This window comes from Mizuhopecten yessoensis, unplaced genomic scaffold (assembly GCF_002113885.1).
Source record: "Mizuhopecten yessoensis strain PY_sf001 unplaced genomic scaffold, ASM211388v2 scaffold10567, whole genome shotgun sequence".
NCBI lineage: Eukaryota > Metazoa > Mollusca > Bivalvia > Pectinida > Pectinidae > Mizuhopecten > Mizuhopecten yessoensis.
In genome coordinates this window covers 294,163-514,078 of record NW_018408611.1, presented here as the reverse complement: position 1 = coordinate 514,078, position 219,916 = coordinate 294,163, and the positions used below count along the sequence as shown (strand labels likewise).

The following is a 219,916-nucleotide window of genomic DNA, read 5'->3' as shown; positions in this document are numbered from 1 at the left end:
GGGTTACCTGTAGTGGGGAGGGGGTGGGGGGAGGGTTACCTGATGGCTTTCAGTTTGTTTCCTATTCGATATTAAGTTCTTATGCTGTCCCTGTGTGCTGACAAATTGGCATATTTCTCTATTCTAATTTACCTCCATGAATCAGGGTTAGGAATCACATACATGTAGTATGTGTTTTATGTTGATTGTAACTTCTATGCGTTATCCTATTTTAATTAGGGGTGTAAGTGTCTCACTTTCTGCTTTCACTCTATAGGTGGCTAGCAGAGGCAATGTTCTCATTTGTAGAAGGCAACTTGACATGACAGCAAATATGATCACCTAAGCCTATGTAATCAAGTGTTGGGCATGTCAGATGTCTATCGGATCACTTTCCTTTAAACTCAATCATTATGTCATTTAGGTGGAATTGGAATTATGAATTATATCATAATAAGTTTGTCAGTAAAATATACCATATATTACATACTAGGAAATGAATTATACTTCTTAACCATGTCAAAACAAAAGCTTAACTTAATGGTTCATAAAGATAACAATATCGTCTGAAACAGTATTATTTCCTGAACAAAACCTGAGCCTTACATCGCCAATCGGAACCTTCTTACATAATGCTCTCACAAAATACTTCGATTGAAATACGATATAGCTTGGCAGAGTGTAGAATAACACAAACATGGTCAAAAGTTATAGTTATAAGGAATCTGGTGATCACTTGGCGCGTGCCCTACCGATTTGATCAGATTGTGTGATCACTTTTGCCGTCGTGTTGCTGTGAAGAATGGATTTCCTGGCCATGGGATTTCTCACTATTTGACAGTACAACAAATAGAGGAGGCATAATGTGTTCATGAAGGGTTAGCCGTTTCAGGAACACGTGTGTGTGTCTTCCAGGAAAGTGTTTCGACAGCAATGGTGGATCTAACATAATGCATTATTTTTTCATTTTGGCAGACATCTATAATTTCCTTATTTCGAAATTAAGTCATGAAGATGATCGTCACATTTCTGTAGAGTAGATTTAACTGTATCGGGTAGGAAACCCTGTCTACGTAGTTTTTACATTTATATAGTCCTAATGAGGGATTTTGAGACTTAGATTAATATAGTGACCACTTCAACAAATAATTTCCATATTTTGAAATCAAGTCATGAATATGATCGTCACATTTCTGAAGAGTAGATTTAACTATATGGGGTAGGAAACCCTGTCTACTTAGTTTTACATCTATGTAGTCCTAATGAGGTATTTCGAGACTTAGATTAATAACGTGACCACTTCAACAAATAATTTCCATATTTTGAAATCAAGTCATGAAGATGATCGTCACATTTCTGTAGAGAAGATTTAACTTCGTCCGGTAGGAAACCCTGTCTACGTAATTGTTGCATTATGCAGTTAACACTTAAAACACGCCATGTCTAGCTTTAAATGGATTTTGATATTTAGACAGATTAATGGGGCGACCACTTCAACAACACATTAATACCCTGTAGCCTTTGATTATAGATTAGAAGTACAGGGATTACAGACTACGAGGTGTCAAGTGTATCGTTACAGTGTTAACATAGTATTAACCTTAAGCTCCGTTTATAACGCTTTGTTTACTTCATAAAATAAATGTTTTAAAACAATTTTGAACAACGTTGTACAGAAATATTTAATGAATTGTATTTATCTATTATCAAAACTTATTATAAATTTAGAAGACATTTCGATATTTGTTTTTTAAACTTTTAATTCGAAAAGTTCGATTGAAATGATTAGAACTTCTTCTGTCGTTTATTAAGTTGAGAAATAGTTCCTCCTGTTCATTTCTCTACCAGTAACACAAGTGTCAAAAATCTTACAAGTTCAAGGTTTTACAAATATGATCTTTCCGAGTGAAATATAGACGTGCAAACATAACACGAATAAGCTAGTTTGATTCCACTGGACTGGTCATTTAACGTATCAAAACGTAAATGTCATACACATGTATAAACAGTGTATGCTATTAAACATTCACGCAGAAATGTATGAATCTAATCTATCTAAATTAAGCCATTTGAAAGACCTTTTCTACAATATTTTTTTATATTGTAGAAATGCATCCGAGATGGATAAAATAGCGTTATCCTTAAGATGTCTTTCTAAGAAAGAGTATTAGGGAATTCAATCGTATTTTGTGTTGTTACCATGGAAGGAGGGTAGTTAATTTTTGACTTCCTGTGACTATTACCAATTAGTGTTTTTCATAGCTATGCATTCATATGCATTGGGGTAATGCCGTCATGATATTAACATAAAATTTAGATAAGCTTTGAGGCCAATCCGAAATTTAAGGGGGTAAAATGGGAGACCAAACTACATGAAAAAACTAGCACATAATTGATAAGCAAGTCGTGTGATCTGATTAAATACCGGCATAATCATGTCAACGATACGCTCTTTGTGGTGCGGAAATACACATTAGAACCGTATACTAATCTCGTTAAGTTGTATGTGTAAGTATATTAACCAAATAATAGAAATGGGAGTTAAAGTGAGCCGGTGAGGGATTGCTTTCTCTCTTCCTTAGTTTTACAGTTTTATTCAGTATTGATTTGTTTTGAGCACAAAATGAAGAAATTGATGTGTTTATGTAGATATTCAAAAGGTTCTCCCGGATGTTCTAGTCCACAATAAAAACTTTTCTATCTGAACACTGATTATTTATATACAACAAGAGAGTGTTTATCGCAACCTACCCATACTAAAATCTTAACTGTACCTGCCAGTACATTGATAAAGTTCGCAACAGTCTACAGCGCAGTAATAAATGATTGAAATAAAGGTATGCACATACAAGTGAGACATTTTTTTTTATAGTTTTGATTAATGTTTTGACGAACCATTTCTACCCTTGACACATCCCGAACATATTTATTTAAGTTGATGTCCTTATATCTGTGGGTAGAATGTTAACATACTCAAAGTCCAGTAAGTGTTAGTAGTTACTGGCAATACCGGGCCATGGACGTGCATTATAGTATCAGAGACAATAGGTTATTGTAATAGTGAGACTATGAGTGACCTGTCATAGCCAGACACCTTAAATTATAGTATCATGGTTGGACCTAGCCGGGTGTGTAAGGGTTAATTGAAGGCGTTTTAGGGTTTTAACACAACACTAAGGGGAAATGCTGTCCCTCAATGATGTTACACATAGAGTTAAGGAACGGAACGATTTTGAAGTCTAAAAATACTGGACCCGTATCTAACCTTTCCACATTAAAACATTGACGGTTGGTGTATAAATAAACGTGCGTTTCGTGTGAAAGATGGGAGGGTTCATGTACTGGACTTCAGTGGGATGATAGAACAACGACGGGTCTTGGCCTGCATAATGTTCACATCTTAACTTCACATCTAGCCATCCTTCATACTGATATCGAGATAGTGAGTACACACTATATGTAAAAGCAGACAGAATTATCAGACATGCGTTTATCTTTGTCAGTTAGCTTATAGAAGTTCTAATGTCTTAACTAAGCTTCATCAGTTTGGAAATATGATCTATCAAAGGTTTACTTTATACATAAACAATCTACGTATCACACGTGTCGCAACGTTTCAAGACCGACTAGTCCCTTTGTCAGGCTATGACTGAGTGAGACCGACTAGACCCTTTGTCAGGCTATGACTGAGTGAGGCCGACTAGTCCCTTTGTCAGGCTATGACTGAGTGAGACCGACTAGTCCCTTTGTCAGGCTATGACTGAGTGAGACCGACTAGTCCCTTTGTCAGGCTATGACTGAGTGAGACCGACTAGTCCCTTTGTCAGGCTATGACTGAGTGAGACCGACTAGTCCCTTTGTCAGGCTATGACTGAGTGAGACCGACTAGTCCCTTTGTCAGGCTATGACTGAGTGAGACCGACTAGTCCCTTTGTCAGGCTATGACTGAGTGAGACCGACTAGTCCCTTTGTCAGGCTATGACTGAGTGAGACCGACTAGTCCCTTTGTCAGGCTATGACTGAGTGAGACCGACTAGTCCCTTTGTCAGGCTATGACTGAGTGAGACCGACTAGTCCCTTTGTCAGGCTATGACTGAGTGAGACCGACTAGTCCCTTTGTCAGGCTATGACTGAGTGAGACCGACTAGTCCCTTTGTCAGGCTATGACTGAGTGAGACCGACTAGTCCCTTTGTCAGGCTATGACTGAGTGAGACCGACTAGTCCCTTTGTCAGGCTATGACTGAGTGAGACCGACTAGTCCCTTTGTCAGGCTATGACTGAGTGAGACCGACTAGTCCCTTTGTCAGGCTATGACTGAGTGAGACCGACTAGTCCCTTTGTCAGGCTATGACTGAGTGAGACCGACTAGTCCCTTTGTCAGGCTATGACTGAGTGAGACCGACTAGTCCCTTTGTCAGGCTATGACTGAGTGAGACCGACTAGTCCCTTTGTCAGGCTATGACTGAGTGAGACCGACTAGTCCCTTTGTCAGGCTATGACTGAGTGAGACCGACTAGTCCCTTTGTCAGGCTATGACTGAGTGAGACCGACTAGTCCCTTTGTCAGGCTATGACTGAGTGAGACCGACTAGTCCCTTTGTCAGGCTATGACTGAGTGAGACCGACTAGTCCCTTTGTCAGGCTATGACTGAGTGAGACCGACTAGTCCCTTTGTCAGGCTATGACTGAGTGAGACCGACTAGTCCCTTTGTCAGGCTATGACTGAGTGAGACCGACTAGTCCCTTTGTCAGGCTATGACTGAGTGAGACCGACTAGTCCCTTTGTCAGGCTATGACTGAGTGAGACCGACTAGTCCCTTTGTCAGGCTATGACTGAGTGAGACCGACTAGTCCCTTTGTCAGGCTATGACTGAGTGAGACCGACTAGTCCCTTTGTCAGGCTATGACTGAGTGAGACCGACTAGTCCCTTTGTCAGGCTATGACTGAGTGAGACCGACTAGTCCCTTTGTCAGGCTATGACTGAGTGAGACCGACTAGTCCCTTTGTCAGGCTATGACTGAGTGAGACCGACTAGTCCCTTTGTCAGGCTATGACTGAGTGAGACCGACTAGTCCCTTTGTCAGGCTATGACTGAGTGAGACCGACTGGTCCCTTTGTCAAGCTATGACTGAGTGAGACCGACTAGTCCCTTTGTCAGGCTATGACTGAGTGAGACCGACTGGTCCCTTTGTCAAGCTATGACTGAAATAGCGATTTGAAGAAATTGTATATTTCATATGTCACCCGACCCGGGACGTTTCGCAAATCAATAGAGAATGTAAACACACTGTGTCTAATAGATCTAGTTTTGTGTTATCGTAATCATAATGGTAAGTTTAGCGATTTATTGTGGTTATCCACAATAATGAATCGTTCTCACACAAAACAAGGTAAGTAAAGTTGTGCATTATGATTAAAATACCCTTCAAGTACATTCGATAATCTATGCCTAATCTAACCAAGCTAGGTACGGGTGTCTCCCTTCCAGGTGATAGCGGTAAGTTTATCGTCAGGTCATGGTCTGTATAGATAGTAGACATAGTTTCTTAAGCCAAACCAGGTATCTACTTATACAAGATTCTAGTACATAAAGTTTTGTTAGTCGAAAAAGATCGAATGTCTAAACTTTTAAAGGCATGTTATAAGAAGTTCAGTATTATTGGATTCTTATGTTTCCCCGAAATCTAACGTCATACAATGCTACTTCTTAATCACAAATAATCAGCTGTTTTAAACGTTAAGAATATTCATATAAAGAGAAATAGGAATTAAAGTTGACAGTAAGTATCAATCACAGCAAAAGTTACTATCAAAATGACCTTGACTCATGAACGTCACTTCCGGTTACGAAAGCTGGGTAGCAGGGGTGTCGTCGAAGGTTTTATAAGGCATTCGGGATGGAGGGTTTTAAAACATATTTTGTTCTATTTTATATAGCAGCATGTGTGACACCATCATTGCAGAGAGTGACAGTCGAAATATTAACACCAAGCAAAACTGGACCGGAAGTTGGATTGATCATTGTTCCAGGAGCTTACATTGCAGGCAGTGCCTACAAACCAGTCGGTAAGACATGTCCAATGTCAAAACCTAGTATACAGATCGGTCAGGTATATTTGTAGTCTATAAGGACAGGTTTTCAAACCACTTTGTCATACACTGTATTTGTATTAAATGTCAGCATGTAGGTACATCCATTTTGGATGTCACACAGTTTGCACTACCAATGATGTTTTTACGTGTTAAGTCAATAAATCCCACATGCCATTAATAACCCTTCCTCTAATGGAAAGAAGTAAATGCAAGTTTGAGTCGCCTAGCCATAAACTATTCGAAATTTGATATTCTATGAAGGCCTAGTATGGCCGGAGAATAAGAATGAGATTACATTATCCCCAAAATGGTTACATTTCCGGATTACAAAGCACAGACATGTCTGCTTTGATGCTAACAAGAAAACTAAGTTCATCAATCGACAGACAATCCTCGACATGTGTCTAATGAATTTAAAATTACATGTAAAACTCTCATGAATTCTCGTTAGCACAATCATAAATCTTCGACGGTCTTAAACACAATAGTATGGTGGCTTATATATAACTTCTGATATTATAGCAACATGACTGTCATTTGTTGCTCTTGGTGCATTGCAGTGTTGTATGTTGTCTTAATTCCTGCTATTATAGCAACATGACTGTCATTTGTTGCTCTTGGTGCATTGCAGTGTTGTATGTTGTCTTAATTCCTGCTATTATAGCAACATGACTGTCATTTGTTGCTCTTGGTGCATTGCAGTGTTGTATGTTGTCTTAATTCCTGCTATTATAGCAACATGACTGTCATTTGTTGCTCTTGGTGCATTGCAGTGTTGTATGTTGTCTTAATTCCTGCTATTATAGCAACATGACTGTCATTTGTTGCTCTTGGTGCATTGCAGTGTTGTATGTTGTCTTAATTCCTGCTATTATAGCAACATGACTGTCATTTGTTGCTCTTGGTGCATTGCAGTGTTGTCTGTTGTCTAAACTTTTGATGTGATAGCAACATGACTGTCATTTGTTTCTCTTGATGCATTGCGATTTTGTCTGTTTTCTTAACTTTTGAAATAATGTAAGAACAACATCTCTGACTATGTCACATTAATTGCCCATGATGCGTCGGATTATTATAGACTGTTGTCTGAACTTCTTTTGTTAGAGAAACGTCACTGTCATTTGTTCCTTTTAGTGTTTTGGATTTCAGTAGATTGTCTAAACTTCTGATGTTTAAAAAGTTTTTCTGTCTTTTATTCATTTAATTTTTTTTGGATTTCAGTTGATTGTCTAAACTTCTGATGTTCGAGAAACTGGATTGCAATTTAATCCTTCTGATATTTTGGAGTTTTGCCAATTGTCTAGTGTTCTAGTGTTGAAGCATTTTGGCTTTCATTTATTTCTCCTCATACTTTTATCTAGACTTCTGATGTTTGGTCAACACACGTAACGGCGAAACATTAAAGCTGACAGTGCAATTGAAATCTTTTATAAAAATATGTTCATATGTCTTCTTCAATCGTTTAAGGGGAGGCAATTCAAGCTGACAGCGATCTTAAGGTATGGGTGGCCTTGCTGGATGGATTTTTTGGAAACCTTGCCAATCCCTTGCAGCTAGGGGGCGCTGTAAACAAAGCTAAAGCAGAACTGACCAAAAGGGGAGCGAAACAGGTTTTCCTAGCAGGACACAGTCTTGGAGGTAAGTGGGAAATTGGGAAAATGATACGATTATCATTTCTTGTTATTTAAAATGAAATGTGTTGCTAATGGCATAATGAGACACTTGTATAAAATTTGTTTTTCTTTTGCCAGCCGGCGTTTTCAAACCCAATGTCTTTAAATAGGATACATTTCTTACTTAAATTTTTATCATGGCAAGCAAAAGAATATCTACTGCTAAAACGGAAACTGACAAAGCTTCACTGGAAAACACAATTATACTTGTTTTGAAAATATGATTTTGGTTTAATTTCCTACATAAATTCACAATACTATTTATTAGGTTTTATTCGATTTTTACCAGAATCTCATTAACCAGACATCAGAGAAAATGTCAATCTATATGTAGGTATTGATGTTATATACATTTTACCATCTGTTTTAATTAAACACTCTATGGGACAGGGAAGTGATTCGTAGAGTGTGGACAATATGATTATTATATTGTGTCCACTGTAAGAATTACTTCCGTGCCCCATATACCATTCTAAGTAATTCGTATCGTACGAACATACGTTTACAAGGATCCAGTGTTATTCGGGAAGCTACATGTACCGTTAATATTACTTTTTTGAACCATAATTAAACACTATATATATCGCTCAGAGTTACGACGTTATACCTCCTTTGATATCATTTACTGTGACGTCACAATTAGGACATTAGACTTGAAGTTATTTTTTACGAATAATTTGCATGTTCTTGGCTATGTGATGAAAAGGATCTCGAATCCGTTTTCACCGCATCAGGGGGTTCATGAAGCGTATCTCGGGGTTGACTTTGAGCTCGGCTTGAGATATTTTTGGAAATTATGAATAAAAATCAATTAAAGTCGTGGTACTTTATGGAAAGCATAGTCCAACGATTTATATTTGGAGAAGAAAAATGGTTAATTACATTTTTGCCAGCGAAATATCGGATTCTATCAATTTGATAAAACTTATATCTTTCACACTGTGACAAATATCAAAAGTGATATTTTCACAGTGTGAAAATATCACTTGTTGGTATTGACCAATCATAACGATATCTTCTATTCGCTGCATTAAAAGGCAAGGATTTTTTGTTCAGATTCAAATAAAGCGACGGGAGAATAAGTGATTGTTAGGGTTAATGTTTGGTACACACACTTAAGTTTTTACATAAATATACAATTAATAGCATTTTGATAAGCAATCATACCAGAAAAAAACCCAGAAAACGTCAGAATTCACCCTTCCATGCCCCGCCCCCACGTAGCAACCAAAGTCACGTGACTACATACTCCGACAACAAATGTAAACAAGCCATAGTAAAATTTTGCCCATGGCGATGGCGGCAGCGACTGTTGCAGGACTCGGGGACATTCCCGATGGTTTCTGTATGGGATACATTCAAGATGCAAACATTTCTGAAAAATGTTTATCCAGGGGAACTATTTATTTTAGAGAGGGCTATGTCCACAACCTAAATTTTACACAAAATAATGTCCAAGCGGAGATGGCAATCGGAGGGAGATGCTACCGAAGCATGAGAAAGGGGGGGAAGCCACACTTGTTAACATTACATGTACAGTAGGCTTAACAAAGAAGTGTGTTAAGGACGCATACTGTTCAGCTGGGTAATTATCCAGTTTGGGTCTGTCGAGTTCCGTTTTTCTTTTCCTTTTTTAATTAAACGGTTGTTCAAAATATCATGCAGTGATGTACGTTGGTTTCCTTGTTCAGAGTTTTTAAAAAAAATACTAAATAGAGGTATGTATCCGCGGCTCAATACTTGGCAATTCTCCCTATTTAGGAGGGAGACTCACGAGTTTTACATCTACATAGTAATGACCACCTTCGTCTATTTGAAGATCATGTCATGGATAGTGGGTGCTAGGACAAGAAAAGAAATTGAGCAATTTAAACTAGTGAATTTTCTAAAATTTCATCTGAAAGAACAGCTCAAAAGATGCCATTTTCTTAGGGTGTACAGTACATACATACATTTGTTTTAATCTACCCCAAGGGACATTTTAAAAAGTTGGCAAGTATGACAAGCTGGTGTTAAACTGTTTATGTGTGTTCTTACCTATAGCAATATGATCATATATATGAACCCCCTATATATATGCGTGCACCCTAAACTACAAACTGTAGTGCAGGCCTAACGTACAATCATGGCAGTCAATGAGTCATTCAAAATGTAAAAATTATATATAACAATGGACATTGATAACGTTAACAGTCATCTCCGACATCTGTTGCTGTACTGTGCGATTACATCCAAATAAAAACAAGGGAGTAGGCCCTATTCAAAACATATGTTCCTAAATGTACTGTTTACAGTGAAGAAATAAAAAGTCTAAAACATTAGTCATATTAATTATATTTAATTATTCCTTTAATGCACTCATCCAAGTTCTGCAAATGAAGTGAATAGGCGCTTACATAAAGGCATACCATAGACATTTATCCCTCCCTTTTGTCCTCTTTTTAAGGACAAAGCATTAATTCTGTTTTGATAACAAATCATCAGTACATTATTACCCCATGCCCCAATCCCAAAATTATAAAGTATTACCCTTCCTCCATTCTTCAATATCTAAGAGTGACAAGATCTGATGTGCAGCAGGCCTAGTTTACGAGTTTCTTCCATCTGCGCCAGGGACTTGCGAACCTACAACGTTTCACGGTATGCCAGAGGTTCGCATCCTGTTCTGCAAATCACTGCTTTGAATGGAGATAGCAAATCTAAAAGCCAGATCTTTAAGACCAAAAATGTGTCGCAGTCTCATCAATGTTAACAACAGTTTATCCTCCTTGAGAAAGTCAAGTAGGGCCTGGAATGTTGAGAATTTGAATCCTGTATAATATTCAAATAATCCTTGAATCTGTGATTCCTCCTTTAAAATCTCCTGAACAGTCAGTGGTTTGGGTTTGTCATCACTTACAGGATTTCCCAATGTAGCTTCATGTTGTTCATACCACACTTTGTATTCATTGAATAAGACTTCAGGCTGATGAACTTGTTGTTACAGTCTCTTGATTTCAGCTGCTGCTGATAGCAGTTCCAAAGATGTTCCTGAAAAAAAGTTCTATAAATAAATCAAATTCAGCTGATTTTATTTTATTTTCAGTCTCAGAAGAATGACATTGCTTTTAACAATGGCAATGTCATGTCTTGCTGAGAAATGATTTATACCCAACCAGTAAACCAAGATTTGGTGGAAATGTCAAAGGTTGCAATGTTGGGAAAGGCAACACGGTCCCAAAGTACCATNAACAGAAAAAAAGGTCCTACTGATGCTATGCTAAGAGATTTGTTTACAATAAAGACATTTTCTTCTGTAGCAACAGATTATGGTATTAGTAGGGGGAAAATTGCCAGAGAAAAATATGTCAATCAAAAGTCTGTCTAAAACATACATGTCCATGATTGTGGGTTAGTGATAAACAATGAATTTTCCCATCTAGCCGCCACACCTGATGGTAAAGTATGTGACAAAGGGGAGACTGGTATTGTGGAAATAAAATGTCCCTTTGTAGCAAGGCAGATGAGTATTACTGAAGCTTGCAATGTGATCCAGAATTTTGTACCTAGTTATGAAAACAATGTTGTAAAAATGAACAGAAAACACAACTACTATGTTCAAATACAGGGACAACTGCTTAACTGCTAGTCACAGGTGCTCCATGGTGTGACCTTGTTGTGTTCAAAACAAAAGAACTGTTTGTTGAGAGAATTTATCCTGATATTCCATTTATGACCAAAATATTACTTCAGCTGTCATTTTTCTACAAGTATCATGCTTTACCATACCTCAAAAGATAAGGTATACCATATATAGCTTTACCTAAATCACACCAACTGAGCAAACCCAATAATAATTTACACACATACTTTGATATTGCCACAATTTCACATTAGAACTTGAAGCCTTTAAAATATATTGGTTTGCAATTCCTAGTCTGTAAAAATTGTATTAATTGATAATAGTTATACATGTATACAGTGAAACCTGTCTAACCTGACATTCACTGGGGCATAACATACTGGTAAGATTACAGACAAATAGTCTGTCAATAGTCTAAATACACAGGTCATATACTATTATTTTCATAACACATGGGATTACAGCATTATGTGTAAAGTGTCTGAATAATCAGGGGTCGGACGAGACAGGCTTTACTGTATTTTGTTCCAGTTAAAACTGGTATTAAATATTTAATGAAAACCAATACAATTGAAATTGTACACAACAAAACCATAAGTGTTCTAGGACTATATACATATGGAGATTACATGCCAAATGAGTTTGATGTATAGTGCATAGTTCATTTTCTGGTTTTATAGATAAAATGATATTTTGGTATCTTTCCATTTTCAAAATTTATCTCAGCTTTATACTAAAGCATATCTATACCTTGGACATCAGTTTGTACAAGATCATGTTCTTGATGTGGTGCTGCTCCATGGCCTGTACTGTTTGGAGTGTTAACTGGGACTGAAGTGGGCTGGGGATCCTCCATATCATTGCTCAGTTCAGTGCTGCGTCTTGACAATAAAGAAATGAAGAAATTATTTTAATATGGGTTTTCAAGACTTAACAATTTAGGTGTAACCATAATTATTTACAATATGATCTCAATGTATTCCTCTTTTGATATATCACAACATTAAGACATGGAGAATGGGTTGAAAAAACAACCAAAGACTAATTGCTTAGAAACTAGAAAGGGATACATCTTTCAATAAAATCAATCACTTACAGTATAACTACATGCCCTGGTTTAATTTATATAAAAAAATCTCACTTTAGAATGTCTATTTCAATTTGTATGTATGCACACTTGACATTTTGGGAATAACAATTTGTTTATCAAAATGTTTAAACACCAAGGTATAAAGAAGTTAATTGATTATAGCTTATCTGATTCACTGCAACATATTTCCTGTCAGGACAATACTTTCTACTTGGAAAATCTATAGCACTGAAAAACTGATAATAATTACAAATGTACTGATACATAAAATGCTATTATGGTCAAAATTGAAATGTTCATTATAAGAGCAGATTCCTTAGCAGTTTTCTTGGTCAAATTAACTCACCCAACCCAAGCGTTGAGAATCCCATTCAAAGCGTGACGCCATTAGAATATGGCGCTAATTATTACGCTTTTGATTCCCGCCCTTATTTAATGCATTACATTTTTCATGTTTTATGCTTTAAAAATGTAATAAATAGAAAATGTAATGGTGTCTTCAGTAAAAACAAATATATTTCACTCGTGTGAGTAATATTTTTATATTCTTCATTCGTGCTGCGCACACGTGAAAAATATCAAAATAATATGAAAAGGCAAAGCCTTAAAAGAGTGTAGCTTTTGTTGATCTCTAATATTTACTGATCCAGAATACTGCTTTCAGAATGAGATAAGATAAAAAAAAAATTAAAGTCGGCAAATCGAGGAATAACAATAAAACACAAACTCTAATGAGATTAAGACCGACATAACAATAGGGGAGCCCGAGGCAAGTTCGAACTTTTTTATTTTTATTTATTTCCGTTCTGGGAATTATGGCAGCACGTCCGTTTTTGAACATTATTTAACTTCTCCTGTCGGAAGATCGGATGGCAGAACGAGCCCCGCCATGGGGTAAGTTCGGACAGACATTCGGGCAAGTTCGGCCGCCATTAAGATCAGCTTAATTATGACGTCATATTTTACCGCTAATTTTACGACTTTGTATGGGCCGAACTTGCCACGGTATCATTGGCCGAACCTGTTCGGGCTCAAATTGATCTTTCAATAAATTCTTATCGTACAGCAATAGTAGTGAGTGATTGGCTTTTATGTATATCATTTCAGTGTGTAACACGTTTGACCGTAAAAAAGTAGCAATTCCGTTTCAAACAGTTCGCATAACTAGAAGCGAGAACATGATTTTCTTTCTAATAATAATAATAATATACAACATTTATATAGCGCCCTATATAATTTGGAAAACTACTCTAAGGCGCTTTACAACATATGGATAATAGTAATGGTTATAATTGTGAAAACAAACAACAAAGGCTTGCAATCACTTTCATACATAATTGTGCACATAATTGAACAAATAAAAGGGTGGTATTTACGTGACGTCTTTGCAAAGATTCTAAAATGCAGACGTGCAGAGGTGAGTTTGTATGTCCCTCTTGAACTTGGCCAGGGTATTTGACTTCCTACTAGCAGATGGTAAGCTATTCCACAACGTAGCCCGAAACCCTCCCAAAGCATCTGTTTCCGTACGTCACAGTACGAGATTTTGGGACACACAACAAAGATTCTGACTACGACCGCAGTGATCTTGACGGCTGATACAGGGTAACAAGCTCCTGTAGATACTGAGGAGCTGTTCCATTCAGTGCCTTGTATGTGTATACCAGAATTTTGTACTGCGACCTGTATCGTACAGGTAACCAGTGCAACGAATGAATCGCAGGTGTGATGTGCTCTCTCTTTCGAGTACGAGTAACTAGCCGTGCTGCAGTGTTCTGGACCCTCTGCAGACGACTAGTTAGTTTGTCAGATATACCACAGAGCAGGGCGTTACCATAATCCAACCGAGAGGTAACAAGTGAATGCACCAAAATCTTGCATGCATCTGTAGTTAGAAACTGCCGAATACAGCCGATGTTCCTGATCTGGTAGTAACAGGATTTGGCAATAGCGTTCACTTGTTTCTCCATGTTCAGAGAACTGTCAAAGTATACCCCTAGGTTTTTAACAGCTGGAACAGTCTCAATAGTTCTGGCACCAACCTTGAGCTGGAGAGCCATTGTTTGCTGACACTTTGGGGAAAAGACGATTAGTTCCGTCTTTTCCTGATTAAGTTTAAGCATGTTGGCGTTCATCCAGATACTGATATCTGTCAGACAAGCTTCCAGACTTTCTGAGACTGTATTCCAACTGTCCTGTGGTTTTATGACCATGTAAATTTGTGTGTCATCAGCATAGCAATGATAGCGAAGGCTATGGCGACGACAAATCTCTCCAATCGGTTTGGAGTACATACAATATTTTCGTGGTCCTAACACCGACCCTTGAGGAACCCCGAAATCTAGTACTTTGTCATGTGAGGTGGCAGATCCGATGGCAACACACTGTCGTCGTTCACTCAGGTATGACTGTATCCAGCATAGTGCGGTATCAGTCACTCCATAAGAGTATTCCAGACGTTTATAAAGTATGCCATGGTCGATGACGTCAAATGCAGCTGACAAGTCCAGCATGACAAGCACCGCTCTGCACTTGTTATCCAATGCAGAAGCTATATCACTATGTACATGTAGGAGGGCCGTCTAAGTAGAGTGTCCCATGCGGTAGGCCGATTGCTTGTTGTCATGGAGACTGTTTGCATGGAGATGAACCTCTAAACGCATGGACACAACCTTCTCCAAGATCTTAGAAAGAAAAGGCAGATTTGAAACTGGGCGGTAGTTTTTCAACTTCTCCTTGTCCATTCCAGGCTTTTTTAACAATGGTCTGACATGTGCCTTCTTGAAACATAATGGAACCTTTGACTCAACCAATGATTTGTTCATGATTGCGTTAGTCAAAGGAAGCAGTGCTTCAAGACATTGCTTTAATAGGTCTGTAGGCAGTGGATCAAGCTCACAGGACTTCGATTGCGAGGTCATGATAATGTTGCGCAACTCGTCCTGGGTTGTTGGTGAGAGCTTTGTCAATGGTTCACCATCAAATGCAATGTCAGCAGTCATGACAGAGATGTCAAGGTCAGCAGAGGTGTTCACTTCGGTAATATTTTTCCTAATTGAGCTGATTTTATTCAGAAAGTAATCACTGAACTTGTTTGCTAAGTCTTTTTCAGAATTACAGCTTGGTAGGATAATTTCACCTTTCTGTCCCATTAGGTTTTTGGTGAGTCTGTAAAGTTGTCTTTTATCCTCGCCACATTCTTCGATTTTTTCCGAATAATAAGCCTTCTTTGCCTGAAAGAGCAGTGAACCAACTAGCCGACATTGCTCTCTATAAATCAGTTGGTGAACGGTTAATTTGGTCCGTCGCCACTTTCTCTCTGCTTGTCTACGTTTCTGTTTTTCCACGCGGGGATTTTCATTATACCACGGGGCATTCGGTCTCACAGTTATGACCTTAGTTTTCAGAGGAGCGTGTTTCTCTATAAGGGCTTCTATACCAAATGTGTATGCTTCAACAAGATCATCAACCTCGCCTTCAGTAGATTGAAGGGCGGAACAAGACTGAATGTCATTGTTGAAATCTGAAATTGAAATTTCGCGGAATTTCCGGAAGCTCACTTCTTTCCTTGTACGAGCTGGCTTACTACAATTCAGTGTTGTGTGGACAGCAAGATGATCACCAGATTGGTTCCCCTTTACATCACTTAGACATGGATCAATCACTGAAATAGCTCCATGAATGACTGAGTTATCTTTCCTCGTTATGACACATCAAGTGTGTGGCCATGGGTGTGTGTAGCTTCTGTCACATGCTGAATCAGACCCCTGGAATCTAGTAGACCAGCGAACTGGCGAGCATCAACATTTGATAGATCGTCTAAGTGGAAATTTACATCACCCGTGATAATAATCTCTTGTGGTACAACAACTTGGTGGTCTAAAAAGGTAGACTGATTCTACCCTCTCAAAAGTAATTTTCTCCTGTTTGGTAATTTTACATTAGAGTTTTCCTCACCATTTTTTCGTAGAATGCCTAGCCAACAAAACTGCTAAGATCCTTAAAGTTGTAACTATTAGCTCAAAAACAAAAATATCAGGGGTGGCCGAACTTGCCCCGGTCCCGTATGTAGATTTTTTGTATCATTGATGATTGATAAAAATGTATTCACAATACACATCAATGACGTAATTTTCTTCCAGTCAAAGCTAAAGTAGATATTCGTTCTTGTGCGTAACGTTTATGATTGGTCGGGTGGCGCAGTGGATAGTGCGCTCGACTTCACCAAGATGGCCGGATTCAATTTCGGTCACCTGCCCGACCACGCGGACTTTCTCCGGATACTCCAGCTTCCTCCCAAATTAAGATTTAAATCCTCTGCGTGCTTCCGTCAGGGCACAAAAAGAATTATTGAGAAAAGTTGGGGAAAAACTGTTTGGTAATTGAAATAGAAAAAAGTACATAATACATATTTGACGATTAGTCTAAGAAAATGTATAGAGAAGTAAGTTGCAAAAAGAAAATTGAAAAAAAAGAAAACATTGTAATACTTCGATGTTACTGAGATTGTCGTTATATCGATATGTAGTCTAAATTACTGTTCCATCCTAAAACACCGATTTTTTTTATGCCAAATAAAATTAAACAGTTTCTGTCTGTTACTAGTTAGAAATCGGCACGCGTTGTGAAAAAAGTAATACGTTGCTGAAATAGGGCGTTGCACTTGGGTTGGTTGTCTGGATTTTTTTTGTTGATTTCGACATAAATGCATTTTGCATTGTTTCTTTTATGAGTGGTGATATAAATAAATAATTTAAAGATTATAACCAGACTTTTAAAAATGTTAATTATTTCTTTCATATTCTCAACAAATGGAAATCAAAAGCTGATGAAATTCTAGTAAAAATATTAACAGAACCGGGTTGTTAACAAAAAAGGATCTTCAGAAAATATCCGCATTTTTACTTTTTGTGCATGTGGCAAAAACTGAAATAAAAAAGTCTTGAAGCAAAATAATGTCGGAAATAACCGATGAAGGTCGATGGGTTGTGACGTGCTTGTGACGTCATAGTATGATAATCTCTAAACGAAGTTACATGCCTGTTAGTATTAGTTTTTATAAAAAAAAATCAAGTAATAAAATATGAAGATTGTTTTCACTATATGAAGATATTCATGCATGGGGTGAAACACAATTGTCTTTTCTTCAAGGAAACACTTCCTGTTTCCCCACTGGACGTCAAATTCCGGACGAATAAAAATAAAGGCAATGTGTATTAAGGGGAAGCAACTCTGTTTACGCACGCATGTATTACCATTAAAGAGCTTTGCTCGGGCTCCTTCGGTGCTCGATAGCTACGCTCTTATTAGCAACACTCGTGAGATATATTTGTTATTACCGAAGACACCATTAAATATCCTCTATGTCTTGGAACGGTCAATGTATTTAAATATTTGTGTACGAATGACTAATTTGACATCATTGTTTGGCATTCAGAAGTGATAAAATCGAACAAAGGTGTTTTACGTTAATGTTTTGTTTATTTCTTTATCTAAAACACATTATTAATATAAATGTATTTTGAATTTATTCTAAAACGTGTTTTTATCAATGCTGATTTTGTGACACTGATTTTGATTGCGAGACCAGCGCAGCAGATCTGTATTTGTTCCAACTTACTTATTTACAAAGATGCTGTCACCTGTTGTGGGTTACGTTCATCGTTCAGGATACACTGTGATAGACTCTGCTGGTGGATTGTTTAGTTCCCCGGGTTAACTGTTAACTTGGTGCCACATCAATTATTTTGGAATAGTAGCATGGTTCCTAATATGCGCTTTTTAGTTATTACTCTTTAGCAATTAACCAGTGGGTTTTTTTAAATTCATAAATGGAGGGTCATAATGAACCTCCCGTTCTGCTTCAGTAGTAGTTACTTAGATTTCCAACTTTTGGTTCCGACCATCACTGATGAGTGTTAGAAGGGCAGCTTTATGGTGAAAGTGTCATTTATTTGTAGCATACTGTGTATATTACCAAATGTAAAAGGTATATTTACCGGAATGTGTGTTTTGTTGATCTTTTATCTGTGTTTGACACTTACAGGACAGCTGACTGCCAACTACGTGTTGAACCATCACAACGGACTGTCCGGCGCCCTATTGTTTGCATCATACCTGACTCGGAATGTCGAACCAACGTCATATCCGGTTCCGGTTCTTACTATTGCTGGAGACCTTGATGGTTTGGTCAGAATAACAAGGATACAAGAATCTTTCGAGTGAGTGACACTTTGGTAAAAGCTTTGTTAATATTTCACTGAAATATTAAAATGCGTGGAATATGTAAGTCAGACTTCTACAATGAAACCCTGTGACATTCATGTTACAGTAATAAATCGAGATTGAAGTAAACCATCAATCATACTTATGTTATGAGTTCCTTATTTGATTCCCCCTTTCTACTGGATGAAGGGTCTAATATAAAGTCTACAAATTCGAGCAAATCTTCAGCATTATCTTTAAATGTGTAAATAGTTAAAAAGTATAATAGTTCTGCAACAATTAAATCGAATAGGCTTACAAGATGAAGATAATCACTGATAGTCTGAAGCAAGACCTGAGGTTGGTGTATCGTATACCGAGTGTACTGAAGGACCTTATTGTGTTGAGGATTTATTAATGCACAACAAAATTAACGTTGGCCCGTCAATTCATTCAAGTTCTCAGTAACACTACAGAAGTCCATGTAATTTTGATATATGACACTAGCAAACAGTATTGCCTGTATACATCAGTTTCCTAATATTCGATTCCATATTCAAAATATATGATCAGCGGTTTAAACGGTCATTTATATGTTTTGATGGCATTAAGACGATGTCCATAATTTCAATCTTTATTCTCTGGTAAGAACAGAGTTCTGAATCTCCGCCTTTGTCTTACACTTCTAATGTGAAATTTAAAACAGTGTATTGAGATATTGTAAATAATTCATTTTGTGAAGTAGATTTGAAGAGTATGTCTTTTTACCCTATCTCAGTTTAACTCTTTGTTTTCAGACAACTGGTAGCAGATGTGCGCAAAAACAAAAACGCCACCTTTCGGACGCCAGTTATAACAATGGAGGGGGTCAACCATGGACAGTTTGCTTCTGGTCCGATGCCTGCTGAGGTTTTGGCGTACGATCTTGAACCGGAAGTGACAAATGTTACAGCTTATTCCTTGATTGCCAAGTATACAAACGCCTTCATGGGAGCCAATATTCCGATAGCAGACAGCTCTTTAATCGCAAATGCGAGGAAAACTCTCACTGAGGGATACACAGCAACTGGCTACATCATGGCTGTAAGGTTTTGAATATAATTTGAAACGCCATCAATCTGTGTCATTTCGAAAAGTCCGCGTTTTGTCGCATATTTACAATTATGTTTCAGGATAATTTATCATGTCCTCGTTAAGAAATTGTGTAAAATATCGATGAAACATTATAAAATGTGAAGTGAAATACTACTCTTTGTCATTTAGCTGATAAAGTTCTGAAAATCAAAAATCCAAAATACATAAAAACGTTTCTGTTTTAATGGTCATTGCTTTAGTGGATGGAACAGAATTTAAATATACAAAATTGTAATGTTCTGTTAAACCAGCCGCTTACAAACATGATGAGTGTTTCCACCAACCCTCTCCATGTGTCGAAGTGGACGAGCGAGGCTCAGACAGTGTTAATCGGACTCCGGGATACCTCCAATGTCAAGGTTTGTATACCTCTAATGTCAGTGTTTGTATGCCTCCAATGTCAAGGTTTGTATACCTCTAATATCAGGGTTTGTATGCTTCCAATGTCAGGGTATGTATACCTCCAATGTCAAGGTTTGTATACCTCTAATGTCAGTGTTTGTATACCTCCAATGTCAGTGTTTGTATACCTCCAATGTCAGGGTTTATATATCTCCAATGTCAGGGTTTGTATACCTCATAAGTAATGGTTTGTATACCTCCAATGTCAAGGTTTGTATACCTCCAATGTCAAGATTTACAAACCTCTAATGTCAAGGTTTGTATACCTCCAATGTCAAGATTTACAAACCTCTAATGTCAAGGTTTGTATCCCTCCAATGTCAAGGTTTGTATACCTCTAATATCAGGATTTCTATACCTCCAATGTCAGTGTTTGTATACCTCCAATGTCACGGTTTGTATACTTCCAATGTCAGTGTTTGTATACCTCCAATGTCACGGTTTGTATACTTCCAATGTCAGTGTTTGTATACCTCCAATGTCAGTGTTTGTATACCTCTAATGTCAGGGTTTGTATACCTCCAATTTCAGGGGTTGTACACATTTCATGTCAGCGTTTGTATACTTCCAAAGTCAGGGTTTGTATACCTCCAATGTCAGGGTTTGTATACCTCATAAGTAATGGTTTGTATGCCTCCAATGTCAAGGTTTGTATACCTCTAATGTCAGGGTTTGTATACCTCCAATGTCAAGTTTTGTATACTTCCAATGTCAGGGTTTGTATACCTCGTATATCAGGGTTTGTATACCTCTAATGTCAAGGTTTGTATACCTCCAATGTCAAGGTTTGCATACCTCTATTGTCAAGGTTTGTATACCTTCAATGTCAGGGTTTGTATATCTCCAATGTCAAGGTTTGTATACCTCCAATGTCAAGGTTTGCATACCTCTATTGTCAAGGTTTGTATACCTCCAATGTCAGGGTGTGTATACCTCCAATGTCAAGGTTTGTATACTTCAAATGTCAAGGTTTGTATACCTCGTATATCAGGGTTTGTGTACCTCCAATGTCAGTGTTTGTATACCTCCAATGTCACGGTTTGTATACTTCCAATGTCAGTGTTTGTATACCTCCAATGTCAGGGTTTATATCTCTCCAATGTCAGGGTTTGTATACCTCATAAGTAATTGTTTGTATACCTCCAATGTCAGGGTTTGTATACCTCCAATGTCAGTGTTTGTATACTTCCAATGTCAAGGTTTGTATGCCTCTTATATCATGGTTTGTTTACCTCCAATGTCAAGGTTTGTATACCTCTAATGTCAAGGTTTGTATACCTCCAATGTCAAGGTTTGCATACCTCTATTGTCAAGGTTTGTATACCTTCAATGTCAGGGTTTGTATACCTCCAATGTCAAGTTTTGTATGTATACCTCGTATATCAGGGTTTGTTTACCTCCAATGCCAGTGTTTGTATACCTCCAAGGTCAAGGTTTGTATACTTCCAATGTCAGTGTTTGTATACCTCCAATGTCACGGTTTGTATACTTCCAATGTCAGTGTTTGTATACCTCCAATGTCACGGTTTGTATACTTCCAATGTCAGTGTTTGTATACCTCCAATGTCACGGTTTGTATACTTCCAATGTCAGTGTTTGTATACCTCCAATGTCAGGGTTTGTATACCTCATAAGTAATGGTTTGTATGCCTCCAATGTCAAGGTTTGTATACCTCTAATGTCAGGGTTTGTATACCTCCAATGTCAGTGTTTGTATACCTCTAATAGCAGTGATTGTATACCTCTAATGTCAGTGTTTGTATACCTCCAATGTCAGTGTTTGTATACTTCCAATGTCAAGGTTTGTATACCTCTAATGTCAGGGTTCGTATACCTCGTATATCAGGGTTTGTATACCTCTAATGTCAAGGTTTATATACCTCTAATATCAGGGTTTGTATACCTCCAATGTCAAGATTTGTATACCTCCAATGTCAGTGTTTGTATGCCTCCAATGTCAGGTTTGTATACCTCCAATGTCAATGTTTGTATACCTCTCATGTCAATGTTTGTATACCTCTAATGTCAGGGTTTGTATACCTCCAATTTCAGGGGTTGTACACATTTCATGTCAGGGTTTGTATACTTCCAAAGTCAGGGTTGGTATACCTCCAATGTCAGGGTTTGTATATCTCCAATGTCAAGGTTTGTATACCTCCAATGTCAAGGTTTGCATACCTCTATTGTCAAGGTTTGTATACCTCCAATGTCAGGGTTTGTATATCTCCAATGTCAAGGTTTGTATACCTCCAATGTCAAGGTTTGCATACCTCTATTGTCAAGGTTTGTATACCTCCAATGTCAGGGTGTGTATACCTCCAATGTCAAGGTTTGTATACTTCCAATGTCAAGGTTTGTATACCTCTAATGTCAGGGATCGTATATCTCCAATGTCAGGGTTTGTATACCTCATAAGTAATGGTTTGTATGCCTCCAATGTCAAGGTTTGTATACCTCCAATGTCAAGGTTTGCATACCTCTATTGTCAAGGTTTGTATACCTCCAATGTCAGGGTGTGTATACCTCCAATGTCAAGGTTTGTATACTTCCAATGTCAAGGTTTGTATACCTCTAATGTCAGGGTTCGTATACCTCGTATATCAGGGTTTGTATACCGCTAATGTCAAGGTTTGTATACCTCTAATATCAGGATTTCTATACCTCCAATGTCAGTGTTTGTATACCTCTAATATCAGTGTTTGTATGCCTCTAATGTCAGTGTTTGTTTACCTCTAATATCAGGGTTTGTATATCTCCAATGTCAGGGTTTGTATACCTCCAATGTCAGTGTTTGTATGCCTCCAATGTCAGGTTTGTATACCTCCAATGTCAATGTTTGTATACCTCTCATGTCAATGTTTGTATACCTCTAATGTCAGGGTTTGTATACCTCCAATGTCAAGGTTTGTATACCTTTAATGTCAGTGTTTGTATACCTCCAATGTCAAGGTTTGTATACCTTTAATGTCAGGGTTTGTATATCTCCAATGTCAAGGTTTGTATACCTCTAATATCAGGATTTCTATACCTCCAATGTCAGGGTTTGCATACCTGTGATGTCAGGGTTTGTATACCTCCAATGTCAAGGTTTGTATACCTCCAATGTCAAGGTTTGTATACCTTCAATGTCAAGTTTTGTATACCTCTAATATCAGGGTTTGTATACCTGTGATGTCAGTGTTTGTATACCACTAATATCAGGGTTTGTATACCAGTAATGTCAGTGTTTGTATACCTCTAATATCAGTGTTTGCCAATATCAGGGTTTGTATACCTCCAATGTCAAAGTTTGTATACCTCTAATATCAGGGTTTGTATACCTCCAATGTCAGTGTTTGTATACCTCTAATATCAGGGTTTGTTTACCAGTGGTGTCAGTGTTTGTATACCTCCAATGTCAAGTTTTGTATACCTCCAATGTCAAGGTTTGTATACCTCCATTGTCAAGGTTTTTATACCTCCAATGTCAAGATTTACAAACCTCTAATGTCAAGGTTTGTATACCTCCAATGTCAAGGTTTGTATACCTCTTATATCAGTGTTTGTATACCTCCAATGTCAGTGTTTGTATACCTCTAATGTCAAGTTTTGTATACCTCCAATGTCAAGGTTTGTATACCTCCAATGTCAAGATTTACAAACCTCTAATGTCAAGGTTTGTATACCTCCAATGTCAAGGTTTGTATACCAGTGATGTCAGTGTTTGTATATCTCCAAAGTCAGTGTTTGTATATATCCAATGTCAGTGTTTGTATACCTCCAATGTCAGTGTTTGTATACCTCCAATGTCAAGGTTTGTATACCTCCAATGTTAAGGTTTGTATACCTTCAATGTCAAGATTTGTATACCTCCAATGTCAGGGTTTGTTTACGCTCATCTTATGCAAATGAACACATCTCCGAGTGCAAATAAGGAAATAAATCTTTTTTTTATCAAAGTTGTCGAGTAAAACGGTACATGTAACAGACATGTTTGTTTTAGGCATATAAAAGAGTTAGATAAACACAGGCATACTCGGAAATGTGTCTTTCTTTCTAATGCAGAAGGCCATTGGGATTTTCGTGGTGATTTGAAGTGCGAACTCCTCACAGATTATTGACTTTCGGTATAATACAATAAAAACTATGTTCAATAGAGTGTGACAGTGCCTAGGGTCATCCCGAGGTTATCACTGTTACCCGAGGCCAAGCTGACTGTGACAGTGCCTAGGGTCATCCCGAGGTTATCACTGTCACCCTAGGCGAAACCATGGTTTACATTGTGAATACATTTTTCAGTTTTTGTTTTAAACAGATTGTAAACAAAGTGGTATCTGAGCGCCAATTGCTACAGTCTACACCGGAAATGACGTTTGAAGATGGCGTGCTGTCGATCACAACCTATACTCAAGTGGCGTTCCAGTCGAACCCTCTAGACGTATCTACCTTTTACATGTCGCCGATACAACTTCAGGCGGAGATGAAGTCACGTGACGCCATTAAAGCCTTCCTGCCAAATGAGACTTACATGGAAAACAACGAGAGTTGTGTTTCAATAAACCAGGTGCGTTGGTCTGAGTTGTCTTCCCTTGGTACATTTGTACGTGGATCAGTTTCCGCTTAAGATGCAAAATAGATTTTCTGTGATTCGCATAAAGTTGCTATTCTTTGTGCAAAAGAGACAAAACAAAATTAAATGTATCTTGTTCTTTTCGAGAATTCGTTTGAATTTTGTGCCAGACGACAAAATAATTGATCTTTTCGTGGCTATTTTCATTATGAACTAAAAAATAAAATCCTTTTTTACTTTTAACATTAATGATTAATTTTGATGATCTCAGTAGAGTGTTCTAAAACAACCAACGATACAAAATATCAACAGATCATGAAACATATCTATCATCTGTGGTTTTGCTATGGTATCGTAATGTCACCACAAGTTTGCTCTTCTCTTTGTTTGCCCTGTCGTCACTGCAGTTGCACACACACCATTGTTGTTACCAAGACAAAGTGTTCCTTGAAGGCAAACATGTACCTATGATATTGATAACCTAGGGGCCGCGGTGGCAAAGTGGTTTAAGGGTCTGATATTCTGCTACCACTAGCCCTCCACTACTGGGTCCCGGGTTCGAGACCTACGTGGTACAGTCGCCAGGACTGGCCGTAGGTCGGGAGTTTTTCTCCGGAAACTCCGGCTTTCCGCAACCACCAATACCTGGCACGTCTTTAAATGACCATAGATGTTAATAGGACGTAAAACACAAACAAACCAACTCAATATTGATAACCTAAATGCGACAGGAACTCGCCGTTTCTACCATTTGACTAGATCCCGACACACAAGCTTTAGTATAACCTTTTTGTGTACAGGCTGCGTTGCAGTACGCCCTCGGTCAGGCGTCCCCACTAGCCGTCACTCGTTACGGTAAGAAAGGGCGCCCTATCATCTATGAACAGGACGTGGCTCTCCCCAGCACTCAACAATGGTTTCTTCAGGTAAATGTTCCAATGTTTTTCAAAATTTAATTATTGATGTTTTGATAGTCATCAATTGGATGAACTATTCGTGTTTTCAATATAAATCCCCCCGTTCTGTACAATGAACTATGGAGAGAAAACACTGTTTGTATGTCCCGTTTTATCCATTTGCAACTAATTTATGTATAGTTTTACATTTGCGTTTTACAAACTGAACAAAAAGCTAACATACTTAAAACTGTTGTAATAAAAGAGTGACCAAAAATCATTACAGATAAATATTTTTAAAAATTTTCCAATCAAAAACGTAGGGTATTTCTATAAAAGTGTTGAAGTATTTCGAATAATTTTATTTGACGTTTCTCGGCGGATGAAAATGGAACCGTAATGAATATATATCTTGTGAAGGCGGAATGAATTTGAAATGGCCAGCACATTCCATTGCAACATTAAATGCAGTATACGTGATAAAAAATTGTCTATCCTTATTTAACGTGATCAATACATTTCTTACAATGTATGAAAAGGTGCTCAGAAAAATATAAAGTTTAAGACATTAAATTAAGATTAAGAGAGTGTTCCGAAAAATACAATATTTGCTAATTCATTAAAGTTTCGTAAGAATTGTACAGAATGTCGTGATGTAACATTGAGACAAGAGACATACATGCTTTAAAGTGCTATTTAACAAGCATGTGACTAGACCTGTAGAAAGACAATTAACTAATTACCAACACAACACAGAACAAAATAATTTTACCGGGAGAGCAACATAGACTAGGGGACATAACTCGTTCTATATATCACAGAGGACACTAACTCCATTGAGCTTATACCTTACCAGTGTTAAAATCTTCTGGTATTTACTTTATCAGGAATTGCTGTATGAAGACGACAGAGATGGCGTTCATGTGACGTCAGAATCATACCACGTGCCTTACAATTCCGCCAAGGCGAGCACGAGCGGGATATTTTTCTGCAAATTGTTGGCGCCGTACAGGGCGATGGAGTGGATCTACGTTGATGGGCTCAGGAAGTTGGACGGAATTAAACATCTAGAGTCCATTTTCGAGCATGACCTCAAGATTGAAAAGAACAACACATGAAGTTTCATTTAATGATCGATGACAAACTAATAAATATTTTATTAATAAGATGCGCTTTTCTTTTGTTTCCTACTCTTGCTTCAGTTACCCCTTTCTTTCAGTTTTTTGTATGTCAGTTTTTGTCGATGACCCAGAAGACGCTTACCCTTCCGGGACACCCAGTCTGTCCATATGTACGTCTTCCCTTTGTTCATTATTTTGTCCTAGTTTTATAGATTTTGAGTTCGAATTACGGTTTTGCTAACATCTAGCTCTTCCAAATACGTCACCAATGCTTGTGTACTGTCAAGTATGTCATACATTTCTGTATATCTTTCAAATACATTTTTAATTTTAAATATAAGTGACCGACAGTTTTTTTTATTTGACGAGAATCAAGACAAGAAGTGCCGTACGAAGTGCATGGTATACCATTCTATATAACTGTAATATAACTGTATAATGTTTTTTTCCGTTTTAAGTAAGTCATGACACCTTGCTTTTTGTTTTGAAGTCCCTTCGGTTTTCTCTGGCCTTTTGCTTGCATCAACATTGAATTTGTGGTTCTGGTATATTGACAATATGGTTTAGTAGGGTGGCGCAGTGGATAGCATACTTGCCTTTCAACAAGGAAGCCAAGGTTCGATTCCCCGATCGGACGTAAAATGGTATGAGGTCACCTGTCCGAACCCGTAGGGTTTCTCTGGTCGTTTTCCTGTTTCCTCCAACATTAAGACCCTCCTGTGCGCTAACATCCGGGACAACAAGAGTGATTACTATCAGCTGAAATAACCTGTTTCATAACTGTTGTAACATAAGTTAATTTATTTGACATGTGGTGTTTTGTTACAGTTTTACTGAACGTGGTGTAAATGACATTTCAAAAACACTTTTAAATATGCATATTAAACGGTGAGTGCTTTGAAAGCAATTCGAGTCGCACAAATACGAAAGTTGTGACGTGATTTGTAAAAACGAAACATATTTACTATTGCGTTCGAACGCAAAGAGCGTTTTATTGTTTACATATGTTTTATTTTAATGTAACTGTATGCTTTATTTAAAGACCCCGAATAGGTAGCATTGTATAACCTTATTACAAATATTTCAACAAGATAGAATTGAAATAAAAACAACAACAACTAGGGTGTTCGTGTGCAATTTTATTGTTTGTTTATTGACTTAAATCTTTAATAATAAATAACACTTTACATAAACTATAGACCTTCATAATAATGTGACCGTTTGTAATAGGTACAATAAATATAATGGATATAAATCAATTATTTTCATAAATATGCCTTCTGTCTACCTTCACTTTGACATTTAGACAGGGCAACATTTTGACATTTCATGGACAAACGTGGTGTTTACACTGTAAACTGAATTGAAATTTACCAAGAAACAAGAAATATACATGCAACCTCTCAAAACTTAATTTACTTGTCATCTATAAATTATGTCTATACATGTTTCACACTAAGGACGATTAAACTTTTAAACTCTCACAATTGCCAGTAAAAACACATAAGTAATACATTGAACGCTACATGCTGATCCCACAAAATGACAACAATGGTGGAAATTCGGACAGGGGAATACACAGGGCCCGGACATGTATTGATGATTATAAATATATAATAAATAACATGTAGCATCACATATCATGTTCCTGTGGGAAGGGGTGCTAGTTCAGCGTGAGGGTAGACCTAGTAGGCCATCACGCTAAATAATACTGATGGTATTAAATACACAGTTTGTGGACATCGTGAACATGTTACGATACAAAACCTCTCGTAGTTCGTTTAGAAAAACGCTTAATACACAAATTATNTATAATGCAAATTTACACAGTTTTAATGGGTTTCTATTTTAGATTCTTCAAAGTAGAAGTCGGCAAGCACGTGTGAAGTTTGAATCTGTTTAGGAATAAACATTATGTGAGGGAGATAACTATTTAAATCGACCCAAATTCCTTTTTAGTTATGTGTATATTTATTCACAAACCATGTCATTCTCATATTTAAATATTTTGAAAATAACAACATAACAGTGTGATACATATCGCGAACTAAATAACACCAAACGTGTGGTTTGTTATATATCTTAAAGACGTGCATTAGCACAAGTTGATAATTAGTTTTTCATATGACGTCATTTATGTAATATATCTATATATATATGTGTGTGGCATGTTATTTCTTTAACTAATCAAGATGATTGGATTACATTGTATATTGATCACGTGACGTTTTTATGTACAGCAAGTTTCCCTCACGCTATCGAGTTTCCCTGCATTGTCCTATTCGGGACCTCTCGGAAAAGCCAAAAATCATACAGATTTCATCTCTGTAGTTAACTGATGTATTTATGTGCATTTAAGTATCAATTTATAATATTTGATTTGTATTTTGACTACACTGTATATTTTTGTAACTCTTCAATTTGGAGGAAATAAAGAAATAATAATTGCCAAATCAACCTCTTAAAAATTTCACACATTCACGGGAATAAGTCTTTATAAAGCAACACCGCCATACATAACAGATGTCTTACCTGTTGTCGTTCACAGACGTATATGTTTTCACATATAATATTGTGTTAGACCTGTAAATTCAATCTCTGACGATCAAAATTGATGCATCATTTTAAATCAAAATCAATAAATTACATTTGTAAGTATAACTCTGAGAACAGTACAAAATTTAGCTGTAGTCAAAGTAATCACCAAATGGACCGACACATTCCATTCTCTATTGTTTTCCTCCCTCCATTACACAAATTCCCTCTCATTTCTGCTTAACCGTCACTGCCGTGGCTTTAGGCGTCGCCCCAATGTGGCTTCCTCGGCGGCTCGATTTGTATTCCTCATTAACATCATCAGGTGACGCTGTGACGTCACCATCAATTGTCAGAATTGGTGTTTTCGGACGAAGCATTGTCGTTGTACTCGAGTTAGCCTCTAATTCAAGTTTCGCTTCCTTTGCCTTTCGTTCTTCCGCCTCTGCAAGTATATCAATAAAACTTAACCGAGAAGGAGCTTGTCGACTCTTAATGTCGGAAACGACACTTGCTCTTCCCCCTCGAGCTTCCACTGTTGAAAACTCACTTTCGCTTTCTTGATTAGAAACTCCAGTTTTACCAGATTTCATTGCTCTTCTTGATTTTGAAGATGTCAATTTACCAGGCGAAGTAGTAAGTGCATTTAACTGAACTGCGCTGTTTCGAGAATTGTTCATGTTTGTTCTTGAACTTATCCGTGGTTCAAGCGCACCACTTCTAGCACTTACTGATCCGTCAACGAGTTCGTTTCGCGAGTCTAATATGTTATTTCGTGAATCTAACAAACCATTCCTGGAATTCACTTTCTCTACTCTAGAATCCGCTAGTCCGTTCCGTGAGCTTGAACTCACTACCACGTGATTCCTAGGGTTTACGAAGCTTGTCCGTGGGTTAAAACTTGCCCGGGGAGTTGCACTTCCTTCTACGACAGAAGGGTAAATTGGCTTCAGTGTAACCTTCCGCGCGGGTTCTTTTTTGCTTTTAGGGTTCGCTGACATACCATATATTGTAAAAGGCGCAATGTCAGTAGTTGTGTTCTTAGCGAACGCAAGACGTGGCGACGCTATTGTCGACATGCTTAATTTTGAACGCAACAACTGTGTTTCTTTTCCAAGGTCTTTTAGTATGACCTTTTGCGCTTTCTCGTACATTAACATTTCGCGAGATAGTCTATTATTTGCTCGATTGTTGTTTCTAAGGACGCCATCGTTGTATTCTGATCTCTGAATCTGGTCGCCATACACTATTTTCTTTGGACGTTTGGCCATTTTAAATAAATGTTTCTAAGGTATCCCTGATGACATCACAATCTTTGTCAATTACGTCATGTCATAGCATCACCTGTAAAACCAAAGAAAGACAGAACACATTAGATCAACAACAAAAACAGACATAAAGCACGATTATAACAAAACAATAAGTACTCAGCCGTGGTTGCATAGTCTCGGTTAATCAGACGCTTGTTGAAGTGACTAGACCTCGGCACATAAAGTGAGAGTTTAGTTGAATGAGATTGCCAGAAGGAAATAATGAGCGGAACGAAATGAAATCAAGAATAACAAAATATGCTATGACTATATATTTAAGTACTAAGAGTACATCAAACTTCTCGGCAGCGATTAATAGCGTCATTCATTTATACAATGGATTGGGGAAATTCTACACACGGGGGTATGACTAAAATAGTCTTTACCTACCGTAAGGGTATGATAGAGAAATCTCCAACCCGAGGGATGATATTCTTGATTGTCTAAGCCGAGACTTTGCTGAAGGTAAGCCATTCGAGAATGTTATCCCGAGGATTAGAGATTTTTCTGTCACACCCTCAAGGTAGGGGGATATTGTTTTTCTCCGATCCTGTTTCACTCACAAATCCGCCGGTGATTGCATGAAAAGTAAGCGTTGATTGCATATATTTTTCGAGCAAATCCAGAGTTATCTTCCATGGTCTGCTACTGTTTAACGTGATGTCAATGTATTAACGAATTGGCGTCATACTATTTAGCGGAGTGGTTAGCATACTATTGTTATGACGTAGATCGCGCCATTGTGCACGAGCCTTTCTGCCCCTAGGGGGTGACAGGCTGTCCTCTTATCCTGGACAGATTTATTCTAACTTTTACCGGTGTGAGATTTACTTGTCTCACCCTAGGGTTGAGACAAGCTACACGTGCTCTTTGCACGTTTTCCACAATAAACCTGACGTCACTGATGTGATCCGGAAGAAGAACTACTTTTATGAGGTCACACACATACACAGGTTCGTCTGCTAATCTTGTCGTGTTTACATTTGACATCAAAGAAGATGGGATTGATTTTAAAATGTTTAAAATATGATGCGTAAACCGTCTGACGCATACATATAATATTAATACGCTATCCATGTGTTCCTGTTTACAAACAATATGTTTCGTCTTACACTTGGACAGGAACAACAGGTAAGAGAAAAATAATCATTCAACCCCTCCGGGATGAGATAGGGGAATCTCAACCCTCGGGGGAAGATTCTTAAGTTGCCCAACACTCGGCAAAGCCTCGTGTTTGGCAAATCAAGAATCTTCCCCTCTCGGGTTGAGATCCCCCTATCTCACCCTCAAGGAGATGAAAGATTTTATTAATCTTTTCCTGCTTGAAAGGGAAACACACATGTCTGTGAAAAGTGAGGAAATTCTGTATTTCCGTATTTCCCATAAATACATATTGATTGACTCATTTTCTTCCTCCCCTTATCCTGGAATTGGATACAAAGTTTACAATAAAAAGGGAATGCAACATGGAATGAAGTTTCCAGTTAAATGCAATTAGCCCAAGAACAATTAACGTTTGTCTGATATACCCTCACATGAACACTTAATGATTTTGATATTCTGCAAAGCTTCACAGCAAAGATGTTTCACAATTGTTTATTCCATTGAGGTCACTGACGATGTTGGCTGCATTTTGGCGATAGATAATCCTCCGCTAATAAAAATACTCTGATTTTTTATTTAAATATTTTTATTTGATTTTGCGTATTTCCTAGTCAGGATTAAGGAAACCGTTTAATTCCCTGGAAGTCACCGGGTGCAACTATATGGAATAGAGTTATCCCGAACGGAATACGTATTTAGGGGACTGGAGGCGATTTACACGTTTTAACTTTATTTAAAGGAGGGGCATTGTTGTACATTTTAAGTTGTTCAATTTAAGAATGCAGTATAAGGTAACAGGACAATGTCAGATGAAGTAAAGGGGACATTCAAGTCAGTTTGTAACGTGTGAATTACAGCCAGATTCAATTTGCTTAAGCCAAAGATGTTTCCGACTGTTAACGTTATTAACACCTGACCTGCAGTATAATTCAAACATACGTTTGACCGGATTAACTCGACACCCAATAGGACACCTCAATAGAGAGAAGTTTGAGTGGATCTCTGTTTGCGAAGCCGGTACAAAGCAAATATATCAATGTCATAATTCATACAAGTGTGTGTCTATCGTTGTGGGGATATACCACAGCCATCGACCGTACATAACGTTGAGTAATAGAAGTAAGACCCTCCAATAGGTATCAGCGTAAATCAATTATGATACCGCGTGGTGTTATTCCTAATACTCTGTAATATGTCTAAATCATTCTTACTATCGTATATAACCACAGGACTTGTTAATCAGTGCGGGTGGCATTTTTACCGAGAGGTGACCAAATTATATTACTCCCTACACGTCCGGATCACAGGGACCTGAGCACTTCTTTAACACCTATATGAATATCACCCTAAGCTGTGGTACTATCAATCGTTTAACGGGTTCAGATCAACTCATCACTAGCACTGTTGGCTGCTTTTTTACCGAAAATTCTTCTGTACACGCCTGGTTAGGTCCAAATATTCATTAGGTAGCTTAAACTTATACTCAGTTCCCTGTTATCAGGATGGGTCGGAACAAATTCTCAGGTCCCTGCTATCAGGATGGGTCGGAACAAATTATCAGGTCCCTGCTATCAGGATGGGTCGGAACAAATTCTCAGGTCCTTGTGTTCAGGATGGGTCCGAACAAATTATCGGGTCCCTGTTATCAGGATGGGTCGGAACAAATTATCAGGTCCCTGTTATCAGGATGGGTCGGAACAAATTCTCAGGTCCCTGCTATCAGGATGGGTCGGAACAAATTCTCGGGTCCCTGTTATCAGGATGGGTTGGAACAAATTCTCTGGTCCCTGTGTTTATAACGTGTTATATTCATGGGCATTTAACGTCTACTGATTATTTCGTATCCTCGTTCCCAAGTGAAAATCGCACTTCGCTTAAGCTTATATATAATGTGAGTTTCGTTAGAGACTCGATTTTGCAGTCTATTAAAACTGTGATTGTAACCATAAGTAAAGTTCATATGATGTTAACTATTGGTATATTAGTATCTTTAAATCAATATTTTCAATTTAAGCTTATTAATAATGTGAGTTTCGTTAGAGACTCGAGTTTGCAGTCTATTGGTAGGTTTATACTCAAGTCAATATATCACCGCTTAAGAACAGCATTAGCGTTTTATCAGTATACACAAACATATTTCGGTAAACTTGATACCATTCTCATTGTTCTTGTTTATTTGTTTTCCATTTTCCAATTCAATGCATCCTGTATGAGTTGTTTGAAATTTATTAGAGAATGAATTACAGTAAATACCAGGAACAGCGGATAACATAAAGCCGGACAGCTCGGTCACACAGGTTCAATGGTAGTTTACATTACCTCTAAGCTTGATTCCATTTTTCTTTTGTATTATATTTGTGCTACCTTATTCCTCAAGGATATTGTTTAAACTAAATATTATATTATTAATATGAACGTAATATTGTTAATCAAATAACTGTACAAGTCAACTTGGTGTTATTTGGTTAGCTTTGCACGTTAGGTACATGTACTAATTAGTGACAAGGTAGATAATTGCAATTCCGGATAGGTAGTTGATTTGCAATTTAATCTAATTCTATTGTTTAATCTAGCAAAGATTAAAAACGCGTCATTGCCTTTACCAAGAAGTATACGATATGTACGAATCCAAATATAAGACAAACAATATTAGTCATCAAAGAAGGTGACACATAGTTCGCTATGGTGCGGCCATAGTATGTAATGTGTTAAAGATATGAACATTTGTCTACAATAAAACTTACTAAGTGCAATACTAACCGTCCGTGTCACAAAACTCCCCTAACCGTCCGTGTCACAAAACTCCCCTAACCGTCCGTGTCACAAAACTCCCCTAACCGTCCGTGTCACAAAACTTCCCTAACCGTTCGTGTCACAAAACTCCCCGACTGAAGTATGTTTTCTTACATATTTCGTCAAAGGTAAAGCGGTTTTGAACTTAAAATGTAACCGAAGTTTGATTTCGTTCATAAAATGTAAATCTTGATATAAAGCGTTTGGTTCTGTACAGGGATATAGACAGGTAAGTATATAGACAGGTAAGGATATAGACAGGTAAGTATATAGACTAAGTATATAGACAGGTAAGTATATAGACTAAGTATATAGACAGGTAAGGATATAGACAGGTAAGTATATAGACAGGTAAGGATATAGACAAGTAAGCAGATTTTGGTGACAAGACATTAGACTGTTATTTATCAATAATGAAATTAGCACTGTACAGATACCTGTTAATCGGTGGTGAAGACAAAATCCAACATCTCAGATCCTTTATAAGAAACAACATCAGCTAAGATCAGTGCGCCCTATCCAGTCCGAGTCATACTGGGTACTGATATCACACACGATACTGAGGCCCACGGCGAGTCGAGTTTGTAGTTACATTGTATAGCAGGGGGAAAGGCTATTCAGAAGCTAAAGTCTATGGCAAATATATATGGTAGGTGTTTTACGATACAGCGAAAAGGAAAACACTTTACTACACAGAAAATGTGTAATAATTCCCTATTAGAAATATTTTGCTTAGAAAAAAAGAAAATTTGTGAATTTTAGAATACTGTTTTTGCGTTGTACAAGATCAATTATATACAGTAACACCGGTGTTAAGGAACTGTGTTTTTGATGTCCTAAAGGTAGACATTGGAAACAATATTTGGTTTAATATCTCTCCAAATTTCTTTCATTTTTAAAATATTATTGACATATTGTCATTTTTTTTATCAAAAAACATGAAATAGGTTAAGTTTCAACCCAAAATCTGAGTTTGAGCCTGGGAACGGTTTCATGAACACGAGCCCAGACGTTTGTTTCTTAACAAAGACGGACTCTTAATACAGGTACAATACACGCTGAAATCACTATAACGGGTAACACATTTGAAAGCGATCTCTCTAATAGAAGTTTCTCGAGCAAGTTCGATTGTAATCTAAAATCAACTCATCATCGACACCTGCTACAAAAATATCAAAAGTGAAAAGAACTACATTGTATGAATGACAGTAAGGTGAATCCCCAGTATATGTACAGTGTATACTATATTAACGGAAACATCATTGAGAAGAAGAATATGTAGAATAGTGTTACTTCACCTAAGTTTATAATGATTAACTTCATTTGAGCTTTGATGTTGTTAGGACGTTAAACCTCATACACACAAACAAAAACTTAAAGAAAATGAGATCGGCTATCTCCAGACTACCAATATACCGTATATAGCCACGCTGATACTCGAGGTGGATTGGAGAAGAGTAGATTGGTGTTAGTCTTTTAATGTTCCATACCTATCAATTATTAACCACGAAGTCACTGTTGAAAGATAGTAAAATCTACATAGTAGAGTGTGTTCATTTCTCTGGGGTTCCCTACAGGAGGATAATACACAGGAAACCCCATGTAGGATAAGAGGAAAATGGAAAAATATCATTTGTAAATAAGTATAACACTGTTTCACAGGGGCCTGATAATATGTAACAGCTATATTTGGACCTTTTTCATTCCGCAATAATTTATAAATGCTATTGTCATCTCGGGAAGTTTCCAATGTATATCTGCAATTGTATACTATATTTTGCCGGTGGCACGAGGACCCTTAAATCTATATATACGAAATATTAAAACACATCTGCTGGTTCAGCCGATAACACCAAGGATTCAATCGCAATTACGTATACAATGTCCAAAGTCCACATAAATGAAGGACACACGACGTGTTTTATTTAAACCTGGCCCATTTAATTAATACTACACTTTTATATTGATATTGGTATTGTGTACATGAGTATTTGTATTGTGAAAAAGAAATCCCTTTCTATTTCGAAATAGATAAAAGGGCTGAGATAAGATTTGAAAACAATGACTTCCAAACCTTGAGGTCGTGAATGAGATGTTGGGGATACAAGATATCTCCTAGCCCATTATAGCAGGCGGTGTATTGTGATAAATATACCCTCATAATCATATACAAGGCATTAGCGTAGTGGCTAGCTCATCGATACAGGTGACTCGACGTTCACTCGGAGGGGCTTTACTTTCCATTATAGACAACCCTCCTCGAAGTCGTTACATCTACTGTACTAGACAAGCAGTTATACCGTACAAGTGTTAGCAGAGGAGGCCAGACATGCCCATTGGTAAATTGTTACTATAGGTTTCAGATAACTGCATTACATACCATTATTTTGGTAAAATATTAAGAAATTGCACGGTAGACTTTCAGTGTTAACTATGTTGAGGGTTGAACCGAAGTTCGTCAGTGACAACAATCATTAAAAAGAGAAATTTCTCAAAGTTCTTTCCATTTTTGATGTCAATCATTGATCCATTTCTACACTTTGACCATAAACATACCATATACTTATGTAAAGATTGTATGTACAAGTTTGCTGAATACAAATATGGTATTTCAGTCAAATACAAGAAGATTGGTTAAACTTGCTGTTAGGTTATATTAGTATATGTATATAATTGTATCACTAAGACGAACAGGTTTGACAGTCCACCTTCTCCATCCCTGTACCTCCCACCTTCTCCATCCCCTACCCTGATGGTGCCGTACTGTACCTCCCACCTTCTCCATCCCCTACCCTGATGGTGCCGTACTGTACCTCCCACCTTCTCCATCTCCTACCCTGACTGTGCCGTTCTCCATCCCCTACCCTGATGGTGCCGTACTGTAACCCCCACCTTCTCCATCCCCTACCCTGACTGTCCCGTACTGTACCTCCCACCTTCTCCATCCCCTACCCTGATTATCCCGTACTGTACCTCCCACCTTCTCCCTCCCCTACCCTGATGGTGCCGTACTGTACCCCCCACCTTCTCCATCCCCTACCCTGACTGTCCCGCACTGTACCTCCCACCTTCTCCATCCCCTACCCTGATTATGCCGTACTGTACCTCCCACCTTCTCCATCCCCTACCGTGATTGTACCATCTACTGTACAGATGCTGGACACACTGACAGTAACATGATGTGTATACTATACACATCATATTACTATTAGTGTGTCCAGCATCTGTGCCCTACTGAACCTTCCACCTCCCTACTGTCCAGTCACCAACCTCTAATTAATAGTATACACATTTTACTCAACATTAATTTCAAATTAACCAGGGGTCTGTTCGTTTATGCGGAACAACCGGTACGTCCGTGTTTTAATGTAACATTTCGGGTATATATTCTGGTGGATCTGCAAAAGTTTATATAGGCCTTGCAAAATGTTGTCAAGGCTCGCCTTAAAGCATCAACATATTACTGGGTCCGACCTTATTTCATTTACGAACAGTTCTTGTCCAACTGGTTCAACCGTTTGGACCGCGGTAAACGAAAACGACCCAGTCCTCTTGTTATGTCTGGTGTAGACATACATCGAGGGGTAGGGTTCTCCACACCTTCCCTTCTTGTTTCAATGGTAGTTTAGTTTCACCTTTCTTGCCCCTTGTGTCACCGACGAGTCCTACACAACCTGAATGGTGTAATGTAATTTATTTTGGACATTTTGTATCTATTAAGATAATGTCTAGGTCACGTGTATGTGTTACGTACCTTACCTAATGTAACTATTAAGGGTACAGTATAAAGTCCATGCTAAACATTTATCAGTTTCGGTCACAGCAAACTGTAATTAACGAGGTGGACTATGTCTTAAAATACGCCAAAGACTCGAAATAGCCATGTCAACCCGTCCATTACATACACAGTAAGATAAATGATTCAGAATGAGTTGTTTCCCTTTTAAGGAAGGCTAGCATTGGCGTCGTGCTGACCTAATTGTGTATCGAAATCTCGGTCAAAAAAAGAGAGCTATGTATTTTATTTAACACTTTATTTTAGAACCTAATACAGAACTTCGATATATCATTACAGAACCAGTAACAACACGCTATAGCACGTTTGAGATTGACAGATAGAGGGCGCCATGGTAGTTAATAATTCATTTCTGGTGCGTTTGATGTGTCGGAGTACTATCGAAGGGAATCGGGAATCACACCGGATGTAGAAATCTCCTATTTCATTGGTAACAAGCGCGTGTCATGCATTGCTAGAAATTTACATACATAATTGGTCTGTCTTGATAGAGTATCCCGGTATTAAGGTGTATTTTAACAAACGCATGGCAGAGCGCTGGAGTAGAGAATCAGGAGTTCAGTCTTCAAAACAGAGGAGACAACAGAAAAAGACCTATAAACGACAACAACAGGAATTGAGATAGCATCAAAACAACAGGCAACAAAACAACCGAAACTGTGGAGAAATCAAAACATAAGGGAAAGTCAACCATAGGAACTGCGGAGACACCAAAACAAAAGGGAATACAACAACAGGAAGTGTGAATGAAGCCACCAAAACAAAAGGGAATACAACAATAGGAAGTGTGAATGAAGACACCAAAACAAATGGAAATACAACCACAGGAAGTGTGAATAAAGACACCAAAACAAATGGAAATACAACAACAGGGAGTGTGAATAAGGACACCAAAACAAATGGAAATACAACAACAGGAAGTGTGAATGAAGACACCAAAACAAATGGAAATACAATAACAGGAAGTGTGAATGAAGACACTAAAACAAATGGAAATACAACAACAGGAAGTGTGAATGAAGACATCAAAACAAATGGAAATACAACAACAGCAAGTGTGAATGAAGACATCAAAACAAATGGAAATAGAACAACAGGAAGTGTAAATGAAGCCATCAAAACAAATGAAAATTCAACAACAGGAAGTGTAAATGAAGACATCAAAACAAATAGAAATACAACAACAGGAAGTGTGAATGAAGACACCAAAACAAATGGAAATACAGCCACAGGAAGTGTGAATAAAGACCCCAAAACAAATGGAAATACAACAACAGGGAGTGTGAATAAGGACACCAAAACAAATGGAAATACAACTACAGGAAGTGTGAATGAAGACACCAAAACAAATGGAAATACAATAACAGTAAGTGTGAATGAAGACACTAAAACAAATGGAAATACAACAACAGGAAGTGTGAGTGAAGACATCAAAACAAATGGAAATACAACAACAGCAAGTGTGAATGAAGACATCAAAACAAATGGAAATACATCAACAGGAAGTGTAAATGAAGACACCAAAACAAATGGAAATACAACAACAGGGAGTGTGAATAAGGACACCAAAACAAATGGAAATACAACTACAGGAAGTGTGAATGAAGACACCAAAACAAATGGAAATACAATAACAGGAAGTGTGAATGAAGACACTAAAACAAATGGAAATACAACAACAGGAAGTGTGAGTGAAGACATCAAAACAAATGGAAATACAACAACAGAAAGTGTGAATGAAGACAACAAAACAAATGGAAATACAACAACAGGAAGTGTGAGTGAAGACATCAAAACAAATGGAAATACAACAACAGCAAGTGTGAATGAAGACATCAAAACAAATGGAAATACAACAATAGGAAGTGTGAATGAAGACATCAAAACAAATGGAAACACAAAAACAGGAAGTGTGAATGAAGACATCAAAACAAATAGAAATACAACAACAGGAAGTGTGAATGAAGACACCAAAACAAATGGAAATACAACCACAGGAAGTGTGAATAAAGACACCAAAACAAATGGAAATACAACAACAGGGAGTGTGAATAAGGACACCAAAACAAATGGAAATACAACTACAGGAAGTGTGAATGAAGACACCAAAACAAATGGAAATACAACCACAGGAAGTGTGAATAAAGACACCAAAACAAATGGAAATACAACAACAGGGAGTGTGAATAAGGACCCCAAAACAAATGGAAATACAACAACAGGAAGTGTGAATGAAGACACCAAAACAAATGGAAATACAATAACAGGAAGTGTGAATGAAGACACTAAAACAAATGGAAATACAACAACAGGAAGTGTGAGTGAAGACATCAAAACAAATGGAAATACAACAACAGAAAGTGTGAATGAAGACATCAAAACAAAAGGAAATACAACAATAGGAAGTGTGGATGAAGACATCAAAACAAATGGAAACATAGCAACAGGAAGTGTGAATGAAGACATCAAAACAAATAGAAATACAACAACAGGAAGTGTGAATGAAGACACCAAAACAAATGGAAATACAACCACAGGAAGTGTGAATAAAGACACCAAAACAAATGGAAATACAACAACAGGAAGTGAGAATGAAGACATCAAAACAAATGGAAATACAACAACAGGAAGTGTAAATGAAGCCATCAAAACAAATGGAAATACAACAACAGGAAGTGTGAATGAAGACATCAAAACAAATGGAAATACAACAACAGGAAGTGTGAATGAAGACATCAAAACAAATAGAAATACATCAACAGGAAGTGTAAATGCAGACATCAAAACAAATGGAAATACAACAACAGGAAGTGTGAATGAAGAAACCAAAACAAATGGAAATACAACAACAGGAAGTGTGAGTGAAGCCTTCAAAACAAATGAAAATACAACAACAGGAAGTGTGAATGAAGAAACCAAAACAAATGGAAATACAACAACAGGAAGTGTGAATGAAGACATCAAATCAAAAGGAAATACAACAACAGGAAATGTGAATGAAGACATCAAAACAAATGGAAATACAACAACAGGAAGTGTGAATGAAGACATCAAAACAAAAGGGAAATACAACAACGGGAACCGAGGAGACAGCAAAACAAAGGAGAAAAACACCAGCAGAAACTAAAGACATACCGGACAAACAAAAACTACAAAAGCTAAAATCTGCAGACATTCTTACAAATTGACATCAACAGGAACTGTGGGACACCATAATAGAAAAGGCAAAGACACATGTCATTCACCACAGACGATACATTGTGCTTCAGAAGGTGTTCCCTGTATCACCCGTTACCATAGCGATACAAGTCACAACAATTATAGACACTACAATCGCCTGGCCATACATGTAGTTAGTACCACCCTAACATGTATGTCGTTCCTTGTCTAAGCTAGTGTATCTGTTGCCCATATTATCCCCGTCCAATGATCCCTGCCCTTCTTGTACGCATGTCTACATTCTATCGTCTAACCTCTTAAATGTGAATAATAAAATGCGGAAAGACAAAAGTACCAAATTATCCACTTAAAAACTACTCATATGGTATACTTAGCTTCATCAGAAAATCATTAGAGTATGTTTTGTACCAAAATATCTGAATCCTTTTGGAGAATATTAAAACCCTTTCATCTTTTCATTCAAATAGCTGGTTATATGTAAATTGACAAGTTATAGACAGGTTAGAAATTGTATACTTATTTCGGTCCCACAATTGCTAGGATTTACGTCATAAGCTGGCAATTATTTCACGTGATGAAATTACCTCCAATATCTTCCGGAAGTCAGAGACAAAAACCAAAGGAAACGAATAAGTGCGCATGTGTAGATTTGTTTGTGTTGTGTGACCTTTGTTTTTGTTCAATTTGTTACAGTTCAAATCGTGCGTTGCTAATCGATCCTGAAGATTGATCTCTGTAGGATTTTAAATACGCTATCGACAGTAAAATATCAAGTTACCACATTCCACGTCAACGGGTGTCTTTTGTTGTTTTTACAAAAACAGACTTTTAATTATGCGGTCATGAAATAAATAAACCAGGAATGTAGGTGACCATGAAATGTTTAGTTTAACATTGTCAGGCGATGCAAATTAATCTTCGAAACAACCATTACGAACTATTAAACATGTATCGAATTGTTTTCAGTTAAATCCAAGTAAGGGTTTGTCGTTTGATGAATTAATTTCGTTGGATAATTTTTCTGGATCTATCATGAGCACTCGCCTATGTCTGACCAGATATCTTCGAGAGTTAATTACTTTAACCACGGGAATCGACGTGAAGGCTGATAGCTATAACCACTGGAATCGACGTGAAGGCCGATAGCTATAACCACGGGAATCGACGTGAAGGCTGAAAGTTATAAACAAGGTTGTACCTGTAGTCTTTAACCACGGTAATCGACGTGAAGGCTGATAGCTATAAACAAGGTTGTCCGTGTAGTCTTTAACCACGGGAATCGACGTGAAGGCTGATAGCTATAAACAAGGTTGTACGTGTAGTCTTTAACCACGGGAATCGACGTGAAGGCTGATAGCTATAAACAAGGTTGTACGTGTAGTCTTTAACCACGGGAATCGACGTGAAGGCTGATAGCTATAAACAAGGTTGTACGTGTAGTCTTTAACCACGGGAATCGACGTGAAGGCTGATAGCTATAAACAAGGTTGTACGTGTAGTCTTTAACCACGGGAATCGACGTGAAGGCTGATAGCTATAAACAAGGTTGTACGTGTAGTCTTTAACCACGGGAATCGAAGTGAAGGCTGATAGCAAAAAACAAGGTTGTCCGTGTAGTCTTTAACCACGGGAATCGAGGTGAAGGCTGATAGCTATAAACAAGGTTGTACTTGTAGTTTTTAACACCGGGAATCGACTTGAAGGCTGATAGCTATAAACAAGGTTGTCCGTGTAGTCTTTAACCACGGGAATCGACTTGAAGGTTGATACCTATAAACAAGGTTGTACGTGTAGTCTTTAACCACGGGAATCGACTTGAAGGTTGATACCTATAAACAAGGTTGTACGTGTAGTCTTTAACCACGGGAATTGACGTGAAGGCTGATAGCTATAAACAATGTTATCCGTGTAGTCTTTAACCACGGGAATCGACTTGAAGGCTGATAGCTATAAACAAGGTTGTACTTGTAGTCTTTAACCACGGGAATCGACTTGAAGGCTGATAGCTATAAACAAGGTTGTCCGTGTAGTCTTTAACCACGGGAATCGACGTGAAGGCTGATAGCTATAAACAAGGTTGTCCGTGTAGTCTTTAACCACGGGAATCGACGTGAAGGCTGATAGCTATAAACAAGGTTGTCCGTGTAGTCTTTAACCATGGGAATTGACGTGAAGGCTGATAGCTATAAACAAGGTTGTACGTGTAGTCTTTAACTACGGGAATCGACGTGAAGGCTGATAGCTTTAAACAAGGTTGTACGTGAAGTACGTGAATCTATGTTAATGCGAACTTCTTAATAACTATTTGTCTTCAATATCCAGTCATTCCTTAGTAGACCAAAACAAACCTATTCCCATTTTAGAAAAACGAACAGACTATCTTTTTTTTCTTCTTCTGTAGGAATGAAAAGATTCATTCCATATTTGGTCTGAAGCATCCTTGGGGGAAAGGGAACCAATTTTGTATAACCGTAGGTCTGGCCACATAGGGGCCTGAGGGGCGGGGCCGAAAGGAGGCAATAGGGCTATATTGATTTAAGTGACTTCTTCTCTGGAACTTAGTGATGGATATCAACCATATTTGACTGGAAGCACCCCTTGTTAGTGGAGATTCAAAATTGTACAAATGGTGGGGCTGACCACCCAGGGGGCTGAGGGGCGGGACCAAAACGGGGTAATTTGGCTATATTGCTATAAACGACTTCTTCTGTATAATTATGCCATGGATATCGATCATATTTGGTAAGAAGCATTCATGGGAGGCAGGGATTCAAAAGTGTACCCTGTGCTAAGGGGTGGGGTCAAAACAAGTTTATTACTTGGAAATGGTTGAGATCCCCACGGTATAACCATATATACAATTGTGGAGTATAAAGAGAAGCATGCACATTTGCTTCCAGGATGGCCTATGGTCTGGCCCCACCCTATGAGACATAGTCCCTAGGTCATAACTTTGAAACGGTTGAGATCCCCACCCCATAACTATATATACAAATGCTTGGCATACAGAGACAGAAGTAGTCATGGTATTAGAATAGACCCTGGGGTCGTACCGAACCCCTAGGGACCTAGTTGCTTAGTCACAGCTTGGAAACGGTTGAGATCCCCACCCTATAACCATGCATATATACAATTGCTGAGTATAACTTCGAAATGGTTAAGATCCCCACCCCAAAACTATATATACAATTGTTTGGCATCAAGAGACGAATGCAGTCATAATATTAGAATTGATCCTGGGGTCTGGCAACAACCCTAGGGATCTAGTTTCGGAGTCACAGCTTGGAAACAGTTAATATCCCCACCCCATAACCATACATTAAATTGCTGGGCATGAAGAATCTGATACAGACATACTACAAGGATTGGCCATGGGGTCTGGCATATTCCCTTGATAGTAATGATAATAATAAACAACATTTATATAGCGCCCTATATAATTTGTAAAATTACTCTGTTACGCTTTTCAACATATGGATAATAGTAATGGTTATAATTGTGAAAACAAACAACAAAGGCTTGCAATCACTTTCATACACTTAACAAGCAATGTGCACATACTTGAACAAATAAAAGCGTGGTATTTACATGACGTCTTTGCAAAGATTCTAAAATGCAGACGTGAAGAGGTGAGTTTTTATGTCCCTCTTGAACTTGGCCAGGGTATTTGACTTCCTAATAGCAGATGGTAAGCTTTTCCACAACGTAGCCGAAACCCTCCCAAAGCATCTGTTTCCGTAGGTCACAGTACGAGATTTTGGGACACACAACAAAGATTCTGACTCCGACCGCAGTGATCTTGACGGCTGATACAGGGTAACAAGCTCCTGTAGGTACTGAGGAGCTGTTCCATTCAGTGCCTTGTATGTGTATACCAGAATTTTGTACTGCGACCTGTATCGTACAGGTAACCAGTGCAACGAATAAAGCGCAGGTGTGATGTGCTCTCTCTTTCGAGTACGAGTAACTAGCCGTGCTGCAGTGTTCTGAACCCTCTGCAGACGACTAGTTAGTTTGTCAGATATACCACAGAGCAGGGCGTTACCATAATCCAACCGAGAGGTAACAAGTGAATGCACCAAAATCTTGCATGCATCTGCAGTTAGAAACTGCCGAATACAGCCGATGTTCCTGATCTGGTAGTAACAGGATTTGGCAATAGCGTTCACTTGTTTCTCCATGTTCAGAGAACTGTCAAAGTATACCCCTAGGTTTTTAACAGCTGGAACAGTCTCAATAGTTCTGGCACCAACCTTGAGCTGGAGAGCCATTGTTTGCTGACACTTTGGGGAAAAGACGATTAGTTCCGTCTTTTCCTGATTAAGTTTAAGCATGTTGGCGTTCATCCAGATACTGATATCTGTCAGACAAGCTTCCAGACTTTCTGAGACTGTATTCCAACTGTCCTGTGGTTTTATGACCATGTAAATTTGTGTGTCATCAGCATAGCAATGATAGCGAAGGCTATGGCGACGACAAATCTCTCCAATCGGTTTGGAGTACATACAATATTTTCGTGGTCCTAACACCGACCCTTGAGGAACCCCGAAATCTAGTACTTTGTCATGTGAGGTGGCAGATCCGATGGCAACACACTGTCGTCGTTCACTCAGGTATGACTGTATCCAGCATAGTGCGGTATCAGTCACTCCATAAGAGTATTCCAGACGTTTATAAAGTATGCCATGGTCGATGACGTCAAATGCAGCTGACAAGTCCAGCATGACAAGCACCGCTCTGCACTTGTTATCCAATGCAGAAGCTATATCACTATGTACACGTAGGAGGGCCGTCTCAGTAGAGTGTCCCATGCGGTAGGCCGATTGCATGTTGTCATGGAGACTGTTTGCATGGAGATGAACCTCTAAACGCCGGGACACAACCTTCTCCAAGATCTTAGACAGAAAAGGCAGATTTGAAACTGGGCGGTAGTTTTTCAACTCCTCCTTGTCCATTCCAGGCTTTTTTAACAATGGTCTGACATGTGCCTTCTTGAAACATAATGGAACCTTTGACTCAACCAATGATTTATTCATGATTGCGGTAATCAAAGGAAGCAGTGCTTCAAGACATTGCTTTAATAGGTCTGTAGGCAGTGGATCAAGCTCACAGGACTTCGATTGCGAGGTCATGCTAATGTTGCGCAACTCGTCCTGGATTGTTGGTGAGAGCTTTGTCAATGGTTCCCCATCAAATGCAATGTCAGCAGTCATGACAGAGATGTCAATGTCAGCAGAGGTGTTCACTTCGGTAATATTTTTCCTGATTGAGCTGATTTTATTCAGAAAGTTATCACTGAACTTGCTTGCTAAGTCTTTTTCAGAATAACAGCTTGGTAGGATAATTTCACCTTTCTGTCCCACTAGGTTTTTGGTGAGTCTGAAAAGTTGTCTTTTATCCTTGCCACATTCTTCGATTTTTTCCGAATAATAAGCCTTCTTTGACTTAAAGAGCAGTGAACCAACTAGCCGACATTGCTCTCTATAAATCAGTTGGTGAACGGTTAATTTGGTCCGTCGCCACTGTCTCTCTGCTTGTCTACGTTTCTGCTTTTCCACGCGGAGATTTTCATTATACCACGGGGCATTTGGTCTCACAGTTATCACCTTAGTTTGCAGAGAATATGTTTGGAGAATATGTTGCCATGTTTGCGTTGATCTCCAGGTGAGCGATACAGGCCCTCTGGGCCTCTTGTTTATATTTTGTTATGATGTACGACAGTACCCTTGCATACTTTTAGTAAATATAATATAATGCTACTTTTGTTGGGAAGTTTTGCTAAGAAAGCGGATCATATTTAAGGTTTGTAACGCATGGACAGTTGAAAAGAATTAGTGTCATAAATTTGAAATATTTGTTTAAATGGCAAACAAAAGAGGCAACTAAAACCACGTGACTGACACAGAGGTGCAAATAGTTCAAAGTTCAAGTTCAAATATTTTATTTTCGTGTCAAACACATAGTATTCATAAAATCGCAATACATATACACCTTTAAATAAAAAATGTGTCTAACCAAAATGACTTATTAGACACGTTATAAGAACAATCACTCTATTTACTATCTTCAGACATGTAATGTTATTAACCAGTCTTTGTAAAAACAATAGTTACTTCAGGGAATGTATGGATTTTTAGATGCCGGATACGATGTATAACATTTAAAACATAATCAGCAGGCTATTTGGAAATCGTTTTTTAAATCACCGTTCGCCTAATATTAATAGCCCTCTACCATATATACTTTTTACGATCTGAAATTGTGTAAATATTTTAGTTTTCCCTTGTGGTTTGCGTATGATGATTTTAAACCCTGACATCTATTTTTTCGTGAACTTAATTTTGTATACATTCGAGATTGAAATGTATAGTAAATATCGTCATTAAATAGAGGATCTGTCATAAATTTCCTTTCATATAAGATTTATGATACAAGTTTTGGATTTTTCATGTTTGCGAGCCTCGCGGTAAGGCGAGCCTGTGTTTATTACAGGTCAAAACCTGTAATTTTGTTTCTATTTCTAATCAATAAGTACGTGGTTAATCGTATATTTCCTTTTGAGGTCATTTTTCAATTACCTGTAAATACAAACATACTGATACAGAAGTAGCTTTCCCTATCCGTAGTACAATCGTAAGTTTAAATAGCTGTGTATACGGACGGTATAGCTTCGTGGTAGCTACATGTATATATATTCATGTTATCAAAATTTAATTAATATTTTATTAATCAATAACTGTGCATGAGTCTTAATAGTGAAATTGATTACTTATCAAAGTAATTTATGCGCACAAAAAGTCTACCTTAATGACATCACTATATCAAAGCCTTGTTAGCATACACAAAAATTATTGTAAAACATTCACAAGTTTTTTTTCTTAATCATTGAAGTTTTTAAAAAGACTGGCTATTTGGTCTTTATAACAAAAGATTGTTTAAAGAGGAAAAAAATAATTAAATGTGCGCTTTTTGACATGAAAAGGATATTTTGATAAGTTGATATGAGGGTCGTTAAGTAAACAGCTGTCAATAATCAGCTGCAATTTTGTTAAAATACCAATCTGAATCTGGTTTCAATATCAATTGATTTCACTATCGTGACAATTTCTTACAGTATATTAGCGATATAATGTTAATATTACAATAATTTGATATCCACACCGATCCTAAGAGGTATTAACGTATAATGTATACAGCTGGATGGTAATTATTAAGTATATTAGTATTAATCAAGTCGGGAAGTATGTTATGGACAAGGTGAGTAGGTGCAAAATATCATTTCGTTCAGCTTTAAATCAGAAGTGGACAATAAATGAAAATGTTACCGAGACCTACATTGCTGTCATAAATGACTATTTACAATTTGTAATCATGTTCAACTATATGTACTACAATCAATATACCAGTATATAGAAAACAACAATGAAATACGGTCCTTTTTATAAAGCTACCTTACTAAGTACATACAGACTCTGTTGCAGTGTACAATAAGTTTCGGTTAAAATGAATATTAGTATCCAAAAGTGTACCGTTATGTCAATTTTGAAACTCACTAGAAAAAAAATGTAATTTATTTCCCACAAAAAAAGCCTTGTAGGCCTAGATCGATGGTAAAAATGTTAGAAACGACGGATAAGTTAAAGAGATATAGCGTCACAAAGATTGATACTATTAGAAAACAGTAACTGGGCGTTCCCCCTTTTCTCTTTAACGTTTTGGTGGTAAATTGTATAGATGTACTTTTCCTTGGTTGCTAGTGGGACAGGAATCATGTTTCCATTAGTTTGAGGTTAAACTTTAAATGGTGTTACTTTGAAGTAAAACATTAAACTTTAAAATGGCTTGACTAATACACACGTAGCGGCAATATTTTTCATCTTTTTGTATGATTCTCTCATCTTTTAAACCTACAGCACGGATCTTATCTCTTCATACACGTAAGTACATACTTTTATCGTAAATCTAGTACCCATTTAATTATGGAACACTGATTTAACAAATTACATTCTTCAGAATTACAAAACGTTATAGGGTTATCACACTCTCTTCCTACTACATATAACGCATCGCTTACGAGACACTTTTTTGTATCCGGTTATGATCGGGTTTTGGGATCATCAACTTGTTCATCTTTCATGATTCTTCATGACCTACTTTATGTAATCCGATTTCTCTAAAATGACCTACAACTGCGTGACCTTATTTGCAAAACATGACCTACATAATGTATATGTACGATACCTCGTTTTCCTTACATGACCTACATGCACTTGACCTAATTTTCCTGACAAGACCAACATAATATAAGTGACCTGATTTTCGGGACATGACCTACATATACATTGTATCTGACCTGATTTTCACGACATGACCTACTATCATATGTACCTGACATGATTTCGTTTACCTGACCTACATAATGCATGTGACCTGACATGACTTCATAACAAACACAACTTTATTTCCAGACATGACATTAATACCTGTGACCTAATTTCTATGATCTGACCTATATTCACATGACTCGGTCTGTCTGATATGACCTAAATGACCTACATTGACATGACCTACAAGAGCACAATTTGATTTTCCTGGCTTAGTTCTTGACTGCAAATCACAGGGACATAAAACATTAAAACAGACTTTCAACAACGATTATATTCCGCGTTTATATGATATGTCTACAGCCATCAGGCCAGTATCATTGTACGTCCTTAAACGACATTGGCTATTAGTAGGACGTTTACCCCCAATAAAGTCTACACCTTTATCATCACACTGTCCTTGTACCAAAGCCCTGAGCGACCTGTTGACCTACAATCCGTATATAGACAAGTGCAGTGGGTCACTTTGTTTCCCCAGGTGTGGGCTACGTATGCATCATTACAGCACAGGTGCGTTTTTGATTCATAGGCACGACTATTGGATATTTATGTTAACAGGACCTGTTATCCCCAGGCTGAACAACATCTCTCGCTCGTCCTCAGGACTAACATTAACGTGAGTTATGCTAACTAATACAGTTCAAATTTACCATAATATACGTACCTTATCTCTCGTGCTTTATTAGGACTAACATTTAGGTGAGTTATTTTAACTCTTACAGTTCAAGGAACCGTACTATGAGATAAAACTATCAGATTTGAAAGTTTAGTTGTATTAAATATTTCAACAGAAACACAGCTTCATGTTGGTTCTGAGATAAAGGGGATCAACATATTAAACTATACTTAACACCGCTTTCACTGTTGAGAAAAGTGGTGTTTCATTTTTTCAGAATAATAGTTGTTGTTTGTAATTTTAATGTTTGAAAATAAAAATAAAACCCAAGGGTCTAACTCTATACCACTGTTGCAATCCAGGGATTATAAATGAACAGCATCAAAATTAAAATCCAATTTAAGGATTGTGAAGTTTATAAAAATGAAAATAAACATTGACAGATACATTAGTTTACATGGGGAGTTACTGAAAGCCAGAAATAATACTTCGGCTGCTGAAAAACTGAGTAGAGCTTTTCCCTGTGATTCTTATTAGGTGATGTACATACCAGTTACCTTAAGGGTCCTGTCCCACTACACTCGTTTACAGTAACCTCCCCTTTATTGTCTGAGCCCAGTCTAGCCCTACTGTTGTCTTACACTCAGATCATTATTGTTGATTATAATTATATTTGTTTTACCTTTATTATTTTTTTATAAACAATTCCCACAAGGTAAGGTATGGTTTCCTTTTTAGAATAGGTTTATCAAAGCTGTAGTGATGCCGGAAAAACAGTTCCTAACGCGCACCTACAACTTCGGCAGTGGGACGGGGATGCCTTAAATTGTTAATGGACATACATTTTCATGGATGCATTAAGGATTCCTGTATCACTGCCAAAAACTATAAGAACGCAATAGTAACAGTTTTTTCCGGAATAACTATAGCGTTGATAAATCATTTATGAAAAAAACCCATACCTTGTGGGACTTTTATGACAAATAATAAAGATAAAATGAACAAAATACACAGAACGAACCACAGTGCAGCGGGACAGGAACCTTAAAGGGCCATAACTCCTCCATACATAAATTATATTGTCTTATACGACACTAATCATTTAAATAAATATTTTACTATTTTGATCACCATACAAAACATATGTTTACCAAAAACCGGTTGATGAGTTGAGATCTTGACGGAGACGTCTTTACATAGGTGGCGCCTCCTCTGGACTGTGTGTGCTACACAGTTTACTGCATATTATGCATAATTTATTTCAATGAATCACATATCAGAGGTCTATTGCACCGGAGTTCATGAAATTCTCGACACGCATGCGTGGATATCATTAGTCTGACTCAATAAATCGGAAGTTAATAAATAGCGCGAAACTACACGCGCATTGTATGTTTTATCTGTTGTCATAGATTAAAACGAGTTTTTTTTCAAATTAAGCGAGTATGGCATTTGACGTCAGTTCGAGACATGTGTTGTAAATACTTTAGAGTCTTATACTATTGCATACCTAAAACTGTTTTGTATGTCATACAATCTCTTCATTAATAATACTGAACTGATCAAAAAATGTGGAAACATCAAAAAGTCACGTAACCATATAGCGTTAAATGGCGCCAAAACATTCGGAACCAATCTTTATTTCGATTTATTCTTTTGACCAGTGGGAAACAGCCGATGTGTTCAGCCAAAAGGCGAAATACAACGTTCTTGAATACAGTATAAAACCGTGCATTGAATGCCTGGAACTGGCTAGATTACCACACAGGTTGTATAGTTCAGCGGTTAGGTAACGGGTACATTTTATAGTGTACGACTTTTATCCATACACATACGTGCAGTATATTTTCATTCCAAAATACATTTAAGATTTATAAATGAACTGTTTTATCTGTGTTTACAGCATACAGTATTCTCCCTAGCGACGTCACGACAAACCTGTCGATCGAGGCCCCGATCCGTACGTGCACCATATTCACGACTTTCCTGCACGCGACGGTACGCGCGGGCGACAGGCTCCGACTGTATTGACCTAGAGAAGCTATGAACTGTATAGGACATGGTAATCACGTTATAATAACATAAGAGCCATATGATCTTGATCGAGCTAAATATGTTTAATACCTCTTGATCGGTATTTAGTGCGGTCCTGTCCGTATGACACCATCGTGTTACTGGATCGCTATAAGGTCGTTAAGTCTAATACACTCCGTTATATTGTGATAATAGTAAAACGAACTTTGTCGGGGGTTTAACATCAGGTTGGGGTTACAGGCCTTTAATAATCTTCTTGGCTAATTCTAACTCACCGAATTGACCTTCCATGTTTGTCGTGGTGTAGTAAGATATTCTAGATTTGTTCATATTGGATCCCTAGGGATAACAAATGGGACACGCAAAGATGTCATGGGCACATAGGAGGGCAGCAGGGACAACTCGAAGGACGTCGTTCCGTGGACCACATCCGCTAAGCCTATCCGCATCTGAGGAGCTGTCCGACCTCAGAGCGTGACCTGGATGGGCAGGACTTTTATTGCGTCATGTAACAGCAATAGGATTATTCGCCCTTTCCAAAAACACTTCGATATCATACATTTTAAGTACATGTACAATTGGTAAAAACATGTATATCCCCATGCCTGATAATCCGTTTAAGGTTCTGTATGGTTAGTATCAGGCTATACCTAACTCGGTTTAATCAATGCAATGTATAGTACTCCCTTGTAACACTGTCCGGTCACGTGCATTACGCATGCACGAGGTTGTTTACCTTAAATGATGCGAAGACGAGTTTTATAAGGTTATTATCAGATAATAACCAACTATAGTCACACTGTCCGGACACGTGCATTACACATGCACGAGGTTGTTTACCTGAAATGATGCGAAGACGAGTTTTATAAGGTTATTATCAGATTATAATCAACTATATGATTAGATAGATATAGTGACCATTGTAACACTGTCCGGTCACGTGCATTACACGTGCACGCGGTAGTTCATTAAGAAGTATAATTAACACTCTCTGGAATTACTGCTTTTGTTGACGACCAGCCGAGTTTATTGTTCCCAGTTCACCTGTAGTACGGAAAGCGAAGAAGGTTCGTGAAAACACCATCCCGATAATTAATGGTCATATATCCATTAACAGTCTATAATGGATTTGCCACGAACACATATTGTATATACTCGTTCCTATAAATACAGGTAGATCTTGTAATTAAGTTACTTCTAACACACACCTATTGTATAGAGAGGACTTTCACCTGTATAGTTACATACAATATACATTGTACCTATATAAGTATCAGGGGCGTACAGTATGTATCTGAACTCGTGATGACCAGGTAGGGACACAACATGTATACGAATTCAGTTTTAATCCAATTCCAAGATCAGTTTATCCTATGTTCTCTTCTGATCATCTTAGCTGTTGTGTTATTGCTATATTTCGGCACAATAAAATATTAGTTTCCCTTGGTGTTAGAACACAGTTCCTCTCGATTAAATACGTTTCACGAGTGAAACATGATTAATCGGGAGGGAAACATAAAACGTGTGCTTATAAATATAGTACTGGGTACCATTTTAGTTGTTTTCTTTTTCATATTATCATAGTATGCATGTTCATAATAAAGCAGCACGTCTTTAGTACAAATACCAAAGCTTCTGTGACGTCATGGACCATGGGGTAGTGTCACTGGACCTACAGTCAGGCTTAAGGTCACTTCGTTTACTATAGAGGTGTATACTAGGCTATATCCCTACTTTAGGCGCTTTCTCCCCATATTGATGGAACTTCAATCTCCTGCGATCGTATGAGCATGTACTCTTATTTTCATGAGTATCAATTCTAAACCAAATCATGGACTATCACAGCGACTGACTTGGTCACACACAGTGGCTGGTCAATCTAAAACGCGCCCTGAAGACACAGATCTTTGAAACATTTGACACAACCCGCGAGCGTGTACTATACAATGGCGCTTTCGTCAAATTCAAAAGCCTGGATCATGCTAGAAAAAGTTAAGGCTAAACTCCAGGATGCATTTGAGATGCAGGTCACTGTCAATAAAAAGGTGGCCCCAGTATGTATGTCATACATTAAATGTACATTTCTACTGAACTTACATTCATGATTTAGTGATTATCTTCACGCTGGCAAATTCAAATATATTATTTACGAAATAGTTCGTTTTCAAATATTTCCACGCAAATTCAAAAATAATCGATTTAAAACTAAATTGTGTATCAATGGACATTTAAGGAAACAAAATAACAAAAAACAATAGGTGTTAACGTAACATGTACGGTGTATAGAAAATCCACAAGACGGTCAAACCAAAGAGGAGTTTACCCATATTCATTAAAGAAATAATGATTGTTTCTGTAATTCCCCAACATGGTGACAAAAGTCCACATAGCCATCACAATCACACTTCATCGAAAACTGGTGTCTAGCCAGTGGTGCTTTGTTGATCGATAATTGTATCTCCGTGCATTTATTTATAAGTGGTCTTGATTATATCATAAAATGTCCTTTTTATCACGGATTCCAGGTAGAAATTTCCCATGCGTGCAGTGTGGGCAGTTACACAGTAGACACTGGGCTTTTATCGATAAAACACTTCCCTGGATAGACATGTAGGCCCGTCCAACGGTACCATTCCGCAACATTTGGCCTCGTTAGTTATGTCTAACCTCCCAGCGCGTGCTTGTTCGCGAACGAGATGATTCATTACGCAGATACATGTTATAAAACCAGTCAATTTGTCTACAAAGTTTTAAAAGTATCTGTGATGAGGGTTAGTTCAACATGTTTCTATGAAATCAAGGGACTGGTAGGAATGGCTGTTTAGAGTTAACATGTTGTTACCGGGACACTTGGTTTACGTTTTCAGACTACACTTGTATTAATGTACACTTAAAGCAGGCCACTAAGCTACTATAATATCCCAAACACAATGTTACTGTCGATGATCACATCCTGGCCCTTTTGTCAGCGATCACATCCGGGCCCATTTGTCTGTTATCACATTCGGGCCTATTTGTCTGTTATCACATCCGGGCCTTTCTATCGACGATCACATCCCGATGTCGATGATTACATTCAGGCCATATTGCCGATGATGACATCCGGGTCGTTCTATCGAGGATTGTTTTCTTCAGGGCACCATTGTTATATTTACTACAGACATACAGAGCGCACGATGAAGGATTTTTCAATGGACAGACATATTGAATTTCATAAAATCAATAGTTGGTTGCTTAACATAACAAAACACTTTGCTCTGCCATCTTAATTCCAAACAATGAGATCTAGTTGGTAAGGTAGAATAATGAAATCGGTATTTAATAAAGGATAAATGAATTGTGCATTGTATTGGCTAGGGCAGCCAATAGGTACCAGTGAGTGTCTTTGCTTAACACACAGCTGCAAGAGAGCTTAAAGATCAGCTGTATTAATAAACAGCTACGATAGAGCTTAACACATTCATCTTGCGACAGATCTTGCGACAGTGCTCAAACAGCTTTGATATATCTTAACACACAGATATGAGTGTTCACAGGTAAAACACAGATGTGAGAAAGCTATGGACACAGCTGCAGTTAAGGGAGATTAACATATGTAAATACGACAGTTTAACAAACCGCTTTACGATAACTCATTAGCACAGAGCTGCTCTTTCAGGTGCTTAACACAACGCTGCGAGAGAGAGCTTAAACCACAGCTATAAGAAAACTAAACAAGTATTTGGGAGAGAGCTATACACACAGCTTCGCTTGAGTTAACATACAACTACGAAGTCTTACGATAGTGAGTCAACACCAAGTACAACCGCTTGAGAGCTTACGACACAGCTACAACAGGTACTACAGAGCTGCGAGAGCTATACACACATTTTCGACAGAGATCTACGCACAACTACGAGGTTTTGAGATTGTGCGTAAACTCCCAGTACAACTGCTAGGTAACCCTAACCACACAGCTACGAGAGCTTACCGCACAGCTACGAGAGGGATACTCACAGTGATTCGAGAGCTTACCGCACATTTACAAGAGCTTACAACACAGTTACGAAAGCTTACCACACATCTACGAGAGGGATAACCACAGTGATGTGACAGATTAACACACAGCTACGATAGGGATAACACAGTGATGTGACAGATTAACACACAACTACGAGAGGGATACCACAGTGATGTGACAGATTAACACACAGCTACGATAGGGATAACACAGTGATGTGACAGATTAACACACAACTACGAGAGGGATAACACAGTGGTGTGAGAGATTAACACACAACTACGAGAGGGATAACACAGTGATGTGACAGATTAACACACAACTACGAGAGTGATACCACAGTGATGTGACAGATTAACACACAACTACGATAGGGATAACCACAGTGATGTGAGAGATTAACACACAACTACGAGAGGGATACCACAGTGATGGAGAGATTAACACACAGCTACGAGAGGGATAACCACAGTGGTGTGACAGATTAACACACAGCTACGAGAGGGATAACCACAGTGGAGTGACAGATTAACACACAGCTACGAGAGGGATAACCACAGTGATGTAAGAGATTAACACACAACTACGAGAGGGATACCACAGTTATGTGACAGATTAACACACAACTACGAGAGGGATAAAACAGTGGTGTGACAGATTAACACACAACTACTAGAGGGATAACCACAGTGGTGTGACAGACTAACACACAACTACGAGAGGGATAACCACAGTGATGGGACAGATTAACACACAACTACGATAGGGATACCACAGTGATGTGACAGATTAACACACAACTACTAGAGGGATAACCACAGTGGTGTGACAGACTAACACACAACTACGAGAGGGATAACCACAGTGGTGTGACAGATTAACACACAACTACGAGAGGGATACTACAGTGATGTGAGAGATTAACACACAACTACGAGATGGATACCACAGTGATGTGAGAGATTAACACACAACTACGAGAGGGATACCACAGTGATGTGACAGAGTAACACACAACTACGAGAGGGATACCACAGTGATGTGACAGAGTAACACACAACTACGAGAGGGATACCACAGTGATGTGACAGAGTAACACACAACTACGAGAGGGATACCACAGTGATGTGAAAGATTAACACACAACTACGAGAGGGATACCACAGTTATGTGACAGATTAACACACAACTACGAGAGGGATACCTCAGTGATGTGACAGATTAACACACAACTACGAGAGGGATACCACAGTTATGTGACAGATTAACACACAACTACGAGAGGGATCCCACAGTGATGTGACAGATTAACACACAGCTACGATAGGGATAACACAGTGATGTGACAGATTAACACACAACTACGAAAGGGATACCACAGTGATGTGACAGATTAACACACAGCTACGAGAGGGATACTACAGTGATGTGAGAGATTAACACACAACTACGAGAGGGATAACCACAGTGGTGTGACAGATTAACACACAACTACGAGAGGGATAACACAGTGGTGTGACAGATTAACACACAACTACAAGAGGGATACCACATTGATGTGAAAGATTAACACACAGCTACGAGAGGGATAACACAGTGGTGTGAGAGATTAACACACAACTACGAGAGGGATACCACAGTGATGTGACAGATTAACACACAACTACGAGAGGGATACCACAGTGATGTGACAGATTAACACACAACTACGAGAGGGATACCACAGTGATGTGACAGATTAACACACAACTACGAGAGGGATACCACAGTGATGTGACAGATTAACACACAACTACGAGAGGGATACCACAGTGATGTGACAGATTAACACACAACTACGAGAGGGATACCACAGTGATGTGACAGATTAACACACAACTACGAGAGGGATACCACAGTGATGTGACAGATTAACACACAACTACGAGAGGGATACCACAGTGATGTGACAGATTAACACACAACTACGAGAGGGATACCACAGTGATGTGACAGATTAACACACAACTACGAGAGGGATACCACAGTGATGTGACAGATTAACACACAACTACGAGAGGGATACCACAGTGATGTGACAGATTAACACACAACTACGAGAGGGATACCACAGTGATGTGACAGATTAACACACAACTACGAGAGGGATACCACAGTGATGTGACAGATTAACACACAACTACGAGAGGGATACCACAGTGATGTGACAGATTAACACACAACTACGAGAGGGATACCACAGTGATGTGACAGATTAACACACAACTACGAGAGGGATACCACAGTGATGTGACAGATTAACACACAACTACGAGAGGGATACCACAGTGATGTGACAGATTAACACACAACTACGAGAGGGATACCACAGTGATGTGACAGATTAACACACAACTACGAGAGGGATACCACAGTGATGTGACAGATTAACACACAACTACGAGAGGGATACCACAGTGATGTGACAGATTAACACACAACTACGAGAGGGATACCACAGTGATGTGACAGATTAACACACAACTACGAGAGGGATACCACAGTGATGTGACAGATTAACACACAACTACGAGAGGGATACCACAGTGATGTGACAGATTAACACACAACTACGAGAGGGATACCACAGTGATGTGACAGATTAACACACAACTACGAGAGGGATACCACAGTGATGTGACAGATTAACACACAACTACGAGAGGGATACCACAGTGATGTGACAGATTAACACACAACTACGAGAGGGATACCACAGTGATGTGACAGATTAACACACAACTACGAGAGGGATACCACAGTGATGTGACAGATTAACACACAACTACGAGAGGGATACCACAGTGATGTGACAGATTAACACACAACTACGAGAGGGATACCACAGTGATGTGACAGATTAACACACAACTACGAGAGGGATACCACAGTGATGTGACAGATTAACACACAACTACGAGAGGGATACCACAGTGATGTGACAGATTAACACACAACTACGAGAGGGATACCACAGTGATGTGACAGATTAACACACAACTACGAGAGGGATACCACAGTGATGTGACAGATTAACACACAACTACGAGAGGGATACCACAGTGATGTGACAGATTAACACACAACTACGAGAGGGATACCACAGTGATGTGACAGATTAACACACAACTACGAGAGGGATACCACAGTGATGTGACAGATTAACACACAACTACGAGAGGGATACCACAGTGATGTGACAGATTAACACACAACTACGAGAGGGATACCTCAGTGATGTGACAGATTAACACACAACTACGAGAGGGATACCCCAGTGATGTGACAGATTAACACACAACTACGAGAGGGATACCACAGTGGTGTGACAGATTAACACGGCTGTGACAGTGCTTAAAACACGATACAGCTTTAAAGGAGCTGAATATATGATATGCCAGAAAGCTTAACACACAACAGAAAGAGAGCCGAACCCACATTTGCGAGAAACTTTTAATTCACAGATACGAGAAGTTGAAACTTACGGCTGTGTTAAAGCTTTATTCAGAGTTGATATGTCTGGTGACATCTATCGGCTTCCAGAGTTCCTTATTATCACATCAAAGATTAATTGATGTCTATCCCACATTAACTGGTATACGGAGAACCGCGCTGTTGTTTTCAACGTCCGATCTCCAGTCCGCACACTCGGAATAATTCAGTATAGAATGCTCCTATATCTTTAGCGATTATTCTCAAACAATCTTGGTAACGCGATGGAAAGGTTATTGCATTCGCTTTCATTTCATGTGATATTTATCATATAAACTTCCGATGTTTTAAAGTCGTATAATTACAATTAACTTACCTATCTGGACAGGGAGACACCGATATGGTATGTCCATAAAGTTACTAGACGCGAAGGCTGAACGACGTTATCGTGAAACTCTTTATCCGTTTATTTAAGCTTTAATGACGCAGTTCATGTAAGTTTCTTGTAAAGCAGTAGTGGGCCCGGCATTCATATTGCCTATGAACCGCATCTGAAAGCAATTTAACGCTTCGATATTTAAGATTTGATAAAACCGACATAAAACTGAGGACATTTTCTTATGTATCCCTTCATTGCGATGATTTACACTCTTGGCGCTTAATGTACAGTAATTGGCATGACATTCCTAATTTGTGCCTGTTACAATATCAGAAAAAATATCTTTATGACAATTCCGAACACACAGGAAAAGTATTTGATAATTCCCAACGAATTCACTGACAAAATTTTATAAACGAACTATTACAGAAATTTATTATCAATAGTCCCTATATAAATATTGGTACTATGGTTCAGCTGGACACATGGTTACTGGCAATCTAAACATATAGTATCCCTAATGTAAAGCTACAATTGTTTACATGTGGGGTCCCAAGTATTAAGAGACTCCTTCTATCAACTGGAATGTGACTTTCAGGATACCGGTGGATTCTGTGAAAGACTACGTCAGACAAAGGACTAAACGAGGAGCAATCGGGAACCGTCGGCACTTTCCGTAAACGAGAAAATACGGAAAGTGCCGACGGTTCCCGATTGACACGAGGAGGTCATGTCAATGATCTCCCGTTGGTATACATTGTTTTGTGGATAATATATATCTTTATCCACGTATTTACCAATGGCTTAATATGAGGTAATTGAGGTATTTTGTTTAAAACTCAATAATTCATGTTGAAAGTAAACTGTACGTTAACAATAAAAATTGGTTTTACGAAATATTAATTTCGAGCTTATTTGCTTAGCGGAGTTAAACGAGATTAGTGGGCGTAAGTTGACAAGATTAATACGCACTGTAAACACGACCTGTAGTGAAAGACTTCGACATTAGTATTAATGTATATGTTTGTAAACATGTATTAAATACATCTTAAAGTGACTTCGTATGATACACAAGTTTATAGGTATAAGGCTTACACTAATATCATATCAATCAAAACACTTGTGTGAGTACCCCTACTCACAGGCGTCCGACACATTTCTATATTGGCCTACACATCTTTAGACTGGTCAATATGTATTTACTATTTCTACGGTACATTGTACATATTAATGTGTAGCCCCTACTCACAGGCGTCCGACATATTTCTATATTGGCCTACACATCTTTAGACTGGTGATTATATGTATTAACTATTTCTACGGTACATTGTATATATTGATGTGTAGCCCCTACTCACAGGCGTCCGACACATTTCTATATTGGCCTACACATCTTTAGACTGGTAATTATATGTATTTACTTTTTCTACGGTACATTGTACATATTGATGTGTAGCCCGTACTCACAGGCGTCCGACACATTTCTATATCGGCCTACACATCTTTAGACTGGTGATTATATGTATATACTATTTCTACGGTACATTGTACATATTGATGTGTAGCCCCTATGACCACGTGTTTAATGGAGTGCTGATATCTACTGTTAACGCAAAGCAGAATATTGTCTCGCAATGAAAGAAAAGCAAACCCTCTCATAACGATGAGTTTCTGGACATGCATTCGTTTTGTTCCCTCTCATTACAATGGGTTTCTGGACATGCGTTCGTTTCGCTCCCTCTCATAACGATGAGTTTCTGGACATGCGTTCGTTTCGCTCCCTCTCATTACGATGATTTTCTGGACATGCGTTCGTTTAGCTCCTTCTCATTACGATGAGTTTCTGGACAAGCGTTCGTTTCGCTCGCTCTCATTACGATGTGTTTCTGGACATGCGTTCGATTCGCTCCCTCTCATTACGATGAGTTTCTGGACATGCGTTCGTTTCACTCCCTTTCATTACGATGAGTTTGTGGAAACGCGTTCGGTTCGCTCCTTCTCATTACGACGAGTTTCTGGACATGCGTTCGATTAGCTCCCTCTCATTACGATGAGTTTCTGGACATGTATTCGTTTTGCTCCCTCTCATTTCTATGAATTTCTGGACATGCGTTCGTTTTGCTCCCTCTCATTTCTATGAGTTTCTGGACATGCGTTTGTTTTGTTCCCTCTCATTACGATGAGTTTCTTAACATGCGTTGATTCGATTCGCTTCCTCGTACTACATGTATGACGAGATTTTAAGATATATATCTTTGTCGCAGTACCGTGTTTGTAAGCCTCACCGATCTAGAACTGTTTTAGCATAAGAGTCAGATCCATATAATGATGCAGTTTGCTTTTCGGAATATCCATTTGAATCGTCTTTGCATCTTATTCACTATCCAATTGTTACAAATCGGGATCCAACAGTACAACAATAATAAAAACAAATATAATAAAAAAAAAATAAAAAAAATTCAGACACGTTTTAGCAACACATCTAACATGTTCCTTTATTCTGAAAAAAATAAATTTCAGAGCGATATATAACCAGAGAGTGAGAAAATGCGTCATTTTTTTTGACTCTACTAAAAATTACAATAGGAATACATTTGTACCCATACGGGGAAAGAATGGATTTTATCCTGCTATATGTTGTGTGGCTCTCTGTAGGGGGGGATTGAGGATCTGTATTTTTCTAACTTCCTTACTCCTTTACTGTCAGTGCCGTCTCCTTAGGCATCAGTCTGCATATGACCCTGGCTGTAAGTGACATACAAACAAATAAATGGCAATAAAGCCAGCAGACATTTTTGTTTTCCTCACCGTACATTTGAAGGGAAAAAAACCAATTCAGCAGATACCTACTCGCCAGTTTTATGACTACAGAGTGAGATGCATATATTCATGTTATTTAAACCGAGACACGGTCGAGCTGAAGGACAAGGTTGACATATATTCCTGCTTTGTTTTAAAATTCCTACTTCACCGTATCAAGTCGAAAATCTATAACCAGATAATGTGTTTGTTTGTAAACTTTTCAAAACTTCATTCCCAAAAGATGTTTAGATCAGCCGATATAGTTCTACGTCACGGCCGATATGTTTTCGATATGCTCTTTTATAGACAACGGTCTTGTCATAAGACTCCATTGTAAAGGATTAACAACCAAATGTTTACACATATGGCTAAACAAAATACAAGTTACCATGATCCAACTTGTCAAGGCCGCAGAGCCTTTTATAATTCTTTTCTTTTTACATTGTATTCGAAGTTCAAATTCCAAACTCAAATTACACGTAAATGGACTCAAATGGATTCTACGTTGAAGATATCTTAAACAAGATCAAAATTGGAAATATGTTAAACAAACTTAAGAATTAAGTGAAATAACAATGTTGAAAATAAGCGACCAAACTTTGAACAATTGAGTCATGGCCACATTGCAATCAGACCCAATTCTCGTTAGAGCCGGACCCTGTGATTTATACGATGTGGAAGGATGATAAATGTACATTTTCATTACGGAAACCGGAAGTGCACAACTAAACATGGAACCAACATTCAGTTTAGGGACGGAATACTCACTGAACTGTTTTATCCGTTCAGGATATTCCATTGATGATTATAAATACACATATACTACGTATACAGTATATATAACACATGACCAATCAAAATCGGACCCTGGTCACGTGAAAATCAGATCCCGATCACATGACAATAGGTATCTTATCCCATTGACTACCATCCCCTATCACGTGACACCTGGAGATTCGATAATTTGTTACAACTGCTATGTTTGGAAGATCAAGATCACCTCTCACTAAAAATCCCCCAACTCCATCTATGTAACTTCCTCGCTGACATGTTATATATTCGTTTCCTCGAAAAATGTCGTTCTTGTGGAAGGCCGGGCTAGACGATACATTGAATACAGATATTAAAAAATACCAAATGAAATGTCACAGAGACTCTACATGATGTACCAGTTAAAAGTCAAATCATTGGTTATTCAAATCAAGACGATTCTCCTCAGTGGGACTTAAGTAGGGCAGGTTCCGTCATGGTGTTGCACCTTACTGGGTACTTATATTGCGGAACACCTACTCACTATTTGTCTTTTATATTGTCGATAGGTCATAGGTCATGTGTCTGATAATTACGACCTGTGTACGGGGGTTAATGTAATCAAGGCTACCTATAGGTACTGACATATATCTAGTTAAGGGAGAAGTTCACGGAGCAGTTCTCCAAGCCGCTATAAATAGAACATCTTCGTAAAGTCCTAGTGTTTGCATTCATTTGTTTAAATTTCAAACTATAGTTTATACATATAGAAATACATATATACATAATTATTACATATGAACAGGTACATGTTTGGTTTGGTTTTATTTTGTGATTTTGTGATTTTGTTAACAGCTGAGGTACTGTAAGGACGTGCCTCCATGTGTGTAGTGTATGTGTGCTGGCGTGTGTGTATGCAGGAGAAATGGTATGCTGGTGTGCTTGCCTCTTTGTGATAGCGCGGTTCTGGTGCCGACTTTATAGTGCTATCTCACTAAAATGCCATGCCGAAGGAAAAACCGGCACATCATTCAGCCCATTCACATTATACTGACAACGGTTATACCAGTTGTTGCCATTCCCATTTATGCTGAACGTTAAGCCGGGAATAACAACTACCATTTTTAAGGACTTTGGTATGTACCAGCCTCGGGACGGAACCCATACCTTGCTCATCTGGGCGAACGCTCAACATTCAAAGATAAAGATCCCAAATATTGGAATGGGAGCAGCAGATTTATTTTGGTCGTTTTTGTGTTCCCAAATAGAGGCTGTTTATACAGTTACAATAATGAATGACTATGAAAAGCGATAAAGCAGGATGTGAACAAATATTAATATAGGTACCAACAGTCATTTCCTATAAAATTGTTCCATGTGAGTGACGTAACTAGACGTGCTACATATTTTGTTCAGTCTGTGAGTTCTAAGTAAGTGACATGTTTAAGGTAAAACTTATCAACTCCGGTATATCTCCTTACTCAGAGAGCTCCCCTCCCAACCCGAATTAAACAAAGACCCCACATAAGGCGCCTCTCTTACGGTCCATGCAGGTCTGGAGGTAACAACGGTGTTCAAGGTACGCACGTCAGGGACATCTCGAACAATCGCTAGGTTTTTATTCAACACGCCGTTTGATTTCGTGAGGATGTGTTTGGATTATAAACTCTCTCGTAAGACCCCGACGTGTTAGCGCCTCTTGAGAGTGTATGTACAAGTGTCCTCGATTGATCGATTTGAGATCGCACGGCCGTGCTAGGCCATATTACTCTATTTGATCAATTCAGTCTCAAGAGGCTCCGAACCCCCTTAAGTAAACTTATTCAAAGGTGAAATGTACATTTCATGATCGACGCATTGTCAATTTCTGATGACTTCGCTGAGTGCGAGTTCAGAAAAGACTGATTGCGTTGTATTTGCATGTCAACCCATGTCAGTAAAACTGGCAAAATTAAATGCACTCCAGCAGGAAATTCGGCGTAATGTGAGACTAAGTATAAATGTAATCGGACGTTTAGTATTAACTCAATTCTAATGTCAGTCACCGTCAAAATTGAAAACACGTACTGAAGGCAAAAACAAACTGTTAATAAAATTGCCTTTTTGAAAGTATATTGTATACGTAAGAAATCTGTGTAAATATACAATCGGGTACATTCGTACAATTATCAGGCAGCCGTAACACGAGCTACGGCTGAACCCAGATTCTGACCCGGGGGTGGGGAAGTAGGTGCAAGGGGGAGGGGCTGATTTCCAGTAAAGAAACATGTATCTGGCGACACATGCGTTTGTACATTTTTTCTTGCTTTACTAGTTACTCAGACTGAGAGGACAAGTCTTCTCGATCAAAATCTTGCCACGAACAATACTAAACTGATAACTGTATAGATTTCATTTTATAGCCGCATACATTTTATTAAAGTGCATGTCACACGTGTGAATGTACCGGACCAAATGTCCAGTTTTAACAGACTAACGTCTTAAAAGACTTACAAGACACCATTATAAGTGAAAAATCAAAAATCAAATAACACAAAGCATGCATGTGGTACTTTAAAATACAAATGTATCTATCTCTATGTATAAACATGGTTGATTATTTTTATGCAATTATCCTCACGTTATTCATATACTAAAATGCAGTTACTCACACAGGGACCTGCGAATTTGATACAGCTGTAGTTAGACCTAAACTATGGTGTTCAGGGTAATTTTACACGGTCATGGGTTAAGATCGACTTTGGTAAAAATGCCACCCAATGATCATATATACGCCCCAATGATCATATATACGGCCCCAATGGTTATATTTACGGCCCAATGATCATATATACGGCCCCAATGATCATATATACGTCCTAAATGATCATATATACGGCCAAAATGATCACATATACGTCCCCAACGATCATATATACGACCTCAATGGTCATATATACGGCCCCAATGGTCATATATACGGACCAAATGATCATATATACGGCCTCAATGATCATATAAACGGTAGCGTTTTTACGGAAAGTCGATCTAAACCCTTAAACGTGTAACATTACTCTAAACACCTAAGTTTAGGTACAAGTTATAGCTGTAACAAATTGTCAGGTCCCTGTGGTTGCTCACACTGTATCACCGTAAAACATCTACATAGCGTACTAGTACTTACCAATACAGTACCTCTATCACCGTGATACATCTACACAACATACTAGTACTAACCAATACAGTACCTCTATCACCGTGATACATCTACACATCATACTAGTACTAACCAATACAGTACCTCTATCACCGTGCTACATCTACACATCATACTAGTACTTACTAATACAATACCTCTATCACCGTATTACATCTACACAAAATACTAGTACTAACCAATACAATACCTCTATCACCGTATTACATATACACAACATACTAGTACTAACCAATACAATACCTCTATCACCGTGATACATCTACACAACATACTAGTACTAACCAATACCATACCTCTATCACCGTACTACATCTACACAACATACTAGTACTAACCAATACAGTACCTCTATCACCGTGCTACATCTACACAACATACTAGTACTAACCAATACAATACCTCTATCACCGTGATACATCTACACATCATACTAGTGCTAACCAATACAGTACCTCTATCACCGTGATACATCTACAAATCATACTAGTACTAACCAATACAGTACCTCTATCACCGTGATACATCTACACAACATACTAGTACTAACCAATACAATACCTCTATCACCGTTATACATCTACACATCATACTAGTACAAACCAATACAGTACCTCTATCACCGTGATACATCTACACATCATACTAGTACTAACCAATACAATACCTCTATCCCCGTTATACATCTACACATCATACTAGTACTACCCAATACAGTACCTCTATCACCGTGATACACGGCATAAATAAGTCTACCCAAGATAGTTACTAACCAATACAGTACCTCTTTCACCGTATTACATCTACACAACATACTAGTATTTACCAATACAGTACCTTTATCACCGTGATACATCTACACAACATATCAGTACTAACCAATACAATACCTCTATCACCGTTATACATCTACACAACATACTAGTTCTAACCAATACAGTACCTCTATCCCCGTGATACATCTACACAACATGCTAGTACTAACCAATACAATACCTCTATCACCGTTATACATCTACACATCATACTAGTATACCCAATACAGTATCTATATCACCGTGATACATCTACACAACATACTAGTATTTACCAATACAGTACCTTTATCACCGTGATACATCTACACATCATACTAGTACAAACCAATACAGTACCTCTATCAGCGTGATACATCTACACATCATACTATTACTAACCAATACAGTACCACTATCACCGTGATACATCTACACAACATATCAGTACTAACCAATACAATACCTCTATCACCGTTATACATCTACACAACATACTAGTATTTACCAATACAGTACCTTTATCACCGTGATACATCTACACAACATACTAGTATTTACCAATACAGTACCTTTATCACCGTGATACATCTACACAACATATCAGTACTAACCAATACAATACCTCTATCACCGTTATACATCTGCACATCATACTAGTACAAACCAATACAGTACCTCTATCAGCGTGATACATCTACACATCATACTAGTATACCCAATACAGTATCTATATCACCGTGATACATCTACACATAATACTAGTACTAACCAATACAGTACATCTATCACCGTGATACATCTACACAACATATCAGTACTAACCAATACAATACCTCTATCACCGTTATACATCTACACAACATACTAGTAATAACTAATACAGTACCTCTATCACCGTGATACATGGCATAAATACATCTACCCAACATAGTTACTAACCAATACAGTACCTCTATCACGACCAATACCACAACCGCCATTACTCCTACTAAAAGCCTTTTTCCGAGAGGAGACATTTACCAATGGGACTGATAACAGATATCTTAGAAACAGATTTCTGTTACCGAAATCTCTCCTGCGCACCCGAGACTGGAAACAGCTGGCGAAATGATATAGGGGAAGGGAAAGGATGTTTCAATACCAATTGTTTTTCTTAGACACCAATATATTGCAATATTTATCTAGCTATGCATACATAAACCAATTGTATATTGCAATACATTTTAAAATGACAATATATTGCAATATTATTTCGACTAATTGTTTGGGAACTGAAAGAACAGTTATGATTTAGCTTGCTTTGAATGAAAACTTGCAAAACTTTAGAAAATAATGTTCACTTTATCACTGAAGCTTGCTGCACTTGTACTCACTTTTCATGTCCTATTGCATGTCTACACAATTCTTATAAATCTACTCAGTATCTAGGAATACGCTATATCTTGTGATTTATTTCAATATTCCCTAAATACTCCAATGCATAGCAATATGAGTAATACCTACCCCATATACATGATGTATAACCTATGGTGTATGTACATGTACCATTCTTTGTTTTCGTTGCATCCATCATCGTAGACCCACGATTGAAACTGGTTTTATTTACGATTAAGTATGTATTCAAATATTATTGAAATAAAAAAACAAAATTAAGATTATCTTTAAAGCTGTAGTAAAAGATATGACACAGAACAAATTTCGTCTTTTACCAAGGTCAGTTTGGCTGAACTTAATCTGAATATATACTTTGAAAATAAATATTTGTGACTATCTTAAATGTTTTGAGTCGGCTGTACTCTGAACTACTAACTCAGTACAAAATAATGATCATCATGAATCGATAAATCACTGAAAGATGGCTGCCTATAGTTCAACGAGATTTCAATTAAGATAGAGAGATATCATTACACCGTCCATTTGCCCCGATTATACACTGAACACTTAAATAGTAAGTATTGTTAGCCTAACATACCATTAAAAATAAGCAGAATGTCTAGCAAATATTTCAAAGAAATGGAAATTTGAAGACCCCACTATGCTGTTGCCTTACTATATAAAGTCTCAATCCCAGCACATGTTGAAGTTTTATATCCGGTGTCACTTAGTAATTAATTGTACATTAAAACGCCGATTCGTTTTACGTTAAGTTAACAATTCTTCAACCATCGGTCAAGCTGAACAACAATAGATAATCGATACAATCTACCGCTTTCAGTCAATTTCTGTCTAGATTGGTCCGACTATTGTCGCCGCTAAGGACCGATCGTTTGAGTCTACTTTAATTTATTTTGTCAGTTTTATTTATTACTTTCTATATCTCCTCGTCAATATTTGACTAACATATCTTGTCGCCCTAAAACCCAACTAGATACTACAATAAGTACATTTATGTGTTTTGTTCCTCACTACTAGATAGTAAATTAGCGTGGAAATATCAATAAGCGAACATGTATTTATAGATTATATAGATTATTAGCTTTATATTTTTTTTTTCATTTCAGAATTATTGCCAACGCGAATTTTTCACACGATAATTTCAAATTTTACATTTTACATTAAGATACTACATGTACAAATGTACGTGTACAAATGTCAATATATATTTTGTTGAATATCCGTGAGCGTTCATTCCCCTTTCCCTGACTAGATACTACTAATGGCAGTGTTGTTTTGTATCTACTTCATGTTCTAGAAATATCTGATAGAAATTTAACTTTTCCTTGTTATCCTACCAAACAAGTCATATCGATGATAACAATGATTTGTATTGTGTTTAGTTCGCCCTCCAGGTATTTGTTAGTAAGGAGAATTAAGACACTATATATAACTCATTAGTTCTATATACACGTACATTAGTACGTATAACTGGGCCTTATTATCCAAAGTATTGTCGACTTGATGAATCGTTAGGTTTTAAATTCAAAATGAAAATTTACAAGAAATAGAAACTCAATAAACATGGATTCCCTTTTTCAAATTGAGAGTTTTTCATACACATCCACATTTCTGCATGCTTTTTTTAGAACATACTACATCGTATGTTGATGATTTGTGTTCGACTGAAGGGGATGCGGTGTCTATCGCCTGTGTTTATATTTATATACCATACTATCTAAACTGAGTGTTCGACTGAAGGGGATGCGTTTCCTCTCGACTAATCATAAACGGTTCACTCAATCTTCGTCCTCGTGTACCATGATTAATCTTCGTCCTCGTGTACCATGATTAATCTTCGTCCTCGTGTACCATGATTAATCTTCGTCCTCGTGTACCATGATTAATCTTCGTCCTCGTGTACCATGATTAATCTTCGTCCTCGTGTACCATGATTAATCTTCGTCCTCGTGTACCATGATTAATCTTCGTCCTCGTGTACCATGATTAATCTTCGTCCTCGTGTACCATGATTAATCTTCGTCCTCGTGTACCATGATTAATCTTCGTCCTCGTGTACCATGATTAATCTTCGTCCTCGTGTACCATGATTAATCTTCGTCCTCGTGTACCATGATTAATCTTCGTCCTCGTGTACCATGATTAATCTTCGTCCTCGTGTACCATGATTAATCTTCGTCCTCGTGTACCATGATTAATCTTCGTCCTCGTGTACCATGATTAATCTCGGAGAAACAAAGAACCGTATTCCCCTACCACATAAATTAGCAGCAGTAATATACGTGTTACAGAACTAATACGAACATTTCCCCCTAGATCGACAATTCATTTCATTTGTGATAAATGTATCAAGTTTTTCGTCAACTTGACCCCGATCTCACTATTACCGTGTGTTTAGGCCCAGTTCATTTGAAACATAAACTGTACATTTGATTTATATCAATTTCAAAACCGTTTTCTTTCAATTTCTCCCGAGTACTGGATGTCAAACACTCTGTTCAAATACTTGTCAAAATTAAATGGACTTCACGGAGTGTCAAGTTTCGAGGACAAGTCACCAATTACTTCAGAGTATAGTTAGACTTTCTTCCCCCCAAATACACATCAATCGTTGACCTCCTGTTTTCTGTTGTTTTTGGTTACTCAATTCACCTGTATTCAAAACACTAATACACAGGGAAAAGGCTTGATCTAATGGAAAAAGATTGGAACATCTGCACCAATGAGACACCAAAACAAATGGAAATCATATTATACACCTAGACACATAGAAAAAGACTTCCCTCCAAGAGTAATTTTAATGGACATATGAATATCATGATAAATCAAATGGGTCGGCCCGATGTCCAATGTACATTTGTACTATCCCATCCGGCAAAGTGGTACCAATGGCAAGTGACCCTGCACGTACCATACCTGTCAGAGGGTATAGTGATACATTGTAACGAAGTGTAGAGGAGAAGGGGGTGGGGGTTGGCTGGTGTCCCACATTACTAGGGGAAGTAACACTGTGCTATCATACAGTTTGATTTGGGTTTATGGACGTCCTCGCAACAGTCATGGCCATATATGAGCACGGGTGCTTAGGGAGGCAACAGTCATGGCCATATGAGCACGGGTGCTTAGGGAGGCACCGCCTGAAACAGAGTGTTGCAATTGGGGCAGTAGATCAATGTTGGTCTCTTCGATGTCCTCTTCGCAATAAGACAAAGGAGAAAGTCCCCCGATTCTGCAGCAGCCTTTTAAGCCTTGTAAGATACACGTGCAGTGGGATACATTAGCCTTGTAAGATACACGTGCAGTGGGATACAGCAGCCTTGTAAGATACACGTGCAGTGGGATATAGCAGCCTTGTAAGATACACGTGCAGTGGGATACAGCAGGTCTATTGTTGATGTCTTCAATATCCCCTTCATATGAGACAAGGAAAACACTACACCCCCCCCCCCAATTCTGCAGGGGGGGGGGGCATTAGTCGTGCAGTGGGGCACAGCGAGTCTATTCTGTCCGCGAACCTGCACTGGTTGATATCAGACAAACTTCTCTGCTCTCGGTATATATTGATATACGGAGTTCATATAAACAGATTCTACTTTTTATACTACATAATTCCAGATACCATGTATCTATATTTTAGTGTTATAATTTCACGACGTAAATAAAGAGAAAATCAAAGTTAAATCACCCTGTGGTCACAGAATGAACAGAAATTAATCTGTTTAAGTTCAAGTTCAAATGGTACAACTCCTGATATATAGGTGTAAGCCGAGTCTTTGTAATTAGCGCTACGTTAATAGGGTTATCCTTCACGGAGTAGCCTTCAGCTGAGGTACACAGTCTATAAGCCGTTTACCTAGATACAGTGTATGGTGTAACAGTACTTACATTTAGATTTCATTATCCGGGACTAAAGGTAACTCATTTAAAGTATAAACACGTGTTCAATATTTTATTAAAATATAGTTTTATGTTACAATTAAATGATTAAAAGAAATTCAAAAGTATGCTTTATATTTTATTACACAATTATACATTTCAAATTTCTGATATTTTCTTTTTACTTATCACCAATATACACAAACGATATATTTCCATTATCTTTAATATCGGTCTACGTTCGCCTGGTGATACGTACATGTTTGTAAACAATAACGCACTTAAAACGTGCATTCGTCTTATTAGCTATGGCATACCATTTATTGGCTATTTCTTTCAACCATTTAAAATGGCTTTGTGAACTGAGAATTACTATGAAAATAGTATCCGAAAAACCTTATATATTTCTCACAAATTAAATGATTTTGTTTTATATTTTAAAATATTATGTAGATCTAAGATTTTTTTTTTTATTCATTCAATAATATTTGTATTACTGTTAATTTGATATGATTCAATGATATGTAGATTTAGTTAACTCATGAAACATAAATTAAGCAGAACTTACCTTATAAATAAACGTCATACATCTTCAATGCCACCTGTTGAACTCGCACCTGTCCAACACTCTCGGGGTAAACCATACACTGTCATAGTTGTGTCTCACAGTATACCTAAGTACATATCTTCAATCGTACCACCACACCGACGTACATATTTGACCTGTGCTTATTATAATACCGCAGTTGACCGGAAGCCTAGCCATTAATCAGGGCCACGCGCAGTACGCCAGTATTCACTTCATCAATAATCCCGTTAATCCTGGAGCGGCCCTTCACGCTACACCCGCTCAGCTGAAATGCAGATTTATGGCTCTTCCGGGAATATGTTGTCCGCCCCACGCCGAGTCCTGACTCAATATTTAATGTTGAGCTACCCGATGAAATACTTCAAACGACTCCTGTACACGTGTCTGGTGCGGCCCCATATACAATTTACCTACAAGTATACTGAACCAGGCAGTGTACTAACTGGTGTTTAAAAAAAACCGGTTCACGTAACAATTGACGACTGAATTCGATTTCTTTCCGTGTGGGGATGTCAATATTCAAGTTTATCGGTAGAAGCATAGGCGGTGTTAGCTTTACGGAAACGACCACGTGCCATTAAATCATTGCTAAATATAATGGTGTCTCTAATCCGGTACTATAAACTTGAATACATTAAAAGGTTTGATAGTTTAGTGCTTAGATCTTTATGAATCATTTCAAAAAAATGCTTCCTTCAAGCAAAGAAAGTGAATTTTAGAGAATGATTACATACGATCTTTATTCAGCCAATTGTTCTAATTTCGTTAAGTATTACTATATTCAAGGAAACCTAGAATGTTTAAATTCATTTTATTAATCTAATTATAAAAATGCCCCAAAATGCCCCTAAATAAATAATTTCGTATTTTTTTAAAATTTGTAAATTAGTCAGCAGGTCATGACTATAACAGGTCATGACTATAGCAGGGCATGACTACAACAGGTCATGACTATAACAGGTCATGACAAAAACCGGCCATGACTTAAACAGGTAATGACTATAACAGGTCATGACTATAACAGACCAGGTCATGACAATAACAGGCCATGACTATAACAGGTAATGACTATAACAGGTCATGACTATAACAGGTCATTTAACAGATTATGACTATAACAGGTCATATAACAGGTCATGACTATAACAGGTCATGACTATAACAGGTAATGACTATAACAGGTCATGACTATAACAGAACAGGTCATGACTATAACAGGTCATGACTATAGCAGGGCATGACTACAACAGGTTATGACTATAACAGACCATGACTATAACAGGTCATGACTATAACAGGTCATGACTAAAACAGGTAATGACCATAACAGGTCATGACTATAACAGGTAATGACTATAACAGGTAATGACTATAACAAGTCATGACTATAACAGGTCATATAGCAGGTCATGACTACAACAGGTCATGACTATAACAGGTCATGACTATAACAGGCCATGACTAAAATAGGTAATGACCATAACAGGTCATGACTATAACAGATCATGACTACAACAGGTCATGACTATAACAGGTAATGACTATAACAGGTCATGACTACAACAGGCCATGACTATAACAGGTCATGACTATAACAAGTCATGACTATAACAGGTCATATAGCAGGTCATGACTACAACAGGTCATGACTATAACAGGTCATGACTATAACAGGTCATATAACAGGTCATGACTATAACAGGTCATGACTATAACAGGTCATATAGCAGGTCATGACTACAAAAGGTCATGACTATAACTGGTCATGACTCAAACAGGTAATGACTATAACAGGCCATGACTATAACAGGTAATGACTATAACAGGTCATGACTATAACAGGTAATGACTATAACAGGTCATGACTATAACAGGTAATGACTATAACAGGTCATATAACAGGTCATGACTATAACAGGGCAAGACTATAACAAGTCATGACTATAACAGGTCATATAGCAGGTCATGACTACAACAGGTCATAACTATAACAGGTCATGACTATAACAAGTCATGACTATAACAGGTTATATAGCAGGTCATGACTACAACAGGTCATGACTATAACTATAACAGACCAGGTCATGACTATAACAGGCCATGACTATAACAGGTAATGACTATAACAGGTCATATAACAGGTCATGACTATAACAAGTCAAGACTATAACAGGTCATGACTATAACAGGTCATGTAACAGGTCATGACTATAACAGGTCGTGTCTATAACAGGTCATGACTATAACAGGTCATGTAACAGGTCATGACTATAACAGGTCGTGTCTATAACAGGTCATGACTATAACAGGTCATGTAACAGGTCATGACTATAACAGGTCGTGTCTATAACAGGTCATGACTATAACAGGTCATGACTACAACAGGTCATGACTATAACTATAACAGACCAGGTCATGACTATAACAGGTCATGACTATAACAGATCATGACTACAACAGGACATGACTATAACAGGTAATGACTATAACAGGTCATATAACAGGTCATGACTATAACAGGTCAAGACTATAACAGGTCATGACTATAACAGGTCATATAGCAGGTCATGACTACAACAGGTCATGACTATAACAGGTCATGACTATAACAGGTCATGACTACAACAGGTCATGACTATAACAGGTCATGACTATAACAAGTCATGACTATAACAGGTCATATAGCAGGTCATGACTACAACAGGTCATGACTATAACAGGTCATGACTATAACAAGTCATGACTATAACAGGTCATATAGCAGGTCATGACTACAACAGGTCATGACTATAACAGGTCATGACTATAACAAGTCATGACTATAACAGGTCATATAACAGGTCATGACTATAACAGGTCATGACTATAACAGGTCATGACTATAACAGGTCATGACTATAACAGGTCATGACTATAACAGGTCATGACTATAACAGGTCATGACTATAACAGGTCATATAGCAGGTCATGACTACAAAAGGTCATGACTATAACAGGTCATGACTATAACAGGTTATGACTCAAACAGGTAATGACTATAACAGGCCATGACTATAACAGACCAGGTCATGACTATAACAGGCCATGACTATAACAGGTAATGACAATAACAGGTCATGACTATAACAGGTCATATAGCAGGTCATGACTACAACAGGTCATGACTATAACAGGTCATGACTATAACAGGCCATGACTAAAACAGGTAATGACCATAACAGGTCATGACTATAACAGAACAGGTCATGACTATAACAGGTCATATAACAGATCATGACTGTAACAGGCCATGACTATAACAGGTAATGAATATAACAGGTCATGACTATAACAGGTCATTTAACAGGTCATGAATATAACAGGTCATATAACAGGTCATGACTATAACATGTCAAATAACAGGTCATGACTATAACAGGTCATGACTATAACAGGTCATGACTATAACAGGTCATGACTATAACAGGTCATATAGCAGGTCATGACTACAACAGGTCATGACTATAACAGGTCATGACTATAACAGGTTATGACTTAAACAGGTAATGACTATAACAGGCCATGACTATAACAGACCAGGTCATGACTATAACAGGTCATGACTATAACAGAACAGGTCATGACTATAACAGGTCATGACAGTAACAAGTCATGACTATAACAAGTCATGACTATAACAGGTCATATAACAGGTCATGACTATAACAGGTCATGACTATAACAGGTCATGACTATAGCAGGGCATGACTATAACAGGTCATGACTATAACAGGTAATGACTATAACAGGTCATATAACAGATCATGACTGTAACAGGCCATGACTATAACAGGTAATGACTATGACAGGTAATGACTATAACAGGTCATTTAACAGGTCATGACTATAACAGGTCATATAACAGGTCATGACTATAACAGGTCATATAACAGGTCATGACTATAACAGGTCATGACTATAACAGGTCATGTAACAGGTCATGACTATAACAGGTCGTGACTATAACAGGTCATGACTATAACAGGTCATGACTATAACAGGTCATGACTATAGCAGGGCATGACTATAACAGGTCATGACTATAACAGGTAATGCCTATAACAGGTAATGCAGATATGAAATATGTTGTGTGTGTGTGTGTGTGTGTGTGTGCGTGTGTGTGTGTGTGTTCTTTCTTTTTGAAGTATGGTTCTAATCAAACCTGTCGTATGGAATAGTTGACAATATGAGTATGAAGCACGTACGGTATTATATAAATATAATCTTTATACATGTGGGTAAGAATTTACTGAAGTGATATCACGCGGCCCCCTAGCTCCATTCCCTTTAAAATCATATTCGAGCACAAGGGTGAAGTTTAAAACACACCCTGAGAAGGTGACCCCTCTATATCGGGGAAGGATTGGCCAACTATATCCCAGTGTACGATCGCATAAAAATCGCTTTGCTTGCACTCTTTCCTTAACAAGGGAAACAGACCTTTTCGGAAGTGGTAACAAATTTTGCATTTATCAATCACGAGTTCTCTCCCTTATCCTGTTTTTCTCCTCGCCGTCTTTGGTGCAAGGGAGACTACTGTGTCAAACTTTACAATTTAGGTTGTCCGCATAGTTCCGTTCGTATTTTCTTCATGCGACAAACAACACGACGTATCTACCTAGGGATCAGTATTTATAAAATATCGTCCGTCAATCAAGCAAGGTAAATGTTGACATTTCGGTTGTTTTTGAAGATCAGCTCCACTGTTAACCTGCGACATTTTCTTAAAAAAAAATAAAAGTTGCACAAAAATGAAAGCAACCTTCTGAAATCCTTTTGAAATGGATCTGCGAAAAGTGACACTATTTTTGCACGGATCAATAATGTTCTTGAATAAGAATATTTCCAAAGACACAAGATACCAAGGGTATTTTTGGAAAACACTACAGATATGTATTTTCAGAGGTCCGGAGCGTTCCTCACTTCTTTATCGTTATGTTTGTTCAATTAACATAACTGCCATCTGTCTAACGAGGTAAGTGGTTAAACATGTTAAAATTATAACGTCGTGACAATGATGACGTTATTAATCGGGTCATGGCATTCATTTCTGATGTGAATGCCATCTTAATGTGGTACATGTATATCTATATAGTGGCAATGCCTTACGATGGTAAATATAGCTATTTATCTTGTAAGTAAATTAACATAGATACACTTTGCAATTGTTAAAATACTCTACAACATTCGGTATTATTTTTTTTAACTGCAAGAGTTTCATCATAAAATAAAGTATACGCATTTACTTTTTTAGCCAAATAGAAACTGTGCACGTGCTGCTCGTTCAACATTGGGTAATGCGTAATTTCACAAGATGGGTATTACGCAGTTTCTGTTTGTGTTGGTTTTTGGTTTTGTGTTGTAATTAAGGACCAACCAACACTGTAAAAATAGACATTCACAAAAAATAATGCCTCAACATGTTACAAGTGTATAAGATGTAAACATAATACAGAAGTTCCTAATCATCAAACCGTGCTGATCCGGACCGAAAACGGAATAGATGATTTTTATTTAGAAGAAAAAATTTCGTCGCCACTTTTTGTTGGTTAGTCACTCCCGTGTTATTTGCATAACCGACAAAATGTCGTCGCTCAGGTGAGAAAGTTTGAACGATTGCATACTGATGACTCTACTGACGGAATGTAGCAGATGTTGGTGATGATAGGTAATGTCTTGATTCAATAATTAAACATTTGTCGATATTTGTGTCATAGCTGATTTTTGTTGTCAGCAAATAAACCTTTGCTATACCAAACGGTGTTGGAAATTCCACGTTTTTATATTGTAGAGCGCTCTGGCCCCACACATATATCTGTCAACATGTCTTAATCCGGTGTCAGGGCCAGAGGAAACTCGGGACTAAGGCAGAGGTACATGCATTCAGGTTTTATATCTTCTAGAACGAGCGCACCAGGTCCTTTGCATCTGCAAGTCTTTGACCTGGTCACAGACAGTGCTTCTCTTACGGGACTTTCAACTCCATGTACAGTATACTATATCATAACATACTTATATATGTTTGTCAAATTTTCCCATTGTACTAAATCAGCAAAATTCATATGTAATCTCTCCGAGTTCTAAGTGATTTACCCGAACACTGTAGAGGTATTGAACGTATAGGACTCGTGTGTTGTTACATTATAGTGGTACTGAACGTATAGGACTCATGTGTTGTTACATTGTAGTGGTACTGAACGTATAGGACTAGTGTGTTGTTACATTGTAGTGGTACTGAACATATAGGACTCATGTGTTTTTACATTGTAGTGGTACCAAACGTATAGGGCTCATGTGTTGTTACACTGTAGTGGTACTGAACGTATATGACTCATGTGTTTTTACATTGTAGTGGTACCAAACGTATAGGACTCATGTGTTATTACACTGTAGTGGTACTGAACGTATATGACTCATGTGTTTTTACATTGTAGTGGTACCAAACGTATAGGACCCATGTGTTGTTACACTGTAGTGGTACTGGACGTATAGCTCTCGTGTGTTATTACATTGTAGTGGTACTGAACGTATATGACTCATGTGTTTTTACATTGTAGTGGTACCAAACGTATAGGACTCATGTGTTGTCACACTGTAGTGGTACTGAACGTATAGGACTAGTGTGTTGTTACATTGTAGTGGTACTGAACATATAGGACTCATGTGTTTTTACATTGTAGTGGTACTAAACGTATAGGACTCATGTGTTGTTACATTCTAGTGGTACTGAACGTATAGGACTCAGGTGTTGTTACACTGTAGTGGTACTGAACGTATATGACTCATGTGGGGTTACATTGTAGTGGTACTGAACGTATATGACTCATGTGTTTTTACATTGTAGTGGTACCAGACGTATAGGACTCATGTGTTGTTACACTGTAGAGGTACTGAACGTATAGGACTCATGTGTTTTTACATTGTAGTGGTACCAGACGTATAGGACTCATGTGTTGTTACGCTGTAGTGGTACTGAACGTATAGGACTCGTGTGTTGTTACATTGTAGTGGTACTGAACATATAGGACTCATGTGTTTTTACATTGTAGTGGTACCAAACGTATAGGACCCATGTGTTGTTACACTGTAGTGGTACTGAACGTATATGACTCATGTGTTTTTACATTGTAGTGGTACTAAACGTATAGGACTCATGTGTTGTTACATTCTAGTGGTACTCAACGTATAGGACTCATGTGTTGTTACACTGTTGTGGTACTGAACGTATAGGACTCATGTGCTGTTACACTGTAGTGGAACTGGACGTATAGGACTCGTGTGTTATTACATTGTAGTGGTACTGAACGTATATGACTCATGTGTTTTTACATTGTAGTGGTACCAAACGGATAGGACTCATGTGTTGTTACACTGTAGTGATACTGAACCTATAGGACTCATGTGTTGTTACACTGTAGCGGTACTGAACGTATAGGACTCATGTGTTTTTACATTGTAGTGGTACCAAACGTATAGGACCCATGTGTTGTTACACTGTAGTGGTACTGGACGTATAGCTCTCGTGTGTTATTACATTGTAGTGGTACTGAACGTATAGGACTCGTGTGTTGTTACACTGTAGTGGTACTGAACGTATATGACTCATGTGTTCTTACACTGTAGTGGTATTGAACGTATAGGACTCATGTGTTGTTACACTGTAGTGATACTGAACGTATAGGACTCATGTGTTGTTACACTGTAGTGGTACTGTACGTATAGGACTCATGTGTTGTTACACTGTAGTGGTACTGGACGTATAGCTCTCGTGTGTTATTACAGTGTAGTGGTACTGAACGTATAGGACTCATGTGTTTTTACATTGTAGTGGTACTGAACGTATAGGACTCGTGTGTTGTTACATTGTAGTGGTACTGTACGTATAGGACTCATGTGTTGTTACACTGTAGTGGTACTGGACGTATAGCTCTCGTGTGTTATTACATTGTAGTGGTACTGAACGTATAGGACTCATGTGTTGTTACATTGACTTGCATAAAGAATACCATCTGTTTGTTGTAGTGGCTGTCATTACTCGGTAACTTAATGCTATTTAGTGTCAGTATGTTAACTGTTAACTGAACTGAGCATCAGCTGAATATTATTGTTGCAAAAGTTCGTAATTCAGTAAAACATTCAAATGTGGTATTATCCTTTTGGACCTAATCAAAACAATGAACGAACACTTGTGTAATAGATATGAATGTACCCCTGGAGACGTTAAGGGAAATAACTCTGGTTGGCCTGTTGACACACCGTAAACGTGTACAGACAAGGACCTTGATATAGTTATGATACATATTTGAATATTTGAGTAGTTTTTTAAACTGTGGGTCCCTATCATTGCGTATGAGATTTTATTCATATAGACTTGTTTACGATCAGGTATGCTTGTTGTGTTAATATTTGGATGAAATTTGATTTATCAGTAGATCTATAACACCTGTTGAATGTACACCATTTGGGCTTATTAAACATCTGATTTCCCATTTTTTATATACCCCTTCTCATTTAGACATATCATTATGAATTATCAGCATGGAATTATTCAGGGAAGAAGCTGAGATCGGATTGGAAGCTTATTTTCCCATCTTTGAATCGTTTTTAGGTACACTCTACGTTAGTATGCTGAGGCGGAAACCAATAATCGTTTAAAAACGTTCAGCGAAGTGAAATAGTCCGTTTTGATTTAGTCGTTTTAAAATCGAAAAACAAATTGTTATTGGGGCAGCAACATCCCTTTCAGTGTAAATGTGCGCACAAACCAACTGATGAATAGGACCACTCTTTTTCTAAAAATCACCTTCCAGGTTCGACAGTAATTAGAGTTACTCCGCCAAAGGTTGAATTTGTTTAAATTCAAACGATAGAAATTAAAGCTATTGATGTTATCATGCTGTACCATGCATAGTAATAGCTTTCTGTGACGGTAAAAAGGGGAACTCGACGTTTGTTTGAATGTACCGTATATGTGATTTAGTCACCTTAAAGGATTAGCGAGCTTTATGGAGCAGTAGAATACAAACATAAACAGTTTGTCGAATAGTGTTTTAGGGTTCGTTGTTAGAACAGTTCATTTTTTGATCGTTCACTGGACAATCGCTAGGCATGATTGTAAGAAAAGATAAATAGCACTTTTTGGTATGAAAATTACACATGATTGAATTATGACTTAATAGAATAAAATCGATATGGAATTGAGCATATTTACACCCCATGATTAACAGTATATTATTGTAAACAGCTGATGCAACACATCTTCAAACACAATTAAGTATAATGTTTTAGTTAAACAAATCATCCTGAATTTTGGTTTAACTAAAAGTTTGTGAAATCCCGCTTCTGCTTATTCTCTTGCTCTGGGTCCTTTCTATCTCCTTGTCTTTTGTGTATACAACTTATTATATAATCGAGTTTTAGGATACGAATAGAATTTATATAATTAAAACTATTAAGTCCATCATTAGATGAATAAATCAATGAACCAACGATTAACAAACAAACATAACCAAACAAAAACAAGACAATCAACTGCAGATAGCAATCCAAATTAAAAACCAAAAACATTTCTAGATCCCATTGTCCAATCTACACTAAACCGTCTTAACAGTAATCGTGTGGAAAGCATCCAGTAGCTTGTTGTTTGTCTGCAAACACTATCACCTAGGACCTAGGCTTGCTTTATAATCAAGAAACCCTATCTTCTATTTTTTCGAAGCTTACAATGCTTCTGTATAGTTTTTATTTCGACTACTTGTTAACAATCAGCCTACGAAGCTGCTACCTTCTAATTGGATTTCGAAACTGCCGGAGAATCCTTATAGTTGTTTCATCTTTGGCATCTTTAGTCGCTCAACAAATCACACTTAGGATTCCTTTTGGTTTTCCTGTTGCCTAGCACACTTACCTACAGGATCATTCAGTATCATAAATTTACATTTATTGGATTCCATGCCTTTAGCAATCTATTACTAATATTTTAGGAAAGATCACAAAGAAGATAACAATCTAAATAAAAGTTTATTTAATAAAACACAATGTATCAAAGGTATAGTGTACGTCGACATAAAGTTAAATAAATTAAGGACGCCTAAATAACACAACATATCATTAAAAAAAACTTTGAACTCGTCAATCAGAAGCCGACATAGGTTCTAACGGTCGATTATAAGTTTATCAAGATAATTACATTACAATCTTTAACTCGACATCGGGATTGGTTCATTACGAAAGTATTTTACCCGTTTGGTGTTGTCCCAATTAACAAACAAACAACACCTGCCATTTGAGCGAGGGGGCATTGTAAGGCATTCAGGGGTTCGTTACAGATAGGGTTTATCTGAGTCGAGTAAAGACATATTGTCCAAAAATAACAGAAAGGAGATTTTAATATCTTCAAAATTGTAAACAAGATCGTTCGTATCAAGTAAAAGAAGTGTAAGCGATGTAGTATTTCCCTGTTTTTACCCATCAGCCACTTATACTAGTTAAATATCCGCATATTGGACGTCTGTAAAGAGCGACTTCAGTTACCTGTAAGTTCTAATGGTTAAAAATGTTTACGCTAGGCAGTCTCTGTTGATGCTATCAAAAGCTTTTAGTCTCGTCAAAACACGCCAAAGCTAAGAGTCAAGAGTATACATGTAACATAATAACATTAGCACTGCAGTGCTATTCTTGTGACAAAACATATATAAAATTTAACAAGGATCACAGTACTTATGAATATATATACTATAAAAACAGGACAACAACTCAAATTAGATATGCTAAAATTATACAGTAGAGCATATGATATCACACTTGAATGTCACACAAGTGTTACAAAAGACAAGTTAAGACACTATAATAGCGTAATGTACATAAATGCTAATGTAGCAAAGTGTAAAAATTTACAAGATATACACTAATATAGTGTGAATTAAAAAGAGACAATGAAGTCATAAATAGAAACAGGGCTATAATTATGATATTGTAAAAAGTAATGATCTTTTAAATAATGGAGCTCAAATCTAAAATAAATATCAATTATATAATAAGTATATTACTGGAGTATATTAAATTAAATAACACAAGCAGCAGTGAAATTAAATAGTTGTAGTATAAAACATGTAGGTAGATTCCAAAGGGGGACAACTCACACTATATGGTGTCTACAGATAGCTTATGAGCAGACATTTTTGTTCCAGGTGCGCAGCCCACGAAACGACTTATAGTTTTCACCTAATCGAAGTTCATTGTGTAGGCTGTTCCACACCTGGGAAGCAGGTATTTTCTATTGTATCTGTATTGATGTCTTGTTAAATGTTGTCATCTTTATTAAACCTCGTTTTACTTCTATCATCTACTATGTCTGTCATCCCACCTGATCAAATCATGTGGATGTCGGACGAAACCTCGGATTCGTCGAATACCATGTTTTCCTTGAACTATTGATCTGGACCATACGAGTTCGGGTTAGCATTTTTTTTTAACTGTAAACGGTCAAAGCAGCTTCACTTCTTTGGCACCCCGTGAGCATACAAATCGCAATGGCTAAACCAGGATGGTGCACATCAATCAAACAACTAGACCTAAGGTCAACTGCGTGCCCCAGTTAACATTGCACATAGACAGATTAGACACCATATATGGACTTTACACTGATTGTTTAAGATTTAGATTTATGGTACGAATATGAATATACATGTATGATGGATGTATAAAGTAACAAATATTTACAGTACATTATACAAAAATATTAATCGTGCTTTGCACATTTTATATATCTAAAAACAAATTATTAAATTAACTTAAGGACGCCGACGCCGTGTTAGTTTCCTTTACATTCATTGAACGAAATAAAATGCTATATGCTATCCCTGTTTTCATGTTTAACTTTTTTTGTCTTTTACTAGGTTTGATATAGCATTCCTGTTGAGCTTAGTGCTAAGCTGCCTATTTTGTTAGCCGGTTAAGCTATTTTTCTGCTCCACAGAAAGAATTATACTTGCATAGTTTTGCACCTTTTTGATGGTCCCATTGTTAATTAATTCCATTTCTGCATCATTTACGTAATTTTAAGGAGGTTCCTTTTGAGATTTTATCTCGTTAACTTTTAATATAACCCACGCGATTATTTAATATAATTTATTCATTATTTTTCATTTAATTTGCCTTTATTTACATTCATAAATATGAATTGAATTTAGAAATAATCACACATTATTAAATTGGCAAAGAGTGGCCAATCAAGAGTAACCCTAAATTAAGCATATACACAATCTATAAATGACCAACATTTCCTACACGTACGCCTCAGAATCACACAAACCCATACCTACACGTACCCCTCAGAATCACACAAACCCATACATACACGTACCCCTCAGAATCACACAAACCCATACATACACGTACCCCTCAGAATCACACAAACCCATACATACACGTACCCCTCAGAATCACACAAACCCATACATACACGTACCCCTCAGAATCACACAAACCCATACCTACACGTACGCACGTACCGACGCATCAGCAAACATGTATAGAACTGAGAATTTATAAAACTGGGTCAAATGTGGTGAAAGGAAACATTTAAATTAGAAACCCTTGAAAAAATACAGGGAGAATGATAAAACAGTTTGGTCCGGAAGGGTAGTCGTCTTCAACTTCATTTACCACTTCCTTCTTAATCTTTTATAAACTATATATAATATATATATATATATAAATGTCATTCTAAACGTGAACAGTTACAAATGAAACAATCACCTAAACATGTATACAAGAATCGAAATAGATCTCTACTTCATTTCTCTTTAAAAAAAGGACAAACTCACTTAAGGATTCCTGTTCCCCTGCCAAAGACTGAAGCTATGCATTTAAAACTATATTTTTCCAGCATGACTACAGTTTTGATAAATCATTTCTGAACAGGTAAAACATGCTATTCGAGACCGTTATTACTGTATATACGAAAAACACAGTCGAATTATCTAATACTTTGTCTGCAGAGGGATAGGGATCCTTAAATAAAATGATATATACTTAGCTTAGTGCATGTCATTAATAGAAAAGTATCGTTTTCCACAGATCTAAAAGACACCATACCGAAAGATGGAAGACTTCAAGATTACTGCCATTCGACGATCATTACATAGTGACAGTCTTCTTCACAATCCACACTGAATAAACGTGCCAGATGCTGGTAAACGTTTCTGGTTACCAACTAGTGGGTTACAATCTGGACGTGAGTTCATCTTCTAATTATGTCGTCACGTAACAATGTTTGCGATGTCATCTTCCTGTGTGTAGTCATAGTTCATGGCCACTGTGTCCCCGATCGGAAACAGTAATAATGTATTCCGAAGAGAAACATGTGCTTTTCTAGATGTTTAATATCTGAACGTTGTGGGAGAAAGGGGCCTTCAAACTCGTCATGTTTGAGTGCCTTGTTTCTCTAACTCGAGCTAGTAAATTTTCAAATTTTATATAGAAAGTCGTGGACAAGCTCAAGTCTTTCTACAATTTGAAAATAAACTACCACGATTTAGGTTAGTGTTACATGTGTGTGAAAGTGACGATATGTTTCTAAAATATCAGTTTGAAGAGCGACCCTGGCGCGGGTCGCTTATTTCCTGCATATTATAGAGGGCCGGAGTTCTGACGTTAATCGACGACAGACCGATATAAAAAAGTCGATAAAACGTCAGATTAATTCGGACTAGATTTAGATGAACATGGTTATCAACCAGAACGAGCTTGGGAACCTCTATATTCATCTCATGTGTCTAATTGGATCTCTCACGATTTTCCAAACTAAATGTTAGCATGTTGTTGGAAATAAGAGAATTTATAAACGGACAATGATGTAATTAAGTTATGTTATTGTAGTATTTCAACAACAGTTTTTAGATGACTGAGAGTATGTTATGGGAAACGTCTTGGATGCCTAGTCTAATATCCGTCTCTTCACATTTGGACACTGTTCAGGATTCGACTAAGATAACAGTCATGAATAAAATATACTTAAATACCTTGTTATTTGACCTTAACGTCATAGGTATTTATATCCTTACAAGATGGCGGGAAAATATTGAAACAGTTCATTGTATATCTTCTAAAATGTACATTTTAACGCAGTCACAATATCTCAAACTCACATAGAATCGTGCACACGTGTAACACGATATATGAAATATATAATGTTTGAATACAAATTGCATTTATGCTTAAAATGATATCCACTGTAAACCACAGGAAAGGTGAGTATGTCTGAGACATAAGTTTGAAGGAAATCACGCGGAGGTCTCACGGGATTTTACCAGCCGAGGTCAAACAGAAATCTATCCCAGTGTCTTCGTACAACTTCTTTTATCTGAAACAAACAATGTATGATGTTTGAAGCAAATGAAAGAACAAAAGGATAAACAAAGCAATGACTATCGAGTTACGAACGTCGACACAATATTTAAACGATGTCGACATCATTCGAAAATTATTAGATAATTGTTTTTTAAACTGTGTCGATATATAATCATTTTTTTCCCGAGATAACATTTCTGTGATAATAACACGCATTGTAACTCGTGTTTGTGTTCATGCTCGGATGTAACATCAACATGTAGTTAACTCGTTGTTTGTGTTCATGCTCTGATGTAACATCAACATGAAGGTAACTCGTGTTTGTGTTCATGCTCGATAGTATACTCAACATGTAGGTAACTTGTTGTTTGTGTTCATGCTCTGATGTAACATCAACATGATGTCGACATCATTCGAAAATTATTAGATAATTGTTTTGTAGACTGTGTCGATATATAATCATTTTTTTCCCGAGATAACATTTCTGTGATAATAACACGCATTGTAACTCGTGTTTATGTTCATGCTCGGATGTAATGTCAACATGTAGGTAACTCGTGTTTTTGTTCATACTCGGATGTGATATTGATAAGTAGGTAACTCTTGTTTGTGTTCATGGTCGGATTTAACATTAACATGAAGGTAGCTAGTGTTTGTGTTCATGCTTGGATGTAACATCAACATGATGTCGACATCATTCGAAAATTATTAGATAATTGTTTTTTAAACTGTGTCGATTTATAATCATTTTTTTCCCGAGATAACATTTCTGTGATAATAACACGCATTGTTACTCGGGGTTGTGTTCATGCTCGGATGTACCATCACCATGTAGGTAACTCGTGTTTGTGTTCATGCGCTCGGATATAACATCAACATGTAGGTAATTCGTGTTTGTGTTCATGCGCTCGGATGTAACATCAACATGTAGGTAACTCGTGTTTGTGTTCATGGTCGGATGTAACATTAACATGAAGGTAACTCGTGTTTGTGTTCATGCTCGGATGTAACATCAACATGTAGGTAAATCGTTGTTTGTGTTCATGCGCGTATGTAACATCAACATGAAGGTAACTCGTCATTTGTGTTCATGCTCGGATGTAACATCATCATGAAGGTAACTCGTTGTTTTTGTTCATGCTCGGATGTAACTTCAACATGTAGGTAACTCGTGGTTTGTGTTCATGCTCGGATGTAACATCATCATGAAGGTAACTCGCCCGGATGTAACATCAACATGAAGGTAACTAACATGAATGTAACTCGTGTTTGTGTTCATGGTCGGATGTAACATTAACATGTAGGTAACTCGTTGTTTGTGTTCATGCTCGGATGTAACATCATCATGAAGGTAACTCGTTGTTTGTGTTCATGCTCGTATGTAACATCAACATGAAGGTAACTCGTTATTTGTGTTCATGCTCGGATGTAACATCAACATGTAGGTAACTCGTTATTTGTGTTCATGCTCGGATGTAATATCAACATATAGGTAACTCGTGTTTGTGTTCATACTCGGATGTAACATCAACATGCAGCTTATTGATGTAAAACAACAAGATCAGGGGTAGTAGCAAATGGTTCTCCAGGAAACTATCACGTGATCTGCTACTAGCTTATACTAATTAGCTTCACGTACCATCCAGCCTCGTTTTAGGTTTTGTATACACATTTGTATCAATGCATGTTATATTTGTAGTATACATTAGATTTATGAGTGGCAATTCGACGTCACATCCAAGCATTACATCGTAACACGATATATAGTCGAGTTTTTTATTTCCGACAAAAATTGTCTTGGCTAATACATTTTGATGTGGACATACTTGATACATCATGTCGATGTAATCTGAAAGTATGTCCACATCTTCCCATATAATGTCGACTAGTTTTAGAGATTATATCGGCATACGTTGGTCGCGCGTCGTAAGCTGATGGCAGAAATATGCCACCCTACAAGTGTAATCTAGAAAAGGCATCACAAGAGATGGTTGTGTCGTTATTCGTACGGTATATTTATTCATGAATCAAAATTGGCTACCTTTAAAGTTAATTAAAAAGTCAGTAATCTTCTTTTAGATTTGATTGATTGGTACAACTTAACCAAATAGAATATTTTTGTTCGTCATTTAAATGACCACTCCTACATATTAGTCAAATACTTTTTATGAATTTTAACAGTTTTGCTTGCGTCCGATAGTTTTTTAGTGAATAATTCTAGGACTCAATTTATTTTAATTATAGAATAATGTATCAAATATCTTCTTTTTTTTTTCAAAATGCACGGAATGAACTGTATATTTTCACATGCTTCTTTAAGGTTAAATGAAAGCAAAGATGAACAGGATTTTCTTCCATTTTACAAATATCCTTCTACAGTTGTCTGCTACAGTAGGAAATAACCAAAACATCGAATATGGATAGTTTTTGTAGTTTAATTGGGCATACATGTAGTTGCATGCTGCATATTTTCTCTGACACTTCAACACAATCTAAACAGGTAAATATTTTCTACTTTTCAGAGGATGCATGCAATTGCTGTTTTGGTAGTTGATGAATTTTACCAAGTGAAAGTGAAAGTGAAAATGAAAGTCCTCTAAATGACCGAGAAACCACTTTCTAATATTGTGTCAGTGCTTTATATTCAATGAAACTATACTTCTCAATATGTATTCTTATACTTATACTAGCTTAACGTATATCACATCTAAAATATATATATATTTACCGACCCTTGTACTGTACATGTCTACATAAATTTGTATATATAACGACCATGTGCTATATTTGCCGACCATGAACTATACATATAAACATATATTTGTATACCTACCGACAATGTACTATAAATGTATACAAATATATGGGTCAAAGACGTAATATAGACGGTAAAATCCCATATAACACTGGATCCTAATGGAGGTATGTCCGTAGGATACGAATTACTTAAATAGTATATGGAACAAAGAAGTAATTCCAAAATATGTGTATACCTACCGACAATGTACTATACATGTATACAAATATATGTATACCTACCGCCAATGTACTATACATGTATACAAATATGTGTATACCTACCGACAATGTACTATACATGTATACAAATATGTGTATACCTACCGACAATGTACTATACATGTATACAAATATTTGTATACCTACCGACAATGTACTATACATGTATACAAATATTTGTATACCTACCGACAATGTACTATACATGTATACAAATATTTGTATACCTACCGACAATGTACTATACATGTATACAAATATTTGTATACCTACCGACAATGTACTATACATGTATACAAATATTTGTATACCTACCGACAATGTACTATACATGTATACAAATATTTGTATACCTACCGACAATGTACTATACATGTATACAAATATTTGTATACCTACCGACCATGTAGTATACATGTATACGAATATTTGTATACCTACCGACCATGTACTATCATGTATACAAATATGTGTATACCTACCGACCATGTATTATACATGTATACATATATGTGTATACCTACCGACAATGTACTATACATGTATACATATATATGTATATCTACCGACCATGTACTATACATGTATACATATATGTGTATAACTACCGACCATGCACTATACATGTATACAAATATTTGTATACCTACCGACCATGCACTATACATGTATACAAATATTTGTATACCTACCGACCATGCACTATACATGTATACAAATATTTGTATACCTACCGACCATGCACTATCATGTATACAATTATTTGTATACCTACCGACAATGTACTATACATGTATACAAATATTTGTATACCTACCGACAATGTGCTATCATGTATACAAATATGTGTATACCTACCGACCATGTACTATCATGTATACATATATGTGTATACCTACCGACAATGTACTATACATGTATACAATTATTTGTATACCTACCGACAATGCACTATACATGTATACAAATATTTGTATACCTACCGACCATGTGCTATCATGTATACATATATGTGTATACCTACCGACCATGTACTATACATGTATACGATTATTTGTATACCTACCGACCATGCACTATACATGTATACGAATATTTGTATACCTACCGACCATGTGCTATCATGTATACAAATATGTGTATACCTACCGACCATGTACTATCATGTATACAAATATGTGTATACCTACCGACCATGTACTATACATGTATACGATTATTTGTATACCTACCGACCATGCACTATACATGTATACAAATATTTTTATACCTACCGACCATGTGCTATCATGTATACAAATATGTGTATACCTACCGACCATGTGCTATCATGTATACAAATATTTGTATACCTACCGACAATGTACTATACATGTATACGATTATTTGTATACCTACCGACAATGTGCTATACATGTATACATATATTTGTATACCTACCGACCATGCACTATACATGTATACGAATATTTGTATACCTACCGACAATGTACTATACAAATATTCGTATACATGTATAGTACATGGTCGGTAAGAATACATAGTATAGATAAATAATGCCGTACTTGGTCGGTAAGTTTACAAAGTATAGATAAATAGTGTGGTACATGGTCGATAAGTATACTCATATATGTATAAATGTATAGTACATTGTCGGTAGGTTTACAAATATTTGTATAGATGTATAGTACATGGTCGGTAGATATACAAATAGTCATATACATGTATAGTACATGGACGGTAGATATACAAATAGTCGTATACATGTATAGTACATGGACGGTAGATATACAAATATTTGTATCCCTACCGACCATGTACTATCATGTATACAAATATTTGTATATCTACCGACCATGTACTATACATGTATACAAATATTTGTAAACCTACCGACAATGTACTATACATGTATACATATATGAGTATACCTATCGACCATGTACTATATTTACCGACCATGAACTATATATGTATACATATATTCGTATACCTACCGACCATTTATTATACTTACCGACCCTGTTCTAAACATGCACATGTAAACTTACCGATCATTTATATTACTGGTATACCCATATTTGTACAAAATGTAATTATCCTGTGTGATTATACTTGCCAACCCTGTGCATCACCTTTATACCTTTATCTGTCCCCCATGTTATAAACCTGTATATCTATACCTACCGACCATGTACCACATTATTTATCTATACTATGTATACTTACCGAGCATGTACCACACTATCTATGTATACGTACCGACCATGTACCGCATTATTTATCTGTACTATGTATACATACCGACCATGTATCTCACTGTATATCTGCACTATGTATACTTACCGACCATGTACTACACTATTTATCTGTACTATGTATACATACCGACCATGTATCACACTGTATATCTGCACTATGTATACTTACGACCATGTACCACATTATATATCTGTACTATGTATCTTACCGACCATGTATCTCACTGTATATCTGCACTTTGTATACTTACCGACAATGTACCACACTATTTATATATACTATGTATACTTGCCGACCATGTACGGCATTAATTATCTATACTATGTATAATACCTACCGACCATGTATTATACATGTATACATATATGTGTATACCTACCGACCATGTACTACACTATTTATCTATGTGATTATCTGTCCCCCATGTTATAAACCTGTATATCTATACCTACCGACCATGTGCTATCATGTATACAATTATTTGTATACCTACCGACCATGTACAACACTATTTATCTGTACTTTGTATACTTACCGACCATGTACCACACTATTTATCTGTACTATGCATACTTACCGACCATGTACCACATTATTTATCTATACTGTGTATACTTACCGACCATGTACCACACTATTTATCTATACTATGTATACTTATCGACCATGTACCACATTATTTATCTATCCTATGTATACTTACCGACCATGTACCACACTATGTATCTATACTATGTATACTTACCGACCATGTACGGCATTATTTATCTATACTATGTATACTTACCGACCATGTAACACACTATTTATCTGTACTATGTATACTTACCGACCATGTACCACACTATGTATCTATACTATGTATACTTACCGACCATGTACGGCATTATTTATCTATACTATGTATACTTACCGACCATGTATCACACTGTATATCTGCACTATGTATACGTACCGACCATGTACCACACTATTTATCTATACTATGTATACTTATCGACCATGTACCACATTATTTATCTGAACTATGTATACGTACCGACCATGTACCACATTATATATCTGTACTATGTATACTTACCGACCATGTACCACACTATTTATCTATACTATGTATACTTACCGACAATGTACGGCATTATTTATCTATACTTTGTATACTTACCGACCATGTACCACACTATTTATCTATACTTTGTAAACTTACTTGTATACTTACCGACCATGTCCCACATTATTTATCGATACTATGTATACTTACCGACCATGTACCACACTATTTATCTTTACTTTGTATACTTACCGACCATGTACCACAATATTTATCTATACTATATGTATACTTACCGACCATGTACCACATTATTTATCTATACTGTGTATACTTACCGACCATGTACCACACTATTTATCTTTACTTTGTATACTTACCGACCATGTACCACATTATTTATCTATACTATGTAAACGTACCGCCCATGTACCACACTATTTATCTATACTTTGTAAACTTACCGACCATGTACGGCATTATTTATCTGTACTATGTATACTTACCGACCATGTATCACACTGTATATCTGCACTATGTATACGTACCGCCCATGTACCACACTATTTATCTATACTTTGTATACTTATCGACCATGTACCACACTATTTATATATACTATGTATACTAACCGACCATGTATCACACTGTATATCTGCACTATGTATACGTACCGCCCATGTACCACACTATTTATCTATACTTTGTATACTTATCGACCATGTACCACACTATTTATATATACTATGTATACTAACCGACCATGTATCACACTGTATATCTGCACTATGTATACGTACCGACCATGTACCACACTATTTATCTGTACTTTGTATACTTACCGACCATGTACCACACTATTTATCTGTACTTTGTATACTTACCGACCATGTACCACTCTATTTATCTATACTATGTATACTTACCGACCATGTATCACACTGTATATCTGCACTATGTATACGTACCGCCCATGTACCACACTATTTATCTATACTTTGTATACTTACCGACCATGTCCCACATTATTTATCGATACTATGTATACTTACCGACCATGTACCACACTATTTATCTGTACTTTGTATACTTACCGACCATGTACCACAATATTTATCTATACTATGTAAACGTACCGACCATGTACCACACTATTTATCTGTACTTTGTATACTTACCGACCATGTACCACTCTATTTATCTGTACTATGTATACTTACCGACCATGTACCACATTATATATCTGTACTATGTATACTTACCGACCATGTACCACACTATTTATCTATGCTTTGTATACTTACCGACCATGTACCACAATATTTATCTATACTTTGTATACTTACCGACCATGTACGGCATTATTTATCTATACTTTGTATACTTACCGACCATGTACCACACTATTTATCTTTACTTTGTATACTTACCGACCATGTACCACACTATTTATCTTTACTTTGTATACTTACCGACCATGTACCACATTATCTATACTATGTATACTTACCGACCATGTACCGCACTATTTATCTATACTTTGTATACTTACCGACCATGTACCACAATATTTATCTGTACTTTGTATACTTACCGACCATGTACCACATTATTTATCTATACTATGTATACTTACCGACCATGTACCACATTACTTATCTATACTATGTATTATACTTACCGACCATGTACCACACTATTTATCTATACTATGTATACTTACGACCATGTACCACATTACTTATCTATACTATGTATTATACTTACCGACCATGTACCACACTATTTATCTATGCTTTGTATACTTACCGACCATGTACCACAATATTTATCTATACTTTGTATACTTACCGACCATGTACCACATTATCTATCTATACTATGTATACTTACGACCATGTACCACATTACTTATCTATACTATGTATACTTACCGACCATGTACGGCATTATTTATCTGTACTATGTATACTTACCGACCATGTACCACACTATTTATCTATACTATGTATACTTACCGACCATGTTCCACATAATATATCTGTACTATGTATACTTACCGACCATGTACCACATTATTTATCTATACTATGTATACTTACCGACCATGTACGGCATTATTTATCTATACTATGTATACTTACCGACCATGTACGGCATTATTTATCGGTACTATGTATACTTACCGACCATATACCACACTATTTATCTATACTTTGTAAACTTACCGACCATGTACGGCATTATTTATCGGTACTATGTATACTTACCGACCGTGTACCACACTATTTATCTGTACTATGTATAACATTATTTATCTATACTATGTAAACGTACCGACCATGTACCACACTATATATCTATACTATGTATACTTACCTTACCGACCATGTACGGCATTATTTATCGGTACTATGTTTACTTACCGACCATATACCACACTATTTATCTATACTTTGTAAACTTTCCGACCATGTACGGCATTATTTATCGGTACTATGTATACTGACCGACCATATACCACACTATTTATCTGCACTATGTATACTTACCGACCAAGTACCACACTATTTATCTATACTTTGTATACTTGCCGACCATGTACGGCATTATTTATGACCATGTACCACATTATTTATCTGTACTATGCATACTTACCGACCATGTACCACACTATTGATCTATACTATGTATACTTACCGTCCATGTACCACACTATTTATCTATAATATGTATACTTACCGACCATGTTCCACATAATATATCTGTACTATGTATACGTACCGACCATGTACCACACTATGTATCTATACTATGTATACTTACTGACCATGTACGGCATTATTTATGACCATGTACCACATTATTTATCTATACTTTGTATACTTGCCGACCATGTACGGCATTATTTATGACCATGTACCACATTATTTATCTGTACTACATATATTTATCGACCATGTACCACATCATTTATCTATACTATGTATACTTACTGACCATGTACGGCATTATTTATCTATACTTTGTATACTTATCGACCATGTACCACTTAATTTTTTTTTGAACTATGTATACGTACCGACCATGTACCAATTATTTGTCTATACTATGTATACTTACCGAACATGTACGGCATTATTTATCTGTACTATGTATACTTACCGACCGTGTACGGCATTATTTATCTATACTATTTACCGACCATGTACCACATTATATATCTATACTATGTATACTTACTGACCATGTACGGCATTATTTATGACCATGTACCACATTATTTATCTGTACTATGTATACTTACCGAACATGTACGGCATTATTTATCTATACTTTGTAAACTTACCGACCATGTACCAATTATTTGTCTATACTATGTATACTTACCGACCGTGTATCACACTGTATATCTGCACTATGTATACTTACCGACCAGGTACCACATTATATATCTGTACCCACGTATACTTATCGACCATGTACCACTTAATTTTTTTTTGTACTATGTATACGTACCGACCATGTACCAATTATTTATCTATACTATGTATACTTACCGACCATGTACCACACTATTTATCTATACTATGTATACTTACCGACCATGAACCACACTATTTATCTATACTTTGTATACTTATCGACCATGTACCACATTATTTATCTGTACTATGTATACTTACCGACCATGTACCACATTATTTATCTATACTATGTATACTTACGACCATGTACCACACTATTTATCTATACTATGTATCCTTACCGACCATGTACCACATTATTTATCTATACTTTGTAAACTTACCGACCATGTACCACATTATTTATCTATACTATGTATACTTACCGACCATGAACCACACTATTTATCTATACTTTGTATACTTACCGACCATGTACCACACTATTTATCTATACTATGTATCCTTACCGACCATGTACCACACTATTTATCTATACTATGTATCCTTACCGACCATGTACCACACTATTTATCTATACTATGTATCCTTACCACCATGTACCACATTATTTATCTATACTTTGTAAACTTACCGGCCATGTACCACATTATTTATCTATACTATGTATCCTTACCGACCATGTACCACACTATTTATCTATACTATGTATTCTTACCGACCATGTACCACATTATATATCTGTACTATGTGTACTTACCGATCACGTATCACATTATATATCTGTACTATGTATACTTACCGATCATGTATCACACTGTATATCTGTACTATGTATACTTACCGACCATGTACCACACTATTTATCTGTACTATGTATACTTACCGACAATGTACCACATTACATATCTGTACTATGTATACTTACCGATCATGTATCACATTATAAATCTGTACTTCGTATACTTATCGGCAATGTACCACATTATATATCTGTACTATGTATACTTACCGACCATGTACGACAAGTGTCTGTCCTTAACCACTTGTTCGGATCTATAATTGTCTGCGCCTTCCTTGGCGTATGGAGGGCGTCACACAGATATTTGAACGCGTACATGTTTTCGATTTCAAGCTTATATCTAGTCTTCCATGTAAAATACTCGTTGTATAATTTTGTGTTTGTACTGAGCATATTCAGATAGTCTGCTAATTCTTTCACACCGTTGAAATCATGTATATTAATGTAAGAATCTTTTGGAATATTGCCGACTTGTTCTGCTTTCCAGTTTACAATTGGAATACTTTCCTGCTGTAAACTCTTCCAAATCTTTTCGGTTATGTAATCTCTGCAATTAGCATTTTCGAATGCAATGCGGAATCTATATTTATTAGAATCACATTCAGCCTCTGGGGTTCTTGGACAGGTTAAATTGCCACACTTTCCAAAATAATCTATTTTGACGTATTTCTCCAACTGTTGAATATATCTATATCTTTGCACGTCGTCCTGACAGTCACTAATAACTGCAAACACCATCCTAGTCTTATGCTTAGAAAAATCCTTGTTGCCATACATCACTGCAGCGGCGTCCTCTTCCTCGCGTGTCAATGGAACAAATTCTCCGTAAGGACTATAAATGGTAGAATCTGTTCGATACGACATCGTCCAATTGAAAGAACGGGTCCACGTCAGTCCTGTGAAGTGATGGTGGGGCGGCGCTTCCATGTTATACAGTACCCAAACCTGATCCGATCTTCTAAATCCGGGTACTGTCTCCCAGAACCAAAGGTCAATGAAATGGAAAAGCACTGCGTCAGCGGACCCCAGTTCACTTCGATTAGATGTCGCAGAACAGTTGTATTTACTCTCCGACATCCTTCCACCAACGTGTTTCGCCCAATCAAAAAAGAAAAACTTAGTCCACACTAGAACCTTCTTCGTACTTTTATTAACAAAATTTGTATGATGAAATTCGATAATGTTTTCACGACATCCTCCTGTTTGACAAACGTCATCGGTGTTACAGGTGCGCATCCATATATAGAACAAACACAGTATTCCCAGCACCTTGAACAAGTCCCTCCGGCCGACCTTGTTCGGCAGCATTAAAACTAGTTTAATCATGGTGTCTGTTTGTTTGAGATAAGCCCCCAAAGATCACAACATCCTATCTGAAAATTTAAACGCAAATTACAGGAAAAGGCAGAAAAAGATAGTGTGGTAATTTAGGCGGTGTTGAATTCGTGTTTTTGCATCAATTAGCGAATTAATATTCACACGCAAAAACAAATAATTAAAAATTAAACAAAGCTATAGACATATTATTTACATTTCAACTATTGTCAAGTTTTAATGGTCACAAAACGAACATTAACATCAGAAACTATCATAAAGAGAACAGTGTGGTCCTCCGTCGTACAGAGCAGCAGTTCATATGTCCCCTTCGTATTTTTATCATTAGATGATCATGACATGACGTGTAATCTGTGTTCAAAATATTAATTTTATTGTTGATTTTTTCCCTCTTAAGTTTAATTACGTTATTGTGTGCGATGTTATCATGTTCCCTTTTTTGTTTATAATAAATCATATTTGTTTATAATAAATCATTTTTGTTTATAATAAATCATTTTGTTTGTAATCGAATTTCAACCAAAGCAACAGCAACTTGTTTTATTGATAAGTAATTCTCCATACTTTATACATGGAATGTATAAGCCCTACGGCTTTAACCTGTTGTTTGACTTATGGGAAGTTTTTTTTTTAACAAGAATAATGTTAACGAATGACATACGACCTAAAAGTTCGTATTCCATATTCTTAATATATATAAATTATTATAAACCAAATAATTGCTTCTATGAATGATTATATGTATGCTTTTAATTTATATAGAAGAGGGATCTTGAAACCTACTTTTTGTAAGATAGTCATTAGTGTTATGATATTTTGATCGCTTCACTACTTGCTTTTATCTGATTCATTGATAGTTTTTCAACAGTAAATGCATCATGTATTTTATTTTTTTACGGTCTGGTTTGGACAGTATTCTATCAAGCTAGGTAGCTTGTCATTTGACCTATTTGATAAATAAAGAATGTGTGGAAACAGGTACACATAATTTTTCTGACAGCCGTTTGTTTTTTTATTCCATCAGTGTTTCTGACAGCCATTTGTTTTTTATTCCATCGTGTTTCTGACAGCCATTTGTGTTTTATTCCATCAGTGTGAAGCTTGCAAAGAAATATACAATACTTGTTAACAGTAAGAAGGTATATATAAGTGAAAATCAGCATATGGCATTGAATAACAATGTAAATGTTTTATAGTGTTAAGATAAAACGTTGCTTGTTGAAGGTTATCTCGTTTTTCTGATCAATGTCAAATATCACATAAGCTATCGAGGACCAAAAGGAACTTACGTATGAAATTCGAAAAAGATCTTCTTGCAAAGCAATAACAAGAAAAGTTTAAGAACGGATAACGGACCACTGACAATTCCCCATTAGAGCAAGCCACCATTTCGTGATGGTGGGATGGTATTAAGAAAGGGAATCTAAAATACATTTAACTTAATTTTAAAGTATGCTGGTTTTTTTTACTGGTTTGTCTTTAAATTAACATATTTATTTTCGGTTTCTTTTTCAGTTAAAGTTGTTCTGCAAAACCTGTTTGTAGTTAAGGTTAACTTGTTCGTAAACTATGCAGTGCTAAAAATTGATGTTTTTTAAAAAATATTTTCTTTAATGCTCGCCCTTTCTGTATGAACTCGACGCAGGCCCAAATAAATTACGTGTTACTATGTACATATGTTTTTATTAATATGCAAATAAGATGAGTCAGTATATGCGTTATCTGGGGTTTAACATCATAGCAGTATCTACGGTCGTATGAACACGATGACGTGCAATGTAATACATTTCATTATTGAAATCATTATTGAAACCCATTCAGTCAAGCGTGTATTTTTTTCGATTTGTATGCGAAAAGCCTATAACACGCATTTACGTATAGAGATCAATATTCCATATAAGGGAACGCCGTGTGTGTAATTAAACACATTGAAGTGAAGCTTTCATCCGAAACTGAATACAGACCAGCATTTAAGTTCGCGCGTTGCACAGAGTTTACTCACCTATGATGATTTTGATGCAGAAATGCGGAAAATTAAACATGTGAAACATTTTGTCATATATATATATATATATATGACCTACTTTATCACGTATTTTCCAGACTCTACTTGAGTCGGTCCAATCGAGCAAGATATTCTAGATCCGTCCCTTTTATCCGGTACTTTAAAATCAAAGGATCTTAAAGTTGTTGAACTGATAATACGTAATGATAACCCTAACCCTAACTGATAATACGTAATGATAACGGTTTTCATTACACTACTGAATTCTCTCTATAACAAAATCTTCAACCTATGCTGAAAGACATTTCTTATCCAAGATTTAAATCAACTTTGAGAACAATTATACTTTTGTTTACAGAAATTGAAACGTTGTCATAACACACTCATGAATTGGTTGTAAACTACTACCTGGAATAGACCTTGAAACGGTTACAATAAATAATAGTTTAAAACTTAATATCGATTAATGGCATTGTCTTTTAACTTTCTAACCTGTAGCCTTTCTACAAATGTTCCAGCACAGTTTAGACGTTGATATGCTTTATCTTATGACAGTTCTTACCACTGATGACTCCTAAATAAAAAAAGACAATTCCAGGAATACATGACCCAAAGCGAAGCCTTTTGTATTAATAAAAGTCATCAATCATATGTTTACTGTTTTCTACTATGGAATGGAACTGGTTGATAAAAGCAATCAGACAGAATAAAAAGGAGAAAGCTACAGCTGCCATCCCTCGTCATTTTGTAAATGACCAACCTTTGCATTTAACAATACAATAGATCAGCATTAACAGACCATAATAACACACACAACCTCATCATAGACTCGAACAACTCGACAGAGTTCGAAAGCTAGGGAGGACAACACGAAAGTCAGGGAAATCAAAGAATCCATCTGGATTGGGAGGTAAGGGGAACCGATGAGCAGAGACACGGGGCACCAGCTGAGTCATCTTTATGACATCATTTTAAATTCCACTTAGGGGCGCACTGTATAAAAATGTTACCTGTAGCCCTGATTGTCTGCAGTATTAGAATGCCTATGATTTTTGACAGCTGACTTTACTGATTAGGCACACTTTGGCTAAGTGTGCTATTTAAAGCGGTATAGAGTCGAGACACCGTTATTTTACACTCTTTGCTTACAAAAAGGAAACAGACGTTCTCGAAAGCTCGCAAAAAAAGAGTTTTTATTTCCCTGTTTGTGGTCAAACCAAACTTATCATTTACTAGTCATACCAAACTTATCATTTACTAGTCATACCAAACTTATCATTTACTTGTCATACCAAACTTATCATTTACTAGTCATATAAAACTTATCATTTACTAGTCATACCAAACTAATCATTTACTAGTCATACCAAACTTATCATTTACTAGTCATACCAAACTTATCATTTGCTAGTCATACCAAACTGATCATTTACTAGTCATACCAAACTGATGAATCTCGTTTCGAATACATTTATTCTCCTTTTTATGTTTACCTTTAAATAAGTTAAAAGTATATTGATGGTAGATAGTTTTTAAATTAAATTGATTTTTAATCTCACCACCTTGTATCTTGAAGTATGAACGTAACATTCACAGAGGTCAAGACGTTGAATAAACACAACTACATTCTATATAAACCAGGGTAATTTGTGTTCATTATGTGTTAATAAACACAACTACATTCTGTATAAACCAGGGTAATGTGTGTTCATTATGTGTTAATAAACACAACCACATTCTATATAAACCAGGGTAATGTGACTTCATCATGTGTTAATAAACACAACTACATCTATACATACTTGAATAATGTGAGTTCATTATGTGTTAATAAGAGCTCATTATAAGCTAGATTGTTATATAGAAGTGAAGATCGGTTAAAAGAGGTTTAAGAAATTGTTAATAGTTTCGATATATTCATGGTCAAGTATATCATTACTTCTCAAATACCTTATCGTTTATATAAAAACACTATCATGTTGATGGCCAAAGATATAAGAAAATCATAAAATTCTATCTTAAATAAATATCAGCATTGCTAATGAAATTTTGAAAGTAAGAAAACACTGACCTTGCTTGATACGGTTCATTCACCGTCATCTGCTTAAACGATATAGTAGGTCCAACCATGCTGGATAAAGTTCGTTTAACGCCTTCTCTGATAATCAGGACAAGCATGTTTTATAGATGGTAGATCAATCAACGGGTTCGAGCACGAAGGTATAAGTCGTCTTTGTCCAGATCTAAAGAATGACTTAAACCGTTGCTATTTAACATTTAGGTGAAGTAAAGATAGTGATACTTTAATGTATTTTTTATCACGGCTATACAAGTTCATACATGTTAAAAGGTTTTCTCAATACTTATATCTATACCTTTGACATTATTCTTGACTTCTTTCTTTTGAGGGACGTCTTACGCGTTTGACTTTTAAACATTTTTAAAAAAAGTGTATATACATTGGTGAAGGGATAGAGGCCTGGAAAAAAGGTATAAACGATGTTGTGGGAAAATGCATTACGTTAATCCTGTTTTAACCAACCAGTCGAGGAAGACAGATATTGCAACCGTTCTGTTGTGCATTGCGTTAATCCTGTTTTATCTAAGCAGTCGAGGAAGACAGATATTGCAACCGTGCTGCTGTTCATTACGTTAATCCTGTTTTATCTAACCAGTCGAGAAAGACAGATATTGCAACCGTTCTGTTGTGCATTACGTTAATCCTGTTTTATCTAAGCAGTCGAGGAAGACAGATATCGCAACCGTGCTGTTGTTCATTACGTTAATCCTGTTTTATCTAACCAGTCGAGGAAGACAGATATTGCAACCGCGCTGTTGTTCATTACGTTAATCCTGTTTTACCTAACTTGTCGAGGAAGACAGATATTGCAACCGTGCTGTTGTTCATTAAGTTAATCCTGTTTTACCTAACCAGTCGAGAAAGACAGATATTGCAACCGTGCTGTTGTTATTACGTTAATCCTGTTTTACCTAACTAGTTGAGGAAGACAAATATTGCAACCGTGCTGTTGTTCATTAAGTTAATCCTGTTTTACCTAACCAGGCGAGGAAGACAGATATTGCAACCGTGCTGTTGTTCATTACGTTAATCCTGATTTACCTAACCTGTGGAGGAGGACAGATATTGCAACCGTGCTGTTGTTCATTAAGTTCATCCTGTTTTACCTAACCAGTCGAGAAAGACAGATATTGCAACCGTGCGGTTGTTATTACGTTAATCCTGTTTTACCTAACCAGTCCAGGAAGCCAGATATTGCAACCGTGCTGTTGTTCATTACGTTAATTCTGTTTTACCTAACTAGTCGAGGAAGACAAATATTGCAACCGTGCTGTTGTTCATTAAGTTAATCCTGTTTTACCTAACTAGTCGAGGAAGACAGATATTGCAACCGTGCTGTTGTTATTACGTTAATCCTGTTTTACCTAACCAGTCCAGGAAGACAGATATTGCAACCGTGCTGTTGTTCATTACGTTAATCCTGATTTACCTAACCTGTCGAGGAGGACAGATATTGCAACCGTGCTGTTGTTCATAACGTTAATCCTGTTTTACCTAACTAGTCGAGGAAGACAGATATTGCAACCGTGCTGTTGTTCATTACGTTAATTCTGTTTTACCTAACTAGTCGAGGAGGACAGATATTGCAACCGTGCTGTTGTTCATTATGTTAATCCTGTTTTACCTAACTAGTCGAGGAAGACAAATATTGCAACCGTGTTGTTGTTCATCATGTCATTTAAATAAGAGAACCTGAACTAGCAAGACGATGTGTATAGGAACCAAGGAGATATTGATCGAAAATTGAATATAAAAAAAAAAACATTTTATGCACATATCGTTGAACTGAGTAAAATGGCCGTATGGATTATTGTTTTCGTCCTCCTGAATAGAATCACACTTGGACGACTTTCGTCACGCATGCCTTCTGTTCTTTTTAAAAAACTGATATCAACCTGTTTTCATCAATAAGGCCGTTGAAACTGTCACAGGCAAGCATCTAGTCAACCTAATTAAAACACGCCTTGTCGCTTCTCAACGTTGATAAAAATCAAAACAGACAGGTACATCATTGCCAGATCAATACACAATCTTATGAAGGGACAAGTGGTTTAAAAGATTCGTACCATTCAGGCTGGTCATTGATGCCTTTCATGACTAGTTTTCCCCTGATCAAATGATAACCAGTACGATGCCTACATGGAGTTTTCTTTTTCTTCATCCTAAAAACAGAAGGCCCATTTATCCGATTCGTATGAAAATGACACAGTGAGTTTTATATATACTTATACGAATTATGTACACAGATGTTGCGCTAGATGTAAATTAACCTAACTCGAAACGGTTCATTTACTAAAGCTATAACTAATTTGTCGAATTTTTAGCATTCTTCTATTTGCACTTGATACACTCTTCTCCTTTTTGATTATTAATGAAATGATCAGACCTAATCAATAACCCTCTGATTATTTTTGTTTTAAACATTTTTTTTTTTAATTGCTATTCAGAGCACATTGAGGTATAAAAGGTAGGTTTTAGTGAATAATGATTAGTTTTTGAGATGCTATTTTAATTTCACAACAAGAAAAAACAATATATAATAAGAGGTATTTAGTGAGTAAAAATGTTGTTTGACCGACCATGTTCCATTGTTTTCTTGTTATATTGTTTTATTTCCACCATATTTAAAATGAAGGTTCATGCATAAAAAGTTGTTTTTTAAGTGTTTGACCTACTATACATTTCCAGGACAAGAACGAACTGTTAATGTTTAATAGTATGCGTTAAGTGACTAATTGTCAGCATTCCACATATTTTATTTCCTCATCACTTGGAACTAATGTGTAAAATGAAGTTGTTCATGCGTACAATAGATATGTTTTGACTTAAATAATATTATGTATAACTAGCAGGAAGTTTAGATTATGTTTTAAGTAAGATGCTTGAACTGTTCTGAAGTTAAGAGCAGCAACATTTCAGTAGCTACAATAGTTATACATATCTGTGGTTATATGCTGATTACCTGTTTTATAGTAATTCCTCCTTCACTCATATGTTTAGAAACCAAAGTATTAGTTTAAACTGCTTGGCGTAACTCTAAAGGAAATTATAATATACGTCTCGTCTTAGGAGTTAATTACCTTACCAAAGGTAAGTCCTCATTTACCGGTTGGCTGAGAAAGAATGATATCAGCTTTTATCATATAGTTATCTCTATTGTTCCACTAACTATATTTGAAAGTTGAAAGAAAAACATAATATTCCTAATACGAATAATAAGTTTGGAACATAACATCATAACAACAAACGTATAAGTACCTGACAGTGTACATGTAGGTATCCGCCTGCAGCTGAACACGTATATTGAAGTCTAGACGTACGAATACACATGAAAAAAAGACTAACATGTATGACCGGCAATGAAATGAAGACGCCAATATCATTAGCAGACACGGTTGACTGATCGGCAAAGTAATGAATGATAAAATATAATGAAGTTTTTTTCATTTTTGTTCTCTCATGATTTGAGGAAAATTTAGTTAAGTTTATGCTCATTATAAGTTTAGGAACTACTGAATTTGACAACATGAGAGTGACTAACGGTGTATATATCTTTCTGTATCTGAACTCGTTAATTCAAATCCGGGTACGGATGTTCGCAATTGGTACGCATGAATGAGCCACTATCCTATACATGTAGGACCAATAGTGAAGTGAGGACGCCACTTCAACATAGAGACATGATGGATTGATCGCCATAGTAATTAATTATATATTGAGCATAAACTTAATCATTTTGACATTTTTTGTTTGTTTTGTAATTCGTTTTTTATTTATTTATCACATTTCATTTATTTTGTAAAGATTTTTGTTCCTTTAAAAAAATATTTGCTTATATGCATCTCCATGTATGTATAACTGTATGTATAATTGTATGTATGACTGTATGTATAATTGTATGAATAACTGTATGTATAATTGTATGTATACCTCATAAAGAAATGTGAAGTAACATCACGAATGTGACTTATATGAGAGTACACGGGATATATCCTACCTGTTTGCACCCGCTGCCTTTTATTGATATCATAACGTTGATGTCGTTAATAGGAAGTACGTTTAAGCTTAACTAAACTTGCTAAATCCTGACACGAGGGTTGCCTTGAATATAATTTCAAAAAAGAATAAATAAAAAAAGTCAAAACCCTGAAAGGTATTGATCTCATTGAATATTGAATATACAAAAATGTGGTCTTAAAAAATGTTTCGATATTGTACATGTTACTATGTTATAAGTACAAAATTAAAATGGGCAGGTTTGATGTGAATGTCAAAGACAAATACTGTTCATTTGTTGTATGAAGTTGTATAAAGGAAATCAAAATTTACCCCAAAAAATCTAAAGCATTTTACACATTGATCTATAGTTCTAGGACAAATATAAAAGATAAATCAGTTAAGACATCAATGGTGACCCATATTTTGACCCACTTACTATCACTAACCCTTTTAATATTTGTTAGTTGCAAAGCGTTAAATATAGTACCAAATACATTACACATGTTTACCTCTATTTTAAACACCCTATACATTAAGAAAAAAAAAGGTATGCGGTTCAGTTCAAGGCCATTAAGAGACGAATTTTGTTATTGAAAAAATGTTTTAACCGTCCTAATCACATATATAATCAATTAGTCAGTGAATTGCATCAAGTACAAGTTTCCCCGAAGATCTCTTCATAAAACAATTCAGGTTAGTATAGGCCAGTAAGTATTCTTTAGTATTGTTTCATTTTTTTGTGTATTCAACTTAAGCATTTTTATATGCAATTAACCTAGCATATGACTATCAGTCTGGTTTCATGGAATACACTTTTCAGATGCATTTCTTATCAATCTGTTTGGCCAAATAAGAAAAGAAACTACAAAAACATTTCGAAAATTATGACACTTAAAACGGTAGAAAACAAACTGCAGCTATAGTTTGTAATAACATATTTGGAACAATATTTGAAACGCACATCATAGACAACGAATCATGTATACCATCATAAACATATTTTATATCCCCAAAAGTGTTTGTATTTTTTCTAATGTTTATATATCAGTTGTTAAAGCACTTGTTACAGTCAGCTGTTACTGTGAGCTATTGACAGTGCTATTGTATTCTTGCATGATGGTCTTGAATATGTTGTATCCGTTCTCGGATCAGCACCCGACAATAGCAACAACTCTTAAGTTAATTTTATTGGTATTGTCCTAGCTATATTATATAAACTTTAATAAATTACTATCAAACTTGGGAAAATTAAAGGATGAATTCTTTTTGAAACTTGATACAAATAAAAATCGTCCAAAATTCTTGCATTAAAAAAACCCTATCATCAATTCCGATTTGAATATTAAGGTCCGGCGTTACAAATCGACAACATACAATGTATCAAATGTTGATTTAGTTGCACCTGATGTGATATGAAAATTATAAGATTAATGAAATTGTTGCACTAGTACTACTCCAAAGCAAATAAACAATTACGATGTCATTTCTTTCAGTTAAAATATACTGATAACATTCTATCATAGCAAAATATCTATGTGTATTGATGTTTGATAGTGGTCTCTGGATCATCGTGTTAACAGCAGTACATTACACATACCCAATCAAAGTAGTGTTGAGAAAAAGGAACGCAATAGGAATAATATGTAATAGAAAAGTTAAGACAACAAAGTATGTCAATGATATCAGTTTCGATACGTTGCAGATGTACAGACTTAGCAAGTGGGACTCTCTTTAACCACAGGAAAGCATGGGATATTTTGTACATACTTCGACTTATATTTAGAACCACAGGAAAGCATGGGGTATTTTGTACATACTTAGACTTATATTAAGAACCACAGGAAAGCTTTGGAGATTTTGTAAATACATAGACTTGTATTTAGAACCACAGGAAAGCATGGGATATTTTGTACATATTTAGACTTGTATTTAGAACCACAGGAAAGCATGGGATATTTTGTACATACTTAGACTTATATTAAGAACCACAGGAAAGCTTTGGAGATTTTGTAAATATTTAGACTTTTATTTAGAACCACAGGAAAGCTTTGGAGAGTTTGTACATACTTAGACTTATATTTAGAACCACAGGAAAGCTTTGGAGATTTTGTACATACTTAGAATTGTATTTACTACCCTAAGAGAGCGTTGGAGATTATGTACATACAGTACTTAGACTTTTATTTACAACCACAGAAAAGCGTCGGAGATTTTGGTACACTTTGATTTATATTTACAATCCCAGGGGGATTTTGGAAATTTTAATACATATATTTTTAACCTGTGGTATTTATATCTATACAATAATAGGTTAATCTATGCAGATACAAGGTTCATACAGTGACTTTAAGGCACTATAAACAGAAAATCATTTTGTTTTATCGACCACATAATCTACAAACATTAGAACTTTAGAACAAAGTGCTGGGAAGGTTGACGCTAACACATCGCGTAATTGAACTCAACTGAAGGAATAGGACCTCATTGATATTTAGTACTAGGATAAGTCTAATACATTATCTAATATTAAACAAGACCTTAAATATTGCATGATGAAATCATTGAAATTATTATTTTAAAGTATGTCATGTTTTATGAAACTAAATACGTACTATGTAATTAAAAAGTAAAGACATGTGGTCTGAATAAATAAATAAATAAATAAAATTGGCATCTACCTAATGCTGTTTAAAAGGTTTATATGTCATTTGATCGACCTAGCATCATGACCTCAACTTTGTGTGACGAGATCAACTTATATACAAGTGTAAACAGTGGTGGGGTCAAACTATAATACTATTTAGTATTACCTCAAATACACTTACAAATTACGATGTGGTCAAACTAAATTAATCACCATGAACACAAGTTTTTATGAATGAATGAGATGATTTAATGATAAGTTAACTACCCTCATCAAAAATAATGTAGTAGAACTACATTAATCACCATGGACACAGGTACATCCATCACCATGGACACAGGTACATCCATCACCATGGACACAGGTACATCCATCACCGTGGACACAGGTACATCCATCTACGTGGACACAGGTACATCCATCACCATGGACACAGGTATATCCATCACCATGGACACAGGTACATCAATCACCATGGTCACAGGTACATCCATCACCGTGGACACAGGTACATCAATCACCATGGACACAGGTACATCCATCACCATGGACACAGGTACATCCACCATCAAGGACACAGGTATATATGAAAAAGAGATCAGAAATATAATTAATACCTCAGAAACAAGTATATATACTGATGTAATGTAACTGAAAACATCAGTACTTTATATATAAATATGTGATTTTATTGATCAGGGTAATCAGTTATAAAGAAATATAAAATAATAATGTGATCAACTTACGATTATCACGTCGTATTTTATCTCATATACAAATATCAAATGTTAACATGGTCGGCCCGGAACCAAAAGAGATATTATCCGTGTAGATTGCAAGCGTTTTAGCTATCAATCGCCACACAACTTGTGACAAGTGCAACAGTTGCATTATCCTGTATCCATGCGTTTGTTGTGTGTGCATCCAATTCCTAGTCAATGGAAAGCTTAACACGGAAAAGATATTTCGAAGCGTTCTAATAATACAGCCCCAGTAAACCGTCAGCGCTTAGATCGATGTTTCTGGGACTGACGGCGTTTCAATACTGTCCGAACATATTGATTTATAACTGCGTTTTCTATTCAGGCATATATTACAGTATCATAAACAATCCTTTTTTCACGTTATAGTAGATGAGAGTGAATATGTCTTTAATGAGAGGTTTGGTTAGGAAGACTTACTTAATGGTAGAAACATACTTGTTACGTAGTGAATGACCTTTACTGAAAGGACATTGGTGACTGAATACAAACCTTCAGTGGCGTAGCAAATTATTCTTCGGAGTGTATGCCTACAGGATCATGTAGCTCCAGAAGAAGGGGAGGGTATGGGAGGGGGAGGTCCTCCTCCCATTGCTGGGAAATACAATTATACGAGGCCCTAGAAACAAACCTCCGAGATGTTTCAATGTGTATTGACATACCAGCACTATTTTAGTTTTTTAAGGATTTGTTTTTATTTTCCTTTTTTTATGATTAATACAGACTATCCATATTAATCATAAAAAAGAAATTCATAAAAAAATATGATTAAAAAAAATATCTTGAAATTTTAGTGTTTGCTTATGCATAAGATAATATTATTAGATATAAAAGGCATACATAACAGCAGGTAAAAAGACATTTTATCACCATATGCATACTATTTCATAGGCATTCAGGCTGGTGTGTGCATGACGTTTGCAGAAAAGAGCCTAAAATGCCGACGTAAACAGGTGGGTCTTTTTATCTTTCTTGAATGTAGCCAGAGTTTTTGACTTCCTGCTAGCAGACAGTAAGCTATTCCTCAACATTGCCGAACACTTTGATACTTTTTATATGGGTTAACGTCAGAAGTGTGATGCCATTGGAACTACTATCACAGCTATCGTAAACCTATATTTCGGTGTTAGGACTCACTGCCAATCGAGGGGATCAGTTATCGTCTCTGTATGTGATTTAATTGCTACGTTGATGACAGAACAATAGACATGCTTTCATGGATTCTTCTTAGATCGACATGACTGTTGTCATCGATGAAGTAGAAGACGCTGACTCTTCTGGAACACCTGGTCATAATATCCATGTACTTTTTTAAGGACTTCGTGTAATGTTTTCCTTTGTTCATAATTTGTCCGAGTGTTATCCATTTTTATGTACAAATTATGTTTTTTGTTGAGACTCAGGTATACAACATACCAGGAAGTATGGACACAAATAGGTTTCAGAGAAAGACAGAACTAGTCGTCTTTTCTGACAAGCATCAGAAGTAACAACCGTCATGAATACGAATGTTAATATCGAAATATTGAGGCAACCCCAATATAAGAATCAATATTGCTGCCAACCCCTGTTACTACGTTTATCAGATGATGAAGTTCAACCGGGATAAAGATAATATAACATAACTTTGTTTACTTGAGAAAATTCAGAAAACAACATTGTTTATTTCCACCTGATGTAATTTAGTAGTTTAAAGCTTTTTATACCCACTTACAATTATTCCAACAATATACCAACTAACAGTTACACCAACAATATACCCACTAACAATTACTCCAACAATATGCCAACTAACAGTTACACCAACAATATAACAACTAACAATTACACCAACAATATACCCACAAACCATTACACCAACAATATACCCACTAACAGTTACACCCACAATATACCCACTAACAATTACACCAACAGTATACCAACTAACAGTTACACCAACAGTATACCCACTAACAATTACACCATCAGTATACCACTTGCAATAACACCAACAATATACCCACTTACAATTACACCAACAATATACCTACTAACAGTTACACCAACAATATACCCACTAACAGTTACACCAACAGTATACCCAATAACAGTTACACCAACAGTATGCCACTTACAATAACACCAACAATATACCCACTTACAATTACACCAACAATATACTCACAAACAGTTACACCAACAATATACCCACTAACAGTTACACCAACAATATACCCACTAACAATTACACCAATAATATACCCACTAACAGTTACACCAACAATATACCCACTAACAGTTACACCAACAATATACCCACTAACAGTTACACCAACAATATACCCACTAACAGTTACACCAACAATATACCCACTAACAGTTACACCAACAATATACCCACTAACAGTTACACCAACAATATACCCACTAACAGTTACACCAACAATATACCCACTAACAGTTACACCAACAATATACCCACTAACAGTTACACCAACAATATACCCACTAACAGTTACACCAACAATATACCCACTAACAGTTACACCAACATTATACCCACTAACAGTTACACCAACAATATACCCACTAAAAATAAAACCAACAATATTCCTACTAACAATTACACCAACAATATATCAACTAGCAGTTACACCAACAATATACAAACTAACAGTAACACCAACAATATACAAACTAACAATAACACCAACAATGTACCCACTAACAATAACACCAACAATATACCCACTAACAGTTACACCAACAATATACCCACTAACAATAACAAACAAATATACCCACTAACAATAACACTAACTATATACCCACTAACAATTACACCAACAGTATCCCCACTAACAGTTACACCAACAGTATACCACTTACAATAACACCAACAATATACCCACTTACAATTACACCAACAATATACCCACTAACAATAACACTAACTATATACCCAATAACAATTACACCAACAGTATCCCACTTACAATAACACCAACAACATACCCACTAACAATTACACCAATAATATACAAACTAACAATACCACCAACAATATACCCACTAACACTTACACCAATAATATACAAACTAACAATTACACCAACAGTATACCCACTAACAGATACACCAACAATATACCCACTAACAATATACCCACTAACAGTTACAACAACAATATACCCACTAACAATAACATAAACAAATATACCCACTAACAATAACACTAACTATATACCCAATAACAATTACACCAACAGTATCCCACTTACAATAACACCAACAACATACCCACTAACAATTACACCAAAAATATACAAACTAACAATTACGCCAACAGTATACCACTTACAATAACACCAACAATATACCCACTAACAATTACACCAATAATATACAAACTAACAATTACACCAACAGTATACCCACTAACAGTTACACCAACAATATACCCACTAACAGTTATACCAACAATATACCCACTAACAGTTACACCAACAATACACCCACTAACAGTTACACCAATAATATACAAACTAACAATTACACCAACAATATACCCACTAACAGTTACACCAACATTATACCCACTAACAGTTACACCAACAATATACCCACTAACAGTTACACCAACAATATATCAACTAATAGTTACACCAACAATATACCCACTAACAATAACACCAACAGGCTACCAACTAACAATTACACCAACAATATATCAACTAACAATTACACCAACAATATATCAACTAACAGTTACACCAACAATATCCCAACTAACAGTTACACAAACAGGCTACCAACTAACAATTACACCAACAATATATCAACTAACAATTACACCAACAATATATCAACTAACAGTTACACCAACAATATCCCCACTAACAGTTACACAAACAGGCTACCAACTAATAATTACACCAACAATATATCAACTAACAGTTACACCAACAATATATCAACTAACAGTTACACCAACAATATACCCACTAACAATTACACTAACAGGCTATCAACTAACTATTACACCAACAATATATCAACTAACAGTTACACCAACAATATCCTCACTAACAGTATACCCACTGAAAATAACACCAACAATATACCCACTAACAGTTACACCAACAAAATATATCAATTCACAGTTACACCAACAATATGCCAAATAACAATAACACCAATAGTATACCCCATTAACAATTCCACCAACAAAATATACCAACTAACAGTTACACCAGCAATATACCCACTTACAGTTACACCAACAATATACCCACTAACAGTTACACCCACAATATACCCACTAAAAATTACACCAACAATATACCCACCAACAATTATTCCAACAATATACCCACTAACAGTGACACCAACAATATATCAACTAACACTTACACCAACAATATACAAACTAACAGTAACACCAACAATATACCCACTAACAGTTACACCAACAATATACCCACTAACAATAACACCAAAAATATAAAAACTAACAATAACACCAACAATATACCCACTAACAGTAACATAAACAATATACCCACTAACAATAACACTAACTATATATTTGTTTAGTTATCTTTGGGTTAAGAAGCGTCTTCAGGCTCATAGACCCCTTTGGATTTTATAGACTCCTTTGTTTTTTATAGACCCCGAGCTTAGANACCGTGGACACAGGTACATCCATCTACGTGGACACAGGTACATCCACCATCAAGGACACAGGTATATACCCACTTACAGTTACACCAACAATATACCCACTAACAGTTACACCCACAATATACCCACTAACAATTACACCAACAATATACCCACCAACAATTATTCCAACAATATACCCACTAACAGTGACACCAACAATATATCAACTAACACTTACACCAACAATATACAAACTAACAGTAACACCAACAATATACAAACTAACAATAACACCAACAATATACCCACTAACAATAACACTAACTATATACCCACTTATATATTTGTTTAGTTATCTTTGGGTTAGGAAGCGTCTTCAGGCTCATAGACCCCTTTGGATTTTATAGACTCCTTTGTTTTTTTATAGACCCCGAGCTTAGGGGGAGGGGTCTATAAAGACCAAAGGGGTCTATGAGCCCGTAGACCCCTCCTAACCCAGAGATAACGAATATGTCACCCTGAATCTGCTATTACATTTTTTCCTGCAAAATTATAATCCACTTTGTGAGTTTCAGTTGCAAGGTGATAGTACCCAAGTCGGATCACCAAACCATCATTATATTCATTCATTGAAAAATCTAAGGAGGAATTATATTAATCTAAGGTTATATCAAAAAGAAAAATATCTATGGAAGTTCTTACAAACTAAATTAGCACCGGGGTTCACTTGATATATTTATAGAACGCTCTGAAGTCACCAATCATCGTTTCAATTTTCTTGCGAGTGTCAGGACCCATATCATATCAAGGCTTGCATTTTGCAGTATCTCATACTTCAAATGAATATTTGTTGTCAGCATATTAACATTTTATGATGACATATAGAATTTATATGACCAAAAGGTATTTCTATAGTGTGCATTTATCCCTTTAGTCCAAAGCAGAATGCATAGTCGTCGCACGCGCCATTTTTTTATTAAACGTATTCAAAAACCTGGCATTTGAGTTTGCATTACGTTTTCTGGTGCTATTTGAACTTAAAAACTAGCCATCTGTAGACAAAATTTGTTGAATGGCTATCTATCATAAGGCTACATCATTGTTATAACTTATTTGTTGTCACATTGATTGATTTATAAGTATTTTGCAAAAAGTGATCCAATTTGGGTACTGATCCGATTCGGGTACTGTCACCTTACTTGACTGCTACCAATGTAGCCCCTACCGGACATCTTTTCAACAATATTTTAGAAAAAAACGCAACGATCTTTGCAAAAAGCATCCTGGATGCCCAATCAGTGTCTGTTTAGGAAATTTGCTTTCGGTTTAGATTTTCGAATGATTTGTAAACCTCGAATGCTTGTATGTGTCAAACGCCATCTTTGTTGCTATTAAGAGAGATTCTAGTTTGAGTTATTTTCTCTCGCACGTGCTTTTATCCCCGGCAGAGCGGGATCTTTCATTCTATTATGGCCCTTCCACGAGGGAACTGTTCTCTTATAGTGTTGTCTGGGGTGGTATAGTGCCCGAGTCGTTAGGAGAGTGCACTATACCTCCCCAGACAATGTTATAAGAGAACTGTTCCCGAGGGAAAGAGTCATAATAAATTTAGTACATCACATGACTGTCGTTTGACAATAAAAAGACAAACACGAGGAACTTCATTGAAAACATATTTAATAATTTTGAAACAACTGCTGGAAATATGAACGTAACATTTGAAGTATTAATTCATGAGTTGATTTTAATTGAAACGGTACAATTACTGAATTTGAAAGAAGGTGTACCGAAAATCGAATGTCGAAATCTCTGCCACATGATGGTTCTTGTAAATGCCGCCGCAAACCTTGCCTGATGTCATTAAGATAACTTTTTGAGTAGATCTCTACTTTTTTTGTTGCGTATAATGGCATAAAAATCCGCCAAAACCCTGTTTAATTCACTGAATTGAATCACCGCTAGGTCACATAAGGCTCCCCTTTCCACTAGTAAGTCTTTAAGGACTGCGACGGAAAATTGTGTCGCCTACTTCGTCGTTATGCATTGCAATCGGCATTCCCAGTCCGGAATCTCGAAGACATTTTTGCAGACGACAGCAATATAGTGAAAGTAGAATATGTACAGAGCTTCCTAGGAGAAGGGGCGCAACTCTTAGCGTCACGCAACTTTTCCCGCAGTCTCAGCGGTCCAAAAAAAAGGTATAGTGCCAGTCTCCAGGTATAGTTCCCGTCGTCAAGGGCGGATGCTAACTATACCAAATAAAAAAAAAATAGAGTTACCGACTGAATTATCTCCCCCTGTTTTCCAATAGCTGTGTTTATTTCGTGTGACGTCATTTTGACGGAATTAACTTCCCTTGTTTCTGACTTTTATCTTCTGATTTCAGGTATTGCCTCCATGGACGGTCTCTCTCTCTGTGATGCTTGACGGACCTACGAACCCTAGTAGTACGAGAAAGAACGCATACAGAAATGAAAATCGCTATTACTTGTACATTGTTTTCAATCGGTGTGTGTTTTGCGTGTGACGACATCAATTTGGCATTTACCGACGGAACTAGCTCCCCTTGTTTCTAACTTTTACCTTCTGATTTCAGGTTTGCTCTCTCGGCGACGGTGTTTCGTTGTTTTTTTCTCTCTTTTCTTTTCTTTTCTCCTCTTTTTCTGCTCTTTTTAATCATATATATCAATTTTCCTTGATAATATTATGCATAAAATACATTTACAAACAATAAATAGTTACAACATGCGTTATTTACAATATCAAATTCACGACATATTTACAGTGTTTTCGAGTGTGGTTTTAAATTGAGATGAATTTTTTTTCGTATAGGAAGCGAGTGTGCCGGTGCTGTAGCAGGTTGAGTTGTGACCCTGTTTGAACTAAACATTATAGTTAACACGTAGACAATTCACAATGATACATTAGCTGACGGTATAATAAAAGAGGGAGGTAAGTGATTCTATTTGGACAATATTCGTCAAGGGTAGCGTGTAATAATGAATACTGGCCGCTTGCACGTCGTTGTCTATGCATTCTTTGGCGATGTTGTTTCCTAATGTGCTCCTTGTCGTTTGATATGTTTTGTCTTTCCTTCATATACATGTCTGCTTGCCGTTTTATGTTAAACGTCACTGTGATTAAAAAATGCAATCCAGGGCTCATGGCTGTAAGCCTGGAGCTAAAACATATTGGGAAAGTCCCTGACTGGTTTCACTTCGACTATTCTCACTTATTTCTATCATTGAAGAAGCTGTAAAAGATGCACACAAAGGTTCTCACTACTGTAACTATCACTTGCTATAATTGTATGAAATTCATATCAGCATCCTTGAATATTAAGTTGGATTCAGTTGAGATATTACAAGTGGGATCCAAACTACCATGTTCTTTAATATTAACGTTGATGTACAAAATGTAGATAATAGTATTGAAGACGTAAATCCCATTTTAATGTTTTAAATACTCCATTTTACGAAATTGAAAGGAAGGATTACATCCATGCCTGTGCAATAGAATCATCATTTTTTTCAGTCTTAAGTTGTTGATATGATTAAATGATACTTTTTATGTTTTTATATATTTTATTCTTTTATTTTCACAAATTCTTTGAATCTCCTATAAACAATATATTACAACTATTATTACTTATAAATGTAACCATTTCGTCTGTTGACAATTATGAATTGTTATAAAACTACATACTTATAGTCCATTTACATCCAATGGTTGTTTTTGCCATCCCTTATATATTGTATACATTCACATCAAACTAAAAAATCCTATATATTATGCATGTGCTAATTTGCTTTTGTACATTTTTTGAATAATTGATGTTTAACTGTTTAATATCCGTTTGATATAAAGTTTTGTGAGATTCCGGGTTTATTTGATTGATTTAAACATATTCTATTTGCAAAAATACATAAGGGATTTGGACACAAGTTATAAAACTTAAAGTTCGCCTTCTCCCTCATATTTAAGATGATGGGACTCTGGCTACCATTGGTATACGTCATAGCATCTTAGGTTCTTACAGCCGTACCGCTCAGCTGGTGTTATTTCAACAATAAGGTATGTTTGATTTGAAAAAAAGATATTTCAAATCGAGTTTAAAATATAAATAAAGTGTCTTGCATTCCATTTGCTATACTAGTTTATGTTCTATGGTAGAACCGGTCTGTCCGGCATAAGTAGCAGGCATACTGGGGTTCATCAAGTAAACCAGCTTGAGGGGCATATCAGCCTGAAAGTGGTAACGTGTTGCGTCGCTTGATATTGTTCAAATATTAATGAACAACATATACTGAAATAAAGGGTTAACACAACAAACTGCATAGATGAATTAGATAAAATCATACTAAATAAAATACTGAAATCGGCGAAGGAATAAACAGGGCGTCAGTTTTGCGCTTGTTGATTGGTTCCATTCAGCTTCAGTACCTTTACCAAACACCAGAAACGTCAATGTCCCAGCCACGTAAAAAGCCATAGATACGTAAAATGTCGTCTGACACTGAGGCATAGTTTCATGGAAAAAAGTAAAAATAGTTATATAACATTAATTATTTGAAACAAATTATGTTCAAATACTTAAGTAATACCTGAAATCAATAAACCGTTAATTAATATAAATTCGAAAGTTGAAGTGTGCACATTGTGTAAAGAAAAACCGGTCCATCGGTCGATATTGCAGAATTTGCATCCTAAGTGTAATTGATAAGAAATGACATTATCATGAATAATATTCGTTTTCATATTCAGAAAACACCCCAGAAAACATCATATGTGTAATTAATTGATTGATTAATTAAGTGGACAAGTCGACGAAATGAACTCGAAAATAGATTAGGATATACACTCACATGTACTTCCATTGTTGTTGGTAGTTTAATATAATATACATAAACTTTCATTATTGTTTATAGTTTAATATAATATACATTAACTTTCATTATTGTTTGTAGTTTAATATAATATACATAACCTTTCATTATTGTTTGTAGTTTAATATAATATACATAAACTTTCATTATTGTTTGTAGTTCAATATTGTAAACTTTTATTGTTGTTTGTACATGTTGTATGATATACATATACTTACGTTGCTGTGAGTGAGAAGCCCTATACATAAGGGGTAAATAACCACTGCAGTATTGGAGGAAAAATTGGATTATTCCATCAAGACGCGTGAATATGAAAATAGGAGTTATTTAAAAAGAAATATAGAAATATATGTAACAATGTCATCGCTATTGTCTTTTTGAAATAATGATTTAAAAAAAAAATTAAACAAAAACAAAAACAGAACAGCCCCTATTTCAACAAATGACAAAAACAAAACCAAGAACAATAAAATTAAAATAAAAATCCAAAAAACCCCCAATCAAAACCGAAACAAGACACGAAACAATAAATATGCACCTAGGCGTGTATTTATGGTTCAATATTTATATTCTAAAACATATCGTTAATACAAGGTACTAAAACTCCAAAGATTAGTAAAACCAACTTTATTCTCAAAATGTAACGGTAAACTATTTGAGAAACAATCTTTCTTCCTGTCATACAAAATATAGTGTTAGCAGGTAATAAGCTAAACACAGCTCAAAAGCTACTCCCAATCCGTTCACGTGTGTAAACACAAAAGAACACGGCATGTAAATATCGTTTTCTTATTTTTTGATAAACATTTGTCTTTTAAAGTTTGTATATGTGCTTGAAGAAGTCAAACAAAGAACAATATCAGAAATCTTACAGAACATATCAAATATAACAGGCCATTCTCCAGAGACTATGAGCTACATAAATATTCCCTAAGAACGCTCATTAAGAGAACAGGTCAGGCTAAGTCATTGCTTAAACTGAGATTATTTGACAATAATTTATGTTACCCAATATATCATGACCATATTATATAACTGCCTGTGCTTCATCTCTGACGAACAACGCATTGTCCATGTAGCTGTGTGTTTCAGTGTATATATACAAAGCAAAAGGTATTTTTGAGATGTGGTTTATTTTTGTATTTGAGGATATATTAAATCCTTATGATTCTAATTCACAACGTTTAACCGAACATAAAGCATTTATCATATAAAACTCAACACCTATTTACCTATTTATGGGAGTGTTCTTCGACGGTCAGCCATTAAATTAAGGGAACAAGTACATGAAATACAAAGGGCACGTGACCGATCCTTCTTTCCTTCTCCCTCTTCTTTGTCCTGAATCCGGGTCCTGGCAGTCGCTAGGAATTCCCTTTCCTGAATCTTCCTTGGAGTTCGTGCCTGTCTCAAGGATAACGGGGTAATTTCATAATTCTGTGATTTAACAAAAGGAAATATAAATTCTTGAAGTGAATCGTTGAACCGTCAAGACTCGAATGACTATGTTACCTTCAAACTACATTAATTACTCTATAGACACCGTGTCGCACCTGTAACACGTGCGGTTACACGTTACCCGTCCCGCCTCACGCGGCTACCTTGTCACCTTGGCCTTATATCCGGACACTAGTACACCTGTACTACCTGCACTACATACATTACGGTATACCGTGACTATAATAAATACATTTATTGTTGGACCGAAAGTAAGCGTTATATTTTGAGAATTATTGACATGTACACGTAGTTTATCTGGTTGAATACGTATGTACCTTCCCATCCCTTGATCACAATTTAGGAGTAGTAATTATTTCCTAACATATATTTAGCAGTATCGTACACAGTTTCCTGTATGGATATTTATTGTTATTTACACCTTAGCAGATCAGTTATACATTAAAGCAATATATCATTGTATCACAATTGGACCCATCTGACTTGCACGGAAAATGAACGACCAGCGACACAAACACGGAGAATTATGTCAATCCTTGCGATACTTACTTTATAAGTGATATCAATCTAAGTTGTATATAAGGGTGTATATTGACATGTAGCGGTAATGTCAGGTATTTATTGTCGATTAGGATTTTAATGAACTCGGGTCGATTTATCAATAAAACGTATGGAAAAAGAGTTGATATCATTATAAGTCGTAATCTGCATATGCACAATATGTCACAATCACTATAAATCATAACATTTCTTAATTGCTTGTATACTTTTATACCGTCCAGTTATCAATGAAAAAGTCATCCAAAAAAGTGTTCACTTGTTTCATGATTCAATGATAAATGCCAATGCTATTATATATATATATATATATATATATATCTACTCACCGAAGCTAATCCCTTGATCGCCCTAGAGATAATGAGCGCCCTCGTACCGACCTTAGCAATCAAGGGAATCAAACAAGTCAGTATTGTCATGATACATATTCCATAAACAAAGAGTTGTTTCCCGCAAAACCTCCCCGACAACATTCCTCCTGGTATCTGTGTAGCAACGTGCCCATAGAAAAAGGAGCTGAGGATGAGCCCTCGGGTTACTTGATAATTGTATAAACAATTGTAGTTTCAAACATTGATTTATGAAAAAAAGACAAGAAACGATAGAAATATAGCATGAGTATGCCTTGTGCTAGATTGTGTTTAACTGTTAGGATTGACGACTATTTAAACGTTTGAAAGTTATAATGACAATGGATAGAGACAGCTTATATACAAATACACTTCATACACACTATATACTGATTATGATCTCGGACAGTCTGATAACAACTTGGTACACTGACTAATCAATACAAACAGTCAGCTGATAGTAACGGTCACTTCACAACAAACATAAGGACACACTGAACATCAGGATTGTAAACTTTCTGTTATCACACATTTACTATGTTATACATCTATTATGTTTTACATCTATTATGTTATACATCTATTATGTTATACATCTATTATGTAATACATCTATTATGTTATACATCTATTATGTTATACATCTACTATGTTATACATCTACTATGTTATACATCTACTTTGTTATACATCTACTTTGTTATACATCTACTATGTTATACATCTACTATGTTATACATCTACTTTGTTATACATCTACTTTGTTATACATCTACTATGTTATACATCTACTATGTTATACATCTACTTTGTTATACATCTACTTTGTTATACATCTACTATGTTATACATCTACTATGTTATACATCTACTTTGTTATACATCTACTTTGTTATACATCTACTATGTTATACATCTACTATGTTATACATCTACTTTGTTATACATCTACTTTGTTATACATCTACTATGTTATACATCTACTATGTTATACATCTACTTTGTTATACATCTACTATGTTATACATCTACTATGTTATACATCTACTATGTTATACATCTACTTTGTTATACATCTAATATGTTATCACAAATCTACTTTGTTATCACACATATACTATGTTATACATCTACTATGTTATACATCTCCTATGTTATACATATACTATGTTATCACACATCTACTTTGTTATACATCTACTATGTTATACATCTATTATGTTATACATCTGCTATGTTATACATCTACTTTGTTATAAATCTACTATGTTATACATCTACTTTGTTATACATCTACTTTGTTATACATCTACTATGTTATCACACATCTACTATGTTATACATCTACTTTGTTATACATCTAATATGTTATCACACATATACTATGTTATACATCTACTATGTTATACAAATACTATGTTATACATCTACTTTGTTATACATCTACTATGTTAAACATCTATTATGTTATACATCTACTATGTTATACATCTACCTTGTTATACATCTACTATGTTATACATCTACTATGTTATACATCTACTATGTTATACATCTACTATGTTATACATCTACTTTGTTATACATCTACTTTGTTACATCTACTATGTTATACATCTACTATGTTATACATCTACTTTGTTATACATCTAATATGTTATCACACATCTAATATGTTATCACACATCTATTATGTTATCACACATCTACTATGTTACCACACATCTATTATGTTATACATCTACTATGTTATACATCTACTATGTTATACATCTACTATGTTATACATCTACTATGTTATACATCTACTATGTTATACATCTGATATATTATACAACTACTATGTTATACATCTACTATGTTATACATCTACTATGTTATACATCTACTATGTTATACATCTACATTGTTATACATCTACTATGTTATCACACATATACTATGTTATACATCTACTATGTTATCACACATCTACTATGTTATCACACAACTACTATGTTATCACACATCTACTATGTTATCACACATCTACTATGTTATACATCTACTAAGTTATACATCTACTATGTTATACATCTACTATGTANTTGTGCTAGATTGTGTTTAACTGTTAGGATTGACGACTATTTAAACGTTTGAAAGTTATAATGACAATGGATAGAGACAGCTTATATACAAATACACTTTATACACACTATATACTGATTATGATATCGGACAGTCTGATAACAACTTGGTACACTGGCTGATCAATACAAACAGTCAGCAGATAGTAAGGGTCACTTCACAACAGACATAAGGATAAACTGGACATCAGGATAGTAAACTTTCTGTTATCATACATCTACTATGTTATACATCTACTATATTGTCACACACTCTGAGGTCATTACTTCACAAATCATATTTTAATAAACCCGAGATATTATTTTCGGCTAATCATAGATCATGAAAAGTTGAAAATAAATTTATATTTGCGAGGTTTTCTTTCCCTGACTTGCATCTCAGGGTCTACCTTTTTATGTGTATTTGCTATCATTATTTATTGGTGAGTTTTTATCTATCTGCTTGTTTTTAAGTTATCGTTTATTTGGATTTCCTTTACATGTACATCTCTGCTACGGCCCTCCTTGCCAACTTCTGTCCTGCGCGTAATATTGAAATTCTCTGATAATATGTCTCGCATTAAAACAAATATGCATTTTAAGGGGGAAAGAAAAAAGTCTGTTAGATGTAAAAAGTTTGGTGTCAGTGAAGGACAGTGAAGTGAGAGCTCCTAGAGGTCACCTGACATTGACTGGGCGGTGGTGTATCTAATAGCTATCCGCAATCCTAATCAGTATATAACGCTCAAACCTTCAAATGGTCGCAAAATAATTCGAACACTTAAACACAATATAGCGTATGGCATACCCATATGCATCTATATCGATCGTTCTATTTTAGATATTATTATTAGATATGGGCGGATTGGTCGAGTGGTTAACACTCCGGCCTTCCACGCAGGCGGCCGGGGTCCGATCCCCGCAGTCGTCGGAGGCATGCCCATAAAACTCCAACAACCCAGGTGGAGTATAAATCGGTCTGGGTGGATGTTGCGGTATCTGTGCTGTAGCAGTCAAGTGAGGCGGCACTATAAATGATGCCAATGGAAGCACGGTCCCACTACAAACAGAACACATTGCATCTCCAGCACACACGCAGGCTTACAAAAATAAGGAGATATTAGCCAGGTGGCATAGGACTAGTAGTTAGCGCCTGATAAGGCAGCTCCTGCGAATTCCTCAAAGTTGTATCGATTAATGTATATGCTTATTGTATTAATTGTATATCTATGTACTGTAAAGCGCTTTAGAGTGTCTTAGAGGAGTGCGCTAGATAGAGCGCTATATCAAATGTTGTATATTATATTATTATATTATTGTTTTATAAACAATGTTTTGATTTATCTAATTTGGGTTGTATTTAAATTAACAAGTTTCGAAAGAATAAGTAATGCCCAATTAAATATTGTGTAGACAATCCAATTACATATTTGTGTTTATATTTACCACAACGACGTTCTGATGATTTTTACTTTTTGTCGGAACCTTTTATTAACACTCACCAATCATATTATCTTTCTAAGTAATAAACAAAACAGCGTTAGTGTCAATATACCAGGATTAAAATAGACATACATGTATATATCATAGTTGATTCGAAGAGACAAAAAAAGATTTAAAAAGAAAAGTGAAAACAATAACGTAGAATTACACTAAAACACTTCGAAAAACACAAAAAAAGACTGATAGAATCTTTCCCTGCCTTGATGGTGAGCCTGAAGAACTGCTCCAGATGAGGGGATTCATGACTGTTTATTATATGAGTTGTTTTCAGTCGAGAGCCAGACTGACAAGAAACTTCCTCATAGGATAGAGATTTTTCTTCCTTATCTTCAAAATAAGGAATATTCGGTTTTTTCTTTTCTAATTTTCTCCTAACCAAATTAAAATATACAAAAATAGAAATATGTGCGATATATTTATCAATGCTTATGTTTTATATTGATTGATCTGATTACACAATGGCTGTGAAAAATGTATTATTTATAAACATATTTGTCATTAAGTAATAACAATACCTTTAGCATATAAACGACAGAATTGTACGGTTTGTATTGGTAATCTACCCGTGGTAAGACAGACTACGACAGATATTATTTGATTCATATTAAAAACAAAAATCTTCAAATGCAAAATAAGACAATCTTTATATTTTAACATTGAATATCACTGCTCATTAATTATAAAAAAAACCACCCAGATAGATAAATTTTGTCACGGTCACTTTCTGTACCGATCTTACGACACAACATATCAAATTAAATTGATTTAGTTGATTGCCTTGTTCATTGAGTCAGGAAATGAAAACTATTAAACATTCATTTGATAATAAAGCTGAACGAATGTGTCGCTTTAAGGGCCACCTCACATATCAGGGTTATGACAGATAAGCGCTGCGAAATGTATGATAACCAAATCGAGGGACGTTAATAACTTAACCTAAGGATACTGATTAATTGTGAATCAGATTCCAGTTAACATCGAACTGTATAAGGATATAGATGGAAATCAAGCATAAACCTCACAAACAGACTGAGCAGACACACCTGGATTTCTGTAAATATGACATCTGTAAATGACGAACTGGGCGAGAAAAGTAAACTACTAGATAAAAAGGAATCTAAACAAATACCCGTTCACACAGGTAAGTTTCTTGTATCACACATGTACGTATTTTGTATCACACAGGTAAGTCTCTTGTATCACACAGGAAAGTCTCTTGTATCGCACAGGTAAGTATCCTGTATCACACATGTAAGTCTCTTGTATCACACAGGTGAGTCTCTTGTATCGCACAGGTAAGTATCCTGTATCACACATGTACGTATTTTGTATCACTCAGGAAAGTATCTTGTATCGCACAGGTAAGTATCTTGTATCGCACAGGTAAGTCTCTTGTATCACACAGGTAAGTCTCTTGTATCACACAGGTAAGTCTCTTGTATCACACAGGAAAGTCTCTTGTATCACACAGGTAAGTCTCTTGTGTCACACAGGTAAATTCTTGTATCACACAGGTAAGTCCCTTGTATCACACAGGCAAGTTTCTTGTATCACACAGGTAAGTCTCTTGTATCACACAGGTAAATTCTTGTATCACACAGGTAAATCTCTTGTAGCACACAGATAGAGTAAGAGACACAGGTTATCGTATCGTACAGGTATAAACAGAGACTAAAGTTATCGTATCTGAGGTTTAAAATGTTTGACTGTTTCCCAATGTGTGCATGAGACAATAGTAAAATAACAAGGACATAAATGTCAAGTGTTCAAAAAGAGTGAAGGGTTCCTGCTTCTTTAACAACATCTGACACGTAAATCTAGGTTACAATTTCTAGATGTCGGAATTGGTGGCCATATCTGATTTCGAATCAACATAAAAACAACAAACACATGTTCAAGATTATCTACGGTTCCTTTTCACATAAGTTGTAGTCATACCGACCAAAACAAATCGACTAAAGAATTGTTAAGGAACATGCAACGATCATTCAATCAAGTGCTACAGAAATTGATTCTGTAGAATTTGGGATAAATTCTTGACGAAATTTCAAGATGGCAGTCATAGCGGGAATATCGGATATTGAATCGGTTAAAAAATAACAGTATAAAGTTAGAATAATGCACTCATCATGTTATATAAGTTTCAGTGAAACCACTTCCGTATAATATATAATTTGAAGTTCAGAAATGGTTTCAAGATGGCTACCATATTGGATTTGAATCTGCTGGGACAAAATGTTGGCCAAGACTATGCATGCATGCGTATTTCAACAAAATTGTAAAATTAGAGTTGAAGTAAAAAACAACAAAATGCTTAATATGGTGGCTATGCTAAATGTATTTGGCTTCAACGAGACTCGAAACACAATATTTCGTCCAAGTGTAAGCGAAATCTGTTCAGTAGTAAATGCTATTAAAATTTCGATGTAAAAGAACGGACAGCTAACGACGGAGGACAGAAAAAAACTGAAAGTGCTAACCCACATAAAGGAGGCACTTGACGGCAACACGTTTTCTTAACCTTAGTTTTTATGGCATAATTCCATGACATAAGTCCATGTTAAGACACCATTATGACCGCAATTACACAAAATACATTAAACTGAATAGCATTGTTGTTTATTCTAATCTATAATAGTTTCGTTGTGTGATCAATAGCAATACATTTTTTTTTTGCCAGGATATGGAGCAAGACACACTTTTACAATTTTATCTTTTATCGGTTACTTTAACCTGTATGCTCTTCGGTACAACCTTAGCGTTGCTATGGTAGCAATGGCAAATCACACAGACAGCATCTCAAATCCTAACGCATCCGATTATGGGGAGTGTCCAGATCCGGTTAACAACATTACAACACAACAAACAGCTAATAAGGTAAACAATAAACAGAAATGTTACGACATCTTGTATCATGTCCGCATAAAACTGATTAACTTTGATTTCTGCTATGCTTTACAATTGTAACTTGCACTTTCGCACTGACTGTTAAACAAAGTTCATAAATATATATGTACGATTATTGTTTTCATTTTTGCCACAATATCTACAAACTTATTATTCGATTTACACGCGGTTTTATTGTAATGCATGAAATATCCCAAGCCCTTCTGAAATGTAAACATCTTGGCCGGTATTCACGAAATCTTTCTCATGCTCAATCTCAGATTTTGTGCTCAAGCCCCATTTATTATTCATGGGGTAAATAAATGAAAAGAACGTTTTGTTATCTGGAGAGTTTTGGAGATATTTTTAATCGAATACTGTTTTGATGATTAAACTTGTTATTTGACCATGGGACATAATTTTAAAACTTTTAAGTTAAAAAAAAAGTAGGTTTGAGCACAGAATTCATACTTGAGCACGACAACAGTTTTTATGAATATTGACCCTGGCCTACATATGCGTGGAAGTGTTAGAGCCAATAGTGATGATATAAGATATCAATATAAACCAAAACAAAACATGTAATCTGTTATCTTTCTATTTCCATGGGATGGTTTAGATATATCAAAAATACATTTTCTTATTTCCATTTCCATTATTGTTAATTCAGGCTATGGATTTTGACTGGGATGAAGCTACCCAAGGGCTCATTCTCAGCTCCTTTTTCTATGGATACGTTGCTACACAGATACCAGGAGGAATGTTGTCGGAGAGGTTTGGCGGAAAACATCTCGTTGGATTTGGAATATTGATCATGGCAATACTGACCATATTGACCCCTCTTGTTGCTGCTGAGTTCGGCACGTGGGCACTCATTACCACTAGGGTGATTGAGGGATTAGTTTCGGTAATTACAATATACATACTATAATATTGCTCAACAGCACAAACAATTCTGTTATGTGATTCATTCCGATTCGGTAAAATAGCTCCCGCTGTCTGGAGTGGTTGTCTTGGCAATATGTCATTACCTTTCTTCAAAAAGGAGAATACTTAGATAACAAAGCTGAATAATTCAAAAAGGCTTCAGACACGAAAGTCAAAAGTGCTAGTCTAGGTGTCATTTCCCTCAATAACACCACTTCCGTTTTACAAATACCTTGTTTGCGTCAACGGCAGATGATTTTTCTTTTCAAATCCAGTATAAGATTAGCAGATTTGTGCTTGTTTTTTTCCTGTGATAACACGTGTTATAAATCGAGGAATGGACATTGCATTTCTATTACGTGTTCTCAGTGAAATAGCTCTATTATCAAAAAAATGGATAAAGCACGAATAAACAATACGTATTACTGCTTGTGTCTTTCAGGGCGCAGCGTTCACAGCCATAGCGAATATGCAAGGAAAATGGACACCAGAAATGGAGAGAACTCTACTTACTGCTACTGCAAACACTGGTAATACTAACACTGGTAATACTAACGGTGGTAATGCTAACGGTGGTGCATTTTGTGAAACAAATTTACTTTGAACTTATTTACGAATATAACTATTGTCAATTTACATGAGCGTAATATATGGATATGTATTTTTGCTGTGCTTCTTAAAATTTATTTTTCTATGAAAGTACCAGGGTTTACCTAAAGTATTTTGTCTTAGTTTTGTTATTTTTAACGACCATGCATTTATAATAGGAAAAGTTATAGTGCTACCTGTAAATCTCATATCGAAGGGCGAGGAACTTCATGTATTAGTGTTTCATTGTGTGTAGTCTCGCCTGTTCATAGCTAGACCAATGAAAACATCTAACAAAATATAGTTTTTTGCTGTATATGCAGTCTCATTGTGTCACACCATTAAAGTCTCATTGTGTCACACCATTAAAGTCTCATTGTGTCACACCATTAAAGTCTCATTGTGTCACACCATTATATTAGCAATGCTTTGTAATACATGGTACATACAATGCAGAGTAACAAATAATGTTAACAGAAGCAATGACATAACACCATCCGTTATCTTTCAGGTGCGTTCGTAGGGAATGTTATCGTGTTACCAGTATCGGGTTATCTATGTAGCTCACACCTCCTGGGAGGTTGGCCTGCTAGCTTTTATATTTTCGGTAAGATTTCTGATCTTGTTCAACGTATCATTGTTACTGGTCAACTCTTTATTACAATTGTTGAATTATAAGAAAAACATGATCATTTTACACTTGTTTGTGTTTATATGAGCGACGGAATTGAACGTGTTATCACATATGGTATAATAGACAATACCAAATTTTAATGGTATTTGCCAAAACTTGAAAATATTACAAAAGTAGAAAATCAATTGATTTTTTTAGTCATATCGTATAAGAGGAGGAACGGAAATTTAAAAAAGAAAATTTCGTTTGCAGTACTTCAATAAAGCATCATTATGATTTCAACTGATTCAGCTGCAAACTACGGTAAACCATTGTAAGAATTATGCGTTTTTTGTATTTCTATAGGTGGTGTCGGATGCGTCTGGTTTTTATTTTGGCATTTTCTTATATACGAAACTCCTGCCACTCATCCCCGAATTTCATCTAAAGAAAGAAAATACATAGAAAGTACAGCTGGACAAAGAGAAAATAAGGTAACTTTATATTTGGTCATATGCAACTTCCTCCGTACATTCGTGGATTCAATGATACACTGACCTTCTAGTTACTGAGTACAGTGTATAGACAAATTATAATGATATGTCAAATTCACCCAGATGTGGAATATTAATATCGGGCGACTGTAAAATAATCCTGGTATGCCAAACACTTACAGACATTCACTAAGTATACCATTGAACATGTCAGCTATCAATTTCTATTAGCTACTAACAGTTTTACTTCATTTAAAATGTTTATGTTAATTTTTCTCACGTTTAACATCAAGCAACACAGATTCACCATTGAATTTTCTTTGAATTAATTGACTTTATAAATTTGTTAAAAACCACGCTCAGGAATGAAGTCACAATCAACTTCAAGATCCGTCCAAACGTAATTTGTCGGACTTATCGCAGAAAGCTGGGTGTTTCCGTCTGAAATATAACAAGTAACAGATTAAAATGAAGCGATATCACTGTCGTCTCTTGACATTTAATTGTGAAATTCACACTTATAGAGCTACCCGACACCCTGGAAAGGCATTCTGACGTCACCAGCGATATGGGCCATTATGTTTGCAGTATTTTTCCAGTCTTGGGGCGCCTATATAACTACCACAGTATTGCCAACATACATGAACAAGATACAAAAGTTTGATATAACACAGGTACGTAAAACTTTCACAGCCTCGGAATCATATCATAAAAGGTTTCAAAATACACAAAACATGTATTTAATACTTTATTAACATGTTTATTTTTTTTATTTTTTAAGAAAACCTCAAATAATTACATATCTGTTTAACTTTGATTTCGACTTTAAGATTATTTAATGACACAGTTACATATGTGTATAATATAGGTTTGAAGGATATAGTGATGTTCTGTTGAGTTTATGTCACTCATATGAAGCGCGCAGATATTTTTGATATAAAGTGAAAGCGTGATTGAAGTAACAAGCTTGCTTACTTTAAATATTAATCATACTGAAACAAAAGCGAAATGTCAGCCAGAAACATATCGAGAGTTGTGTAACCCCTTCTTACATCGTATACGTTACTGTCCAAAGAATGGGAACGTGAGCTCAGGACAAACACCGTGCACATCTCCTGAGGGAGTTAGCTTTCACATCTCCTGAGGGAGTTAGCTTTCAAGGACGCTTTAGTTTTTGGAGAAAGACACGGCTTATAGAAGACTACTTATCTGTGCATCGAAGTCAGAACAAAAGCTTGGATACATCATTTTAATAATTAACTTTATGTATAGACTAAATCAAGTAGAGATACATGTTTAGTGATGATCTAGAGCTTTGCCCACTCATTATATGTACGAGTATAATACATTACAATGTAGTATAGATATTACAGGCTGTATAATGAGTTTGAATTATTTCTGGGACACTTTGTGTTGGTCTAAGGACGGTTTATTGTTGGCCATTCCAAATCTAGTGACGGTGCTGACAGGATTACTTGGCGGCTGGCTAGCAGACCATATTCGGCGTAGTGGATGTCTCTCCACAATCGCCGTCCGAAAACTGTTTACCTCTGTCAGTATGTATAATATTATATACAATGCTTGTCAGTCAATGATTCTGGCGAAGTCGTGATATTTCATTTTTAAAATTAGACGTTATTGATATATCACAAAGGATGAATTTGTTTTATAATTTCTTGGGCTGCTTATGGCATAACTGACTTCTTGACAGATCGACAGACCGACAAAATGACACCCACAGACATCGATAGAGAGAGGGGGATTCATGTAAGGATCATGATTTAATAACGAAATGTTATTACTTTTGTTGACTACATTTGTCTACTTAATGTATTTAAATAGCTATATCACACGTGAAGTTTGACTTAATTATACCTACGCATGGAGATTGAAGTGTATTCCCATAAACCCATAAAATGTTCCAGTATCGTTAATTGGATAAATAAATACTACTGGATCATAAACATAATAGATTTACCCTTCAACATTCAATAAGGTTTGACTTTAACGAGGTAAATATCTGAGGATTAAAAACGTCATTCCATTGAGGTGTCTGGTTATGACTTAGGACGAATTTCACTAAACATATCAACTTACTTGTAATTTTCTTGTACACAATGGTCATATAAACTTAAGCTTTATCCGAACCGTCGACATTGTTATCGTTCTTTGCTTTAAGTATTTCTTGATGATAGGATTTGCCTAAATACTAGTTGGTTATACAGTAACGAGATTTAATAACTCTTATAACTTATGTCAAAATCGTTTTATTTCCATAGTCAACAACATATATTTAAACTAAACCCTAACACTCTGATAGTTTTAATCTTCCTCTCTGCTCGATTCTTCTTAAATGAGTACAAACTTAATATTTTATTACAGTTTTTTTATATTGAACTGTACTCTATTTTCTTTGAATAATATCCAGCTTAATTTCTATCAATTCATGTAGTTTTTTAAATGATATCCAGATTAATTTCTTTCACTACGAGATCTACTTTCTAAAATGATATCCAGAATAATTCCTTATTATCATTATCGAGTATACATTCTAAACTGTTTTAATTCCTTATTATCATTACTAGGTCTGCTTTCGGCTGCCCTCTGCCTCCCTTTCATACCATTGGCTGGATGTGACCACGTGGTTATCGTTACACTGATCGTTGTGGGAAATGGAATGCTGGGTTTTTGTGGGTCAGGTGTCTGGGTTAGCTTCCTAGATATTGGTTTCAATTTTTCAGGTAAATATTCAATTTCAATGACGTTGAAATACTCTGTATTCCATTGGTTATCTCTCTTTCTAGCGTTTTTTTAGCTCACCTACCCGAAGGGCAAGTGAGCTTATGTATGGCAAGCCAACTTAACATTTATTCAAGGAGCAATGTCGATCTTGTATTTCAAAAAAATATATAAGATATCTTATATAGCATATGAGATATCTTATATCGTATATAAGATATCTCATATACAATGTAGTATATGAGATATTTTATATTGTATATAAGATATCTTATATAATATATAAGATATCTCATATAGCTATATAAGATATCTTATATAATTAAAGTCTCGTTACTAAATAAGATATCTTATATAGGAACGAGATTTTAACAAAATGTCGAAAATGAAGTCTCCCCGTCCGGAATATCCCGAGGATCTACTATATGGGCAATTATACGCCCTTAAGAACCGTTACCTTATATAAGGAATTGTTCGGCCTGCTCAATACATTGTTCAATACCATCGAATAGCGTATCCCTCTCCGTACCCGTACCATCCCTCTCCGCCATTGCGCCCAATGCAATCCTGAATGTGCTCCGAATGATTCTCGAGGAAGAAATTAGTTTCTGGTTTTCAATGCCACGAAATCTCATTCTATATCAGATATCTTATAGAGCAACGATATTTCAATTATATAAGATATCTTATATAATATATGAGATATCTTATATAATATATGAGATATCTTATATAATATATGAGATATATCCTATATAATATATGAGATATCTTATATATTATATGAGATATCTTATATATTATATGCGATATCTTATATAGAAAAATTAAATGAGATATCTTATATGCGATATAAGATATCTTATATAGTATATATCATATCTTATATACTTATATAAGATATCTCATTTAATTTCTATATGAGATATCTCATATAGTATATAAGATATCTTATATAGATATAAGATATCTTTATTGTATATGAGATATCTTATATAATTATATAATTCGATGAAATACAGGATCGACATTGCTCCTTGAATAAATGTTAAGTTGGCTTGCCATACTTATGCAATACCGCAGCGTCCGTCGTCAACTTTTCCCTTTAAAAGCCTTTATCTCCTGAACGACTGATTGGATTTTAATTAAATTTGATATGGAGCGTCCTTGGGACCAGGGGCTCAATATATTTATGAAATAAGGGTGTAGCCTCCTAGAGGGATGAGTAAGGGGCCAAAAAGGGGAAAATTTAGAAAAGATTAAAAAATCCTCTTCTCCATTTCCAGAAATGCTAAAACCAAATACTACTCATAGTTGTAAAGGCCTTTGGGTGGTTTATAAATATTGTGATTTTCATGTCTTCTAGCCCGCCCGTTTGTTCCTGGGGAGGGGGTGAAGTTTAGTATAGTTTATATAGGAAATAAACATAATAGGTCATATCTTCCACTGTTTTGAACAGAAGTTGTTCATATTTGACAGAAATACTTGTTAGGGGGAGTGGGTCTGCAGGTAAAATTTGTATGAGCCTGATCCCCTATGGGGCTGAGGGGCGGAGCCTAATGGGGGCAATTTGGCTATATTGCTACAAACAACTTCTTCTGTAGAACTCTGCACTGGATATCAATCATATTTGATCAAAAGTATTCATGGGAGGCAGGAATTCAAAATTGTACAAATGGTGTGGCTGACCCCCCAGGGGGCTGAGGGGCGGGGCAAAAAGGGGGCAATTTGGCTATATTGCTATAAACGACTTCTGTAGAACTATGCCATGGATATCGATCATATTTGATCGGAAGCATTCATTGGAGGTAGGGATTCAAAATTGTACAAATGGTGGGGTTAACCCCCCGGCTAAGAGGTGGGGCCCAAAAGAATAGACCCTGGGGTCTGACCAAGCCCCTAGGGACCTAGGTTCTTAGTCACAGCTTGGAAACAGTTGAGATCCCCACTCTATAACCATATATACAATTGCTGAGTTTAAAGAGATGAATACACATATGCTTCCAGGATGGCATTGGGGTCTGCCCCACCCTTGGAGACTTAACCCCTGGGTCTCTTGTTTAATTTAGAAATTGCAATAGGTAAACACAATTATATATAACCTCTTTGTGTATAAAGTTTTAAATATATATAGAGGTCATTTCCTGTTATGATATTATATCGGACATGTAGTGCATTGAGCATTTATTGTTCCATGTTTTTGTTTTATTACAAAATGGCAACGACAGCGACAATGCCATTGTCACGGGAGAACGATTTTGTTGAGTTTATATGATATCTAAACAACTCATATTTATCTTTCAGGGATCTTGATGGGACTTATCAACTTTTCCTCAAATGTAGCAGGAGTTATATCCCCTTACTTTGTAGGAGTTCTCACTAACAATAATGTAAGGATATATCTATGTGTGTATTACTATAAAGGGTAATGTATGTGTAATCCAATTATTTAACAATGTGTGTGAATTCGTACACGCAAATTTGGGTGTATTCCTAACATAAGCAATGTGGGTGTTTTATCCGAACAACAGTGTTTGTGTTTATTTTGATATATAACTCTTTCCACATTTATTGTCACAAAATGATCGTTTAAATTTATCAACAATTATGAAAACTGTATTTGTTACTTTTATGGCGTAAATGAATGTATCAAGATAACGAAATTTTTAGTTAATTGGTAATACAATTATTTCAATATCGATATGTATTGTTCTTATGAAACTGGCATTCAGTCAGACCTCAACATTGATACTTTGTTATTGGAGTAAACATATATTCTATTCAAAATAAATGGCAATATCATACTAAATGTATATTTATGGGTGGTCGGTCGGTGCAGTGGATAGCGCACTTGCCTTTTACCAAGGCGGCCGGGGTTCGATTCCCCGATCGGACGTGAAAAGGTTGGGGTCATCTGCCCGACCATGTGGGTTTTCTCCGGGTACCCCGGTTTCCTCCCACACTAAGACCCCCCACGCGCTAACATCCGGGCAAACAAGAGTGTTTAATATAAGTTGAAATAACTTGTTTCATAATTGTTGTTAACTAAATAAAGTTTATAAAAAAATATTTTTTTTAAATGTATATGTACAATTATTCATGAAATTAATAAGAAGGTTTAAAACCAATTTTAATTGACAAATATTGCAACCGGAGCACTTCTCCTATATATCTCTATATATAACTTCTCCCCTGCATATTTCTGTTTTTCTCTGCTGCTTGTCATATCAATTACAATGAGTATGATCTTGAACTATTTGTGACTGTTTTTCCTATAAATATGTTTGGGTGCTTTCGTTATAAGACAATGCGAACATATATGAAACGCTTATGAAATGCTGCGAAGAAGTTAACTTAAAACGGATGCCAACGTTCAATAACAGTTTTTATGTTAATAACGTTAACGACTTATTTTTCAGGAAACTATGCAACAGTGGCAGACGATATTTTACGTATCTATGGCTTTTTACGTGGCTGGGACATTGACGTTTCTGGTGTTCGGTAAAGGTACTGAGGCTGAATGGAACAAAATACCAAGCGATAACAGGACAATAAATGACCCCAATCCCGATACAATGGTTCAATATGATATAAGTGCGGAAAATTATGAATAAAGGATAGGTCGTCAGAAGTGTTTTTTATGATTTGTTTAAAATCAACACTGTAAGTGGAAGAGAAGGAATTAATCTTTGTATATTATATCTTAACAAGGAAAACTGATTTTGAGGTAATTAGTCAATCTATTTATATCTCTTTAAACAAGACTGTAGGTGAAAGGAATTGATTACTTTATCTAATATCTTTATAGGATACACTGAAGGTAGAGGTAATTAATCTGTTCTATTTCTCTGTAAACAACAATGTAGGATGAAGGAATACCTTATTTGATATTCTATATTTATAAGCTATACCGTAGGTAGGCTTATTAGTTAATCTATTGTATTTCTCCATAAACAACGATGTCGGTGGAAGGAATTTATTACATTATTCTATATCTTTTTAAGCAACACCGAAGGTAGAGGAAATCAATTAATCTATTTAATGTCTCTATAAACAACACAATATGTGAAGGAACTGTTTTATATCTCTATGATGTTTATACATCATATAATGCCGGGTTTCCAAGCGTTTATAACACGACTCGACGTCATCATACAAACGTTCGTAGTCCTTCGCGTGGTGGAGGCGTCTACATATGTCGCAAATGCCGCTTGTACCTCATCGAGTGAAGTAAATTGTCCTCTACCAAGAAACGGTATGTGTATGTCAAATTGAACAGCCTTTTCCAATGCTTAAAATCCGTTTTGCTTATACTCGGTGCTTCCAAAGAATGAAATATCAAAATTTGCCCGGGCGAATTTTTGGGAGGAGATTTTACAATAGTTGATGTTTGGAATATAACTGCAGGTGTAGATTAATTATAAATTACTATAACCCCCATAACGGGGGTTATAGTAATTAGTACGAAAACAGGTACCATTGACACTTGATTTGTTGGTCTGTGAAGCACCCCCAGTGTAACAAGTGTCTATTGGGGTTTCTCCAGGAGACTTTAAAATAATTAATGATCGTTCTGTCGGTAGTACGCACGGAACCTCGGTGGGGTTTAAGAAGTCGTTTAATATGAATATTTTCATTGGATATTTTTACTTGCAGTTTGGAAGCTTTAGGAGGCTTTATAGGTGCTTTAGGAATTTTCACATCCATTGTCGGCAGCAGCTTGTTGTTTTGTTGGATGATCGGCTGGAGCGAAACAAAGTTTGAGTTAAAAGCGTCTGACCCGTGGTTTTCATGCAAAGTTATATGGAAGACAATGTGAAAGAAGACAGTAACGACACAACAAAAATGTTCAGACACGTCATCAGGGGGCCGACTCTAAAAAGTAACAAAGAAACACACACACACACACACACACACACTCCTTAACCCATAGAAACTGTCATAGTATTTAGTGTATCAGTATAAATTAATGTAATACGGAGGATGCATATCTGTCTCGACATCGATACAGCTTTATGGCAACGATAAACCTAAGATATTTGTAATTGCACCTATGAGAGGTGTATACAGGATACAGTATGCCAGAAATACATTACACTACACCCATACATCTGTCCTATGTTGTCCTTCCAAAAACATTGGTCATTACAATTTACAATATTTCAATGAATTAAGTTATAAAATTATGTTGCTGTTGATATTAGTTATAAGTGGATCATATTGTATAAAATAACCAAACAGCAAATATCTTCAATTTGAGAATGCCATTATTTTTAATACAATGATTCAAATGCAACTGTCTGAAAATCATCATTGTGCTTCAGTTAGTCTTGCAGTAATATCTTTTAATTTCCTGTTTTAATTTTCCTGTTATAGATAAGTTATAATCGCGAAGCAAGTCCGCTGTTTATATTTTGACTTAAGAGTATATATAATCCTTTGACAACGAACTTAACCCTTCAACGACAATTTATATAATCCTCAGACAGCGAACTTAACCTTAGAATGTCATTGTATATAATAATCCTAAATTTTATCTTTTGTTTTGTTTTTATTTTTATTAAATTATTAATGGCGTTTGCTTAGACTGGAGTGTCACCTCAGACAACTAGTTTTGATAAATAAAGAAAACAACAGAAGTAAATCAGCACTTCGGAATGTATTGCCGTAGTCTACTAGAAAATCAGCATAAAACGGCTGCTCCGTGGAGCTTGGTTGCTGGACAATGTTAACATCAGTATATAGAACGTTAGACATCAATAAACATAAATTTTAACAAACTACAAGGTATTTTAATTTCATTCCATGAATCAGTTGAATATCCCAACTTACGAGTTAAAACAACAATGAAACAGACAGAAAAAGTATCACTACAATCCGCCCCGTGTAATGGTCATAAATGACGGCATCAACACACCACAAGAAGATGTTGTCGTTGATAATAATATAGAATAAATATGAGGAGTTCCGGAAAACAAAACAAATGTTACTTGTAGGTTTTTTAATTTGTACTTGGAATATTTCCAAATGGGGAGATGATAATTTGGCAAAAAGTGATACTGCAACACAACAGCATACTCGGATTGTACCGAAATCAGCTAGTATCAATTCAGGACACTTTAGTAAGAAATTGCATTCAAGGTGAGGAAGTCATTTTGATATGGTGTAAGATACAGGACAGAGTATGGCATAAATAAGGATCACATTGTAGTCAAGGAAAAATCCTTGTAATGGTTGAAACTGTCATTTTGATAAATAGAGATTTGTAACAGAGTTATTTCATTTGATACTTCTAACGAAATTATCTCAATAGGATCAACCACCAAAACGTGGTCACATAAATATTTCATGTTTTATAGTTCAAACGTCAGTCGTTTGCTACACTTGTGATTGATTCCAAGAGGATATGTGATTTCAAGAGATTAATTTATAACAAGGATGAAAGACGCTAAATTGAAACAATGCCTGAGGACGAGGAAGGAGTGAGTATGAAAAATCCAAGAGTTATAAAACAATCCTTAGCTATAAAGACTATAATAAAACACTGTATGTATCAGTATGTATTTATATTATATGTTCACTTTTGAAACGTATGAAAGGAATATATACATATCCCACGACGCACTGCTAACAAATTGCAACATGGCAAAAATGTAAGAAATGCAAATCAAGTTAAGTAACTATGCCTTGCAAAGTAAAGAACCGTTGGTACAAGCATAATAGTAGTGACGTATCGTATGCCGAAAAATTGCCAGTTTAACAAGGCAAAGTACTTATCTTTTCATGTAATCAGCTATAGCTCTCACAATCAAGGCAATGCTTAGTATATCTAACCGTTCAACTGATGCACTGTGTCTCAAAGCCTTCACACATTGATGTGTCTCAAAGCCTTCACACATTGATGTGTCTCAAAGCCTTCACACATTGATGTGTCGCAAAGCCTTCACACATTGATGTGTCTCAAAGCCTTCACACATTGATGTGTCTCAAAGCCTTCATACATTGATGTGTCGCAAAACCTTCACACATTCATGTAAGTCTCAAAGCCTTCACACATTGATGTAAGTCCCAAAGCCTTCACACATTGATGTAAGTCTCAAACCCTTTACACATTGTTGTGTCTCAAAGCCTTCACACATTGATGTAAGTCTCAAAACCTTCACACATTGATGTGTCTCAAAGCCTTCATACATTGATGTGTCGCAAAGCCGTTACACATTGATGTAAGTCTCAAAGCCTTCACACATTGATGTAAGTCTCAAAGCCTTCACACATTGATGTAAGTCTCAAACCCTTTACACATTGTTGTGTCTCAAAGCCGTTACACATTGATGTAAGTCTCAAAGCCTTCACACAGTGATGTAAGTCTCAAAGCCTTCACACATTGATGTAAGTCTCAAACCCTTTACACATTGTTGTGTCTCAAAGCCTTCACACATTGATGTAAGTCTCAAAGCCTTCACACAGTGATGTAAGTCTCAAACCCTTCACACATTGATGTGTCTCAAACCCTTCACACATTGAGGTGTCTCAAACCCTTCACACAGTGATGTAAGTCTCAAAGCCTTCACACATTGATGTAAGTCTCAAACCCTTTACACATTGTTGTGTCTCAAAGCCTTCACACATTGATGTAAGTCTCAAAGCCTTCACACAGTGATGTAAGTCTCAAAGCCTTCACACATTGATGTAAGTCTCAAACCCTTTACACATTGTTGTGTCTCAAAGCCTTCACACATTGATGTAAGTCTCAAAGCCTTCACACATTGATGTGTCTCAAACCCTTCACACATTGATGTGTCTCAAACCCTTCACACATTGAGGTGTCTCAAACCCTTCACACAGTGATGTAAGTCACAAAGCCTTCACACATTGATGTAAGTCTCAAAGCCTTCACACAGTGATGTAAGGCTCAAAGCCTTCACACATTGATGTGTCTCAAAGCCTTCACACATTGATGTAGGTCTCAAAGCCTTCACACAGTGATGTAAGTCTCAAAGCCTTCACACATTGATGTGTCGCAAAGCCTTCACACATTGATGTGTCTCAAAGCCTTCACACATTGATGTAAGTCTAAAACCCTTTACACATTGTTGTGTCTCAAAGCCCCCACACATTGATGTAAGTCTCAAAGCCTTCCCACAGTGATGTAAGTCTCAAAGCCTTCACACATTGATGTGTCTCGATCCTTTAAGCCCATGCTCTGTGTCTCTAACTTTCAGACCGTTCACTTTGTGTCCACTCCTCCAGTTCATGCTTTATTTTTCTTACCAATTAAGCCATAAACTCTACCTCAAACCATTTAAGCCTTGTACTCTGTCTTAAACCCTATATGCTTTATGTTTCTTACAATCAGGTCATGCACTCTGCCTCAAACTCTTCAAGTTATGCATTATTTATCCAACCTTCAGGACATGCACTTTGCCCTGACTCGTTCAGGCCATGCACTTTGTCACAAACCCTTCATACAATTCACTATGGCAAGTACACGACGGGACATTCCTATGTGTTAAGTACTTTATGCCATTGCCACTTACCCTTTAGACCATGCACTGTTCACCTAAACATTGCAACACTTTCACTATAGTAGCTGCAAATTATCCACAATCTACTTTCAAATATACGTCAGCTTATGCTGTTTTACTTTATACTATTGTGGTATTATTTTTTGATGGCGTCTTTTTGAAAATAATTGCAAAGTAGAATGATTCCGTTAATTGTTAAGATACTCTGTTTTTTTAAAAAAAAAATCTACATTTTAAAATGCTTTTTGGTAATGAAGGGATTGCAATGGGGTGCAACAAAAGCAACACAACAGGGTCCCATAAGCCGTTCAATTACCCCTAGTGCCAACGTCTCAGACACATTTTCCAGTGATTTGAAGTTTAAAGTTTGGTTTGGTATATTTTGTTTAACGTCCTATAAACAGCTTAGGTCATGTGTATACTGTATGCGTGCTTGCGTGTGTGTATTCTTGCCTCCTTGTGATAGCGCGGATCGGATTCCGACTTTATAGTGCTATCTCACTGAAATACCGTGCCGACGACACCCAGCAAAGCATTCCACCTGGTCACATTATACTGAAAACGGGTCAACCAGTTGTTGCCATTCCTGTTAATGCTGAACGTTAAGCAGGGAATTACAACTAACATTTTTAAGGATTTTGGTATGTCCCGGCCTGGGGACAGAACCCATTGCCTTCCTCACCTGGGCGAACGCTTAATATTAAGGCCAAATGTGAGGTGTTGCCAAGCAAGGCGCTAGGAAATAAAAGATAGTTAACAGGAGAATGAAGAATAAAGATCCCAAATATTCCAATGGGTGCAGCAGATTTATTTTGTTTGTTTTTGTGAGTTTGCGAAATTGTAATTTTATTAAGCTGTTCATCAAACCTAGATTTCTTCAAAATCCTTACAAGATATTGCCACAGAATTGTACATTTGTATTGACTTTAAAATACACTGTATCTGATTTGAACTACAAAAAAGTCCAGGCCGTATAAAACCGATTAGCTTCAAAGAAAATTCAGGATATAAGGACGGGTATAATCCAGTAGTAAATATTTTGCAAAAGAAGAAACCATATTTATGGTTTTGACATATAAAACGAGATAATGTATATATATACGAATTTCGTCCACATCCACTATAGGTGTTCGCATGGGAGACTCATTGGATAGACCTGCTTGGAGTTGGTAAACTTCTTTTTTTGCCCAATAGTTGCTGACACTCTGGACGTGATTTCATTTCTTTATTATCGTGTCACGTAACAAGGTTTTGAGACGTCATCGCCCATTATGATGTCAAAGTTAATTGCAAGTGAATAGTTACCCACATCGGACTCAGATATAATACTTCCAAACGAAACATGTGTAGTTTTTCAGATAAATTATAAGCGTTCAGGGAGAAAGGGTCATTTGATGGTCATCATGTCTATTTAACTCGTATGTACAATTTAAAGTTTAAGATAATCGGTTAAACATGTATCTTTATGCAATTTTATAATTAAATACATGGAAGATAAACATTGCAACCAGACATCACTCGTTATTGTAAGTTAGTAAAGTAGTTATTGTTAAAATATCGAACTCCTTAAACCTCACCTGTACTGTTGAATTAATGGCTATGCTAAGCAAACAAATATATCATTGAAATTGAGCTTTATTATTCATGAAAATTGATATTTCTTTCAAAATCATTTTATGTAACAGCAAATATTTATGCAACTGTGTTGACCTGGAAAAAATATTCCATTTTAAACACAGAAGTTCACAATTTATGACGTGATGCTAACAGTAACTGTAATGATGGCATCACGTTACAAAGTGCGGCGACGACATCTTAAAGTATGATGTCAGTCGTTATTGTTATTTACTAAAGAACAGTTCGGGGATCGCACAACGGCACACGATGTGCGGTGTGCGTGCGGTGAGCGCACTGTCTTGCACGATGTGCAAACGATACAAATATGGACGATTAGTGCTTGCGCACAATTGTGTGGACGATGGACGAACATTGTGCGATGACAATCGTGGTTGGTGTAAATTGAGAAATGATATATTTACGCTTTCGTGTTCATACATATAGACTCGATATTTTAAGTATGTTTCTATATTCTAGCTACATATATAAGCTAGCTTTCTATGTATTTTCTTTAATTTAGAAATGGTGTTTAGGTGTTTTTTTAAAACGACCCAAATCGACACATGCTAAATTATAACAAAAATGTACACGGCTAGAGACACAGGTAAACATAGCAACTTTGTAAATGTGCGTGGACCGTACAGACGCTTTCTCCACTCGGGGCACTTACTCAACAATGTGTGAAAATCCAGATGAGGGGGAGCTATAGACCAAAACGAATGCAAATAACAAATACTTATAATAAGTCTAGCTGTATTGTTATAACAGTCATACGGTATCATACATCGGCTCTCTATGTCAGGCCTAGGGCGCCAGGTTAAACTCTGGTCACTCATCAAAATGTAATTTACCTGTTCTGTTACCTAGGAGCAAAAAGCAATTCTTGAAAGTCTTACATTTACTGTAATTGTGTAGCACGCATTGTAAAATTGAACATGATCTTAATTAATAGGATGAGGAATTGACATATATATATATACAGTTTTTCTTATTTGAAATTAGCCTCCCGGGTTTTTTGCATTCCGATCACACATTTGTGCGGGGAGAAGTTGTGCGCACCATGTTTGGACGATGTGCGGACGGTATAAGCATAAATATAAACTTAATTTATTATATAACAATTATGAAACAAGTTATAAAACTTATATACAACACTGTTGTTGGCCCGGATGTTAGCGCGCGGGGGTCTTTGTGCGGGAGGAAACCAGAGTACCCGGAGAAAACCCACTTGATCGGGCAGGTGACCCCATACCTTTTCAAGTCCGATCGGGATATCGAACTGCGGTCGCCAAGTGTGCTATTCATTACACCTCCGACAATCCTGCGGACGTTGTGTGCACGATGTATGCACGATGTGCCCACGCTATTCGTGGTGCGTTGTGCGATCACACAACTGTAGTTATGTAAAAAACATAAACGTGTTGAACTGTTAACTTAATGACAATACTAAGCAAATAAATATGCCAATGTATTTGTGCGATATTATTGTTAACAAGTTATTTTTACTTAAATAATAAGATTATGGAGGCATGGTAGTAAAGTGGTAGGACGCAGGGCTCATGACCGAAGGGTTGCGGGTTCGAGTCACAGCATGGCACTGCGTTGTATCTTTGAACAAGATACTTTACTCCGCTTGTTCCAGTCTACTCAGCTGTAAATTAATACGTGGTTGGGCAGCGCTAGAATTGTTGAATACTAGCTGTTAGCGCCGAAATGGCAGCTCCGGCTGTATGGTCCCCAGGGAGTTGAGAAATATATTGGCTGGTTACAAAGGCCTAATAACCAGGGATAATAATTTGTAAACCGCTTTGAGACGACCTACTATCTAGGTTGTGATAACACGGTATATAAGAACCTCGAATCATTATTATTATTATTATAATTTTTATTATTATACAGAACCAATTATTTACCAAACTGAATTGACAAAAAAATGCATTCTATTTCAAACACAGAATGTTCTAGCTCGTAAAAAACGTTAGAATTCAAAGAAAGTCACAGAAATAAGTACGAGCATAGTACTTTACCATAATAACTGCTACCTGTTAAACTGGTTCATCGCACACTTCGGTCATCAGATAACAAACAAAACTTTGTATCATTTATTGAACGAAACTGGTGTTGGGGATATATTTGTGCTTTCTAAATTAATTCATAACAAAATGCATACCCGCCAAATACGGAGCTAGATAATTCAGTGTCTGTCCTCCAGGCGATAATGTTATCATGGCCTAGAACTTTATTTGCTTATTTGTTTCCATCTTTTAAGTCGAGGCTTGTTGTTCAATGGTCTCAGCGTAAATCTTTCATTTGTTCATATCTGCCATGGTTTTATCGGTAATGCGGTAAAAATAAGATAAGAAAAAAAACCACATATACAATTTGGGAAAGGATTTAATACCAAAAACATTTTGCAACATATATCATGCTTTTCTTTCATATATTAACCATTTAGAGCAATTGATTGATATATATACACAAGTGATCACGATACTACTAAACCAAATCTTATACAGGGATATGGTACATGTATCTCTAAGTTTCTCACGTGTTAAAACATATAGTGTTAAAGTTGGTTTTATTCTTCAGGCAACTAAACAACTGAAATCGGTGTTTTCGGTGAATTGTGGTGATGCAGACAGAGCAAGAAGACTTTAGAAAAGGTGCAGATCCTAACAAGGTAACCCAGCTGATACATTTGATAACAGTTTAATTCATTGTCTACAAGTGGTGAACATAGAGTATTTATTTTATGTTTTACACTTGCAGAATATAATCAATCAGGAGGTTAACGAACCGTGGATGCGCATTTTTCATTTTGTGATTGATTGGAAAACCGCTATTCCCCAAGACAAATTTGTCCCAAATAACAAGTAAACGTTCCCCTTGATGCATAATGTCATGAAGTGCATCATTGTATCTAAATAAAAAGGTCAAATGGCAACGTTACTTTACGATGTCAATCACGAAAGTAAGAAGATTTTCTGTATCAAAATTACTACCAGAACCATGTACTATTGACATGACACAACCCAAACTCGAATAGAAAAGGAGACAAAGGGCAATCCTATACAGGTCCAATGGTGGTCTTACGATGGCGGGAACCAGTATCCCATTCATCCTCGACACTCCAGGGGTTACGCTCACTTTCTCTCTCTGCACCCCTGGAATATGTCATGGCAAAATTGAAGGCACAAAGATAGCTGTTTGATTGGTCTCAGTTAAAAAAATAAACGACCAATCGCTAGGCTGATACCTGTCCTTTGAAGATTACAAAGGAGAGACGCCCGACCTCAAAGCCTGTCAATTTTTACCGTTACCGACCGCGAGATTCTTTTGATGTACATCAAAGGATCTTATAACTAGTCTTCGTGTATCATCAACAAGGTGGCGCTCACCGAGCTTTCAATTTTGCTATGACATATTCCAGGGTAGCAGAGAGCGAAAGTGAGCGTAACACCCGGATATCGAGGATGTATCCCATTGGGATCTCTTGTTATCGCAATCGTGTTTGAAATACAACCAGAACTGTTAGCAATATCGTTGACAAAATTGTGCTGAACGTGATTCTGATTTTATATGTTTGTCTTAAAACGGGAAACACAAAGCAATTCCGCCTACCGTCTTATTGCCTGACGTCACAATAGGTGATGTCATTTGCGTTATGCAAATATATCACAAAATAAAACTCATTTCATGGTTTGCTCGTGGGACTTTTTCATTAGTAAACGTATTTATTTACATCTCCCCTTTCTTCAGCTAGCTTAACTCTGGCCGCGTATAATATCTAGTGTAATCGCAGTGAATCATGGCTCGGCAGATTTAGGTTGTTTTCAGATATCACGCCCTACATGGTCAAGCCTTGTTTCCTTCAAAATCTTGAAACGTGGAACATATTTGGGATTCATTATGAATTATTTCACATTCAACACATCATATTAACTATTCTGGTCACCTACAATGTCTATGGAAAGCTTGAATCATCATCGTTTACTTTATATAATTAAATGTAAACAGTGCCTAGAGCACATGTTGTTATACCGGCCGGAAGTATGATATATTGTAGAAACATGTTGTTGTACCAGCCGGAAGTATGGTATAATGTAGAAACATGTTGTTATACCGGCCGGAAGTATAGGATATTGTAGAAACATGTTGTTATAACGGCCGGAAGTATGGTATATTGTACAAACATGTTGTTATAACGGCCGGAAGTATGGAATATTGTAGAAACATGTTGTTATACCGGCCGGAAGTATAGGATATTGTAGAAACATGTTGTTATAACGGCCGGAAGTATGGTATATTGTAGAAACATGTTGTTATACCGGCCGGAAGTATGGTATATTGTAGAAACATGTTGTTATACCGGCCGGAAGTATAGGATATTGTAGAAACATGTTGTTATAACGGCCGGAAGTATGGTATATTGTAGAAAAATATTGTGATACCGGCCGGAAGTATGGAATATTGTAGAAACATGTTGTTATAACGGCCGGAAGTATGGAATATTGTAGAAACATGTTGTTATACCGACCGGAAGTATAGGATATTGTAGAAACATGTTGTTATACCGGCCGGGAGTATGGTATATTGTAGAAACATGTTGTTATAACGGCCGGGAGTATGGTATATTGTAGAAACATGTTGTTATAACGGCCGGAAGTATAGGATATTGTAGAAACATGTTGTTATACCGGCCGGGAGTATGGTATATTGTAGAAACATGTTGTTATACCGGCCGGTAGTATGGTATATTGTAGAAACATGTTGTTATAACGGACGGAAGTATGGTATATTGTAGAAACATGTTGTTATACCGGCCGGTAGTATGGTATATTGTAGAAACATGTTGTTATAACGGCCGGAAGTATAGGATATTGTAGAAACATGTTGTTATACCGGCCGGAAGTATAGGATATTGTAGAAACATGTTGTTATAACGGCCGGAAGTATGGTATATTGTAGAAACATGTTGTTATACCTGCCGGAAGTATGGAATATTGTAGAAACATGTTGTTATACCTGTCGGAAGTATGGAATATTGTAGAAACATGTTGTTATAACGGCCGGAAGTATGGTATATTGTAGAAAAATGTTGTTATATCGGCCGGAAGTATGGTATATTGTAGAAACATGTTGTTATACCGGCCGGAAGTATGGTATATTGTAGAAACATGTTGTTATACCTGCCGGAAGTATGGAATATTGTAGAAACATGTTGTTATAACGGCCGGAAGTATGGTATATTGTAGAAACATGTTGGTGGTAGTAAGTAAAGTTTCGAAATCTAAGGGCTACGCGCCCAGTACTAAATCGGGAGCGGTAGGCTTGGATTTTCAAGACATGTTTTCAAAAGAGTTGCGATATTGCCCAAGGTATTCGTTGTTGAATTAAACGGGCGTATAATGCCCCGGTCTCATTCACGAATTGTCTCGCCGGATCCACTACGGATGGAAACAAACGGATGACCCACAGGTAAACAAAAATCGAAATTAAGGGGTGGCTTTTGCGTGTATTAAAATGTACTTCGGAAAATTGTTTTACATTGTTTTGAATTGGTTGACAAAAGCGACAGTAGATAATACCGCAGTTAAGTTAATTTAAACAAATTTGATACCAGATCATTTCTTCAAGGGATTAAGTACAAGTTAACATCGAGTCGAGGAATTAAAAGTTCAAATACATCGCTTACAGCACGGTTTTCACGAAAGTCCGTGAATAATTTGTACAAATAATATTCTGACAACGTTGCTCCGAATTTTCTCAAAAAGTCCAAGAGAAATCGATAAATCAGGAAAAAAGGTTCTATCTATCTGAACCACGTCTATACGCCTTCATCGATCACTTGACAATGATACTGTGTATACAATTCACATTAGAATATTTAATTGTGTGAAAAGCGAGAAACAGTACTAGAAGTATTTTTTCATTTAATCTACGGACGGGTATTTCAAAGAGCGAAACTTGAAAATAAATCGCCTCAGATAAAAGATCCAGATCGGCTCATGTCACACGAATTGATGACGTCGTAGACAATGGTGAACATAACGTCAAATTCGTTAAAAGCCGGTCGGCCCAATCGGTCCTATGGCAGTAAACGTTAAAATCAGATCAGCCCTGTAGCAGCCCTATAGCAGTCTTAGCATGCGCAACTGTTTTGTTTGGTGGATGCAGAGGGTTTCAAAAATTGAAGAGGGATTGATAATATGCTTCAAAATGGCCTCTTGTCAACGTTAATAGCACACAACAGAACATTCTAAAATTACAGGCTTATACCCTTCTTTTATATGCCATATCTCCTCTTCCAGTCGTCGAAAGATTTGAAAATGCATATCTGCGTACTTCATTTATATCAAGTTACGAATATAATAACTCATCTTAAATCCTTGATGAGGCCAATGAGAAATGACCCAAAACGTCTATAGGACTTTGAAACAAGGGCGATAAAAAGCAGGGGTCAAACATAAGTCGCCTCAAGGGGTCAAGTTTGAATAGGATAACGGCAGTACGCCAGCAAGCATGTAACCTCTACAGTGACCCAACTTCGAGGGCTCAAGTGTAGGGCACAGACAGTGAGCCTCTGTTCTCTGTTTAGGACAATAGGACTGAACTCAAACTATGTAAATACTTTTCTTCATACACATTCCATTGATTAGGGACGAGACAATATACATATTTTGTTAGCAGAATGCGGTGGTTGAATAAAGCTACTTAACCAAAAACTAGCATGTCCTTTGGCCTCAGGATAATATGTGTCCTATTCAGTTGTACAGATGTATCACAAAAATCGATGTTCAGTTACGAGATAATTGCAATAAAAGTTGTATAAGGGTAAAAAGGTTAATATGCTAAATTATAAATGTATTAAACGACATTATTTATTCAATTTTATACCAGCATCAACATTGAAAAAATACCTTTCAATCCTTATATTCATATTCTAAAGATTTAGTTATTAATCACCTCAATATAGATATTCCTTTTTATGTTCGATATCGAAGTGTCTGTGTCGTCAGCGCATACACGACTTTCGGAACAGCCTAATATTACCAATATATTGATTTGGTTAGCTCCAGTCATACTGTCACGGCAGTGACCACGATATACCCCGGATGTCCCGGTTCTATCTACCGTGGTAAACTGAAGCCATCTCCCCAATTCGAGTCTGAAAATCGTACTCTACGGTGTTGCTATGGTATTTCTACAAAGCAGTTGTCTCATGTTAATCGAGGCGGGAGGAGAAACTTTAAAATGACGCTGATCGATATGCGTTGATAGCTCTAGATCTATGAACGTAATTTCCCCTAATATGCTTATACAGGAACTTGCAGTGGATATATGAACATATATTTAAATCCGCACGTGCTGATACAATCCATCTTTACATATATTATATTTGTCAGAAATGTTTATTGTGTGTGATTGTTAAGTATGAAAAGGCGTATGAAAAAAAAAAGTGCAAAAGAAAAGCAAATATACATTTACAAATACTGCATGTTCTTCAATAATGTGGTCAAAGGAAACATTCTAGTCACTTGTTTTGCTAATTAATTTAACAGTCATGTGTTTTTTTCTTGTTTCTTTTTTAAACTTGTCAATGTATGTGTGCACTTGTGAAATTATTTGGAAACGTGTTCAATGCCATGAACATTTTTTTATGAAAGAAAGGTCTGTCCCGTTGTCGTGTAAAATAATAAGGGAGGATATCCCCATGCCCATTCGACTCGTCCTTCCTTGGAAAGAATATGACCTGATCCCTTATTAAATGCTGAGATGCCAGCATCTATTTATTTATTTGAATATTGGCATGTGTGTTACACTAGCTTATGATGATGAATCATTACTTTTCAGGTTATTGAACAGTTTCAACTTAGACTGCTTCTATTTCAATCTTATTTCTTGGTTTCCATGTGCGAAAGGATATTGCCAAATGCATCAATCTCTTGTAAGATGGTCATTATGTACTCCAATGTTCGAGATATATGTGCAACTGTATAGCCTTAGCGTTTAATAGTCAGTACCTAACCGGTGACTATACTAATCCGCCCCGACACTGTAACGATAGTTTCCTATCACAACAATTTGGGATCAACCCACAACTGACCGATATGCCTGTCTTGACAACACAACTGAAAAGAAAACTGCAACCTGTATCAACAAACGTTTGTATCGGGCATCGACGCGATTGCATAGCTGGATCAGGATGTCCACAACCATTATGTGAACCCTTCGTTCCGGCTTACTTCGGGGTCCTTCGTCATTCCGGGAATCACCCATCAACGCTCCGGTGTGGAAAGCCATAACGAAGTATCATAAAATACTAAAGGGATCGCCAAGTCCTCCATTTCACATACGTTACATAAAACGTTCGGCGCTGAGTACGTGGTGCATGCAGATCCACTTCAAAACCGTAAACTAAACCGGTTTTCCAAACACTGTTTTGACACTTGGAGTTGATTTTCCGCCATGCAATTCTAGCGCTGTAGTCGATTTTCTCCAGGAGATTGCTCTTACCTCGGACAAACAACGATCAAAGCTGAACTGTAATATTGCGGCTATACACTTTAAAGTTTACCATTTTATGAAGGCGAATCATTAATCCTAGATATATATTGATAGTTCAAATTTTAAAAAGGTACCATGCCGCGAAATCTTCGCTCATTTTCTTTTTCAACAGGATAATCTGTTCTTTTCGTTTTCTCTCTTATCGCCGTACGCATGGAATATAAGAGAAAGTGTTTTTCTCCTGCCCATACAACTCCAACAACCCAGGTGGAGTATAAAATGGTCTGGGGTCGGTGTTGCGGTATCTGTGCTGTAGCATTAAAGTGAGGTGGCACTATAAATGATACCGTTGGAAGCACGGTCCCACTACAAACAGAACACAATACATCTCCAGCACACACACAGACATACACATATAGGGAGATATTAGCCAGGTGGCAAAGGACTAGTAGTTAGCGCCTGATAAGGCAGCTCCTGCGAATTCCTCAATATTGTATTGATTAATATATATATGCTAATTGTATTGATTGTATAAAACTGTATATCTATCTACTGTAAAGCGCTTTAGATTGGCTTATGTTAGCGAGATAGGGCGCTATATTAAATATTGTATATAATTATCATTATTATCTAGCAAAAGTTAGATAATGTGATAATGATTAAAAAGAGAAATGCGCATTAAGAGAAAGTGTACATCGATGAAGCCTTAGACCAATCAAATGCGCTTGAGGAGGACAAACAAGTTTTGTCTACCACTAAACTCTGAGAGGCTTTCACTTGACAAGCTAGAACTGAATCGGCGGCTAAGAGTTACGCCGCAGGTTTATTGGGTAAGCGTGATCTCTGACCCAGTTTAAAGTATTGTCACTATTCGTTGGATTTCGCTTTCGTAACGTCTTGTGAATTTGCGTAAGCATTATAATAATGTGAACATTACATCAATCTAGGAAGCAGTCGAGAACAAGCTTCACCTGCTAATATTTGACGTAAATATAAGTCATTCACATTTATTTTTAGTCTCAAACCAGTATTCTTATAGTATTCATGGAATTTAATGTCCAAAGGTGTTTTTTTCGGACAGATTGCGTCACGGTAACTTTAATGTATAACCTATCTCACTATAAGGCATTCATAAATGGATAAGAAGATAGAACTTTTTATGTTTTATATTTTCGTGTAGTCATTCCGTTGCGACATACGTTTATAAAGTAATCTTTTAGCAGGGTGTACGTCGTATTAAAGCAATGTACACATATTGATACATGTGATATATTATCACAGTTTTGACTTGTTCACCTTTATACTACCAAACCTTATAAGAAACTCAAGGAAAGCCTCCATTACCATGACAATTTTCTCCTCCAACAAAGACAGCTGATGATATGAGTTTATGGTTGTAATCGAATTTGGAGCGCTATGTGTCCTGGTTTAATGTGGTGTTGATATTTATCAGCCCAATTGTGGTATTTGTACGGATTCAAACTATGTTAATCGTCCGTCCGACTTGATTTTGTTTTTATATAAAGCTGATTGTAAATGACAGTTTATAAGGAATGGTTACGAAAACATTGCTTAGTTATCAATTTACATCTTATATTTATCGATGATATGTTGTCTTTAGAAAACAAATATTCAATTGATCAGGCTGTAAGTTATGGTGATGGAATGTCTGATTTTCAACCTATCAATATTGGCGTACCGCAAGGCTCTACACCTGGGCCTCTGCTTTTCATTCTAAATGTTAATGACTACCCTATATGTTTGAACGATTCTACTGTAGTAACGTATGCAGATGACACCTCACAAAGTGTTAGGAACAAAACAGTAGAGCTTTTAGAAAAACAAATGATGGAAGACTTGGAATGTACAATTCAGTGGCTGAGAGAGAAAAAAATAGTCTTAATCTGAACAAACTCAGTGCATGTTGATTGGATCGTCTCAAAGGTTATATAAATGTCGTGAGTTGACCATTACTATTGCTAACTTAATTATAGAAACTTTTCACTGTGCAAAACTCCTTGATGTTTTTGTCGACTGTTGTCTGTTTTGGACAGACCCCATTGATTACATGATGTTCTGAAAAGGTTACGACCTTTCATGTCTAATGATGTTCTCAGTAAAGTTTATCAAAGTATAGTTTTCCCACATTTTATCTATTGTTCTGTAGCCTGGAGAGAGGCTAATAACAAATCTAATATTCATAAAATCTCCAAACCTCAGAAAAGGGTAGCTAGAGTTATGTTAAATATAAGAGATGTTTTCCCTCCTTCCATTTTGCTTTATAAACAGTTAAAGTGGCTGCCAATAGAAGATTATTCTATTTTTAGGAAAGCGGTTCTGGCTTACAGAATTTTACATGGGTATACTCCAAGTGTTTTAAGTAATATGTAACTATGTCAGGGATATCAGTTTTAGAAAGTTTTATATTCCCACTACAAGAATTAATTATTTTAAACTTTCATTTGTGTACACATGTCCTGTTTTATTGAATGGATTGAATGTAAATATTAGAAACGCGTGTAGTGTTGCTGCTTTTAAACGCAATACCGACAGGATTTCTTCTCAAAACGTTAGTTTGGTACTTACTTTATGATATAACAATATACTTTTTAAATAAATATTGTATTTGTGTTTAATATACATGTATTTTAATCTGCAAATGTCTTTCATGTAGCTTATGTGTATTTTTCTGTGATATCTGTGAATATATTGATGCAGGGCCATATTGTAAATTAGACATGTCTAGCTATGTATATCCCTAGATAAATAAAAAATATCATTATTATTTATTATTATCACGTCGACAATTGCAAAAATATAAACGTATCTCCTGGATTTTTTTTCCATTTCGGTGTTGATTTTTAGTTCATAGGCATAGCAGCACTATAAGATGTACATGTGCCAAAGAGAGCATTTAAATCTTATAATAACATTTAACAGAAAATATATATGATTTTCCTACGACATTTTGCTGCAGTTTGATGTCTTGTTAGAAACAGTACAACGTTGCAAAGCTGATATAGTGAGGTTATTGTTGTGAGGTTATTGTTAGAGAAAGGAGCTGATCCTAACAACGTGGGTAATACCATATTTCCAATTTAAAAAGTAGTTTACTACAAATTAATAAATGCTCGGTTCTAGTTTCTATTTTAAACTCAAAGTTCTTTTTAAAATTATGAGTAGTTGTGAGTACTATTACATTTCAAATAAAAGAGGTAGTTAACTACCAATGAAAACACGTTTCCAGTTTCTATTTTAAACTGAGCGTTCTCCATAAAATTAGTAACATTGGATACCTTCCTATAAATATGACTTAATAACCCATTGTCACATCGGCTACATTTTTACATATTTGATTTTAGAATTGCGTTGTTCTTTATGTTGTTATCAACGGAACGATTTCAATTAACTTCATAGTTATCACATCTAGTAATTGTTGTATGTAGATGTGTCGTTTTGGCATTTCACAACAATAGGAACGTTATTGTGATAATAATAGAAAAGCAAATTCTGCAATGAGTGAAAGAATAATAGAAATTGATGTGGCCTGCCAAATTTACATTTAGCTAACAAACTATCATATTAAATATATATATTTTCTACAATTGAAATAATACGCTTAACGAAATAAAATCGGCTTATAAATTGTACCAGCAGTGTCACAGCTTTACCATCAATAAAGAAAAAGTCCCTGTGTCCTTTTGGAATTCGAAGTTAAAGTAGATATATAATCTTATAATAAGTTTTGATTTCATTGACCATTTAGGTGGTTCGTAGAGATATCTGTAGTTTTAAATTTAGTCCAGCTATCGAGATGTAATGCAGTTCCTTATTCTACACCTTGTTAATTTACCACATTTAAAACAACAACAACAACAACAACAACAACAACAACAACAACGACAACAACAACATAAACCACTCCAGTTTTATCGGTATCGATCTAATTTAATATTATCATATTACTATTGAACTTGGTATTGATACGTTTATATTTATTGAATATAATCACCGTATGTTTCTTTCTAATCATTTGTGTAAACACGCCGACCCTAGCGAAGTATATAAATAGACAAACATCACGGCTAAGTAACGAAATAATACTTTAAATTATAAAAACGTTAACAACCTATAAAAATACTTGCCACTTTTTACTTTTTTGATTCCAAACTTTGTTATTAATGTTTTGTTTTTAATTTGCAGATATAGGAGCATTATAGCTTGTACAAGTGTCAACAAACGATAGTTTGTTTGGTCTCTGTTGTTAAATGGTGGGTGAAGCTGGGCTTATTTTACATTGAAAATATTATTTCAAAACATCTGTTTTCAAACAAAACAAATACGATGGTCCTACGATATTTTGTTGCAGTTCTATGTATTGTCAGATGCAGTACGACGTGGCACATCGGACATGGTGAGGTTACTAATAGAGAAAGGAGCTGATCCTAACAAGGTGAGTACTATCACATTAATTTAAATAATATTTTACTACAAATATAATAAATACACGTTTCTTGTTTCTATTTTGAGATCACGGTTTTTCATAAAATCAGTAATATTGGACAATCTTTCCGTGAATATGACTGAATGACCTATTGTCACTTCGGTTACATTGTAAATGTGTCTTTGCGGTATGTCACCGCAATAATGTCCTTTTGTAATAATAATAAAAAGCGTTATAGGTATGTTTCCAGAATAAAATAAGATCTGAACTTTCTCACTAAACTTTCGCGAAAATGAAGTTCTGCAATTAGTACAAGAATGATAGAAATTTCTTTGGGCTGTCAAGGTCACATTTAGTTGAAAATCTATTACTTTGAAAAAAACAGTCCCTGTAAGTCAATTCCACGTTTTTGTCCTGTCACATCATCAATACTCTACACAGTTTCTTGTAGGTCAATTCCACGTATTTGTTTTGTCATAACATAAAGACTAGTCACAGTTTCTTGAAAGTGTATTTGTCACATTCGCTATGTAAGTTTCTCATGTTTTGTGTATGTTTTGTATATATGTGTGTCGCGACTAGGCCACCGTAGAGGAGACCGACAGGACGGTGAGCAGGGATTAGCCTTGTGCGACACCGATACAGAACGTGTTTCATAATGAATCCAATTTTACCTTCAAAAAGCCCATATACGTGAAAAAGGCACAGAAACAGACTGTGGTAAGTATTTTGCATATATATTTCTAACTTTTATCTAATATTTCGCCCATTGTACGATAAATATGATGGTCGGGTGTGGACGTGGGGACCACTAATGCGCGAAATTGTTGCTGTGTGTTTATAAAGATGTTGAATACGTTTGTAGTGAAATATTCCTATATATGTTGGCTATAACTATATTTAATGTGAATTCATGTGTGCGTATGAAAATGTGAAAAAAGTATGGAAGCTCATGCCGAACATAACTATAGATTTTATTACACTTCTTGTAACTTTGTAGTTTGCTTTTGTTCTGCTATTTATCGATGTTTAAAGTAGCTTATTTTCATTAGAACTGTTCTTTATTAGGATATTTGTATTTAACTACAATTATCTACTGTTTTGTGTTAGTCGCATATGCATTTTGTAATAGTTAGAGGTGTTAGGGGGAACGCGGTAATGCTTCGAACTCTACTCTATTTACACGATATGAACATCCTGTGCGGTGTACATCTTTCCTTGTTGGAAACAAGTCCTGTGTTAACAGTATACAGGGTCCATTTTGGACATTTGCCTTAATCATGTTTGTGTACTTTGAGACCTGTCTGGATACAATGAATCCTGTGTGGATCCAGTACAACCTATATGGGCATTCCATAGAGTCTCTCATATATGTTTTGGAGACATGTGTGGACATTCCTCACATATGTTTTGAACCGGTGTGGACATTGTGCTGTAGTAACAAGTCCTTCGTTGAGTGGTGACAGAGACTGTAGTGACCTTGTGCAGTTATTTTCTAGTATTATGTATGCGAGGAATGTATTTGAGAGTGAGCCTTGTAGATATCGTCATTATTGTGGTAATTGCACATTATATTGCATTGATTGTGAATGTTGATGTTTGTTATTTGTTGGTTCGTGATACGATTAATCCCACTGTTCGTCCTGCGTTACAGAACGACGTTTGGTTATTCGTACTTTAAATCTTCATATGCTAGACATAAGGGTATAGATTGAGAGAATATTTTTCGTGCTTGGGCATCCTGTTACTTTTTCCCATATCTATAAGTGTCAGCTCAATTCCGTGAAATGCATTGGTGAGTAAAGCCTATAAGAGCAAGTCCGATGAAATGCGTTGGTGAGTAAAACTTACAGGATCAAGACCAAGAGCGCATCTGTAACAGATTGGTGAGTATCAAAACTTGTTGTTGTGTCATTGTTGCTTCAGTATAAGTGTTTTACTTTCCAGCGTTGTGTTTATTTATATCCCGACACATGCCTACTTTAGAGGAACTGGTTATTCTTGGGACAAAGATGCAACACGAGTGCGAGGCTCTACAATAGCTTGTGAGCGCCCAACGGGTTCTGGCTAGAGATGAACGGGAGCAGGAAAGATCCTTCGGAAAAACAGGCTAAATTAGAAGCAGAGAAATAAGACCAAGCAGAGTGCATGCGTGAGAGAAAACATCAACGTCGGTTGGAGCTTCTTCAAGCAGGAAATCGTGCAGCACCCGGAAAATGGTCATCTACAGAGGGCACATTGGAGAGGCTCATAAATGGCATCGTTACCAATGGGGCGCCAATGTTACTGAAGGAGAACGCGCTTGTAGTCTTTTCGCGTTTGCCAGTGGAGAAGGCCGTGGACTTTGACGAGTTGAAGAAGCCTTATTGATAAGATTTGAGATGACAGAGGAGGGCTTCAGAAAGACTTTTAAAACGGCGAGTCCGGAGGGAGCTGATACGTTTATGCAGTTTGCAGTCTAACTTCAGCCCTTCATAGAGAGATGGGGAGATTGGCAGATCAGTTCGTTGAAGCGCGAGGTACTAAAGCTAGTCACTCTGTAAACAAGGGACAGAAGCATCAATCGAGTTAGGCTCAAGGAACTGGAACATCTGATGCATCTTGACAACTTTACCATCATCAAAGGAACGGAAGTGCGATAACTGCAGAAAGCAGGGAAATTTGTCATTTCAATGTCGTCTAAGAAGAATAGTATTGGAGGCAAGGTTACAGTTATAACTGAGAAAGTAGGTCATCAGAAAAGGTAAGAACAGAAACTAACTCCAAAAGAAAGAGCGACAGCCTCTTAGTGTATCTGCGTCTGCTGATATGCCAATTGAAGCAGGATGTGGTGGTGACAACAAAGTCAGCGTGCTTCGTGACACCGGATGCAGTGGTGTGTAGAGAGAAAGTGTTATGTGAACACGGACTGGTTCACTGACATGGTGCATGTATGTACACTCGCTGATGGTTTGCAGCTTGAAGCTCCTATTGCTATTGTTGACATTGACACACCGTACTACAGAGCGCAGACTGAAGCTTGGGTATAGGAAGCGCCGCTGTATGATGTTATTATTGGAAATGTGAGGTAGCGATACCACCTGACCAACCTGACAAGAATTAGAGGAAAAAGGAATCAGCTGTTCAAGCGGTAGAAACTCGAGCTCAAGTGAAGAAAAAGGGACAACCTCATAAGCAACTTAAAGTACCCGAGTGTATTCAAGATGTTGAAAGTGCTGAAGATGTTAAGGAGGCACAGCAGCAAGACAAAACACGTGCTAATTTCCGGATGTTAGCTTCTGAAGAAAAAGTTCACGAACGTGATAATGGAGAAGGTTCCAGCAGGATTTATTACAAGAAAGGTCTTATATACAGGAAAGTCCAGAGTCCCAGAGTGATGAATGGGAAACTGTTCAGACAGCTGGTGGATCCTTGAGAAGTACCGTTAGGGATTGATGAAACCCGCACATGACTCAGTTATGTCAGGACATTTGGCAGCTAAACAGACAGCGAGTATAAATCTTGACGATTTATTCTGGCCGGGTGTACAGGCGTCAGAGGACATTTCTAAAAAGAAGAATTCTAAATTCACCGTTTGAGATGTTATATGGACGTGCAGTCCGAGGTCGAATGAAGGACATACAGGATGAGGAGGTGAAAACAACGTATACTTACGTCATGAACCTCACGGAGAGGATGGAAGAGATATGTAAGGTAGCGACGGAAAACCTCAGAATGGCCAAGGCAAAACAAAAGAGACACTTCAACAGACGAGCAAAGCAACGAGACTTAAATGAAGACGATACGGTGTTTGTTCTTTTGCCGACGAGAGCGAACAAACTGATGATGCAGTGGAAGGGGCTATACAGAGTTGTCAAGAAGGTTGGAGCAACTGACTACCATATTGACAGAGATAGCAAGATCAAAACACTTCACATAAACCTTCTGAAGAAATATGAGGAAAGGAAAGAGGATGGGAGCTGGTAAGATATTGCCATGTTATCTACGGGGGTGCATTAGCTTGTGTGATAGCGATAGTCATTGAGGAAGAGGTTAGTGATAAACCAGAGTTTGAGGATGTTCTAGAACTATTCCATCTGCATTGATTTTCGAATGTTCAAGGTTCGGGCGATCAGAAGTGTGGACAATGTTGGTGCTGATTATCTCAGCAGGATTCAAACTTCCGGACTTCCAGGCTCACTGATTGATCAAAAAAGTACACTTTTTCCGGAACGGGAGATTATTGTTCTTTTTATTAATTTAACTGATTCAGCTCCTTTGTTATATTTGTGTATAGTATATTCTGACTTGTAGACTTGGCTTTTCCAGGAGTTTCTCTTCTAATTTCCTCACAAAACACTTAGCTGGTCCATCAGCCTCGGCGAGCTGAACGCCTTCAGGGTATTCTCCTTACATCAGTGTGAAGTTTTCGTCATTATGATGATCACAGTTTCGTAGTTCTCTTAAGCATACATTTGCTAGTCGTCTGTCAAGGCTAGATTCAAGTATTTCGTCCAATTAAGATGTACTGTGCCTATGTCGCTGTTGTCCTGTTGGCGTGCGAGTTTGTCTTGGAAGGATTTCCTGCTCTCTCTGATGCGTTGGTGGTGAGGTTTGCAAAGAACTCAACTCCGAATTATTTCCCTTTTTCACTGACCATTTTCAAAGCCTTACCTTTTGACATTTATTTATAATTCTTTTACGACAAGAAAAAGAACATTTTCACAACGCGTGCCGATTTATAACTAATTACAGACAGAAATGTTTAATTGTATTTGGCATTCTTACTTGTTAAACCTCGGTGACAGTAAAACAATTTGAAATTCAATCCGGTGTTTCAGGATGGAACAGGAATTGAGATTACACATCGATATAACGACAATCTCAATTACATCGAAGTATTACAATGTTTTCTTTTTTTAATTTCATTTTTCACTAGCATCTCTATGCATGTACTTAGACTTATCGTCAAATGTGCAATATGCACTTTTTTCCTAAAGCTATTGCCAAACAGTTTTTTTCAACTTATCTCAATCATTCTTGTGTGCCCTGACGGAAGCACGTAGAAGATTTAATTTTCAATGTGGGAGGAAGCCGGATATCCGGAAAAAACCCGCGTGGTCGGGCAGGTAACCGGGATATCCACTGCACTATCCGACCCATCATATACGTAACGCACAAGAACAAATATCTACTGGAGCTTTGCCTAGGAGAAAATGGCGTCATTGATGCAAAACTATATTGTGAATACCTGCTTACCAATCATTTATTATACAAACAATCTCCATACGGGAGACTGGGGCAAGTTCGGCCACCCCTGATTTTTTTTTTTTAAGTTAATATTTACAACTTTAAGGATCTTAGCAATTAGTTGGCTGGACATTTACACAAAAAAAATGGCGAGGAACAATCTAATGTAAAATTACTAAAACAGGAGAGGGTAGAAAAAAGCATGATCTCGCTTCTAGTTATGCAAACTTTCTGTAAACGGAATTGCTACTTTTTTACCACATGCATATATTATATATGTATTTACAATCGAAGACATGTTTTACTGACAAACAGGTGGTACGTATATTTACAGTCACACTGTACAAAGGGGGGTGGAAATTGATGATTTCATGTATAATACATTGTTCCATCCGTTCAGCAGAATCTTTTCAAATAAATTACCCATTGATGACGTCAGTGTTAAACTCCTAAAGTTAAACGGATCGGATTTTTTGTATTCACTTCTTTGAAGATTGATATAACAATTCCTTTCTTAAATATATGTAAAACATATTCAGTACATGTAATGAGGTTGAAGAAGATGTTTAGTTATTTGGTGACGGTTCTTTCAACATATTTGATCGGTTCATTATAAACCAAACCAATCATTTCATATACCATCAGGGTCGAGGAATTAACCAGTTTTTATTATTTTTTTCGTTTTTTCGTTTTAGAGCATTTTCGATACGAGTCAATTGTTATAGGAAATTCTCTCGAATTCTCTCATTCACTTCAGCTTTTAAATTGATTCGGATTCGAAGAAAAGACATCTCGATAGTACTTGGCCCATAAGTCACCCTTGCTCCGATCAGCTATTGTCACATTATTCCTGTAAATGAGAATGTTGCTATTTGGCGTCTTAACACATTGTATTCAGACTGTTTTGTAGGAATATTGAAATTCCATATCAGCGTTTTTTAGTATTTCATCCTAATTTTCATTTGTTCATTCCCTCTCCGCATAACGCTTTTGTTTACGAAATTCAAGTTCCTTGTCTTTGTACATTTTGTATGTAATCGCGTCGAATTCTGCCCTTGATTTTCCAATCGACTTTCCATTATTACCTTCCTTGCTTGACGCATAATGAAATGGCGATGATTCAATTGATTTTTCGTCCATTACGAGTTTAAACAAGTTTTGGAATTTTCCAAAAGGAATGCTCTCAACAGATGCAACATTCATCTTACAATACTTTTAAGACAGTTGTCTATAAATGTCTAACTACATTTAATTGTACACGAGTCTGATTAGTCAAAGTTCGAGTTCTTCAGAGTAAAAACTAAGTTGAAAGCTACGCGTTTTTTGCTATTTAGGATATCCATCAACATTCTTTTTATCCTTTCTCGGAAAAACTATCTCAGCAATTATGACAAGTATTGGAAGATGGTTGGATATTTATAAATACATTCTATATGTCTACTTTAAAGTGTATAATTCTGCAGTTTGCAATTATCGTTGTTACAGTCGTCATCACGGTCATATTTCAGCTACAATATTTAAACATTGTATTTTGTATAAGATCGTTAGTAAGTGCTTTTAATTAGTTTTAATGGGCAATCTTGGCGAGTGTAACATATGATCCAAGAAACCTACAGTACATGTAGCGCTAATAGACTGGGTCGATCGCCTGCGGTCCAAGGTTTGAATCCCTTTCGCGTTCATTTGTTCTCTCTGGTTTTATTGGTTTGCTGTGACTGAACCTGGAAATTGGACTGGTTCGATCACTGGCGACCAGGCACATGTAGCTCAATATCGGTTCGAGCGACCGTGTAAAGTTCTGCGGTCCCAGGTTCAAATCTCGTTCATTTTTGTCAGTCCTCTTTTAGTGGTACATGTGAGCGATCATTCTTTCAAGTACTGGGTGTATGCTTTGTGTACGGTTGGTAAGGGGATTACCTGATCCAGTTTATAAATAGTGTTGTCTTCGGAGGAAAGATCACCGGGTTTCCGCAGAATAACATAATATCTCCGTTACCTATGTATCTATGTATCCATCGACATTGTAGTGCTTTTTATTTCGCTATATAAAACACAAGAGAGTACAGACCGCCAGAGTCACGTTGAAAACCAGACACTACAAACAATTGGATAGAACGACAAATCAAAGTAAAACCGTACACAATTAATTACAATAATTTTTTTCGCATTTACACTTCCCCTCAAGAGTACTTGGTCTCACCAGATCTCAGTTGTGTATGCAAGATGCTGTCATTTTTTCATTTCAATAATCTTATTTTTTGACCTGATGAATTGAAAACATAAATAAAATAGACATTGAATCAAGGGAGGAAACTCCAAAACCAGATAGATTAAACGACACATTTAATTATCCTTGACTTTTCACTTGGTATGTATCTTCCGGTAGAAATACAAGTTTTATTTTTGATAAATATTTAATTTAAATCCTATTTGATGCCTGTGAATATATTTTCTTGGAATCCTCAATTAGGTGTTTATCTGAAGACTCCAGATTTTATTTTTAATTGCAATTAAAGAGGTAATGTCAGCATATTAGTCAACGCTTTTTCTCACTAAAGTTATTTTAGAATGTGTGTAGAGATAAGTAATACCCTAGAACTGACCCATGTGGAACGCTGGCATTACTATAGCAAAAGTTGAATGTGCCCCCCAGTAAAGATGCATTTTCTGAAATTCGAACCAGTATGATATGTATATACCGTTTCCTTACTGTTATCCCATAGTATTCCATCTTCACAAGGCACAGTATTGAACACACTACATCTTTAGCACACACGCAGGCATACACACATAGGGAGATATTAGCCATGTGACATAGGACTAGTAATAAGCGCCTAATAAGGCAGCTCCTGCAAATCCTAAAACGTGTATTGATTAATGTTTATGCCAATCGTATTGATTGTATGAATTGTATGTTTATGTGCTGTAAAGCGCTTAAGAGTGACTTATTCTAGCTAGATTGGGCGTTATATCAAATGTGGTATATTATTAGTATTATAATTATCTTCGAAATCCAAGAGTTCCGCTATCGAAATACATATTTTTGTACATCTTTGATATGTGTTATGACAAAGCGAGATACTTTGCGGTTAGCTATTATATTTTGGGTGTTGGGTTTTGTTTGTTTTGATAGAATTTAGCGCCCTACTAACAGTTAATGTCATTTAAGAACATGCCTCTGTATGTGTAATGTACGCGTGTATTTTGTCTCTGAGCTAGGAACGTCATATTTGTGAATTTCCCTCTTCGCGATATCATGGACCTAATGCCGACTTGATAGTGCTACCTCATTGAGATACCAGGTCGTCGGCACATAACATTGTATTTCATCTAGATATATATAATACTAATTCAGTCATTTAACAATGGAAAAACTACAATTTTAAAAGGTTTTTGGTATTTTCCTCCATTGGGACAGATTCCTTTACTTTTCCCATGTTGGCAAACGAACAACACTAAAGCATATTATTGGGTATTGCAAAAAAAGAAACACAAACAATGTTTGTAAGGAAAAAAGAAAATATAAAGATACCGTTACAATGAATGTGGCAGATTTACTTTGGTCACATTTTTGTCTCCTTTTAAAGGTCACAAATGAAAATCCCCAATTCTTCCGGGGGTTCCAACACTAGTTTTCCCTTGAAGTATGGAGGGAGTAACAGAAGGTGTATCATTTTATCAACAGGTGCAGTTTCGGGGAAAGAAAAAGCCTGTGGATCCCACTGTAAGATCGTGAGAGTCGACAAATATTGGACCGCCTGCATAATCCTTGGTTGTGTCATACTTTTCTTCTGTTTAGTGGACATAGAAGAAACCAAGATTAGACCAACTGTATGTTTATCGTTAATCGCTAATATATTGGGCCCTTGCGAAATCGGGGTTCTTTTTCAGTGTCTTTTACTAAAAGGACATGGAAGGGAACACCATTGATCTGTTGCCCCAATTGCAACACTTTGGATCTTTGTTTCGTTTCTTATCTTTCCTGTCTTCCCTTTTTATCTAGTTTTTATCCTGCCGGTGTCTTACTAGTCACTCGTCCTCATATGACCCTGGGTGTTGCGAGAACGTTGAACCCGATCAAACAATAACACAAAATATTACTTTATCAATCCCCGACCTGGATGGAGAGGTGCATGGGGGGGGGGGGGGGGGGGGGGGGGGGGAGGAATAGGAGAAAAATAAGCCGTACAGGGCGACAATGTACCCCTTTTCCTCATTCTGCAGAATCAGCAATTTCCTTTCTCTAGTACACCCATATATTTATATCGCCGTTCATTTGAGTCTGCTTTATGGTTTTAAACTTATTTTCTTGTCGAACACTCAGACACCGTGAAAAGAATTTACCAATGCAAAAATACAAGTAGATTAAGGCCAGGTGTTCCAGAAGAGTACGCGTATTCTGCGTCAAACGAATATCATTCCGGAAAAGTTGATGTTGATTAGGGAAGATATTGATTATTTCACTTTGATAATAATCGATAACTTGTTCAAAAGAGGTAGCGAACTTCTGAACTTAACATCAAATCAACAGTTAGATGATCTTCTTTGACTGAACAGTTTATTCTGAAATCATTTTCAGCTAGTTCCAACTGAAACTGACGACATAGCATTGACTCGAGTGAGATCGGTTCCTAAAGCCGTGGGCTTAGACATAAAACTAATGGGAAACCCGATTACATCATTCTATTTTGAGCAGCAAAGTGCATCGCAAAACCATTCGTTACTGGACAAGAATACCCAACGGTTTGATCCTTTGTATGATGACTAATTAAGTATGTAAACAAGGACAGAGCTACACGCTCATCATCTGCGTGCGTAGGCCCTATCTGGTTGTGGGGTTCTTGTGACCGAAGGACGCCGTACCCACAGAAATGCGACAAACGTTGTTGAGTTATGATTAGTTATCCATTGGTGAAGATACTCCGGTCGGGGCATGGCATGTACTCCAGTGTCGTCAAATCAGACAAGAACACGTGTTCTACTGCAAGAAGCGTGAAGTTCTCATGTTCTTTGCTCAGACACGTCCGGTTGTCTATTCGTCCATAGTTGTACCAAGTTATGTGGGAATTTGATGGTGAGAATGCATAACATGATTCCATATGATGAATATGATGAGGGCCAAACAAACAAAACTGTACACTTTGTCAAAAGCCTCACTTAAAACGTGATCTTGTAAATTCTGTCCAACAGAAGAATTCCTGTAATCTGTCCGAACAACACATAATCCAGCGGTATTTATCCGTTGTTGTTGTGATAGAAAATAAGCAATGTCTACAAAAACATATTATAATTTCATAATATAATGAATTATAAATATGTACATTTTCTAACAAAATACAGGTATTCCTATCTTCAGTAGATATAACTTTATTGTATTTTGAAGTTTAATGTATGCATATTATTCATAGTATATACAAACAAAAGATATACAATTAGCTTTGTAAATAACATGTTTTTAGGCAAAGAAAACGTTGTGAAAATAGTCAATCTAATAGTTTGGGCACTTAAATAGCTTCTTGCCAACGAACTGATATCTATATAGAAACGTTTTGGTAAAACAAATAAACCATTTTTTAAGCTAGACAACCGACTTCAGAAATGGATAGAAAAACCCTTATGTAGATGGAAATGACACTTGTTTCACCCGCATTTTAGGCATGGTGAAAGAATAATTTTCAACATTTATATCCATCCATCGTAAAATTACTAGATGAAAAATGTTAATAATTATTACTTGATTAATCTGTCTCCGTCCTTCATTTTTAGAAACAGGAATTTGAAACAATTGTACCGATTATGCCACATTCCATGGCGTCCGCAACATAAAACCCTCTCGGAGCTGTGGAATAAGCACATTCAAGGTAAGCCTTCTTCATAATCCATTTCTCCTCATGGAGCAGTTGTTTTACGTTTGGTAGATCAGATAACTCAATATGTCGTTTCATATATGACACAATGACACGATGTTCACACTCTTTATTGTGAGTAGATCGAAATGGTACACAATGTCGACGATACATGAATGGACAAAACATAATTGTTTTTTTTATTTGAAGTTCTTCATAGGTACTCGTCTGTATGTGACAAGCTAGGGGGCGGGGTGTTCAGTTACACAACAATGCTTTTTAGGAGTGAGGCCTTGTGTAGGGTCGATCACCAGCCCTGTTTTCTATAGGCGGGTAATCAGACGCCTTTTCATCACGGCACTTTTCGATCTAAAATAAAACTATGTATACGTACTTTAAATGGTTAATACGGTGCGTTGACACGCTTCAATTATAATGAAACAGTCAATACACGTCGGTTAATGTTACACAGAGCATAATGTACACACACATGGCATCAGTAGTAACTGTACACATATGTAATGGTGTAGTACAATATATATATATATTCACACATGACATCATTCATTGCTTAAACACACATGACACAAAGCATGATAACTGGTGTGTACGATAGTAAAGGTACACAGGTAAGTAGAGAGGTATGGTTACTATGTATCCCAACAACTTGTTAATACAGGTCGATAAGGGCTGTCATCATGTGAACAAATATGAACGCAGGTTCTCCTGGAATCAATCACAGCAAGCCATATATCAAACTTTGCTTAGTTCACACAAGTCATACCCAAAGTAAATATTTAGCAGTTCGACAAACATATCTTTCTTATAGGAATTTATGCTTTGGAGTCAAGTCATTTTTTGTATTCAAATACTTTCGTCTGCCTTGTTGATATAATTTATAACCATACATTCAGTCGTAGACTGTAAAGTGTATAGTAGATGACGACAACAGTTTAACGTGGAAACGATAAAGCAGTTTGTTGTTGCATGGTTTGCATTAAAGCTTCCGTTGTATATTTTTAATCTGCATACGTTTTCTGACACAGCAACACGATTTATATCATTTGAAGTATTGTTTGTTTGAGACAAGAAACGTGAATTGAAATTCATTAGATTCGAAAAGAACCAAGTAAAACAATTCAGAGTGCCAAAAAAGGTCTACCGTTCAGTTTGGTCTGACAAATAACTCAAAATCATGTCAGCTTTCTTACTTTGAAATTTGGTATTTTGTATGTGAAATTAATATTGGTCGCTTATGCAAAAACATATAAACACCGTATTGTAATAAAAATGACATGAACAATGGTAATATCCATAATTAAAAAGGCAAAAGGTATGTACTAAAAAAAAACTGTTTCATCCACATTGATGTTTCCAGTGACACTTTTGAACAAATTCGTTTTGTTTTCATCGACCTTCCTGTACTTCCCATCAATAATACACAAGAATGAATTCGTATGCTTATAAAGTTATATCATTCTTTTCTTCCGAAGTGATTGAGGAAAAGATGTTCGCTTATTTTGGTTTAAAGTAGATTTATTTTCTGTAATGATACTGATATATATCAGTGAAGAAATGATTATGTTGATCGTTCGTAATTTTCTCTAGTAAAATCAATAGATTAAAGTTACTGATGGAGAATTTTAGAAGAAAAAAATTCAAAATTAACTATTTCTAAACAAACTAGAAATTGTTGGCTAACAATTTGACGGGCTTTTCACTGTATAGACTAATTTGGCCTTCTAATAATAACCTGTGCAAGTCTACAGTAGCTGACTGTGAGTAGTGGGGGATTCCCGGAGTGCGAAATGACGTCAGCTGAGAAAGAACGGATAATATAGGCAGCCAATGGGCTTAGTTGTATACGAAGGTAGTCCGTAAGGGTCATATGGTCCGTCCACTATGTACATCAGGATGATGAATTTGAACTAGCTTTTTGTCTATCGGTTGGGTTTGCCATGCCAAAGAAAGGCTGATGTTTACCCACTGCAGTAGAGATGTAAACTGTCCACACTTTTAAGATTTAGAGTGCGTAGTAATCGATGTAGTATAACCAGCGTGTATTAGATGTCTTGATATAAATCAAAGTACTGAGAGTCCCTGAAAGCACTTCACAATCGCACAAAAATAAAAACGGTTTTCGACTTTCACTTTTGAATTTATATTTAGAGTAGGTCAAGGTCATTCATTTGCGCACACTTTAAAGCTCTTCATTCAAGCATGCTTCTTTGCCAAACATCGTTACCCTGGAATTATTGGTTATGCAGAAAAAGTGGTTTCAATATTTTTACATATATGACCAATGTGACCTTGAAGTCATTAAAGGTCAATCATATTTTCAAACTTGATAGCCAATTACCTTGCCGTGTTATGTATCAAGTAGTAGGATTCTAGACCTTGTAGAACTTTAGAAGAAGTTTTTTGAAATCATTATCTTGAAATAGCACATATGAAGTTTGACCCCTGAATAACACAAAACTCGACCTGGTAAACTAAAGATGTTTTATGCCAAAAATGTGCGCTTTTGTGTTGTCCACATCATACCTAAATGTAAAGTGAATCTATCGAACAATTTTCGAAATATTCTTGATTAAAAGTAATTTTAATTTTTTAAACATTTGACATTTGTGACCTTGATTGTGACCTTGATGATTGATCAATGTCAACCATTTTTTCAAACCTGATACCCAGACATCACAGCATCTAAAATATGAAATATGAAGACTCTAGACCTTGTGGAACTTTAGAAGAAGATTTTTTAAGGATGGTACACAATATAGTGCATTTGAGCTTTGACCCCTACCAAAAACCGTAAGTTGACATTTAACTCAAAAATGTTTCCTAAGAAAAGTTATGTATTTGTTAATTTGAACAACATGTCCAAAGATGAATTAAATAGCTTAACCCGTTAATGAAGTATTGCAATTAGAGAAAAAACTCGGATATGACGTCATGGCGGCCATTTTGTTTTTGCGATGAAGTTAAAAATGTTACCAAATGTTAGTGGACAGCTGGGGAAATCTTTTCAATTACAACTTAACCAAATATTTGTGTTTGATATTGGATTGGAGTAAAACAAGTTTTAACATATTGTTAGCATTTTAAAAGATCAAAGGAAATATTCAAAATGGCGTACAACGTTAAGGGTAAATGTTACAGAAAAACTAAAGACATCAAATTCATTGGAATGACATTGTGCATTGATGTTGTGTTAAACGAATATGGTATGTTTGCGTTAGTGTATATGTGTGTATAAGCAATGTGGTGAATAACACATCAGACAGTATACATGATGTATCCCTAAGACAGTTACTATAACGATTTACATGATCCCTTAACGGTGTACGAAACATTTAGCAAGTTAAAATTACCTTCAAACAGTAAGCATAACCATCTGAATGTGAATATAACCCGCAGAGTAAACATAGCAAACATAACTATGACAAATTGTAGATAACCCTTCTGTAGTAAATAACATGAAAAGGCAAAGCCTTAAAAGAGCGTTGCTCTTGTTGATCTCTGATATTTACTGATTCGTTTAGAATGAGAAAATACTGATTTCAGAATGAGATAAGAAACGCTTTATTTAAAGTCGGCAAGTCGAGGAATGACAATAAAACAAAATTTCTAATGAGAATTTAAGATCGCATAATAATTAGGGGAGATCGGCGCAAATTCGTTCACTTTTTATTTAAGTCCGTTCTGGGAAATATGGCAGCACGTCCGTTTTTTAAGAATCATTTAACTTTTCCTGTCGAAAGATCGGATGTCGTTATATCGATATATAATCTCAATGTCTGTTCCATCCTGAAAACTTTTAAACTTTTGTTACAGTCAACGAGGTTTGACAGGTAAGGATGCCAAATAAAATTAAACAGTTTCTGCCTGTAACTAGTTATAATCGGCATGCGGTGTAAAACAGTAATACGTTGCTGAAAAATGGCGTTAAACTCGTAATGGTGGTCTGGAAAATCATTGTTGATTTCAACATAAATGCATTATCAAATGTTTCTTTTATCAGTGGTGATGACGTATAAATACATTATGTAAAGACTATAAAAATACTTCAAATATTTTAGTTATTTCGTTCATATTCTCAACAAATGGTTTTCAAAAGCTGATGAAATTTTAGACGATGAACAAATACATGTACACGTACTGACGTTGACCTGGCATTGGTTTAATGCCGGCTCTTTTAGAAGATATCTCGCGGCAGAAATTTTAACAGAACCCGGTTGATGACAAAGAGGATATTCAGAAAACATCAGCATTTTTTCTGGTTGTGCCTGTGGGAAAAACAGAAATAAAAAAAGTGCTGAAGCCCCTAACCCGAACCCTAACCCTAATTTGACTTGCATTTGACCATGGAACTTTTCTTCAAAAATTAACTGAAGTGGTTACTATGACGGACAAAAGGCATTCACAAGAGGTCAATATACTAGAGTATGTAAAGAAAAAAATATAAATATGGGAAGAAAGAACAATAAGGTTTCTAGGTTAAGTTAACAAATCATAAATGTAATACTCACTGCCTACCAAGATGTTTGAATGTCCTGTTGTTGTATGAATGCAGTAAAGAACAAATTAACAAGGTTACATATATTTATATAAAATGTACCAAGTAATGGGAAATGAGTTGTATATAACTAGTTGTTTATGTTTATATATGTTTGCAGTAATTACATAATTTCAAGTTGTACACTGTACTATTATTTCCACCAGGATTTGAACCTTGGTCTCCCACCACAGAGTGGCGAGTGTGATGACCACTACACTATAGAAATATCTTTAGCACAACTGACCTTTTCTTTCAAGTTTATTTTTATTTTTTATTTTGTTTTACATGTTTTTGCCTTTGCACTTATATTTACATTCTCCCCTTCTTTTCTCGTCAAATTGGAAATTGACATGTATTCCAATGTAGCGGAACTGGACTGGGTAGATTGTCGGCGAACAGATAGCTCAATTGGTAGAGTGTCCAACTAGAGTTTGGAAGGTCCCAGGTTCGAACCCCGGTCTGGCCGGAGAGTTTTCTTCTTCTTTTACACCAGTATTAACCAAGTTTATGCTAGGCTCAGAACTATATATGTATACAATTTGCAATGTGCAAACAATGATTACGAGTTTTTTTATTCTAAGATATATACCAGTGAAATAAGAAGATCCTTAGTTTTCCATTAATATTAGTTATGATTCTGCAGTATAATTGTCAAAAATCAATACTTGCATTATAAGATTTCACACATATACTGGTACATAAAATGCAATCTGTACATAATCTGTACATAAGGTTATTCTTGACAAGTAATCAAGATTCTCCCCAGTTGAATCTCTTCATCTATTTGTAGTTGACAGGGGAAAACCCTTTAATTCCCATAATAAGAACCCTCATACAATATATTTAAATTTTATCTCATATACCAGTATTTAATCATCAAATGAGACCACATAGGTACAGGTGCAAGAAATAAGTTATGTAATCAGAGTTTTTGCGAGGTGTTTATAGGGTCTGTGACAGTGATCCGTTACAATATTTAGAATATGACCCTGTATTTTCCCAATTTCAGTCTTTATTTTCCCAATTGGATTTAAAAGCATGCTCATACAAGTTTCCAGTCATTATATCAAATGTACATTGTTCAAAGTATTACCGTCCATGAAGGAGCATTCAAAATATAAAAAAATGTACAAAAATAACAAGAATTTGAAATTGAATCAATCAACAAAAACACTGAAATGTGACCTGTTTATTTATTGCTATACATTTTACTGTAAGAAATAGCTAGATGAACATTTTTTGCAAATCACATTGTAGGTTTTATTTGATAAAAACTAAATTGTTCCCTTAACGTGGGAACACTGATGAAATTTCCAAATTTGCCAATGATATTTTCCCCAATTCCTGCTCAGGGACCCTTTCCCAAAATAGCTGCTGGTAATAATGTTGACTTGCTTGTTATGTATTGTTATATTTTCATTTAGAAAATATTGAGGCTGCATTGTTCTTTAATTATTTTTTTGTTGTTGAAATATTTCAAAATTATAATGTATATATATATTTCCTAAATTTCTAAGACAAGATTTCACAAAAATATTTACAGTGTAAGAAAGATTTCAAACCATAACGAATACGTTTGCAAAGTTCGCGCAAATAAGTTACGATGTCAAACATATTTTCTATTCCCACAGAGATGTTTAAAACGGTGATTTTTTAGCTTCTGATCTATTAATAACCAATCAGAGCGTCGCAAATTTTAAAGTCCGTTGGCATCCTTAGGATGTTGCATGGTCCTATCACGGATACAGGCTGCATCTCACATATAACAGCCTTAGGCTGCTGCACAACATTTCTTGTTGTAACATTAAAAATATGTACATCTACAACATTTCCCTGACCTGCTGTATAGGTTACCAAAGTTGGTGAAATCTCAAGGTCATCTGGGACAGCAGAATGTTCAGTTGGCTGTAATACTGCACATACCCTCGGGTAGGATAGTTCTTTGCTAACATATCCACGTACCACTACACTGCTGTTGGGTGTAACTATAACTGGATCACTTTCCCTGCTCCGTATCAGTCCCGAGGTACCCATACTCCTGAACTGTCTCTCTTGTAGAACCATACTTCTAAAGGATAGATACCATGGTGTATGCAAGTTGGCTGTCTGTAAAACCTTGCACAATGTTTCTGCTTACAGAAATCCAAAAGCTTTGATAAAACATTTGTTCAGCGATGTGTGCTGCAGTACCTTTAAGAGAATTCCTTATAACCTGCTTTATGATATCCTCTGGGTAGGATTTCTCCTCCTGTAAACATTCAACTTCATACCTCCACATGTCAAAGCTTTCTTCCCCTTTTCCTCCCTATCCAGAAAAAGAAGAAATCCTGGGGTTATGAGTGACACGAACAGTCTCCTTAAGTCCCTAAGGTGATGTCTCCTTAACTATAGCTGCTTTTGTGTACTGCTCCATCCAATCTTTCAAATCAGTTGCACTGTCAGCCTAAGCTTGGGTTTAACACCCAATTCCTTAAAGGATGCTACTAAACGAGTTACTTCGTCCTCTGCAAATTCTGCCATTGTACTTACCAGTGATGTGTTACCCAATAGAAATGATACAAACAACACCAAAGGAAACATGTACACATATAACATAGAAACATAAAATATGCAACACAAAACACAAACCTGTTCAGTCTAAACTTTTATATTGGGACCTATTTAACTCTACTAAGTCATGATCACTAGTATATATATATAAACCAAGTTGAATAGTGATAAATCAGTTCCCAAAACACTAGCAATAGAATATTGTATCTAAAAAAACTTATGTGAAGTATACGGGGGAAAAAATATATATAAAGAAAAAATATACCAGGGTATGTAAAGAAAAAAAATATAAATATGGGAAGAAACCCCCCCCCCCCACCAAAAAACACCAAAATCAACCAAGTATTATGACTTGGTAACCTAAATGTGTTGAAGTTATTCACTAGTTAATGTAAGTCACAATAATTTAGACGATGTATACAGTAGCTATTGCAAGTAAATTTACAATTAAATATGCGGGGGGAAAAATCACAAGTACCAATGCAATCCAAGCTTGAAAATCAAACCATAATATGAAAACATACAACAATATCAATCAGTTATATAGTTTTGTTTACAAAATGTGAACCGGAAACTTCAAATCGGATACGGAAATCAACTACCGGAAAATGACGTAGCTATGCATCATGGGTAATGTATAGCCTCTCAATCAAAGAAGTGAAAAACTAACAAATACTTATTTTTAAAATATACCCTGATACAGTGTACTCAGTTCCAGCAATATTATTCCCAAATTTAATACAACTGAAAATATCAATTTAACGTCTATAGCAAAGAATCAGCAGAATCTCTTCAATTTTTCATCATTCAAAGTCCAAAACATTTGCAATATTACTGTCAGTTACTTATCTGCTCTCTGGATACACTGCACGAAGTTCACTGCCACCGCTGTCATAGTAGTATAGTATGGTATTACGCCATCAAAAAGTTCACAATAAACGAATGACAACAATACAAAGTTTCTTCTGAGAAAGTCTAATATTACCTCCAATCAGGTGCGACGACTGGTAGATCGGCGATCCGGCATAATATAACACATTCCACAGGATAAGTAGGAAAACACAAATATTTTCAGCACAACAACACACGTTGTCAACGGACCGGAAGTTGGTTCCGGCTGGTTAATCACACTCTGAGAAGTCGATCTCCGGTACAGAAAATCCGGAATTTTTCTCGGTCATATCAAGACCCATTCCGACGTCAATGATGTCGGTCTGTTTACTTCATTTTCCAGTTGCTCACACGGTAACAAGTCGGTTCGGGAGTCCCGAAGTCGTTTCGGGACAAAATTAAGTCGTTTCGGGACTTACTCAAGTCGTTTCGGGACATATCTAAAACAAGAAAATGCAGCAAAGCTGCTTGACACCAAACCTGTTTATGAAAATGACTTACTGACAGTCCATCAACCACGAGGGAACAAATCCTGCATACTTGAATCTATTTAATCATAATCATATAAATTGTAAATGACATTAATTGTGTTGTTCAGAATATTCCGTTCACACTCAATATCTAGTTTTAACCGCACGTTTAGGCCAAATGTCAATGATTTGGTAATAACGTCATCTTCTGAGGGAGAGAAGCCGGGACATAAGACGATTTACATAAAATATCCTTCACACCTTTTGTCAAAATTGCAGCAATTTGTGCATATATTTCTTTTGAAAATGTCCCTATTTGCCTATTTTGGATAAAATATCAACCATTTTCTAGGTTAAAGGGTCAATCGTAGCCCCCCGCCCTTTTGAATAATAGTTATAACTTCTCGAGACTGCAACGAAGACATATTTTGTCGCAACGTTTTTTTTTGGTTGTTATCACATATTTGTTTTATACAAATGAAATATGTTAAATAATTCTCCAAATACGGAAGTTAATTTGCCCTTTTCTTGTTATTTTATGAAAAGCATTGAATATCTATATATATCCATATATACATCATTTGATACAGAACCGATTAATGCTCTGAAAATTGCAATGATTATACACTTTTGGGAGTTTGTCAATTTATTTTTGTAGAATCACTCATAGGTTTTTGAAACCCAATCATAAAAACCACATTTGATACAGCGCCCAATCTAGCTAACATAAGCTACTCTAAAACGCTTTACATTACATAGATATACAATTAATACAATAAGCATATGCATGTACATTAATTCAATACAATTTTAATAAGGAATTCGCAGGAGCTGCTTTATCAGGCGCTAACTACTAGCCATATGCCACCTGGCTAATATCTCCCCATATGTGTATGCCTGCGTGTGTACTGGAAATGTATACGTACTGTTGTCTGTTTGTAGCGGGACCGTGCTTCAAACGGTATCATTTATAGTGCCACCTTGCTTAAATGCTACAGCACAGGTACCGCAATATCCACCCCAGACAAATTTATACTCCATCTGGGTTGTTGGAGTTGTAAAAGCAGGAGAAAAACACTTTCTCTGAATATCCATGCGTACGACGACTTCGGAGATCGAACCCCGGCCGCATGGAAGGCCGTAGTGTTAACTTTGACCACTCGACCAGTCCACCTATATTGTGGACTCTTTAAAATCCAAGTTAATTTTTAACATATGACATATTGTTCAGAACGACTTTAACAAAAAGGCCGAAATTGCCCCTGTCTCAATATGGGGACACATATTTTGAAATAAAATTCAACAGCTGGCAGGGGTTAAGGGAGGGATGGGAGATAAGGTATCCTGGTTTTACTTATGAAGATATAATGTTTCGTTTATCTTCACTGCATTAAAGATATGTTTTTCTTAAATAGAGAATTCATGATATTTTACAAGTAAACTGCAATAAATACCGATACCGTAGGGTTTACTATCATATTTTTGTAGACAGTATGCGACCTCAATTTCCCAGAAGGCTTTCACGCATGGGGAAGCACCGGAAGTGGACAAAGTGTTTACAGATCAAACCCCGGCGGCGATTCGCGCCGCTTAAGGGGTTTGAAAAAAATATAATCAAAATATAAATGAATTTTACAAGTTACATTTCTCTAACACAGGTTTCGTCGTAGCCCATTAGCAATGACGTCACGATTTATGTGTACACAAGAGTACGCATATGGTGACTTCGACCTATACGCGTGTTTGGGATAATTAGTTTTGCCAATTAGCGCCACGCTTGGGTTGCTTGAGGTGTACCTGCCGACATTGACAACCTGATTGACAACATGTTGTTAATTTGATGAAACTTATCCCATTATTTAATAGAGAGGAACGAACACCAAGTACCGAACGCGCGGTCAATAGGCCCTATCAATTATCAATCAATTATTTTTACATAATTTGATTCGTTATTGAAGGTTCCTTATAGTTACCCTATTAATGTGGCCAACTTGATTAAGTTTCCCTTGAACAGAATCTAAATCTATATATACATCTAACTCTATAAATATATCTATCATCAATATGGACATATTACATCTTACTCACTATATATATCTAACATAAAAATTGACATATGTTCTAACTCTAAAATAAATATGGACATATTAAATCTAACTCTATATATATATCTAACATAAATATGGACATATTACATCTAACTCTATATATATATCTAACATCAATATGGACTTATTACATCTAACTATATATATATCTAACATCAATATGGAGATATTACATCTAAATCTATATATATATCTAACATCAAAATAGACATAGTTCTAACTCTATATATATATCTAACATAATATGGACATATTGAATCTAAATACATATATATATATATCTAACATCAATATGGACATAATACATCTAACTCTATATATATATCTAACATCAATATGGACATATGACATCTTACTCTATATATATATCTAAAATCAAAATAGACATATGTTCTAACTCTATATATATATCTAACATAAATATGGACATATTACATCTACCTCTATATATATATCTAACATCAATATGGACATATTAAATCTAAATATATATATATATATATCTATCATCAATATGGACATATTAAATCTAAATCTATATATATATCTAACATCAATATTGACATATTAAATCTAAATCTATATATACATCTAACTCTCTAAATATATCTTACATCAATATGGATATATTACATCTAACTCTATATATATATCTAACATCAAAATAGACATATGTTCTAACTCTATATATATCTAACATCAAAATAGAAAGTAAAATTATTATTTGATGAAAAATAATGTAAGTTTATTTATCTTTCAATAAATTAGCTAGTTAAAGTTAGTTAATACCTATTAACAATGAGTGACTGTTACAAAATTATATGAAATTAAAATACTTCTTTATATAGTAAAATTATAGTCAAACATGTTTTAAAATGTGAAATAGATAATTAAACCTTGTACTGATTACATATGTTTGTAACTCTCACAGAAAAAAAAATGTCTTCATAAAAAACCCACAATTGCAACTAATATATTTATATGTATATAACAGATTTTCAATAAAAACGCATGTACATATAAATATAAATATATTGATTAAGTTATTAATAAGTACTCACCGGAATTGCAGGTTCTGTGTTGCCATCTTGAGCACCTGTCACACTCGAGACCCTCTTGTCGGGGACGAACGGTTGCCAAACAAACGACACAAGTGTCAGTCGATGCCAAGAGGAGAAATTTGATGAGTTGGTGGTTGATGACACTCATTTAAACGCATTTGTTTGTTTTTCCTCAAATACACAGAGCTTATCATTAAGGTACTCAGAGCTACTCAGAGCTACTCCAATTGTTGTTGTTTTTGTAACCCTCATTGTTGAAACTATGAAATCAGTGAGCCCCTCATTAAGGTACTCACGACCTACTCCAATTGTTGTTGTTTTTGTAAACAAAACAAACGTTAACACGTGTGCTAAACAACCAGACATTAACACGTGTGTTAAACAACCAGACATTAACACGTGTGTTAAACAACTATACATTAACACGTGTGTTAAACAACCAGACATTAACACGTGTGTTAAACAACCAGACATTAACACGTGTGTTAAACAAACAAATAGTTCTCAATTAAAAAGTAAACAAAACAAACATAAACACAACAGTAGAAAATAATCGAGATGTCCCGAAACGACTTTTGACACTCCCGAAACGACCCGGAAAAACGTCCCGAAACGACCCGGAAAAAAGTCCCGAAACGACTTCCGTCTTGTTACCGAAACGACTTGTTACCGAAACGACCTGACACCGAATAGTCAGGCTGGCATTGACACCCTACAAATATACACAAATACCACTTACAAACATACTGATAAAAATATTAGATATACATATACAGAGATATACATTTGATGATCCTTGTCAAATTCACAAAGACTTATCTTTACTTATATATTGAAAGAATTACTTTTATAATAAATCTTATCCTTACATAATTTATTAAATAGCTTATATAGAATTAACTCTACATGTATCATAATTCATCATAATTTAACTTTACGAATTACATGTAATGAATTACTAGTCTAGCAATTACATTTCATATCACAAAGAGCTATAAATGATAAATACATTCACAGTTACCTTTACAAACAGTAGACATACTTTTAACACATGAATAAAAGATACGTTATTAGAAAATATACATTTTACAAATACACATACCCCATTTATGGAATGGAGGCATTAACAACTGGGACTTCTAATTTCTAATTCCCTCCAGCACTTTCCTCGGACTACCGGTAATGTTGATAAATATTCTAAAGACAAAAATTTGAACTAATTACAATCAAATGCTTTCAATTTAATAAAATACACAATCATACTACTTTTATCAAATAGAATTCATTTAATTAGTTATACACCTTTAAAAATACAACATAGCACTCTATCAAATATCTAGAAATCTACACATACCTTTGTTCTGTATTGGAATTTCTATAGCATATAATTATTGATCAGCTCTCCTCCAAATCTTTTTCCCCCTAATTTTTTGGCGGCAACTACCCTGACTATATGTCTAGCTGTGACCCCCAGGACCAATGAAATTACTGAATATAGACACACCTACAAACTTACCAACAGAAGTATCTATATAAATAGACAAACAGGTTTTAAACACGCGCACATGACCAACAAACTGGACAGAAACGGCACAGCACATTACAATACGTTCACATTTACATGAGCTTATACTCACCTGGTCTGGGTCCTGCCTCAGGGCATGCTACAGGTAAGGTGCATGCATACTGTAGGTCTCCTATACTTACCTAGGTATATATACGCACAAATCTATAGATATATATAAAACAACACAACATCAATGTTTCATATCTTTTTATTAAAATCAGAATTAGACCACTCTACTACATATTTATGAGGAATATATCTCCCTGCTTTAAAGAAAGATACAATGTATTGATCATCGGCAAAGCTTGCTAGGTCTTCTGTTTGCAAATTTAGTGGATTCACCTGCTTACCAGTTTATAGGCAACTATGTGTCTGCAAACACATTATGCAGTTGAATGGTAGGTGTTTGGGGTGTATCTGCACTGGTTAAGTAATATAGGTTATATGCAGAATTTTAAAGTAAGGTAACAATGCTGCAATCAACGTTTAAGCAAATCATTGCTGTATATATTGTATAAAATTCAATTTTGTTACCTTCTGTATGCAATTCCTAAAAGATTCCCATTCTGGCAGAATCTGTCCTGCATGTCATACTTACTGAATGTGGGGAAGACACTGATGCCATATTCTTCTGAATGTTGTTTCTGAGTGGCATCTACTTTCTGTTTAACTGTTTGATAAAAAACAGCATCACAACAAATAATAAACCAATCACAGAAAACATCATTGCATAATACCAGTTTGTCCATTATGATGAGAATGAAATGATAAGGTCACACAGAATTAGTGTGTATGCATAATATACCATGTGAAATAAACTGGTAAAAAGGCAGGGACAAATGAGCTCTGAAAAGGAATTGATAAAAAATTGACAAGGTTGGTTGTTAAGTTTTTAAGTACAGTATTATGTCATTATTTAAATATATATATATATTGAATTTCTCTGTCAGGGGTGTGTAATACTGTACATATCAACTGCTTCAACACTTGGGCTAGTAAATTTAATATCAATTTGGGCTAGTGAAAATGTTCAATATTTACTATGAAAACATAGGTTGGGCTAGTAGAATGTTTTAAAATTAACTTGCAGGCAAGTTTGTGAAAATGAAATTGTACATCTGAAAACCTGAAAAATTTGGAAAAATATAGAATAGGGACAACTTAAGTTAAGCGAATACTTTTGTTTCAAATATTAATAATAGCACAGTGCATCGAATAAATAGGCTATCTATTTGGTAAGGCCCATACATAATTTCAGAATTTCACAAATAAAACATTTCAAATTGAAATAATTCCAATATTTGAATAATTATTATCCATCGAAAAAATGGATAATGACCTAATTAATTGACTCAGTTGGGCAGATATATAGGTGTCTCTGTCAGGAAAGTTTATAGGAGAAAAAGTCATCTCTTCCACTTGTAACATATGTGGATGTGGTCATCCCAGTCATTTCATCTGCATACCTGATACAATAAGGAAAACAAAATGAACTCTTAACACATAATGAACATATTATGAGACACACAAGTAGGTAAATCTAAATTTAAATGTTATATGATAATATTGTATTTTTTATTTATTTTTATATGAGTGGTTAAGCAAATAACTTAAGCAATATTATGAATGCATTAAGTTCATAGATTTAAATCCCATACTGTTTTATTATTATTGCACGAGGATAGATATGTTTGTTTTTGTTAATGGTTCTGCCCATTACATTATTACTATTCATGGTTTGATTTTTAAAGCATTTGGTCTCTAATCTCATTCTACAATAAAAATAATACCAATTTTTCTTAATGTTTACATACCTTGAAATCTTTGCTATGCATGCTCAGCATGTTTTTCTTTCTTCCGAGTGTTCCCATAGAACTGCATAATACCACAGGCCCCTGTCATCATGCTTAAGAAAACATTCTTAAGATAATGCGCGTTAATATTATTGAAGTGCAGAAAACATGAATTGCCGATTGACTTAGATCTATTGGTGTTTTGAAACTGGAAGTGTACTGTACACGTGTAAGTTAGTATGCACCCCTTGTCCCACACGCCTGAACCTGGCCAACATTTAGCACGATTACAAGCCAAAAAACCGGAAAAGAAGTGACCGAACTAATCGTCTATTTCTGCAGCTATCACACTATAACATCCATATACTTTAAATTACTACATACTACATGTCACAAGTTTTAACGCAGCCACCGTGTCTTCCGTAGCATATGTAAACAATCTACCGGAAGTGTGCGCACCATGCATCGGAAAAATCCCTGGCGCCTCGATAATTAAGTCGATTTGATTAATTATTGATATCTAAAGTGTATAATAATGTTTAAATAATTAAGAGACAGTCTTCTAGTTTCAGAAGGTATATAAGTTGAATATGTTTTGGGAATAAAAGAAGTAATATTCTACATTCTTGTATAGCAAGTGAGAGGTCCGTTTTCGCGGGAACCAGAAATAGAATATAGAAATATGACGTCAGTCGGAATTCCTGTTTTTCTCCCTTTTCATTGAATTGGCTTCCGGACGAAAAAAATCAAGGGCAAGGTGTATAATGGGGGAAGCAACTCTGTTTACGCACGTGTTTGTTACCATTTAAGAGCTTCGCTCGGGCGCCTTCGACGACCGAGGGCTACGCTCGTATTAGCACAGTACAGTGTACATATCTATAGAAACAATCATAAACCTCGGATTGTGTCATTTCCTTAAATGGATAAACTTCAGACAGTGTACATAACCCTTCAAATAGTGTATATAGTCATTCCGAACACATATATAACCATTTAAAATATGCAAAGCCCTTCAGACTGAGTACATACAGTGTAATCCTTTAATTCAGACAGTGTACAGTACCCTCAATATAATGTCAATTACTATTCAGACAGTGTACACCGATATTTAGACAGTGTACAAAGTCATTTAAAGGTGTACATAACCATTTAGATAGTGTACACAGTCATTCCATAAGTGTATATAACCATTGAAAGTACACAAAACTCTTCAGACAGTGTATATCACCCTTTAGACATAGTCATTCCAAAAGTGTACATAAAAAAATAAAATGTAACCATGAAAGAGTGTAGATGATAACCCATCAGATAGTGTACACAGATATTCAGACAGTGTACATAATTCTTCAAACAGTGTATATAACCCTTCAGATATTGTAAATAGCCCTTCAGAAAGTTAAATAACTCATTAAAGAGTTATATAACCCCTTCAGACAGTGTACACAACCATTCAGACAGTGTACATCACCCTTCAGACAGTGTACATAACTCTTTAAAGAGTGTATTTAACTCTTTAGATAGTGTACACAACCTTGCAAAAGTGTTCATAACCTTTCAGGTAGTGAACATAACCTTCTGGTAGCTTTCGTAACTGTTCCGAAAGTGAATATGACGTTGCAAAAAATGTACATAACCCTTCAGAAATTATACAATAACCTTCAAACAGTGTACATTGTCATGTAGAAAGTGTACAAGCCTATTAGACAGGGTTTATATAACCCTTACAATAGTGTAACCCTCAGGTATCGATTTACCTAACCTACCTCGTTGTACATATTCTAATTACAGTGCATCATGTCTTATGAAAGTGTGCCTGTCCCTTATATATTGAAAATATTCCCTAGGCAGTAAAGATAACACTTCGACAGCGTAAATAACCGTCAGCTGGTGCATATGTATATTCTGTGCTAGTACAAACAACTGACATACAGTGTACATTGTATTACACTATATGTTGTCTTAGTGCCAAATTGACAATAGTAACACAGTACAACTATTAAAATCTCATTTGTCGTTATCTAGAGAACACCGTTTCGGAAATTGACATTTTCAAATAAATATGGAACACCTTACGTACATCATTGACATTATATCATAAAGCATTAATGTTGACGGACCTAGCATTTGCGCTATAAATATTGCAATAAATTAAATGTGACGATTGAAGTTCTTACTATTGCTTTTTCTATATTTCATGCAACCAAAATAGTTGATTAATGGAGTACTAGAGCTACAATACAGCAGAAGTTTAACAAAATTATCATGAGAGTAAAATAAAATGATGGATACTTACACTGACAAAGTAGGAAACAAAATGAAATCCTTTGAAATAACGAGTTTCGACACAGAGTCCACTTGACCGTCACATCATTGTATAATGAAATTATTTGTTTACTGATATATTTTCTATGATGATATTACTCGTTTACAACCAAATATTGCCATTAACTTTAAGTATGTTTTCTTCAAACTGAAATTATTTGGTATTAAATGAAAACTGAATGAGTGATTCAACAATTCTTTTTGAAAAACTCACGAAACTGTATAATCATTGGAATTGTTAAAGCAGTAATCAGTTGTGGAAGTACTTTCAAAACACCTATAATTAATTAAGTTACACTGCTTAAAATCTGGAAGCAATTCCCTTTCAATGTGAATATATAGAGGTATTAAAGTGTAATTTGATAAACATTTTGTACCATAAAATCTTAAATGTTCATCCTTGATACCATAGACTGAACTATTTTACACTACGGCGACGGGAGTATCCCCCTCAATTACCAAACATGTCTTTCTCATTATCTAACCTTACCCAATTAAATTGTTTACCTCGAAACAAATGCCATACTGTACAAAATAAATAAAAACAGTCTTTTGTGATTAAAAACGAAAAGGTCATTTTTTTTAAAGTTTCAACCTTAGGCTAATATATTATAAGTAGTTATACACACAGTTATGAAAAAGTACAGTATCTTTATAAACATGATATCATAAACACACATGACACAATACATGATAATTGGTATGTATGACAGAAAAGGTATGGTTACTATGTACCCCCTAAACTAGTCAATACAGGTCGATAAGGAGTGTCATCATGTGGAAAACACATGAACACAAACATTACACATGTGGATACAGGTCCCGAAATTACCTTATCTGTTGATAGGATATCAAACCTTGTACAACCAACCCTCCCAGTGTAACCGTCAGCTTGTAATCATATATATTATGTAACAAACAAGCAGGGTACAAACAACTGACATACAGTGTACATTGTATTACACTATATGTTGTCATAGTGCCATGCTGATTTTTACGTAAACAATTGTGTAATAGTACAAACAACTGACATACAGTGTACATTGTATTACACTATATGTTGTCATAGTGCCATGCTGATTTTTACGTAAACAACACCATATTTGTACAAACAAATATTTAAATTTCAGCTTTTATATTCCTGAGAACATTGTTTTCGAAAGTGTCATTTTCAAACAAATATGGAACACCTTACGTACATCATTGACATTTCATCCTAAAGCATTCGATGTTGACGTACCAATTAAAGTTATAGCGCCTTTGCGTTATAAATATTACAATAAAGGATGAATGTGACGATTGAAGTTCTCACTTATGCTTTTTTTATATATTTCATACAACCAAAACATTGATTAATGGAGTACTAGAGCTACAATACAGCAGAAGTTTAGCAAAATTATCATGAGAGTAAAATAAAATGATGGATACTTATACTGACAAAGTAGGAAACAAAATGAAATTATTTGAAATAAAGAGTTTCGTCACAGTGTCCACTTGACCGTCACATCATTGTATAATGAAATTATTTGTTTACTGATATATTTTCTATGATGAAAATACTCGTTTATAACCAAATATTGCCATTAACTTTAAGTATATTTTCTTCACACTGAAATGATTTGGTATCAAATGAAAACTGTCAACATTTGTTTGTGGCAAAGCAGTTTATGCGTAAAAATCTCCTTATCAACCCGTGGCTAAAGAGTAGAGTCAACATCTAAATGGGCAGGTAGTGCCACCCATATACTGTATACATTAGGTTATCAAACTATGAGTGATTCTACAAACATTTTTGAAAAACTCACAAAACTGTATAATCATTGGAATTGTTAGAGCAGTAATCAGCTGTGGAAACACTTTCAAAACACCTATAATTAATTAAGTTACACCGCTTAAAATCTGAAAGCAATTCCTTTCCAATGTGTATATATAGAGGTATTGAAGGGTAATTTGATATACCATAAAATCTTAAATGTTCATCCTTGATACCATAGACTGAACTATTTTACACAATGGCGACGTGAGTATCCCTCTCAATTACCAAACATGTCTTTCTCATTATCTAACCTTACCCAATTAAATTGTTTACCTCGAAACAAATGCCATACTGTACAAAATAAATAAAAAACAGTCTTTTGTGATTAAAAAGGGTATCAAACCTTGTACAACCAACTCTCCTGTGGGACGACCAGCTTGTGATGTCCCTGCAGAACAAGGGTTTTTATTTTGTTCAATGTTACTGGGTAGACCGAAAAAGGGTATAACCGTAGTCTCTCGGTATTTAGCTGGAATGTATCACAGGAAGCCATAGATCAATGTTTGCTTAGTTCACACAATAGTCATATCCAAAGTAAATATTTAGCTGTTCGACAAATATATCTTTCTTATGGGAATTTGTTTTAGAGTCAAATCCTTTTTTTATTCATATACTATGGTCTGCCTTGTTGATAGAATAAATATCCGTACGTTCAGTCGAAGGTTGCAAATTGTTTAGTAGGTGACAACAATTTAACGTGGAAACGATGAAGCGTTTTGTTCTTGCATGAGTCTATATATACTTAAATGCATGCATTGTCTGAAAAACAACAAGATTTACATCATTAATTAAGAATTCAAATTCAAAAGCTTCAAACAAAACCAACAAAAAATTTGATTTTGATGATGATTTTAACATCTGTGAAGAAAGAGACATGCTGTGTTAAGTTTGATCGTTGGTAATTTCTCTGGTAAAATTGATAGATTATACCTGCAATTTGAGAAATGTAGAAATAGAATAATCAAAGTTAACTAACGAAACAAAACATGGGGAGTAGTGTGCATGTATCGGTTACAAAACGCTCTAAAATAGACAGTCATTCGTAGGCCACTTCTGTCTGCAAATCATATTCATTTCTTTGTTTAAAGACGGCAATGACTAAATTCAAGTTTAAAAACTCAAATCTCTAAAACATTTTAAATTGAAACTTAAATAACCTATTTCAGCATACCCCCATGTGTAAAAGTCCACGACAGATTTAAGCACAAGTTACATAGCAAATTATACGCATATTTAAAAAACAAACATCGCATTTGACACCATTTTATTGTTGAGTATAATAAATGTGCTCATTCCAAGTGTATGAGCGTTATTAGCTGGCTTCTGCATAAAGTTGTGCTGTCATATTCAGCCACCCCAGATTTGAAAAATTATTTGTTGAGTCTTAGATTTCTTGATTTTTTATTTTTTTATTTTAATCATTGATTGGTTGTCTCTTTATAACTGTTATACCGTGCACAACAAGACTATAAAAGGCACAACATAATAAGCTTTTACAAATGTTGCACATGTGAGTTTCTATATGTGTATGTGTCACTCTTTTATTTATTCCTGTCACAATATTTACTTGACCAATATGATGTTATTGATTTAATGTGTTTCTGTTGTGTGTTTACTCGGACAATTAGCTGTTTATGGCATTACATCTCCCCTTTCCACAATATTATCCCTGTAAAGTACCGTCACCCCAGGGAGCAAGAAGTGCCCTATATGAGTCTGTATAATTGATAGCTGATCAGTTAAGATATAAATCTGATAAACATTTATGACTCAAGTTTGTGTAGAGTTTTAAAGTTATGTGTGAATTCTAAGAGTGTTAAATTGTCAAAATTATATTAAATTTACTCCAATAAATCATTTAATTACTGTGCAAAATATGAAATTGCTGAGGTTGTGCTAAGCTGGTGTGCTAGAGGTAAATGTTAAGTAAATAAAATAAGATTGTTTGGTGCTGACTCTGAATAGCACATGTACATGAGGGGCTATAACTTGGATTTTCTTCATAACTTATTATTTTATTTCCGTCAAACTTCACCTTTTTACTCGGTAATGTATATACTTTCACAAAGTTACTTTATTTCAAAATGTAAAAGGGTTCAGGGTTCCTTGAAGGACTCATGCAACTAAATCAGCCAATCAGCAAGTTTTTCATACGATTATAATCCCTACCTAAATTTGTTCCGGTTAAATACAGCGCCTCTGAGTAATTTAAATGGGTAATTGTTGACATATGTTACATTGGATGCATTTATAGATATTTCACTATATAAAAATGTGTAGTTTTAGTAAATTTTTAATATGCGATGGCGGATTGATATGGGGTCAATTGTCAGGGGTGTTCCCGTCCCACTTCACTGGTTTGGCTTGTAAACTTCCGGTTGTCCAAAGCAGACGCCTGTAGCGCTCTTACATGCCACTATAGTCGTCAACAATGCTTTTTTGAGCCTTTGTCAGGCATATATCTATGAATCTAGACAGTTGTCACTAGTGTTGAACTTCAAATATGAAAGCTATTGGCTCAAAAGCGTAGTAATAACATATAGACGTTTTGACAGTTACCCGTCCGCCATCTTGGATCTGGGTCAAAAGCGTCAGGTCAGAGGTCAAGTGGTTAAAAGTTGTGTACGATTACATTGGCTACGCACGGAATTGATGCATTTAAACAATACTTCTTTCCGCTTAGAAGGTATGACATCTAGTTTTGAAAATGATATTACTTGCCTACGTTATCAATAGTCGTTCTCATTAATATCTAATACGATTTCACTGTTTATTTAAGCAGTTGATCTCAATCGGCGTAAGCCTTTGATATCAATGTTCATGCCAGTGTACGCAGGTTTCAGTTGTCGTTCAGTTCGATCACCGAATTAGATTAGATCCGTGGTTCGATGTTTCGCTGTTTTATGTGCAAGAAAACGGTCATATTTTTGTGTATAATGAAGAACAATTATTTCTGTTTCTTATAATATCACTTTTTTCAGAATGAGCAAAAGTGTACATAACTTGTCATAACTGTTAAAATACTTAATCATGGGATGTTGTGTGTGAGTCAATTGTGAACTGAGTGCAATGAGTATATTGCAAAAGTCATGGATGTAAATTGAAACTTTCTTTTCGCCAGCTGTCTTTGTCATTTCTGCCTTTTTATTTCATTAACATCTACATGCAATGTTTGTGACAGGTATGTATATTATAACCAATCCATTACATTAGACACTTGTTTTGATTTCAATCAAGCAGATTTGTACTTAATAGTTTTTCTAAACTTTGACCAAATTTGATAACCGGTTATGTAAATATATAGTTTACTAAACAACAGTGTGAAACAGGCTTGCTAGAATTTTTCTGTGATCCCAACACTCAGACTTTTGACAGGGTGATGTACATGTGTAGTGCAAACATCTCTCTGTCAAAATTACAAAAGTCTGGTACTCAGACCAGAGGAAACTTTGGGACATAAATTCACAGAACTGTAGCTATAGGTCATAATCAAATGCAATATCATGTTATAAGTTAAGTTACATGTATATACAGTATCATAATGTACTAGAAATACAATATCATGTTATAATTTAAGTAATATATCATAATGTACTAAAAATACAATATCATGTTACAATTTAAGTTACATGTATACATCATAATGTACTAGACATACAATATTATGTCACAATATAAGTAATATATCATAATGAACTAGAAATACAACATCATGTTATAATTTAAGTTATATATCATAATGTACCAGAAATACAATATCATGCTATAATTTAAGTTACATATATATATCATAATGTACCAGCAATACAACATTATGTTATAATTTAAGTTATATATCATAATGTACCAGAAATACAATATCATGTTATAACTTAAGTAATATATCATAATGTACTAGAAATACAATATCATGTTATAATATAAGTAATATATCATTTTGTTCTAGAAATACAATACCATGTTATAAGTCAAATTACATGTATATACAGGATCAGAATGTACTATAAATACAATATCATGTTATAATTTAAGTAATATATCATTTTGCACTAGAAATACAATATCATGTTATAATTTAAGTAATATATCATAATGTACTAGAAATACAATATCATTTTATTTTTTTCATTACATAGTAAACACGTTATAATGTATAATAACAGCGTTTTCATTATGTAGTAAACAAGCAATATTGTATAATAACGTGTTGTTGTTTTTTTAAATCTTTTTTTTTTATTAACCATTAATCACCATAATTTAAGCATATTATATATAGTGTATTGTTTTTCATTTAAAACGAAAAGGAAGTTAATACAAGTAAATAATCAAAATAAAAGATTCAATCCGGAAACTAAAAGGTCCCGTGTTTACGTTTGTTTTTATCCTTATACCGTACAATCATGGCGGTGTCTACATGTGTTCGGAATTTGGTGCGGTTTCTGGATGTTTATACGCGTTTCCCGTTGTATTGTGTGGATAAACATTGAAGGGTGTAGGTAAGTAATAACAAAGTGTTGTTATATTTGTTTACGTTCTAGCGATATGTTGTTGCATTGTTGTGTCGGGTAGGTTCCTTATTGATGTAGCACCCACGTGTTCCACCTTCAGGTATCATAAAAGGACGTAGCATGATTTACTATTTAAGTTGTATCAAATCGATTATCTAACTTTGTTATATATATACTTATCTTATTTATTTAGTATGTAACACTAATAATTGTTCATTACATAAATATGAAGTGGGGGGGGGGGGGGGGGGTAGTGTCAGAGAACTAAACATATAGTACAGTGTCACGTTTATCAGTCATTTTTCCTTTTTTTCCAGTGTCGTTTCAGTCATGGAGTGTTTGCATTCGATGAAAGTGATTCTCCGGCTTTTTCTGTAGAGATTAGAAGTGTTTGAAGATGTGTACCTACAAGAGATGAAGAGTGTCTAGGAAAAGTTTACATTGTTTATTTCTGTATTTGTTAATATCTACTGTTGTTTGTACATATTGTTTAAATATGCTTGTTACATTTACCTGTTTAGTTTTTGCCTCACTTATGTAATAACATTTATAGATTACAAAGCCTATAATTGTTAGGAGGTGATTGAGTTCATTATAATTTGGGTGTTCTATTTAATATCCAATTGCTAAGTTTTTTAAAGTCAACACATCCTTTTTATATCCAAGTTTATCAAAGAGGTGCTTAATTGTATTATTAAAACTTCGTAGATATCTGCATTTGATGAAAAAATGTTTATAGTCTTCTGGTATCTTGCAAACATTACAATTAGGTGTATCACTCAATTTCCATTTATGTAGTATTTGCTTTGATACTAGGATTTTATTTAATAATTTCCATCTGAATCTTTTAGTTTGTTGTTCTGTAAGGTTTTGAATATTAATTCATTTGTGTACTCTAGTACAGCATTGATATTAAGGTTAATTTCCCAATATATTATTGAGATAGGTTTTTCGGAACGCAATTTTATTAAATGTTTGTATATGCTTTGATTGCTGCAATTTTTGATTTTCATTCTTTCTAGTTTTGGAAGCTTAATGACTAAATCTCTTTCAATATTGACTTTAAAGTTTTGCATGTTGACATTACTTTTTTCATTTGTTTTTAGCCAACTTTTTGGTATTACTTTCTTAATTATTGATAGTTCTGACAGCCAATTAATCTTATTTTTGAGATTTTCATAAATCATTCTGTCATTCATTTTTACACTGTTATGCAGTAAGTCCTTGATGTTTATAATACCGGACTCTATCCATGTTTTAAATAGTATTTTTTTTCCTTTCATCTTTATGTATTTATTTCCCCATATGATCTGTGCTAGCATGTTATTGTAATGTTTTGGTTCTTTGTTTGGTTCTCAGAGTTTTATCCATGTTGATATGATTTCATAGTAGAAAGGAGATAATTCTTCACTCTTTGGAAGATTTTTTAAGTTATCTAAGTTATACACTTATTTTTAGAAGTTGATGATGCAAAAGAAAACAAACTAGCATGTGTGTATGTGCATTTGAATATGTACTAATGACATGTTTATATATTATGTGAAATCTCAGAAAAATAAACAATTACAAAATAATGTCTTTTAAAAGCTGGATCTAATAGACATATTGTCTTGGATGAAGAAAATCCCTTCCATTCTAAGGGCAGACATTGGTGAATTTATCTTTCATCCACATCCTGATCTATGATAAATATTATTTGTGTGAGATACATATGCAATAATGAAATGACACCACTTGGAAGCTACCACTGTTCTATGCAAATTGTTAATAAAACCTACCTTAAATGTGAAAAGCAAGTTTAGTTTGTTAATGTATGCACTGCTAAAATAAAGTAGGAATACAATTTGAAGTCATAAGTATGGGTAATGTACAATATCACTTCTGGTCTAAGACAGTGCGCTTTATAAAGCATTTCCACCTATGCAGTTTACCCATATTTATTCTAAATTTCATACATTTAATGTTATCATTACCATTAGATGTTTCTGGGGTTAGTTATATCACCATTGAAACAAAATCAAATACTGAAAAAATCATTGAATGTTTCTAAATAAGCATCAAAATTATTTTCCTACATATGTGCTGACTTGTTTTTATTTTGAGGTATAACAAGTTATTCAGATTTATTTATTTAACAATGCAATTTTGTTCTCTACCATTCAAAATAATTGCAGTGAATTTTTTTTTCTGAGAATAACACGCCAAATCTTTTATGAAATGAGATTCCAGCAAATTCCATCAAACCAAACCTTTTCAGATAATATCAGGTAAATCTCTTTGGTGGTGTTAGTTATGGTGTGACTTTTGGAAAATTGCTGATACTTTTGGCATAATGATTTACATTCCCAATCAGTGTGAACTGCTGCAATCAAAGGATTCCCTTTGCTGATTATCTTGTAACTGACCTTTGAATTAAGCTGCAACAAGTAAATGTTAAATGTGCACACATAACAAAAGGAGGACCATCAAGTTCTCTTAAGAGCAAGTATTGAAATTAAGTTGAATTATCTTAAAAAAAAAATCAAAAGAAAATCAAATGTGAAAATGGTATGACTGTTAACAACAACAGTCTAGATTTAATTAGTAATAATGGTACATATTTATGAACTAAAGTGTACTAATAAAGCAAATAGGGAAATCTCTACTTTGTTTGAATATGTCTCAGGCTAAATTACAACATCAAATCAATATAAAGATTTGATAAATCTATGATTAAAGCCCATGTGTAATTGTGTGATTTGTAATATTTTACATTCACACTGGTCTATCACATTAAGCGGTCAGGTTAAATGCAGGACACAAACCCAATTAAAGTTACACCGAAAACTGTTATTTTTCTTCTGTAATACTTGTATTTATCTTTGTTTCTATTGACAATAAAATATTTTGAAATAAAATAAAGGGTTCATTAACACCTCATATGCTCGTTTTGTCATCCGCAGTAGAACTGCTCGATCTTGGGATTTATCTGTTGTAGTCATTCAACGACGCTGCATGTGTCGATAGATAAGGTTTTTTTTAAATAAGAAAACTAAGTGAGTCTGATTATATAAAATATATACATTGATGTATTCCGCACTTTTCGTCGTCAAGCCATCCGTAGTTCTGGCCTACCAGGCCAAGGGGTAACGCTTGTAAAACTATGATATTGCGAATGATAAGGATTTAGAATGTCATCATTAGACGGAATAGTAGGCAGGTTAGTTGTTTGCATCTGTTCCCCATAATGATAAACATTGTTATAGGCAAATACGTCCTTAAACTGTCAAGATTCAACAGCGCTCAATCGCCACGAGTGAGAGCACCGCCATATTGTTTTCAAAAGTTTGACCACTTGACCTCTGACCAAAGATGGCGGCGAGAACAGTCCAAACGTCTATAGTAAATGATTTAGTTGTGTGAGTCCTTATACATCCACAGCCTTGACCCTCTTTACTTAACAACTACACAGAACTGGGTGTAAGATGATAATGGTGTATTGTACTCAAATCTGTCGATACGGGTAGTGCTTTCCTTTAGGCGCCCATGTTAATGCTGTGAGCGACAACAGCATGAAGTAATTGACTTTAAATAACACCGTTTTTACAAACCGGGAACTGTAATATTTAAAGTTGTAGCTTCACTCGTTAACCTGTATGGTGTTAAAGGCGTACACAATATACGTCGTCACATACATGTAAGGTGGGTGTTGTGAAAAAGACATTATCCAACCTGTACATTCCCATATCTGTGTATGATATGGCAACACTTTGGACAACTGTATATTACTCTGGAGGCTGTCATGTCGATTTGTAAGTAGATATCAATACAAAATATGTTTCCCACAGACACAGGTGTCATACTTTGCTTTAGAACTTTAGATTAGGTATACACATGTGTAGCTTCATTCAACTATAGGTTAGCTGTTCTTATTTAGCTCCTTGTGTATACAATGTGTACCATATAATTCAATTATGCGAATCTTATTTAGCTTGAAATTGTAATATTTCTTGCTATTGCACAACTAAATATATAATTTAATACACATGTATATAGTAAGTAAAATGTTTAAAGTAAATTTGTTTAGTGGTAAAAATCATTTATAAGCAAAGGTCTATTGGTCGGATATTAATTTGCTAGATTCTACTAATTTCATAACTTTTACACAATGTCTTTAGATACTCTTCCAATCATGAAACTAGTTAAAACACAATATATGTTTCTTCATAAAACAAGAATAGTTCAATAAACCTCTGATATTATCAATAACTTATGGTGTATTACCCTTCAGACAGTGTACATTACTCTTCAGAAAGTGTACATTACACTTAAGAAAGTGTACATTACCAGAACGTATTACACCTACGACATGTACATTACCCTTCAGACATTGTACATTACACTTCAGACCCTATAAATTACCCTTCAGACAGTGTTCATTATCCTTCAGAAAGTGTACATTACACTTAAGACAGTGTACATTACCAGAAAGTGTACATGACCCTTGAGACACTGTACATTACCAGAAAGTGTATATTACCCTTTAGACAGTGTACATTACCATTCAGAAAGTGTACATTACACTTCAGACAGTGAACATTACCAGAAAGTGTACATTACCCTTCAGACCGTGTACAATACCAGAAAGTGTACATTACACTTTAGACAGTGTACATAACCAGATAGTGTACATTACCCTTCAGACCGTGTACATTACCAGAAAGTGTACATTACACTTTACACAGTGTACATTACCCTTCAGAAAGGGTACATTACACTTAAGACATTGTACATTACCAGAAGGTATACATTACATTTCAGACAGTGTATATAACACCTCCGACAGTGAACATTACCCTTCAGACAGTGTACATTACACTTCCGAAAGTGTACTTTACCCTTCAGACAGTGTACATTACACTTCCGAAAGTGTACTTTACCCTTCAGACAGTGTACATTACCCTTCAGAAAGTTAACATTACACTTAAGACAGTGTACATTACGAGAAAGTGTATATTACACTTAAGACATTATACATTACCAAAAAGTGTATAATTCCCTTCAGATAGTGTACATTACCCTTCAGAAAGTGTACATTACACTTAAGACAGTGTACATTACCAGAAAGTGTACATTACACTTTAGACAGTGTACATAACCCTTCAGAAAGTGTACATTACACTTAAGAAAGTGTACATTACCAGAACGTGTACATTACACTTAAGACAGTGTACATTACCCTTCAGACATTGTACATTACACTTAAGACAGTGTACATTACCAGAAAGTGTACATTACACTTCAGACAATGTACATTACACTTCAGACAGTGTACATTACCCTTCATAAAGTGTACATTACACTTAAGATATTGTACATTACCAGAAAGTGTACATTACATTTCAGACAGTGTATATAACACATCAGACAGTGAACATTACCCTTCAGACAGTGAACATTACACTTCAGACCGTGTAAATTACCATTCATAAAGTGTACATTACACTTAAGACAGTGTACATTATCAGAAAGTCTACATTACACTTAAGATAGTGCACATTACCAGAAAGTGTACATTAGACATAAGACAGTGTACATTACCAGAAAGTGAACATTACCCTACAGACCGTGTACATTACCAGAAAGTTTACATTACACTTTACACAGTGTACATTACCCTTCAGAAAGTGTACATTACACTTAAGACATTGTACATTACCAGAAAGTATACATTACATTTCAGACAGTGTATATAACACTTCAGACAGTGAACATTACCCTTCAGACAGTGTACATTACACTTCAGAAAGAGTATATTACCCTTCAGACCGTGTACATTACCCTTCAGACCGTGTACATTACCCTTCATAATATGTACATTACACCTAAAATAGTGTACATTACCCTTCAGACAGTGTACATTACCCTTCAGAAAGAGTATATTACACTTAAGACAGTGTACATTACCAGAAAGTGTACATTACACTTAAGACAGTGTACTTACAAGAAAGTGTACATTACCCTTTAGACAGTGTACATTACCCTTCAGACCGTGTACAGTACCCTTCAGACCGTGTACATTACCCTTCAGACAGTGTACATTACCCTTCAGACCGTGTACATTACCCTTCAGAAAGAGTATATTACACTTAAGACAGTGTACATTACCAGAAAGTGTACATTACACTTAAGACAGTGTACATTACCAGAAAGTGAACATTACCCTACAGACCGTGTACATTACCAGAAAGTGTACATAACACTTCAGACAGTGTACATTCCACTTAAGACATCGTACCTTACCCTTCATAAATTGTACTACAAACCAAAACATTTGACTCAATTGTGACGATCCCGTTCGATAAGAAAATACATTGACGTGGCTTTGTCATTATTTAACTCTACCAAATTTAATAGATTACTTTATGATAACTATTGGCATAGCGTTATAATACCGGATTCGTCACTGGTGGACAAAACGGACATGGTCTATTTGACACCTGTTGCGAAACAATAACTCATTATACTGTTATAAGTTAATCAATACAATATTTTATGATTTAATACAAAAAGACCTGGTCATGTTTAATTATTTTCCCCCATAGGCAGGTTTATCACACAAACACATTGTCTTCGATCTGACTATTTACGTGCAACGTTTGAATTTTTCGTATTGAACAACATGAGGCCATTGGAAAAAATATACACTGAAAGAATATCAATTTAGCTGATTTCAATCGACATTCTTCAGACTTATGAAAGCCACAGAGATACATATGTAGGGTCTGATAATATGATATATCAATCTTAACCTTTATACTCTCTTTTTATTTAAATGCAAATGCCGTTTTAGACACAAGATGATAAAGCAGACAGTTACGCATGCTTCACTTACATGTCACAACCAGACGCTAACAGTATTCGTTTGTAACTATATAATATCAGTGTGAAATAAACATAAGTAAATGTATGAACACAAAGAAAAACAATAAATATAAACAAAACAGTTGATATAATTGAATATATGTAAACGAATAATATCACTAACTGTTTTTAAAACATATTATCAGTAAATGTTTGTAAACGAATTATATCAGTAAATACTGTAAATCAATAGTATAAAATTGTTTGTAAACAAATAATATCAGTAAATGTATTTAAAAAAAATAGCATCAGTAAATGTTTGTAAAGGAATAATATCAGTAAATATATTTAAATAAAAAGTATCAGTAAATGTTTGTAAACGAATAATATCAGTAAATGTTTTAAACGAATAACATAAGTATAAACAAATAGGATCAGTAAGTTAATTAAAGTTCTTTTTACACAACCAATAAATGTAATAATTATTTACCAACCTGAAGAAAATGTTAAGAAGGATCAGTAAATATGTGTACAGGAATAATATCGGTAAATGTATTTAAACAAATAGTGTCAGTAAATGTTTGTAAACGAATAATATCAGTAAATGTTTGTTAACGAATAATATTAGTAAATGTATTAAACAAATAATATGTGTGAATGTATATATAATATAATTATACAGTAAATATATGTAAACAAATTGGGTAACCCCCTCAATTATAAAACATGACTTTTCGATATTTAAACTAACCAAAACAAATCGAAAACTTTTAACATGTAGTTGTGGCAAAACCGTTTATGCGTAACTAATCAACCTGTGGCTGAGCATCAGCACTTAAATGGGCAGTCATTGCTACATATATAGTCTTTGCTCATTGGGTGGATTGGTCGAGTGGTTAACACTCCGGCCTTCCACGCAGCAGGCCGGCCGGGGTTCGGTCCCCGAAGTCGGCGTACGCATAGATATTCAGAGAAAGTGTTTTTCTCCTGCCAATACAACTCCAACAACCAAGGTGGAGTATGAATTGATCTGGGGTGGATCTTGCGGTATCTGTGCTGTAGCATTCAGGTGAGGTGGCACTATACATCATGTCGTTGGAAGCACGACCCCACTACAATGAGAACACATTACATCTCCAGGGAGATATTAGCCAGGTGGCATAGGACTAGTAGTTAGCGCCTGGTAAGGCAGCTCCTGCGAATTCCTCAAAAATTGTATTGGTTAATGTATATTCTAATTGTATTAATTGTATATCTATGTACTGTAAAGCGCTTTAGAGTGGCTTATGTTAGCTAGATAGGGCGCTGTATCAAATGTGGTTTTTATGATTGGGTGGCGCTGTATCAAATGTTGTATTTCTGATTGGGTTTCAAAAACCTATGAGTGATTCTACAAAAATAAATTGACAAACTCCCAAAAGTGTATAATCATTGCAATTTTCAGAGCATTAATCGGTTCTGGAAATACTTTCATGACACGAATAATTAACTAAGGCACTCTGCTTAAAACATGAATGCAATTCCTTTCCAATGTGAATATATAGAGGGTTAAGCGGGTAATTTGATATACAGTTGTATGACGGCACAACGCAACAAAAATAGTGTGCTTACATCGTGCATACATCGTGCACCCACCGTCCGCACACCATACACATATGGTGCGCCAGCTGTGCGATTTAACAATCGTTCGCCTCGTTGTGCGCTTCTCTTCGCACAAATATGCGATTTGGTACAGTTGGTTGATCAATATTACGGAATGAAGAAAGTCCGGAACCCTTGTATGGAACAGGGCACACTGTAAATGTTAAATTCTCATCAAATTACTAAGGATTATGTTCAATTTTACAATGCGTGTTTCACAGCATTACAGTGACCGTTAGACTGTCAAGAATGAATTTAACTTCCAGGTAACAGAAGAGGTAAATTACGTTTTGTGTTACATATGCCTGTGCCTGACAAAGAGAGCTGATATGTGATACCGTATGACCGTAATGAAAACACAACTTGACGTTAAACATTCGTTTTGGTTTATAACTCTCCTTCACTAGGATTTTACAACTTGGCGAATTAAGTAAGTGCTCCGGGTGGGAAAACTACGGTCCAGGTACAAGTACAAAGTGGCTATGCTTACCAGGATACATGACCATGTTAATATGTGCTAAACTTTTTTCAGGCGTCTATTTGGGTCGTTTAAAAAACACCGAAAATACCTTTTCTTAATTAAAGAAAATAAAGATAAAAAGATCAGCTAACATATCTATGTAGCTAGAATATTGAAATATCATTTAAAATCAACTGTATTTGCTTAAACACAAAGCCGACTATATTGTTAAGGCAATTCTCAATTTAAACCATTCCCGATTTTATATTTTGAAAATTTTCCCTAGGCAGTAAAGATAACACAAACAAATGACATACAGTGTACATTGTATTACACTATATGTTGTCTTAGTGCCATATTGATTGATACATAAACAATAGTATAACAGTACAAACAACTATTTAGATTGTTTCTGTCATTATCTAGAGAACATCGTTGCGGAAAGTGTCATTTTCAAATAGATATAAAACACGTTACGTACAGTTGTGGGAACGCACAACGTAACACGATGTGCGGTATGCGCGCGATATGCGCACGGAGTGTGCACGATGTATGCACGATGTGCGCACGCTATGTTTGGTGCGTTGCGCGGTCCCACAACTGTACATCATAGACATTTCATAATAAAGTATTTATCTTAACGTACATATCTAAGTTATAGCGCCTTTGCGCTATACATATTGGAATCAATTATGAATGTGAAGATTAAAGTTCTAACTATTGCTTTCTTTTTTTGGGAGGCGCGGTAGTCTAGTGGTAGGACGCCGTGCTCGTGACCGAAGGATTGCGGGTTCTTATCACGGCACTGTATTGTATCTTTGAGCAAGATCCTTTACTCCGGTTGTTCCAGTCTACTCAGCTGTAAATGATTACGTGGTTGGGCAGTGCAGAATTGTTGAATGCTTGCTGGGAGCGCCGAAATGGCAGTACCGGCTGTATGCTCCACAGGGAGTTGAGAAAGATATTGGCTGGTTGCAAAGGCTATCACCACGGATAATAATTTGATTTATGAACAGCTTTGAGACGACCTACGAACTAGGTTGTGATAAAGCGGTATAAAAGAACCTCGACTAATTATTATTGTTATTATTTATATACTCTGAGTGCGCCTTTTTATCAATGTGTAATCGAAATTTAAGTCGGCTAAAATATGCCCTTTTTCAGCATTTCATATAATAAAAAAAAAGTGTCCTGGTATTGAAAGATGGTTGTTTACATTCAAAACCACCAATTTAACTTTTTGAAATAATGAAGCTGTTTCATTGTTGGACTATATCTTCAGATTCGTGTATTTGGTTTTTGCACAGTAAGGGTCAGAAGTTTACCTAACTGTAGTAGTGTCATTATTTGTCATTATTACTTTTAATTTAATTGTGGTATAAAGCTATACGCATACGTATGTAACGGAAATCAGCCTTCCGTGTAATTTTGTACGTAACGCATTCGGGCAACCTTTAGCGCGCGCGGAAATAGCACGTGTAAATGCGAGTAAGGTACTGAGCGGATGTGATGTAATATGTTATAAACCTGTTTGTCCAGTGCGTATTGTCTATGTATAGTATTCCTAGTGTTGGGTAGTTTACCTGGCGCACTGGTCACTTTGAACAGAGCGGCCAGAGCGAACACAGCGAACACAGCTTATACTTACACCTATATGTACGAACAGTACTTTACCTAGACAGCATATGAATTGAAAGAGGTAGCGGGCACTAGAGCCAAAAGCACTAAACCTAAGTACCCGTGTATAAATATCAGTGCAATTTATTATAGTATCTATTGGATTATATATTAAATTAACGTAATATTTTTGTTTAAAAGTAAAGATAATATTTTGAAAGTCTCTGTAAATTTAGAAATCGGGCGTGGTCAATTTAGTAGACAAGTGATTTCGAAGAAGCAAGTTTTTAATATATATTGTTTCCTTTTTATAGTGGTTACTGAACGAGTAAGACTGATGACTCGGCGGACTTTGTCCGAGAAAACCCTCTTCACATTGAAGAGGTGGGTATTTTAAATATTCGTAATTATGCTGATTAATTAGATAAAGTGTAAACTGTAATTTCTATATAATATATAGATTGAATGTAACCGTTGTAATTTACATATTCCATATTGTAACTTATGTAACTGGCTACGGCCAAGTACCCCTTAGTTCCTCTGTATATTCATATTCAATTTCGTATGTTGGGTACCGCTCTGATCAGTATCATGATTCAAAGGCTTTGATTGATTATTAATATAATTGGTAGGATCATGGGTACAAAAGACATTTGATAATTTTATGAACCTATGTCCGTAGCATTATTACCTAGTAAAATGGTTGTTTCTACTGTTTAGACACTAGTTGATAAAGCAGATAATTACACTGTACATATTATTGACTTCTCTGTTTCAACTAAACGCTAACAATACAATTTACAACCATATAATATCATTGTAAAGAATTTTTATGTTAACAAATAATATCAATATGCAAACAAATAATATCAGAAAATGTATGTAAACAAATAATATCAGTATATATACATATATTGTATATGCAAACAATTATTATCAGCAAATGTATATTAACAAATACTATTAGGAAACGTGTTTAAACAAATAATATCAGTAAATGTGATTAAACAAATAATATCAGGAAATGTCTGTAAACAAACAATATCAGTTAATGTATGTTCACAAATATTATCAGTATATAAATGTAAGCAAAAACTATCTGTATATCTCTGCAAACTAACAATATCAGAAAAGTTATGCTACATGTAACACAACATCAGTAAATGTATATTAAAATACTATACTATCAGTAAATGTATGTAAACAAATACTATCAGTAAATGTATATGTAAACAAATAATAATGTTTTATGTATATAGACAAATAATATCAGTATATAGACACATAGTATTAGTATATATATGCACACAAATACTTTCAGCAAACGTATGTTAGTAAATTATATCAGTAAATGTATGTTAGTAAATAATATCAGTAAATGTATGTTAGTAAATAATATCAGTAAATGTATGTTCACAAATACTATCAGGAACTGTATATTGGTTTGGTTTATTTTTTGTTAACGTCCTATTAACAGCTAATGTCATTTAAGGACGTGCCTCCGTGTTGGTGCTTCCTCACTTAAATCCCGTGTCGTAGGTTCCCATCACAGCATTCCGTCCGACCACAGTATACTGATAACGGGTGGACCAGTTGTTGCCATTACCCGTAATGCTAGACGTTAAGCAAGGTTACAAACAAATACTATTAACTATGGTGGCTTAAATATGACATTTCGTCTTTTCGCTTTGTCCCCGCGAAATAACGCCAAGCGAAATAACGAAATAACGAAAAGACAAAAACCCGCCTTAACGAAATAACGCCAAACCGAAGTGAAAATAACGCCAAAGCGTAGGAATAAAATGGCGTCTTTTCTCACTCTTTTTGGCGTTATTTCGGTATTTAGCTTTGGCGTTTTCGTCTTTTCGTCTTTTCGCTTTAGCGGGTTTTCGTCTTTTCGTCTTATCGCTTTGTTGCCTTACGGTTCTGGATATTAAAGGAACGCATTCTCCATGATTATGATTCTCAATTGGCTTAGCTAGTGAAATGAAAATTATACTGCACAAATGTGACTTATGTTTCAGCATTTAAGGAAATAGTTAAATTAAAGAAAACAAATCAAAGTTGTGTGCCTCTATTCGTCCATACGCCTGTCTTCTGTAGGTATTCTGTATGTCTTCCAACCAACAAGAAGATACATGTACATGTATATGTAACGAACGTTACCTAGGGTTCGACTGCCGCTTTCGCTTGCAGGTTCCATGGATTTTAAATAAAGTACGAACTAGTAGAGAGGAAGGAGAGATTGGTGACAAAAACAACTTAGGCAGATATAGACTTTACACGTTTATTGTACGACTACATTCAAACTTAACAATAACACGGCACGTGGCGGCAAGTGGGTTTCTAAATTTCCACCACAATTCGGTGAAATAAAAGTACAACATGACCCTGTCTAAAGTTAGTACGCACTTCACATTCGACTGAGATACATTGTAACGAATTTTAAAGCTCTCCACGAGATAAAGCCAACACGTGGTCGAGAACATACGGCTATCACTTCCGCTCAATAGCTGTCCCGCTAACCCTTCTATTTTTGCTGCATTCCTTCAAGTGAGCTAGAGCCTACCGCTCATAGAAACCATCACTGAATGTCTAAAACAGATAGGGCGGAGAATGCTTAGCCACTACCTATATGCTATCAAACAACATCTCTCCTTCAAACGGTATGAAAACCGGCATGTCTCCCGAAAAATACACCAAAGTTCACCTCGCAATTTTTCTACTAAATTAACGCTATAGTGCAAAAATACTACATAAAACCTAACAATGGATGTTCAATAAAAGTTCCTAACCCCGAATTTTGGAAGGATGGGCGACAGAGAATAATTAAATCATTTGATTACTTAACTAGACTGAACAGTTCTTACCTGCCTGATATCGGGAGCCAAAGTGCTGTATCCCAGAAGCCCTCTTGATCATTTCCGGTAACGGCCGGTATAATTTTAAGGATGCCCGGTCGGGTAATGAGACGGAACGCAACGCCCTAAAACCTTGGTGCGCTACACACACCCCAACCACACTAATAGGCTGCGACCCCGTAGCCGGAACCAGAAAAAAACGTCTCAAAGTTGCAGTTAATTTCACAAGTACTGAACATCGATTGCCAATATTTGTCCCTATTCGCTAAGAAAAATCGAGTGTACCCACTGCCTAACAATGCCACAATTTTCAACAAAAATAATAAAACAAATACCATACGACAAACAATATAATTGATAATCTCAGATACAATGGAGGCGTAACCCTGCTGGCTTAAAACAATGTTCCAAAGGCAACACTTATAATGATACGATTATGGAATGAGCACAACATAATGGTTAAGTTCATTGGTGCACAATCATAATGGTAAAGTCCATCAGTGAGCACCATCGCAATAGAAAAGTTCATTGGCGATCACCATCAAATTAAAGTTCATTATGCTCGTTATATGTTTTAACATGAAATTTGAATCTTTCCATACCCTAGCAGTATTCAGCCAGGTAAAACAATTCAACTAAATTTGCTAGCTACCAACCAATGCAATAAATGTCAGCTCAATCGAAAAATAGTTAAGTTACCAAGATTTTACAAAACTTACCCGGTATCCCTTATGGAATTACCCTATCGATTTAGAATTTCCCTAGCCCCTAACAACTTAAAATTTCCCTAAACCTTTACAACTTAAAATTTCCCTCAACCCCAACAATTTAAGAATTTCACTAAATCCTATCAATTTAAAGTTTCCCTAGACCCTAACAACTTAAGAATTTCCCTAAATCCTATCGATTTAGAATTTCCCTAGCCCCTAACAACTTAAAATTTCCCTAAACCCCAACAATTTCAGAATTTCCCTAAATACTATCAATTTAAAGTTTCCCTGGACCTTAACAACTTAGAATTTCCCTAGAGCCTAACAATTTAAGAATTTCCCTTAACCCTAACAATCTAAGAATATCCCTAAATCCTAACAACTTAGAATTTCCCCTCACCCTAACAACTATGTCAGTGCCTGTTTGACAGGGATCGAGCGATTTCCCTCCCTCGATCATTTCATTCCCAATAACAATGTAGAGCAGCAAAACCTGTGTGCGTATGATTCCGCAAACGACGCCCTGTCGATCCAAACATTCCACTCAGAAATGAAACACCAAGAGAAGAGTCAAAAGCACAAACACAGTGGCTTGGATTAAAATGTCACCCAGGTAGTAAGTTTTAAGATCAAATACCTTCTAATCAAGGACCCCATATAAAAGTAAATTTTAACTTGCCAAAGCATCAGGAATAGTTTTAAGATATTGTTGTTATCCTGGCAATTAATGAGCTGACCTTCATTAGCACTGGTAGTAGGGAATACCCCTATTATATAATTTAATCACAAACCTCCCCTACATGGGAGGGAAAACACATGCTTTGCACAACTTTTCTTACATAGATGTACGTTAAAAAAACAGAGCCTATAAATTAAAAAAAATCATAATACATTATTACAAAACTTAATAATCTCGACCATGTCCCGACATCAGACAGTCTGCTTATCCCCCCTTGACCATTATTATTTGGGGGAGTCACCCCTGTGTATAAATTATACATATAATTAATGCTAACAAAATAGTAAGCTACCAATACTACGGGGCCTCTAGTTTAACAATAATTCACATATAACAATTCAGCCCGACCAGAGATGACGTTATCCCCACCCAAACTAAACTAATCCTAACCAAGACAATTGCTCTGTCACCATGTTGGTAAAAACAACTCTAGCCACAATAACATTGAGCGCTCCTCATGGCTAGGCTAACCCTAAATATTTCTTCAGTGGAAGTCAGAACTGAGTTCAATCTTCACTATTGGTCAAAACAACTCTAGCCACCAAAGTTGACCCCAGATGGTGACTCCACAACTAGACCTACTCCTACATATATTACCCCTCTCCCTCCCCCCATTTCTCTGACCGGACTGCATTGAAGCCAATATACTTAATTAACGACCCCCTAGACCCTTCTTAACTACCTTATGGCCGTGTGCCTGATTTCGTGATAATAACGTTTCATCCCTGTTGAATTGTAGTGTACCCCATCTGTCAACAGTCTGGGGGACATGAGCCGGCGCCAGACCACCATAGCCTGGCCCCTGACTTTCATCTCGAAAGCCAGAGCAAGGTTGAGATTTGCCCGACGAGCCCCATATTTCCCCAGGGTGATGGAGCGAAGCCGATTCCTCCTTGGCTCTCTAAGGATAGCCACCCTAACCACCCCCACTCATCCAACGTATCTAACACTAATCGGAGCAACCCCATAAACCTTTCCCTATCATACCCCTTCGAATCCAAATCGTTCCCCCAATATGACCATCCCCGGACGAAATCCCTCCCCCTTCATCTTGTACACCAAATCAAACACNCCCCCCGGTCTGTTGTAATAAGCCCCTCCAACCTACTAATGAAACTGTGTCCCATTATCACCACCTTCCCCGATACTTGCCTGAACATCCTGGGGTTTTTTCTCCTACAAAATATAATAAGAACCATTTTCTTAGTTTCCAAGCATAAATGTATACCTACATATAACTAGCATACATTCCACACAATATATAAGTGTTTATATAGTGTCTTTCACGCTTGTCACTGGCACTGATCTTCGGGGGAGGGGGATGGTCCTTCAGGCCCAAATGTCAAGGTCACCTGTCCGGCTCACACATAGGAGGATTTATGGCAATGCACTGCCAGAGTTTATGTCCACCACGTCCTGATGAATCCCATAGGGGTTGGTTCACGGTAAAGTATCACAAGTCCTCACACCAGTATTTGGGGGTCACTGCCGACCCTAGGGGCGAGGAAGGCTACCCCAAGGTCTCTGAATCACAGCGTGCACTACCAAATAACTCTAAAGTCCATGGGCACCGTATTAGTTCACATGTATGGCGCGGGCAGGGGTCTACATCACAGGGGCCTGGGGCCTCTTCAACAACTCCCTCCCCCGGGTTGGGGTGCCAGCAACACAGGATCATATGGAAATTAAAATATAATACAGACTATTAGTTATATGAACTCCTGCGTAGCCTTATAATTACAAATATTTCTAATACAATATTAACTACTAAAGGTCTAATACTCNCCCCCCCCCCCCCCCCCCCCGGATCTTCTAAGTCGAGTTCTAAGGGTTACAGTCATAACCCTCATTTACGTTACCCCCTCCCTGACTAATCTACAGCAATTCCAGGGGGTCATCAAAGGAATCCCCGAGAGAATCGCCACCCAGTAACTCTAGGGGATCATACTGTCTATCAACAGCACCCTCAGTACCGACACTTGGGACTTGGACTTCCTCTAAAGGGAGACTACCACTCTGTGACTCCAACACCTCCGGTCTATGATAGAAAAGGTTTGAGATGGTAAAATATACCACCTGCTGATTTCTACTACCAGGCTTACAGATGACGTAATTTACGTCAGATAAGTTATCTTCGATAAGAAATGGTCCCTGCCAATACTTTAGAAGTTTGGGGCTCATTCCCCTTTTTCCTCTGGGAGTATGGAGCCAAACTTTCTCCCCAACATTAAAGGCAGCACCATGTATTTTAGCGTCATAATACAGTTTTTGTTTTCTCTGTTGTAAATTAACATGTTCCCTTAGAATTTCAAATGCCTGTGTACTATCGGCCTGTAACCTCCCTACATAAGTAGAGGTACTGGTTGGGGTATTAGGTGGGACTCCACCATCAAAGTCAACGGAAATGTGTATCTCCCTCCCCAGCATAAGTTTGTTTGGAGTAAACCCAGTGGTTTCCTGTATACTAGACCGGTAGGCCATAGTGACCAGAGGAAGGTGTATCTCCCTCCCCAGCATAAGTTTGTTTGGAGTAAACCCAGTGGTTTCCTGTATACTAGACCGGTAGGCCATAGTGACCAGAGGAAGGTGTATCTCCCTCCCCAGCATAAGTTTGTTTGGAGTAAACCCAGTGGTTTCCTGTATACTAGACCGGTAGGCCATAGTGACCAGAGGAAGGTGTATCTCCCTCCCCAGCATAAGTTTGTTTGGAGTAAACCCAGTGGTTTCCTGTATACTAGACCGGTAGGCCATAGTGACCAGAGGAAGGTGTATCTCCCTCCCCAGCATAAGTTTGTTTGGAGTAAACCCAGTGGTTTCCTGTATACTAGACCGGTAGGCCATAGTGACCAGAGGAAGGTGTATCTCCCTCCCCAGCATAAGTTTGTTTGGAGTAAACCCAGTGGTTTCCTGTATACTAGACCGGTAGGCCATAGTGACCAGAGGAAGGTGTATCTCCCTCCCCAGCATAAGTTTGTTTGGAGTAAACCCAGTGGTTTCCTGTATACTAGACCGGTAGGCCATAGTGACCAGAGGAAGGTGTATCTCCCTCCCCAGCATAAGTTTGTTTGGAGTAAACCCAGTGGTTTCCTGTATACTAGACCGGTAGGCCATAGTGACCAGAGGAAGGTGTATCTCCCTCCCCAGCATAAGTTTGTTTGGAGTAAACCCAGTGGTTTCCTGTATACTAGACCGGTAGGCCATAGTGACCAGAGGAAGGTGTATCTCCCTCCCCAGCATAAGTTTGTTTGGAGTAAACCCAGTGGTTTCCTGTATACTAGACCGGTAGGCCATAGTGACCAGAGGAAGGTGTATCTCCCTCCCCAGCATAAGTTTGTTTGGAGTAAACCCAGTGGTTTCCTGTATACTAGACCGGTAGGCCATAGTGACCAGAGGAAGGTGTATCTCCCTCCCCAGCATAAGTTTGTTTGGAGTAAACCCAGTGGTTTCCTGTATACTAGACCGGTAGGCCATAGTGACCAGAGGAAGGTGTATCTCCCTCCCCAGCATAAGTTTGTTTGGAGTAAACCCAGTGGTTTCCTGTATACTAGACCGGTAGGCCATAGTGACCAGAGGAAGGTGTATCTCCCTCCCCAGCATAAGTTTGTTTGGAGTAAACCCAGTGGTTTCCTGTATACTAGACCGGTAGGCCATAGTGACCAGAGGAAGGTGTATCTCCCTCCCCAGCATAAGTTTGTTTGGAGTAAACCCAGTGGTTTCCTGTATACTAGACCGGTAGGCCATAGTGACCAGAGGAAGGTGTATCTCCCTCCCCAGCATAAGTTTGTTTGGAGTAAACCCAGTGGTTTCCTGTATACTAGACCGGTAGGCCATAGTGACCAGAGGAAGGTGTATCTCCCTCCCCAGCATAAGTTTGTTTGGAGTAAACCCAGTGGTTTCCTGTATACTAGACCGGTAGGCCATAGTGACCAGAGGAAGGTGTATCTCCCTCCCCAGCATAAGTTTGTTTGGAGTAAACCCAGTGGTTTCCTGTATACTAGACCGGTAGGCCATAGTGACCAGAGGAAGGTGTATCTCCCTCCCCAGCATAAGTTTGTTTGGAGTAAACCCAGTGGTTTCCTGTATACTAGACCGGTAGGCCATAGTGACCAGAGGAAGGTGTATCTCCCTCCCCAGCATAAGTTTGTTTGGAGTAAACCCAGTGGTTTCCTGTATACTAGACCGGTAGGCCATAGTGACCAGAGGAAGGTGTATCTCCCTCCCCAGCATAAGTTTGTTTGGAGTAAACCCAGTGGTTTCCTGTATACTAGACCGGTAGGCCATAGTGACCAGAGGAAGGTGTATCTCCCTCCCCAGCATAAGTTTGTTTGGAGTAAACCCAGTGGTTTCCTGTATACTAGACCGGTAGGCCATAGTGACCAGAGGAAGGTGTATCTCCCTCCCCAGCATAAGTTTGTTTGGAGTAAACCCAGTGGTTTCCTGTATACTAGACCGGTAGGCCATAGTGACCAGAGGAAGGTGTATCTCCCTCCCCAGCATAAGTTTGTTTGGAGTAAACCCAGTGGTTTCCTGTATACTAGACCGGTAGGCCATAGTGACCAGAGGAAGGTGTATCTCCCTCCCCAGCATAAGTTTGTTTGGAGTAAACCCAGTGGTTTCCTGTATACTAGACCGGTAGGCCATAGTGACCAGAGGAAGGTGTATCTCCCTCCCCAGCATAAGTTTGTTTGGAGTAAACCCAGTGGTTTCCTGTATACTAGACCGGTAGGCCATAGTGACCAGAGGAAGGTGTATCTCCCTCCCCAGCATAAGTTTGTTTGGAGTAAACCCAGTGGTTTCCTGTATACTAGACCGGTAGGCCATAGTGACCAGAGGAAGGTGTATCTCCCTCCCCAGCATAAGTTTGTTTGGAGTAAACCCAGTGGTTTCCTGTATACTAGACCGGTAGGCCATAGTGACCAGAGGAAGGTGTATCTCCCTCCCCAGCATAAGTTTGTTTGGAGTAAACCCAGTGGTTTCCTGTATACTAGACCGGTAGGCCATAGTGACCAGAGGAAGGTGTATCTCCCTCCCCAGCATAAGTTTGTTTGGAGTAAACCCAGTGGTTTCCTGTATACTAGACCGGTAGGCCATAGTGACCAGAGGAAGGTGTATCTCCCTCCCCAGCATAAGTTTGTTTGGAGTAAACCCAGTGGTTTCCTGTATACTAGACCGGTAGGCCATAGTGACCAGAGGAAGGTGTATCTCCCTCCCCAGCATAAGTTTGTTTGGAGTAAACCCAGTGGTTTCCTGTATACTAGACCGGTAGGCCATAGTGACCAGAGGAAGGTGTATCTCCCTCCCCAGCATAAGTTTGTTTGGAGTAAACCCAGTGGTTTCCTGTATACTAGACCGGTAGGCCATAGTGACCAGAGGAAGGTGTATCTCCCTCCCCAGCATAAGTTTGTTTGGAGTAAACCCAGTGGTTTCCTGTATACTAGACCGGTAGGCCATAGTGACCAGAGGAAGGTGTATCTCCCTCCCCAGCATAAGTTTGTTTGGAGTAAACCCAGTGGTTTCCTGTATACTAGACCGGTAGGCCATAGTGACCAGAGGAAGGTGTATCTCCCTCCCCAGCATAAGTTTGTTTGGAGTAAACCCAGTGGTTTCCTGTATACTAGACCGGTAGGCCATAGTGACCAGAGGAAGGTGTATCTCCCTCCCCAGCATAAGTTTGTTTGGAGTAAACCCAGTGGTTTCCTGTATACTAGACCGGTAGGCCATAGTGACCAGAGGAAGGTGTATCTCCCTCCCCAGCATAAGTTTGTTTGGAGTAAACCCAGTGGTTTCCTGTATACTAGACCGGTAGGCCATAGTGACCAGAGGAAGGTGTATCTCCCTCCCCAGCATAAGTTTGTTTGGAGTAAACCCAGTGGTTTCCTGTATACTAGACCGGTAGGCCATAGTGACCAGAGGAAGGTGTATCTCCCTCCCCAGCATAAGTTTGTTTGGAGTAAACCCAGTGGTTTCCTGTATACTAGACCGGTAGGCCATAGTGACCAGAGGAAGGTGTATCTCCCTCCCCAGCATAAGTTTGTTTGGAGTAAACCCAGTGGTTTCCTGTATACTAGACCGGTAGGCCATAGTGACCAGAGGAAGGTGTATCTCCCTCCCCAGCATAAGTTTGTTTGGAGTAAACCCAGTGGTTTCCTGTATACTAGACCGGTAGGCCATAGTGACCAGAGGAAGGTGTATCTCCCTCCCCAGCATAAGTTTGTTTGGAGTAAACCCAGTGGTTTCCTGTATACTAGACCGGTAGGCCATAGTGACCAGAGGAAGGTGTATCTCCCTCCCCAGCATAAGTTTGTTTGGAGTAAACCCAGTGGTTTCCTGTATACTAGACCGGTAGGCCATAGTGACCAGAGGAAGGTGTATCTCCCTCCCCAGCATAAGTTTGTTTGGAGTAAACCCAGTGGTTTCCTGTATACTAGACCGGTAGGCCATAGTGACCAGAGGAAGGTGTATCTCCCTCCCCAGCATAAGTTTGTTTGGAGTAAACCCAGTGGTTTCCTGTATACTAGACCGGTAGGCCATAGTGACCAGAGGAAGGTGTATCTCCNCCCCCCCGATCCCTGATTAGAATGTAACGCCCTCGGCACCCCAAATCTAGAGAAAAACTTACCAATTAGTACCTAAGCCACAGTTTTTGCCTCTTGATTTGGTAAGGGATAAGCCTCTTTCCACTTTAAATAATAGTCACCCACCACCAACACATAACGGTTATTTCGCTCTGTGAGGGGAAAGGCCCTAACAAGTCTATAGCAACTTTTTCCATTGTCTCGCTCGCCTTCATGTTGTATGCGTAACGGATTCTTTTCGCACCACAAGCCAAACACGACCTAACCCACTGAGAGACATCCCGACGCATTCCTTTCCAAAAGAATTTCTGCTGTATCTTACCTAAAGTTTTTTTAACACCAAGATGACCACCAGGTGGCGCATCATGGGCCTGTCTCAAGACATCTGCTACCCAATGAGGGGAAATTATCATAAGTTGGGATGTTTGCCGGGGTTCTCGTATTATACCATTTACGGTACAGTAGGTTATCTTTCAGCTCTAGCTGTTCCCACTGACTGATATACAGTTTAACTGAGGGGCTCAGCCTCTCCAGTCTGGGACCCGCAGGTTTTTCAGCACTGTCTGCTAACAGCTTTATTACTGTTTTATTGGTTGGGTCTTCGCTCTGTGCCTGTTGAACATCTGCCCGTGACCACTGGCCCCCAAAGGCGAGACTACTACATATCCGTAGCACCCTACTCATAGTTTCTGCATTAGTGTGTTTAGAACCACTTCTATGTTCAATTCAATATATTGGAATGTGTCGAGAAACTCTATTTAACGGGCCACCTGTCGCTCGGGTTGTTTAAACGAGGCAAGCCATTTTAATGAGGCATGATCAGTCCTAATGGTTAATTCCCTCCCATACAAGTAATGCCGGAAGTGTTTTACAGCCTTGATTACAGCCAATAATTCCTTACGGGTTGTGCTATATTTGTGTTCAGCTGGGGCATGAGTAGTGCTGAAGTACGACAAAACCTTTTCCTGTCCATTTTGAACTTTGGCCAACACTGCCCTCGAGCTATGGTCACTAGCATCAGTATCAAGAATAAAAGGTTGATCAAAATTCGGGTAGGCGAACACAGCAGATTCCTGTAAAGCCCGTTTTAGTGTTTCAAATGCCTCCTAAAACTCAGGACCCAAGCTGAACCTAACATTTTTTCTTTGTAAGATTGAATAATGGTACAGCTATATTGGAAAAAATCTGCACAAACTTTCTATAATACGAGCACAGTCCAAGGAAACTTCTCACCTCAGTCACACTGGAAGGTACTGGCCAATCCCTAACTCTCTGTATTTTATCAGGGTCAGATGTTATCCTCTCTGAGCAAACAATGAACCCAAGGTACAATACCTCAGTTCTAAATAGTCTACATTTTTGCGGTTTAAGTTTCAGACCGGCAAACAATCAAACACTTTTTGAAGTTTTTTATAAGTTGTTCGAATCTACTTGAACGAGTATGTCATCTAAGTAAACAAGGCATATCTTCCAGTGTAACCCAGAGAGAACTCTTCCCATCAGGCGCTCAAAAGACGCAGGGGCATTACATAGCCCGAACGGGAGGACATTGAAGTGGTAAAGCCCGGGGCCAGTGATAAAGGCGGTTTTATCCTTCGCGTTTTCAGCAAACCAAAGTTACCAGTACGCAGAAGCGAAGTATAACGTAGAAAAATACTTTAAGCCATTTAACTCATCTAAACTATCGTCGATGCGCGGTAGGGGATAGGCGTCCTTACGGGTCACCAAGTTCAGTTTACGGTAGTCTATGCAAAACGCATAGTGCCGTCAGGTTTCTCCACTAGGACCAGCGGAGACGCCCATGGGCTATCGGAGGGTTCTATAATTCCCTGAGACAACATATCCTTAACCTGCCTATTATATCCACCTCCTCCCGTTTGTGTATTGGTAGACGATACGGACGTTGCTTGACGGGGAGAGTGTCTCCCGTGTCTATATTATGGAGGTACCTATCACAGCGCCCCAATGCCTTATCCTCCCTCATAAACGCCCCCTCATTGGATTTTAGGAAGTTTTTTACGGATTCGCGCTTATTTTCTGGCACACAACTCTTGGTATCCTCAATTAACTGTTGAAACAGACTATCGGTTTGTTCCGATGGATATTAGAATTGCGAAACGTTCGACACGACAGGGTGAAGTAAACAAAGTACCGTACCCTTTTGTACCATCACAGAGTCCTCGCTAGGATTTAAAACACGCACAGGGACCTGGCGACTGTTGTCACACTGTACTAATGGTTTAGCTAAAACCAAATCAGGGAATCCCGTTTCCCCTATATGCATTGTTTGAGGCTCAATCAAACCCTCAGTGATCCCCGGGCTACTTTTACATGCAACCCCGGTAACAAATACTTCTTGACCTGCGGGTACAACATAATCGTACACTGTGGTAATCTTACACACTCTAGAATGAGCTGCATGTGTGGTGACCTGTTGTACAGTACCAAATCTGATAGTACGATTGACCGTTTCTATATTTGCCCTAAACTTTGGGAGAAAGTCCATACCTAATAACCCTTCCTCAGAACACTTGGCTACTAGCACTGTATGGGGATACGCTTCTTCGCCTATGACAACAAGTACCTCGCAACATCCGGCTATGTTTAACCTATCTCCTATAGCAGTGAGAAATGTCCGATGAACCGGTTCTAAATTGGGAAGGTTCCCCTCAAAAACATGATGAAATGTTTCCGTATTCAGGGTGGTTATGTCTGACCCTGTGTCTACAAGAAATCTTACGTCGCGACGCGAACCGCCTACATCCTGGCTCCCGACCCTCGCATCCACAAACATTACCTCACGCTGGGCCTCTGCACCCATAGGCCAAGACGGGACCTGCATCCTGACCTGATTTAGTTTAACGGACAATTAGCTAGTATGTGACCCTATTCTCTGCATATATAGCATGGTGGCCCCCTCGCAGCCTGGCCGTGATACGGATTAGGATGGGGGACGGGCGGGGCACCCGCACTAGCTTTATTTCTCCCTTACTGGGCCTCTAGGTTACCCAACCCCTCACTAACTTTGCAAACTGGCCCTCTATATGCTCTACTTTGGGTTCCCTTTCTCTAGCAAGCTACCCACCCCTACAAGTTGTTTGGGTTTGCTAGCCCCATCCAACTTCTCGAAATGAAATTCTGTATCACTCGAGTAAATAAATACTTCTATCTCATCTTCATCTAATAACCTTGAACCTCCTGATGATGTAATTGTGTAACTTCCTTACTCCATATCAAATATTCAAATAACTAGTAAGGATGTCAAAGATCAGTTAGAAAACATGAATGAACAAAAAACCATCTGGACCTGAGGCTTAGTTCCTAAAGTTGTTAAAAAAGTTAGCACCATCTCTTATTCTGCCACTTAAACTATTATTTAACAAAACTCTAGACTCTAGTTTTCTGCCAAATTCCTGGAAAATGGCTAATGTTAATGCTATTTTCAAAGGCAGTGGCTCTAGGAGTAATACTGCTAACTATAGACCAATTTCTAATACCTCTTTCATCTGTAAACTAACTGAAAAGATTTTATTTAAACACCTTTACAACTATCTTATATCTAATAACAGTTTATCGAGCAATCAGTCCGGCTTTAGAGCAGGTGACTCCACTGTAAACCAACTATTATCTATTTATCATGAAATATCAAAATATTAAGACACAGGTAAAGAAGTTAGGTTTGTATTTTGTGATATAAGCAAGGCCGTGGATAGGGTTTGGCATACAGTTCTTGTTAAAAAATTAAGGTAAATTATTATCTTGGATCCATAATTACCTTTCTGATAGGAACCAACGAGTAAGTACTGAAGGTTTCTATTCCCCATACTTAACTGTTAATGCAGGAGACCCTCAGGGATCAGTTCTGGGTACGTTTTTATTTTTATTATATAAAAATGACATTACTGATCTTGTTTCAAGTAAAGTAAAACTCTTTGCTGATGATACCTCCCTATATGTCATTGTTGATAACAATCTTGATCAGTCTGCACAACTTCTTACAGATGATTTAAAAATATTAGTGAATGGGCTTAACTATGGGATGTACATTTCAATCCAACAAAAACAAAATCTGTTCTCCAGGAAAAAAGAATTTGCTACACCACCAATTTTATTTTAAAAATGATGTAATTTCTAATGAATCCACTCATAAAGACTTAGGTGTTGCTCTTAATGAAAACGGTACCTGGGAATCCCATATACAAACTATTTATGAAAAAGCATATACTAGAATAAATATACTACGCTGTTTGAAATATAAACTTAGCAGAGAAACTCTTATAAAACATATTTTGCATTCATAAGACCTTTACTTGAATATGCTGATGTAATTTGGAATAATTGTACAGCCCAGCTAAAGAATTTAATAGAATCTATCCACCTTGAAGCAGCAAGAAATATAACAGGGCTGAGAAGAGGAACATCACATCACTTACTTAATAGGGAATTAGAGTGAGAACCATTAGACATTCGTCGGAAAAATCATCAATTGATCTTAATGTACAAAATAATACATGGCCATGCACCTTTATACTTGCACGAAAAAAGTATCCCATTTATTAACAATAATGAAGCAAATATACATTCATTGCGTAGAAATAGAATATTTAGCCCTCCACTCAGTAGATCAAACAACTACTATCATAGTTGTTTTTCTTTCAATGCTCCGAGAGTTTAATAAACTCTCAACTACTACAGTACAAGCAACCTCCCTTAACATTTTTAAGAAACTTATAAACATGTCAAATGTCAGTGAAGAGGAAGATTTGAGCGTTTCTAATATTCAAAAATAAAGGATCAAAGAAGGGTAATATCATACTTTATCAGCTTAGAAATGGATGTGGCAACTAAAATTTTGACCTAAGTATATATTGATCATTTAAAAGATAATCCTATGTGTTCTTGTGACTTAAACCATGAAACTGTCTCACATTTTTGACTTCACTGCTCCCTGTTTTCAGTCCAAAGAACATAACTAAAATATGAGTTTGAACTTATTTGAAACCATAACCATTTTCATCTCACCAACTTACTATATGGCTGTCAAATATGTAACGAAGGTGTAAATATGGAAATTCTTAGCTCTATCTTAAAGTATATAGTTAAAACTTGAAGATTTGTTGAATATCGAGTATACTACCAGGCAATTTTACACATTTTGAGTTAATATATATGCATGTATATATATATATATATATTTTTTTTTTATTTTTTTTCACAAGTTTTATTGATATAAAAAACAACAACAACATAAACGTCCACTCACTCACCAACATTGTGATGCCATTACCTCAATCATCATCATCATCATCATCATCATCATCATCATCATCATCATCATCATCATCATCATCATCAT

At 36.3% G+C, this 219,916-nt stretch overlaps 4 protein-coding genes across 9 annotated transcripts; 2 read left to right on the top strand and 2 right to left on the bottom strand.

Annotated features, from left to right (window-relative positions):
• The first annotated feature begins 5,823 nt into the window (after positions 1-5,823).
• Positions 5,824-26,809, top strand: LOC110461120. Of its 2 annotated transcripts, XM_021514425.1 has the most exons (9): positions 5,824-6,046; positions 7,541-7,711; positions 18,505-18,679; positions 19,460-19,745; positions 20,048-20,149; positions 23,825-23,830; positions 24,493-24,741; positions 25,548-25,673; positions 26,531-26,809. In XM_021514425.1, exons 1-9 carry the CDS (start codon positions 5,878-5,880, stop codon positions 26,759-26,761), a joined length of 1,515 nt encoding a protein of 504 aa, XP_021370100.1. In that variant the 5' UTR covers positions 5,824-5,877; the 3' UTR covers positions 26,762-26,809. The 2 variants fall into 2 exon arrangements, with proteins under 2 accessions (XP_021370100.1, XP_021370099.1); XM_021514424.1 differs by lacking the exon at positions 23,825-23,830 and having other exon boundaries at positions 20,048-20,155.
• Positions 26,810-28,580: 1,771 nt separating this feature from the next.
• Positions 28,581-74,115, bottom strand: LOC110461119. The gene is made up of 2 exons (XM_021514423.1): positions 73,751-74,115; positions 28,581-30,643 (listed from the first exon to the last, which is right to left on the bottom strand). Exon 2 carries the CDS (start codon positions 30,568-30,570, stop codon positions 29,530-29,532), a length of 1,041 nt encoding a protein of 346 aa, XP_021370098.1. The 5' UTR covers positions 30,571-30,643; positions 73,751-74,115; the 3' UTR covers positions 28,581-29,529.
• A 13,342-nt stretch (positions 74,116-87,457) lies between these two features.
• Positions 87,458-107,488, bottom strand: LOC110461122 (glycoprotein 3-alpha-L-fucosyltransferase A-like). Of its 2 annotated transcripts, none has more exons than XM_021514430.1 (3): positions 107,402-107,488; positions 98,934-100,096; positions 87,458-88,175 (listed from the first exon to the last, which is right to left on the bottom strand). In XM_021514430.1, exons 2-3 carry the CDS (start codon positions 100,047-100,049, stop codon positions 88,119-88,121), a joined length of 1,173 nt encoding a protein of 390 aa, XP_021370105.1. In that variant the 5' UTR covers positions 100,050-100,096; positions 107,402-107,488; the 3' UTR covers positions 87,458-88,118. The 2 variants fall into 2 exon arrangements, with proteins under 2 accessions (XP_021370105.1, XP_021370106.1); XM_021514431.1 differs by lacking the exon at positions 107,402-107,488 and adding an exon at positions 104,135-104,291.
• A 20,512-nt stretch (positions 107,489-128,000) lies between these two features.
• On the top strand, positions 128,001-138,922 carry LOC110461121 (sialin-like). 4 transcript variants are annotated; one of them, XM_021514427.1, is made up of 11 exons: positions 128,001-128,195; positions 129,735-129,931; positions 130,611-130,847; positions 131,310-131,397; positions 131,967-132,062; positions 132,435-132,562; positions 133,087-133,236; positions 133,986-134,118; positions 135,148-135,303; positions 137,606-137,691; positions 138,721-138,922. In XM_021514427.1, exons 1-11 carry the CDS (start codon positions 128,114-128,116, stop codon positions 138,913-138,915), a joined length of 1,548 nt encoding a protein of 515 aa, XP_021370102.1. In that variant the 5' UTR covers positions 128,001-128,113; the 3' UTR covers positions 138,916-138,922. The 4 variants fall into 4 exon arrangements, with proteins under 4 accessions (XP_021370102.1, XP_021370101.1, XP_021370104.1 ...); XM_021514426.1 differs by having other exon boundaries at positions 131,310-131,412; XM_021514428.1 differs by having other exon boundaries at positions 128,128-128,195; positions 129,814-129,931; positions 131,310-131,412.
• The last annotated feature ends 80,994 nt before the right edge of the window (positions 138,923-219,916 follow it).

What these genes read in the sequence shown, in the direction of transcription:
- LOC110461120 (XM_021514425.1), top strand. Translation starts at nt 5,878, where the DNA reads ATGGAGGGTTTTAAAACATATTTTGTTCTATTTTATATAGCAGCATGT. An exon ending in AGGATACAAGAATCTTTCGA is followed by an intron (nt 18,680 to 19,459) that starts GTGAGTGACACT and finishes CTTTGTTTTCAG; the next exon opens with ACAACTGGTAGCAGATGTGC. An exon ending in CTCAACAATGGTTTCTTCAG is followed by an intron (nt 25,674 to 26,530) that starts GTAAATGTTCCA and finishes TTACTTTATCAG; the next exon opens with GAATTGCTGTATGAAGACGA.
- LOC110461121 (XM_021514426.1), top strand. Translation starts at nt 128,114, where the DNA reads ATGACATCTGTAAATGACGAACTGGGCGAGAAAAGTAAACTACTAGAT. An exon ending in CACTGGTAATACTAACACTG is followed by an intron (nt 131,413 to 131,966) that starts GTAATACTAACG and finishes GTTATCTTTCAG; the next exon opens with GTGCGTTCGTAGGGAATGTT. An exon ending in CTGGACAAAGAGAAAATAAG is followed by an intron (nt 132,563 to 133,086) that starts GTAACTTTATAT and finishes TCACACTTATAG; the next exon opens with AGCTACCCGACACCCTGGAA.
- LOC110461122 (XM_021514430.1), bottom strand. Translation starts at nt 100,049, where the DNA reads ATGATTAAACTAGTTTTAATGCTGCCGAACAAGGTCGGCCGGAGGGAC. An exon ending in ACACTTGTCGTACATGGTCG is followed by an intron (nt 88,176 to 98,933) that starts GTAAGTATACAT and finishes TGTTTGTTTCAG; the next exon opens with ATAAAAGAAGTTGTACGAAG.
- LOC110461119 (XM_021514423.1), bottom strand. Translation starts at nt 30,570, where the DNA reads ATGGCCAAACGTCCAAAGAAAATAGTGTATGGCGACCAGATTCAGAGA.